This window comes from Lissotriton vulgaris, chromosome 2_1 (assembly GCF_964263255.1).
Source record: "Lissotriton vulgaris chromosome 2_1, aLisVul1.2, whole genome shotgun sequence".
NCBI classification, from domain to species: Eukaryota; Metazoa; Chordata; class Amphibia; order Caudata; family Salamandridae; genus Lissotriton; species Lissotriton vulgaris.
The window spans coordinates 904016355-904304712 of NC_141687.1; the positions used below are offsets into that span (position 1 = coordinate 904016355).

The 288358-nt window shown below is 45.9% G+C and overlaps 1 protein-coding gene across 1 annotated transcript; it reads right to left on the bottom strand.

The window, feature by feature from the left end:
• Positions 1-62589: 62589 nt before the first annotated feature.
• UTP11 (UTP11 small subunit processome component) lies at positions 62590-225384 on the bottom strand. Its single transcript, XM_086958732.1, has 8 exons — positions 225113-225384; positions 211356-211417; positions 182428-182530; positions 181376-181489; positions 164011-164104; positions 150554-150684; positions 124889-124999; positions 62590-62752 (listed from the first exon to the last, which is right to left on the bottom strand). The coding sequence occupies exons 1-8, from the start codon at positions 225170-225172 to the stop codon at positions 62669-62671; spliced, it is 759 nt and encodes a 252-aa protein (XP_086814858.1). The 5' UTR covers positions 225173-225384; the 3' UTR covers positions 62590-62668.
• Between the last annotated feature and the right edge of the window lie 62974 nt (positions 225385-288358).

Genomic DNA, 288358 nt, shown 5'->3' on the forward strand with positions numbered 1-288358 from the left:
GGCAAGAATTTTCATACTGACTGTTTGTTCTGCATGGTGCTTGAGTGTGATGAAGGTGACCCTATTGATAATGCTGAATGTGTTGCACTGATTGATGCCCTTTCTGATTACCAGTCTGTTGTGTGTGTACATGATTGGTCTAAGGCCTCATCCAAAGCTACCATTTTAGGCAAAGTTGTTGAGTACATAATGCGAGGTTGGCCTGATGTACGGAAGTTGGTGGGGGATTTGAAGACCTTTTCACAAGTTTCTGATGAGTTGTCGGTTGAAAATGGCATCGTTCTGAGGGAGAACAAATGTGTTCCTCCTTCTGATTAACGCAAGGTCATGACTTATCAAGCACACCCAGGGCACCTAGGCAGTACTAAAACATGCATGAAAATCAAACAGCACTACTGGGGGCCTGCCCTGGAAAGTCAAGTGAAGGCTATAATTGATAAATGTTCTAAGTGTCTCCTGTCTGATAAACATTGGAGAAGTATACATGAATCACTTCTTCCCACTTCTTTTCCCAAGAAAGCTTGGGAGAAGTTGGGTTTGGATTTTTCAGGCCCCTACTCCAGTTTACCATGCAATATGAGGCATACCATCTTACTCATTGACTATTAAACGAAGTGGTGTATCATGCTTTTGTATGATCGCCTGATACTGACTCAGTCATAACCTTTTTGAGACAAATTATTATTCTGGAATGGGCTCCTAAGTTTGTGGTTCCTGACATTAGGCCCCGTGTCAGAACGCATATGCACGTTTTTGGTGAGCATGGATGCAAAGCAACTTAAGATTGCTTTATATTCCCTATCTCCGAATGGTCTTATTGAGCCGGCCAACAGGATCATCAAAGAAGATGTGAAAACAGCTTTAGCATCTGGCTTGGATATTGAATCAGTTGTAGATCAAAAGGTGTGGAGCTAAAACACATCCCCACGCTGTACAAATGGGGTCACTGCTTTTTCATTACTCAGGGGAAGGAGGGCTCACACATCTTCGTGTCCCTCGTGGTTGGATGAAAAGATGCATGTTTATGACGTGGTGTTGCAGTCCAGGGACAAAGTGGCCTCTAAAGTGTATGTGCAGCAGTCTGGCATGAAAATGAAGTATGACAAATGTAATTCTCGGGCAAGTGGGGACAAGGTGCCTGGGTTAAGATCAAGAGTCCTATCAAGACCAGAAAAGGACATTCTACGTTTTCACTGCCCGTGCCGTTGGATAGTCAGCAAGGGGGCTGTTCTCATTTTGGGCAAAGGTTGGTGAAACAAGTGACAATTGGTGAACCTAACTTCAGAACAGGTTGATATTATGTCTAAAAGGAGGGATGGGGTCAAAAGTACTGATTGGGCACGATGGTTTCAACCTGCTGTTCAACCCCCAGCTGAGGGAAACACTTGTTTGAATGCTAACCAAGAAAGTACAAGTGTAAGTGAGGGTCTCTGCAGTGAGCGTTTAGGCATGGGCTAGGTGGGTTCCTGTGTCAGGAGAACACCAAATAGGTTTGAGGATTTTGTGCTTTCTTAAGCACCCTCGTATGTATTGTTTAGTATTTTATTCGTGTTTTGTTTCAGATCAAAAGGGGAAGATGGTGTCATGAAATGCATCTTTTGAAAGAATTTCAACAGTAGGTGCTATGCCATAGCACATACTTTCTTTGTCCACGCACTCTCGCTATCATAGTAGAGCACTACGTTTACCTTTGAAACTGCGCTTGTGTTAATATTGTAGAGCACAGTGGTTTCCTTTGAAATGTTTCTCATGTGTGCTTTGTATGTAGTTAGCTAATTTCCTGTTGCTGTACCAGGGAATAAAGAACCTTTTGGAATACGCTTTGCTGTCTCCAAAGCTCCTCATTACAAAAGCTAATGAGATGATCCCTTGTTATAGCTTTAAAAGCCTCCCATAGTGATTCTGCCAAGTCCTCAGAGTCCCGATTTACTTCGACGTAATTTTCTGTGTCCTCAACTTTACATGTTCTACATCCAGGGTCTTCCAACCACCAGGCGCTCAACCAACCCGAGTCCACCCCAGCTCCATCTCTATTTTAAGAACCTCAGGGGACTGATCTGATAAACCACATACCCACACTCAACGGTCCCCCAGCATGTCTCCATATTGCACATTAGGAAATAGTTGAACTGGAAAAACGAACTGTGGGCCCCAGTGTGAAACGTAAAAACTTGTTCTCTTGAATGAAATGTCTGTCATACATCAGTGAGTGCCAAGGTCTCCAAGAATTTAGAATTTAGTAAGCAGGAATGGGTTCTGCTGTGGAATTCACCCCTCCCCCCCCCCCATCTCTCCTAGCACCAATCCAGGACCCCCTTCAGGCCCCCCGCATAAATTGCGCTAGCAGTCATCCAATCACTTCCAAAAAACGCTGTCAGATGGAGAAGAGTCTACCCACTAATGAAGAACATGTTCTCTTCCTCCAGCAGCTCCAAAACAGCAATGTACCAGCCTATGCTATCATGCCATATTGGAGTGCCTTTAAAAGGCAAATGACCAATGGTCAGAATTGCCACACCTCATTATTCCCTTGTAAACTCTAAATGAAAGACCTGAAAAAGACAAAGTGGGATAAAAAGGCATTTGTTCCCTACAAGTTGAATTTCTTATAATAGTAAACTATCCAACACATTCACGCTCCAAGTTGTAATATACACCTGACTCCTTCCCCTCACCTCTAGATCTTGTACTGTCACGAGAAGAGTGAAGAAGAGAATGAATTACAAAACATGAACCTCTACATATCATACCCAAAACAACAAGAATTGCCAACATAACATAACAAACAGAAACAACTCCCCCTAACAATCACCAACTACCAACCCCCCTATACTTCAAGAACATGAAGCATCTGTCTTGGGATAGACCAGGAACAATCACCAACCGAGCAAAAAAAACACAACTCCGTCCCCTTGTTACATACTCCAACTTCCCTCCTTGACAAGGTCAAACCACAGTAGGAATAATTACACCCTGAACACCAAATGGGTGAATCAACTAGCCAAATAGAGAGACAGACTCACGCGCCCACTAGCCCCGCTACCTGACCCATTTCTTAAACCCCATGTACAAAATTCAGTCTGCATCATGACTGTAGAGAAGGACACCGTAGATCTTCAATATTGTTCAAGTACTTTATTGTTCAATACAGACCCCTGCCCATAGGAGAGTATAGGAAATATATTACTCCCTTCAATTTCTTCTACCTCCAGCTGCCCCTCCCTACTAATATTCTCACCTACTTAATAATGCATTCCCCTACGATACAGTGCATGAAACTATGGTATCCCATTACGAACATTTCATTGCAATCCATTACAACAATGACCAAAATGAAGCTAAAGGTAGCAGACTCATCTGAACAATATGCGCCCAGTTTGGGTTCAACTTGGGTGGTTCAGGCCAAGGCGGGACACCCATTCCCGCAACTGACCAATCATGTGTGATTCCAGCTGCAGACCTCGTAGTGCTTGTTTTTATTTAGTGGGGATTCTAAGATCAATGTAGAATTGTCAGCCGAGGTAGAACGCTGTAGTGGACAAATGTTGTGGCGCTCTTCCACCTACTCCTAAAGAACTTTCAGAATGGTAAAGAAAGAACATGTGAGACGTGTCCCCTGCCTGCCTAAGGCAATTTTAACCAAGGGCTTGTGTGTCTGGTTCTGATTCACAAAAGTCTCAATGCAACAGAGATTGCTCCTTTGTATTTAAATCAACGCTTCAAGCACATTTGGGCAGGCCAGCCGGTTGCCTCGAAGGAAACATTACTTTATCGAAGACTGTAGCACCTGAACAAATAAGACATGTTGAATACCTATCTTCACTCCCTGGTAGCATATTTGGCAGAAGAGGTATGAGGCCCAACAGCATTTACCTGATTAGCTGAATGACTAGGTCGAATCCATCGTCATAGGACCAAGACTTTGAGACATTATGGGATGTACATTGGCAGAAGACCAAACTCAAGTTTAATCAAAATGTTCCTGAACCCAATTGCACCCGGACTCCCTCAAAATCAACTGCTGCCATTAACATTTGAACAGTCAACAAATAGAGAAAGAAAAATAATATGAATTTTTAGGTGTCCTTGAAGACAACTCAGAATTTTTTTTCCACATCAATAATATAATGAAAACAGAGCCACTGCATTCCTTTGCGCATTTTGCACCCTGAAACAACTTTGGTGCCCGTCTGTGGTCTCAATCTTAAAAGTCATCCTAGTAAAATTAATTCCAACTATTACATATGGCTCAGAAGCAATGTGGGGAAGAGAGGCGAAACGTAAGGATAGTAATATTTCTTACATCTATAGGAGTCAGCCTACCATGCCACTCCTCCCAGCCCAAATAAGGCTACAATTTGGATTAATTAAGCAAACAAGGCTTTTATGCATGAACAGTCATCAATAGTTTTTTGTGCTCACTACTCAACCATACTTGGAATTGTGTTTTTCAGGAGCAATTACAAAAAACTCATGTTGTTTCACTTTGGTGGGTTACCCACCTCTAATCGAACCCCACAATGGATCAATATCAATCCCTGGAAGAAGTGTAGATTATGTGATTTCACCGATGAATTCATAAAACATATTGTTTGAAGCTGCCCAGTGTCGATAGCGATAGATGATGTTCGGTTAAATGGGCATCCGCTCATGGAGTAACTGCGTCCATTCAAGAATCAAACATTAGTTAAAGATCTTGTTTTGTAAATTTATGAACGTTGCAGAAAAGAACTTGAGATCTATGGGAGAAAATTATTTGAAGGAGCGACCCTTTCTTTTTTTACGTATCTATGATTTTGATCTACTGTTATATGTTTATTTAGAAGGAAATTGTTTTACCTGCAATGGTTTTTATTAACCCCTTCGATGCTGATGACGGGCCGGTTCCGTCATCAGCGTCGGTTGAGCTGTGCTGATGACGGAACCGTTCCGTCATGACTCCGCCCGCACAAGGCGGAGTCAGCATGGGCGGGGAATTCGCGCCGCACGGATGCGGTTAACTCAGCATAAATACATTTTGTACCTTTTTACCTTTGTAAGAAAAAGTGCTGCAGAATGGCTCGTTGGATCTGCTCAAATGCCACTATGTCACTCTCTGAGGTTATAAGCTGGGCATGTGTGCTTTGAAAACGTCTTCACCTTTATTTTCAGAGGTAGCCCTTTGCCCAGGCAATAATGTTTTGTGCTGAATACAGGAAGATTGGTTACTTTCCCCTGCCAGTTGAAACAAGACAAAAAACTGTCCAAAAACTTACCATACTGAAAAGACAAGTAATAGCAGGTTTTGGAGGTTGCACACCAAGGCTCTCACAATTACTGGATATTTTGTGGCGTCCTTTGGTGTCAAATCTCCCATCGTATACGTGAGATACTAAGCACATTTTGAATCTGTTGAAAAATGTGACCTGGGAATTAAGGATGTTACTAGTGACTGTGGCTGTAGTATCTCTGTATACTAATATTTTGCATAAACATGCTGTTCCTGCACTTTGGCATTTCCTTAATATGACACCTATTGAATTTTTGGAGCACTCAGAGATGCTCACTGAGATATCACAATTGATACTTGAAAATAATGTAGTTTTGTTTAATGGAGAGTGGTTTAAGTCACTGTGTGGACTGCAATGGGATCTAGATTTGCAGCATCCTTTGTAAACCATTTTATGGGTTGGTTTGAGGAGGTGCACATCTGGAGCCTATGTGGTGTGAAATGGAATTACATCATCCATTACTGGGGGCGGTATATCGATGATTGCCTGATGATCTGGACAGAAGAGCAGGTGGAATTGAAGCAGTACTTTGAGTTCTTGAATTCAAATATGTACAATATGTCATTTACATTTGAATTTAATGAAGGTCGGGTTGCCTTTTTAGATGTAGAGCAGTATATATGTGATGACAAAATACACAGTAGGATGTTTCAAAAAAATACATCCTGTAACTCCCTACTAGCTCGCACCCGAAGTGTCAGATTAATTCTATTCCATTTTGCCAAATGCTGAGATCAAGAAGAAACAGTAGTGAGGATTAGGCCTGGGTGGTAAATTCCGTTCCGCTCCTGGAATTTGGGTAATTTTGCGTTCCGCGGGGAACGCGGAATTGCCAAAAATGACACGATCCGCGGCTTCGTGGAATTTTTTGCTTGTTTGCGCTTTCAAATTGTGTGCTCGTGACATTTTTCTCTCCGAGCACGCAAACCGCGTTCGCGAACAGAAAAAAAGCATCGCGAACGGGTGGAACAAGCAATTCTGCATGTTCACAGAACTTTTGGGTGCTCGCAGAGATTTTTTACTGTTTCGTGGCGCTTTGCGTAGCGCGACTGCACAAATTCCGCCCACCCCTAGTGAGGATGTGAAATTTATCCGAACTCTTTATGACATGGAGGAGAGATTCGTGGTATGAGGGTATGATGAACAAGTGATCTCCAGAGGAAGTGCGAGGTCAAATAGATTAAACCTGATCAATACACTCTTGGACACCTAAGCCCATAGTAAAGAACAAATCTGTGCTAAGATTGGTTACCAATTTCAACCCAACGTCCAATAATGGGCACAATATTTTATGTAAACATTGGCATCTGTTAAAACTAGACAAGACTTCACAGCCTTGCTTTACGGAACGTGCTACCTTTACCTACCGTAAGGGTAGATCACTACGTAATATCCTCAGTCTCAGCTATTTGAAAAATGTGTACAAAATTCATGGCTATGCAGGTTAACTTAGGGCCTGAACAAGTGTGGACACTGCAATATGTGCAGGTTGGGCTGTGGACGGTATAACTAAATTCAGCTTTTGTAACTCACTAGAAAATGTGACTCAAATGCATATTGATTGTAGTACACGTTACATGGTTTATGTAATCATATGTAAATGTGAAAAAGATATATAGGGAGTATGATCTGACCTTTATGAGAGAGGATAACTGAACATTTCAGAGCAATTAATCAACAAGATGTAAGATATACCCTAGAGCACTGCATGCAAAAGATTCTAAGACTCAGAACATGCATCTGAGTTTCAGGTTTCATGGCATTGATGTTGTACAGAATTATGCTAAGGGAGGGGCAATAGAGAACTGAAATTACAACAATGTGAAGCCTAGTGGATTATGCATTTACACGCAGTGGAGAATGGTTTAAACATTGACCAGGAGATGCAATACTTTCTTGCCCTTTAGATCCTTTTCAAGCGGACTGAATCTTTCCTTACTGTGGCTATATGCAAGGTATCTTTTATATTACTGATCTTCTACCTATATATCTTTCCAATTTTCTCTGGGGTACCTTTCTATAAGTATTGGGCTTAATTATAAGTTACTTATTTTTTGCTTTACTCCCTATCAGAGTATAGATTCGGTTTGAATACAGAGGCAAATGCTAATACATGGTTAGTGTGGTCTCCGCAATGTATGGTATTTCCTTTGTAGACTAGGGTCAATATCAAATATAAAAAAATATGGCTGTGGTCTATGCACTAGTATTTAGGGCATGAATATGGCTTTGATATTTTACATTTTTCTATGTGTGAGTGTGTGGATTATTTAATTTAGCGAGGATAAACAACGTATTTTTGTATTAACCGATTATATTTAGTGCTGGCTATTTGTATTACCTTCACAGATCTAGTTTAGATGGTTGGTTTTGTGTAACTCTGTAAAGCTTATGAATGAGTGTCTACTTTGTTTGCTTGTGTTAGGGATAACCGAATCAACTTATCAATGTTGCTGCTAGTGGTTCTAAAATGGCAGCCACATTTTCACTTGGAGTGTGAGGACCGATCTTCCATGATGGGTCGGGCAGCACTCCATCGTTTTCTCTGTTACTGAATAGAAGGTATAAATAGGTATTTTAAGATGGTGCTTGTTATACATGGCGGTAATACAAATGCTAATTGCAGTACTCTCCGTTGCATGGTAAAAACTTGTTGTAGTATGATGTTGGAACATGTTAACGGATCGTTTAAAGTACTGGGGGCAGTTTGATGCATAATACTTGTTGAGAAATATTAATTTTGACATAGTTCGGTATGGGTTACGTTTTTGTTGTGAACAACACAACTTTGTACTAATAAATGTGGGCACCCATGTGATCTATACACCAGCGGACTACAGAATAACGGGTGATATGTTAGACTGGATATTGATACGTATCTTTGGATACTGAGTTATAATGTACCAATAAATTTGACACATTTGTTTATGTTATTCACCCTAATGCGCGAATGACTTTAGACACCTTAATCCGGCCGCCATGTCAAGCCCCCTCCTTCCCAGCGCCACTGGACCACGACAACATAACAGCACGGCCTTAGGGGAATGGCCGCTGCACATACGACTTGAGAACGGGCAGATAGATCCGGGCTATGTTTTACGAAGCCGGCTATCTCGCTCACACCACCGCTACTGAACGACGCCTTGTATGCAGGACCACCTACAGTAACAGCCATGGCTATGGCAGTTCCTGCCTGACGCTGCCGCCAACACGAGCCTCTCACTCTGGACATAATAAGCTACATAGACACACGTCCATTAATGCACCTGCAGTATTACATAGGACTGCTTTTCAACTCCGATGCCTCACTCCCCCATAGGGGAACACTTATCGATACACTCACCTACGATATTCACTCATGGGAGTGGGCTGTTATTCAAATGACGAAGAGATCGTAACATCACCATTGTTCCACAACTGGACAAAACCTTACAGACGATATGTGATTTACTGAATGTATGTGCTGCTACAATGTTACGCCGTCGAATCCCAGGGTTGTCGGCCATACGGCTGTGTTCACTTGACAATATTTTATGCGGTTATTGATCCACGCGGCTGGCCCCCAGGGGTTGTAAGCTGTAAGCTGTGTATGACGCATTTTGTACAATAAAGGTCTTTAAAAAAAAAATGTTATTCACCCTAATGGGATGTTCAAATGTTATTCACGCTAATGGGATGTTCAGAAATGGGTATTAAGGTTTTAGAGGGTTATGGACATTAATGATATGGGAGTAGACGGGCTAAATATAAAACGTGTTACTGAATATTGGCCTCTAATGCTACTGAAGTTAAAAACATGTATATGCGCACCTGTGTTTTGTGTGTATGATGGGATACATGTTAATACACCATTAGGGTTATAACGCAATAGTTTACGGTTACTTTCTTTCTTTTTTTTTCTTTTCAAATGCCTATTCTGACATGGTTAGTAGTCATTTTGATAATAGCTATTCGTTTTAGTGACAGGCTAAACATTTAAACCTGTGTCTGGATTTTGAGCTCTAATGCTACGCGGGTGAAACACGTATACATGCACACCGGTATTCTGTGCGTATGATAAGATACTGGTAATAGCGTGATAACGCTGTAGTTTGCTATTATTTTATTTTTAATGCCTATTTGGACCTCACTAGCATTCATTTTGATGATCACTGCAAGCGAAATTTACATTGCAGAGGTTCTGGATAAGTGATGCTTTTAAGTTATCATTTACAGGAAAGACTTAGGGGCATATTACCAAAGGGGGCAATAGGCAATTATCGCCGGTTTAGCTGCCGTTTTCGGCCGCTAAGCGGCGATAATTCTATCGCTTTATTGGCAAGCTGTCGCTAATTGATGTTAGCGACAGCTTTTAGGCGATAGCGAGCAGTTTGGAGCCCGCTTTGCATGTCAGCGATATTTATCGCTAATGACATGCAAAGTGGGCGTACCCAACCTGTTAGCGACTGAAAGCAGTCGCTAACGTCGCTATCGCCTATTAGCAAGGCAGGCATAGCGATGGAAATATTCCCGCTATCGTCAAAAACTATCCCCTGCTCAGACCAGTTCTTAGCCATGTTATCCAATGGGAGGTGGATAACATGGCTAAGAGCATTTTGTCGCTAATGCGTGAATATCGCTGTATTCTCAGCGATATTCAGGCATTTCGCAGCTATCGCTGGATATTTTAGCACAATGGAGAAAAACGTTGCTAATAGCATGTTTTCTCTGCTAACATATCCAGCGATAGGCAGTGATAAAACAATCGCCGCTAAGCCTATTTAGCGATAAATATCGCTACTTGTTGGTAATATGCCCCTTTGTTCTTTGCGCAATTCACCTATGCACATGTTTACTGCTTCAGAACACTGATTGGGCAAGGCTTGAGACTTTGGGAAACGAGTACAGTCTGTGTTTATATAACACATTGTGAGTAGAACTTTATTTTGTTTCAGAATAAATTGTTTGGACATATGTGGCACTATAGGCACCAGTTGTCTATATTGGAACACGTGATTACCTTTTGGTAAGCAGTAAAGGTAGAAAAGTATTTACTGCATAAGGCAATACACAAAGGTGTGGCCTTTTCTTTCTTCTGGATCACAATTCTCACATGAACGTTTTGTTTGCTTCTGGAGGACTATTCTAAAAAAAGACGGGTGTTCTTTTAAGCAGCCATGTGGTTATGTTTGCTGAACAAAGTGCCTTAAGGTGGGATTATATATTTCCCCCTCCCCTTTGGTTATATATTATGCACTATATTATGCTTTCTCCGTTGTTAAGCACTCTTACCTGTGGGTGCACTGTTTTCATTTATTTTTAAACATTTGGAGTATGTGGTTACTCTGAAGTTCGAGCACCAAAGGTATTATGATGGATTTTGTTTAGCTTGCCATCTCTGGCTCCTAAGAATGAATCATTGATAGGGATCAACTGCAAGGCCGAATAGTAGAGTTTGAAGTCTGCCCAGTCAGTTCTTCCTAGCATGGGGTCCAGCAACATTTTGTGAAGAGACCTGTGGAGTCAAACCTGCCGAAAGAAAATTGGAAATCATGAATTGCAGCTCTGGGGGAAAAACTAGTGCAAAGCAAGTATGGATAATATTGAAGGGTGTACAGAAATCAGGGCAGAGGTATCATTTTGAACTAGGCCACACGCCCCTACATTGAGAGGAGCAGGGAAGCTTAGGACTTAATCTCCAGCTTCAAGGTCGGAAGGAAAGAGGCAATACTCAGATCACAATTCCGATGTGTCCATGCCACAGCCATGCTCAGGTAGAGGAAATGGTCATCAGGCCCATGTAATTCAGGAGTCAAAGCCAGATGGCATTTCTGCACTGATATGAGTCTAGGTAGATTTCTTCCAATGTATCCTCAAATATGAAGCATCCTCGTACACCTAAAGGACCATAAGTCTGGAAAGAGGTATCAGGGTGTTGGATGTACAGGAGCATGTGATCAACGCATAGCAAAATTTGTCTTCATAACCGTTGCACCCCGTCAAATTCCATCACTTGCATATCCCTCCGGATCCACTCCGCAAGTGGCTCAATTATATTCCCTGCTGGGTGCCCCACTCTATTGGAAGTGGGGCCAAGAATATGCCATTGACTCTCACTTGTGCCCAAGGGCAAGCGTAGTGCGTCTCAACAAAGCATAGAAAATGTGGTCCAAAATTAATTTCAGAAAGTGACCAAAGCATGAATGTCAAAATGACTGTATCAAATGCCTTCTCTATGTTTATCAGGAGTAAGGTTGTAGGGCCATTGAGATTGTGCACTTGTGACAATATGACATGAAGGAACCTTAAACAGTTGTGTGTGCTTCTTTTTAGCATGAAAGCATTTTAGTATTCATGCCCTATTGTCCAGCCTACTAGCTAAAATGCTGGCTTCAATATCAATTAGGGAGATGGGTCAGTCAGAAGCGCACATCTCTGGGTGCTTTTGTAGTTTCAGGGTAACGGAGATGATCGCCCCTCGCAGATCGCGAGTCAATATGCAACTCTCCTAGGCCTCATTAAAAATAGCCTTCAAATGGGGGATGGCCAGAAAGGCATATTTTAAAATTTCAACAGGAAAACCATTAAGGTCTGGGGTATTCTCAGATGGCATCACAGAAATTGCATGATGAATAGCCTCCCCAGTGGTAGGGAGGTCCAGATAGTCCTCATCGTGCTTTGAACGTGTTCGCACTGGAACGTCCCAGAGGATGTGTTTTTTGTTTCCGCATGTGGGTAGGGTATACAGGAATTCAATATCTTATACAATGCGGCAAAGGCCTCTGTAATATCTGCGGATACTGTATTTAGTTGACCAGTCATGTTCAGATTTGAGGGGACAATTCTAGAAATGTGCTCTCTGCTGACAAGCCAGTATAACAGTTTCCCTGCTTTATCACTGATTTCATATACCCTACTCTGGGAGTGTAGCCAACCAACTCATGCAGTATCGTGGAGTTTTTGTTGGAGTGTTCTTACCAGCTGAAGGAGATGGGTAGTATAAGTATTGGGTGAGTATTCCTTACTAAATTCAAATTCAGCAATTTGCCTCTATATGCAAGATTTCTCTCTACCGGTCTCTGAGCTTACTCCTAACTTAACCCGTGGCGTATCCTCTAGCCGTTGTTTTGAAGACCTCCTGTACCATCACAGAAGAGGGGACTGAGCCAGTATTAGGCTTAAAGTAGTCTGTTATTCTGTCTCTACGGAGTTCTGAAAGGACATCAACAAGCCACCAGGTGTTCAAATGCCACACACCGCTATTTCTCTACTTCTGATGTCAGATAGTAAGTTGGATTAGCAAATGATAAGACAGGCCTCTAGGAAGAATATGCTTGGTGGCGACCCGAAATATGCTTAGTGGCGACCCCAAAGCTGGCATCAAAAGAGTCTATCCGGGAGTGTGTGGAACGTGACTGCAATAAGTGGGTGCATTTGTTGGAAGAAGCATGGTAGATGTGCAAGATGTCTATGAGCCCCAGTAAAAAAAAAAACACTGGGTCAAATGAGGAGTGGTGTGAAGCAGCAGGTCTGCTTGTGTCCAGGGCCATCACTGTATTAAAGTCCCCTCCCACTATGGTTGTACCGGTCAGAAACTCAGATAGGAGTTGTATCAGTGCATATAGTTGGACTTAGCTAGAGAAGGATGAACATATAGGTTTACTAGAATCCACAGGGATCCCTCCAGCATCCCCGAGACCATGATGTATCTGCCAAGGCAATCTGAGTAGACTGGCTACAATGCTAGAAGGCATGCTCTTCGTCAGAGAATAATGACCTTCCACCACCCCCCCAGCCAGACCCACAAGAATGCCCTAAGTGTTTATCTCCGGTGAAGCTGTGTATACCCAGCAACCCCAATAGTTTGCCCAGTAGGTGAGTCTCCAGTCACAACAGGATGTCTGGGGTGTGAAGTTTAACAAACAGCATAAACTCACCACTCTAAATTTTGCACTTTAAGCTATTAACTTTCCGTTACATTATGTAGTGTGCCCCACCCGTCTATCTTTCAGAATCTTGTTAGTCATTAGTGATGGTAGGATTGCACTGATACTGTGAGTGCATTTGAAATTGAAGGAACAGCAGAGTAAACACATAGTGAGAAGACTGGAGGGCAGCATAGAGATGAAGAAGGAGGGAAAGTAAGAATATTAGCTAAAAAAAAAGACTCAAAGAAGTCGGGTCTGAATAGTAGCTTCTAGTTGCTGTAGTACTCTGGAAATACTGTACTTTTCCATTTTGGGAATTAGGAGATTTCAACAATCAGTAGGCAGTGATTGGAGCTCCAGGTGGCAATCATTACCCAGTCTTAGGGCAGATCCTGTCCGAGAAAATGCTTTCTCATGTCTGTGTAGAGGTCAGTTGTGCCCAAGGCACCGCGAGCCCTCTCAATGAGGAAGCAGGGAATTTAAGCTTCAACCAGGGCTTGAGGAATAAGTCGTAATCTTGTCTGTCCACCCCCTATTGGAAAGCCCACAAATCTTAAATTGTTTCACCGGGATCATCCTTCAGTGTCTTCCATACAACCATAAAGCTCTAAATTGGTGGTTTTCAACTTTTGTACAGTGGAGCAAAGACCTTTCAACTCTTCTTCCAGGGTTGAGATTTTCCCATCCAACCTCTGTACCGTGGTCAATCGCTAGTCGCAGATCCCGCCAGAGAAGGTACGCATCAATCCCTACTCACCCATTTTATTGTCTCCAGGGCCTGTCTGGTGGTGTGATTGCTTTTAGGAGTGGAGTTCCTTGCCTTGGTGTTGTCACTGGTCATTGCTGCAGTTCAACTACAAATCTGCAGCGGGCCCCCACAGCCAGGATCAGAGGACAGATGCTTAGTAAATGTAACCAGTCTGGCTTGCCCTGAAGTTGCTGTCCCTTGTCAACCCTGCAGTGCAGTGTGGGGCCACTGCATGAAATGCTTCAGCTGAAGTAAGGGCATTGATGCCCCCAGAGAAAACCAGGTGGAGACAACCAACAGAGCATGTCAAGGCCCCCCAGTACCCGCAATCATCTCCCCTTTCAAACGCCAACCAGCCCTGGCAGCATGAGCAGCCCCACAGTTCAGTGGAAATAGGAGGTGGCGGCAGTGTCAACCACAGTGTCCACTGAGGAGCACCATTGGTGCTGTGCCATGTTACAACGGGGGTATGGTGTGAGCAAACTAGCCTGGCACACCTCTACAAATGTCAGTGGAAAGGGTCACCAGGCTTCTCCAACACAGGCTGACCATCAAGATGGCCCAACGTCTCTGCACCTCCCGCCCCATTCACTGGCCCACTGACTCACTGTCCTGGGAGGGCGGAGGGTTCAAGCTGTACAAAGGCCCTGCTGGCTGGGACAATTCCCTTGTGCACGGCGGCCTCCCTGGCCCAGCTGAAATAGGCGTCAGGTTTAGAGGCCAATCAACCCGATTCAAAGATGTTGCAGGACCCTCTGGGGACCTCAGAATCATCAAGCTCCGATGAGGCCTCTGGAGCCAGCTCCACCACCCCTCTTCCCCTTAAAGGCTGCTCTTGCGCTCACGTGGTCGGCCCGTGGGTCCCCTCAGATAGCCTTGTCCATGGTTGGCTCACCAACTACGCCTACATGGCCAAAGCAGAATGAAGACAAGCAACCAGATTAGCCCTGCAAATGGTCAGGCATGGCACTCTGCAAGGCAAACCACATTATGCTGCGCCTGGCCACACCACTCTCACGTTGCAGGCCTCAGGGCTACGGCCCCGGAGCCCAGGGCCTGGCTAACTGCCATGAATAACCACAAACAGTACTCCTCTCCACAGGTCTAGGACAGTCAGAAAGTGTCAGGGGGCAAGGAGGAGAGATGCAGCTCAGATTTTCGTATGAAGTCCAGGATTGTGAAGGATTACATCGGTAACAGTAGCAGAGAGTTACCGCGATGTGTTTGCCACCTTGTGTGGTCCGGCCACACCCCCATAGGTAATACTATAAATACAAACACTCCACTTACTTCAGTTTGCACAGAAAAAATGCAGCAACTGAACCACATTCTTGATTCTGGGTACCACTCTTTAGGCCCGGATGCCCCAGCATGCCCCCGCTCCCTCCTGATACCTGACAACCCACATTAGAATCATCAATGGAGATTTGCGTGGGTGTAAAAATGGCCATGTTTAATATTTGACATTTCATAAACATGACAAGGCATTTCAAATTCATTATTTACAGATATCAAAACAATTTTATTATCGACTTTCCAGATCTTCTTCAGCCAGGTTCTACTCCTCCAGCACTAAGGGGCCTTCCAGCTCACATCTTCCATGCAGAACATCCACGCAGGTGCAACCCACCTGCGCCCATGAGGAGTGGGCCCCAAACCTCTGATCTCTGTCTGCCCTTGCCAGGGGCCCACCCTCCGACCACCAGGCTGCCCAGGGAACCAGGAGGCTCGTAACCTGTAGCCCTAGCCTCCCTAGCCGGGGCCATATTTTCCCGTGGAGAGCTTACCGTCTCCCCCCTCAGTGCTGGCCTAGGGAGTACGCAAGGCGGACTCCGGTCTATTCCGTCAATCAATTTTACTGTTCCAAGGTCTTTCTACCGCTACAAAAGGTGACCAGGGCCCACAGGTCCGTCACCTTCCCCCACCCGCGCTCTGAAAGACCGACGACGAGTCTACTAATCAGGGATCTGTCCCCATATTTGATAACTGCATTCCATCATTGTGATACCTCACCTTACCGATGACCAATCGGTACGGAATGTGACGCAAGCGGCCCTTCGCTGAGCTCAACTCGGTCCCACCCCCCTTGAGCCGCCTCACTGAGACATCGCCAGCTCTTAGCCACGCTCTGGGTCCATCCTTGGAAAACTTCTGGTGCGGAATGCGACGCGAGCGGCCCTTCGCTGAGCACGACCCGGCACATCCTCTTCGAGCCACCTCGCTGAGACGTTGTAGGCTCCCGGCCGGGCTCAAAAGCCCATCGCCCTGCGTGGTATCATACCGGACCATCGAGTGCTGCCAAGGACAAGACCCTTCCCAGTCCGGCAAACTCCATTAACTACCCCTCTACTGCACAGGAGAGAAATGGAAAAGTCAGGCACAGTCATGACCAAATTGCAAACATCATTCCACAGCCCCCCAGGCTTGATATGAAGGCGAAACCAGCCTCCAAGCAGTATGCCATTCTCATCCAGGTGTTAGATGATGAACCTGTTTAAATTGGATAAATCACATACCATGATTATATACCAGCTGTGAGTCAGTTCATTAGACTCCTAGCAATACCATTGACAGGCCTAGTGAGAGCCATCGACTCGTAATAGACTCTGAAGACTGCAGAAAAAATCCTCATAGTTACTCAAACGCCAGAATCAACCAGCTAATGAGTTGATCAGCTGCGTGATCTGATAGCGAAGGATCAGTTAAGCCAGGGATCAGCTAGCTAACTGATATGCTTTGACCTGCCCCTTCCCCATCACTACTTATACTATAGGAATGTCAGATTAGAGAGCAGCTAGCGCTAGTAGCATGAAAGGTGATCTAGTTATTGATTGGTAAAACCAGCGACCAGCTAGAGATTAGATGGGCTAAGAGACCCCCATTGGTGTAGTTAAGTAATTAAAAAGATCAGTTCGCCCAAGGTTAGTTATACCCAGAGATTACTACCTGGATGTCATTTACCCCACCTTGTGTGCTCCGGCCACACCCCCATAGGTAATACTATAAATACAAACACTCCACTTACTTCAGTTTGCACAGAAAAAATGCAGCAACTGAACCACATTCTTGATTCTGGGTACCACTCTTTAGTACGTGGGCTCAGTAGGGAATGCCAGAGGACACGGGATTAGCCATCACATATGACGGACAAAGTTTGGCACTTAGTTGAAGACGTAATTTAGCAGGTCATGAGAATGTAGCTCAGTTAAGGCTGCCAGGTGCCCACATTCTACAGCTGACATGCTTAATTGACCAAACTCTTCTTCTTTCATGCCATTTCATGGGTTCATTCTTTTGCACCCTCTTGATCGCTTTACCACCACCTTTACCGAGCGGGAAGATCTGAACCCCGACCCTCCGCCACGGTTAGTCGACTAACATGTTTTTGCTTCCGATGTCGATGGTGGTAACGCAGCCACTGCACAAATAGCAACCCTGCTCCTTCTAGGATTAGAAACCTGACCTAATTTCCCGTGCTGCCTCTGCGCCACACTCCCTTCACCTCATCTCACCTCATCTGCTCCTGCAGAAGCCACCAGCTCACACCCACCCTGGAGTGTGAAAGAGATGCTAATCAGCCACGGGAGCTTCCTGGAGACAAGCAGGGGCAGGAGACGCAAGACCTGCGCCCGCGGAACAAAGAATCACAGCGGAGGAGAAAAGATCCCACGCTGCTTAGAAACGCCACAGAAAGAGAAAGAGTTCTCGCTCCTCCGACCGCGGCATAGGAGTAAAGTACAGGAACTCCGCGGGAAAAGAAATGTTCAAATGGCGACAGAAGTCTGGGCAGTTAATGTGAATCAGAGCTTCATGAATTCACAGGTCAATGCGATGGCGAGTGTCACCGAATATTCATGCCAATGTGCCACGCAAACCTTGCCTTAAGTGTCAGTGTCACCCATCACTGACGGAGGTTTTTTGCAGTGCAATTTCAAAACAACACGTCAGTGGAAGCTCCCGAGTAATGGGGCGCCACTGTCCTCTTTCGTGCTGCAGGTTAGCTCCATGCCTCTGTCCCTAATACAACGTATTGTTTATGCATCCCTTGCTACCGCAAATTTACAGTTTTTCTTGCTCAAGTTTATAACACATTATTTCTCAGTTCAAAAGTGTCTTTATTCTCTCAGCCCTTGATGGTTCATTGACTGAACAGGCTCTGTCGGGATACGATCTCTTGACTTGCGGTTCACATATAGGTCTCAGCAGTTAGATTATATTTCGATGTGTATATAATTTTCTTATAATCCCTGTACTCTGGACTATGTGGTAGTTAATGACTAAATTAAGAGAAAAACAATAATGCATTAAAAAAAACTGCACATTCTGTGGAAGTATTCATTCACTTTTTGGTAGTTTTAACACACACTCTGTCTGGACAAGCGATTTAACTCATTAGCACCAGTTGAGTACCCGAATAGAATAGTCAGCAACTGAAATGTGACCAGTTGCCCTTTCCAAAGGGACAGCCGCTGCAGGATACTACGTGTGGCTGTTTATTCTTTTCTTTAAATACTGTTTGAAACGCTTGAGATGGAAAGAAATGCTTCTAGTAGTGCTCTCCAAATTATGCTGCAGATGTGGATTTTGTGGTAAGTGCTGTATATTCACAATTAGACAGAAACCGCACAGGCGACAGAATCTCAGAATTAGACTGACCCTGCCTATGTCTCCATGCTAAATTTGTTATTAGTTTTGGTCGTTGTTTCATATCCAACTTAATGGAATTTATATGCTAAGAAATAGCCACATTTTAGTTCGGTGGCTATTGTAACGGTCAGACACCCCTTGTCTATGCTTTGCAAAAATCATTATTACATAAACCTTAGTAGCTTCCTTTAAAGCAGGAAGGAATCTTTTCTCGTGAGAAGGGAGTGCTTCAGGGCGGTGGCAAGGTGGGAAGTTTGAATTAGAGGTGCTGAAGGGGGTAGGGAGGGGGGAGGGGATATGAGCGCTCTCTTCAATGCTGCCAGTGGCTGCTGCACTGTCTTTCCTGGCCGTCACCGTGGCAAGTCCATCTGCCCCGGTTGTGGCTGGCGCCCCACCCGTGCTCTGCCATGGTCCCCTGGCAATAACATCGCCATTGTGGGATATCTCTGCATGCTACTAAACACCAGATCGGCGTGCAGACATGCACAAGACATCTTTGAGCTTTTTGACACGGCTAAGCCACTTTGTCTTATGCTTACCGAGACGTGGTGGGGAGAACTTTCGAATCCAGACGTCGCCATGGCAATCCCGCCTGATTATAACATCTTCAGGAAGGACAGAGCTAAGGGAAGGGGCGGTGGAGTGGCATTGGTGGTGAAGAAAGGCACGGCTTGTACTATCTTGCCAGTGGAGGACATTCGTGGCTCGGAGTCCCTTGCTTTTTCTATCGCTCTGGCTCCGCATCAATCAGTCAAGGGATTATTGGTATATAGACCGCCTGGCCCACCCGGAACGTTTTTTGAAGATCTTGACTCCGTCTTACTGGGACTGGCCCTAAAAGCGGAACACTGCATCGTGGCCAGGGATTTCAACTTTCGGATGGATGATCCATCTGACTCGGCCGCTATTAAAATCTCAGAGGCTATGGCCCCGCTGGGATTGCTCCCCTATCTGCAGGGGCCGACGCATGACAAGGGGCACACTCTTGACCAGATTTTCTCGACATCCCCTCTTGAGGCGCTAGAGATTATCCCGGTACTATGGTCAGACCATTTGCTTGCTAAATTTTCGATCAAAGGCACAGTTAAATCGGCTGTTGCTGCCCCACAGCAGCAGGGTCGAACCCATAGGGCTTACCATCGAGTGACCCCTGAGATGCTGGCTCAGGCTGCCCTGGATCATCCCTGCCCCCTCTCTGGCGACCTGTCGAAGGATCTGGAGTCCTTGCAGGCATGGCTTTCAGACAGGCTGAACGATCTTGCCCCGGAATTGGCCCCCCGTCTTACTCCAAAACGGGTTTCCGCCCCTTGGTTCACCGCAGCACTGTCGGCTAGGCGGCAGCAGTGCAAGGTGGCTGAAAGAGCCTGGCGGGTAAAATATGACTCGGAGGCTAAGCTGACCTATAAGAGTGCGGTTAAGGACTATCACCGGGACATTCGCCTGGGTAAAAAAGCCTACCTGGCAGGGAGGATAGAAGCTGCCTCCAACTCCTGTAAGGAGATTTTCTCTATAGTTAGAGAATTTATATCTCCACGGTCTAACACCTCTGAGGAGAGGCCTTCTGACTCCTGGGCTTCTGATCTTGCAAATTTTTTACTAGCAAGATCCAACTTATACAGGATTCTTTTCCATCGGCTGTACCCGCGGGGCTGATTAACTCTGAGGCTAACCGATCTCCCCCGGCTTCGCCAGGCTTGACGCTGGGCGTGTTTCCACCTATATCTGCGCCCGCCTCTTTAGCACTTATGGGTAACTTGAAATCGGGATCTCCCCTGGACCCGTGCCCTGCTAAAATTCTGGCGAAATTGGCCGAGGTGATTAATCCGTTGGCTAACCCGTTACTGAATCTCTCGCTGAGCCAGGGAGTGGTTCCGCAGGCTTGGAAGCAGGCAATGGTCATCCCGCTGCTCAAGAAGCCTGGTCTGGATCCAAAGGCCCCAGTCAACTACAGGCCTATCTCTCTGCTGCCGGCTCTCACGAAAATTGTGGAAAAGCACGTGCAGACGGTGCTGTCCAATTTTCTAGAGACGAATGAGATTCTGCATGCCACCCAGTCGGGTTTTCGTCCAAATCTCAGCACGGAGACTGCGCTCCTCGAGGTCTCAGAAACCATTAAAGGGGTTCTGGATACTGGGGGCAAAGCCATGCTGGTGATGCTGGATTTGTCGGCGGCTTTCGACACCGTCCCCCATGATGGCCTTCTCACAAGACTCTGTGAGATTGGACTACGGGGGACGGTGCTCAGCTGGTTTTCCTCCTTTCTAGCCGGCCGCCGGCAAACGGTCTGGGCCTCGCCAGATTCCGCCGTGATGCCGCCTCTGGGAGTCGGGGTCCCTCAGGGCTCTATTCTGAGCCCGACCCTCTTTAATAACTTCATGACCCCTTTGGCGGCGTTGGCGGAGTCGTTTGGGGCCCGGATCGTATCCTATGCAGACGACACCCAGCTCCTCTTCTCGTGTAAGAGAGGAGGAGACTTTGATGGGGAGAGTATCCGGGATTGCCTTGGGGCTGTGTTCCAATGGTTTCAACTGAACAGCCTCAAGTGCAATTCCGATAAGTCCGAGGTACTCTTCTTTGGGGGTGACACGGAGCCAGACTGGCAGGCTTGGTGGCCTATTAATATGTTCCCCCCAACTTGTTCATCCCAAATGGCTAAGAACTTGGGGGTCAAGATGGACAAGGGGTTGACTATGAAGTCCCAGATCCTGGGGGTGTCGGGCATCTGCTTCGGCCTCCTTAGGATGCTGTGGAGGTTTCTTCCCCTCTTATCGGAGGAGCACAGGAAGCTGACTGTGCAGGCCCTGATAGGCTCTAGGCTAGATTACTCAAACGTTCTGTACCTGGGCCTGCCAGAGTACCTGCTACAGCGGCTCCAAGTTGTGCAGAATGCTGCGGCGAGAGCGATTTTTGGCTTGAATAGACGCGCTAGTGCAGCTGGCTTGTTGCAGACCCTGCATTGGCTCCCAATCCGCAAGCGGGTCGCCTTTAAGGCTTTGACCCTGACCTACAAGGCCCTCCATGCGACGGGAGCAAAGTACCTCCAAAAGAGACTTGCCTTCTACCATCCGGCTCGTTCTCTGAGGTCAGAATCCCTGTTTTTGGCGACTGTTCCACGAGTGAAGAGAGCGCGCCTGGGAGGTCGCTCCTTTGGACTTCTGGCGCCACAGCTGTGGAACTCTCTGCCGCTTATACTTCGGGGAGCCACCAGCTTACTTGCTTTTAGAAAGAGCCTCAAAACCTGGTTGTTTACCCAGTAGGTCTTTTTGCTTGTTGTGTTCTTTCTGTCTGTGATACTTTCTTTTTTAATGTGTTATGTTAGTATACTGTAGCCCTCCTTACTAAAAGCGCTGGGACACTCTTTTTGAGTAGCCGTGCGCTCTACAAAAGCCTTTATATCATAACATTATAACATAACATAAGAAAGGGTGTGTGTGGAGGGGGGGGGCAGGACTACATGGGATTAAGGGTGGCCAAAAGGGAGGAAAGTGACCTTCGAACATTTTGCTTTCTTCCCCTCTAGTCTCTTCATCAGTTATTTTAAACACCCCATTCAATGCACATGTAGATGTGGGTTTGAACATTTTCACCAGGAGCAACGTGGTAAAAGTGGGTGTTTATTCGAGGACCCTTTCCTTGTGCCTTGATTAAGAGATGAAAATGCATGGCTGTGGGAAGGGAAATTTATAGTGATAATGAGCCTGGCTATTTTTCTTTTGTGCTTCACAAAAATGTAGTTGTTGTTGCCAATGAAACATGCCATTATTTTGTGAATCAAAAAACTCCACTGGCCAAGCATCCATGAGACTAGCCAGAAGACTGAAATGTTTGACAATCTCCACAACGATGCTCCTTTCTCCCTTTTCTGCCAGATCCAGTAAAAAAAAAAAAAAAAAAAAAAAAAAGAAGGAGTACCACACCATCGGCATCGATTAAGCAGGACAGGGTAGGGAAAGCAAAAATAGATGAGTGAAGGAGGGTGTAGCCAAGCAATACAGACCAGGGAGGGAGGGTGGACACTGATGAAGGAGGTAGGGAGGGTGGAACAAGCAACACGGACAATGGTTGCAAACAACACGGAGGAGGGAGGATGGGAGGAATACAGAGGGTGGACGAGGCAACCAGCTGAAAAAAGACACACCTTGAGTGGTTAAACAGAAAGAAAAAAGTAGCGCCTAAAAAATGAGTTGTTTAAGAACACAAGTAATGTGTTCATGCGCCAGGGAAGAGGCAAAAACACACAGGAAGGAAGCCTACAGCACCTGGCCAATAGGAAGTACATGAGAGGGACAATGTAAAGCCAACCATCTGTAAGCAAAGGGCAGCCTCTAGGCTCACTGTGAGTAAACAAGGTCTCGAGGAGACAGCATATGTGCTGCGAAGGCGAGACATAAAAAGGAAGCAGACTGATTTATTTTAATGAAATCCACATACAAAGGAATATATTTGTGGAGCTTGGTAGACCAATCAAACCCACTGAAATTCAAAATTCCCCAGCTCCACTGTACATTATGCAAACGAAATCTTTTTTAGAAGAACATCAGGTTGCCCTTATCCCACATACAACAACAACTTCATTAAAAAAACTTATCAATATAAAACCCCAAAACTCATATTTTGCACAATCATATATTTTGGGCAAGATTAGGCCCATTTGGAGTGCCTTCTGGCTTCTAATCATACAATTCATTACAGGAGCAGATTATACGATTGCTTACTTGCTTGAATTAATAACAAAATTAATAAATCAACAGACGTTGTTGTATATATCACCGCAGGCACTAGTTTGGTAACTTACCAGTAGTTCTACAAAAACAACAAATGCCCCTGCTCTAGGAAAATATCACAATGCTCAGGTGAGTCCTGGTTGTGGTTTAGTAGTGAGTTATCAACATCAATAATATTTTCAGAATCAACAGAAAGAAAGTTCAATGAGATGGAATCCTTGTTGTAGAGAACAGATTTATTGTTCCTCTTGTTCTGGCCAACACATGTTTCATCGCAGGGAAACAGACTGCGAATCTTCAGGGCTGGGTATAGATACAAAAGTTACATTTGTATGTTTTGAGTTTACATGGGTGAAATAGTGATGAGTGACCCTTGGTGACATAAGGCGGGCATGCTAATGGGTGATATTCTTGCAAAAGGATGTGACTTGATATCAATGTTCTTCGTGACTGTGGATGGTGGTGAACTTTTATCGTGGCTATACAGATTGTGTGGATGTGATCTAGGGATCTAAAGTTTTATTTATATTATTAATTTTTATAAAAAGCAAACACATTAACTAGTGTGCGTAGATGGTGTGTTCAAGCAACAGTGAAAAGAAGACACGGGAATGCATATAACAAGTTAGTGAAAAGACGCAGTGAGAAGGTGTCCGTGTTTGTGGGCAGTTACATGCTTCATTGTGGCTAGTAGTGACTTTTCAGTTTCTTTAATTCGGTCAAATTCGTAAACTTTGGTTTTATGGTTAAATATATCCACAATTACATAGAATATGCTTGGCAGGAGCGAATCATGCTGTCATATGTACCAAAAGAAAATTATTGAGACTATTTGAATCTTAGATAATAAGGTATTAAGAATACGCATGGTAAAGACAAACAAATGATAAAACTCTACTGTTTTTTCTATGTAATTGATCTACTGCGTGTTTCTTACGAAGATGTTTTGGGACTTAAATGTGTAAAAACGCCACTTGTTAATGTGAACGCCAGACACGGAAAAAGGAGGTATCAATTTAGGCGAGTGTGCTTGGAAAAGCCCCTTGTTTATAAAACTCAGAACGCCGAATGCAACATTTACTAGGTGTTTAGATATTACGCGCATTTTTGTGGTTATGGAGGTAGAAAATTAGGATATATTGATTGTCAGGATAACGGTAATTATCTTCCCATAAGGGGAACTAAGCATTGGTCCATGACTCACCCTTTAGGAAAGAAAGCCGGAAGTAGCGATATGGCCACAAGTAGTGTTGTTGCGTTTAGAAAACGTAGTCGGGTAAAACCTACAGGCAAAAATAGTATACTTTAGAAACGTAGGGAGATGAGATGTCGATATGCATCAGGTCCCGTAAGGTCCTTATGGGAGTGGGTGCTACATATACACAAACCATAAATGAAAAGTCATACCTTGGAAGGTTCATGGGAAAGCATCCCCGGGAGGAGAAAAGATTAAAGCTGTTGCGCTAGAATCCGGTATTTAGGCGGGTGCACCTATAAAGTAAGTAATGAAAACACGCGTTGGTGTAATCTTTTCTCAATCTAGGGCGGTTTGTTTAAGAGAGGGGAAAAAAAAGGGGAAAAAATAGGGATGCGAAGCGAGGTATTGTACCTGAAAATATTCAATCTCCCTCCTGTAGGTCCCGGTGCCGTTGTCCGAAAGCGGTCACCTGACAGGAAGTCGGGGTATCTATTTAAGCCTACTTCCGGTAATCGTCCTGTCATTTTTGTAAAACACTAGAGCGGTAACGTTTCGTTTAGGTGGATGAAACGTTGGACCAAATTAGAAAAAACACTACTATACTCTAATCCGGTTGGCTGAGTCATCCGAAAAAAGTGGTTGGAGATTTAATAATTAAATTTCGGCGTTCTAATACACGGAGTCAAGATTATAAACCCAAGAATTGGTTGGTGTTTAGTTAAGCGAGAATTGAATCACAAAAAGAGCCAAGATTAACGGCGTGTTCATTTACTTGTGAAAGAACCCGGGAGATATCCGGATTAAAAGAGAGTGTAGAAACAAAATTTGCATTGGGTTCTACTGATTCTCGGGTTAGGTAGATGTCATACGATGTGGCGTTGAGCAGACGAATCAACAATAGAGTACATGAATCATGATATTAGACGAGGGAATCCAGTGAGTATGTACAGTTACATGATTTTTTTGACAGACAACAAAAAAGAAAAAGAGAAAAAGAAAAAGAAAGAAAGGCATATTGAACCACATATTTAGGCACCTATATCGTTATGTAAATATACATTTTAGACATAAATATAAACATAAGGCTTGTTGAGTTAAAATAATGTCGGTTTCGTTTGAGACAAATAGTAACCCTCTGGTAATGTGGTTTAGGGTATAGGGAGGTGTTCTGGTTCTTTGTGGAGTCTGTTTAGGTTTCATTTGGTTTTAGTTCCCTAGAAAATATTGCATCTCAGGGTCGTAGTTCAGGCCCAGTTCAATACTATGGAGACGCATAATCCAGGTCGCTTCTTTTCTTCTCAGGGTTAGTTCTCGGTTGCCACCCCTAATGTGAGTGGGTACTGTTTCAATGCCAAAAAAGCTGATGCGGAAATCTTCAGTGGTTGACTGGCATTTGGCAACATGTAGGGCAACAGGATACTTGGGGTCTTGTTTTTGTATCGCTCTCATATGCTCAGAGATCCTATCTTTCAGGCTTCTTATTGTGCTGCCCACATATTGTTTTCCGCAATGGCACTCAATTATGTATATGACATATTTGGTGGTACAATTGATATTAGTTTTGATGTCATATGAGTCTCCGTTGGGACCAGTAAATTTTGTTGTCTTGTGTTTGGCCCATTTACACATTACACAAAAGCCGCATTTGAAGAAACCTTTATTGCGTTGAGTCAACCAGTCCGGAGCTGTGTCTATTCTTGGAACAGTTGGACTGAGTCTGTTCTTTAGGGTTCTTCCTCTGCGGAAAGTTATTTGTGGAGTCGGTGGAATAAGATCCCTAAGTACTGGATCACTTTTAAGTAGATTCCAATGTTTGATCATGCTGGTACGAATTGATCTGTGTAGACTATTGAATTCTGTAATCATCCTCACTGTAGAATCCTTTGTCTTTTTCGAATTGGTGCATCTAAGTGTCTCTGGTCTCGTAATTGTGTTAAGTCTCTTTTTGGCTGTGGACAGGATAGTTTGCGGATGTCCACGTTTTTTGAATCTCCGTTCCATGTCTTGTACAGTATCAGCCAGATCGCTGTCATTGCTGCAATTTCTTCTGGCTCTGATGAATTCACCAAATGGTATTGATCTGATTTGGTGTGGTGGGTGGTGACTGTCCGCTCGAAGTATAGCGTTACAGGAGGTGGGCTTCCTGTAAAGTTTGCTGTGTAACTTGTTGTTGTGAATGTAAAACTCCAAGTCTAGAAACTCAATCTTGGTTTTGCTGGACTTCATCGTGAATCTCAGTTCCCAATCGTTATGATTGAGGTGTTCAAAGAAACTTTGGAGAAGTTCGTCTGAGCCTGTCCACAGTAGGATACAGTCGTCTATGTACCGACCCCAGAATAATATGGAGTCGGTGTACTGGCTGCCCTTAGTGCCCCAAATATAGTTTGTTTCAAAGGAACCCATGAACAAATTGGCAAAAGATGGCGAGAATTTGGAGCCCATGGCTACTCCACGTTTTTGCCGGTACCAATTTTTATGGAACATAAAGAAGTTGTTGTTGAGAATCAGAGTCATCATGGTTATTAACATATCGGTATGCGCCCACAAGGAAGCTGGTCTGTTGGATAAAACTCGTGTGATAGCCTCTATACCTAGGACAGGGTTGATACTAGTGTAAAGGGCAACTACATCCATGGTCACGATGGTGGTGTTTGGTTGCCATTCTAGGTCATTGAGTACACTTAGTATATGCTTAGAGTCCTGGATGAATGAGGGTAGATTTTTGACCAGTGGGCCTAGAAACAAATCCACATACTCAGCCAATCTCTCGGTAGGACCCCCTATGCCAGAGACAATTGGTCTACCTGGTGGGAAGGGGAGATCTTTGTGGATTTTAGGAAGAGTATACAACCATGGAAATGTTGGTTTGTACACTTTGAGGTACATATATTCATCTTCGTTCAGAAGGCCATCTTCTTTCCATTTCTGTAGGTGGTCGTTAATGGATGTTGTTAAGATGCCCATAGGGTTAAGTGCAATCGGTTCATAACAGGAAGTATCAGCTAGTTGACTTAGTATTTCATTGTTGTAATCGTCTGCATTCATGATTACCACAATGGTGGAAGTCTGAGTAAGTGTGGAGAGAGCAAGACGCTCACCTTTGGTGAGGTTATCTTTAAAAACAAATGTTTCGTTCAGTTTTTTTGTGTTGATTCTGTTGATGTCATCTAGAACACGCTTATGGAAAATATCAATATTATTGCCACCTGGTAGAGTTGGTGTCCAAGTGGATTTATTTTTCAAACCACTCACAACCCCTAGGTCTGTATCTATGTTTAATTCTTCTAGAAGTTGTCCCATCTCTACGGGGCTCTCTTCGCATTCAGTAATAGATAACAATAGGTGTATCGCTTGTATATCTTTTATTGTAGTCACATTTTCTGTTAGTACATCAGGAATATTTTTAACATTTCTAGTGTTAGTAGTTTTACCAGCAAAATACTTTTTCAATTTGAGGCTCCTTACAAATTTAAAGAGGTCTATTTTTGTTTGGCAGGTGTCTCCTACTGAGAAGGGATTGAAGTTTAAGCCCCTGGAAAGGAGATTAGTCATATCTGCAGTTAGTGGAAAAGAGGAGAGATTAACCACTTGGACCTCATTATCTTCGGTCTCTATTTCCTTGCTGTTCCTGACCTCAGTTTTTTTCTGTAGTCCTCGTTTGCCACCTCTGCTGCCTCTGTGGGTCTTTGATCTATGGTATCTCTTGGTGGTTGGGTCTTGTTCCCTTTGCGCATTCGTTCTAGCTCCACTAAAAAAGGAGTACTGTTGGTATCTAGTAAATCTCGATCAGGTTCGCTTGTACCTGCAGAATTAAGGGAAGCATTGCTAGATGATACCGAACTCGGGGCGGAAGAGATGTTACCACTTTTTTTAGGGTTTTGAGGTCGTACTAAAGAGTCGTATTTGCGGTCATAAGTAAAGATTCGACCATTGCGGTAATCTGCGTCATCTCTTTTTATTTGTCTGGCCTTCCTGTTTTTTATTTCTTCCTGATGTTTGAAGAGTACCTCATCTAGAATGGTGTAGTTTTTTACAGTAGGTTCTGGTAAATTGAGGTCTTTGATTTCTTGCTCTAGTTTCGCGATATCTCCCAGTAGTTTACTGGACTTGCGATCCGCATTTTCTATTAGAATGTCCATAAGGGCAAAGGAGTTATTGGTCACAGAATCTTCCCATTTTTTTACTAGATCTAGATCAAGATCATCATAAGTTGGGAAAGTATTGGAGCGCAAGCCTCTCGGTATTTGTTTAAGACGCATGTATTGCTTTAGGGTGATAGAATCCCACCAGCGTGAGTTCTCCAGTTTTTTAAGTCTTTCTAATTTTTTGAATTTGTCTTTGAGGCCCTCCACACGGGGGGGACCAGCATTAGCCGTGGCAGTGTGAGTAGGCATGCCCTTGGCGAGGTTCTCGAAGAGGTCTGCTGCTATTTTATCTCTATCCATGTTGGTGTAGAGATGTTTGTTGGAGTGATTCTGAAACAATGCGCTAGTTGTAGATACGTGATTCGTAAATGTAAGATGGCGGGGGGCAGCCTTTGCTGGAAATCAATAAACTATTGATACACTGGGAGGGTTTGAGCTATTCCAGACTAAGACAGGCGCACTCCCTAGTGGCCGCACGGTATCGTGTCACTGATTGTCAGACTCCAGGCAAAAGGGCGGGCGGTAATCCCTCGTAACCGCTCAATGGTGGATCACAAATCCACACTAATTTGTACAAAAACAACAAATGCCCCTGCTCTAGGAAAATATCACAATGCTCAGGTGAGTCCTGGTTGTGGTTTAGTAGTGAGTTATCAACATCAATAATATTTTCAGAATCAACAGAAAGAAAGTTCAATGAGATGGAATCCTTGTTGTAGAGAACAGATTTATTGTTCCTCTTGTTCTGGCCAACACGTGTTTCATCGCAGGGAAACAGACTGCGAATCTTCAGGGCTGGGTATAGATACAAAAGTTACATTTGTATGTTTTGAGTTTACATGGGTGAAATAGTGATGAGTGACCCTTGGTGACATAAGGCGGGCATGCTAATGGGTGATATTCTTGCAAAAGGATGTGACTTGATATCAATGTTCTTCGTGACTGTGGATGGTGGTGAACTTTTATCGTGGCTATACAGATTGTGTGGATGTGATCTAGGGATCTAAAGTTTTATTTATATTATTAATTTTTATAAAAAGCAAACACATTAACTAGTGTGCGTAGATGGTGTGTTCAAGCAACAGTGAAAAGAAGACACGGGAATGCATATAACAAGTTAGTGAAAAGACGCAGTGAGAAGGTGTCCGTGTTTGTGGGCAGTTACATGCTTCATTGTGGCTAGTAGTGACTTTTCAGTTTCTTTAATTCGGTCAAATTCGTAAACGTTGGTTTTATGGTTAAATATATCCACAATTACATAGAATATGCTTGGCAGGAGCGAATCATGCTGTCATATGTACCAAAAGAAAATTATTGAGACTATTTGAATCTTAGATAATAAGGTATTAAGAATACGCATGGTAAAGACAAACAAATGATAAAACTCTACTGTTTTTTCTATGTAATTGATCTACTGCGTGTTTCTTACGAAGATGTTTTGGGACTTAAATGTGTAAAAACGCCACTTGTTAATGTGAACGCCAGACACGGAAAAAGGAGGTATCAATTTAGGCGAGTGTGCTTGGAAAAGCCCCTTGTTTATAAAACTCAGAACGCCGAATGCAACATTTACTAGGTGTTTAGATATTACGCGCATTTTTGTGGTTATGGAGGTAGAAAATTAGGATATATTGATTGTCAGGATAACGGTAATTATCTTCCCATAAGGGGAACTAAGCATTGGTCCATGACTCACCCTTTAGGAAAGAAAGCCGGAAGTAGCGATATGGCCACAAGTAGTGTTGTTGCGTTTAGAAAACGTAGTCGGGTAAAACCTACAGGCAAAAATAGCATACTTTAGAAACGTAGGGAGATGAGATGTCGATATGCATCAGGTCCCGTAAGGTCCTTATGGGAGTGGGTGCTACATATACACAAACCATAAATGAAAAGTCATACCTTGGAAGGTTCATGGGAAAGCATCCCCGGGAGGAGAAAAGATTAAAGCTGTTGCGCTAGAATCCGGTATTTAGGCGGGTGCACCTATAAAGTAAGTAATGAAAACACGCGTTGGTGTAATCTTTTCTCAATCTAGGGCGGTTTGTTTAAGAGAGGGGAAAAAAAAGGGGAAAAAATAGGGATGCGAAGCGAGGTATTGTACCTGAAAATATTCAATCTCCCTCCTGTAGGTCCCGGTGCCGTTGTCCGAAAGCGGTCACCTGACAGGAAGTCGGGGTATCTATTTAAGCCTACTTCCGGTAATCGTCCTGTCATTTTTGTAAAACACTAGAGCGGTAACGTTTCATTTAGGTGGATGAAACGTTGGACCAAATTAGAAAAAACACTACTATACTCTAATCCGGTTGGCTGAGTCATCCGAAAAAAGTGGTTGGAGATTTAATAATTAAATTTCGGCGTTCTAATACACGGAGTCAAGATTATAAACCCAAGAATTGGTTGGTGTTTAGTTAAGCGAGAATTGAATCACAAAAAGAGCCAAGATTAACGGCGTGTTCATTTACTTGTGAAAGAACCCGGGAGATATCCGGATTAAAAGAGAGTGTAGAAACAAAATTTGCATTGGGTTCTACTGATTCTCGGGTTAGGTAGATGTCATACGATGTGGCGTTGAGCAGACGAATCAACAATAGAGTACATGAATCATGATATTAGACGAGGGAATCCAGTGAGTATGTACAGTTATGTCATATACATAATTGAGTGCCATTGCGGAAAACAATATGTGGGCAGCACAATAAGAAGCCTGAAAGATAGGATCTCTGAGCATATGAGAGCGATACAAAAACAAGACCCCAAGTATCCTGTTGCCCTACATGTTGCCAAATGCCAGTCAACCACTGAAGATTTCCGCATCAGCTTTTTTGGCATTGAAACAGTACCCACTCACATTAGGGGTGGCAACCGAGAACTAACCCTGAGAAGAAAAGAAGCGACCTGGATTATGCGTCTCCATAGTATTGAACTGGGCCTGAACTACGACCCTGAGATGCAATATTTTCTAGGGAACTAAAACCAAATGAAACCTAAACAGACTCCACAAAGAACCAGAACACCTCCCTATACCCTAAACCACATTACCAGAGGGTTACTATTTGTCTCAAACGAAACCGACATTATTTTAACTCAACAAGCCTTATGTTTATATTTATGTCTAAAATGTATATTTACATAACGATATAGGTGCCTAAATATGTGGTTCAATATGCCTTTCTTTCTTTTTCTTTTTCTCTTTTTCTTTTTTGTTGTCTGTCAAAAAAATCATGTAACTGTACATACTCACTGGATTCCCTCGTCTAATATCATGATTCATGTACTCTATTGTTGATTCGTCTGCTCAACGCCACATCGTATGACATCTACCTAACCCGAGAATCAGTAGAACCCAATGCAAATTTTGTTTCTACACTCTCTTTTAATCCGGATATCTCCCGGGTTCTTTCACAAGTAAATGAACACGCCGTTAATCTTGGCTCTTTTTGTGATTCAATTCTCGCTTAACTAAACACCAACCAATTCTTGGGTTTATAATCTTGACTCCGTGTATTAGAACGCCGAAATTTAATTATTAAATCTCCAACCACTTTTTTCGGATGACTCAGCCAACCGGATTAGAGTATAGTAGTGTTTTTTCTAATTTGGTCCAACGTTTCATCCACCTAAACGAAACGTTACCGCTCTAGTGTTTTACAAAAATGACAGGACGATTACCGGAAGTAGGCTTAAATAGATACCCCGACTTCCTGTCAGGTGACCGCTTTCGGACAACGGCACCGGGACCTACAGGAGGGAGATTGAATATTTTCAGGTACAATACCTCGCTTCGCATCCCTATTTTTTCCCCTTTTTTTTCCCCTCTCTTAAACAAACCGCCCTAGATTGAGAAAAGATTACACCAACGCGTGTTTTCATTACTTACTTTATAGGTGCACCCGCCTAAATACCGGATTCTAGCGCAACAGCTTTAATCTTTTCTCCTCCCGGGGATGCTTTCCCATGAACCTTCCAAGGTATGACTTTTCATTTATGGTTTGTGTATATGTAGCACCCACTCCCATAAGGACCTTACGGGACCTGATGCATATCGACATCTCATCTCCCTACGTTTCTAAAGTATACTATTTTTGCCTGTAGGTTTTACCCGACTACGTTTTCTAAACGCAACAACACTACTTGTGGCCATATCGCTACTTCCGGCTTTCTTTCCTAAAGGGTGAGTCATGGACCAATGCTTAGTTCCCCTTATGGGAAGATAATTACCGTTATCCTGACAATCAATATATCCTAATTTTCTACCTCCATAACCACAAAAATGCGCGTAATATCTAAACACCTAGTAAATGTTGCATTCGGCGTTCTGAGTTTTATAAACAAGGGGCTTTTCCAAGCACACTCGCCTAAATTGATACCTCCTTTTTCCGTGTCTGGCGTTCACATTAACAAGTGGCGTTTTTACACATTTAAGTCCCAAAACATCTTCGTAAGAAACACGCAGTAGATCAATTACATAGAAAAAACAGTAGAGTTTTATCATTTGTTTGTCTTTACCATGCGTATTCTTAATACCTTATTATCTAAGATTCAAATAGTCTCAATAATTTTCTTTTGGTACATATGACAGCATGATTCGCTCCTGCCAAGCATATTCTATGTAATTGTGGATATATTTAACCATAAAACCAACGTTTACGAATTTGACCGAATTAAAGAAACTGAAAAGTCACTACTAGCCACAATGAAGCATGTAACTGCCCACAAACACGGACACCTTCTCACTGCGTCTTTTCACTAACTTGTTATATGCATTCCCGTGTCTTCTTTTCACTGTTGCTTGAACACACCATCTACGCACACTAGTTAATGTGTTTGCTTTTTATAAAAATTAATAATATAAATAAAACTTTAGATCCCTAGATCACATCCACACAATCTGTATAGCCACGATAAAAGTTCACCACCATCCACAGTCACGAAGAACATTGATATCAAGTCACATCCTTTTGCAAGAATATCACCCATTAGCATGCCCGCCTTATGTCACCAAGGGTCACTCATCACTATTTCACCCATGTAAACTCAAAACATACAAATGTAACTTTTGTATCTATACCCAGCCCTGAAGATTCGCAGTCTGTTTCCCTGCGATGAAACATGTGTTGGCCAGAACAAGAGGAACAATAAATCTGTTCTCTACAACAAGGATTCCATCTCATTGAACTTTCTTTCTGTTGATTCTGAAAATATTATTGATGTTGATAACTCACTACTAAACCACAACCAGGACTCACCTGAGCATTGTGATATTTTCCTAGAGCAGGGGCATTTGTTGTTTTTGTACAAATTAGTGTGGATTTGTGATCCACCATTGAGCGGTTACGAGGGATTACCGCCCGCCCTTTTGCCTGGAGTCTGACAATCAGTGACACGATACCGTGCGGCCACTAGGGAGTGCGCCTGTCTTAGTCTGGAATAGCTCAAACCCTCCCAGTGTATCATTACCAGTAGTTCTAATACCCACTAAAAACAAGCATTGGCATAGCCAATAGGTCTCGCCTTTTGGACCTCATAAGTGTTTAGCCATGCAGCACATTATCCTGGGTGCTGTGCCACCAGACTGAACAGTTATACAATTACTACACTCAGGATCATGCAGTCCAATTCAGGAATACATCCTTGCCTCAGGAAACATTTAAAACGTTCCAAGAGTTTTTAACGCACAGAAAGAAAGACAAGTCCATCGATGCAAGTCAACAGCACTATAACATTCTATGTGGAACGGCTTCACTAGAGTATTGAACAGCGACTAGTGCACTTCGTTTACAGCACCCCTCCGTCTCTCAAGCACTACAACACTGCCCCATCTTGCCTTTTTTCCCCACCTTTATTTTTAGCAGCTGCGAGAGATCCATATATCAGCAGCATACACAGACACAGCAAGTGAAGTTCATTTGTTCAATCTTTGTGGTTATTTAGTTGAGTGTGGGGTGCTCTTCTTATCCTATCCCTTTGGTACATACCAAGAGGGCACACTGCTGAACCACTTCTGTAAAGCTATACAGCGCGAGAATAGAATCAAGTGCATGTTTTACGGGCGTGATTTGTATGCGTGCCCTTTTGGTTGAGTGGTATGCAGAACTCCGAGTATGGTACAGATAGGCAGTATCGTTGTAGAAAAATGCAAGAACGCATTCTTGTGTTATTGAATACTAACATGTAATTATAGAGCCCAGCAGCTTCTTTCTGCTGCAGACACAGAAATAACAAAAACATAAGTACAGCGAGTGGGGATGCATTATAACAATACCTCCAACAGAACACAACAGATGTAAGGGCACACAGACTAGGTGTGGGGACAGAATGCCGCTTGCTGTAAGCAGCAACCCTGGGGCGGCAAGGGAACAAAAAAATTTGAAAACACTAGGACGAAAGGCAAAAATCATGAGTCTCCCCGGCACAAATTAGCTGTATTGGGAGAAGGACTTAGAATTAAAGTGACGATAGCAGAATGAAAATGCGTTGAATGTGTGGAGATAATTTAAAAATGGTATGGGTGCAGAAGAAAAGAAAGTTGCTGGCAGTTGGGCTGTGCATGTTATTAGGAAGGTGTGCTGTGCACGTTGCCCATTTCCCTGCATGCCCCCTGAACGAGTACCCGTGGGTTGGGCTCTGAAGTGTCCCTGCTCGGCGAGCGGAACAACATTTTTCGAATTGCAGTGACCAGGTGGGGGGGGGGGGGAGAGGACCGAAGAGAGCTGCATGTGCATGCTACCTGCTTTGACCGTTGGAAGGGGTGCTGTGTATCAAACACAAACCACGCACAGAGCCCCATGCACCGATCCTACACAGATATTGAACTCTAAGATTTATGGCTTATCTAAAGTTAAAATAAACACAGACCTACCGTTTCTGACTCCCTGCCGTCCTCTGCATGCAAACAAAAACACAAAAACTTTACTCAGCCACACATGTAAGCCACACTGCTATGCACAAAACTTCACCACAAAAGAGTTGTGAATCAATTATTGGAAGCTGGAAGACGGCCATTTTATACTGAAGTCGCCCAGAAGCTGAAACCGCAAAATCCCACATTTAATGGAATAAATAAATAAATAAGTTCCTTAGTGGAAAACGTACAACTCAAGGACATGGGTGAAATTCACACTCTGAAATAGGTGACGCTTTTGCTACTCATGGTTTAAGGCGGTCTTTTTTTGCACTTCCCTCGTGAGGCTCGAAGCACAGATGGAGGGAAAAGAACGAGTCGCTGGGCCTCTCGCCCGAGACTGATGCAAGCGCTTTCGAATATATTTGAAAGTATTTTTCCTCTTGAATGCCCCCTGCCTCGAGCAGAGGGGTGACCACGCAGTGACACAGTGTGCATTTTCTTTCTTATTAATCTTGCGCACTGACAGCCTTTCTTAAATAACAAGGCGTGCCTTTTACCGGGCAACATTTTCATATTTGTTAGACACAGTGACCTGCGCTTCACCTCAGCCTTGAACTTACTTTTTATTTTTTACCTCTCCGCCTTCGGCGAGCTGCACAGTGTCTTTTAGGCAGCGGGGTGCTGGGCCATGGGCCATTGAGGAGCAGCGCAGCTGACGTCACTCACCCCCGGCACAAGTATTCAGAGTCCAATGAGTAACTCTTCAAACGGCGGGGGAATGTCTGGCAGAGAAACAAGCAGGCGAGTGGTGCGCACGTGCGCACCACAGCGAAACATCTGTTTTCAATTATCACACCCGTGTCTGGGCACAATAATTCAAAACAGATGGTGCCTATGCGGGTAACCGCAAACAACAGGTTGTAGGCGGAGCAAAGGCGGGACATGCACCCGCTTTTTCCCAATTCCATGCTGTCTTTATTAGAAAGACGCACGCAAAGCCCAATAGCCTGAGCTCAAAACAAAAACACGCACAAGCGTGTGGTGAGGTTGGTGGGTTTTCTGGAGCCCCTTACTAAAAGTCTCGCAAGCAGCGCATGCGCTGCTCTAGGCTTGACCTAAAAAGGGGGATTCCCATAGTCTCATCCTGTGGCTTTCCAGGTTCCCCAGGGAACAAGTAATGCCCAAACCCTAATAAAAGCTACACCGGCAGGCACACAATTAAATAGAGTAGAGGCTTTCATCATGGTTCTATGGCCAAGAGAACATTCTAAACAGAACGGAAAGGAAACAGAAAAATAATACTAAATAGAACGATAAACACAACCACTAAAGAACAGTTCTCAATAGTGGGTTTTAGAATTACTGGTAAGTTATCAAACTAGTAACTGCGATGATATATGCAATGTCTGATAATGGATTAATTTTGCAATGATTTCAAGCAAGTAAGCAGTCAGTTCGCAAAATTATTTCCTGTTAATCCTGGATGAGTTCCGGTCCTGGTGCCTGTTTGTACGATTGATGTGACAATCGACAAAGAATTCCTGTCCTCTTCCAGCTGGTACGAGAGGATTTGGCTGGATAAGGTTTCCACTATGAGAGTGTCCAATATTGGTGCAACGACCAAGTGGTGAGCCCTGATGAATCTGCCAATAAGTGCGTAGGGCAGTGAAACATGTTGGTTGTGGGTATTGGTATGCGAGGTTAAGCTACCAACCTTTTTAAATTCACCTGCACACACCATAACTAATAATAAAATTGTAACTTTGGTGTGTCGGTTTATTTTAGACACTTTTTTGTTTTCATACCAAGGAGTCAATCCTTGGATGTTGTTTGTCTTGCACCTGTTTATATGCACATGACACGTATGGTTTTGAGTTGGGACACATTTTCTTTGAGGAGGTACGGCAACCGATGATGAGAAAGGGGCAAGAATTGAGTACTTACCTGCCTAAAGGCCCAGAGGGTGTTCTCCCGTGAGGTGCCTTCCTCCTCACCACACATTTTTTCTATATTTATTTCACTAGAAGTGTGGATGGTGCACTGTTTCAGTTGAACAGTCGCTGGTGGTTTTTGTGGAGTTGAAAAACACGTCTGGATGATCTCCCTTAGTTTTTACGTTCAAAGAAACAATGATTTGTTTTTGGACAGACTGGCATGTTTGAGGTCACACGCCTAGACTGACGTTTTCAGAGGGCGGATGCTGAGGAATTAAAGAACATAAATTCCAGCATAATGGCATGCCTGATTAGATGAACACTAATCCCAGTCCAGGGTACAGGGATTTTTTTGGTATTGCTGTTAATTACTGCGCCAGGAATCTATTCAGTTCCCAACCAAAATAAAATAGTTGGGGTTAGCACATGACATTGAGCAGTTCTCATATGATATGACTGAGCCACATGACTGGAAAAAAAAAGTTGCTGCCTTGAACTAACTTTGCCATAAATTGTGTTCTAGCATGCAATGAATATAAGTATTCCTTCAAGTTCTACAACACATACAGTGTGTGGCTGACGGGCAATGACCTGCAAAGAGGTCACTTCCACAGAAACCGAAAGAGTGCATCTTAATAGCGTTTTATAATACCAACTACGCTTTCAATTCTGTTCTTAAGCCTCAGCATATAGTGTTTAATCCTCTCAAATAAATGTGTTGTTTTTAAATCCTGCAAGGGCAATGTGCAACATTAAATTCTCCGAAATTCCTTTGAGAAGAGTTACTAAATTCTCTATAATGGTTGTTCCTAAATGTGTGTACTAATTATAGCAATTAACTTGGCATGTGTGTCGAAAAGGACAACCTTGAATGGGGTATAACAGTGACACTAGGAAGACAACATGATTACCAGTTTGGTAACACCACAAAAAGTAGTGTTTTCATAGTACAACACTTTTACAGTGGTAAACTACTATACACCCTATCAGACCTATGCTGCTTTTGACAAACCTGGGATTAGCCTGTCAGCCGAAGAAAGTTCCACAATCATTTTATTGCCCAAAATTACTATGCAATGCTTACATAAGGGGAGTGCGGGTGTACTGATTCTGCATAGAGCAAAAATTACACACGAGTCATATGTTAGAGAAAATTCTACATCTGTTTTACAATGCACTTTAAGTAACTGGTCATAGAGGCATTTAATGTAGGCAGTAGAGGTTTGCCTCTAGCTTGACATAAATGTTATGTTCAGGCTTCGCATCGACAAGCTATATTTTAGCCTTTCCATAGGAAAGAAGTCGTACACCTGAGTTCTCTCAGAACGCTCCATCACCAAAGGACAAGAGGCACAACCCATACTTTCTGCTCGATTTCTTCTAAAGTTGCCACAGGCCTCGCGTTTAGTGCCTGAGGTCGCAGACTAAATATACTGACAACTTGTACTTGCAGAATAGGAGTTGTTACTTTTAATGTGCACCAAATTCCCTAAGGCATCTTATATTATATATTATATTATATTATATTGCATTTCTTATATAGCGCCAGAATCGACCCCCGAAGGGGTATCTCCGCGCTTGCCTTGGGAACCCGTCCTGGTTTTTCCCTGTGAGATAGCCCCTACAGGGCATCCCCAAGGTGAAAGCCAGGCATCCCGCCGCGGGGGGCCGTTGTGGAGATTAAGCAAGCTTAATGCCCAGAGTTGCAGAGTGTGAACCCATGATTAGGTCAGGCACCGAAGCGAGAATTGGCACTGAACTGACTAACAACATCAGAAAAGATATGAAGATAACCAATAAAAAAAGATGAGTTTTAAGAGCCTTCCTCTCCATTTTGAGCAGGCCAAGACAGAGTGCATTACAGAGAGAGAAAGCAAACAAATGATAGGAAATATGCCCTTCGCACATCCGCCTCAACCACCGCCAAATCTTTCTAAATCCAAGGACTGATAGAGGGAAGAACCACATGAAGCTATCAATTATACATGGAAGCAAAGACAAACGCAGCATTGGGCCAGCTTCATAATAAGCTCTGTAGGCAAAGGAGATCAGCTTATAATGGATCCTAGTAGACATCATATACTGAACGCCTGGAAGCTTGTAAATAGTTGACTCAGGAAGGCCAGCATTGCAGTTAAATCTAGAAATGAGGGTAGCATTAACACAAGCTTTCACATGGCGCATAATAAAAAGGGTTTTCTTTAAGATCTTCATTTAGAGGTAGCAGGATGAAAACTGCAACAGCACCATGAGGAAGTTAGAAATCCCAGGATTGTAATTTTGTTGGACTTCATTCAATACAGCCACAGGAGCAGTATCAGTGCCTGAACCAGGCCGTAATCTCATCCAGCTAACATCCTGTAACTGGTGTTCTGCAACAAACACTTTACCTAGTTAACTACAAAATAAATGAATGGATGCATGAACAATCCTGTAAATAGTATAGATTTGAGAACTGAACCCTCCTAGGAAGCAAATGTGACAGATGGGTCACTTGAAACAAGCTTTGAATTTTCTTTTTGATGGAGTGATTGGTTTCAGTGCGGACGGTAATTTACCACCTTTCTCTCCCAGGCTTCTATTCGAAGACGCATGTTGCATGTTAAACCTTATCAGCGATAAAGGGTGACATGCATTCAGAGTTCCTGCTTGGCTCTTCCTGAGCATGTAAACATCCACAATAGTTCTACATCCAAACTATGGCTTATTTTTAGGAAGATAAGGTTAAAAAGCTTTTTTGAGCAAAGACAATCAGAAGATCCATCTCTAGACATACAGAGTGATACTACATTTCGACTGAAATCCAATTTCACACCCCCTCCTCACATGATACCTCCAGAAATATTGGCATTCGAAAAAGCGGTTATCACTGAAGTAGAGCAACTGAATGAGCCCATTCCTTTTAAGAATATGACAGGAGCAGAATTTCAAGCAATTAAATCCCTGCAGAGCAATAACACCATCGTGATTAAGTGTGCAGATAAGGGGGGAGGAATTGTGATTCAGGACCGAGCAGATTATGACGCAGAGTGCTGTTGTCTTTTGAATAACCAGACAAATTACGTCCCCCTGCTTGAAGATCCTTCTGAGAGTTTAAAAATTGAAATTCTGGAATTAGTAGCAACTGCTGAACATGATGGCATTATCAGTAAGCATGAGGCTGACTTTTTAACCACCACAGAGGGTAAAATTCCTTATTTTTATACCCTCCCGAAAACTCACAAAGGGGTCCTACCACCACCGGGCCGACCTATTGTGTTGGGTATTGGTTCTATACTCGAACCGCTTTCAAAATATTGCGATTTCTTTTTAAGACCAATTATAGAATCCACAAGTACCTACATAAAGGACACCAAAAGCCTCCTGGCCATGCTACAAACGATAACCTTACCAGACGATCCATGACTACTTGTCACGCTTGACATCGAAAGCTTGTACACCTGTATACCACAGGATGCAACTATCGATGTACTGGCAGAGATGTTACAACAGACAACCTGGGAGTATAACACCACCAGAGCATTTGTCGTGGAGATTGCCACTCTAGCCCTAAAACGTAACTTCTTCGAATACAATGGCAAACTGTTTTTACAAGCAACGGGGACTTCCATGGGAAGCACGTTCGCGCCTAGTGTGGCGGGGCTGTATGTGTACCATTTTGAGTGTGAGTACATATTGAATGATTCAAACCCTTTCTCGTCAAACATGTTACTATGGCAAAGGTACATAGATGACGTTTTAATGATCTGGAGAGGGGATAGTACCTCCCTAACATCATTTTTTGATTGGCTTAACGGTCAAAATCGTCATCTTAAGTTTACTCATGAATATGCTGAGGACAAGATTGTGTTCCTAGACGTAACAATCTCATGTATTGGTAATGAGCTACGGACAAAAACTTATTATAATCCCACGTCAAGGAACAATCTATTACACTACTCCAGCTTTCATCCTCAACCACTCAGGGAGAATCTGCCTTTTGGACAGTATTTGCGAATACGACGCAATCGTAGTGAGTTGAGTGACTTCAAGCAACAAGCTCAAGACCTGACAGGCAAATTACAACGCCGGGGCTATCCAAAACATCTATTGGACAAGAGTTGTAAACGGGCACGCAATCAACATAGAGATGCCCTCCTGGAGAACCAACCCAGGGGAACTTCTTCTGAGGTCCCTCTTACATGCGTGACAACATTTAACCCGTTATCGAATGCAGTCTCTCGCAGCATAAACAGACATTGGCGAGTACTCACCAGTACGGATCACAAGTGGGAAAAGCCCCTCATGTCATTTAAACGTGCAAGAAGTCTCAAGGATGCCCTTGTCCATACCCGCCCCAAACAATATGAACATACCAATACTGAGGGTGTTTTGAATGCATGGGGTTTACCCCCGATAATTGGTCATTACCCATGTGGTGGTTGTGCCGTGTGCCCACTGACTAGCGTCTCGAAATTTCTTATTTTAGAAGAAGGAAAGGTGTGGCAACAAAGAAACCACACAAATTGCAACTCGTGCTCTGTCATCTACCTAATCACGTGCCCCTGTGGGCTAAAATATAACGGAATGACAGCAAGACGAGTAAAAGTAAGAATCGGTGAACACCGAAGTAATATCCGATGTCACAAGACCAACACAAAATTAACATCTCACTACTTCCAGCAGAAACACACTCCAGAAGAGTTCAGATGGACTGTAATCGAACAACTGGCCCAGGGCTCAGAGGCCAGTTTGTTCGAAAAGGAACAAAGATGGATATATCGTCTGTCTAGCCACCTAACGGGTCTCAATGATGACATTCCTTGGGGTACAGCGATGAAAAGATAACAGCTTTTTCAGTAGATTATTCGTAACTGAATTGCCATAATAAGTGACCCCAAATTATGTAAAAAATGTATTACTCGTGATATGGCTCCTGATTAGGTTTATGCTTATGCGTTTATTTTGGAGAATTTTTTCTGCATGTTATAGCATGAGGTAGTACTGTTTATCCCAAACAATTGTCCTTCAGGGACTCATAGTACTGATGCTCCTCTAAACTAACCGATGTTTACATCAGTGATGGAATGTCGGCATACAAACATTATCAATAAAGTTTAGGCTCTACAAAGAAAAAAAGAGAAAAAGATTGAGCATATCACAACAGGGGCTTTTTTCAGGTTTCTAATCGTATCGTACAAATTGCTTCCCAGAATTGCATCTTACACTGATGAAGAGGGTTTCTCTGTATAACTCACTCGGAACACCTTTGCATTTACACGATACATAATATACGTAAATATCGTGAAGTATAAACATCCCGATAACAAATAGAGAATGCCCCTTTAATACGCAACTCACGCCTAACACGTGACCGACCCCTGACCTCGCTCTTTAATGGACGCTGTGTGTGAGTAGCTTCACGTTTTGGGCGGCGGCAGCGGACACAGTAGGTCACAGGAGGCGAGTCGCTACGAGCGAAGTAAGTGAGGGGCAATTTGCAAAATTCGACAGGGACCCGTTTTTAACAGAGACTAACGACCAAACTTCTCCTCTTTCTTTTTTCACGCAGTGGCAGTAGCGTGAAGATAGCCTCCCCCGCTTAAGCCCATAGATGACAGCACTTTAATTCCGTGCGGTGAGTATTGGAAACCGGGATTTCTCCATGTGTTGTTGTTGTCCATATGGGGGTCTCAACCTTTATGCTCGTGTTCCACATGGGCGGTATATGGTCTTACTCGTTATAAAATCAATTGAAACGGGGCCATTCAAACATGCACCTTTTTTACAATCACAAGAGACTTAGTTTAAATACTCATCATAGTCAGTTAAAATTGAATTTATATTAACTACTGACTGATTAAATATGATGAGACAGTATGCTTGTTTTGAAAGCTTGTTCAAACAAATAAGCTTTCACGCACTACTTACTAAGATGGGGTAATTACTTCCTCAAGTCTACACCTGCCATTTTTTGAAATAAATTTGGGCGGTTAAGGGTATGTCACTGAGTAGTGACTTATTATGCTGGAACTAAATGGGATAAAGGTATAAGTGAATATTGTGTGCATAATAAGAAATGTCTTTGCAATATGCATTAATGTTGTGTTTTCCATTACAGTTTTTTTGGGCCCCTGGAAATACTAGGGTGCAGCAACCGTATTTTATGGTAATTTTTATAAATACTTATTTTCACATACATCCACTGGTTGGACGTGCCTTAGCGCGCACGGACCACCAGGGATATTCACGTCATTGGTCCTGAAGAAAGCTGCATGAATTAAAAGAGACAGCTGAAACATGTCGACCTATCCTTGACGGGATATAAGTGGTCAATAATATTACCACTAAGAATATCCCACACACTGTTTTTAATATTAGTTGACCACCAAATAAAGCAATTTTGGGTACAACTACTATGTTTTAATTCACTATCACCTGCACCTAAACACATACACTAATTTCAAGTCACAAGAACCTGCTCCGCTGTAAATCAGGCGTGGAAGCACACTGGAGGTACATTCGGTTCCTCCAGTGAGAACCCCGTGATGAAGCATGTCACCACTAGGGTGAGTGAGGGTTCTTCTTAATTAATTCCTAATTGTTTCTTTTGTATGTGTATTCACTTGTTTTTCCCATTTACTTGTTCCAATATCGGTTTGTCACTGGAGGTGGATGAATTTCTTGTCCTAAGGGTTATTTAACTCTAATTTTTGCCCACAGCTCCAATAAGTCACTCCTTAGTTGTTTTTTATATTTATGATTGGGGATATAGGAGTGATCCTTTTCTAACCCTCCCTCTCTTGTTGTTAATCAATTATTTTATTTACTCACTGTTCAATGAAGTGAGCGATTAAAAAAAAGAAAGTACATTGAATCAATAAAGCCTTGTATAAAGAATACAATTCTATTTCTTATGTTATGTTATGTTATTTTTATTTGTACCGCGCACAGCTGCCCCAGCAAAGGGGCGTCCTGGCGCTTTGAGGAGGTAAACACAACACAGCATTAATAGCGGGCAGCAAAAAGAGAAAAGACCTAAGATGAGCTAAACAAATAAAAAGGTCTTGATAGCCCGTCTAAACTGAAAGAGCTCATCGATGGCCCGGATTTGTGGAGGGGGAGAGTTCCACCAGCTCGCCGCCAGGACTCGAAACGAACGGCCACCAACTCTACTCAGCTTACACCGCGGGACCACTGCTAAGTTCTGGCCTAAGGATCTAAGAGTGCGGGAGGGCACATAGGGAATCAACAATTTCTCCAAGATTTGTGGAGATGTCCCCTTGAGGATTTTGAATGCAAGGCAAAGAACCTTGAATTTAACCCTCTGCTGCACAGGGAGCCAGTGGGGAGAGCGCAGAGTATTGGACACCGAGCACCGCCTAGGCAGGCCTGTCACCAGTCGGGCCGCAGCGTTTTGAACCCGCTGGAGCCGCAAGAGTTCTGACTGGTTAACCCCCGCCAGTAGGGAGCTGGCATAGTCCAGCCAGGACAGCACGGATGCTTGGACCACCAGTTGTCTTGTGGGGGCATCAAAAAATTTGAGTATGGGTCGAAGTCCTCTAATAATGCCATAGCAAGAAGCGCCACCTTCTTGGTATGGCAGATGAAATTCAGAGAGGGATCAAGCCACACCCCCAGATTTTTTATCTCTGCCGCTGGGAGGGGAGTCACACCCAAATCCGAAGGCCACCATTTATCGCCCCACAAAGCCACCTGTTTACCAACCACCATAATCTCTGTCTTCTTGGTGTTTAACTGGAGACAGTTGGCATTCATCAAGTTTGCCACTTCCCGCAGACCCTCACAGAACCTGGGAGCCTCCAAATCTGAGTTCCCACTCAGTGTGACCGCCAGCTGCGTGTCGTCTGCGTAGGAGACCATAGTCAGGCCCCACCGTTTGACGACAGCAGCCAACGGTCTCACATACAGATTGAAAAGTATGGGACTCAGTGATGACCCCTGTGGGACTCCCTAGTCTAACAGGTAGGATGACGACTTGCCGGGCGGGATCGCAACCTGGAATGATCTATCCGTAAGGAAAGATCGAAACTAGCACAAGGCGGAGCCAGAGACGCCCACCTCCTCAAGACGCCGAAGCAGAATCCCGTGTGAGACCGGGTCGAAGGCGGCACTGAGATCTAATAACAATAGTGCCGCCGTCCGACCGGAATCCAACACGGAACGCAAATGCTCGACCATCGAGAGAAGGGCCGTCTCCGTGCTGTGACCCGCACGGAACCCGTTCGGAGTAGGGTCAAGAATGTTGAGCCTACCAAGATGGTCAGAAAGAGTGGCATTCACATGGGCCTCCGCTATTTTCGTGGCCCAAGGGAGAAGGGAGATAGGGCGGTAGTTTTCAGGTTTAAGGGGGTCGAGGGTCGCCTTCTTCAGGATTGGCGTGACTACTGCCTGCTTCCATCTGACGGGAACCACTCCAGAAGAGAGGGACAGGTTGATCAAGGACAGCACCGGGGTGCGGCAAACCGGCGCCAGGGTCTTAAGTTGGGCCGGTTTCAGTGGGTCGGCCGGAGATCCAGACTTGATTTTGGCGCTGAGAGTCAAACACCTCCAAGGATAAGGGGGGTAAGATACAAAGACAATCCCCCTCACCTAAGGTGCGACCAACCTGCTCTAGCGTCAGAGAACCCGTTGGAAAAGTGCGATAGATGGCTTGCACTTTATCATGGAAGAAAGAGGCCAAACCCTCACAATGTGCGTCCGAGCATATTTCCCCTGCAGTTGCTCTCTTCGCCATCAGGTCCTTTAATACTTTAAAAATAAGTTTCGATGCGTTGGCAGAATCCTGGAACTGTTGAGCATAAAAGGAAGCGCAAGTTTGACACACTGCCCTGTGATAGATCTTGACCTTGGCCAGATAACAGATCTTCAAATCTGGGTCATACGACTTCCTCCATAATCTTTCGGCCTGTCTACAAGCCCTCTTAAGAGATGCCAAGGTACTGTCATACCAAGGACTCGGCTCCTTCCGATGACACTTAGACCAACACATAGGAATCAGAGAATCGAGGGCACCAGATAACCACTAACAAGAGGAGTCGTAACCACGATCCACCTCAGTGAGTGGACCTAAAGGGGCCTCCTCGAGCAGATGGTAAAAATCCTCCAGTCTTAATTTGTTCCAGTGTCGTTTAAGAACAAGTCTGTCCTGTGATAGAAAAGGAGAGTCAGACAAGGAACATGCCGTTTTCACCAGCATGTGGTCTGTCCAGACCAACTGGGAGGAACCAAGAACTCTGAGTCCTTCTAGATTTGTAAAGAAAGGGTCAAGAATATGACCACCTCTATGAGTTGGGAATGTAATAATCTGCGAGAGCTGTAGCGCTTCAAGATCCGCCAGAAAGCTCCTAATAGAGGGTAAAGAGGGGCAGTCCAGATGGAGATTGAGATCTCCCATAACATTAAAATTTGCACATCCTAGTGCCTCTGTACTAATATACTCAGGAAGAGCAGCCCTAAAAACAGAATCGCAGTCCAGAGGCCGGTAAATTAATAAACCAGAAAAGGTAAATTGGTGACTAAACGCTATTTTAAATAGAGCACTCTCACACCCCCTAAGTTCAGTGGCTTTCCATTCGCAAGGATAGCACCGTTTGGTGGCCATCGCAATGCCTCCACCTCTAGTCGTCCGATTTAAGGTAAAAATAGCATACTCAGGGGGAAAAGCTAGATTAATTATCGAAGAGTCAGAGTCCTGGAGCCAAGTTTCCGTCAGGAAAAGCACATCCGGCGAGCCATCAATGAGAAGATCGTAAACCTCCTGATGGTGCTTTACCACTGATCTGACGTTTAGGCTCCAGATACTCAGGTCCCGTTGTCCTGTCCTCTTTATAACAGGAGTAGCGCGCCCCAAGGAGCGAATAAGAGAAGGGGGCTCCAATGACCAAGCACCACACCTACAATCATATGGGCCGCAAAGCGGGACTACCGGCGATAGCTCGCAACGAGTACAGAAATCCCGTAGGGCCAGTAAATCGGCCCTACTGTAAGTTATCAGAGGCAAAGTCATGATGACTAGTTCCAGAGTTCTGCCCCGACCCGCGCCTCCTTAGCGCGGATGGGCGCAGACGGGCAGGACTCTGGCACGACTCAGGCACAGCGAAGGCACGCCCGCTGCGCGTAACCGCTGCGCGTAGAAGGGAGCTTTAAATAGGCGTCCCTCCACTGAGCCAGAGCGCTAGACCGCTCGTCAGCAACACCCACCCAAAGTCGACACCACTCCAAGATGGCGCCCAAAGTCAACACCACTCCAAGATGGCGCCCAAAGTCAACACCACTCCAAGATGGCGCCCAAAGCCAATCCCACCCCAGGAACCGGACCCGCCAAAACAGCGGTGAGGGCGCCAATTATGGTGCAGGTGAGGGGGGTACAATAAGTCCAGCTAAGATCAGTGGCAAATACAACGAAGAAAAACACAAATAGATAAAAGGGTAGCTTTAAAAATGATAGCGCGGTAATTAAGCGCAAAGCGCAATGCAAAGCGCGAGTACCTTCTCAGGGCAGTCCATAGGGCAGGTCGCCTTAAATAGGCGTCCCTCCACTGAGCCAGAGCACTAGACCGCTCGTCAGCAACACCCACTTAAAGTCAACACCACTCCAAGATGGTGCCCAAAGTCAACACCACTCCAAGATGGCGCCCAAAGTCAACACCACTCCAAGATGGCGCCCAAAGCCAATCCCACCCCAGGAACCGGACCCGCCAAAACAGCGGTGAGGGAGCCAATTATGGTGCAGGTGAGGGGGGTACAATAAGTCCAGCTAAGATCAGGGGCAAATACAACGAAGAAAAACACAAATAGATAAAAGGGTAGCTTTAAAAATGATAGCGCAGTAATTAAGCGCAAAGCGCAATGCAAAGCGCGTGTACCTTCTTTATGCAGTGATAAAGGAACAACTGTGGAAGCCAGATCAGAGGTTCAGTAGACTAATGCACCTCCTGTAGGGCCCTATGTTTTAACCTGTGGTCACTGGCTTTAGTCTCAGAATTACAGCATCCATTTTAGGATATCCTTATGCTTCACTCATTTCTCACCTGTCGATCCTCATCCCTCACAACTCGCCCATCATTCCTCACTCTTGATCATCTATTCATTTTTCATCCATCATTCACTATTTGTCTATCATTCGTATATACTCACTACTACGTGCTCACTTCTCATCCCGTGCTCTTCAGCCCTCTGCCCCGCTTCGAGGGACATGTACAATTGACGGGTGAGGATTTCCTCATATGTGCACTACGCTATGCATTTTAGGACATTCCCATCACTCTTCCTCGTAGCTCACCTTCTCATCGCACTCACCTTATACCAACGCCTTCAGTCTCAGTCCTCCCTCCTCCAGTGAGGCGCAAAAGTTCCAAGGTTAGTAGATGTCCCCAAAACAGACAATCATTCAATGCTGGAAATGACCGGACCTCAAAGACCTGCTTTGTGTTATTCCTTTGGATACAATGATTTCAACACAGGCATTCAATAAGCAAAAGCAGATTCGTTTTCAGATATTCTAAAATGACATGACACATATACACAGGATGTGTGAAAACAATATTTGCACACCTTAATTTTTTTCACTACAAGTCACTTTGATAATTAGTATCAAAAATAGACATTTCTTTTCTGTGTAACATCATACATATGCAGCATTATAGTTGTCATTTATGTTGTATAAGGAATATGCTACTTACCAGTATGCATCTGTTCTTGGCATAGAGGGCTGCAGAGTGGTACATTATGAATAGATCGCCATCTGGTGTTGGGCTCGGATGATTGCACTTTGTTTTTCTCTTGGAGAGTCTTTTGTATCTTGGTGACTCCTCCCTTGGTTGGTAGTGCGCATGGGCATCGGCTCCATCCTTAGATTGTTTTGCCATAGTAGGGTTAGATGGAGTAGTGTAGTAGAATACAGATAAGAATGCCCATGTAAGTGTATCTAAATAAGATAATGTTGGAACAGACACAGGTTTCCGGGGAGGCTGGGAGGGCATGTACCACTCTGCAGCCCTCTATGCCAAGAACAGATGCATACTGGTAAGTAGCATATTCCGTTCGAGGCATATGGGCTGCAGATGGTACATTATGAATAGACTATACAGCAGTTCTCTCCCTAGCGGTGGTCGCCCGTGTCTGTTGCAACTGTCTGAAATAAAGTTTTTAATACTGCTTGTCCCACTCTAGCTTGTTGTGTTGTGTGCACATCTACACAATAGTGTTTTGTGAAGGTGTGCGGTGTAACCCAGGTAGCTGCTTTGCATATGTCATCTAGTGGAATGTTTCCCAAAAATGCCATAGATGCTCCTAGTTTACGTGTAGAGTGAGCTCTAGGAGGAACAGTTAATGTTCTCTTTGCTTTTAAGTAGCATATTTGAATGCATTTTACAATCCATCTGGCAATGCCCGCTTTAGAGATGGGATTGCCTTTGTGTGTTGGAGAAAACGCAACAAATAGCTGTTTTGTCTTTCTGAAAGTTTGTGTTCTTTCTATATAGTACAATATGGCCCTTCTAACATCTAATGTATGTAGGGCTCTTTCTGCTACTGTTTGTGGTTTTGGAAAGAAAACCGGTAATTCCACTGACTGATTGATGTGGAATGCTGAAATTACCTTTGGTAAGAATTTTGGGTTTGTTCTAAGAACCACCTTGTTTTGGTGTAACTGCATAAATGGTTCTTGAATTGTAAAAGCCTGCAGCTCACTTACTCTTCTAAGTGACGTGATAGCTATGAGGAAGGCCACCTTCCATGTGAGGAATTTGTTATTTGTTATTTGTTATTTGTATTTGTATAGCGCAACATTCATCCTGTAAGGATATCACGGCGCTGCAAAAAATAACAGTAAAACCAAGGCAGAAACCTGGGAGCAATTTAATTATTCTGAAGTGGGGAATAGTGCAGTTTTTAGTTTCTTCTTGAAGGTGGGGTAGGAGTCCGTGAGTCTGAGGTTAATCGGAAGTTCATTCCAGCTTTTCGCAGCAATATGTGAAAAGGCATTTCCGCCCATTCTGGAAAGCTTAATCCGAGTAGTGGCAGCTCTGGCAGAGGCTTGTGAGCGTAAGTTCCGCGCTGGGGCATAGAACTTAATTTTATTTCGAAGAATGTAAGGGCCTGTATTGTGAAGCGTTTTATAGGCAATACATAGCATCTTAAACATAGCTCTTTGTCTCATGGGCAGCCAGTGTAAAGCTCTCAGACAACTTGTGGCAGAATCGTACTTTTTTTTGTTGCAAACAGCTTTTGCTGCGGCATTTTGGACCAGTTGTAATTTCCTAAATAAGTAGTCCGACATACCTACAAATAGTGAGTTGCCATAGTCCAGCCTGCTAACTAGTAACGACTGAACTAGGATCTGTCGACATTCAAGTGGGATCCAGGGGAAGACCCTTTTCAATCTTTTTAATATGGCAAATCCTTTTCCACATATTGAGGAGACATGGCTTTTCATTGATAGAGTGGTGTCCATCTGAATTCCTAGATTTCTAGCAGACGATGTGGGGATTGGTGGAGAACCTAAAGAAGTTGGCCACCAGGTGTTGTCCCAGAGCTGTTTGGCCCCGCCAAAGAGTAGGATTTCTGATTTGTCAGCGTTCAGTTTTAAATAATGGCCGTGCATCCAGTTGGATAGTTCTGACAAACAGTTATGTAATCTACTTTTGGCGTTGTTATCTCCATTTAGGGTAACCATCAGCTGAGTATCGTCAGCGTAGGAGCAGATATTAATGCCCCATTTCTTGCCAATCAATGCCAAAGAGGAGACATATACATTGAACAATGTTGGACTCAATGTAGCTCCTTGGGGAACTCCATATTTAATCTTACAAGGGGAGGAGGTAAAGTTGCCTAAACAAATAGACTGGGATCTGTTGGATAAAAAGGACTCCAGCCAGTTTAGGGCTTTACCTTATAAATCAAGAAGTATCAGGGCGACCGTTTTGCCTTTATCGACCTGCATGCGAATGTCGTCCATTACAGCTAGTAGCGTTGTTTCTGTGCTATTGTTAGATCTAAAACCTGTTTGGGAAACATCGAGAAGTTTGTTGATCTCTAGATAACTCGACAGTTGTTTAGTTACCAGTCTTTCTAAAACCTTCGATAAAAAGGGGAGCTGTGAGATAGGGCGGTAGTTTGCTGGGTCGTTTATATCCGCACCCGCCTTTTTTAGTAAAGGAATTACTGCCGATTTTTTCCAAATTTCTGGGAAGACAGCTTGCTCCAGAGACTGGTTAAGCACTTTTGTGACTGCGGGGCCAATTATGGGAGTCAGTTGGGAAAAAATAAAGTGTGGGCAAACATCCCATGGCGAGCCAGATTTAATTTCAGACATGGCTTTAGTGACCTCGTCTTCAGAAAATGGGCCAAAGGTAGCGCAGTTGGTTTGCAGAGTAGGGTCAATCCGGTATTCCACAGGAGCCTGTCCGTTGTTTATGAAAGAGGTATATATTTTATCAATTTTATCACAAAAAAAATCACTGATTTTTGTGCAATTCTCTTGTGATGGTGTCAGGTTGGAGGTAAGACAGGGAGGATTACACAGTTCTTTTACACCTATGCATAGGTTCAAAGGGTGGCCCCATTAGTCTGGTAAGTACTATGTTGAGATTCCAGACTGGGGAAGGTGGTCTTCTTGGTGGAATGACTCTTTTGAGTCCTTCCATGAAAGCTTTAATTGCTGGTACTTTAAACAGGGAAAGATGTTGCCTGTTTTGTAGGTACGCCGCTATAGCTGCGAGATGAACTCTTATAGAGGTATATGCTAAGTTACATTGCTGCAAGTGTAGTAAATAGCAAATGATTTGTTTAGTGGATGCGTCCAGAGGGTTGATGTGCTTACTGTTACAGTGTATAGCAAACCTTTTCCATTTTGCTGCATAGCATGCTCTGGTGGTAGGACGTCTTGCTTGTTTAATGATTTCCATACATTCTGGTGGTAAATCTAAATATCCAAACTCTATGACCTCAGGAGCCAGATCGCTAGGTTCAGTTGTTTGGGATCTGGGTGCATTATTTCTCCATGGTTCTGTGTAAGATGCATGGGTAATAATTTTAGCTTTTGATGTGGTACTTGTGAGAGTTGTAGCAGTGTGGTGAACCACGGCTGCCTTGCCCACGTGGGTGCCACTAGTATCATTGTCATTGAGTGTTGCTGCAGCTTCCGAACCAGTAACGGAATTAGTGGTAGAGGAGGGAACGCGTAAGCAAATTTGTTGGACCAATTTATCCATAGTGCATTGCCCAGGGACCGTTGGTGTGGGTACCTGGATGCGAAGTTTTTGCATTTTGCGTTCTGATGATTGGCAAACAGATCTATCTCTGGTTGCCCCCATTTTAGGAAGAATGGCTGCAGTATTTGGTCGTGCAGCTCCCATTCGTGTACTTGTTCTGACTGTCTGCTTAGGATGTCTGTTATCTGATTTTGAACTCCTGGTAGGTGTTCTGCTAACAGATAGATCTTTTGAGGAATGGCCCATCTCCAAATGTCCTGTGCTAGTTTGGATAGTTGGAGAGAGTGTGTCCCCCCCTGTTTTTGAATATAATACATTGCAGTCATGTTGTCTGTTCTGATCAGGACTGCCTTGCCTGTTATTTGGATTTGGAAAGCTTTTAGTGCTAGAAATACTGCTAATAGTTCTAGGTAGTTGATGTGAAGTTTCTTTTGCTGCACACTCCACTTCCCCTGCACTGTGTATTTGTCCATATGCGCTCCCCATCCTGAGAGCGATGCGTCCGCTGTTATTATCACTTGTGGAATTGGCTCTAGGAACGACCGTCCCTTGGAAATGTTTTCTGTGTTCCACCACTTCAGAGAGCGATACGTCCGGTCGTTTACCAACACCAGATCTGTAATCTGACCTTGAGCCTGATTCCACTGTGTCGCTAGACACTCCTGTAGTGGACGCATTTGTAGTCTGGCATGTGGTATTAGCAGTATGCAGGAGGACATCATGCCTAATAGTTGCATAAACACTCGTGCTGGTAGTGAGTGTTGTGGTTGAAATCTTTGTATTAACCCGACCATTGTTTGTATCCTGATTGGGTTGGGGTATGCTATTGCCTTTTCTGTGTCCATCGTAGCCCCCAGGTATTGCTGAATCTGGTTTGGTTGCAGGTGTGATTTTTTGTAGTTCACCGTGAACCCTAGGTGGTGCAGCAATTGAATTGTCTTCTGTGTGTTGTGAAGACATTCTTCTTTTGACTTGGCCTTTATTAGCCAATCGTCCAAGTATGGGAAGACATGTATTTGTTGTCTTCTTAGGTGTGCTGCCACCACAGCTAGGCATTTTGTGAAAACTCTCGGTGCTGTTGTGACACCGAACGGAAGGACTTTGAACTGATAGTGTTGTCCTTCTAATACAAACCTTAGGTATTTTCTGTGGGCTTTGTGAATTGGGATATGAAAGTAAGCGTCTTTTAGATCCAGTGTAGAAAGAAAGTCCCCTTTCTTCAGTAAAGGGAGTACTTGTTGGAGCGTGACCATGTGGAAATGCTCCGAATTTATGTAAGCATTGAGAGGTCTGAGGTCTAATATTGGTCTTAGGGACCCGTCCTTTTTGGGGATCAGGAAGTATAGAGAGTATACTCCTGTTCCTTGTTGATCTTTTGGGACCTTCTCTATTGCATGCTTTTGTAGAAGTGCTAGTACTTCTTCTCTTAACAATGTCAGATGATCTTGACTCATTGGACGCTGAATGGGGGGGATGTTTGGTGGGGTAGCTGTGAGTTCCAGGCAATAACCATGTTGGATAATTTGTCTCACCCACTTGTCTGATGTGATGTTCTCCCAGACAGGTAGGAACTGTGATAGACGTCCCCCGACCGGTGTTGTGTGGTCTGGGGGGAGTTCTATGAAGTCACTGTTTTGGGGTTGAAGCGTTGCGGTTGTTATTATTTCCGCGGCCTCTACCCTTGTTGTTGTTACCTCTGTAACTGCCTCTTGAATTACCTCTGGGTGATGTTGGTTTGAAAGAGGTGGATTGCTGATTTGTTCCTGTATTCTTTGAGCCCCCTCTATAGGTGGATCTACGAAAGGAACCTCTTTGTGTTGGCTGTTGCAATGCTCCCATTGACTTAGCCGTTTCTGTATCTTTTTTCATTTTTTCTAAAGTCTCATCTGTGCTTGAACCAAACAGTGTCTTTTGATCAAATGGTTTGTTCAGTAGGGCCGTTTGTACTTCCTGTTTGAATCCTGAGATTCTAAGCCATGCATGTCTCCTTAACATGACACTGGTGTGGATAGATCTTGCTGCAGTGTCTGCTGCGTCTAGGGCGCACTTAATGGAAGTATTAGTTATTATTTTACCTTCCTGTATTAACTGATCTGCCTTTTTCTGATGTTCTTTGGGGAGATGTGTGAGAGTTTTTCTAATTCATCATAATGTGCCCTGTCATAACGTGCGAGTAGTGCCTGTGTATTGGCTATACGCCAGCTATTTGCCGCCTGTGATGCTACTCTTTTGCCTGATGCATCTATTAATTTTGACTCTTTATCAGGTGGAGGAGCCTCTCCTATAGATAATGAGTTTGCTCTTTTACAAGCGTTTGAGACCACCAGCGAGTCTAGAGGTACATGCCCTTTAATAAATATTGGATCCTTTGGAGCCGCCTTATATTTTTTATCAATTCTTGGGTTTAACACCCTAGCCCTCACTGGGTCTTTGAATATTTCTTCTGTGTGACTGAGAAGACCCTTCAACATAGGAAGAGTACCTGATGTTCTTTGTGCATTAGGTAGCGTCTCTAACAGGAAATCCTCTATTTTTCTTGCTCCTTAATTAATCATCCTCAAGGCCCGGCTGGAGTGTAAGGTTTGCTGAGGCAATATCTCCTAACATTCTTAAGTGCGCCAACTTCACCATTCTAGGTGATTTTAATATTCACTTTGACAGCCTAAACTAAATCACTGCTACCTCCATTATTGCTCTGGGCCTCAACTCTTAGTTAATGGACCAACTCATAATGCAGACCACCTACTAGACCCAGTATTTTTTAACTCATCTGGCATTCTTGCGCCGCCTTAGCTTCCATTGAGCTGGTCTGATCACTCTGTAATTCCTTTTTTGCTCAAATGTCCTGAACTGCAAAAGAGGCAACCAGTCCCATGGGGGCTTTCTGGAGATTGGGCAAAGTTTAATCATACAGACTTCTGTTTATCCCTTCAAAACTCAATGCCCATCCTAGAGGGTTCCATGAATTCTCACACTAGCGTGGTGAATCACTGAATTCAATCCAATTTGGTACTTCTGTTACAAGCTGTAAGGAAAGTCAACTTAAGCCTTCCTGCCCCATGGATAACAGACATGATATTGAATCTCAAGAAAAAGCACAAACAACTGGAATGTGTTTGCAGTAAGCATTACACAGCAGAAAAAGTGAGGTGAGGAAGGTCACTAGAATCTATCAAAGTGCTTGCCTAATATGCAGCAAAAGTATCCACCGCTAGCAATACCACCAAAGAGATTTTTCAGATTGAAAAGTCCTTATTAGATCCTTCAAATGTACCACTTCGACCGCTCTCAAAATGATTGCAACAAATGTACAGTTTTTTTTTTTTTAATAAGGCTGCTTCCATTTATTCCATCTTTGATAACCTTGCCGTTCTCGCTAACACAACCATTGGAATGGTCGAATCTAAAGAGAGGATGATCTCTTTCCAGACTGGAGACTACCACGTTTATCGCTTTAGAAAAAGCTATTAAGTCAATTTGTGCCACTGATCTTTTGCCACCAGAGAAGTTTAATCTACTAAGTACCACTCTCTCATCATCCTCATTGATCTGATCAGCGCATCTTTATCTTGTGGTATGACCCCAAAGACATGGAAACATGCCATGGTATTACTGCTACTTAAAAAACCTAATCTTGAGGCATCAAATTGGGCCAACTATCGCTTCATTTCCCTGATGCATCTTTATGCTAAGATCCTGGAGAAGCACATTAACGTCCAGTTGCCTGCATTTTTTTAATCACACAATGAAATACACTCTTTCCAATTTGGATTTTGAGGAGTGAAATGATTATTGAGGAGTGAGAGAAGGGGTGATTAATATGGAGTAAGGGATGATTAGTTATGTTTGAGAAGAGAGGGATGATTAGTTATGTTTGAGAAGAGAGGGATGATTAGTGAGTAATGAAGAGAGGGTCGAGTTATGGATGTGGCTGCAGGAAGAGATGATGAATGGTGGAGGAAAAGGGAGGGGAGAGAATGAAGGGGTGAAAAATGAGGAATTAGGAATAAGAAGCGAAAATGCCCTAAACTGGATACTGCACGGCAGGATCACTCAGCCTTTCATTCATAGAGGTCAATCAACACACAGCAATGAATTTGGCAGCACTAAACATTGGGTATCAGCACCAAGAATACACTTTTGTGGTAAATATCTTCTTTAAGAAATAGAAATGCGAGGTGTACATCAGTTCAATAACGGATGAGTATCTAAAACCTTGGACTTCGGAGTAGAAATGTTTCCAACAAGAGGGGAACGGTGCCTAATAAAACATATTCCGAAAACAGATTTCCAGCTATGGATTACTTTCCAGGGCGTTCTTAAGTCCTCTTTAGACATTATGTGGAGTATATCATTTTACCTATGTTCTATCGGAGTGTGAAATGGCCATTTGATTTAAACAACGTGCAAAGCAATCAGAGAACGTGCTCAGTATGGCAGGGAGTGTAAGATGAGAGCTAAAACTTCATCCTAATGAAAGGGGATTGGAGAAATGTAGGAGAACCCCTTTTGGGTAGAGCGCAAATAATAAAGGTTAAAAAAAAGAAAATGGTAGCAGCCCATTATTCGAACTCTTCATTGGGCAGGTTACTGATCCCTATTCCAAATGAGTACACAGGACGTGGACACATCTGGTAAAGCGGTTATCTGGACTGGGATGGAACCTGCTCTTGAGATGGTGAAGCTACACTCCGCATCTACTTATGGAAGTCTTAGATTGCCCAATATGGAAATACACATATATTGCACACAAGATAACACAATTCGCATATATGACCACTGACTGCACAAATCCTCCACTCTGGTCTGTTGCGGAACTATCCTCAACTAACCGATCCTAGGCATGCGGTATTGTATAAAGAATTCACCCCTAGTAACAGGCCATACGCTAAAGCACGTAGTGCTTGCCGCTTGAGTGTCCGCTCTTAAGAAATTGGTGGTATGCAGATTTAAAAACACAGGCACAAGGATATAGCAGGCGTCCAAACTCTGGGTGGAATTTTTAATTGGATTGAATGGTCATTCATTGGCATATGCAAATTAGATGCCAATATTAAGAAAGGAGCAATAAAGTCTTTGCTGATCTATGCTCCGAATTCGGTCTACATTTGTGTCATGGTGTTACCAGCAGTGACCACACACTATCAGTAGTAGACCGGGCATAGCCCCTTCTCCACCCACGCCAAACATTTTTCCTATACTCCAATATGTTTAGAAATGAGGTTAAGACAAAAGGGTAATATCTGGTTTGTATAAAGTATTGATTGCAGGCTATGACTAGCCTGGAGATTGTAAACACACAACAAAGGTATAAGAAAGGTACGTTTTAAGGTCCCGTGTATAAAATTCCCTGTAATTGCCCGTGGTCTCTGGCCAAATGCCAAAAAAGTTGCACTGTGTCATGACCTCTCTTGCTGGAGGTGCTCTGCAGGAAACTGTGACCACCATCCTTAAGTCCAGTATTACCATACAGCTACAAATCAACACCAGAAGGTAAAATCTGTTGATATCAAGTGACTGTTTTTCACTCCTTGGCTAGATTTTCTATCCTACATGGTTTGTCGGTCACTGAAGGTTTGACTTGTCTTTGGCACAGATGGAAGGCCGCATAGCAAGGCGACAACCGGGACTTGGGCACGCCGCAACTATGGCGGTGGTGCCGGTCCCTGCCACCTTAGGAGAGCAAGGCTGGTGACTGCACTGATGGTGCGGACGGCATCAGCCCTGAGCTTCTCATGGGATTGGCAGAATTGTGGCCTTCCCCAGAACCACTCATGTGCTTCCTGGGCTAGAGGGGCAGAACGGGCTGGTTTTGGCCAGTTTATGGCCACGGAATGCACCCCCATTTGAAGGGGCCAAGGAGCGGCAGAACGGTTTCTTTCCTCGCCACTCCCTACCGCTGCGACATCGCCCCGAGGGCAGCAGGAGCTGTGCACCCAATTTCTTTTGCCCACCCACCATCCCCTGAGGCACTGGACTATATTTAGTGTGTTTTGTTGGATTGTTTGTTTGCAGGTTGTCTTTTTTCTCTCTTCAAGCTGTGTTCTTCTCTTGCTTAGCTATAAATAAAGAACTGTTTTCCTCATAGGTCAACTTCATCTTCGTATTTTATAGTAGGGTATCCTTTGTCTGCGGTAAGGTCATGATTGGTGAGGCACTTACGGTACTTAGTAGACATCACTATTTTTAATGGGGATGCCTGGGGGAACAGTGGCCTCTCATGGAACTCCAGGGGCACTTAAGGCCAGTAGGCTTGAGGGTGCGGGGTGGGTGAAGTGCATGCTTCCGGTAGACCATTGCGGCCAAACCCTGCACAGGCGTGTGGGCGCCAAGTTGGCATAACAGCGCAGCCCCTTGGGGGGTGGTTTGCGGGCGTAGAAGGTGCCAGAGCTAAGAAACTTTCTGGGCAACCGGGCCTCCTGCGTAGGTATTTGAGGACGTAGACGGTGCCAGAGCTACATAACCTTCTGGGCAACGAGGCCTACTGCGCAAGGTCACTCCGGTAAGGCAGTAGACTTAGCACGTAGTTGGACTAGTCATGACTTTGCTTGTGGGCCCAAATGCGATACGCAGAAAACAAATGTATAAAATTTTGAGTTATGGGTCAGGAATAGCTATGTATTAGAATCTATGTTAAGGTTAGCCATCCATGAACATTTGTAAATAAGTTGTGTACAGTAACAGTTAATTTATGAATATGCTGGATTGTTGTTTCGTGCTTTCTGCTTATTTAAATGTGACATTTTAATGTTTTTTGTCATTTAATAAAATATAGCTGGGGTTGTAACGACCCCTAACCCAAAAAGTAAAATGCTGTGTTTTTTGTCTGTTCTATGCTTGGGGGAGCGTTGGTGGAGGGTTACGGTACCCCAAGAGGCCCATGGAAGGGAATTATGTTGATGTCATGTCATGGCGGGGACTCTGCAATACCTGGCCATATTATTTGATGCTGCCAAACTTTCATTTCTGAGAAACAGGAGGGGACATAAACTACCTTCTCGTGGGGTATAGATGTCTGAACTCCTTCACACAGCTCCTAAGATTATCTACAGAACTGAAACTTCAAATGCCAAACCTACGGCCGTTGCATGACTAGCTTCATCTGGATTGTTTAGCAGGAGAATGGGTCCACGTTAGTTTGCAGCAGTTTGGAGATGGACGCGGAGCAGTGCAGAGGAGATTCCTGGGAAAGCGGGTACATTTATGGAGGTCTTAGCCTGCTGAGCACATCGGGACATATCATAAGGATTTCCCCCGTGTAAAGGCTCAAGAGTGCGACTCACTGTGTTTGCGTGAACAAGAACATACAACTCGGCACACACATGCATTGAAAATGTTATACACATCGGCGCTGCAGATCAACAACATACCAAATAAATTATCTAGAAGCAAACCCCCATCCTAAGTTAGGAGGGGACGGTCAGCCATTGGTGACAGACTTCGTAGTCCACATTTCTCAAATCTGTTTGTTTTGGAGAATGGGCAGTATACCCAATTGAAACTAGTACCCCCACCTTGAATTGTTCTGGTGACACTGCATTCTATTTGGGCGAGGGCCTGACTAAGGTGGTTCACTGCTGTGTTACTCCACCGAAACGCGCGTAGACCACGTGCGCCCAGACCTTTTGGTCATCTAATTTGTCCATTGGAAACGTTTTACATCTATGTGTTCCTTATACCCAAAAGTGTATATGTGTCTTGTATGACCGTGAGCGAGTGTGAGGAATGAATGTGTTTGACATTTGACAGATTTATTTATTGGGGGCCGATACAGTTGGTTTACACTGTATATAACAAGGTGTAATAATTTTTGTACAAAAAAGTGTCAAATAAGTATTTTTCTAGTAAATATAAAAAATATAGAGTAATATGTACTGATTATAAACAGATAGAAATTAATAAGAATGACAAATAAAATGGCTTTTAAAAAAAGAACATGTACATGTGTATTTGACGGTTATAACTATGCAAAGTTAGACGTGTACTTTAACCCATTCTAGATTGAATCTTTGGTAAAGTAATATAGGTCTTAGGGGAGTTTTTCTTGCTCCAAGTTAGTTCGCATTCAGAGTTTTTTTTGCTCGCATTTTTATTCAGTTTGCGTATGAAAAACTATAGATGATATGATGCCAACTTCAATTACAGTTTTCTTGGAAAATTAGAATGGTTACTTTCCAAGTATAAACAGCATACCCCATTCCGTTTATGAAAGAGCACAGCAGGCACGCTTGCTTTATTCGTTTCCTGTTACTGATCTCCATCAGGTACTTATTGATCTCCCCTTCCAGCCTTTGTATTTCTTCTTCCACTATAACCCCCCCCCCTCCCTCCCTGATTCTCATACTCAGAGGGCCTCAACTGCCAGCGATGTCACAGTCACACCACAAACTCCATAGAGATGGCCCTGTATCTGTGCTCGGCATTCGTTTACCTTTATTGGTAACGAACGCAGGATTGTTAAAACAAGAAACTACGAGCACACACGAGAATCTTATCAAGAGTCATGCCGGGGTACCTCTGAGAGTTTGCTTTTAGAATTAAGTTAGACCCACTCTGCCCTTCACCCTTCCATGGTCGACAAGCTGAGTGCCATTGAACGGGCTGACAGGAACGTGTTACATGGATCTGAAACGGCAGAAGTATAAAACAAACTCAGTTATATTTGCGATGCTTCTTTTGGTCTCTTTAAATTACCATCTATGTTGGTCTCTGAAAGTATTGTTATCCCTCCTCCATTGAAAAAAGATGCAAATAGTTTTCCCCACATCTTAGATCGCGATGGAGGGACGGGCGGCCGCCCAGGTGTTTCTACCAGTGGCCCCGAATAAAATGACCAACTACCAACCATGTCCGTGTGTACCCCTTACATGTAACTGCGATATTAACAATGCGCCACAAAGCACCTTAGTAATCAGAAACCCGTGCTAAATAACAGATTCACTGTTTTTTTCCCTACGAAATGGACAATGTTTTTTATTGTATTCGCAGCAAGGAGTTAACAAATGAACAGAGCGCGTCCTGTGGCACACTACTGCCATCTGCTGGAGGCTGGAATCATTGCAAGGGCAGACATCCGCTTGAGCAGCAGCAGCCGCAGCAGCAGCAGCAGCAGCAGCAGCAGCAGCAGCAGCAGGGCCTCGGGCGGAATGAGCGGGAGGCGAGATGTAACCCAGTTTAAAGAGATGTCCTCGGATCCAGGTCGTTTAACAGGCGTCGATGGGTGTTGGCGACTCATTACTTAATTACACAGATTGGTAAACAATGATAGTGCAATGAAAACCATCCATCACGTTAGACAGGGTAGTTTCAAGGTGTTAGACAATCAAGAGTGACTGATTAAAGAGAGTTAAAGCGCCTGGCTGGACTGGAAGCGAAGCCTGGCACTAACCTGCAACGACCCGACCGCAGGAATCCAGCAGCTCAGAGCACGCGTCATCAGAAACAGAACACGTGCGTTTTACTGTCCCAAAGTAGTGAAGTGTCATCGTCGGCAAAAACATAAGCACACTTAAGTGCATGCTAAAGAAGAGACCTAGGGGCATGTAAGTGATACTATTCACGAATTCAAAAACAGGTCAGTTCCGTTTGCACCATTTTTACTGTCTGTGAAATACGGAACGGAGCAAACAGATTTTACTGTAGTCGATACTGCTGAGAGGGTTATGCAGGACGAAAATGCAACACACTGATATCTTTTCAATATTTTAATAGAGGAATAGAGACGGAAAACAGGCTAGTTGCGAGAAACGATTACAAATAAAGCAGGCTGGGTTTTGCATAGTTTCATATGTGAAGGAAACGCCCAGTCCATAAACCACACACAAAGGGTACCAATAGTTGGTGGTAATGAGTGAGATTTATGGGAAGGAACGCGAAAGTTGAGGGATGGGGCGAAGGCAAACAATGCTTAAAATTAGCTGCAATTTACAACCCATTAAATACAGCGGATCCAACGAATACGAAGTAGACCTCGCTTTTTAAACAAGATCACTTTATTGAAAAACAATATAACATTTCACACATCTTTGGGCAATCCTTAGCGTTTTCGTTGATATTTAAACTTATAGATGGCGGGTGAGTTGACGGTTTCTTTCTTCACCTTCACCTTTTGCGTCTTGTCCTGTAAATGGAAGAGAGGGTTTTATTTTAATTTGATTTTAGAGTCTTATCCCTTTAAAGAACACTACATTAGAATGCATTAACCAGCCACAATCCAGCTGTCTCTCCTATCAATCTCTGACTTTATGCTCGTCTTTGACCATGCACAGCACTCTGCTGCCTTCTGGTTTGCGCTATAGAAATACCACATGCATACACACATACCACTGCAGTATTTGTGCCTACTGCAGAAGCAACTACAGTTAGGTCGCTGTAACTCATCTTTTGGTGGCTGTGAACCGCACTAGTGAGGGGCTATGACCTTTCCAGACCCAACTCTGCCCTCTCTTAGGACCCGGATCCCCCAGCATGCCCCACGCCCGCTTTCCCCACCCCACAATCAAACCCTGAGAAAGTGGTGGGTGTAAAAAGGCCATGTTTAATAACAAACACATAAACATAACATATGATTATTATTAAAAACATTATCAAATTATGAGCAACACATCATTTATTATTCAAACATCTTAATAACTAGTTTTTATGCATTATTGGCATTACATTTGCTCATAACTTCCTCTTTATTCCCCCCAGCACCAAGGGGCCCTCTGGTTCGCCTCCCCTCAGGAGAGATGCCCACGCAAGGTGCAGCCCACCTGCGCCCCTGAGCGATGGGCCCCAGCCCTCGGGTCCTTGTCCGCCATTTCCAGGGCCCCACCTCTCGTCCACCAGGCTGCCTAGGAGGCTCGTACCTGTCGCCCTAGCCTCCCCAGCCAGTGGTCTCCATCCCCCTGCGGAGAGCTTACCTTCTCTCCCCTCAGTGCTGGCAAAGGGAGTGCGCAAGGCGGACTCCCGTCCATTTTTCGAGTCTATCAGTGGTTGAATGTCTCTTTTCCGCATCGCACCCACCTAACTACTGCCTTAAGGGAACGGGTGGGCGGGAGATTGAAGCTGAATTAAATAAAGAAGAAGGGCATGGGTCGCGGAAGGGGGCGCACGCAGGTCCGGTGGCGGCGCGGAAAGAGGTCGAGTACTGGGTGGCCCTGACCTAAATAGGTCATGGCCTCTGCCCCCACCGGACGTGCATCACCCCGACCCCCGACCCGGAAGGACTTCCCAGGCCGGCCGCCCATAGGGCAGCCGGCCGGATAATCAGGCCAATGGTGACGCGGCGTGGGCCGGGGGGCCGGGCCCTAAAGGCGGGCTCATCTAGCCTCGCCCTTCGTATAGGACCCGGATCCCCCAGCATGCCCCACACCCGCTTTCCCCACTACACAATCAAACCCTGAGAAAGTGGTGGGTGTAAAAAGGCCATGTTTAATAACAAACACATAAACATGACATATGATTATTATTAAAAACATTATCAAATTATGAGCAACACATCATTTATTATTCAAACATCTTAATAACTAGTTTTTATGCATTATTGGCATTACATTTGCTCATAACTTCCTCTTTATTCCCCCCAGCATCAAGGGGCCCTCTGGTTCGCCTCCCCTCAGGAGAGATGCCCACGCAAGGTGCAGCCCACCTGCGCCCCTGAGCGATGGGCCCCAGCCCTCGGGTCCTTGTCCGCCATTTCCAGGGCCCCACCTCTCGTCCACCAGGCTGCCTAGGAGGCTCGTACCTGTCGCCCTAGCCTCCCCAGCCAGTGGTCTCCATCCCCCTGCGGAGAGCTTACCTTCTCTCCCCTCAGTGCTGGCAAAGGGAGTGCGCAAGGCGGACTCCCGTCCATTTTTCGAGTCTATCAGTGGTTGAATGTCTCTTTTCCGCCACAAGGGAGACTAGGGCCCAAAGGTCCGTCGCCCTTCCCCCCTGCAGCTAAGTTCAATACAAAGGACCATATCCCCATGATCCATGTGTCTGTGCCAATGTCAGATAAGTGAACTCCATCCTGATGAAACATATTTGTTCCTGAAATCAACTTGTGTGGAAGATGTAGCAAGCGGCCCTTCACTGAGCACAACTTTGCCAACTCCCCGTTAAGACGTCTGACTGACACGTTGAGGGCCCGAGCCCGGATTCCGTCGCCCCACCATTGACGTGGGATCATGCAAGACCATGCAATCTTGGTCTGGGGGAAGGTCCGCCCCAGCCAAGCGAATTCAGTGAGCAGTGCTTCTTTAACTGCCAAGAGACCTCTGTCTACCATATCATTGCCGCCCAAGTGGATGATTATCAAGTCAGGGGACTTCTGTCCCTCACGTTCTTTGATGTCTTCCACAAGCCGCCGCAGGTGACGAATGCGCATTCCTCCCACACCGTGCCATAGGAATTCCGTCCCGTCCAGACCTGGTGGTTTCCGCACTCGCCGCTGTCGCAAACGTACCTGCCCGCCGCACAAAAGAGTGTCCCAACACCTACACCATCTTTCTTGGCATACTAGTAATCGGAGAGGAAATGTAAAGGTCAGGCATGGGAATGGTATTGCACGAAGTAAAAGCAGTTCAGGCCTAACGTATCGCATATAACAGTTGGATGTCCAACGGCCCACCTTCCTCACTGCATTTGTAGACAGCCCAGCCCCAGCTGCCAAAGTAGCAGCTCCTATCCTGAAAGAATGAGATGAGTAACCCTCATCCCCTAGTCCCAGATCCACTAAGGCCATCCTCAGCACTGCCTTGAATTGATATTGTGACACACAATCCCCTCCCTCATGCATAAACAGGGCCTGACTCCTATCCCCTGGGCGGATGGCTAGGTATGCCTGCATACACGCAACCGGGCAGATAAGAGCCTCGGGTGCAGGGCACAGCTGAATCACTGCCCCTTTTCCCAGCTGGTCTGTCTTAGACTTCCTAAGGATCACCTCTAAGGACCCAGAACCCACCTTGGTGTCTCCAAACTGAAGCCCCCCATTGTGGTTACTGCAGGATGACCCTACAATTTCGCCTAAGCGGAATGCCCCATAGAAGGCAAGGGAGAACACTGCAGAGAATAATGTGCCCTCAAAGTTAGAGGAGCACAGTCTAGGGAGGGCGCCCAAGATGCCTCTCAAGGTCCTAACATCTAAAGGCCGCCTAACATCGCGTCTGGGGCCCTCCTTTTCTTGCCCAGCCAGACAAAGCCCTCCTAACTACGAATGAAGTCCGAGGGTCATACAAGCCCGCTAACCTAGCAAAAAATCCCACCGCAGACACATGAGCCCTGGCATAGGAGAGAGACCTGCCCAGATCGCTAAGTCGCTGAAGAAAATGATACATTGCATGATCAGTATGCCAACATGAAAACCCAGCCTCTTGGACCACTGTCCTGTAATATAAGAAACTCTGGTGATACGCCTTCCGTGTGCGGTCACTCAGTGAGGCACCTACCAGCCCAGCTAAAGCGGGGCTCCAATCTTCCACAGTGATGGTGGGAACACCGTCATCCGGTCCTCCGCCTCGGGATGATACCTCCGGAATTCCTGCAGCTTAGAACGAGACAAAGCATCAGCAGCATGATTGTCAACCCCTGGTATGTTTGCTGCCTTGAACATCAGATTCAATTTCAAACATGCCAACACTAGGCGCTTCAGTAACCTCAAGTCATGCCTACAGGTAGCCCCCTGGCGGTTGATGGCTTCCACCACGGACATGTTGTCTGACCAGAATATGACAAACTTATTCCTGAAGTGCTCCGCCCAAATGGTCACTGCTACTAAAATTGGAAACAATTCCAAAAAGGCTATGTTCTTAGTCAAACCACTCCTATGCCACTCTTCAGGCCATTTGGCCCCGCACCACTGAGTTCCCAGTATAGCCCCAAATCAATGCTGCCTGCGGCGTCTGTGAATAGTCCCAATTCAGAGTTAGGCACTGGGGAAGAAGGCCAAACCACGGCTCCATTAAAGTTCATAAGGAAGTCGCGCCATACCCTCAAATCCTCCTTCACTTCAGCTCTGAGGCGCACCTAGTGGTGCTTCTGAGTTAGGTCCACCATCGCCCTGGCTATTGATCTAGAGAAGGGGCGGCCCATGGGGATTATCCTGAGAGCAAAGTTCAACTGGCCCACTAAAACCTGCAATTGGTGCAATGTAACTTTGGGACCCGCCAGCGCTGACTATCGCTTGGGAAAAGGCCTGCACTTTGTCAGAGGGCAACCTACACTCCCCCGCTACCGTATCAATCTCAATCCCAAGGTAGTCGGGCCCACTGTCTTGCCTGGGGCCAAAGGGATATTGAATTCCTTGAACATGGCCACTAGCTGTTCTAATGCCTGATGACATGTCGTTGAGGCCGCTGGTCCTATCACCATGAAATCATCCAGGTAATGCACCACCTCGCTGTGCCCTGTCCTGTATGAAAACAACCACTGTAGCATACAACTGAAGGTCTCAAAATATTTGCAAGAAACAGCGCACCCCATAGGCATACACTTATCAAAGTAAAATTGGTGATGTAACTGAAAACCCAGTAGGTGATAATCCTCAGGGTGCACTGGCAACAGGCGGAATGCTGACTCTATGTCGGTCTTGGCCATAATGGCGCCCGGGCCTAGGGTCCTCACTTTACTTAACGCTTCATCAAATGAGGAGTAGGTCACCGAACACAGGGCAGGGGCGATAGCATCGTTCACAGACTCTCCCTTTGGGGCAGACAAATTGTGGATCATCCTCAATTGGCCCGGTTCCTTCTTAGGTGCCACCCCCAGCGGAGAGCACACAAAACCAGGGAGCGGAGGGGCAGGGAAAGGGCCCGCCACCCGCCCCAGACTATGCTCCTTCTCAACCTTGGATTCCACTACTGCCGGCTGTGTCCTGGCAGACAACAAGTTATTACAGTACCCCACCGGACGGACGCCCTGGGCTGGGATGCGAAAGCCTTCGGAATACCCCAAGTACAACAATTTGGCTGCAGACCGGTCTGGATACTGATTTAGCCAAAAAGTCAGTCTCCCAATGTCCACCGGAGTAGGCAGCCTATGGCTGAGGAGGCTTAACCTCCTTGCCTCCTCCTCCCCTTTCTTTGGACTTTTTAATGCACTTGAATTCGGGGTGTGAAGGGTGACCGCAAAAGGAGCACGCATGCCTAAATCTGCATTTCTCTGCGGACCAGGTGCACGCTTTCTTATTAAAGGCCCAGCAAGCCCCCCTCTTTTCCCCAGGCCCCCCTTGAGCAGTCCGAAAGGGCTGCCTGTAACTCTGTGCACCCCCTGTCTTACCATTGAGGCTTTCCAGCCACACATTAACCTCTACCTGGTCCCAAGCCCATATCCGGGTCCTGTACCTTCTCCCACCTGAAATCCCTATCATAGTCCAGCCACGCTGTACCCCCATGCGTCGTGTGCGCCTTCAGAATCTTATGCATATAAAAGATCAGGGACCCTGCCAACTCTGGTTTCTTCTCAATGACCACCGTCATGAACACCTGAAAGCCAAAGAGCCAATTCGTAATAGTTTCCTCTACCCTTGGTCTCTTGTCCCTATATGAGCTGTCCTTTCCATCCTTGTCCTCAACATCCAGTCTCTTCGGTCTTATCAAGGCGAATATATCTACATACTCTCCCTTCCAAATCTTCTCTCTCATTTCCAAAGACACGTGGGTAGCTAGACGGCCCGGTTTAGACAACACATACCCCCGGCCCCCTCCAGTCTCACTGTTCCCGCCCTCAGGCTTACCTCCTGAAGAACTGGGAGTATTCAAAGGGGGCGCGGTTACTTGAGGCGCCGCCGGTATGCCCACGGATCTTGCTTTCAACAATATAGCTAACTGCTCCCTAATTTCGCTGAGGGGACCCTCCTCAACTCTCTCTGGGGCCCAGGGCGCGGATGCTGCTGCTGCAGCTGCTACTGACGGCAAGGGCTGCGAGACCACTACACTCGGCGCAGCCCCTGCTCCCCCACCCCATGAGGTGCCGGCACCAGGGTCAAAGCCTTTAGAGTGCCTAAAATCTCATCCAAGGGGCCCCTAGCTGATTTCCCCCCCCCCCTGGCTGCAAAGGAAGGGGGGCGCTCGCGGTAGAGTCGCGCTTAATATCCCAGGAACTGGGGCCGAACCCAGTGCTGCAAGGGCACCCCGAATCTCTTCTAAGATCCCCTCAGATGGACTCGCAGCAGGAGGCACTGTTGGGGCACTAGGCGCGCCGCAAAGCGGGACTGCGGGCAACTGCGGCGAGGGAAGGGGGGGGGGACTACAGTAATCACCGGCTCCAGGGGTACATTAGCTGGATGAGTGACCCCGGTACCCTTACCGCCCACCTTCTTTTTATGCGTGCTCTTCCCCCCTGGCTTTTGCACTCTGGGATTTTTCTTTAAGGGTGGGAAGGCTTTCTTGGGAGGGACCCCCTGCCTACGCGGGCGCTCGATGCATACCGGAGCCTCCCCTTCTGGCTCAGAAGGAAGCTCCTCCACTTCCCCCTCGCTGCTCTCATCGTCCTTATTGAATTTTTCTAACATCAGGGTAGGCAGTTGTGCAATCTCGGGATCTTTGCCCTTTCGTTTATGACCCTGCCCCCCTCTGGCCGGCATGACTCTAGCACGCTACTCTGACCGTGATGAGCCCCGCGCCCACCGTCCCGCACGCTCCCCACCCCTACCACGTCGACAGGGGACAGTGCCGGAGACCCCTTGACCACGCTCAGGTATCCCGTGAGTGAGCGCGGGTCCCCAAGACGCCCTCTCTGCCGAGGACCGGTTCCGAGTGAGGGAGGGCAGGAAAGCCTGATCTCTGGTCCCCCGCGCCCGCCCACAGCCAAAAGAGCCCAGACACCACACCTGGCGAGCTGGTTGCTCTCTCCGCCTTGAACCGCTGCTGCACACGACCGCCGCCTGATAACACCGCGATGGTGACGCGGTGTGGGCCGGGGGGCCGGGCCCTAAAGGCGGGCTCATCTAGCCTCGCCCTTCGTAAAGAAATAGCAAAAAGAGGGGGACGTTCCTTGCAACGCACACATAGTCCTTCCTCCCTTTCCATCTCAGTGAAATGCAACTGCTCTTTCTACAAACATAGTGGTACATTTTGTGCTCTCAAGGTAAGGGGTATTCTTTCCCCAAACCTTTTAGCTTCAGCACACGGAGGACAAATGCCAATTCACGAGCCCAGTAGAATAAATATCTACAATTCCCCTCCCAAAACACACTGTGCAGAGGGTTTTTTTCTAAATCCCAGGTGTGAAGACAGCAGCAATTTTAGGGCAACCTTCCAGCTCTAAATCAATGAACACACAAAGATTCCGATACAATTCAACTAATCCACAGGAAAAATAGCTGATTTTGAAATTCTAAGGAAAGGTCACTGACAAGAGATGATTGCACACATGCCTCCAAAGACTAAGAGCAGCATGTAAGAAAATCTTTGGCTCTGACCAGGGCACAAGTCGTAAAAAAAGAAGTGGGGGGACGCTGTCACCGGAAGTGACGTCACAACAGGAAGTGACATCACGAAAGGTGCCGAGCTCCTCATCCCAGAGAGGCCAAAGAATGAAGTCCAGCTGTTTGGCAGGGGGGATGGCGTCCCCCGGTAATATAAGTGGGGGGACGCTGTCCACCCCGTGGTACCCCAACTCGAGCCCTGGCTCTGACACAGGAAGATAGCAGAATAGATTATCGTTTGCATGACTCTCCTCAGTGGTATCACCATGCTCTGCGGCAGCACAAGTCCAACTAAACTCAGCAGCGAAGAGTCTGTGATGCTATTTAATGGACAACTTCTACAGCTCTAATTACAGGAACACTGTGTCCCTGTACCAGTTATTGTAAACACCATCTTTGGGGGCACAAAAGCGGAAGTCAGAATTGAGAATGTTTCTCTTCTGTATGAGGAGCATGTGTATACAGAGGATATATATTTTTTTATTCTGATATCTGTACTTTACCTGTTGTGTATCTTTGAAAGAATCCTCTACTGCTGCTGTCCCCACTCTACACGACAAGGGTAAGGGAAACCTTTGGCCTGATTTGCTCAGCGCGACATTAAGAGAGCGCGCCCCTAGGACCCGACCTTCCCGGTTCCCGCCCCTCCTGCTGCAGGCATTCGGCAGGAGGATCGCCGTGAGGCCTCGGACCGCCCAAGTCCTTCAGGGTTGCGAGTGACGCACTACCGGTCGGGGGAGAGGGGAGGCGGAGATTATGGCCTATTTAGGGGCCCGGGTCAGTGATCTTGGCCTCTTTGTCCCCCTTCTCCCCACATCGGACGGCTGTGCTGGCCTGGGACCGGCGCCTCCCCCCTATATCCTTAGCTAAAGTATAAACATGTGAATAGTTTGGGCCCATCATCTGTCCCGGATCGTGTGAGGAGGCGCGGTCGGCGGAGGAGGCGAGCCGGTGACGATCGCGGAGCACGGAGACAAAGGCGACGGTCCTTCCAGCGGTGACCCGGCAGGTCAGGTAAGGGGTGCGTGTGGCTGAGGGGGCTCGTTCGGAGCGGCAGGGAGCGGGAGCTGTGGGGCATTTCAAGCTCTTTAATTTAACCGGCCCCAATCCCTTGTGGCTGCGGGCGGGGGCATTTAGTGCACGTTTTCTCTTGCTGGCTGTGTCGGGCGCCGGGGGAAGGTCAGCGGGTGGGAGCGCGAGCAGCGCACTGTTTGGCGGGAAATTTGTTGCGGGTAGCGCTGCGAGTGAGAATGCCGCCCAAAAGATCGAGTCATAAGAGGAAGGATGGCGAACCCGATATCGACCAAATGTTGAAATTGATTTTGTCGAAACTGGGCAGCAATCATGAGAGTAGCGACGAAGAGGAGACAGTGCCTGAACAACCGGTATCAGAGGGCATAGAGCGCCCGCGTAGGGAGGGGGTACCACCAAGGGCCGCTTTTCCCCCATTAATCAAGAAACCTAGGGTCCCAAAGAAAGCGAAGAAAGGGGGCAAGGCCAGCGTAGACAGGGCTAGCGACAGTGGCAGATGAGCAGCGGGGGTCGAGAGTCCAGTAGGTCCCGCCCTTCCGATCCCTGTAAGCGTAGTGCCTTCGCCCATAACAGATCCAGTAGTTAATGCGGCGGTTCCCCTAGGGGATCCTGTAGGATCAGCGCTAGCTGAAATTAGGGAGGCATTAAGGGTATTGGCCCCTGTCCAGACTCCGGCGCAGCCACCAAAGATAGCACCACTCGCTCAAGGAGCGGCTCCGGACCCCACAGCGGAGATTCTGGCGACGGTAGCCACCTTGGTCAATCAGCTGACAACCCCCACGACTCAGCCCATAGCGGGTAGTGCAGCAGTAGCTCCTTGGGTACCCCCGAAATCAACAGGACGCGTTGGTGAGTATTCAAAGGCAGTTAACACTCCTGGTGGAAGCGCGAGGCAAGGCCCCGGTGGAGTCGGATCCTATCCCCGCTGCGGTAGCAGGCCCCATAGGACCCATAGGAGGTAAGATGGGGGGGCGAGTCCAGCAAACCTCTGGAGGGTACGAGCGGTGTGAGCATTGTGCAGGGTAATGTGTTGTCTCAGCCCGGGGCATTAGCCACCCATATCACTAGCGAAATAAAGGAAAAAATTTGGAAGGGTGAATATGTAGTTATCTTTGCGCTCATCCACCCAAAGAGGCGGGATGTGGAGTATAAAGAAAGGGAAGGAAAGGAAGGGTCTTTCAGGGATAGGAAACCAAAGGTCGAGGAGTCTTTCACCAATTGGCTGAATGTCTTTCAAGTTTATACAACAGTTATGCTGGAAAAGAAACCAGAACTGGCTATATCCCTAGTGTTTTATACGAATAAGATCCTGACAGCCCACGCCACCCTGGGTGGGACAGCAAGGTTTGATTATGATAGGGATTTTAGGTGGGCAAAGGCGGCTAATCCGAGCATAGGGTGGGACCAAGTAGAAGTGAATGTCTGGTTGGAGAGCGTCAACAACAGGGAGCATCACTCCAAACAGCCCTTTCGGACGTCTCAGGGAGGCCCGGGAGAAAAGAGGGGAACCTGCTGGGCGTTCAATAAAAAGATGTGCACCTGGCCTACCGGGCAATGTAAATTTAGGCATGCCTGTTCCTTCTGTGGTCACCCCTCTCATCCAGAGTTCAAGTGTGTCAAGAAGACAAACCAAAGAGTTGGGGTGGAGGCAAGATATCAAACCCCCACAGCAATGAGTTGCCTACACCAGTAGACATTAGGAGATTGGGTTTTTGGCTTAACCAGTATCCCGACAGGTCAGCAGCCAAAGTTCTTTTCTTGGGTTTTTCTGAAAGTTTTCACATCCCAGCTCAAGGTGTGGCTCCAGTGGGGCAATGTAACAATTTGCTTTCAGCGCACAGGCACCCCACAGTAGTGGCACTGAAAGTTGAAAAGGAGCGGGCCTTGGGGCGGGTGGCGGGTCCCTTCCCCTCCCCCCCTCTGGAAGGGTTTGTGTGCTCCCCACTAGAAGTGGTCCCAAAAAAGGAGATAGGACAGTATAGGATGATACATAACCTTTCCGCTCCTTGGGGGGAGTTAGTAAATGACGCCATCGATCCCTCCCTGTGTTCTGTGACTTACTCTACCTTTGATACCGCCTTACAGAAAGTGAGGAGATTAGGCCCGGGAGCAATGTTGGCCAAAACAGATATAGAGTCAGATTTCCGCTTGTTGCCTGTGCATCCGAGTGATTATCATCTACTGGGGTTCCAACTGAATCATCAATTTTATTATGATAGGTGAATGCCAATGGGGTGTGCCATTTCATGTAGATACTTTGAGACTTTCAGCACCATGCTTCAGTGGGTATTTACCTTGAGAACGGGCTTTGAGGAGGTGGTCCTTTACCTAGACGATTTCATGGTCATGGGCCCGGCCGCTTCCGAGGTCTGCGCCGGGGCCCTGAGGGAGCTGGTGGCCCTGTTCCAAGAGTTTGGGTCCCCCTGGCACCGGGTAAGACAGTGGGCCCTGACACATGCATGACCTTCTTGGGCATAGAGATAGACACTGTGGCAGGTGAATGCAGATTCCCCCTCGACAAAGTGAGGCAGCACTGGCAGGACCTAAAGTGACCTTGCACCAGTTACAGGTATTGGTAGGACAGCTCAACTTTGCGCTGAGAATCATTCCCATGGGGCGTCCTTTCCCCAGGTCCATCGCCAGAGCCATGGGCGGGCTGTCACACAAGCATCACCGGGTTCGCCTGAGGGCAGAAGTGAGGGAGGATCTCAAGGTGTGGCGCGAATTCCTGAGGGACTTCAATGGTAAGGTGGTGTGGCCCGCGCCGCAAGTTTCTAGTACAGCACTGGGCTTGTTCACAGACTCAGCAGGCAGCAGTGGATTTGGGGCCATCCTAGGACACTCATGGTGCGGGGCACAGTGGCCCTCAGAGTGACATGAGCTAAGTTTGACAAAAAACATAGCATTCCTGGAACGGTTTCAGATTGTAGTAGCGGTGGCAATTAGGGCTGACCGATTTAGGAACAGGTCGGTGGTCTTCTGGTCAGATAACATGGCAGTGGTTGAAGCCATCAACAGACAGGGGGCCTCTTGCAAGCACATTTTGAGACTCTTGAAACATTTAGTGTTGGAATGTTTGAAATTGAACTTGAATTTTAAGGCTATTCACATACCAGGGGTGGATAATCATGCCGCTGATGCTTTGTCTCGTTCCAAGTTGCAGGACTTCCGGAGATTTCACCCGCAAGCGGAGGAGAGAATGACAGTGTTCCCTTCGTCACTGTGGTCGATTGGAGCCCCGCGTTAGCGGGGCTGGTAGGTGCCTCATTGAGCGACAGCACTAAGAGGGCTTATGAATAGCATTTCAATTCATACCGGTCGTTTGCAAGACAGGCAGGCATCACAGACTTGTTCTCACAGGAGGCAGTGTATGGTTTCCTTCAGCTCTTAAGGGATCAGGGCAGGACAGTCACCTATGCGTGGGCACATGTTTCATCGGTAGGTTTCTTCGCTAAACTGGCAGGGCGGAGGGACCCGAGCTCATCCTTTGTGGTGAGGAAGGCTTTGACCGGATGGGCCAAATTAGAGGGGCCCAAGTGGGATCACCGGAGGCCCCTAGACATAGCAACTTTATCTAACATCTTAGCCGCCCTGCCCAAAGTGTGTAGTTCTCACTTTGAGTGTGCGCTATTCAGGGCCTCCTTCTCTTTGCCTTTTTATGGTGCCTTCAGACTGAGCGAACTGGTGGGGCCTTCTAGGCAGGACCAAGGGATGGGCTTGCAGCTTCGAGATACCTCTTGTTCCCCGGGGGGACTGGAAATCATCCTGAAGAAGTCCAAAACTGATCAGGGTGGGAAGGGAGCGATTATCAAATTGACTACGGCCCCGGGTATGACAGCTTGCCCCGTGATCCTGTTGCGGGCATATTTGGCATTGCGCCCGTCTAACGGAGGGCGGGCCTGGTTTATACATGAACAGGGCCATTGTCTGTCCCAGTACCAATTCAGGGCTGTCCTGGGTCTAGCCTTAAGGGAGTTAGGCCTGGAGGGAGCGGGGTACTCCTCTGACTCTTTCAGGATTGGGGCGGCCACCTTGGCTGCAGGGGCAGGCCTGTCGTCTGACGCAGTGAAACAAGTAGGGCGATGGGCATCTAGTTGCTTTGTGAGGTACATCAGACCAGAGCTATTGTGATAAATGGTGTATATAATTTTGAAGCTGGTTGTTAACTTTTCCATTTCCATCCTATCCAGTAAGATGACCGCGAAGGTGGTATGGGTTCTGGGACACTCGTTCGTGCGGCGCGCCACGGTGCGATTGCAGCAGAGGCGAGTCGTGAAGCCGGCAGGCTTAAACGGGACGGAATTTCTGTGGAGGGGCGTCGGGGGCTTGCGAATTCGGCACCTAAGACTTCTGGTGGAGGAGCTCAGAGAACAAGAGGGGCAGAAAACCCCGGATTTGGTAATCATCCACCTGGGAGGAAATGACATGGTCGACAGGGGCCGTCTGGCAGTCAAGGAGGCACTACTGACCGAGTTTGCATGACTAGGGCGGATCTTTCCTTCGGCGACAATTGCATGGTCGTGCATTATTCCACGCAGGACCTGGGGCCCCAGAGTGCGGGCTAGATCATTGAACGTTTCAGTTAGGAGACTCAACGGGGAGTTGGCCAAGTTGTGCTCAGTGAAGGGCCGCTTGCGTCTGATTCCACACAGGATGATCTCTGGAGAGGCAATGTACCACCAGGATGGTATACATCTGTCAGACTTGGGCACCGATGCCTGGATCAATGGATTATGGTCATTTGTACTGAACGCAGGTGGGGAGGGTGACAGACCGAAGGCCCTTGGTCACCCTTGTGGCGGAAAAGAGACCTGCGAACACTGACATTATCTCACACGATGGGTGGGGGTCCGCCCAGCGGACTCCCCAGGCCAGCACTGAGGGGGGGGGTGCGGGGGGGGGGGACGGTGAATCCCATCATCCCTCCGTGGCGGCGGTTACAAGTACAAGTTACAAGTAAGATGATGGAATCCCACCCGCCTGACTTAGATGTGGGCTGGCTGAACCGCTGTCTGCAACAACAGACTGGCTACCGCCACGTAAGTGGCACACCTCCGTATGCACAGCCGCCTCCTCTGTTGGCTGACAGTACTCTGTTGGCCTCAGTGCGCAGATTTGCGCCGAGCCTATTTGGATTTTCCCGTTGTGCTGACATTGTCCTAGTGTGGGATTCCAGAGTGAGTCCCTAGTGAAGTAGAGTGGTAAGTAATACTTATTAATGTGACAATACACATGTTGAGTTTGCTGCAAAAATATATGTAGGTAATGTGTTATGCCCCCTTTTTTACACATAGCATAGCACACAAACATACACATACTATTGAATGTACAGCCCCTGGCACCACAAGCACAACACCCACAACCACCACAATAAATAAATATTTTCTCAAGTGTCAATACAGATGTGTTCATTTTACCTTGATACGTTGTAAAATAAACACTGCTACATTACACATAATAGAAAAAAATTGCATGCAAGAGCACTATATACAAGACAGGAGGCTAAAGCAATTGTCAACACACACATCATAGAAAGACAAGTATCAAAGAAGCTTACCCTAGAATTGGGGAAACTGAGTTGATTAGCGTCATGAGCAAGTATAAGCAGCAACAGAAGGACGTAGACAATGGGGTTCAAGATAGAAACTAAGTGGGAAACCAACAACAAGGAGAGTCTCTACCTCAAATACTTCGCCTCTGCTGACTCAAAGTAGGAGGTATCCCGCCACAATTTTCTCAACAGAAAGGCACATCATGATTGTTCGGGCGCTAATCTTGGCTGGAATCTCACTGACAGCCGCATCTGCCTATGACGCCGTCGACACGGGTGAAAAATCCTGTCGGAGTCAGCGGCTCTTGGCATATCTTTTGTCCACAGAGCTGCCAACATCAAAATAGAGTAGACGCAACGTAGCAGGTGGCGACACCGTCTAACAAGTGATAGTAGGGCCAGATCAGTCACAATCTAAATCAGGCCCTTGTTTTGCTGCTGCACCTATTCTGTAGGGGTCTGTAAGACACATGTACTGCTGTTTCCCCTGCTGCCCCAGAGGGGTGTATCGAAAATGATCCTACAGCACCTGTTCAGTCTAACTGTGCGAGAATTATGCACTGCTGCCGCCAAGCAGAACGCTGTTATGTTTCATATAGGTACCCCAATACAGGCTCAGGTAGAAACCTAACCTTTCACCTATATTCTCTCCTACCATTACATTACATAATGGTTCTTGGCAATGATTTTTTACCTAGTTACGGTATTGCTTAAAGGATGTGGCATTTTTCCCTGAAAACTAGTTTCAACCATTATTTATGCGGATCCTTGGAATCTCAGCAGGACTACCATCTTCAGCATAATAACTATGTAAAAGGGTCATTCCTTCCGTCATCCTAAGTCCGACATGACACAGCAAGGTAGAACCCCTGAGGGTACGACTTTGGGTATAGTACATATACAACATATCTTTGCTGAGGCAGGGAGAGGAGAAAAAGAACTTCCATGCAGACACACTGATGCAAGACGCTGAGGTTCCTGCACGCAGACACTCTCAGTGGTCTGACATCCCTTAGTGGTCTGACTTCTCGAGACCAAGACGAGGTCCCACAGTCTTTCACTTCAGGTAATGGGGTTGACTTTATCCTAGAGGGATTCTTGGATTTACGCCTACATACAAGCTAGGTACACTTCGGTACCTCTAGTTAGGGTCGCATCATAAGAGTACCCATTTATTTGTCATGTATTTTTATACCTGCCTGTATTCATCGTTTTAGCACTATGGTAGAAATCTACAATCCTTTAACTTTGTTGGTGCTTATAATCATTTATATTGGTTTCTGTCTAATGGTTGTTTCAGCACATCTATTTTACACTAGAAATATGCTGGTTCAATACGTGCTTATTGAAAAACGTCCTCACCGTTTATTCTGTGTATCTCTCTGAGACAAAGTGAGCGTGAGCGACTGAGCGAAAGATATCGTACTGTTTCCACAATCCCCGATGGGACAGAGTTGTCATGTTCGATAGTTGCCAAGAACTATTCTCTCCTAGTTAAGAGGGGTTTCTAGTGGCACTGTGAGCTAGCTGGTATACAGGCGAACATACTCAGTGGGGGTGTCTGGAATCAGTCTGGACACCAATCCCATCGTCTATGTTGTCTAAACGCACAGATCATATAAAGGTTTATAGGAACTTCATGACAATGCATGTAGCATAAACTGGCGCTATTGTAACTTTTTTGTATGGGTCTGGGAAAAGCATACACAACTGTTGCCATGCTTCCCTTGGAAAGCCCAAGGGTAGCTTGGTGTGGCCATGTGTGAGAACTATCCACAAGGCTTTTGCTGTGTTTTCTAAGGAAAGTTTACACAGCTGCTGCCTGACCTGCCCTGCAGTGTGGAATACTTGTGTAGGTAAAGCAAATGAGCAATTACTAACATACGTTTAAAAAAACTTAGTAAACTATTAAGTTAAAATCTAAATAAACAATGTTGGTCCTTGCCCTCGCCCTCTCAATGGTCCATTCTCAGAAATTCTCCTTTGGTGATGCCAGAAGAAAGAATAAAAGGAGGAAGTGCAAGTCTAGTCTTTAGAAAGTCATTCGCTCCTATCAATCGCTCCATGCATACACACAGAACACATGGACCCATCGCACTGGGGGGAAAAGCAAGTACTGCCCTGTGGAGCAGAAGGAATCTGGAGAGGGTAGAAGACCATACAAATGAGCCAAGTCCATTCAACATTTGTACACCAGCGTTATTAGTACTCAACATTCAAGGCAAGCAGTATTCGGACTTTTAGACATAGTACACCATTCCCTCATATTAAGGCTCATTTCCAGCTGCAACATAAGCACTAGAAGTGGGAATGAAAGAAACAAGAATGATAGATCACATAGTGGGACAGAGACCAATGAAATAGGGTTAACAATTCGGCTAGAACAATGTCCGGGATGGTAATGGGACAACATTGCTAATGGAGGAGACGCACTGCTCTGCAGTCTTGCTTGAAAATATCCTACAGTTAATTGCATGTCTCAAAGACATGTATAAGTATGAGCCAATCACCCCAACCGTGATGGAACTACACTGCCTGCACCTCCAAATCATAGGTGAGTAGCCACGCTATAGAAACTCCTGATTGAAACCTGCACAGTCTTCGTGATAGGCTACAACACATACATGGCCAGCAAACTCATCATCACTACAAACTGGGCAGACACAAAAACTACATGAAGGGGACAGCGCCACATAAGAAGTAAGGACATTGTCAGCCTGGAAAACAAAAAGGCAAAAAGAAAAAAGAGAAAACCAGACGGTAAACCATCTCCAACTATACTCACAGAATCCCGAACAAAACCCCCATCATCGGGACTACCCAATCCCTTGGCAAGTTCAGAAAGAAGATTAATAGTCACTTCTTCAGAGAACACTACATCGCTACACAATGCGATTCATCACCCACAAATATCTTGCTTCATTGTAAACAATCCTGAATCATAACTCAGGGCTCTCACCCTTGCTTGGCATTCATTTACATCCAATTAGTTTTGCGCTCTACAAATACCTATGGATACAATGCTGGACTAAAACATCCTCTGGGGGAAGTGGTGGGAGAAATAATACACCCTGAAAAACATGAAAAGGAGGCTACTGAAAGGTAGAAGTATTCGACATTTAATGCACGTTTATACTTGTGTACAACATACCTGTAGCACTGTAAAAACTGCAATTCAACCTGTCAAAATAAACACCTTTGACAGGTCAAAACCTTGCTTTTAAATAGTAGTAAGTGAACTCATATGTAGGCCTTGTAGCCCACAAGGCTGGTTGGACAGTATTTAAAAGTAAGACGCCTAGACATTTACTGTTCAAATGTCCTTACAGCGACTACCACCCAAAAGCTATTCACTGACAGACCTAGCTGTCCTATGTAGAAAACCTGAGTAGAGCTAAAAATACCAATAGGGTCTCTCAGCAAAGGGAATAACTCTAAAAATAATTAACCATTTTTAATAATTAAAAATCTAATTCAATAGTGGAATTTGATTTTTAATAACATTAGTTGTCTTTTTATTAAAATTAAAATAATCGAGTAATACATAATGAATGAATTAATAAAGGGTTTCCCTCCTTCTCCTCCTGTGCGTCCAGACACTCACGTCTAATGCGTGCTCTTGCCCGCCCGACTACCTCATTTCTGGAATCTGCGATGAAACGCTTTTTGCTCCCGTTTTACCTCCCGGCAGATTCTGAAAACGCTGGAAGGATATTCTGCCAGGTGCCAACAGCGTGCCTTGGCAGCCTAGGGCATTGCCGCATTTCATTTTCTTCACCGTCTGCTGCCCGTAGGGGCTGATTGAATGTGATCCTTTGTGGCCCCTAGAGTCAGGGTATTATCGCCCCTTTCCTCATCGCCTGCCTGCTGATCTCCAGGGAGCTGGGGCGGTGGTGAAAAATGGTCCTTTGTGCTGTGGGAATTACGCAAGTCTAAGTCAATGTTCAAAATTGGGACTTAGATGAAGACCATAACTCGAAGTTGGAGGCGGCAGGTACACAGAGTGGTCACCTTCGTGGTCAGAGGGATGAGGTAAGTGCTGCAAAGGGCAGTATAGCGGTCACCAAGTGCTTTTTATTTCTCTCTCATTAGATATGTAAACTCTGAAGACTAGAACATTTCTATTGACTGATTGACTGACTGACTGACAGATGTATTTGTAAAGCACTCAATTGCCAAGGAGTCTTGGCGCCGTGATAGGTTCATACTACGCCAGATGTTTTAAATTATTCAAGAGTGCTTAGGAAACAGCCAGGTCTTAACCGGTTTCCTAAAGATGTTCCTGTTGGATTGCAGTCTCCGCTAGTGGGGGAGGGCATTCCACAGCTTTGCAGCTAGATGAGAGAAGCTCTTAGCCCCCCATCTAGCCTTTTTTATTCTAGGCATGAGTACCAGCCCTGTTTTGGCGGATCTCAAGCAACGCAGAGGATTGTACCAGGAGAACAGTTTTTAGATGTCAATAGCACCACCTCCGTATAACGCCTTGTGCACTAAGCAGAGGTAATTGATTTTACTCTTTCAGGGATGGTAAGCCAGTGGAGCTGTTTGATGCTGGCAGACGTGGGATAGTATTTAGGAAGAGTGAGCAACACACGGGCCGCCGCATTCTGTATAGATTGTAATTTTGCAGTTTGACCTTTGTCTATACCCAAGTATAATGCGTTCCCGTAGTCAATACGTGAGAGTACCAGGGCTTCAATTACTGTTTTCCTTTACGTGAAAGGGATAAACGGCAGAATTTTGCATAGAACTTTCAGGGTGAAAAAGCAAGCAGAGGTTAGTTACTTGGTTGATTTGCTTTCCAAGCTTTAGTTTGCCGTCAAATATAAAACCTAGATTCTTTGCCTTCATCACCGGAGATGGACACGGGCCCGCCTCCGCCGGCCACCAATGTGGAACCCAGATTGAGGGCACCTTCCCAAACTCAATAACCTCAGTTTTATCCGTATTAGGTTTAAGGAAGCTGGCATTCATCCAGGCCATGACTGCAGTCCGACAACCACAGAACTAAGACGCTGTAATGTCCACCCTCTGCGAGAACACCACTATCTGCGTGTCGTCAGCATAAGACACCAAATTGAATTCATGCTGTTTAATTAGTTTAGCAAGAGGGGTAAGATAGATATTAAAAAGTGTGAGTGTTGGTGACAGAGCTGACCACTGCGGGACTCCACAAGGAAGGCACAGGTTTGCAAACCTTCCCAGTGGATCAGTTGTTCCCTGGAAGCCAGAAAGGATGACAGGAGAGCTAGAGCCGTTCCTCTAATACCTGCAGTCTTCAGCCACTGCACCAACACCGTGTGATTCACGGTGTCGAATGCTGCCGATAGATCTAGCAGGATGAGGATGGCTCTGAACTCCTCCCCCCCCCCCATCCACCACTTTGCGAATTTCATCTGTCACCATTATCAAAGCTGACTCGGTGGAATGTCTTGCTCTAAAACCATGTTGGGATGAATAAAGAAGTAGGCCATCATCAAAATAATTAATATGTTCTATAATAATGGTCTTTTCTAGAATTTTGGATGGTAATAGGAGACAGGATATCGGGCGATAGTTCTTGGCCTCAGCAGGATCTAGGTTGGCTTTCTTAATATTCGGTCTGATACAGTCCTTTTTTAGGTTTCGCTGGGGGGCGGAGCCGTTAGGCTCCTCCTCCAGAGAAATCTGTAGTTTCTAGTATGGGTGACTTGAACACGCCTCTCTGCTTCATTGGCTAGCTCCATAAATGGAGGCTAGCCATTGGAACAGAGAGGCGTCCGTCAATGCCGGACCAGACACGGGGGCGTTCCCGAGATTCTTTGGCTTTTGCCGACGTCACGCGACGCCGGGAACGCCCCCGTGTCTGGTCCGGCCGGGCCGTGTTTGCTGCTGTCCTGCCTTGTGTCCCTCCTCCCGCCGTCCCCACGTTTCCCGCCTCCCTCCCGCCGTCCGTTCCTCTCGTGTCCTTTCCCGCCCCCCTCCCGCCCCCTGTGTCTTCTCCCGCCCCCTCCCGCCGTCCGTTCCTCTCCCGCCCCCCCCCAGTGTCCTCGTAGGTGCTGCCGCCATTTTTTTTTTTTTTTTTTAATCCGCGGCTGCCCACGCCGCACTTGTGCCAATTTTCGTGCCTCACGCCCCCTGTGTCCTCTCCCGCCCCCTCCCGCCGTCCGTTCCTCTCCCGCCCCCCCCCCGTGTCCTCGTAGGTGCTGCCGCCCGGCAGCTGCTCGGCACCTTATCTCCCTACACTGTCAGTCTGTAAAAGCTTGGCAGTCCTGTTTTCATTGTGGCAGTTTCCTAACAGCAATCCTTCATTCCAGTTAAATAAGTGAGCTCTAACTTCCCGTCCCGCCCGGGGGTTTCTTCAGCCGGCCGGCCAATCCCAGCGTGGCCGGCCGGAAGTGCCCGCCCCCCCCCGCCGCCCAGCGCGAGAAGAGGAGCCACGGCGAGCGCTGGAAGTCTGCGCTGCTCCCGGCCGGGTGACAGCAGACTGGGAGCCCAGAGAGGAACTCCCGCAGCACCCGGGTGAAGCGAGGCGGGACTGGCCTGCAGCGCTGCCACCCCGGCCGCCTCACTTGGAAGGAGGAAGAAGCGGGCGAGGGTGGGGGGCTAACCGGACAGGAGCGGAGGGCCGGCCAGCCGAGGAAGTCCAGGTGAGTGGTTCCTTTCCTGTCCCCCCTCCGCTACTGACGCTATAATTTCCTTATTTTCATCGTGGGGAGTCTTGAGCATCTCCGCTGCGTTATTTTACCAGCTTCTCAAAAAGACTTCCTTTGGTTGTACACGCTGGTCTGTACTACACTGTGCGGGCCTAGTTCCGTTTTTACAGATCACGCCACTTCACAGGCAGAGACAGAGCAGAGATCAGAGCATATGTTGCTTTTAAGATTAGCCTGAGCGGGGTCCTTATTTTTCTGAGACGTTCTGCAGAGGCCTGCCAAGCTGCTAACCGCACGGGCAGTGGGTGTGTTGTTGACCTTGTGAATCATGCGGCACCCACATTCCATCACCAGTCATGCCCCCCTGCCCCCCCCCCCCCCTCGATGCTTCAACTCGTCCGTTTGTTTGGATGCTAACACGGCACACAGTCAGTGCTATTGTGAAATGTCAGTGCTTCGTGGGGGGTCTAGCTTAAACTGCATTTCTGGTCGGACCCTTTCTTAGCATTCCTTTCTCTTTTTGACGGGTGATTTTAATGTCAGATTCGTTTTCCTTAAACAATTTGTTTTGACTTTGGCTAGAGTGTGTAACATAGCGCTTTGTTGTGTATGTAGTTGAACTTTGTAACATAGCGCTTTGTTTCTTATTTGGCTAGACTGTGTAACATAACGCTTTGTTTTCTATTTAATTAGATTGTGTAACATAGCGCTTACTTTTGTATTTAGTTGGACTTTGTAACATAGCGCTTTGTTTTGTAGTTAGTTAGACTGTGTAACATAGCGCTTGCAAGGCTGTGCCTCTCACGCTGACCCGTGTGAGTACCTACCGACCCAGGGGGGAGCGTCAGCTCTGCTGTTGGTGACGTCTACTTGCCCCTCTCTCTCACAAGGTACACAGAGTCTACTCCCCTCTCTCTGCGTCTCTTCTCTCCCTCTCTAGCTCTTCATCTCTCTTATTCTGCCTGTTTCCTGCTCGCACGCTCTCGTGCTCCCTCTCTTTCGGTCTCTCACATTGTCTCGCTCCTGCTCTAGATGTGTGTCTCTCTCTCTCTTACTCTCACCCCTTCCCATTCTGCTTTTTCTCCTTTCTCTTTAGCTCTTGTTCTTTTTTCGTTCTCACTTTATCTCCCCTCTCACTTCATTGCTATTTCTCCTTCTTTCTTTTTCTTACTCTCTCTCCATCCCTTCCTCTCCCTCCCTAACTCTTTTCTTCCCTCCCTTCGTCTCCCCCTCTCTCTCCCTCCCTCCTTCCTCTCTCCCTCCCAGCCTCCCTCCCTGCCTCTCTTTGTCCCTCCTACTCATCATCCCTCCCTCCTTTCCTCTCTCGCTCCCTTTCTTCCTCCCTCCCCTCCCTCCCTCCTTTCCTCCCTCCGTCCCTCTTTTCTTCCATTCCTCTCTCCAGTCCCCCTCTCTCAACACCTCCCTCCCTCTCCACCTCCCACCCCACCTCACTCCCTCACTACCTCTCTCCATCCCTCCCTCTCTCCGTCCGTCCCTCTCTCTACCACCCTTCGTCTCTCTACCTTCCTCCGTCCATCCCTCTCTCCCTCCCTGCCTTCCTCTCTCCCTCCCTCTCTGTCCCGCCCCCTCCCTCTCTGTCCCTCCCTCTCTCTCCCTCGCTGCCTCCCTCTCTCCCCCTCGCTGCCTTCCTCTCTCCCCCGTCCCTCTCTCTCTCCCTCCCTCGTCTCTCTCTCCCTCCCTCCCTCTCTCCATCTCTCCCTCTACCTCCCCCCTTCCGTCCGTCCCTCCCTCCCTCCCTCTCTCCCTCTCTCCCTCCCTCTCTCCCTGCCTCTCTCCCCCCTGCCTCCCTTCCTCTCTTCCTCCCTCACACTCTCCGTACCCCCCTCTCTGTACCCCCTCTCTCCCTCTCGCTCTCCCTCTCTCCCTCCCTCTCTCCCCCTCTCTCCATCTCTCCCTCTCTCCCTCTCTCCCTCCGCCCCTCCCTCTCTCCCCTGCCCCCCTCCCTTCCTCTCTTCTTCCCTCACACTCTCCGTACCCCCTCTCTCCCTACCTCTCTTCCTCACTCTTTTGCTCTCATTCGCTTTCACCCTCTGTGTCTCGGAGACTCCCTCATGCGATCGGTCCATAAGCCTGAAGACTACTTAAGGAAGCCTGGGACCCACAATTCCCTGGAGCTCGTGGGGGATCAGTACCACTGAACCCCCTGAGATGTGAAACCGAACCCACTGCACCCTCTTATGTGTGAGCTGCTGCTATGTTACGATATTCTAAATACACCTCACTGTCTCCGAATATTACATATAAACACACATTTTGAATTTGGACGAGTGCCCCTGTGCACTGTCAGTGATCTGGCCAAAGAGGGCACGAACTACCTGAAACTGGATCATAAATCCAAGATGTTCCAAACAGGGTCCCCAAAAATACGTTTGGCCCAGAGCCCCCAAAATCCTTAAAATGTCCCTGATGACAGCGCTGTAGTGATGGACTTCCATTCCTGGAACGTGCCAAACCTGGACCATAGGGCATCCCGACTGACCATACATCCTCCTCCCGGTGACGGGATCAAGTTCCTTCATAGCTCATCCTGCAAAGTGGTTCACTTCAAGGCGTTCAGGTGCGTTCATTGTGTCTGGTGGTTTTGAAAAGCGCCAGATTAGGAATATTGGGGTTTTAAGCGTTGTACAATACAGCGCCCCTACACTCAAATCACACAAGGTCAGGTAGGTGAAAGGAGAGATGAGACTTCATGCCCATTCAATCCACAGGGTTTATTCTAATACTGGCAGCGGGAGGAGCTTGTGTACCAATTACATAGATGCCGCCAAAAGGGAACAAGCATTTACAATGCAATGGTCTCGGCATTCTTAAAGTTAGAGCTATTGGCATTGCTCATGACATTATTTTTATTTATGCTTTTGTTTTTAAAACATAAATAAATGGCATTGTCATTTACAATGCCTATAGCAGGTCATAAGCCTCCTTTTGTTGGAGTCTCCTGGCTGTCAGCAGTCAGGAGCCTCACACCTGATGCAAATGGAGCGGAGGGCTCTGTGCGTGTGTTTGGGGAGCTCTTTGCGTGTGTGTGGGGGGCTCTTGTGTGTGGGGGGCTCTTGTGTGTGGGGGGCTCTTGTGTGTGGGGGGCTCTTGTGTGTGGGGGGCTCTTGCGTGTGTGTGGGGGGCTCTTGCGTGTGGGGGAATCTTGCGTGTGCGTGGGGGGCTCTTGTGTCTGTGGGGGGCTCTTGCGTGTGTGGGGGCTTTTGCGTGTGTGGGGGTCTATTGCATGTGTGGGGGGCTCTTGCGTGTGTGTGGGGGGCTCTTGCGTGTGTGTGGGGGGCTCTTGCGTGTGTGTGGGGGGCTCTTGCGTGTGTGTGTGGGGGGGCTCTTGCGTGTGTGTGGGGGGGCTCTTGCGTGTGTGTGGGGGGGCTCTTGCGTGTGTGTGGGGGGGCTCTTGCGTGTGTGTGTGGGGGGGCTCTTGTGTGGTGTGTGGGGGGCTCTTGTGTGGTCTGTGTAGGGGGCTCTTGTGTGGTGTGTGGGGGGGCCTCGTGTGTGTGTGGGGGGCTCTTGTGTGTGTGTGGGGCTCTTGTGTGGGTGTGTGTGTGTGCAAATGCAATACGTCTCGCATTTGCGACAGAGTAAGCTATTGGCATTGTAAATGACAATGCCATATATTTATCTGTTTTCAAAACCAACACATAAATAAAAAGTTTGTCATTTACAATGCCAATAGCTCTAACTTTTCCGAAGGCGAAACCGTTGCATTGTAAATGCTTGTCTATAGCTGAGGGTAAAACCCAGTGCTAATTACCTCATTTAGAATAGGGGTAATGTGTGTGCTAATCAGGACAGAAACCAAATGCAGAATTGATGGCAGACACGGGTCCAAAGGAGATCCAGATTTAGTGAAGAGTAGTAAGTCATTGACTTTCTCTGCCACTAGAACTGAGAATTGTAACAGACGACTCTGGGAACAATTATCCTCCTGGGGATCATCGTTATTATCCCTTGCTATAGGCACATATTTCTGTAATTCATCATATACAGCTTGTACTTTATTTTGAAAAAAGGAGGCAATTTTATCTACAAAGTTTTGGTGTGGTTTGAAAAGGTTATCCTGTGGACGTTTGGCTGGCACTGCAACGGTTTTAAAAAGCTCCTTTGAGGAGTTTTCAGCATCACATATTTTGGTTGTGTAGTAAGTTACTTTTCTGTAGTAGGGGTATCTCTGTTATAGCCATAATCTAGTGAATAGTCCTGCTCATGTGCGGGGGAGCCCGGAGCAATAAAAAATAATCTCTTAAGCGGTCTTCTGTGCAGTCCTGCGTAGACACTTAAGAGAGAATTAAAGACAAATAATGCAGCCTATACATGCAAGGCTACACTGTCCAGTACTTCAACTAGAAATGCAAAGGCTATTCCACCAATATCATATTCAGTACAGTCTGCCAAGTTTCACCCATAGAGCAACTTCCCCCTTCACAAAATCCTTGAAATGATAGAGAGGAAGGGATGGACAGACAAGCCCCCCATAGGCTGCCATTATGTGGCTTAAAAAGGGTACCGTGCCTTTAAGGAAACTTTCCAGAACTCTCGGTATCCCAGAATGCACAGCAACTCCCTCCACTTTCAGTTATTTTTGGAGGTGTATAAAGCTAGACCTGTAGCATTCAGTATTTCATCCTTTTCTCCACCGGGGAGGAGGGCGGGGCTTATGACTATAATGGAGATACCCCTTGTTAGAACCGGCTGTCTCTAGTTGGCAGATGTATACACTTCTGACAAATAGGGACACACCTTTTCTAGTCAGGGCAAGGGGATCACACCCTTCGATAACCCCTAGCTTGGCAGAGCAGACAGGCTTATCTCAGAGGCTGTGTGTTAAGCAATTATGACCACATACAGTAATACAGTGAATACACTACAAATGGACACGACACAGTAGTATTATAAAAATAAGTATTTTTATATAAGGCTTAGCACAAGACCAAATAACGTCAAAAATGTACACAATCGGAATAAATACGTTGGGAAGGAAAAAGGATAGTTCAAAGGTAGTTTCTTCTTTAGCACAAAGTCTTTAGTATCAAGCAAATCTTCTTCTTGGAAACACAGTTCTTAGCAACAGGGTAACCCACACGGGGGCTACACGACGTCGAGGCAAAGTTAATCCAAAGGTTCGGCGTCGACCGCGAGGAACGCTAGGTCGAGCCCGGAGTCACACGGACCCCCAACAACACAGTACCTTTAGGAAAATGAGGTACACGATGATCAGCGGCGTCGAGCAATCCGGCGTCGCGTCTTCGGTGTCGATCAGGCCTCAGCAGGCGTCGTCGATGGTGCGGTTGCACAGAGTGAGCAGCGCTCACGGCGTCGAGAGGGCACACAGTTGATGCGATCAGCAGCGGTGCAGACACGAGGTCCTCTGGAGCTAGAGCCGTACTCCCACTCACTGGCGTTGCTGCTGGCGTCGGTCGGGCCCGGCGGCCGGTCGTCAAGGAAGCGGGACACTGGGGCCGTTACCCACTGCGTCGAGCTGGATTTGGCGACGTCCGTCGGCGTCGAGATTGCTGGTTCTTTCAGAGGTGCTGGATTCACGATTCCAGCAAATAGCACTTTAGCAGATGAAGTCCTTTAGCCCTGTGACATCAGCAGGAGACTGGCACTCTTCCAGTCCTTGGAGATTTTCTTAGCAAGCGTGAGAGTACACACACAGTTCCTCTCTCCTGGTTCCTTGGCAAACATAAAGAAGCACTGCAGGATTCCCCCCAGCAATCAGCACACTGGCAGAAGGGGTAGGCAAGTCCTCAGATCACCAGGCCTCTTGTCCTTGGTTACAGGGTTCCTTGTCAGAAGTGATCTGATTTCTTAGTTCAGGGGTCCTTCTCTTATACCCCTTTTCGTCTTTGATCCCTTTGTCCATGCCGGGGACTTTCCCAACATCCTGGGTCTGTTGTGGGTGGAGCCAGGCAGAAGCACCTGGCCTATTCACTGAGCAGGGCTGGGTCCTCAGACGCCCAGCAGGAGGTGGAGCCAGCATTGACACTGGCAGGAGCAGAGCTATCGGCCTCCTGGCAGGAGGTGGGGCGAGGATCGTCCATGGCAGGCACAGAGCCATCAGCCGCTTGGCAGGAGGTGGAGCCGGCATTGTATCAGGCCGGGCAGGCTATCAGCAACTACTCTCCCCCTACTCTCAACACAAATGTCCCACTCATCCCACACTGACTCATCCAGACCTGTGGAGCCACCCAGCTCCTGTCACACACACGCAAGACCAGCAGAAATCAGATATGGTTAGACAAGAAAATGGACACTTTCTAAAAGTGCTATTTTCAAACCCAGAGTCCAAAAACCATCCACACCAACGGATGCGTAATTAAACCACGAGTTCAGGGATACCAAACTCGACATTGCACCATGCTCCCCGAGCCAGCTAGGATCATAGCATTACTAATCCCGGCGGCCCATTCTAACTAATGGAGAGCAGGCTTTCCTCGCAATAGTGAAGAACGAAGATGGTGGTAATTCACTATTTAGGACATGCCAACTTGGTCAGGCGTGTCCTACCTTATACTTACAATGCACCCTGCCCGCGGGCCTACCATAGGGGTGACTAACAGGAAGTCAAGGGAAGGTTTTGAGGGGCTGGCAAGTAGGTATACTTGCGCAGCCTGCGTGACAGTACAAGACTGCACGTGGGTCTCGCAATGACCGACCTGTAGACATTCTTTTACGAGGCCGCTCTTGTGGGTGGCACAACACGTGCTGCAAGCCCACGAGCGGCATTTGTATTTACAAGCCCCGGCACTCCTGGTGCACTAGACTAGGGACTGACAGTAAACCAAATAAGCCAAACATGGATACAATCGATACATCAATTTAACATCGGGAGCACTTGCGCTGTGGCACTGATCAGCAGTGGCACGGCGCCCAAAGCATGTACCAGCAAAACATCGAAAAACAGTGGAGGCAAACAGAAAAAATGGAGGAGAGACTCAAGCCAATGATGTCAGGTCTAACACCCCTACTACAGAACTGGAGTTACAGGTAAGAAACTACTCCTTCTGTAGTAGGGGATCTCTGTGTATAGTCATAATCTAGTGAATAGAATGGCATGCCCATCCCCACAACAAAACCGGCGGTGGAGAAAAAAGACAACACCACTACTGTGCAAACAGATTTCGTAACGAAGCCTGTCCAACCTGAGCATCTGCTCTGGCATCAGAGTCCAGACAGTAGTGCTTCGCTAAGGTATGGACCGACTTCCACGTGGAAGCCCTGCAGATGTCTGCAATGGGAACATTACGGAGCAACGCTGTTGTAGCCGCTTTGCCCCTGGTGGAATGAGCCTTAGGCTTACCCCCTAAGGTCTTATTAGCCTTTCGATAACATAACTGGATACAGGACACAATCCACCTAGAGATGGACTGTTTAGAGGTAGCAAGACCAGTCCTGACCGACCCATAGTTGATAAAAAAATTGGTCTGACCTACGAATATCCTTGGTTTTATCCATATAGAATTTCAACACCCTTCTGACATCCAGGGAATGAAGAGACCTTTCTGCTGGAGTGGAAGGATTCTGAAAAAACGTAGGTTATAGTCTGGCTAACATGAAAATCAGAAATCACTTTGGGAAGGAACTTAGGGTGAGTACGCATCACAACCTTAGCAGCATGAAATACAGTATAAGGTTCCTGGCAACACAATGCCTGAATTTCACTGACCCTGCGGGCCGATGTAATGGTCACGAGGAACGCCGCCTTTCAGGACAGGTGCTGCAGTGAAGCCTTATGAATAGGTTCAAAAGGCTCCTTCATCAACCTGGACAGCACCATATTCAGTTCCCACGAAGGCGAAGGAAGCCGAACAGGAGGAAACACTTTCAGCAAGCCTTCCAAAAAACCCTTTATCACAGGAATCTGGAAGAAGGATGTCTGTGAAGGGCATTTCCTGTAGGCAGTCAGCGCAGCGAGATGAACCTTAACAGAATGCAAATTAAGGGCAGACTGCGCCAAATGCAATCGGTATGGAAGGATGACATCTTCCTTGCAGGTCGTCGGATCATAGTTCTTGGACGTGCACCAGATGCATAACCTCTTCCACTTGTAAGCATAGGAAGTCCTAGTGGAAGGACGCTTAGCCTCCTTCAGTATGTCCATACAATCTTGCACTATCTCAGGAGCCATGCCGCTAAACTCAGAGACGAGAGGTTGGGGTGCGCCATCTGCCCCCCGAACTTCGTGAGAAGGTCCAGCCGGCACTGCAGCCATATGTGAGGAAGGCGAGACCGGTGAAGCAAGTCCGTGAACCACCACTGTCTGGGCCATATCGGAGCAATGAGGATCATTCGCGCTCTGGATTGGGACAGCTTGATGAGCACCGCCGGAATCAGGGGAATGGGCGGAAAAGCGTACAGAAAGCTGTTCGATTCATAACGCATTCCCCAGAGTCCCCTGCTGGTAATACCTGGATGCGAAGCCTCGGCATTTGCTGTTGTCGGCGGTGGCGAACAGATCCACGTCTGGAGTGCCCCACCTGGCGAAGACGTCTCCGAGCACTTCGTCGTGTATGACCCACTCGTGGTTTTCCTGGATCCGTCTGCTGAGTGCGTCCGCATGAGCATTCTGCACACCTGGCAGATGGGTAGCCGTGATCGTCAGTCCTCTGGCTAGCAGCCATTGCCAGATCGCCTGCGCTTCCTGTGACATTGTGCGCGATCCCGAGCCCCCCTGCTTGTTGAGGTAATACATCGTGGTCATATTGTCAGTCTGTACAAGCAGAGAGTTGGTCTGGAAGGACGGATGAAAGGCCTTCAGTGCCAAGTCAACAGCTCTGAGTTCCAGGAAATTGATGTGGTACGTGGACTCCGTCGGGGACCACGTTCCTTGGATCTGTAACTGTCCGGAATGCGCTCCCCAGCCGTGTAGAGAAGCATCCGTCACAATAGTTTGCGTGGGAATGTCCTTGTGGAACGGAACCCCCTTGAGGAGGTTCTCTGCTGAACACCACCATCTCAGGGACTGCAGAGCATGCAGAGATAGTCGTATCCTGTCGTCCCAGTTCCCTCGCCTCTGGTCCCACTGATCCTCTAGACATTCCTGCAGCGGCCGCGTGTGTAGGCGTGCATGTGGAGTGAGGAAGATACAAGAGGCCATCGACCCCAGTAGAGAAGACCCCGTCCTCACTGTCGTAGATGGAACAGCCATGAGAGCCTGAGCCTTCCTAAGGATCGATAAGCGTCTCTCCTCCGAAGGAGACACGCTTGCGGACAGCATATTGATGGAGACTCCCAAGTACTATAGGCACTGGACCGGAGTCGGGACAGACTTGGACATGTTTATGTGCCACCCCAGCTGGGTCAACAGAACGACAGTCCCGTTGAAGTGCAATTGCGCTTCCTGGAAGGTGGAGGCTTTGATCAACCAATCGTCCAGGTAAGGGTAAACAAACACCTTGTTCTTTCTCAGGTGTGCCGCCACCACTGCCATGCACTTTGAAAAAGTCCTGGGCACAGACTTCAGTCCAAACGGGAGTACGGTGTATTGATAGTGATTGGTGCTGACTTGGAAGCGTAGGAACTTCCGGTGTTTCCGTGCAATGGGCACATGGAAGTACGCATTCTGCAGATCTATCGCGCAAAGCCAGTCTCCTCTTTGTAGCTGAGGGTAAATCTGGTGCAAATACAGCTTGCAAAACTTTTCCCTGCGAATCCATTTGTTTGCTTGTCGCAAATCCAGTATGGGCCTGAACTCATTCTTGTCTTTCTTGCGTACCAGAAAGAAGCGGGAGTAAAGACCCTTTCCCCTTTGAGACAGAGGGACGTCTTCTATCGCCCTTTTTCGCAACAGGGTATCTGCCTCCGCCTGGAGCTTGCGAAGTTGAAACTGCATACAAACCAGTGGAATCGCTGGAGGCGGGCTGAGAAAACGTAGACTGTACCCATTGCAAACAATATTCAGCACCCACTTGTCATGAGTAATTTTTCTACAATCTGCAAAGTAATTTTGTATGCTCCCCCCCACCGGAGCGGGTAAAGGAAGAGAGGGAAGCAGCACCTCAGGGCTTAGACCCGGCCGGGCCCTTGTTCGCGGAGGAGGACTGCTGACCACCTCTGCCCCTCTGGCGCTTTTGGAATGGCCGCCGCTGGTACTGCTGCTGCTGCTGCTGTCCAGCCTGCCGACCTTGCCCTCTGCCCTGCGCACCGTAACGCCTTTGGAACGGGCGGAAGGTCTTCCTCTGTTCCTTCGGCTTCTCCAACCCGACAGCTGTCAGGGTTTCAGCCTCCGCCTTCATGCGGGCCATCTCCTCATCCGCATGTTTGCCGAACAGGGTCGCTCCGGAAAACGGTAGGTTGGCGACCCTCTGATGCGCCTCTGGCTTCAGTGACGTTAGACGCAGCCAGGCGTGGGGTTGAAGGTTGATCCCATGGCAGTACCCGTGGGCTGCCAAGAGCGAGGAATCCGCAGCCGAGCTTATCACCTGGTTGGAGACCATCATGCCCTCATGAATGATCTCTTGGAAATCCTCCCTTCTGTCCTTGGGAAGATGTTCCAGGAACTGCTGCAGGGACTCCCATAAGGCCCGGTCGTAACGGCCCAACAGAGCCGAGGCACTCGCGGCATTCATAGAAGTGGAGGTTGTACCGCAGACTTTCCTGCCGGCCGAGTCCATCAAGCGGCTTTTCTTGTCAGGAGGCACCGTTGCAACGGGGCGGTGGAGTGCTGTTTTCTCGCCGCCGTCACTATCAGAGTCCGGTACAGGGTCCGAGCGAAGGAACGCCGGGTCTGAGTCCGGGGCCCTGTATTTCTTTTGCAGCCTGGAACGTGCCGATTTTGTAGAGGCAGGGGTGAGGAAGAGCTCCAATGCAGGTTCTTCCAGCCCTGACACAAAGGGCAACAAGGGGCAAGACAGCTGTTTCTCATGCGGGGTCTCGAAGATGACTGAGGTCGATGCTTGGTCACTTGAGTGTAATGCCCAGTTTCGCCGCCCCACGTAACAACACCTCTTGGAAGGAGACTATGTCGTCTACTGGAGACACCCTCGTCCGAGAGGAGTCCAACAATGTAGGCGAATAGTCCCGGTCACTGGACGAGTCCATGTGGCAGGACCTAGACCGATCTCTCCTTTGGCGCCGTCTGGACCGTGTGGAAGAACGACGGTCACTTCTGGATCTGTCCCTCCGCCTGGAGCAAGATCTCGACCTCCTTGGCCTCGGTTTGTCCACTGGCCGTAAAGGAAGGAGCCTAGGACGTGGAAGCCCCGTAGGTGGTGTCGGGAGATGACGCAAAGAGAGACTTTGGCGGAGGTGTCGGTGGAGGAGGAGGAGGTTTATGAGGAGGGGGAGGAGGCGGTGGTGGCGTAGGATTACGCGGAGGGTTCTTGGGCAACGGGGGAGGCGTAGGCGTCCTGGGCCGTGAAGGCGAAAAGGCATGGGAGTATTCCGAGCCCGGAGACTCTACCACTCTCCTCCTTTACTGCGCCAGCCTTGATGGGGGTGACCTAGAGGCTGACCTCGTGGACGAGCGATGGCGCGGCCACGACCGTGGGCTTGTGGAAGACGAGGAAAGGCTGACTACAGAGCCCTGGGACTCCGTCCTGGTCTTAGAACGCCCCCTAGACGTCTATTTTCTCCTTCTCGACGCTGACCTCCCCTTCGACGTCTAGCGTCTCGGCGTCGATCTTCTTCTTGACATTGATGATCTTCCTCTTCTCGACGTCGAAGATCTTCGTCTCGACGACGAACGTCGAGTAGATGCCGAACGGTGGTGTCGCCTCGACGGTGAGCGCCGGTGCCTTCCAGACCCTTCACCACGACGATGGCGTCTCGACGACGAAGCGGTCCTCGACGTCGACCTCGTCTGAGGTCTCGACGTCACTCTCCTCGACGTCGAACGGTGACGTCGCTTCGACCCAGAGCCCTGGGGAGACGGGGAGCAGACAGTGGTCATCCCTCTCGACTTCGAAGCTTTCGACGTCGACGGAGACATGGGCTGTTTTCTGGCCTTCTCTTTCCTGGGGAGCCCCCGGAGGGCAAAGTACGGGCAGAGGAAGAGGCCTCTCCAAGCCCAGACCCACCTTGATCTTGCCTTCTTTGCTCTAGTCCTCGGAGCCGAGTCTTCTTCCTGTCCTTCAGGGTCCTGTTGGAGAACTGCTCGCAGATCTCACAATCCACAGGGACATGAGAAGAAGAGAGACAGAGGATACACACCCTGTGTGGATCAGATTTGGCCTTCTTCCTGGCACACTCAGGGCATTTGTCAAATAAGGAAGGCATATCTGACAAAAGAGTGGCCAAACCCACCAGAAAACTCCAGCAAAGGGAAGAAGGAACAAAAACACGTTGAGTGAAACACTCTAAACACTTGAAAAGTGCAAAAGAATTTGACAAAAAAAACCCAAAAAGGGAGCTCAATGCTCCAGGGTCCTGCTAGCAGGAGCCGGAAAAAAGAACTGAAAGTGGAGGGAGTTGCTGTGCATTGTGGGATACCGAGAGTTCTGGAAAGTTTCCTTAAAGGCACGGTATCGCTTTTTAAGCCACATAATGGCAGCCTATGGGGGGCTTGTCTGTCCATCCCTTCCTCTCTATCATTCCAAGGATTTTGTGAAGGGGGAAGTTTCTCTATGGTTGAAACTTGGCAGACTGTACTGAATATGATATTGGTGGAATATCCTTTGCATTTCTAGTTGAAGTAGTGGACAGTGTAGCCTTGCATGTATAGGTTGCATTATTTGTCTTTAATTCTCTCTTAAGTGTCTATGTAGGACTGCACAGAAGACAGTTTAAGAGATTATTTTTGATTGCTCCGGGGTCCCCGCACATGAGCGGGACTATTCACTAGATTAGGACTATACACAGAGATCCCCTACTACAGAATCTTGGTTCTTCTGTGGCCAGTGGAAAAGAGAAGTGCCATTACGTGCTATAGAGGGCGAAGGGATCCCCACGCCCCCCCCCCCCAGAAGCGTTTAGTCACATGTCCCTGCTAAGCTAGTGAAAGGAGCAGTAAGCGAGAAGAAGATCGAAGCAGCCACCAAGGATCCAGATGAGGTGGAAAGGCTTTGTTCTTCGAGCTATAATCCCTCAATTAGGTCAGATTTCTGTCAGTCTGTCTACTACAACAAATACATAAAATAAAGAAATAAATATGCAATGGTCTTAGCCTTATAAAGGGATGTGTGGGGAAAATGTTCAAGAACAAAAGGATTCAGGAACTAGCTAATGTAATTCACATGGTCTCGCCTTCTAACTGCCACATGTACGAAGCCAGTGGTGCTAGTCTTGCAAGAGAGGACATAGCTTGGGATGCTGAAAGATATGGTTATGATGAACTTTTGGTAATCTTCTTCCCCTTGTTTGATCCGCCCTTCTCTTTTAAGTTACGATGCCTCTGATGACAAGACTGGAGTAGCTGGGGGAAAAAGGGTCAGAGGATAAGGGATTGTCCTCAAATGTTGTGGATATCTGTGTGATTGTGTTTGTATTTATATAGCGCCTTCTACCCAGAGGTCTCGTAGCGCTGTATTCATACCGCTGTGGAACCCTTCCTGGCTTTCCTGTAAGATGTCCACTCCTGGGCACCACCAAGGTGAAGCCAGGCATCCAAGCGCTGCTGGGGCCGTTGTGGAGATTAAGCAAGCTATTTCCCAGAGTCACAGAGTGGGACCCATGATTAGACTAGGCACCGAGGCGAGAATTATCAGGTCCGGGAAGATTGAGTCCAAGAGCCGCCGAGGCGGGAATTGAACCCTGGACCCGGGCCAGACCTCTGCATCAGGGTCTGCCGCTCTAACCATTGAGCCACGCTTCTCTGGCAGAGGTATAACGAAGGACACCAGTTTATCAGGACAGTATCCCCCAAGGGTGGTTCAACAAAACACGGATCTGTCTACTTCAAAATTAGAATTCTTGGCATTGGTCTATGGATCCTCACCGAAGCTAAAAGCCCTTCTTCAATTAAAAAAACTCTAGAAGGCCTTCTGGAATCAACAGTCTCAACAAAGGAGAACTTGAAATTAGAGACATGCTTTTTAAAGCACATTCTTTATGAACTAAAATCATTAAATTTGTGTATGCCCCAGTTAGTACGGCCGGTGTCCAAAGATCCTGAGCCCCAGGAGGAGAGGTCCATTAAATTTAGGGAAGTGCGGGAAAATGGCTCAAAATGTGTACAGATGGCCAATATTAGTAAAAAGATGTTATCAAGGTCGGGTGGGGAAGTAGCAGCTATTATATTATAGGGGGAGAAAGCTTCCATAAGGGAAAAAAGGTCCTAAAAAGTTCTCACATGGGTCTAGCAAGAGTACTCCATCCGGAAAAATGTCTAAGGCAGCTAGCATGAAAGTAAAGGAGGGGAAAAATAAAGGAGGAAAGTCACCAAGAAAATAAGGTACCAGGTAGGCTTTGGAGCCTAATAAGCTAGATCTTAAAGGCAAGGATGAGGACCTTATTGGACACTCTATTATCAGCTTAGGGCCACTTGTCATGCTATTCGTGACACATTTCTGGCTCCTCCACCTCCTTTATTAACATTGGAACTTATTCACACCACCTTCCTCACGTAAATAACTTGCAAACCAATTTACCGATCATCTCTCCCACTGCACAGAAGGCATGGACAAGGATATAAAGCCCCCCCCTAATGGATGAACAATAGAAATTTTGCTGCGGTCAGTTGAGATCTTTCCCCAAACTATAAACAGAGACCTATACCCTTTAAGTTTCTTCATCGACTATATTGCACTCAAGTACAGGTATTTAGGACGTGGTTGGTTTATGATTAACGCGGCCTTGGCTGTGGCTCTCCTCAAACTAGCTAAAAACACCTGGCATGCCTGTGCCTGAAGGTGATATCATTTTGGATGGAGTTTATACGTCCATACACACTATTACTGGACACATGCCACCGTTCTCCCCTTTGGTGGATCTCCTTAGGTAAATCTCGGACACACCCATTTCTCACCGGTGACTCACTCCCATGCTCTTATTACTGGCAAAATGCAAGGTGGCTTTACTTTGGGGGAGGAGACAAGGGCCTACATAAGGGGCATGGCTACATAATGTTACATATTGTCAAGAGCAACTAACAAACTATTGGGAATTGATGCCCCTGTGCTTCCGACCCAAGTACATTTGGGAACCCTTTCTTTCTTTTCTTCACCAATAGAACTCCCCTGTGTCGACTGTTGATTCAGATCCGGGGTCACACACCGCACAAGGTGAAAATTGACCAGCCTCCTTAGTGTATCAGCGGCTATAGTGCAAAGACAATTCAACTCTACTCTATGTCAATTTCTTCGCACCGACTCTGTGCAAGCTGGAGGCAATTGGCAGATATCCACTCAGTAACGGCAGCGAGACCGCATTGAAACTGAGTCGTCGGAGAGTGCCACTACCAACTGTGTATCATCTGCATATGATACTACTGTAAGCCCTCTGCTTCTGGCCACCGCTGCCAATGGTTGAACATACAGGTTGAAAAGTGCAGAGCTGAGAGCTGAGCTCTGTGGCACACCTCGATTATTGGGATGGACCATAAAGGTGAAAGGGGAGGCAGTTACCTGGAAGGTCCTATCAGAAAGGAAAGAGGTGAACCAGTAGAGTGCAAGGCCCACAATTCCTGCTTCCTCTAGTCTTTGCAGTAGGATCTGGTGAGAGACCGTGTCGAACGCGGCACTGAGATCCAAAAGGATCAGTGCCGAAGTGTGTCCAGCATCCAGTCCTACCCTCAGATGTTCTGTCACAGCTAAAAGAGCAGACTCTGTGCTGCGGCCAGGACGTAAGCCATTCTGAGAGTGGTCCAATATGTTATTCTCTTCTAAAAAACCTGTCAGGATGGAATTTATGTAGGCAAAGGAAATTGTGTAACTTCAACACTAAATGAACAATTGATTTGGTGCTCCCTTGATTTTGTATGTTTTTATGGATAAATGGCAATAAATAAATTAAAAGGTCATCAGCAAAATAGTTCTCAAAGTGAAAAGGGATCAAAGAGTAAAAAGGCGTCTGAGAAGACCATTTTTCATCCCTGTAGAAAAAACAGGGTTGAGTCTCCATCCTAATTAGATCGTACACAGTACGATTCTCTGATTGCCACTACAGCCGCCTCTTATTAGAAGCCCGATCCAAATCAGAATCAATCTATTTACTGAAAAGGGGATCCTGAATCATATCAGGATTATTTGGATGTTGTTAGGAAAGGGAAGAAAGCGAATAATTGGAAGCATCTGAATAAGTCAAATCTGTTAAAGGCTTTGGAAAATTTAACACATCAGATGAGATCACATTTAGGGATATTGACCAAGTTTCCTTCAGCAAAACCTTAAATACGAGGGAAGTCACAAGAGAAACTTCAGCTTGCCAGTGTTTGTAAAATTAATTTTAAAATGTTGAATATGAGCTTAAGGAAACTGACTTATGCTTAGTACTTGAAGTGGAAGTAGAAAACCCAGAGGCTAATAAGCCGCTCCGAATGAATAAACGCAGAGCAGCTGAATCTGTTTTTTGAGGTGGTAAGTTCACCGCCCCAAAGCCAATAAGTGGGATAAGCAAGAAAGCTTGGAAGTAATCATAACTGTCTCTCTAAGAGACAGAGGTGTGAATCTCCTCCCGTTACACAATAGATATGCTTTTCTAAGCCAACGTCAGGAGAGTGTTTCTTCATGGGTAGGAAAAGTGGGTTAGGTAGCGTGTTCGCCTGCTAAACTGGACGTTTTCTCTTGGAATGTTCATAGGTTAGGACGTCTGCAAAGGACAGTTGACCTTGCGATGGCTTGGGAGGAAAAAATGATTATCTGCTTCCAGGAGACTTGGTTAGAGGGTGAAATGATGAATAAAAGTGGTTCTAAACAATCTGCAAAACAGGCAACCAAAGTGGGGGCAAGGCGCCTAAAAGGTGGGCTTTTGACTATGGCTTCTATGAAATGTATAAAAGGAGCAAGTTGGATTTTAATCAATGATTGGCCCCAGTTCAGGCAGATTCATTGTATAGGGAAATGCTTGAGAGTTACGGGATCTTGAAAGCAATATTTCCAAAATACTCCCAGTCTAAGAGAGATCTGCAGCTAATTAAACAAATAGCGGAGTTAAGGTAAGTCTGTTTAAATGGAGACTATAAGGACGATATCCTGGCTGTCCAAACCTTTACATACAGAAATCAGAGTTGTCCGATGTACTATAGGTTTTTACAAGTGTGGTGCTTCAAACACTGTAAAAAGTTTATAGTTGTAAGAATTATGGGTAGCGATCATTGGGGCTTGCTTACAAATATCTTAGGATTCCGCTCTTTGCCCCAGGAAAACAGTCATTCCTTTGGCTGTATCATTTCTAAAGCGTCTGACAACCAGAACAGAACAGGTATATCACATGGTTAGCGCTGTACCAAGTATCAGAGTCTTTTTGTGGGACGGGGTAGTGAATGTTGAAGTGTTAAAGTGGTATACACAGCCCATCAGAGAGGTGCTGAAGTGCTTGACCCCTTCAGTTATAAAATGCAATATGGGTGCCAAAAGAGCAAAACCATCCTTGGTAAACAGCCCTGATCTGATAACCAATGTCTAGATCTGAAAAAGAAGTTGATGAAAGTAGGAACTGAAAAGTGATTTCTTGTGGGTACGAGGGAGAGAGAAATATATGTAATAAGGTAAAAAAGGAATCGGAGGCATTGATTAAAGGCAAGAAACATGATTTTTATAATGTAAATTGGGAAATTATGGTTACTGTTTTCTCGCTAAAGACATGAAAACATTTTGGGAGTTAGTCCAGGAAGGGTGCGAGGAAAGACAACCAATCTGGTGCATGGTTCTGGAAGAGGTGTGGGGGCCCAATAGGGGAAGGACCGAGGGATGTGGATACCCCTTGAGGAGGAGTTAGTGACTTTATTTACCAAGCAGTTTTTAAGTAAATCAATAACTTCTCCTAAGTTAGCAAAGGCGGCCATTATTTTAAAATCCACTCCAAAATAGTGGGCTAGCTTCTTTTCCAAGGTTTTTAATTTGAGTAACCAAAACAGGAACCTTTCAGGCTAGTTGGAAGAGGGCGATAATTAAACCCATACGTAAGAAAAAGGATACAGCAGATTCCAGCAACATTCGATTGATCAGCTTGATTGAGGCAGGGGCAGCATTATATTCTAAAGCTATTTTATTCCCATGAAGGAGTGAATAGAGTCTAGCAAGCTGGTGTCTATTGAACACGGAGGCTTTAAGCAGGGTAGTTCAAAAATAAACCATTGCTTTAGGTTGTGGCCCATTGGTCAGAAGGTAATGGAAACTTCTGGGAATTTTTTTTTTTTTTTTTTGTAGATTTCAGTTCCAACTTCAACGTAGTCAATATCATTTTTTTCCATTTGACTCAGGTGGGTCTTCAAAGAAAACTGCAAGTATTGTGGGCCAAACAACCTTACTATCAGTATGGATAAGACAAAAAAATATTAAAGTTTGGCAAGAAATTTAAGCCATTTAATTAGCAATTGGGGTATAATTCTGTGGAGGGGGTAACCTCGTATAATTATCTGGGGATGATGTTTCAGGACAAATAAAATCAGTCCTGTCACAGAGAAAATGGGGATGCTGGAGTATTGTCTGCAATTGGAAGGCTTGTTTAATTCATCTTGGAGGACCCTCCTTAATACCAGTACTCAAAGTATATAAAGTGATGGTCCCTACACAGTGTTTATATGGAGCAGAAGTAGCAAGCATTAGCTCCGATACAAACTGGGGCAAATGTGAAGGTAAATGTCTGAAAAAATTGTTGGGGTTACCAAAGGGTGCCATACGCTCGACCATAAGACTTGGAGCCGATCTACAGTCTTGGAACATTAAAGCTCCTAAATACACATTGGGTTTTTGGGATAAACTTTGGGGTGAGGAGGAATGAAAAATGTCATCTTTATTTGCAAAAGTAGCATTTAGTGATTTCAAATGGGTGGGAGACCTTAGAAATAGATTAGATAATGGCAACAAAACTGAAAATTGTGGTTTTTAGGGTTACAGAGCCTTCCCAATTCTCAAAGATAGATTTGAAGGCAATTTGTAAGCGAGAATCGAGGTTTGCTGATTACGATATTTATACATGTAACCATCAGCAAGTTGTATGTTAGAATCTTAGCAGGAACATCAGACGTTCTCATATTTATCCTCATTACCTAATCCCCACCTAGGCCGGTTTCTGAAACTTCGAGTGGCTTTGAAAATTATTTTTCGAAATTATTGAAAATTAATTATTTCTTGGATAGTGATAACTGTACATATGGGTTATTGTTCAACGATTTTAATGTTCACTTATGAGTAGACTACCTTAATTTTCGCAGGAATAGAAGTTTGATCCTTAAACCAATTCTTTAAAGTATAAAAATCAATATCGTATTGAGGCAATCTCCTTATTTTTAAACCTGGAGTTTCTAGATTTTACCTGAGCTGCGGGAAGATTTTTAAAGATTATCCTTGTGTAGGTGGTATTCAAAATGTTGGTTTTTACATGATTATAATATTGCAGATATTGCCGTATTTATTCTGTTTTATATAAATGCGCATTCACTTTTTTACCACGTTTAAAAGAAAAAACAGTTTCCACAAATTAATCAAATAGATCAAAAAATTAACCGAGAAAGTTACCATTTCTGTGCCTACAGTTCCTTGAGGCTATTTTACTTTGGCTCTCTAGCTTCTCCCAACTAGTAATTAGCAATAAATAGGTGTGAAATGCGAGATGACTCATCTGATCCCCATATAGCAGGGTGTTGGCTTTTGGCATCGTTTTCAACATTACAGTGTCAAACCCTGCTTGAGTGTCCAATCCTGCTTGACAGGTGTCAGAACCCCTTTCAGAGAGCCCTGGGGAAGCAGGTGCTACAGGGCCCAACCGTATTGCCCACCCTACTATGGATCCTAAACATCTGGGCAAAGTACCCCTTCTGCACTGGACTCTCAATGGTACCTGTGGTTGAGCAGTCAAAGGCTCCATGGGGGGGATGGAAGTGTAGATACAAGTTAATGAAGATGGCTGAACTCAAAGGTCTTTCAGTAGTGTCAATAAATCAGTGCCTAGTCAAATACTTGCTTTTATATGAAAGAAGTATTTTATTTCTAACTCTATAAATTCACAAAATAAACATTTGTAAATTCCCTTGAGGCCAGGGCTCCAGTGTTTATCAGGCAAATCCCTTCCCACTCTCTTCCTTGCAATTTAGCTGGGGTTAGTCCTCATTCAGTGGTGGCTGCATCCAGGGAATGCTCACTAGTAGGCCGTATTCAAGAGTCCTCTCAAATTTTTGGGAAATATCCAAAGTTGTCTATGATGCCACAGCACCTTCAGCAGCAAGTCCCTCAAGGCCCGACAGGCCCATTTCAAGTCTTGGCTACTTCAGCAGCACAAAAGTGTTCATCATTTCAGTGAGTGCAGTCTGATCTTATTCGTCGGAGTCGGGCTACTTGCATAACATGCGGCAACACCCACCAGGCGCAGGCTGCCACCCGAGCCTTGCAGAAAGCCTCAACAGCGATCAGCAGTGCTCCCAGCTTCAGTCTGCGCAGTAAGTTCAGTTTTGCTTACACGGGGGAGGGTTCTGATCTTCATGCTCACTACCAGAGCCCAGCTATAGAGTGAAGTCCTCTCTGCATCCTCCGAAGTCGATCTGGAGGCAGGTCTCGATGCACTATTTCGACCTGCAGGTCACAGCTTCAGTTTTATGGGGTGTCAGCCTGAATTTGGCAAAACTCTGTATGGCAGCACCCCCTGGAGTTGCTGCGGTACTTGCAGAATTTTCCTGTGCAATCACGGATACCAGGGCGAGCCCCTCCTGGCATACAGCGTCACCGCTAATGCTCACACATGTCTTGACACTTTGTTGGCACATTCATTTCTACAGTTGCCCCCTCTGGCATACGTTGTCACCACAAAGAGGCAGTACCTTAGCGCTCCCCGCACGAACATAAGATGCAAGGCTCAGTCCACGACAGCCCTCTCCTGGCATATGGGGGTCGCCGAATCACTCCTGCACACAGCTGTCTCCTCACACCTGGAATCCTCTCTGTAGGGCTCCCCACCGTACTTTGCTCCCTCCAATTCTCTCCTCTTCCTCACAGGGCCTACTGGACTTGGCAAGCAAGCAGGCAGGCAGGTAGGTGCTTGTGCTCCAGGCTCCAGGTCAGGTGCTCTTGGTTTCCCGGAGTAATGTTCCCTCACCCAGCAGGGAGACATGCAGCTCTTGGTCCCCAGTCCTGGTCACAGGCAGACATCTTTCATAGCTTCCCCTTCTCACACAGCCTGTCTGGCTGCTTTGCAGAGGACACATGTTGATGTCTCAACCTTCCCTGCTTATAGTCCATTTCCAGAGAGCAAATGTGATTTAAGGTCTGGGTCTTTAACGTTTTATGTTGGGGTTCTGTTTCTTTTGAAATGTTTCCTTTTCTCGCTCTTCTTCCTCTTGAAAGACTGTGCCACAGCAGGAGAGACTTTAAGGCAGATAATCCCAAAGCACAGGCTGGAGGAGTGACAAAAATTCACACCTGGATGCCCGCCACAGGGATATGTGGATGAAAAGGTTAATCTCCAGCTACCACTACTACTCTTTAGGATTCGATTATCAGCCCATCTCCCTTTCGGGTGTGTCTCCGGGCCCTTTCCTTATGATCTATAAATAAATCAAAGAGCACCCTTTTGAAATGTACAGGAGGAATCTCTAAATTTCCCTTACTCCAAAATGTCCAATCAAGCTCACAGGAATGCAGCATTACAGAAATCTGTTGGACGCCCTCCATTTCTCATGTCTTCACCAGGCAGGCCTGGGCTTTCCAAAATGGAACCCAGGGTCCTTCATGTAATGTGCCATTACAGGCACACATGAAATCTGTGAACTTACACAGTACACATACTGTCCAGTTCTGTCACCTCAATGTACTATACAACCCAGGAACACAAACATCCAGCACACACAATCACTCTGTACAGTAGCCTTTCTGTATTATGCCAAGGTGTGTTATTTGCAAACACACACTGCCAGCACACACACACAATGCGCACGCTGCACAACACTTCACCCTTCATGTATTGTACTTCTCGCAAGCACAAATACACCCAGCACATGCTTTCATTGCGCACACACTGCACAAAACTACATCTCATGTAATGTATCCCTCGTAGTCATGTGCACATACAGTTCAAGCACAAACAATGCTAATACTGCAAAGCACTGCTCCATCCCTGTACTGTACCCTTCTCAAGCACACATACATCCAGCACAGTCACCACTCCTGCGCAGCACTCTAAATCTAACTGATGTAGTCTAAGAGTGAGTTGAGCACACAGTAGAGGAACTTAAAAAAAAGGTGAGGGAGCCTGTAGGCCTCATTCAAGTAACACAGAGTTAAAAGTACCTGTTCACTCCTACTGATCACTATACAGTGTGCTGCCACCACCTCGCTCATACTGCTTACCCCTTGGTAAATGAGGTAGTTTTCTACCATTAGGAGGGTGGCACTTTGGGCGCCCCTCCTGGTCCGACAAGACCACAATCAGTAAGACAGTCCTATGTCATGGCACACATGCATGATCTGCGTTAGCCTATGAGACAAAAATCAGCAATAGGGATCCACACAACAATACAATTGGGCACTCGAGGCATGGGTACACTTCTTTTACCATGAGGAATTTTCCGTTCCACCAACGGGTGTGCTGGGTTCACTTGAGGCATGCTTGAAAGGGGAGAGAACATGATGCAAAGGCAATTCTTGTGGATGCACTGCCTGATTGTTGAAGGACTCTGCATTTGTCCTGCCAGAATTATGTCTCTGGGTTTATCGAGGGTACAGTGGCTGCCTCAAACTGGAGTTCAGTGTTAGATGTTGGAAGGCACTGGCATTACAGTACACTCCCCATGCCCCTCAGAGCCCAAGTTTAGTGTGACTGAAGATTTTTTCCATTTTGAAAATGTCCAAAGTGGGTAGGGTTGGCCACAGGGACTTTTACCTCATTTATTAGGGCGTGATCAAGAGTCATTCCCACCAACTGTCTGGAAGTGCCTGTCATAAAGTGGCACTTCCAGACACCCACTTCAGAACATTTCCTGGCAAACACATAGTAAGGATTCTATGCTTTTCCAGAGGACCTGTGGGGGGAAAAACAGCATTAAGCTGATCAATTTTTTGAACAATCCAAAATGGAAAGTCTTGACCATACTGAATTGATAACAAGCAGGCTAATAACAAGCCCTCCATGATGTGGAGCCTGCACAGGAGGCGCAGCCCCAGGTGGAGCTGCCCGAAAGGCACGAGCAACAAATTGAACAAATCTATAGAGATGGACAACTTGAGCAGACAACAAACGTACATCCGCCACAGTAGCGGTGGGATAATGTAAATACGGAGTGAAACCGGCCAAGACAGGCCGCGTGGCCCATCAATACTTAAGGGGCCCATTCGAACAGAAGCAGGAGGATAGGAAAGGGCACCATTAAACCACATTTGGTGCTCCCAGGCCGTAAGAGGAAGCTCAATGATCGCATAAGTGTGATAAAGTGCCAGAACATTGGCAACAGTATAAGAATGAAAAGTATTCTCATTCGCATCAGCAGCAGGAAACGTAGCCCAGGAGTAAAAAACTTTGAAGTGGTACGAAGGGTCCGTTTCAACCAAAAAAATAACAGGGGTCCCGCACTGGGGAGCTCCTGCTGGAACAAGTGTTGTATAATAGCTGCACGGTAATGAGCCGGAATTGCAACCAGTTCAGCCATACAAAGATATAAGGGATACAAACAGTAGCACAGACAGTGGGTGTAACCTTTTAAAATTCAAGCTTGAAAAACCTACAGTAAGCAGAAGTAGCCACAACACACGAAGAGGCGAAGCCCTCACTGCGGACGTCTCCGGGGTACGGTGCGAGGGTATTGTGGACAAGCACAAGGGCTACTCAGAGGTCCCGCAAATAAGAACTAGACCAAATATTGGTGGGGCCATGTTGCAGGGATTGTGTGGAATCACACAACTATGCTTGGGACCACAGAACCTTGGTAGGCAGGGACAGAGTCACCCCACCACCTTAGTACCCATGAGCCGGGGACTGAATAGCTATTGTGTCTCAATTGTCCTCCTACTCCCTCACTGAGAAACAAGTGATTAGACACCCCAGAACACAACACTCCCGGCCCTCTCAGGAATTGCTGTAACAGGACATACCCTTTCTCTCTCACACATGTACTTGTTCACAATTAGATCTGACTGAGACACGAGAAAATTTCAAAATATTTATTTTAACTATCATGCTCTAGTATAAGGTATATGTACAACAAATAGGAAAATGCCCAACACAAATACGGTCAGCATAGTAATTAGTCCGTAAATCATGACAAGCGGTCATCATATTAGACAGGGTATACTAACCCCCTTCCCCTTCTACAGAAGCGAGGTGATTGCACATCTAAAGATCTCTATGTTTTTGCGATGGACCCCGTACCTTAGCATGCACGGATAAATTCTACATCGCAGCTTTAGTCGCAATCTCTTCTGAGCTTGTTTGCATGTCTGTGCATACCTATATGACAAGGAGTACGTGTTCCCAAACAACAGCTGCATGTGTGTGTTTAGTCTAGGTGCAACAGCCTTACCAAAACAGAATAACAAGGGGCATTGTTGTTTGACCTAGTGAACAGTTTTCAGACAAAATCTCTGGAAAGAACGGAATGCAAAAACCACAGCAGGTTCGGTGTGAAAGTACAGCGGTGGCACAAAAGCAAAATACATTGGTATAGTAACATGCGCAAAGCAAAGAGGAGCCTGCATCTAGCTGAAGCGAACATAGGGAAAATTACAATGCGCCTGCACAGGATATATGACAGGAGAAAGAAGTGCACTAGAACGGTCACATGGCTGACCTCTTGTTCAAGCTACAGGCATACTATGAACTACAAGAGGACTTTTCCTGGAAGTACACAGATGACCAGTGAAAAATGGACCTGAATTGGACCATGCTGTTGGCCTCTGCTTCGCACCCTCATCGTCTCTATGTGCCTGCCCTGAGGTCCTGTTGGGCTTTAGCAGTGTAATCAGAAGGTAAAATCTTTGACCAGGCCAAACATGATTGGCGTGTCCGACCTGAGATCCATCACAGCCAGACTCAAATTGCTCTTAAGTATACCTAGTATTATCATTGGCGCTTTATGGTGCTATTTCTACTTAAGAGTTCAACATTTCATGTCTCTGGTTACCCAAAATGTATTTGTCATTTCTGTTTATTCATTTTTAATCTACTTTTCTAAAACGTTTCTAATTTTTATTGTTTTGCATTTTGACCTTATTACGGTCTCTGTACTACATAAATGCTTTACAGATTGCCTGTAAGTAAGCCTGTCTGCTCTGCCATAGCTACCAGGATTGAGCGGAGGTCAATTTAGTGGCTTTAAGGGTTCATCCTGACAAGGGCTGTAAATGCATCTTTAGGTGGGTAGTTACCCATACCAAATAATCAAATTTCTTACTCGGTGGTAACCCGATAAAAAAAAAGATTATATCGGTCAATGTAGGAGCGCCGCAGGCTTCACGAGGAGCTCTAGAAAGGGAGCTTGCAAGCCTACTTTCTCCAGAGTTAGGGACATGCTTTCAGTGTGTGGTAGGTCGCCTCTGCAACATGCCGAATACTTCTGAACAATCCTGTAGCGGACAATTTACCCGCTCAAGCAGGGCAGGGATTGGAAAATGTAAGGTAGGCTTTCAAGACCTTACCACAATTAAGAAAGTGGCACTGAGTGGCAGAGAAGCCCTTCTTCTCGGTTCCAGAGGTGACTGCTCACTTCAGGACTGCAGAAAGCACTACACTGCACTTACCTGGGCATAAGGCAAACATTGCTGAACTGAAAGTGCACACAAAATGAACATGCAAGTAGCACAAACTAAACACTCATAAAATGAGCATTTGTTTGTTAGGAGTACATACCAAGAGCGAGTCTAACAGGTGTAAAAAATCCCTCACATTATACAAGACATCTTTTGGCTTGTGTAATTACACACGGAGTCTGGTACTACACATGTAGTGACTTGGTGCTGCACAGAATTAGGGGCTGTATCAGTGTGAACAATTCCGTTCAAGAGTACACAACCACAGTGTAAAACCATGGCTTTGCTACACAACTTTACATACATCAGTTCAAATGTTTATACAATGGTATATCATCCATGGATCCAGAGTCTGGAATATCTAAATTGGCCAGGGAGTGTATATATACACACCTTAGCACTGTAATTTAAATTTCCCCCAAACGTGCAGTTGAACGTGGCCATGTGTGATTAATCCATGCAGAAAGAAGATACCATTAAAAATCAGATAATCCAATACCCGTTTGAAACAGAATCCCACCAGCCGAGTCTCTTTACGATAAGCACTCAGAAGACCATACCAGAAACATCTGCCAAGGTGCATGCAGTGACTAAAAACTGTGCACAGTTTGGAGCAAGGGACAAGCTGAAGTAAACGATGAAACCATAATCATTAGTGGGTGAGGTCCAGTGAAAGATCTGGATGAAATTAAGACTGTGCACATCATGTCCTCATCGGTTATTTAAGGGAAGCTATATTTTTTCTCATGGATTGCAGCCAAGATGATTGGCTTTGTCACCACTTAAGCAGTTGCCAATTTTATTGAAGGATGAGTTTGTTAAGATTATAATTACTGACAAGGGTGTCCAATTAGTCTCAGAGGAGAAGACGTAGGTAAGTGGTGACTGTGCTTCACCACATAGCATTGGACTGAACCTTGGGAAATGGTCCAATAAGGGGGGTGAATATTTGCAGGCACTTTGTTTTGCTTCTGGCACTGTGTAAGACAGCTGGAAGCCTACATGTTGTGTTTAAGAACATTAATGGTTGTTTTCCACCACCAGGTCTTCGGAGCACATGCCTGCCACCAGTAAAATAGCTACGAACACAAAATAATGTGTTGGTAAGGTAACTGGAGATGGCTTTAAACTTTGACAAAAATATGTATTAATCATTTATTACTGTAATTTCAGGCGTGGTGGTCCAGCCTACGCTCTCCTGGGTAACGCTCACACTAATGTATTCTCAAAACTCTGCCTCTTAGTTCCCCGCTGTGGAACAGAAAGCACTTCCTGTGACCGGCACATGTACCCTCTTAAGGCCCCTTAATGCTTGGCTAGGACCTAATGCTTTTTCACGTACATGAACCTAGTGTTTGTATAGAAAGCCAGGTGAGGTTTTTTCTTTACCAATTGAGAAATGAGAATATGATACTATTTTCAAAAGAGGACACTTTCGCAGTGTGTTCAGCCTCCCGGTACACTAGGGGAACTGTTCTATTTCAGAGAGACATGTTGATGACTTAAACCTCCAACAGATTCAGTCACTGTCAAGTTTCCCATTGAAACCCCAAAAGTTGACCACAACCCCAAACACTCTTTGGAGTTCTAAAGACCATCTGCCAGCTAAAGATTTACCTTGACAATAGAATAACTAAAAACCGAGAAGGAGCTTCCAAAGTGAGCGTGCCTTCTCCCAGGAACAATGTGACAGGCTCTGCTTCATTGGAATTGTACAGCTGGAAGCCACTTGTGGTGCCACAGCCACTTTTGTTTGAGAGCATATGGAATATTTCTCTAGTTCACTCAATGAGATGTTGGAGAAAAACCAGCAGAAGATCTTCTAAAATCTCCAAGTTGTGGAAAGTCCTGTACAGAGGCCGCACCAAGTTGATGCAAACAGTGTTTCCTCGAGGACAAGTGTTGTAAAGGACATACTTCCATGTGGAGGCAATTGTAAGTAAAAGTGACACGTTCTTATAGAAAGCTGTTGAACCAATTCCAAAGGATGAAGCCACTTTCAAAAAGTGTATTACCGTTTCTCATCCAAAAGAGAGCTTGCACGAATAGAAATCGTAATTTTTCAATAGTTCTTCACCAAGAGTTCTTGTTGAGCAACTTCAAAATCATTAAGCTGTATTAGAACCAGTCTGTTCAATCAATAATAAAAACTAACTGGGGAAATACTGCCAATTTTATCCAAAGGAATTACATCCTGCTTCGACGTCTGCCGTTCCTCTCCCTCATGGATTTTTTTTTCTGCGCTTCAAGACTTTACTACAAGCAACGACTGGGCTGATCTAAAACCATAGAAACCGGCTCAGAGACCAACTGTAGCCTATTATCACACCTGGGAACTAACTTCCGGAAATCAGTTATTTGTGGAGATATCTTTCAGCGGTGGGCCAGCTATGAACCACACATCTCCACGGTATGGTGGGAGTCTGGCTTGCCTCTTCATTGTGGCTTCCCCAAAAACTGTAAAGCACCATGACATTTTCTGAAAATATTTCTACCATGATGCATCCTTCTGAACCCAATGCCGGAAAACAGGATAGGAATACGGCAGTGATGGTGTACGTCATTTTGGGCATACGGTTGTGGTCATCGGCTCATGGCGACCTCACCTGTGTTCAATGGTAAAATATATTCTTTACTTGTTTTTCTGGGCCCAATCCCCAAATAACGGAATAATGCACAGCATGTGAATCAACAGTAGACTCATGCTGCAAAAACAGTGACTCTAGGGCTCCTCCTAAACAGTTGCTTTTATTTTCGATGTATTGCTCCCATTTTCCCGTCTACCTTACTTAGGTGTATATTCTATTTCTATAGCCATCTTCACACAGGCCAAATGTTAAGTTTTTGCACCGTGCTTGGTTTTTTTTTTTAACAGCATCGTGTCTTGCAGCGTCAATCCTCAAGATTGGCCAGGCTAAATAAAGGGAGAGCGCTCCATTACCTTTGAGTGTCTTTGAATAAACTTGTCAATTTGTCAATTTGGGTGCAGCTTAAACATGGTTTGACAGTACTAAGCACGTACTGTTCCTTGCTCCAAACTTTACCTGAAAAATGCTAACATTATTTTGTTCAGTTCGATCATAGAATGATTAAATGTATGACCAGTCCCAGAGAATTTGCCTTTTTTTGCATATATATTATGGTCTGCTTAATGCACATATCTGGTAAGGACACAGCTACCTGTAAACGTTTTTAACTTCGTATTGTTCATGGAGTCACATTTTGTTTTCATATTCATGCAGGATTGTAATCGGGTCCGGAATGGTCCAGTGGCAGCTGGTGACATTTGAAAGTGGTGAGGCGTATATACTGCACTGTGGCGAGTGAGCATAGCTAGCGTGCCCGCACCACCTAAGAGTGGGCAAATGATGCATTTTCAAGCAAATTTGAGAAAGAGGTGGCTTGGCGAACACATCTCTGGGAGTAGCCAGACAAGTCTCTTTGCACTTGCACAGATACATAGCTCTCCCTGCATTCACATATGCACACTACTCACCCTGCACTCATAGACCCATTACTTACCCTTCCCTGACACATCACTTAGCCAGCGTTCACCCATCAACATCACTCACCCTGGACTTACACAGGCACACTGCTCAACCTGCACTCACACAGGCACACTGCTCAACCTGCACTCACACAGACATCACTCACCCTGGACTCACACAGGCACATCGCTCACCCTGGACTCACACAGGCACACTGCTCAACCTGCACTCACACAGATATCACTCAGCCTTCGCTGCACTGCACTCAAATATTCACACTGTTTTGCTCTCCCTACACTCACAAAAGTAGACTGCTCACCCTGCACTAAGAAGGGCACACCACTCATCCAGTGTATTCACACCACTCAACTCAACCCTCACTCATGAGGGCATACAGCTCATCCAGTGTTGTACTCATAGTCATACAGCCACACAACATAACCGTCAAATTCATAATATACATTTAAGAAAAAATAACTATTATTATAAAGGACTGGGGGTGATCGAAAACAATTAACTGTAGTTATTTTTTCCACTCGAGATTTGTGTATGTATTGTACCTCTGATCTCTTTCCAACGCAGTCCCTTACTATGGGGAACACTCCCAGCACCGAACAGACACCTAAAGTAGGGCCCCTGAGGAGGTGCGCACAAGCTTTCCTACAAACGCTATAGAATAAAGTAGCATCTGGAGTTTTCGTATCAAGCAGTGCGTTTGCGTGTACACAGCAACAACCTTAAACACAGGTTTAAAAAACAAGCACAACAATACATTGCATTGGAATTGCAAACATCTATTTTCATCGCAACTTATATCTTTCTTTTTCAGCTTCTGTCTGAATCATTATCTCTGTTCATGTTCTCGGATATATTTCTCAAAACTTCACCTCTCTCCTTTTTATGTCTCGCTCAGAGACAGATTTAGCTGTCTTACCAGCATCATGTAATCAAAGCAATTCATAACTACACAAACTTTGTAAAAGCCAACAGACCTGACCATGACAAAAATAAAGAAGGAAAAAAAAAACACACACCTGCCTAGATGTAGAGGCCGTACGCTTGTAAGAACATGTAGAGATAAATTAACCATTGCATATACATTTGATAGAACCATAGGCCTAACTACAAACATCAACCTATCAACTACGCGCTACAAAAACAAGGAATATCAAAGCGGTTTGGGGCCTCGGTAAGGCTATGAAGCGCTATACAAGTTCTACAGTGGGATATGTTACTGTAAGTGGTGTGACTTTGACGGACATTCTTGAGAGCACCTGGAAGCATTTCAAGTATACAATGTTCACTGTACAAAACCAGTAACAAGTAAATGGGTTTGTTTAGTGCTGGCTTGTGTACAAGGTGTCCTATCGCTGCCAGTGAGGTTACTGAAGTTTAGTCAATCAAGAATTGTCAAAATTGTTAGCTGATGAAGGTATTGGCAAGGTATCCATGCCCATGTCACTGTTTCCAATTTGCCAACCTTGGGTCACCGTAGCAATCAGCGTCAAGCGTTTAACTCATCGAGTTTTCCAGCGCCTAACAGTTACTCAGCATTCTTTTATGTCCATCCACCTGTTGCCACAATAAAGTAAATTAAGGAGCAAGGAGGTCAAATCTAGTGACCCAGGGTTACTTTATTTGCGTTTTCTTCTACCACGCTTATTAGTGAGTAGCAAAGTGCTGTACATATTTTGCACTTAGGCACACCTGCGCTTTTGTTTTGGCTCTCTTCACACTGTCGTCCCCTGCATACACGCACAGGGCTTGTAATAGAAATATAGAAGTGCAGTGGCCCACGGCAACTGTTTCCTACTGAGAGGTGCTGGTACTATCACTTATCTCTGCTGAGAAGTGCCGGTATTCCTTGGCCTGTCTTCGGTACCTTCCCACGAATGTCACTGACAGGGTGCATGGATTGAACGTATCGAAACACCGCTGACTGCAGCATAGCATTGCGAAACATTGACTAGAGATGTTTGCACATCCTGAGAAAGTGTGAGTCCAGCATTTTTGTATCAAATCTATTCACTATTTTCCAGCGGACGAGAAGTGCCCTTAAACGTGCAAATATTAACTATGCATAAAACCAGCAAAACTACCACACCATGCTCCGCATATAAAAGTAATATCAAAACAATGACCCAAAATAGGATAAACATATATCACTGATACCAGTTATAATCTACTGGGAGGGGTGTGTTAAGGGGAAGCTCGGCACGAGGAACAATAAATGAAGCAAAAAACACATCAGAGAAATATATACGGAAAAACAAATGAGTGTGAAAGCTAATGAACACTTTACAAATAGCTGCTGGTTGCTTTTTGGACATATGTAAATCCTTTCATAGCATCGAAAACAACCTCCTCACAGAAATGAAAATCTAGTTAACACAGAGTCTGAAGGCGTGTACGTGGCCCAATGGCATCACCAAGTCAAGTCAAGTCAAGTCAGAGAATTTATATAGCGCACTACATACCCAGAGGGTCTCAAGGCGCTTAGGAAGGGGAGGAGGATTACTTGTCAAATATCCACGTTTTAAGTTGCTTTCTGAAAGCTAGGTGGTTCTGGGTAAGGCGAAGGTAAGTGGGGAGTGAGTTCCATGTTTTAGCAGCCAGGTATGAGAAGGATCTGCCTCCCATGGTGGTCTTGTTGATGCGAGGTATAGTGGCGAGGGCTTGGCTGGAAGAACGTAGTTGGCGGGAGGGGGTGTAGAAGGACAGTCGTGAGTTGAGGCATTCTGGTCCGATGTCGTAGAGTGATTTGTGTGCGTGGGTTAGCAGTCGGAAAGTGATTCTCTTATTGACGGGTAGCCAGTGGAGGTCTTTCAGGTGACCAGAGATGGGTTTGTTGCGCGGGATGTCTAATATGATCCTGGCTGAGGCGTTTTGGATTCGTTGGAGTTTCTTCTGGAATTTAGCGGTAGTACCTGCGTAGAGGGTGTTTCCGTAGTCCAGTCGGTTCGTGACCAGAGCATGGGTGACTGTTTTTATGGTTTCGGTGGGGATCCAGCGAAATGTTTTTTTGAGCATGCGAAGAATGTTGAAGCAGGATGAGGATACGGCGCTGACTTGTCTGTTCATTGAGAGTGAAGAATCCAGGATGACGCCTAGGTTCCGTGCGTGGTCTGTCGGGATGGGTGCTTTTCCAAGGGCTTCCGGCCACCAAGAGTCGTCCCATGCAGAGGGGGATGTACCTAAGATGAGGACTTCTGTTTTATCTGAGTTCAGTTTCAGACGGCTGTGTTTCATCCATTCGGCAACTTCTTTCATTCCTTCGTGTAGGTTAGTTTTGGCGGTGCTGGGGTCATTGGTGAGAGAGAGGATTAGTTGAGTGTCATCCGCGTAAGAGATGATGTTGAGGTTGTGTTGGCGGGCGATGGCCGCGAGGGGGCTCATGTATACGTTGAAGAGGGTGGGGCTGAGTGAGGATCCTTGTGGTACGCCGCAGATGACTTCAGTGGCCTCGGACTTGAATGGTGGAAGGCGGACTCTCTGGGTTCTTCCGGTGAGGAACGAGGTGATCCATTCAAGTGCTTTTCCTTGTATTCCGATGTTACTGAGGCGTTGTAAAAGGGTGCTGTGGCAGACTGTGTCGAATGCTGCAGAGAGGTCGAGGAGGATGAGGGCGACTGTGTCTCCATTGTCCAGTAGAGTTCGAATGTCGTCTGTTGCTGCGATGAGGGCGGTCTCAGTGCTGTGTTTTGCTCGGAAGCCAGATTGTGAGGAGTCGAGGGATTTGTTGGCTTCGAGGAAAGCGGCGAGCTGGTTGTTGACAGCTTTCTCGATTACTTTGGCCGGGAATGGAAGGAGCGAAATGGGGCGGTAATTTTTGAGTTCGGTGGGGTCCGCTGTGGGTTTTTTCAGAAGGGCGGTGAGTTCAGCGTGTTTCCAGTCTTCCGGGAAGGTGGCGGAGTTGAAGGAGCAGTTGATGACGTCTCGGAGGTGCGGTGCTATGACGGAGTTTGCTTTGTTGAAGATGTGGTGAGGACATGGGTCTGTGGGGGATCCTGAGTGGATGGAGTTCATCAGGCGAATGGTGTCCTCAGTGGAGATTGGGTTCCAGTCGTTAAGGGTGTTCACGGGGGGAGAATGTTCAGCATATGGTTGGGTGGGTTGGTCTCCGGGTTGGTTGTCGAAGCTGTTGTGGATGTCTGCAATCTTGTTGTGGAAGAATGAGGCTAGGGAGTCGCAGAGGGCTTGAGAGGGGGTGATGTACGAGAGAGTCTGACAGCACACATGCTCATAGCCAATGTATATTAAAAGGGGCCAATGTTACCAGACTAGCTCCACCACAGAGGCCCTTTCTGGCAGTGATGTCCAATGTTGGTCCACGAAGGTTGGATTCATATCAGATTACAAAGCATATATGAGTCAATCACTCCCGTGGCAAAAATAGACTTATGCTTCTCATTTTACACATCAATCCAGTAAATGTAACAGGCGTTTCAAGCCACTCCAAATTATATCATGCACAATCCCAGAAGAAGCAACCAACGAGAATCACTATGGGCAACCACACCCTCGTGTGACACACTGCTGCTAAATTCTCAACGTTGGCACCAGGCGAGCGGAGCTGAAATCCAGATGGCAATTAAAGTACACTACTAGGCAACTGCACTCGACTCGTTTCTTATATTGGCCATAGATGCAGTTAATTAATTTAAGCGCAGTTCAGGAAAGGAGGTCAGGAGCATCAAGTCGACTCAATCTCAATTCTACCAGCCAGGGACCTGCTCCCTACAGACAACCGGAGCCACCGTTGGTTAAATGCTGCCTTATAAAATTGCGCAAAAAAATATCTATCGTATGATCAGAGCTTCTGTCTGATGGCACCCAGGAGTCACTCATGGCCATTGATTGCCGATACTCTTTCGAGCATGGATTTACTGGTCTGAGGGCAGCACCGGGAAGGAGCCAGGGAATGCATGTTTCCGCTTGTGCCTGGGCCCCGCCTGCTGTCTGCACATACAACGACTCCAACCTGCATGTGTGTAACATACATACACTAGTAAGCGCCACCATCCGCTTACCTTACCTATGGAGCGACCAGACCTCCCTGTGGGGGCGTGCACTCTGCACTGCACATAAAGGCGCACAGGGCCTTAAATTAAGGCCCTGTGCGCGCCTTTATGTGCAGTGCAGATTGTAAACGGTCTGCTGCAGTGCCGCAATTTAGTTCATTCTAGAATTTGAAGTATTTTACGAATTCTTTTAAATTAACGACAGTGCAATTACGGGTGACATATGTCCGAGACCTGGCTATTTTTAAGTGACCAGGTATTTTAGTCTAAGGAACAAGGGTAACAGCTTCTCACTTTTCACTCCTCTCTCAAATGTGTGACAACAGTTTTGAGGTATTTCGCTTCAACTGAAAGTTGTTTCTGCAGGTAAACCCCACAGGGGCATTGCCGCGATAATCCGCTCTGCCGCCAGGAGCCGCCTTTTGTCTGCTGACAGCTCCGCATACTATGAACACCACGGCTATTGTGAGACCCCTGCCTCGCCACATTAAACTGCTGTGAAAGTGAGTTGGGACAGTGTTTGTTGTGGCACTGTGCTGCCTTGCACAAACGAACCGCTAGATGCGTCCCCTGCTGCACTGTGACTTACTGGTGAACAAAGAATTCATTGGTCTTTGGACTCCTCCCCCAGACCCCAGCAAACCAATCACGTGCAAAACAAAGTTGTTGCTCGGTCTGGTGGAAGAGGCAAAAGCCACTGCCACACCCCCACAAACTCGAAGACTGCCGGACTGTCCTGCCCCCAGCCATTGCAATGATTGGAGGGCCTCCAACTCCTCCCTGGGCCAAGGGAATAACGCCCAAATCGAAATGCTACTCTGGCAATGAGACACAGGCTGCACCCACCAGTATGTCGTCACTGCCCTACTTTATGGCTCAAGGTCGAAGTAATCTTCGCCCAGCCAAAAGCATGTGCAGAGCAAAGGCCACCCTCCCCCACCCCCTTAAAAAAAACACATTTGAACATTTTTGTTCACCGAGCAGCCAGCAAAATGTATTGCTAGCTGCTCAGTGTTCCATCAGGCATTTTTTTAGTCCCCCAGGTGGCAGGGCGACGCCCATCTCGCCCGTGTACACCTGCCGCCCCTGGAATGGTCTTCAAAAATGTTGGTAATCAACTTCTGGGAATCAGGAGAATAAGTTTGGTTTGCCTTTTATAGTGGACAGGAGCCTTGGACCCATTCTAGGTTCAGTGTCATTCTAGGTTCAGTGTCACCAGCAGAATATTTGGTCAGATTCGTTCGTTCGCTGACTGGCCAATTCCTTGGTGTATCTGCTTCACCAGAGGGAATCGTCTGATTTAAAAATATGTACAGAGCAGCCACTGCAGCTGTAAGTAAAGGGAATGTTTTGAAACAATGAAGCATGCTGCTGGCGGACAGCAGCAGAGATGCCTGCTGCAAGCTTCGTAGACAGACTCTGCTATGCACCGCTCAGCTACAAATAGTTGTGTCATTTTATCAATACAGAATACAACAGCACTCTTTCAGAATCAAGTGCACAAAGAATGTTACATTGGTAAGTGAACATAAGAAAACTGGCAGATCAAGGACGTGAATGATGGGATAGTTAGAAAAAAGTTCAGGGCGAAAGGAAAAATGTGACATCATAACTACATGGACATGAAGCAGCAAAACGTTCGTCATCATATAAGGTATGAACTGTACAAATTTTGTAATGCAAATTGATGGCTACAATGTAAGATATGCATTGGTTTGTATAACCCAAATTTGTTTGTATGTTGGATCAATAGAGGACAGTTGGTTGGTTGGTTCCGGAGAGGACAGGGAACAGAGACGGCACTGTTGAGGGTGGTAGAGGATTCCAGGAGGATTCTGGACGCAGGTGGCAGCGCGGCCATTATCCTCCTGGACCTCAGCGCCGCCTTCGACACGGTGAATCACCGTGTCCTCCTGTCTCGTCTCAGAAGGATCGGTGTCAAAGGCAGGGCACTTATGTGGCTGGAGTCCTTTCTTGGCAATAGATTCTTCAAGGTCTTTTCAGAAAACAGCTGCTCTCCACCAATACCATTACAGTGTGGGGTGCCACAGGGCTCCTCCCTTAGCCCCACACTGTTTAATGTTTATATGGCACCCCTGGCGGAAGTAGTAGCTCCCTTTGGAATCCAACTAGTAAGCTATGCTGACGACACCCAGCTAGTTGTTTCTCTTAATCAGGTTGAGTCCCCCCCTTCCAATCTTTGCTGTTGCCTGGAGGCGGTAGCAAAATGGATGGACTTGTCCCACCTGAAATTGAATGGAGGAAAAACGGAGCTGATGCTTCTAGGGGAAAAGGCCACATTCAGCAACTTGACACACTGGCCCTCCTGCATGGGCCCTGGACCCACTCCAAAGACCGAGATAAAAAGTCTCGGGTTTTGGTTGGATGCAGAGTTGTCATTTAAGATCCAGGCAAGGAAGACAGTGGCCATCTGCTTCGGACTTCTGAAAACAATTCGAAAAATCTTCCCTCAGCTACCCGAAACAGCTAAGAAAACCATAGTCCAGTCCCTTGTTTTATCTAGGCTGGACTATGGAAACGCGCTCTATCTTGGAGCCCCTGTTTCGGTTATCCGGCAACTTCAGGTTGTCCAGAATTCCGCAGCACGGCTACTCACGGGCACTAGCCATCGTACATCAGCCAGGCCCGCGCTCTGCACCTTGCACTGGCTCCCCATAAAGAAGCGAATCCACTTCAAGACACTCTGCACGGTCCACAAAACACTCTACGGGAGAGGCCCCCCCCATTTTAGATGACATGATCAGACCATACAAACCTACTAGGAATCATCGTTCGAACCAACAAAACCTGCTGATAACTCCCAGGATTAACAGGGCCCGCTCAGGGGGCCGTCTGTTTTCGCATAATGCGGCTGGGTTATGGAATGCTCTTCCTCCACCTCTTCGTCAAGAGCCTAACCTACTCGCCTTCCGGAAAAAGTTAAAAACCATCCTGTTCCCAAAAAGCTAGATAATACAGACCTGCATCTTTAATCCATCTCCTTCTGGTTAGTCCTAGGCGCTGGGATGCTCCCGAGTGGCCATGCGCTATAGAAGAGCCTTTTAATAATAATAATAATAATAATAATAATAATAATAATAGTCTTTTAAAAAAGAAGATTTGGAGTAGGTTTAGGATCTTATTTCTGAGCTTCCTAAAAAGTAGCTACAACAGTTTACCTGAATAACAGATGGACAGTAGGTATCCAAAAACACTTGGTTACGGTCTCTAGATGAACTCTGGTAACATAATATATAAGCACTTCTGTACACCAAGGGAGAAACTACGCCAACACCACCAACACATACTTCAAATTTGAAAGAAAAACAATATTTAGTACAAAGCCTGCTTGTCTCTTTCAGACCTTCTATACAATGTAGTTGCAAATTCAAGGCCCCTAAAGGTCTAACAGGATATGCTGCAAAATTCAAATACATCTGATTCTTTTTACTAATGTCACTGTTCATTCTTTTTGAGAGCATATCCGATGACGGCAACATTAACGCCAGCAGTGGCTCTTAAACCACGGTAGACGGATATACTCTGCACCTCAGCGGTATGGACTATAGGCAAGAGAGAGCATGCAGGTGTTCGTTATTTCTGACCTATGAAGCAATTACCCAATACTTACTTGTATAATTTTCATCAGTGGCTATTTTTGGAAAGAGGGTGTTATTCCTTTCAGCGAGTACACCTAACCTGGAATAGCCCATTTATATGTTTTCTAGCATCACAATGTGGTGTTTCTAGACTAACACAGTGTTTATGATGGCCAGTGGGTCAAGCGGTGCAAGAGCAAGGCACACAGCGCTTAGTTTCCACCTTTTTAATGTGGAGCTTTACCCCTTTTATCTCTGCTCTCCGTCACACAACATATACACTTGTAAGTTGTGTACCAACCCAGGCCGGAAAGTCCTGCACTGACCATGGTCTGTGGCCACCTCAGAAACAGTAAATTGTGACATCCTTCTATGCTATTGGTTCACAAGCAGAGGCAATACAGAAGATCCTCATCTAGAACTGGATCTTAACATTAGGGAATTCCATTCATGAAAGTTAATATTATTTAATGCATTATGGTTTTGATGGCCTCTGGCTAAACCACCAAAGAGGACGATGAAGTGCAACTATATGGTCAATGGCTTAAAGACATTCTAATGGAGAGGACCTTTTCACCAACCTATCAGCTAAGTAAGTGTGGCAGTGCCTGGCTTTCCTTTGCGTAGTTGTGATGTGTGCTGCCTAAAGTTAGGCATTTAGCGAAGACCTTAAATTTATTTAGAATAATGTAACAACATCTAGACAGATATAGATCAGTTTGCAACTAGAAAAATAAGCGTTGTGATATTGGTAAGCCTGAGCGGTGAACTCCACTCTGTTTGCGGAGTTTTTCGCACTTCCGATGAGCTCGCGGAGTTCCTAAAAACTCCGCACAGAGTTTTTTCCCCGCTTGCCAACAGTAAGTTCGCAAGCGAGGAAAATCCAACGCTAGACCACTTCACTGCGAGATTTCTCAACAGGGGTGGACGCAGATGGTCGCTACCGTTCGCATTGAGAAACCTTCCGTTCGAGTTGAGGAAGCTGCCGCTGGAGTACAACTTCTACTCGAGCGGAAGCAAGCAGCAGCGCCCACTTACACTGTGTGAGATGCCGTTTGCACTGATTTTACAGCGTAGGAGAAACACTCGGTACACAAAATCAGTGCGAAAGGCGTGCAGTAACACACTCCACCGCTCACAGAACTCCACGTGGCTTGGCAAGGCTTTTTTGTCACTTTGCAGTGTTCGGCTGAACTCTGCCCAGGCTTAGATATTGGTTGACATATTCTTTTCCTTGGATCACTAAATTAGTACATTTGAATTGTATTTTTGATTAGTAGTCATCGACCGCAACTAGTATGAAGAAAAATAACATGGGTCCAATCATGACATGCCAGGAGTGTGAAAGAATTCTATTCTGTAAAATATAAATGCTGAGGGGAAACAAACTTTATATCAATTCTGCATTTTTTTTTAGACTTTCATCATATTTTGATTTGTTCCAGTAAATCACATCAAGAAATAACCTTAGTTCTATTGTGCATATAATCATTCATGTCAATAGACACGATTCAGAGGGGAAGCTCTCGATTTTTGAAGCAAAATAATTGCTTTCATTTTGGCTGTATACTGCCTTAAATTGCATCGTCTTCCATAGTCTCCAGCTATGTTTTTTATATCTCAATTTCCTATTCTAAAATGTTGGCATGCATGTATATTAACCCCCAGATTGTAGCCTCTTTCTTCTGCTACAACAGCCAACCGTGTCATCATCACAAGAAAGAAGAATGTCCCAGATAGACTGAAAGTTTATAAAACTGCCAGAGAAGTATTACATAATTAATGTTTATCTCAGCGAATACTTTTTATTTTGCCTCTACCTAAGCGAAGAAGTTAACGGAGAAAACCACAGCATGATCCAAAATAGTTACTTTTCTGACCACACTGAAAGCACACACTTTATGACGGTGCTTGACAATGACAACATCCTAGTCTTAGTTAGTACATCATTATTTAACTATAAAATATATTGCATTATGTATTTATTGTTTTCATTTTTGCTGAGCTCAGTCCTGGCCATAAGCACAAAATCGCTGTTCACTGTTAGAAAATGATGCAAGAGGAGAAGTGGATATTGCAAATTTGAAAGAGGAGGGGTTGAAACTTTTGCATGCCGAATAACAGATTGAAATATAAAAACAGTACGGTCTACAATGCATCACAGATCTATTTTTGTCACTCTGAATAAGGCATTCCAGCTGGCAATGTCCACAAATCTATGACTCTCCCCTCAAGAAGGGCCAAGCACCCCTAAATTATGCAGTACAAGTTGTAAAGTTAATCAATGTGTCTTGGGAGATTCTGTTTCTCTGAGGCCAGGTGCCCAAAGATAGCAAACTAACCCCCCAAGGTAAGGCTTGTTCACTCTTTTCCCTCATAGGATACTTATTAAATTGTTTTTAAGGCCCTGACATTCACCCAAGAGGAGCCTATACCTTTTGATAATCCCTTACGTCTATTAATGATGGAATTCATTTACCTGGCACCATTGGCTGACTTAAATGAATATTGCTCAACTGGCTACACTTTGTGTATAACTACAACTAACTTGATGTCACTAAGAAAGCATAGAGTTGTAAACTAGGAAATAATGCAAAACAATAATACACTGTTGAAGAACCAATTGACAATGCAGTATCGGGTACCTTTAACGTTCTCTATTGGATAACAATTTACAGTGTTGAAAGACGCAACAACGGGAGTGATCAATCAACTACGCATTTCTCATCCATTAACCACTCTCTCCATTCCATCCCAGACCTCTCATTCCACTCACGTTCACCAACACCACATTCACCAGTACGCTCCCTTTACAATACCCATTCCCACATCAGCCTACAGGCATGCAACCTGCATAACACACTACCACACATCTTGCCCATGTACAGCCCACACAGAAACTACACAGCACATAGCATTACATGACAATGTAACAACACCTATGCTTTGGATAAAAGTACCACACTCAATTTACTGTCAGAATCGTCAACATACCGATGGTACCAGTTATCTTTGCCTGAGTGAGCCAACTAGCTCTAGAATGTGGTAAGCATTTCAGTCTACAACCAACACAAACAATTACTAGCAAATTATGCATTCGAAGCTTTGTTTTATGTGGACTGATAGAAACAGACTTTTAAATGACAGCACGTCCACATCACATCTAACAGCCTTACCAAAAATGAATTTTAGCAACTAGAACGTAGCAAAAAACATAGTGTTTTAATTTTTTTATATGACAAATGCAGTGTGAAGTTGGTTGAAATTGATCACAATTCGATGGGGATCCTCAACAAAAGCCATAGCAGGACAGCTTTCGCTACAGTTTATTTTAAATCCGTGCAGCACAGCCCCCCCCCCCCTAAAATAGACGGGCAGGTAGGAGAAGCCTATTCAGGATATGGTTAAATTTGGTATAGCTATGTATGAAAAATACACTATAAAAAAACCCTCATGTTCACATTGCATATACACCCTTAACACCGAAATGAATTAGGTAAGCTCTAGTGTTCAGCTAGAAAGAATTCAAAGACAACACAAATGATAAAGCCTCTTCTTTTACCCATCTCTATAAAGCCATTCAAGGCTGTAACGAACAGATCAAAACAACAGAAATTAAAAAATTTATGCTGTGATACTGTTTAAATATCGACACTTGCCAATCTTATATTGTTTGTTAGTGATACAAAATAGTACTGTGAGGCACCCTTCCCCATGTCTCAAGGAAAACTACACCAACCAATGTAAAAGATCTCACCAATAAATCTTTTTTTGTTTGAATTTTCTGGCTTATGATGAACATCTTCTTCTCCCTCTCGATTCGCTGCTTCAGAATGGTGTACTGGTGTTTCCTTTGTTTGGCTAACTTCTGTACGGAAAAAAAATACTTTCAGTCTATAAACCGTTGTTTGCACACAAATGTATAAGTACACATGTTGCTTAAGCTAGATGCTGATGACTCACTTGCAGTAAATCCACCTAGATTATCTTGAAGGAATATCAGATGTTAGAACAATTAGATTTCGCATAACATTACAGTGCGTTTGTTATAATTAATATGTTTCCATTGCTTTGTAATGTACTATAGTGTAAATTGCACTTGCAATGCAAACCATTACAACACATTTTGTTGACAATGTGTGGTGATATATATATATATATATATATATATACACACACACACACATATTTATAATATTTATATATATTATTTTTTTAGGTAATTTAGGCAACCTATGGTTGTAAAAGCAAATATATACATAATATATAGTTTGATTGTCTCTAAATATACACACACACACACATATATATATATACACACACACATATATATATATATATATATATATACACACACACACACATATATATATATATACACACACACACACACATATATATATATATACACACACACACACACATATATATACACACACACACATATATATACACACACATATATATACACACACACACATATATATACACACACATATATATACACACACATATATATATATATATATATACACACACATATATATACACACACATTATATATATATATATATATATATATATATATATATATATATATATATATATATATATATAGAGAGAGAGAGAGAGAGAGAGAGAGAGAGACAAACTATATATTATGTTTATATTTACTATTACAACCCATAGGTTGCCTAAATTACATAAAAAGAAATTCCAGACATATAGCAAAAATAACTGCTCTTCTTCAGAGATCCATAAAAACAGTGCAATGGCTCATATTTTAGGTCAGTCAGGAAATAATGTCCCAGATAATTACATATCGCAGAAGAAAAAAGGCACATGGCCAGTAGAGTTCGTGTTCGTGCAAATGACAGTCTCCTCCATTTCAAAAGGACAAACTTATATTAACAATTCACAATAAATAGATAAATACACCTCTTCCCATCCTTCTAAATGTTTCCAGGCTTCAACATTAGAAGAGGCTCCTGATGTGGCCATTCATTCATACATCTCAAATGCTCACACTCCCAAACATCATGTATTCAATAGGACTACATTCTGGTCTGCTTGAAAAGTTGGTGCCTTGATTATCATTATTCATTTCAATTTGTTGATTAAAGACTTTGCAGACACACCTCCTGTAGTGGATTAATATTTGTTACCTTGTAAAATGTTAAACAAGCATTGATGTTAGTAAAATGTGGTTGTTATATAGGTTTTTAGATTTTGAAAGATCGGGCTATTGTGCGTACATTAAATAACTGGACTAGTTTTATAGAAACATGTATCAACGTATATGTTTGCAGCTAGTGTGTAATTACAATTCAGTCCGAAAGAGTCTTTTATTCTGCCTTAAGGAATGACTGCATCTGTGCAGCCTGTGCTGCTAGTATTCTTCTTGCAGCACAATTCTGGTATGAGCAAGACATCCAATTCTAATTTATGAAATGAGCTGTGGGCTGTGAGTATTGCTCGGAGTTGGGCATTTGTCATAGAGGCAGGAAAATGGCTCAATGTATTTTTAGAGAGGTCATTCTTCGAGTGAGCTGGTCCACATTAGTCCAAAGCTTAGCTGAATAGTTCACTTTTTCAAAAGTTAAAAAAGATCATAAGTTTAGGTTTTACTCACAAGGTCGGCTTCGGAGCATTGCATTGCTTTGGGGCTTGTGATGAGTGTGTTTTTGTTACCTAAAAGCAGTTGGCATATCCTGAGTGTTAGATAACTGTAGAGTCGTGTTCGACATGCAGTGTGGTGTCAACATCTGTAGGGAGTTTGTACATCGCCTCCAATAAGATTTACACCAGGTGCAATGGAATTTATATTTGATTTTTAACTTCACAGTTTACAAGCGAAGCAGGAATGGTGTAGTGTGTGCACATTTTACAGTTCATGCAATTTGCTTTTACCTTCCCTGCTGCCTACGAGTCGTTTTGGGAAGAACTGTGCACATTATTTTTCACAAACTCTAATGTGACAATGCGCGAAATCTTGGCAACACAAATCTGTGCTGCATGCTGCGCACAATTATGACACTTACAAACAGCAAAAGGCAGCTTAATTTAGTTAGTGACCTTAATCAGTTAATATGATGCAGATTCTAAAATTGTGCTCAGATGCGTTGCACTTTTTGTCACTAAACACGTTGCTGTCAGTATGCAGGCCCACACAAATGGGAAGCCTTTTCCATAGTAATATTGTATTACTTATATTTCAGTTCTAGGACCATGCTGCAGGAAGAGAAAGGCTTCCTTACCAGGCTGTAAGGTTGTACAATTCTTTGTACAAGCAAATGAATAACCAAGTGTCACCGGTGTTCATCTGAAATCAAAAATGGAGGTGGTCTAAAAGCTGTGCTACTGATATATTACTGATAGAGAGGGAGGATCTCTTTGGTACACCTCATAGCACCTTGCACTTGAATGATTCAACAAACGCACTTATTTGTTGTTGGCTGCTGATCTGGATTAACGATTGACTCAATTGAAGCTAGTTTCCAATTTTTCCATCCAATCTTCAAACCTTCTAATAAGAACTTGGTGACCTACAAAGTTGTAGACAGCTGAGAAACTAAGAAGCATTGAGGCTAATTGGATGTTTTTATCTAAGACCATGAAATGTCTTTCATGGTGTTTACCACCAGCATTTTAGTGTTGCTACTTGAACTAAGGCCTCACTGGCAGTCATGTAGCAGATAGCATTTTTCTACATATGCTGGAGTTGTGGGATGCATGGCACTGGCTGGTAATTGGTGAGAATCTTAGAGTCTATTGTTTTTTTAGAAGGGATAATATTTGCATATTTAAGGATCAAAAACCATTGACTTTTGGAAGTTGACGTTCTTCAGGATTATTATCTGGAGTGAAGCATGGGTAAGAAGTCCTTTATGCAGGCAAGCAGAGAAGACCGGGCGCTTCAGGCTTTGTCACCCCTTGCCCTCGATGGGTCTTAAATCAGCTTTTCCTCAGTGAGTGCTTGGGTAAAACAATCAGGGGTATGGTTGTTTCATTGTTGTAAAGTATCGTTTTTTATTTTTGTCACTAAGTATACGAGATTATCAACTCAGTGTTATTTCTTTACACCTGAATAACAGTCTACCATAGTATAGAGCAGTGTTTCCCGAACTGCGGGTCGCAATATGATTTTTGGTCATGAAAGTCCAAGCAATAAATAACGATGCCTTTAAATTCTAAATTTATCTTGTCAGATTTGCTGCGATTTAAAGACATAGGTCAAATGTCTTCTGCTGCTTATTTATTTATTTTTTTTAACATGGAGATTGGTGTTTACAAACTCCTCTCACTCTACTTTCAAATAAAGAAAAGTAAAGTGAATTATGTGACAATGTTGCTGGGGTGCATGAAATGTGAAGGGGAAGGCTGGAAAAAAAAAATTTGAGACACACAAAATGTAAATGCCTGTAAATTAAATGTACACATTAAGCAACTAGAAAAGCTAAAATTAAGCACATTCGTTTGTAGTTCTGAAGTGTGATGAAACAACGATTTTTATAGGATCAGAACAAATCAAGGCACTTAGTGATGCACAATATTTACACATAATCATTTATGTGCATTAAAGTTTTATCAGTAAAACTGTATGTCTGCAAATTTTTACCATTTCAACGGAAAATGCGCTGCCTTTAACAGACAATGCGTTATCGCACAATGCTTGAGTTACATTAAAATTAAATGCCCGCATTATGTTCATTAAAGGTACGTAGGTCGTGAAAGTTTGTCATACTAAAAAGTGGGTTGTGGTTCTAAAAAGTTTTAGAAAATCTTCTATAGAGATGCGGTTTGCAGATAAAACACCCCTGTTCAAAATATACCCAACAATGCACTCAACTGAGTGTTTGGCTGTATTTATCTACGTTTCGGTTGTCTTGTAAACAGTTTTTAATTGCAATACGACACTTGCAGGTGTGGTGCAGCTTGATAGCACCACACCTAGGATGATTTACACGAGGCAGCGAAACCAAAAGGTGTGGTGATCGCTCACAAAAATACCACACCCCTCCCCTGAAGGTACTGTTGCTTAATTATATCAAATTATCTTTATGAAATTGTTACGGACGCAGATAACCTTATCAGTCAGCACTTGGCCCTTATCATGAAACGTCCTACTTGCTCTCACCAATGCCAAACCTTGCCAAAGCAGATGAAGAACCTGTGTTTACAGGGGGAAAAAAGCAGTGCTTGGCCCTTGTGGAGTTTGGGCTTATCTGATCAAATAACAGGTTTGAAGACATTCCCAGACCTGCATTTGGACACACCTTTGTATTTTTAGCCTGCATGCACAAACACATGTGGAAAAGATAGTGTAACGCAATACAGTCCAACACCATGAATCGCCGTTCAACAAGACAGGAGCAGAAGGCAATCAGTTGAGCAGCCCAGGGGGGGGAAGTAGATTATGGTTTATAAAACGAGGAAAAACAGAATGTGGTGTGAAGGGTTAATGCTAACACTCATTTGCAAAATAAAGGCCAAATAATATTTTTGTACCAACTACACTACTAACAGATACACACCATAAAAAGTGGTACCAACTTACGTAAACTACCCAATAGTTAACACTATAAAGTCACGCGTACATTAAGCAATAAGGATTCCGGACTTCTGTTTTACAAATGCTTTGTGGCGCAATAGAGGATATACCATTCAGGCATAACATTTAACAACACTTACCCGTGGGCTTGAGATTGCCCAGTTTACACCCGAGACTTTATTCAGAACTGCAGGTCCCAAACCATGCCTGGTATATTGCCTCCCAGCCACCACTTATGGGGCAGCGGAGTAAGCTCTGAGTGGCTGCTGCCTCGCTGGGAGAAATCAGCACACCAGGCTCACACGGAGGTCTTTCGTTTTGTTCACAATCCTCAAAAGCTGAATCAATGAAAACTTTAGATTGTGAAACACATGTTCCAAGATGCATTTTTATCACTTCAATGTTATCACTGACAGAGAGGTGGCGAATCACAGAATACTGCTTGGTTTCATTGTGGAGAGAGTATAGGATGATGAGGCTATCATTTTTACATTATTTGAGGGGGAAGCAGTTAGAGAGAATCTAAAAGTAATGTATTTATTTTTGGAGGGTGTTTGCGATAGTTCATCGTTCAGCCAAGGGTCCAATTAATGATATTCAGACACAGAACTCATGTCAATCCCCTCGTAGCCTGGACCATGGGCGTCCCGCAGGGACTGACCAGGGTCTCAGATTCAGATTGTGTTGGGTGATGACACAGTAGTCATTGGAATGCACAGAAGGTCAACTCAGAGCCAGGAAAGTGTCATGGTACTACTGAGAGGTACCATTGGTAACAATGCAGAAAGCAGAACTGAACTCCATTGACGTTTCTGCGCACTGTTGTACTGGAGTCATGGACACCCTTATGCAAATCCTCCATGGTCCTGCTTCGGTAGGAACCGTCCAGTCCAAATTGCAAGGCCACAACTCCTATGAAGCAGATACTGGTCTGGGGTTGATTGTCTTCCCATGTTTGGATGGAATGCATACTAGCTGTTACTACTGGAGCAAGGCCTTGGCTGATTTTCACACTGTTGGTCCCCATATGTAGTGGTATACTATTCAATAACATTCGGCCTGGAGCGATTACCAGTGGCTGAAATAAACAGAATCATTCCAGCCATCAAATGTTTGTTTTTCCCAGTGTTAGCACAGTTATTGGTCCAGTAGATCACTGCATCATGAGGCTCAAACTGCTCCACATTGATGAGGCCCAATGTGCCCGAAACCAATTATGTATATGGCCTGCACCTTGGGCTAGACTGTCCTATGGGACAGTATCAAGCAAGACTGCATGTTTCTGGACACTCTTTGGTGACACCGTGATCAAAACAATTGGACTGAAATGCAGATTGCTTCCAATAGCTTAAAAACATATGTTACGCTATTAATTATCCCGTAAGGAACATTTGTCTAAGGATTTGAAGTGGACAGCCAGAGACATTACTATTTCTTTAAATAGCAGGTGCTGAAAAACAAGGTAACAGACAAAGCACTTCTAAACAGCGAAGACTGTAAATGTAATAAACTGCTATAGCTCAATGGTATAAGTGCACACGCAGAAACGTAAACACATACCGAGTCATGGAATGAGTGCATAGTTCCTTTAAATAATGATGGTGGTTTAATAATCCATTGAAAAAGCAATAGAGTACCAGTCCCAGAGCCAAGAAGGTAATCGACACATTTAAAGGAATAGCTCTGTGCCATTAAGTTCCTTGGCACAACGGTTTCCTGAATGGACGAATGAATGCCCAGTCAGCCCTATAAACAAAGAGTGGGGGGTTAGTATTCCTTTCCATGTATAGAGATAATTAGCAACGTCTGGTTTGCATGTTTCCACAGACAAAGCCCTTTAAGCAGTACACAGACAGTGTTGGCTTTATTTTACTTCATAGAATAATACGCACCTAAGTGGAAAGACTGATTAAAACTAAGTTGTAAATCAAAGCAGAGGCAATCAAACAAGAGTTGTTTGTTTGTTGTAATGCATTGACTGAAGATCCCTGATGAAAAGGACTGGAAAAAAGGACTTGTATTCAAGGAGGCTGCTCCCCTTACACCAGTTCAAAAAAAATCTGGACTGATGGAAATGCGATCAACTACCTACAAACATGCTTTTAATTTCAAATCAAGTAGGAAATGTTCTCACTAAGCAGACTTTAAAATGACACAAATGTCTCCAAGTTTGTATTTTAGTAGGACTTCTAGTTAGGACCGACGGATCTCGAAGTTTTTAATCTTAGCTGGACATTTTCTTAGGACAAAAGTGCACGCATGAAATCTGTCCACTCTCAAAAGTGGGGTTTGCCTGTAGAAATACTGCAAGGTCCAAATCCTGTTCTTAAAGCTGTATCCCTGGATGTAAGCTCTGGAAATGACGAGCCTTCAATGTTCTGGATGTATCAGAGGGCGGTGCAGGTGGAAGATAAGCAGGCATCTGTGTATCTCTTACTAGCCATTTTTTTGTTGGAAGAGTTGAAACAATTATCTGGAGCTCTAAACCCTGCATTCGGTTTACCTGGTGGACCTGCTCTGCCCTTAGTCCAGAGACATTTTAAAAGATTCTGATTCGCATGACGCAATCTGTACAACACATTCCTAAGGATGGCGGAATGAGGGGACATTGCTGCCAAGCACCAAATATACCTGAACATTATAATTTTGTCAAAGTTTTACTGGATAATTTTTTGGTGAAAAGTTAAGATCAGGCTTCTAAATAATGAAGTCTATCCCTTCTGTCTATCCTCACTGAGAAAACCATCCCTGGCAGTTCCTAAAGAGCAATTGATAAAAAGAGAATGAAGGCCATTAATCAGAGACCTCTTTGTAACAGACCAAGAACTAAAACAGGAAAACTAGAGGCACATCGCTGCCTAACGTTGACAAAATATTTAGATTCTCTTACGTTATGCTCATCCCATTGCAAAATGTATTGTATGAGACGCTTGGTGCCTACAAAGGCAATGCCACTGAGACTTTCTAGTGGGGTCCTGAAGCAGTCTGTGGTTGGAGGGCAAAATCTCGTTTGAACAGTACTTTATGAATGGTATCCCAGGCAGACAACACTCTTACACTCTGACTGGATAACTAACTTACTCCCTCTGGGTACATGGCTCCGAGCATTTAAGGCAATCTGTCGAGTCTTATTCCACATGGTAGTAGGGATTAGAGTTTTGGAACTGTATACAGTGTAACACTTTAAATTACAGTCAGTGCTGTAACTCCAAAAAAGAACTGGGCATTTATTTACAGGGAGATAAATAGTATCACAGAATGGACACCACAATGAGCTAGCATCTCTGGGATCAAGATACTATTCAAGCATGTTTTGCAATGGATTTCCCGTAATATTGACATTATGGCGAATGTCAGCTCATAGGGCTGGTTTAGGTCAACCTGGAAAGCTTTAAAACTCATCAGGTGTACATTTCTTCAAAGAACTTTTCTGCTATTTCTAGAGAGATGGTAATTGTGGACTGAGTCTGTGTACCGGTCCAACACTGGGCACCTTCTGCAGTGAAGTGGACACCTTCTTTCCTGTAGATATCTGGTCATAGTCACAGAGAAATGCAGAAATTGTTTTATTCACATATATCCGGGGCTTCTAAATCTTAGGACAAAACAGTTTAGACCATTGCAATTTTTCCCTTTGTCATATATTGCAATATACAAAGGCTGTGTGAAGAAAGAAGAACATCAATGGAGAAAAGGTCTCCTACATTTGGATTTCACGTGCAACCCCTGTGAGTGCACCTAGGTCATGGCCACCACAGAGCACTATCGTGAAGTCTGGTTGCTTACCATCAAAAATGCTCTCAACCATTGGTTGCAATGGATGCCACTTTATACATCTATGGCCAATCTAAGTGATGTCCAAGAGTGAAAATCCACGCTCTGTCAATGTGACATTTATTGGCATATTTTCTAGGCCAGTGGATGAAGCTATGTCCCAAAATCCAGAGGCAAACAATCATGCAGTATGGGGATGCCATTTACTTGCAAGCAGAATGAAGAATGTCCAAGAAGAACATGTAGGCATATGAAAGGAGAAAATGTGGGAGGGTGATAAAATGTACAAATTGCATTGGCAGTTTTTGACAGTTAAAAAAAGTAGGTTAGGTAGTGAGCAACTGCTTTTTCTACGGTGCATTGGTTGAAGAGTGTGAGTTTTGTAAAGGAGTGTGCTATTGGATGAGTTTGAAATTCTGTTACGATCCCGCAAGAGTCTTGAGAGAATAGAGGGCAAGCTTTTGTGGGTGAAGCTTGCTGTGTAGGAATTGCTCGATCCCACAAGAGTCGCATGGAAATTTACTGAGTGACCACGATGTGGTATTTTACCATCCAGCGAGAGTCTTGCAAGATCGTTTGGCGAGAAGTATGAAAAGGTGAGCAAAAGGAAGGTACACGTGTCAAAGTGTATGAAATAACCAACAATATAAAAGAAATGAAGTACATATTTGACGTCTTAAGAATTGTGAGAATTTAAAAGCTTTCAAAGTTCATTGCAAAGGATTATGGTACATGTAGTACAAGTAGTGTGGAAAAGATACATTTGCTGTGTGAAGAATGGAACACTGATGTAATGTTAAGGTCAATCAATAATTGGCATTCCCACTGCATGATTAAAACAAGCATTTGCAATGCAATTGGTCTTGCATTTTTGAGAGTTAAGAGCTATTGGCACTGTAAATTATAAATATCTTTTACCTATGTGTTTTGTTTGGTTTGGAGTGTAGTGGTTGTAAGAACAGAGACACAGCTGCAGCACTGCCTAGAGAACTTAGAATGAGGAATTGCCAGTGGTACCACAGATGCAGCTGCAGACTGCCTAGAGGATTTAGAATGGAGAATTACCACTGGTATCAGAGAAGCAGCTGAAATTAAATGAAATACCAGTTCTTGTAAAGCGCACAGCTACCTCCGAAGTGGTGTCCCGGCGCTGGGGGCCATTGGGAAGATTAAGCAAGCTACTGCCCAGAGTCACAACGTGCTGGGCTGATCTGCCGCCGGTGCCGGAGATCAAAGCGTGAGCCCCAGATTCCAGCGTCAGTCGCCCTTGCCGCTGCGCCACACCTCTTCCACAAAGCTGCAGCACTGTTTAGAGGACTAAGAATGAGGAATTACTGCTGGGACCAGAAGAGCAGCTAGTAGCACTGTCTAGAGGACGTCAAATGAGGAATTACCACTGTGACCAGTGACACAGCTGCAGCACTGTGTAGAGGGCTTAGAATGAGGAATTACCATTGGAACCAAAGAAGCAGCTAGCAGCACTGCCTAGAGGACTAAGACTGGGGAATTACTGCTGGGCCCATCCACTCATAGGGAGTGAAAAGCGCAGTGATAAATTAGGTCAATTTTTAAAGTTTTATGTAGTGCGGAATACACTATTGTTGACGTCGGAGCTCGTTACACACATGGCAGTATGTGTATAAGGTACCCCGTTTAGCATCCTCAGTCCGTGCAGGTAAGAGTGGTGGGGCCCCGACAGGGAGGGTGGCGATTTCGACAAACTGTCACGAGGTAAAATTAATTATTTCTCTAATTTTCCCTAGCGGTCGTATTTTTAAATACCCACCCAGCCCTACTGCTCTTACCTGCACAGGCCGCCGCTGCGTTTTAGACAGTGCTGTTTATAAGCTGGATAAAAAGACAAATGGATCAAGAGAGTGAAATAGCTACTCCATCATAGTTAAAATCAAGAGAATCGTCAGACCATTGGAGGCAGAAAGGGAATGTACATTTAAAAGGAAAGATTTTTATTTACGTGTTGGAGGTTAGACAGAAACAGCAAGATTGATATTTAAACGTTATGGTGTGTTATTAAGAAATTTTATATATTTTTTATAAATGTAAAAGAGGGATATACTTAGAATTTAGTATTCAAGCAGAAAAGGGGAATGAGGCTGCTAAGGCCGCACCGAGGGTCAAGTTCCTACTGTTTTTGTAATGTGGGTGCAAATGGTCTGGGATACAATCCCCTAGATCCCAACATAAAACAAAAAGGCATTTGTTTTATACATCAAAATTCCACAAGTTGACCATGCACACCAAAAACAATGTAATGAACACAATATTAGTGCTTAGTAGACATTTGTCTTGTGACAAAGATGGAATCCAATAGTTCTCCCAAGAAAGTTCCAAGTCAATTTTCTTCTTTATTCTTTCTTTTATTATTCAAAATTTGCAGATAAAAACAATAGCCAACGCGTTTCGTCCGAAACCGGACTTCTTCAGGGCTTAACACAATGTATCTTCATACAACGCGTCCCATCCGTCTTGATAGTTGTATATCCAATGGGGTTTTTAATTATATTGTTGGCGGGTTATGCAAATTTTATACCGTCCGTTCGTTATATTTCAATCAGGAGGAAGAAGAATGGAGTATATGCCATGTATCCGGCGTCGCCGTTTCGTACGTGTGCGGTCGTCTGGTCTGCTGGTATGTCAAGCAACAATATTCCATCTTTGTCACAAGACAAATGTCTACTAAGCACTAATATTGTGTTCATTACATTGTTTTTGGTGTGCATGGTCAACTTGTGAAATATACTTAGAATTTGTTCAAACAAGTTAATAATGTGAACTTCTCTTAGAGCATATCACTGAATTACCATTTTTTTACAAACAAGAAATCCTTGAGCTGTGCAAATGTCATCCAGCCAGTCTCTGAATGAGCCTCTTAGCAAAGACATGTACATAGGCTATATTCTTATGCATCCACACGAACAGTCTCAATTTAAGAGCCCATATCCGCGCAGGATTGGGTGATTGTATGTCAAAAGTAAAAATCCTTGAGCTCTTTTAACACTCTTTCGGCAGCTAAATTGGCAAAACTGTGATAAGAATCTCTTTACAAATGCTGAAGAAGCTATATCTGTGCTGACGTACAAGACTAACACCAAAAGCCATGTAAGGGAACGCGAAGCATGGTCAACATACCAGATGAAAATACCTTATGTTAATGACTAGTTTAGAGCTATACGGAAGGGTCCTTGTGTGGAACGGCCGGGACGTTTGTAAGTGCTTGCATCACCCTTGCCTGCCCTGGGTGCTTGCAAGAGGTATTAAAAGCACACTTTCATTAGGATCGTGTAATCGTGTCCATCCACCTTGCCTTATGTCCATATCAGCAAGCAGTCTTCGCAACTTGTTTTAGTACGAGCTGGATGTATTCAAATGGAAAATTGCTCTCTAAGAAAAAATCATATGGCACATTGCAAGTACCTCTCTATAAATGCTCCCTTAAATTGTACACTCCTTATGTAAACTCCTGATAGCGTCAAAACCAGCACTTTATCCTATAAGGGGTAGTGGCCCAGACACTGAAAAGCAGATCCTACTTTAACTTTCATATCAGTTAGGGTTTATAGAAAGAACGCGGACAGTTTCATTGAAAATTGAGTGAATGAAAGACATTCTTAAGAGGGCAATTTAACTTGTGTAACGTGCAACAGAAGAGAAACATATGCTACTTAAAATGCTTCCCTTTCAGTGATGAGTGAAGCAAGTCAAAAGCAGACAGTTCACATGCCACTGCCCCTCCAGCCCGGACGGGGTGTGACAGTAACACAATGTAACAATTGAAATTAAATAAAAAAGAAAGTTGTGCCTTGCAAGTAGAGCATCACGCAGCAAGGGGCACCGCCACCCAACTTCAGAGCATAACGTCTACATCGAGCATAATGTTGTCATGGCTCACCTTACTGCCCTCCATGTTCTTTATGGCCATCTTCTGCCAGGGATCAGCAAGCTGCGCCTGCAGCATGTCGGCACTTTGCAGCTGAAATAACTGCCTAAGAGCACGAAGACAGACCAGTACCCTTCCATCACTGGCGAGTGGGTGGAAGGGCGAGAGCCTCATAAAGGAGACATGGGGACAGCCCTTGAGAAGCAGACTTTGTCAGCGGCAGCTCGCTTAAATCGAGGGGGATAAAAAAAGTATTTGCATTGAAATTGGTTTCGCATTACTGAAAGTTTGAGCTATTGGCGTTGCAATATTATTTGTAATGCCAATAGTTCAACCTTTTAGTAACGTGAAACAGATTGCTCTATTTTTTCAATATTTTAGTAGCCAGCTGCTCTACTTACGAAAAATTTGCAATATTGACAAAAATAGAGTTTGGCGGGCCGCCTCAGAGAAAGAAATGCTGCCATGGTTAAAGATGAAGGCGTGCCTCATTGCCTGCAACAGCAGCTAGGATAAAGTCATTAGTTAAATAGTGCTCACAGACTGTAAATAAAACATACGGAGTAACAACACAAATAGAGGGCCAGTCCTCATGGGAGGTTACAAAAAGGAGAAATGGCGGTACTAAAGAGGGACTACTAAGCCTATTCACGAATCAAAAACAACCCTTTAGAAAGGACAGTAACAGGAGCCAAATGAAAAGATGGGCGAAAAGTGGGCAAAGCTTCAAGTTTATAACTGAATACAGCATGTCTTGAAGAGACAGCGCATGCTCTGCGTAGGCAAGACCTAAAAAAGGCTGTAGTTGGATTGGCTGAAAGGCTTGAAGGTTCTGGTATTTACATCTCTTGCATAACCACAGACATCTGAGATTGTCACTGGTGGTCTGAAGGTGGAGCAAGTGAAATCTCTTTGCCTTGTGCTCAGCAGAGCAAAAGGAAGCAAAAGAGATTGGTGTATTTATCTACCTTCAACATAGTGCTTCGTTTGCAGGTACTTAAAAACACGGTGTAAATAAAGTATGGAGTTTGTTGCTAAATATTCAAATAATATAATATTTCTAACAGTTTCAAAATGCGTGCTTATTAGAAGAGAATTGGTATGCTGTCATAGATACGATGTAATTGCCAAGATCTTTACTAATGAACAATGTAAAAATAATGATAAGAAATGGATACTTAAAATTAAAAAGAAATGTTATTGTTCTGGTGGCAATGTGAATTTGGTCTTTGTTATTTGTAATTTTTTTATAGTGTTTTTGCAGGTGCAATTTCAGAATTCATACATAATTAAGCGGCATATATAATTAACAGTGCTTTCAATTGAGCCTTAGCTGATTCGATCAGTGATATAATGTGAGTTTACTGGTGGCTATTTAAATACTGTTGTATTGTGTTGTCGGTTTCTCTGAGGAGTGGCTATTGTAGTTTAGAAGCATTCTGGTTACTAAACTAAATGTTAAAGTTACGTTATAGTTAGGAATTTTTATTAGATTTGACTTTACATTTGAAAAAACATTAGAAATTCACTGAAAAGAATCAAAGGTTAAAGCGACAGTGAGGAAATGAGGTGTATTATTTGCAGCGCCACTAGAATAATGTGGCAAGAGAGGGACAAATTATGCGTCACGGTTGTGTAAATTATGCACAGAAAAGCAAAATTATGCGGCATAATGCTGCACATTTTGCTTTAGTTTTACTTCATTATTACATAATTCTTAAACATGGTAACACTATCTGGGCATTGTTTGCACTTCATTAGTACCTGTTTAACACCCAAATATAGTAACAAGCAATAGAAAGGTGCCCTGTCCAGTTTGGAAAGGGCTTTCCACCACATGGCAACACATGTTGCTGCATCTTCAGTAACTTTTGAATTGTTTGAGCTAGAACCAATTTTTTGGGTGAAAATCTGCAGATTATGTGGTAGATGTTGGATTACTTGGCAAATGCAGCAAATCAATAATTATGTGAAAATCGCCAAGGCCGCACAATTGCATAATTTCAGTGGCCCTGATTATTTCAAAGGCAACAAATTGGCAGCTTTGCTGAAGCTGCACATTGCATCAAGTTACATTAACTTTGACTTGAGATACAAGTAAGGCTTAATGTAACAAGTTGTTTGATACCTTTGAGTGCTCACGTTGGCCGCACCGTTGATGAGTTATCAGAGCTGAGAGGTCAGCGTGAAACCTTGTACTCGCCAATTTTGTGACCAAGTCTTTCAACAGTAAAAACGGCCGTTCCTTGTGTTTTACCATTGGTACATGTAAAGTATATGTCCTGAGTGTGTTATATGTTGCACCCTGCCTTTAGGTCTTGGTAGGCCTGCCAGAAATGTGACTTATTGTGGTATTGTGGTATATTTGTATAGCGCAAACCTGTCACCCCAAGGGCAGCCTGGCGCTTTGAACGATGAACCAGCAAATTCAGCAACTTAACCTGTCCTGGGGAAAAGGTAGGTTTTTAACGCCTTCCTGAAGGCTAAGAGATCCTCAAGACTCCTTAGGGATATCGGCAGGGAGTTCCAGAGTTTGGCCACCGCTACTCTGAACGATCGGCCACCCATCCTCAATCTCTGGAAACGCGGTACTACAAGTAGCCTGGATGAAGAGGAGCGTAAAGCTCGGGGTGGAAGGTACCAGGCGAACATTTTACGCAAAGGGACCGGACCCAGGCCATGGATAGCCCTAAACACAATGCACGCTGCTTTGTAGCGAACGCGTAGATGGACCGGCAGCCAATGGAGTTCCTGTAGCGCTGCCGTGGATGAGCTGTGGTAGGGGCGGGAGAGGGCAAGTTTGGCAGCCATGTTTTGCACTCTTTGGAGCTTGCCCAGTAGTGTTACCGGGGCCTCCAAAAGTAGTGCGTTACAATAGTTGAGTCGACTTAGGATGGTGCTCCGCACTACTTCGGGTCTGGCTTGCTCAGGGAGGAGGGGCAAAACTTTGCGCAGCATGCGGATCAGCATCATGCACGTTGAAGTGGTCTTATTTACGTGCAGATCTAGCTGTAAGTTGGGCCCAAAAATGACACCCAAATTGCGCGCCGATTGTGCAGCTGACACCGTCTCTGAGAATGACGAGGGCCAGAAGTCGTCTGGGAGATCTCGGGGAACTCGGTCGTTGGAACAATACAGGACCTCTGTCTTAGTTCCATTGAACTGTAACAAGTTCAATCGGAGCCATTCCGCTGTAGCCTGCATGCACCGGGGAAAGGTTTCCAATGGGACTGCCTCCTGTCCCTCCAGTGAAAAGACCAGCTGGGTATCATCCGCATAATTAAATACGGAAATCCCAAATGATTTAATAAGCTGGACCAGAGGGCGGAGGTAAACATTAAAGAGTATAGGGCTGATGGCAGAGCCCTGGGGTACTCCTTGTCCTACTCTCCGTTCCTCTGAGCTGAAGGGAGGGAGCGATACCCGTTGCTGACGGTTGTCCAGATAAGAAATCAGCCAGTCAATGGCCCTATCTTTGACCCCGCACTCTTCCAGCCTCCTGATCAAGGTAGGATGGCTGACCGTGTCAAACGCGGCCGACATGTCGAGCAGCACCAGAAAGGCTGCCCGACCACTGTCGACTCGCGCCGGCAGATTGTCTAACACGGTCACTAACGCGGATTCCGTCCCATGAGCTGGGCGAAAACCGAATTGCGTCTCATCCAACCAGGTGTTACCTTCTAAGAAGCCAGACAGAGTGCGGGTGACCAATTTTTCCATGATTTTAACTGGAAAAGGAAGCAGGGAAATTGGCCGGTAGTTGGAGAGGCAAGCGGGGTCAAGCGTAGATTTTTTTAGGAGCGGAGATACCACTGCCTTCTTCCAGCAGTCCGGTACAGTCCCTGTTTCAAACGACTGGCAGCAGATGGAGTGCAAAGGCTGGAAGAGTTCCTCCTGAAACACCCTCCAAAGTTTTGGGGGGAGAGGATCAAGAGGCGAGCCAGATGAGATCGTAAGAGCCAGGCTGCCAAACTCCTCCAAGGAGGGGAGGGGAAAGCTACTCAGCTGGGGTCGACTAGACTCTACACACATGTTCTGGGGAAGTTGGGGCTTTGCCATAGCTGTCAATGGCAGAGTCGGGGTAGAAGCGCACTACTGCTCTACCAGCCTGCAGTGGAGGACTTGTTTTACTTGGGGGACCTCCAGAGTAGTACAATCAGTGCTGCATTCCCTGGGATACCTCCCCAACGTGCATGCCCTGGGCATCAGAGTACCATTTACTAGGTTCTTAAAGGCAAGTTAGCCATTTATAAATGGGTCTAGCCAATTAGACATTTAGGGTCAGGGCACTTGCACAGAGGTCTGATTAGCAGGTCTCAGTGTACTCTTAGAGCTAAAAACAGCAATATCAGTAAAAAAACATGGGGGTGCCCATACAAAAAGAGGCATTTCCTTACATGACCACCTCCCAGACGAAAGGTGATGAGCAACTAACCTTATTCATGGTGATTCTCATCATCTAAGTGGGTGAACCTGGAGAGGCCATCTGTATTGGCATGGTCAGAACCAGGTCTGTGTTCCACTGTGTAGGCCATACCCTGTAGGGAATTGGACAACCTTAACAACTTGGGTTCTCTCCTATTATCTGCATCAGCTATTTGAGAGAGCAGTGGTAGGTCTGAACTTTGAAGTGAGTCCCAAACAGTAAGGATCTTAGGGCCAGATACATGAAGAAACCTTTTTGCAATTTCCTAATTGCAAATCCTTGCGACTCGCAATTAGGAAATCGCAAAACGGTATGGGATCGCAAATGATCTACCTCATGAATATTAATGAGGTAGGTTGCAATTTGCGACTCCCTAGGAATCACAAAAATCTCAGGGATGGTGGCCTGCTGGGGTCAGCAGACCACCATGTCGGTCATTGCCTTTAAATAAATCATTGTGTTTCAGAAAGGAAAATGGAATGCATTTCAAAAACAAAAATGAAAAGTTTTCTTTTCATTTTTTAAGAGTAGGCCGTGGTCCGTGGAACAACTGCCTGATCTTAAAAAACGATGTAACAAACATTCACATTTGCGAATGGGTTACCGCCTACTTAAAGTAGGTGGTAAAATATGAATGTTCTGCGACCGCATTTCGGTCACAAAATATTCCTACATACCGATGCGATAAGGTATTAGGAAGGTACGCCCAAAACATGCCTCTTCCTAATAGCGAACAGCAAACCCATTTTGCGATTCGGTAACAGGTTACCAAATCGCAAAATAGGGTTTGCTGCATCTGAAAAGCATTTTTTGTGTTTGTAAACGGGACGATTCTGCCAATCGGCCCGTTTGCGAAGACAAAAATGCTTGATGCATGTGTCCCTTAGCTTCTTCAGGAACCAAACCACTGCAAAGGCTTCCCTCTCAATGACACTCCAACGCGGCAGCTGGCTGATCCTGGCCCATTTCTTTTGACAACTCTACATCTATTCCAAGTTCAGAGACATTTGTCTGGACAATAAACTCTTTACTGAAGTCAGGAGCCCTCAAGACAGGTGCTGAGCACGGTGCTTCCTTGAGAGTGTCAAAAGTATTTTGACACAGTTCAGTCAAGATAACTTTTCTGGGCTGCTTTTTGGAGGTAAGGTCAGTTAATGGTGCCACTATGGTACCATAACCCTTCACGAATCTCTTATAGAACCCAGTCAGGCCTAAGAAGGCTCCCAAGCCAGAATGGTCTGGATTGTGGGTTGGAGAGGTTGTACATGACCCAACCAACTTGGTGGCCCAGGTACACAACAGAGCCCTGTCCTATCTGGCACTTACTTGCCTTGATAGTCATGCCTGCAGCAAAGCCTGAATCACTTCCTTGCGGTGGACCAGGTGGAGCTAAATACAGCTATAGCGGTCATGATAAGCTGCCCTGAACCTCTTCAATTATGACAGTACTCAATGCACCAACCTCTGGGACGGGGCAGGGGCATTCTTCAACCTAAAGGGCATCACTTTGAACTGAAAGTGGCCTTCAGGTGTTGAGAAAGCAGACCTCGCCTTGGTTCCTTTAGTAAGGACAACCTACCAAAGGTGCTCAGATACTTAGCTGCCTCAACTTATCAATGAGCTCATCAACTCATGGAATGGGGTGGGCATTAGACTTAGTGACTGCATTGAGGCCCCTATAGTCCACTCAGAACTTCATCTCAGTTTTCCCCCTTTCTGGTTGGGTTTGGGCACCAGTACCACTGGGCTGGCCCATTGACTACTCGAGAGCTCAATCAACCATAGCACCAACTTCTCGCTTCTCCGCAACCTCAGCTTTGATGCTGGCCTTTACCTGGTCAGACAACCTGAAAGGTTCACTCTTGACAGGAAAGCTGTCATGGTGTCCACATCATGGGTACACTACGTTGTCAGACCTGGAAGTCAGAGAAAAAACCCAGCAAACGTTTTCAGCAAGTGGTAGCCATCCTTTTGTTCAAGGTCAGTCAGTGTTGGGGAAAGGACTGCTCCCTCCTCAGTTCCTGCTTGGGCACTAGTAGATAGGAGGTCTGGGAGAGGGTTGCTTTCTTCTTACTAGCCTCCATCTGTTACCATCAACATGGAGATGCCTACCCTTTCGGTGTAACTTGAACCTGTTCACATGATTAACCACGTGAGGATTCCTACAAGTACCCAAGTAGGTGTCGCTCCCTTCTTCTCTAAGATGGGTAGGGCCCAGTCCACTGTCCCATAAGTTCCTGGGTGCTACAGCTGCTAAGACCCACACCAATTGTCCTGGCTGGTATTGCACCATGAAGGACTTTTGGTTATGCCAGTGCTTGACAAACTCCAGGTTGGCCACTACATTTTTGTTTGCCTTTTTAATGTACTCCGCCATTCTGGAGCGTAAGCCAAGTACATAGTTCACTATGTCCTGCTTAGGTTCGTTTAAGGGTCTCTCCTATCCTTCCTCAATCAAGCTGATTGGACCTCTCACAGGGTGCCCAAAGAGCAGCTCAAAGGGACTTAAGCCAGCATCTTTTTGATGGGCCTCACTGTATGCAAATGGGCATGAGAGGAGAATGTCCCATCTACTCCGGAGGTAAAAACCCATGATCATGCCTTTTATGGTGTTGATGAATCTCTCAAGTAAACCATAACCCTGGGGAAGATATGGCATGGTGAACTTGTAAGTCGCACCACATTCTTCTCACATGGCCTGCAGGTAGGCGGACATCAAATTTGTGCTCCTATCTGAAATAACCTCCATAGGGAACCAAACACTGGTGAAGATCCCAAGGAGGGCTCTAGCCACTACAGGGGCAGTGACTGTCCTAATGGGATAGCTTCAGAATACCTAGTGGCAGGATCCAATACCACTAGGATGAAACCTTTTCCCTGAAGCAGTGGGTGGATCTAAAAGACCAACAATATCTATCACCACCCCCTCAAAGGTGTCCCCACCAAGATTATTGGTAAAAGGGGAGACTTTGGCTTGCCTTCTTCCTGGTCACTGGCTTGGCATGTCCTACAGGAGCAACACAACTCCTTGACCTTCTCAGATATCTGGGGCCAGTAGAAGTGGCTTACCAGCCTTTTTCTGGTCTTGGTCTGCCCAGCCAAGGGGATATCGTTGGCCAGGTTGAGGAGGAATTCCCTGTGCCATTGAAGGACCACCATCTCCTGGATTCCCCTTGTTTGCGGTCCCTTGGCTCACCATACAGGAGCCCCACCTCCCAATATACCTTATGGGTACCACTGGTATCGCCTTGTGCCTGTTACACAGTTGTGTCGGGTCTTCTAGAGAGGGACAGGACTTTTGTCCATTGCTCATGTCTTCCTGGAGGGACCCCCTGCTTCTTTGAATTATGCCAGATCTGACAAGTTTCCAGGAGTCAGTTCTTCAGGCACCAGGACTTCCCCGAGGAACAGGTTCCTTCTAGGCCGGTGAACTTTTGGAGGACGGGATGCCAGCCTTCCTGCCCCACCTCTTGGCTTTAGGGACCTTTTCCATAGTTTCTGGCTCCAGGATCCCCTGACTCGCTCTCAGGGCCTTCTGTGCTTGGACTGTGGCACACACCCATTTAGGGAGACCCAGCATGGGTCCTACTCTCTACTTCTGCCCAAGCAGAAGATTCTAAGTCATTGTCCAGTAGACACTCCTCTGGGTAGCAGGGGACGAGGCCACTTTCTTTGGTCCAGTCTTACCTTTCCAACTCAGCCAACCGTAGTCATAAGGTGTGACTTTGTGGCATTGTCAGCGTTGATAATCCCATGCACCTCTCCAGGTCGTATTTGATCAGGGGAAACCAGTTTAGCCATAACCATGGTTATGCTGGCACCTGTATTCCACACAGCCTTCACCTCCACCCTACTGATTTTTGACCACTGCCTATACTTCTCCATGCTAGGAGGCCAGTGGGGCGAAGGTGCAATGTTCTCCCCACCCAGGGAAACTAAAGGGGCCTCTGTGTACCCTTCGGGATCTCTAGGGCCAACTCCACACACACTCCCTACACTCGCCAACCCTTTGCACTGGTCTCCAGTGGGTGCTTTTTGGTGCACATTGAATGCCCTCTTTTGTGCCCTGGCTAGTTACAGTTAAAGCACACTCCTGCCTTCAAGGGGTCAATCTTCTTTCCCTGGTACCCTTTCCCTTTCCCTTTCACTGGGATGTGGCTTGGGACTCCCCCCCCCCCCCCCCGCCAGCCCCCCCCCCCCACATCCAGTCCTTCCCTGCTTGAGCTGTTATTGGGGAATCTTTAAAGCTATCTTTCTTTTCATACTCTTCTCCCCTTTCCCCCGGGAGGAGGCCTGAACACTTGTCTTCTGGTCACCACCCAGGGTCTTTTTAGGGACCCTGGTTCTTACACACTCATCAGTTGTCTTGCCCAGTTCCCTGGGGCCAGACAGTTACGAGTCTACCAGATGCTGGTGCAGCTTCCATGAATGAATTTGATAAAATGTGCTCCTAAACCAATAGATTGTAGAGCTCTTCAAATGTATTTAGCTTGTTGCCTTCAACCCACCCATCTAGTGCCTTAAGTGAGGTTTCAATGAAGTCTACCCATGTTTGTGTGTTACCTTTCTGCAGGGAGCGAAGTTTCACCCAACAGGTTAAATAAGGGCTGCCTTCATGTGGGTGTAAGATTCAGCTACATCCTCCTCTAGTGTGAGTAGCCTATCTCTTCCAACCCCGGTACTAACTCCTACAGAAGTGTTCCCCAGTGCTATGCCCCCACCTTCCTCATCTTGAGATCTCTCACATATGAGGCCAGCCATCTGTCAATGTGATCCCCTGGAAAACAGCTAGGGACAATCTCTTTGAGCAACTTTACACCAGGGGCAAGCACCCCCACAGTCACCATCTGGCCCTCCTTTCCTCTAGGGCCAACCTTCTTTCAGAGAGGCAGCTTTTCACTTTGTTCAGATCCTGTTTATAAGATATGCATTCACTGTAAGAATGTTAGATGTGTTGGTCTTTCCCTGTATTTACACAAAATAAATGTATTTCTATAGTGCTTACTACCCCTGAAGAGGCTTTGAAATAATTTAAGTACTACTATTTTTTCTTTTAAAGCACTATGGGTAGAGGACGTTTATGCTGACAAAAGGCAACACTGTTTTATCTGTAACTTACAAAAGTGTGAATCTTCTGCCAACATCATTAGGGTTTCCCTATATACTTGAAATATGCTCTAATGAACTCATGATAGACATGTTAAACATATATGTAAAGGCTTAAGATCTGATATCACTTTTTATGATGCCGCTTCCTGTGATGTCACAGCATGAGATAGAACACTCAAAGCCTGCACCAGTGAGTCTTATGTTTAGAAGTATGGGACGAAGAGGGTAGTGCAAAGAGCTGAGAACTTGACCCTCCTAGTTCCCACTAATTTGGATGACCCAAAAACACAAGATGCACAATAGCTCAGCACCTACCAAAAAATCAATATATAACAACTAAAGTAATGCAATGCAACATCTGAAGTACTAATCCAACATGAAATAATCTCCCAAATAAATTAATCAAGTCTTCAAGTTCTTGTGAAAGATTGTTTTCCTTTTTTATTCCTTTTTGTGACATCTCTCGATCAGAAATTTTCTTCATAATACACACAATACAATGTTCATAGCCATAGCCGACGCAACACGTTTCGTCCCCATGGGACTTCTTCAAGGCTGTTTGTGTTTTTTCATTATTTTGTTTGTAGTTGTTGCAGACATAAACATGTCCCGTTATGTCCAATAAAATACTCTAAGTCTAATTCTTACATTAAAAGCACCACCTTTGTAGTTTGTGTGCTGAAAAGTCTGAGAGGTATAGTAACCCACCCGCAAGGTATTGCGGAGCACGTGGATAAATCCTCCAATGTAGTCTTCGCGGTTAGCGTCCTCATCCGTCAGTTAAGGGTAATGTAAATTCATTATTTCATGATGGGCAATCAGTGCTTGAGCTTCAGAAACAAACTACCGGCGTCTGCGATCCGCACGAGTTGATGTTGAGCAGCGCTTTAGAGGTTCTGGAAAGGAGAGACACTGTGACCAGCCAGGGGGTAGAATTTATTCTGGGGTATGAGAACAGACAGTACACTTGGACTTCAATCTGGGTGGCAAAGCAACACTTTCTGATAATCCTAATTATCCCCCAGGACATGGCCCACCCAAAGGCGACCACAATATATATTTTGTTTAATTCACAGCGATATTCACGAAAATCACGGATTTAAAAAAATAGGCTTTTTTTGGCCTTGCAGGGTCCCAGGGGGACTCCTAGACCAAGGCTAGAGGGTCAGGGTATTCAGACCCTGCCCCTTTTCTTCTTTTTTGCATTTTATTTTGGGATTCAGCAGAAGCAGAGTCCAAAGATGCCAGACAACACTTCCTGGCTGAAGTGTTAGTAGCCAATCAGAGGACTGCATATCTCTCCACCAGCTAGTCATTATTCACAAGATAGACATAGATATACAAATTTGGATTTCCTTTAATTCCTCTCAAAATACTGAACGTACTTACACCACGTAACATAGCACAATCAGCAGAACAAAATCTAGCTTTCTACCAAAGATTGTGTAATTCCGTCCAGCGGTTCGGGCTGCAGATGGGTCTAAAGAGTCTATGGAAATTAATATGGGAAACACGATTTTTTGACCTCTCCCCCCTTTTTTCTTGGCCCTTGCTTGACAGATAATCCCCAAAACTTTAGATGCACAACTAGAATTACAGTCACAGGCCGGCAAAGTTACAGGCAAGACAAAAAACGCCTTTCCAGTGGAAACATGGATTTAACTATAACTTCCTACTGGTGACAGCCAGTAGGATATCCATCCATCGACTCAGCTTAAGCCTATTCCCACAAAAAGCATAAAATAATAGAAGACTCCCTAAGACTCGGGGTGGAAGAAAAACAAATACAAAAAAGAGAGAAGAGCAGGCTCACTCGCTTTTCTATTATTTAGTCCTCTGGGTGCATGCAGCTGTAAAAGTAATGACATATGAGGCTGGGGGGGGGCCTCGCGGACACTGCCTCGTGCTCTGGATACCGCCACCTACCTAGAGTTTATTGATAAATAATGGGAGAGTTCAAGGGCCCTTCTCCTGTGCCCCGGAGGCAGCCACCTCCCTGGGGCTACTGTTCAAATGAATTGGGGGGCGTGTGGTCTCCCCCGCAGCCCTGGGTGCCGCACCTTCCCCTGGGCTAATACGAAACCAACTGATGAGGGCTTGCAGACCCCCCTCCTTCCCCCCCACCCCCGTGCCCCGGAGCTGTTTGGTGTGTAATGTGGGGCCACACTGACCCACGAAGCCCTGGAAACCACCACCTCCCTGGGACCAAATGAATTTTTAAAAGTGAGAGAGGGGGTGCGCGGCACCCTTCCCGGGCCGCCACCTACTAAAACAAGGGAGGAGGGGGCGCATGCCCCCCCAACCCCCCCGTAGCCATAGATGGGCCTTGGGACCACTATCCCTTAGGACCGGCTCGTGCTATGCCCCGGGGTGCAAATAGTTTGCCATTTATATACTGATGTGGTGACCCCTTGAGAAAGCCAACAGACTTGCATTATTTAAAATGATAATCCTCCAAACTGTTATGAGTGCTCTTATTAGATGATCATGCAGGAGGAGAGTGGAGTTGGTCTCCTGTGCGGCTGATGGGCGCATGGGTTTGGAATAGTTACATATGGTAATAAAATCATATTTTACTTTAAGGAAACAAACAAACTAACTGAAAAAAACAAAGGTTATAGTGATGTTTCAGTTAGGTGAAAATGCCAGTTAAAATGTAACCTTTTCAACTAAACAGAAAAAAATTGAAATCTCCAGTTATACGTAACAATTGGATCCCTACCCCACAGAAGTGGGCGAAGAGGACAACAGCTCTGCGCGGGACTGGCATCATAAAAGGAGTCTGGATGTAATTTTTATGTGTTGTGTTTTGTACTCTTGGGCCACAGTGACGAGCAACTGTCTTGCGCCCTTTTAGACCTTGTATAAGATTTTACATGTAACCGCCTGTAGTAACTCGGAGAACTGTCTTGTGCTCCACCCACAGTGTGCTGTACTTACAATACTCATTACTTCAATGTTATGTTATATAAAACTAATAAAGGCTTAAATAAAAAAAAAACTCAATGAACAATAACTTGTGCCCCTGTAGCTGTGCATCTGATCTACTGTAGTTCACCATGAGCCAACATTGTATATGCAGCCCAACTAGACATCACGCAGTGCTGCCCGCTGCCCAGTGCTCCCTGCAGCACATCTTGCACCTCTGCCGCACAACTGTGCCAAATGATGCACATCATCCTGTCTCCTGCTACAGAAGAGTATGTATGACTGTGTATGAAGATTGTGTATGACTGTGTATGAAGATTGTGTATGACTGTGTTTGCAGTGATGTCAGGATATCTGCATGATTTTGAGAAAATGTTGGTATGTGTGCACTGTACAAAACAATTGTATAGAACATTCCACACTTGCACTTAAGTCTCTTTCACGAGCTTATTTTGGCAGAAAAGGAAATACATCCAAGTGGAGGTAAAGCAATCTGGCAGTGGCACAATTTGCTCAAGTGAAAAGTTCAGGCTCCAGCACTACAGCTACATTTATTTCGCCAGGCCTACAAAGTAGAATAAAAGCAGAAATAACAAATGTAAATTATGCGAGTGAATGACCAAGAGATCACTCTGTCCCAACATGCAACTTTAGCAGCATCAATGTGAATGTTGCCAGGGTGTGGCAGGCGCTTTAAGTATAAACAGGGCTAGTCTTTCGTTGATAAGTACTGTACCTTCAACAGGCGTGGCTCAGTGGCCCCTTTGATGGATTCTTTCTGTAGCGTTTCAATGGTGGGTCTGTTATACACTCTGTCTACTAACTCTGGTGCAGTCTTCAGATGAGTTGCAAGGTCAAACTGTTCAACTGAAATAAAACATTTAGTTAAAGTCCTCATTTAAATGCTGTCAAACTCACAGTAAAGCAAAGTACCACTGAATACCGGAGTGGTTAGTGGTAGGTAATCAATTACAGCAGTCACCAATAAAAGTGATTGACAGAACTCACTGCAGGAGCAAATCTAGTCACCCGATGTAATTTTAAACATCCTATTTGCTTGCTAGTACATTGCTATGTGTGCGGGGGGGAGGAGGGGGTGGGCGTGGACCCGAGCTCATGTCTTGCCTCTGTCTGTTATGCACCACAGCCAGGAATGACTGCAAAAAGTGGAACCTTTGCCATACCTTGGGTGACTAATTTCATCAACTTCAGCACCAGCGAATACACCGGACTTTCCCAACACTGGCTGATCAGGAGTCTGTCAGGATATATTGATGGTTGCAGTGGTGAAAGATGGAATTCAGAGTGCACCTGACCTTACTGTGCTTGCCAGCAGCGCTCTTTTTGTCCCATCTGCCACCTTACACTTGTTTTGGCGCAGAAGGCAGGTCTTGCCTTCAGTGCTTTTAATGGGCAAGCAGTCTCAGGTAACGAGTGCCAGTAATTGTTTAGTGTGAAAGAACTAGAACTTCTCAACAAAAGCGCAGTGCTTCTAATGGAAAAGTGCCAGCGCTTTACAGTAGGAAACCAGCACTGATAGCTGGTGAGTATCTGCACTTTTATATTTCCATTTTAGGGCACTGGAGACCAGGCAGACAATGGCAGCATACTAGGTGCATAGAGCCATACAAGGACTGCATCTAACCTTGTAACTCTGTACTGTACCTGTAAGTTCGGGACAACAAATTGTTTTTGAAATAAAGAAATGTTGATATACAGTGACAACAATTATTACATTTACTGAAAATGGTAAACTGCTGCCCCAAGATAAAATTAATAAAGGAACACAAGTATGTGAGAACAAAAACAGTACTTTAAAAAAGACAAGTCGATGTCTCGAAACAAAAAGAAGGATATTATGTAATTATTTCATGCTAATTCTTCAGTGCTAATTTATTTTGATTTAGGGACACTTGTGAACAAGCATTTACATTGCAACGGTCTCGCCTTTGCAAAAGTTAGAGCTATTGGCATTGTAAATGACAACATTTTTATGTATGTGTTGGTTTTGAAAACAGATAAATAAAGGGCATTGTCATTTACAATGCCAATAGCTTATTCTCTCGCAAATGCGAGACCTATTGCATTTGCAATAGGTTGCGTATTTACGCGAGTTTGAGCTATTGACATAGCAAACAACAATGTGTTTTATTTATGTTTCAAAAACCAAAACATAAATAAAAGGTCTCTCACACTGCTGTCTCTCTTACCCGGCTGTCTCTCTAACACACACCGAGTCACACACAGAGCCACACTCACAGAGCCAAACACACACACAGAGCCAAACACACACACACACACACACACACACAGAGAGCCACACACAAACAGAGCCACACACACACATACAGAGCCACACACACACACAGCCACACACAACCACACACAGAGCCACACACACACATTTACACCCACACACACACAGAGCCAAACACACAGGCCGCCTTGTTTTTGTTGTTGTTGAAAGGATCAGTCTTCAGTCTTCGACATTGTAGAAGGAAAGTCCTAACGATGTCGATATCGACTCTGGTTAAGATGTCAATATCACCAGCGTCTTTTACAATAGTTTGAATGGTGTGATGTGTTTGACACTGAATGGTGGGCGATCTGCAGAGTTGTACTAAGTACAAGTAGGGGGAATTAATATAGCGCTTTGTGACTATCAATGAAGATCTTAAGATGCAGTAGCATAATAATATGCCTTCTCCTTCCCAACAGCAGAATTTCCCAGACTCAATAATTCCAAATAAAGTAGCTTGTTTCAACTAGCGTGATCTATTTCTACACGTTCATCATCCAGGTGTTATAGAGAAGTTGCCATTACCCTGCCTTCACCAGTAAAAAAGAAGACTATGCTAAAACAGTCCGTTCGTAAACCAGGATAGCTTTGTTACCTATAAGTTACGTTGGACACAGACCTTTTAAAAATAAACATATATACTGCCAAATCATTGGCATAAAACCCCTGCCTCGACCCCGCCCCCTAAAAAGGTCTTGCATGATGATCCCCTTAAATCCAACTTCCGACCGCATGACCCGCTAGAAATTGATACGGATTTTGTGCGTGTACACTTGATGTACAACCAGGATGTATTCACAACGCAAAATGAGGAATTGGTATTGCAGATGTTTTACTGTTGATCTTGCCCCACACTAAAGTCTCACCTTTAGCCCTCGGAGAGGCGATGCATGTTAGTGGTCCTGCTGGTCAAAAGACTCCTTGCCCCCGAGTTTCTCGGGCGGTGCCCCTTGGGTTGATTTGGGGCGCTCTGTCTTATCACCAGGGGGGGATGGGCGCCCCAGTGCAATGTGCCAGTGTCTATATATGCAGCCTGCACTCCCCCGCTTCTCCGGAGCTTACGTTGGTTCACACCCGTTTTATTTTCTCAATTGCAGTCACCGGTTTGTTGTACTGACCTACTCTCTAGCTGACGACGGCAATCCCAGCCCCGCAAGTAATTCCAGCAGTCTGGGGCGGATATATACATGAGGAGGGATCTGGCGTTGCAAATGGGTGCCGCTCCTGAACCGTGCTCAGAACAGGCTGGCCGTATCAGAAGTGCGCACTCGAATAAGCCTCTCGACAAGGCTGTAAACTCTGCATGTTACTTCCTGCAGCACTTTTTAAACATACATCGCTTCTTGTATGTAAACTTTCAAGTTCCCAAACCCCTAACCGAGGCTCACCGCTTATACTCCGCCCAGCGCCCACACTAGTTGATGTCATGAGCCTCAGGAGTCACCTCCGCCATTTGAGCGTCTGTAGCAGCTCCCAATCCGGGACCCAATACTTCTACCCAGTGCTCGATTCTGCCAGTCGCCACAGTGAAAAGCCCCGTGCTTTGCCGTCACTTCGCGATTCTTCTGTTCCAATCCTTCGGCAGTGTTGAAACAGCCATATCGCTATGGCGGCTCCTGCCGACAGTCTCCATGAGTCACGCCGAGCTGCTTGTTTTCCGCTTTCCTAGTGCTTTTCCCGGGGAAAACTCATTAGTTCTCAGCATTCTTGGTCCCCCAGGTATTCTGCCACAGGCAACCGTGAGTGCAGATACCAGTGCCCACTCTTTGTCAATAACGATGGCACAGTATTTGGGGCTCAGCTCAGAGCTCTGCAACTACACGACCGGCATGCCTGGCGTCACATCCACCATCTCTAACAAGAAGTGTACACAAACCGAAGGGGGCACTTCATTGATGTAGGCAGCTGCCAGGGGGAACAACCTTTACAACGCAACTTTTACAACGCACTACAATTACAACTAAACTTTTACAAAGCAACATCCATTGCAAAGCATGCCATTACAACGCAACCATTGCAACGCATTACACTACAAAGCATGACACTACAACACATACCACTACAACGCATGTCATTACAACGCATGTCATTACAACGCATGTCATTACAACGCATGTCATTACAACGCATGTCATTACAACGCATGTCATTACAACGCATACCATTACAACGCATACCATTACAACGCATACCATTACAACGCATACCATTACAACGCATACCATTACAACGTATAGTACCCTTACACTATCCAACACTTACCCTACTGTTGCACCCCGTGGAGTTAGAATAGTAATTTTTACCCCTACACTCTCCAAAACGTACCCTGTTTCCCCCCCCCCCTCCTGGAGTTAGAATAGTAATTTTTTCCCCTACACTATCCAATACTTACCATACATGCAATGTAATGTTATGCGTTGTAATGGTATGCGTTGTAAAGGTAGTATGCGTTGTAATGGAATGCGTTGTAAAAAATGCATTGTAAAGGTATGCGTTGTAAAAGTATGCGTTGTAACGTCATACATCCAGCTATGCAAAAATGTGGAGATAAAATGAGATCTTTGAAAACATAGACTTAAAATAGGGGTGAATTTTACATAATTCCCTTTTAAAAAAAGATAAGAAATTAACCAAGTTACTTTGTCATACATAGTAACAAGCGCTCGGGATGACGTCAACTTTCCCTTTTTAGAGCCGTCCTTCTCAGACTGGCTTGGCCTGACTTACGTGTGTGGTAAAAGCTTCCTTGTCTTCTTTATGGGGCGAAACAGATGGCCCCATAAAGAAGATAAGAAAGCTTTTACGCCACCAGTAAGTCAAGTAAGCCAGTCTGAAATGGACGGGGCTTAGAGAGAAAGAAGAACGTCACTAGGACCTCTTCTCCAATGGCTGGCCACCGTTTAGCATGAACGGTGACACCACCCAATGGAGAAGAAGGGCGGGGCTTAACCTCGCTAGTGGAAAATATGGAATATCATTCATTCTAGCCAGCTCGACTGGGCATGTTCGCAGTCTTTCGCAGGCCGAGACCTAAAAATGGCATTTTGTGAGCATTGTTTACATCTACAGTGGTTAGTTAATTACCCTAATGCTTGAAAAAAACAATGGCTTTCAGCTAATTTCTAAAAAGATTTTGTTGAAAACTGCATCATTTAGACCCATTTAAAATGAAAAAAATCTGGAGGTCTAGCGCAGGGAGAATAGTCAGTGTTGGGGCAGAAAGTCCCCAGCATGGCGAAGAAGGGGGTTCCCTACTCTGAGTGCCCCAGCTAAACGGATATCTGAATCCCTGGCACAGATTTTTGTTCACAGGTGAGATGGACCATGCGTGTGCACCACAACCTAGACCTGTTTCGTGGTAATGCGGTCTTGTTAGACCGGGAGAGAAGCACCAGGCACTACCCTTATAGTAGCAGAGGACTACTGCCATTGCTAGGAGTAAAGTGATACAAGCGCGGTGGTGGCAGCATAACATTTTTGCTTTTCATAAGAGTCAGTGGTGTGAGCAGGCCTTTTTAGGTACCAGTCTACTAGACAGAGAAGCTGTCTGGTGTTCTAACGACTTCTTGAGGACATTCGGAAAGCTTCCCTGGAAATGCATTCCACTCATTGATAACTATTGCCTTTGTGTGTTGTAACCCACATTTGCTTGCTTTCTATTTGCTGGCTTTATTTGTTTTAGGTTGTCCAGCTTAAGTTCGTCTCTTCGTGGCCCATACCCTATTTATTGTATTCTTCTACTGGTACTCGATTTATGTAAGCAGTCCTTTAAATCTTGTTTTTATTTTGTCAGATTTACTGTGCATTCAAAGACAGAGATCAATGTCAGGCTCCGTCTTTGAAGGGAAATTGGTGTTTACTTTTCTTTTTAGGACTTCTAAGTGAGAGGATTTATGTGACAATCATGCTGGCTACTGGGGGTGTGCTGGAGGGAGGCTGTACGAGGTTCTTTTTTTCTGCACACAACAAACTGTAAATGTATATGTCTACAAATGAACTGAGCAGATATTTCAGAATATATCAGAATTAGGAGAGCACATCTGTTTCTGGAAACGGACTATAAAAGCGGGAGCAAGAGTCCAACAAGCTGTTCATCAGCCTGTAAAGAAGATCGCCAAGAAATCAATATGTTGTAATCAGGACTGGGGTCCAATTTATTTATTTATTTATTTTTAGCATTTATTAAGCGCGAACAATTGCCCGCAGGCGTCTCGGCGCTGTACTGTATTACCCTCCTATATGATCTTGGCAATTTTTTCAAAGGTTAAATAGCCAGATTTTCAATTTCTTCCTAAAGGACATTAGATTTGGGCTTGATCTTATGGTTTGTGGAAGCGTATTCCATAGTCTTGGGGCGGCAGCTAGGAAACGTCTGTCTCCCCAGTTGACCAGCCTAGTCCGTGGCACTACCAGGTCATTCTGTCCTGCTGATCGTAACATTCGGGTGGGAATGTATGGGACAAGGTGGTCGCACAGGAATTGAGGCGCTTGATGGTGTAGTGCCTTGTAGACGATACATAACGTCTTAAATTTAATTCGGTTCCTAACAGGAAGCCAGTGGAGACTCCTCAAAGATTCAGATATTGGCTTGAATTTGGGAATGTTAAGGAGAAGTCTGGCTGCTGCATTTTGGATTGTCTGCATTTTCTTGATTATCCTAACTTGGGCGTTTGCAAACAAGCCATTGCAGTAATCCAGTGCTGATAGGACCATAGCGCTAACCAATGTCTTTCCCACATTGGTAGGAAGAAAAGGAAGAATCTTCCTTACCAGTCGTAGCTTGTAGAAGGCATTGGAGGCCGTCTGATTGGCGTGAGCCATGAAATTTAGGTTATCATCAAAGATGACACCCAAGTTTCTCACTTTCGTGACTGGTTTGGGTACAGCTCCGAAAGATGATGGCCACCAAATGGGGGACCAACTAGGGCTGAGGTGGCCAAAGGTGACCACCTCGGTTTTGTCGGAATTTAATTTCAGACAGTTTGCTGACATCCATTTTCCAATGGCCAGCATACCTGTCTTGAAATTTTCCGCCACTGTTTCCCCATCATTTCTGACAGCCAGTATCAGCTGTGTATCATCCGCATATGAGGTAAGGTTCATCCCATGCGCTTTGATGGTATTAGCGAGGTCCGACACATAAATATTAAATAGTGTCGGACTAAGGGATGAACCTTGAGGTACCCCACATGGCAGTGATAACTCAGCGGATTCAAATTGGCCCAGTATGACTGCCTGGGATCTCTCTGCTAGAAAAGACGCTATTAGATCTTTTGCTAGGCCTTGCACGCCCATCTTTTTGACACGGTTGACTAAGATCTTGTGGTCAACCGTGTCGAAAGCAGCTGATAAATCTAAGAGCACCAGTAATGCTGTGCCACCTTGGTCTCTGATTAATCGGATGTCATCCGCTGCCTTGATGAGCGCTGTTTCCGTTCCATGAAACTTACGGAATCCAAATTGTGTTTCATCGAGCAGATGGTATTGCTCGATGAATTCCGCGAGTTGGATATTCATGGCTTTTTCAACTATCTTAGCAATGAAGGGTAGGTTCGCTATAGGCCTATAATTTTTAAGTTCTGCTTTGTCCAAGCCAGGTTTTTTCAGGAGGGGTTTGAGTAGAGTTTTTTTTAACTGGTTTGGGAAGATGCCTGTGCGGAACATAAGATTAGTTATTTGAGTAATAGCTGGAATTACAGAGTCCATTAATGAACGAAGAGTGTTTAAAGGGCAGGGATCCAGGGCTGATCCAGATGTAATTGTTTTAATAATGTCCTGAATATTGTCTTCTGTAACCTCTGCGAAGCAAGAAAAATTGTTGCTTGAAGGTGGGGTATTTATTTTTCCAAGGCATTGGTCGTCACCTTGATTGAATGCTGAAAATATGTCGTTCACTTTGGTGAAAAAGAAGGATGCCAATGAATCGCAGAAATCTTGTGAGCAAGGGGGATTAAGGTCTGGGGCACATCCCGCGAGATGTTTAGTTATTTCGAAGAGCTTTTTATTCGAATTTTTTGCGCTTTCGATTTGCTCAGTGTAAAACTTCTTTTTTGTCTCTGTGATTAGAAGTTTATATTGAGTTAACAGTTCCTTGTACACTATCCTATCTTCGTTATCATACTTTTTCCTCCAGATTCTCTTTGTTTCTGCATTGCTGTTTTAGTTTTTTAAGCTCCTCGGTATACCAGGGGGCTGAAGGGGAGCTTCTATTCCTGGACATTCTTTTTTCTGGTACCAGTTTATTAGCCGCCTGGCCCACCCATGTGTGATATTGTTCAATAACGGATTCTGGATCAGTGGCCCATACGGGAGTAGAGTTCTGTAACGCCTCCTTAAAACAGGGAATATTGATGTCTTTCCAGACCTTGAACACTTCTCGTTTGGGCGGGAATATAGTGGCGGTAGATGTTTTATTAATTTGTATGGTTGCCAGTACCAGGTAATGGTCGGACCAAGTCATAGGCAAGACATCGGTCACTAATATATTTTCCAAGTTAGTGAAAATACCATCTAAGGTATGGCCTGCATTATGAGTGGGTCCAACATCTGCTAGTCTCCCTGCAGGGTGAGAAACCATCAACCAGAAGTCAAGACAACCTGGCCTGAGTCTGGCCTGCTTAATGCCTACCTGCCAAGATCAGCAGACCTTGTAAGGAGGAGGAGCAAGAGGAAAGCGCATGGAGGAAGCGGGGCCCAGGGGGGTCCTGTCAAGTTGAAAATGTTGAGCAAAGTGGGATATGTCCAGTTGGGACTGTTGAAAGAGTCCAACTCTCTTGTGGAAATTCAGTGACCCCTTCATACCAGGTTGGGGCCACCATTAAGTTTAGAGCGGTCACACTTCCTGGATTAAGTTGGTGACCCCTGCATGCCAGACGAAGATACCATGATGCTGGTGGCTGTAGCCCTTTCTGGAGTAAGTCAGCAGCCCTGTATGCTAGGTCAGATCCACTGTGAAGATTAGCGCTGTTGTCCTTGCAGTGGAGTTAGTGGTCAATGCTCGTATGCCTGGTGGGGGCCACTGTGAGTCTTAGGTTCGTTGCCTTGGAATATAGCCTGGAAGCAAGCAGTGGTCAGCCCCATTTTGAAGAAGCCTAGTCTCGACCCTCTGTTACCTGAGAATTACCGCCCCATCTCCCTCCTGCCCTGGACCGCCAAGGTCACTGAGGCACACGTGAATTCCATCTTGTCTGCTCACCTCTCTCGCAATAATATTCTTGACGAGAGCCAGAATGGTTTTCGCGCACAACACAGCACCGAAACTGCGCTGCTCTTTATGAGCGAACATCTGCGTTCGGTGCTGGATGCGGGGCAGACAGCGGCGCTCATCTTGTTAGACCTGAGCGCCGCATTTGACACGGTGTCTCATGACATTTTGTTGCGGAGGCTGGAGGAAGTGGGACTTGAGGGGAAAGCTCTTCAATGGTTCCGCTCTTTCCTCTCGGACCGGTTTTTTAAAGTAGCTATCCCACCTGGTCAGTCCTCTTTCCACCCTTTGGGACTAGGAGTACCTCAGGGATCTGCGTTGAGCCCCACTTTGTTCAACTTGTATGTGAAACCGCTGGCTGCTGTCGTCAGACAAAGTGGCTTAACCATGACATCGTATGCCGACGACACGCAGCTGGCGGTGACACTCAGTGGGGACCCTGAGGTGACTGCCCCCAGGTTTCGCGCAGGGCTTTTAGTCGTGGCGAATTGGATGCGTATTAACTGTTTACAGTTAAACGCTAAGAAAACCGAAGTCCTGATCTTAGGAAAGCAAGCTGAATTGTGGGGTGACCAATGGTGGCCTCCTGAATTGGGGGTGACTCCCATCCCAGTTGCCGAAGTGAAGAACCTGGGGGTCTGGCTTGATTCCAATCTCTCTTTTACCAGCCATACTAAGAAGATCGCAGCTACCTGCTATGGTATTCTGCGAGGACTGAGACCAGTCCTCAAATTCTTCGACCCCCCTACTCGGCAACTGGTGGTCCAAGCCTCTATTCTCTCTCGGCTAGACTACGGGAGTGCTCTGCTGCTTGGTGTTAATCAGGCTGAGGCCACCAGACTGCAGAGGGTGCAGAATGCCGCTGCGCGGGCCATTGTGGGCCTCCCGAGACGGTGCTCTGTATCTGCAGTTCTGACCTCCCTTCACTGGCTGCCGGTCAGACAGAGAATCAAATTCAAGGCACTCTGTCTGACATTCAAGATCCTGAAATTTTCGTCACCTCCTGCCCTGACGGGTCTTGTTTCCCCGTATGTCCCCAGGCGGTCTCTCAGGTCGGAATCTCTTCATCTAGCAAGCACGCCTAGATTCAGACTGAGTAGGATGGGAGGTCGTTCATTTCGTGTCATGGCGGCTGGATTATGGAACTCCCTTCCTGTCCATATCCGTGCCCTTAACAGCCTGACTCTCTTTAGACGTGCGATCAAAACCCATTTGTTCACCTCTGTTGACTGATCTCCTCTCTTTTCAGCGGCGATTTGTTGTGTTGTGGTACTTGATCAGGCGCCAGGACGCCCCTTCGCTGGGGCAGCTGTGCGCCGAATAAAAGTTATTAACATAACATAACATAACATATAGTGCCAAAAGAACCCCTTGTGAAGGATCAACCGTGCGACCTCACCTAGAGAACCCACCCATGTGGTAACACTTATTGAATACCAAGGAAGCAGTCGAAGGACACGTCTAACACAGTTGTGGTCCATCCAGAGACTGTGGCAGCCAGACGCGTTATCCACAGGAGACCACTTGATGCAGCAAAGATGGGTCGTGCCCCGGTTCACTCAACTCTACGACTGCATCAGATCTGGTAAGACTGTTATAGGCAGTCAGGTCTTCCTGGGACTTGCACAAAATGAGCGCATAGAGCTGCTGAAATTGATTCTTGAGGTCAGAAAAAGACTAGTGTGGGCCACATCTGAAAGTCACTGCCATTACTGAATGGGGAATAACCAGCCTGCTAGAAGGGAGGGAGGAGGCGGACATGGGGGTCCCTGCCCAGGGTGATGCTAGTGTGCCCCCTTTAAGAGTCTGCAGGAATTATTAGTATTCCGTTGACATACTTTGCGTGCTTATGTTAAATACGACTTTTATCACAAAAGTGAGTTTTTGACTGGACAGGCAGCTTATTGGGTTTACAGTTAGTACTTTGTGTTTTGCGTTGGTGTATCTCTTACACCTACCACAACCCTGAGAAGCTTTGGACTGGTTGACACACACTACCATTGAGAGCCAAGTACTTGGTCTATCTGTTTAGGTCCAGCAGTGGGTCGGGCTCGAGACAGCTGGAGTAAAAGGCTTCAATCCCCATGGTGAGGCCTAGTAGAACGTGCCTGCTCTGTAGGCTCTGAAAGGGGTTGCAGACTATGCTTAATATGCTTTGGGACAATGCACTGTTTTGCTCAGATTTGCATTGTAAACAAAAGGTTTCCTTCATAAACATTAAGATTTTGATTACTCCTAAAATAAAAGTATTACTCATTGCTTGAAACTCATTACGCCTTGGGGTAGGTTATCACATGCAGGAGGGGGCAAGGGAGAGTGGAAGCGGTAAGCCTTACCCTCTATGCAACTCAGGACCCATCTTAAAAACCTTCCGGTTTCACACTGCACAAGCCAGGAGTTGGTGATTAGAGCAAGGGTGGACAAACAAGTGGATGGTTATTAAGTCAACACAAAGCTACAGGGTTCCTTATGGTGCTATTAGATCTGCGCACAAATTTTAATAAATCATTTATAATGCCCTGTGGCCCAAAAAAGCAATAACTGATTAGACTGAAAGTGGGAGACTCATCTCTCAAATACACGAGAAATTTTTCCTACCGTGGCATAATTTTTTCCGAAAGTGACTCATTGCAAGCCCATATAGCATATAGTGGGAGAAAACTGTCCAGAGCCACTGGCTCTCTACTTATTCTACATTGCCCCAGAAAGAGAGGAGCCTTGGTCTCTATACTGAATATCTTTAAGACACAATGTCTCCCGAATTCCACTTAAAGGGCTGAAATCTGGGGTATTGAAAAATGCCCCCAAATCCATTTGCAAGAGAAGAAATTCTGTAGGAAAATTTAGGGCGGGGGGGCACGGGAGGGGTGCTATTTCGAGTTCTAACCTAGTAAGTCACAGTGAATTGAATATTCCCTATGTTGAGGAGTACATTAGCGCTCGCCCACTGCTCCTTTGGCTTGCAATCTGGAATAATACAGAGGCAGCTCTCACACAAAACATCATATTAGATGGTCTCTCTTGTGACAAAGGTAGAAATATTCTGTGGTTGGCGTATGTTGAATCCTGCATGCACAAGCTAGGATTCCAACAACTATTCGAGATGACGGTCATCCCATCAGTAAAAGACAGTTGCGCACTGCCTGGTTTGAATTTGTACATACAGAGATACTGAAGAATGAGCTTGGTAAATCAAGAGGTAGCCTACCTGCCTACCTGAATATGAACCAGGATGGGTCCGCCCCAATTCAAAGGAACATGACGAGCCCGATGGGGCAGTGGGCACGGGCCCTGTTGTATTGTTTCAGGGAAGGCACAGTCAGTTTTCATTAGGCTTTCAAAGCATAGACTCCTGCCCCTGTCCATGCAACAGGAGGTCGGGTCTATCAATGCTAAATTTTGCATTGTTCTGTGACTTTTATCTAATGTATACTAAAAGCTTTTTACTAGCACTAATTAAGAGGTCTTGTATTAAAGATTTCAGAGAAGCTTACGACACTTTGCTCCAACTGGATAATGAGGAATCCATCTTTTATGTTGGACTGTTCCTGAAAACCATTCCTGAAAACCGCGGTGAGGGACAATCGACTGTTTTTTAGTGCTCAGTTTTTAGTGACTTAGTATTATGGTGATTGCATTGATTCTATTATCTTAGTATGAATATGTTCTAGAGCACTAATGTGTTTTTAATTATTTTAACTAATTTATGTATGTTTGTACTGTTATGGCTACTTGTGTGACCGAATAAAGTTTTGCGAATTGAATCGAATGGTTATTAAGTCAACACAAAGCTACAGGGTTCCTGTTGTACAACCGGTTCATTAAAAATTGCCAATGTTCATTGATGGAGTGTTCAGTTCTTGCTTCCTCATCTAATAAGCTAATAAGGGCTCTACATTGTGAAGACTTTTACAGGCAGCTACAAACGTCATGCTCCCCCCTTCCTTTTAAAGCTGAAAATCACTTGTAAACAAATAACTAACTTGCCCCGGGACACATCATCACTAAACTTTTGTTCACATTTTTGAGGACCAAATAAGGCGACACTCGCACATGAATTCACAAAACACTTTCCTTTTGCCATACCATTAACTGTGTGAGTGATAATGGTTCCACTGACTGACATCCATATGGCTAGGATGTACACTCTTCTTGCTGCTACAGAAGGGTGCGGTATTGGGGCGGTGGAATCAGGGAACCGTGAGGGCCCCTCCCAGCTCACCGCCACTTGCCTGTGACAGCGTCATGCAGTTTTCTCAATCACGACTGACCTGAGTGCAGATAAATGCGGTGCTAGTGATGCTGAGACAGACCGGGTGGGATGGAGGTTCTTTAGAAATAATACTTCCCAATGCACAATATTCCAGCCTACTGGCGTTTGCGGGGCATAAAAGCAGACCGCTTTCTCTTTTTGTCATTATAGGCAGTTACAATTTATTATTGTGCCAGGAGGCAAAGACAGCAGCCACCACGTCTGGAATTTCAGCATAGCTTCTTCCGACATGTTTAGGCAGGGGTAATCCAGTCACAAACTACTTTTCCATCCACTGCTGTTCTGGAATCAGCTGTGATTTGCCTCCTGGCCTTCCAGAGCAGCTGATCCGTTACCACAAGGGAGGGCACTGGATGGTTTCCCTTCTAGCCAGTGGCTAACTACTGAGTAAATTTAAGAAACCTAAGCCCAACATACCTTCTTTCTTTTTATCCAAGAAATAAATGTGCTTGTTGGGTTGCTTCCCTTCAGCATCCAGCAGGTGGAGCTCCGACTTCAATCTTTCTATTTTCTATCACAAAAGAAAAACAAACAATTGAAGTCACGGTCCTGAACAAGCGAGACAAAGAGATAACAAGAAAACCCTTTCAACACGCGTATTGGGTGTAGCAAAGATTCCCAAACACCACAAGAATATACAAACTACAGCAAAGGAGTATTTCTTGAAAAGTCTAAGAGATGCGCCAGTGGCGGCTCCTCTGCTAAGGCGGAGGTGCGTCACCCAGAACATGAAAATGATAATAGAAGTTATTATCATTTTATTTTTCGTATCTTACAGCCAGGTTGGGCCGGTCGGGGATGGGCTGCACTGCCGTGACGTCGAGGGAGGAGGAGTGGTTGCAGCTGCACCATATGTGTATGACTCATGCGCACTTTACATGTTCTCCATCGGGCTGTAATGCACTGCCTGGTGGAGAACGTGCACAGGCTGTCAGCCCCTTCTGAGCGCCAACCACAGCGCTCAAACCAATCACGACGCTCCTGTCATAGTGACAGCAGCGTCGTGATTGGCTTAGGGAAGCCTGGGTGCACAGCAAAGAGGAGGTTGAGACCACCTGCGGCTGGTGACGGCGACAAGCAGATAAGTTTCTTTTTTCTTTTCTTCCTCCTACTGCCGGCCCCGTTCCATACAAGCCGCCACTGGATGCCCCGCCAATGTTTCAGCTTTTAAACTAAATTTGATCAAAAGATACTAAGGATTAATCGTAGAGCCATTTACACAGTATACGATACACTGCACAGTATTATGAACAGCCGCAGTGGCTTCTCGGATTTTTGGGAGTGTACGTCAATTAGTAAAAACTTGCACACACAACTCATGAGACAGCATTAATCCCGATCTAGATGGTGAAACAGCAGGTCATTGCCCCAAGCTCGCTACCTAGAACCCCCCAGTATGTATTAATAGAAAGATCCCAAGTAACAAGATCTTTTTTGTAAGTAGCGCTCTATGTGAAAAGCTTCCTTATCCTGTCATAACAGGTGTGTGAAGGCCCCCTGAGCAATGATACGCTCTGATGCTAGGATATTCGGAGCCGATGCCACAGGGACATCTTAAGTTTCTTTGGGGCCCCCAACCATAATATGGGGCCCCCTGCTTGGAAAAATTCTGATATTATCATACATCTGCTCATTCAGCTCATAAAGCTCCAGGATACCCTTTGGGTGACAGCATGCGCTATATAAGTTTACTATACATACATACATACATCTGCTCATTCACACCATCAGCAACTATTGTGGAATCATTGACAACCCTCCTCGGCGAGCCTACCTCTGCATCTTTTGTTTTGTTTAATGTACTCCAGTCCTGATCTGTGAGTGACCGGGATTCGGAGTTAGTTGGCACTAGGTTGTGATTGCACTGTCCATGTGGAGCCATTGATTGGCCAGTGCTATCATGAAGAAAACATATAGTGCTGCTCTGCACTGCACATTGACATATGACCTATGCTCGAAGCCTACGCTTGGGCCCTCCTACCTTGGCAGAAGCAATCTCCAGATGGACTGCACCAGAAAAGTAAAAAGACTAGTGGTCTGACCAAGCCTTCGACCAACAATGCATGGTGCAGCTGTCCTGTTAGCACCATTCAGGAATACAGTGGTCCTTTTGTTTACTGCATGGCCTCTGCTGCATGGGACTGGTATTCAGAGTTTAGCAGCACTAGGCTGTGATCGCACCGATCTGGCAGCAGATCCACAAGAATGGTGCAGTACCGAAGGGAGCACACATTGCCAATCATTACTGCACAGTAAAGGGTGCATACTGGATAAAGGCACAGGGTGGTTGTGCTGTGGAGCTGAATCGAAGCACTTTAAAATGTTAAACTACATTCTAATCCAATAGGTATTTTTCTTGAACCATCGCGGTCTCTCAGGTAGGGGGTGGAATAGCCTGCCAGCCTTGGCTGGTTAAAAGTAAAAAGTAAGTATTTAAACAACCTAGTTATTTAAGAACTTTAGACAAACCGGACTAGGGGGCCCTTTAAAGGTGGGGGCCCTGAACAAGGGCCCACTTTGCCAGGCCTTAATTTAGCCATTCTTGTTTACCTTATAGAAGATTGTTTTGTGGTCCCCTTAAGCGACGCTAAAAAGTCACATTCTTGTAGAGTCCCCTCCGCCAATGGAGCAGGTTGGCAGCAGCCACACACTTCTTAAGGCCATAAACTGACTATGTGTGCCCACCATGGGGAAAAACCAGCAGCTTACCCAGTAGCCAACAGAAACCCATCATCACTTAACTATTTCAGTGTTTTGTGAATTTTATTTATTTATTCATTCAAAGTTTTATATAGCACGAACGAGATCTTTCCAGCTATCAGAGCCCTTTACAGAAACAAGGGGTAGGGGCAACAAGAGGGTGATTAAACAAACTATTGGGTACAATATAGTAGTCGGTAGTAAGTGGGTAGCAAAATAGCTATCATAAATCAGAATAAATTGCGGTAGCAATCAGGTTAAAATATAACACCAATAAACAATCAGGTAACCAAAAATACAAAAACGGTGCAAAGTCTTTGATCCAACAACAATAAAGTTCAGGTGAACTTGGCCATAAAGATGGCTTTTACCTCTTTCTTAAAAAATGCAGTGGAGGAGATAAGCCTGGATTCAGGAGGTAGTGCATTCCAGATCCTGGGTGCCATTCCTGAGAAGGAGCGTTTGTATGTTTTTTCCTTTTGGAATCTTCGAGGTTTCAGGAGGAGATTTTTTGTACTCTATTGGATCTCGAGCCTCCTGATATAGTCAGCTTTTGAGTGAGGTAGTTGGGTGACTTATGGTGTACGGCCGAGTGTGTCATACAGGCAATTTTCAGCTGTATTCTGGCTTCAAAAGGCAGCCAGTTCAGAGGATTTTAAGTCAGGGGATATATGCGAATGTTTTCTTGAACCAGTGATGAGTCCCGCGGCAGCGTTCAAGGAGGCTCTTAATGGTGCAGTTGTTGATAGGGGGAGTCCACTGAGAGCCACAATTCCGTAGTCTATGCGAGGGATGACTAGGGCTTGTACAGCAGTTTGGAAGTCCTCAGCTGGGAAGAAGGGTTTAAGTTTCCTCAAAGTGTTGATTTGGAAATTAGCTCCTTTAGTTGCTTTGCTAATGTGCTGCTGCATGTTAAGGTTGACGTCAAGTGTGATGCCTAAGGATTTCGCGGATTCCACGATGGTGGGTTGGACGTTGAGCCCGGTTAGGTGATTGAGCCAGATTTGGGTGAGGGCGATTTTCGCAGGAGGTGAGATCAGAAGGAACTCAGTTTTCAGAGCATTTAGTTTGAGGTGATTATCGGCCAACCATGATTGGGTGTTTCTGAGTGTGGTGTTCAGAAGTTTGAGGTCTTCCGGGGGTTGTAGCTTGAGGTAAAGTGGAGTGTCATCGGCGTACATATGGAAGTGTACATTAGATGCTTGAAGCAAGGTGGTGAGTGGTTCCATGACGAGGTTGAACAATGTGGGGGATAGGGAAGATCCTTGTGGGACGCCAAGAGTTACAGGCACAGATGAGGACAGCACGTTGTTGTAATATTCTTCAACAAACCATGCTCAGAAGTAAACACCCTCAATCAAACATTTTACTTCAAGGTGCTTCCAGACTCTCTGCAACCAAACACGCTGAAGATCAGTGAAGCGAATACCATTTCATTGTCCTTCTTACTTCTGTGCAAGTGTGAACTCAACACAAGAAAGACATAGCACAGCTTCTAAACTTGATTTCAAGGCAGCAATGATAGCAAGGCACTCTTTATAGCAGGTCTACCCAATAAATGCAGGCATCAGAAACATAATCAATCAAGCACTTAACTGAGAGGGTCAACTGCGATCAAAAAACCCTTCCTGGGAAGATCGAAAGAGGCAGCCTATTACAGATCACTCTCTCCAACTAAACTCTTGTTCCGCCATTTTGATCTCTAGAAGTCTTTCCCATCTATTTCTTCATCCACTGAATCATGCAACTATCATCTTATCCCTAAAAGCCACATCTTTTTGTGAGGACATCCTCTCCATACCCATAATAAAAAATCTTCCATCAAATGTCCCGTCGCTACTACTCCACATCGTCAGCACATCGCACAACTAAAAGAAAGTCCCTTCTCCTCTGAAAGGTCAGATCTTCCCACTTTTAAAAAGTCACATCTTACACTCCTTGAGCTGACCAGCTATTCACTTAAAACAAGCCTCACAGTCACCATCTACTGCAAAATGAGTCAATTCACTGTTCATACCACTCTGGACCCACACAACCTACTCCAGGTATATGAACATGATGCCCCTTTGGTCCTGAAGCCGCCACCACCACACAAGCAGTTGTTGTCCACCATATATTATCCCACAATCACCCTCATGAATTTGTCCATGTGAACCTCTCCAGAATGTTCGATACCGCGCCATTCCTTCTTCTGTCTACCCTAGCTTCAGGGGGGTTTCAAGGTTTCACCCTTGAACAGGTTTCCTCATTTCTTGAAAATAGAAACCTCTTTTGCAAGACGTTTCCATTCCCTGTATCCCCATACATCCAGTGCTCTGTACTTTCACCAATTATTTTCACTCTGTAGATTAAGTCCCTGGGCCATCTACTCCAAAACGGGAGCTGTGAGGTCATGACCTACTGAGCAAACCTACTGAGCAAACCTACTGAGCAAACTCAGTCTTTCAATTAATAGAAACACCTGTTATTTACAGTGCTTTCGAATGGCAAAACTGCTGAGTAGTGTGCTATAGAAACCAGTTGTTAATATTTTACACCAGCGACATTCAACTTTGGCTTAAGATCTTCTCAAGTCACCCAGACTGCCTCATCTGATCCAATTATGGATGTCCTTAACATATCCCACATATTCAGAGGTCATGCAGCGTTGAATGTCCCTAGAACATCCATGTGACAACCTGTTCCACATTTTTACAGTCTGACAGAACTGGTTTGTTTTCTAGACAGTGCGTTTCATGAATATGGCATGTAACGCTAACTGATGGCTCCACTCGGTTAGGGCTTTTGGAATACTCCTAAAGTATTACTACCATCCTAACACCCATTCTAGGCACTGCGAACAGCTGCCGGCAGCTGGTTCAGGGGGAGGAGGGAACACACAGGTCGTTTTCACCTGAAACTCAATAGAAGCCTACTGGCTCTCACTGGTAAATCTATGGCAGGGTATAAATTGACCCACTATGTATAAGCTGCATGTGCGTGTTTGGTTATATGCGAGGTGGTTTACCCATTTTGGGATTTCCCCCATGTATTCTGCCCGATGTCCCCATCATACCATTATTCAAGGAGGAAAACTGACTGGTGTTCAAGTGTAGCGCTGTCAAGCAGGGGTATTCACTGGAGCCAGCTCTGGTGTTTGGGCTTGAGATGAGGCGTTACATGAATCAGTCATAATGTTTCCTTATATGTGCAACAGATTCCTTATCATGGCTTGTATTCAGTATTGTGAGAGAACCTGCTAGTTGCATAGGGACATAGACGATCTGATTTAGCTCTTCTCAGTTGTAAGGCTATTGGAATGGAAATTCACTTACTGCACTGGGCAGCGTACCAGGACATAGCACACACTGACGTACTAGATAATTGAGCTTCACATATCTAACAATATTCCACTGAAGACAATGGGCTCAAAAACTATCAATGTTCAATACATTTTTCATGTGAGGAGTGACCAAATGTCCTATTGAAAATGAACTGTCCTATTACCCTTACGTGCTTAAATGTCCACACTACGCACCCATGCTCCTACAACAAACTACCGCCAGATCATCCTTCTCAGTCTGGCTCAAAAAGAGGGCGCTTCTTACTTAAACAAAGGAACTTTGAGGGGATTCATCAAAGCCTGGACAAACAAGGGTTACAATCGGACTGTACTGTTTCTCGCTCTCTCGTACCAGCAATGCTCCTAGACAATGGATATACAACCCTATGCACCATCTGTGCGAATAGTCTTTCTCTCCTGTTATATTCTACTGAGATCACACAACTGAAAGATTCAAAATGTTCATACTACAGTCGATGCACATGACACTCTGTGTGATCAGTTCACCAAACAGAAGCTCTAACTGCAGCAACCGGGGCCGCAAATTGTGCCCTCACGGCTGAAGTGAGCGTGGCAGACACTGGAAGGTCAAAATTACTATTAACTCCAGTCCTAAAAAATTTGGGGAAAGAGCAACTTTCTCCCAATTATTTCAGGAGGCTTATTTAGTATTTCTACTCTAGTCCTGGAAAAGTTATACATTCCCCAAGTATTTTTTAGGAATGGTTAAAAAGTAGTAATAGCAGAAAGTGCTGCCCTGAGGGAGAAGCTCAGGGAAAAAAATAAGAATACTGCCCTTCGCTCTAGCTAGAATCTACCATACGCAAGCAAATCCAAAGGGGCTTTTCAGTAAAGTGATCCAAAGGAAGACGGGCATAGCCCTCTTGGGTACAAACACTCAACTAAAGTGAAACAGGGCAGCAACACTTTGAGAATGCTAAGAGATTTAGTGCACAGTTACTACTCACACAGGTATAGTGCTCATTTAGATCTCACAGTAGGAAGAAAGGATGCCTACAGCTCAATGAACGAAAAGAGAAAAAAAAATCTATCATTCCCAGGGAAGCACACCCAACTATCAAAGTGTCACTAGTAAACTGCAGCAAACTGACACACAGGTTAACACTTTAAATAGAGATCTGCCCAAGCAAATTGCTGTCTTTGATCCCAGGCTATACACTTATGTGAACAAAATATAAACACTGATCTTAAAAGTCCAGTTAAACCCCCTGATCGACTCGGTAACATCTATAGGCATCAGATTGCCATTTAGCGAATGTTTGAGAAAGTTGGATGTATTTTTCCAACTTCTAGATTCTTTTTGTGGATAGGAGGCTGCACCACATCTGTGTGTTTCAATTAGTACTGAGGAACCACCACAACAGCAGCCATGAGTGGTTTATCCTGCACCCCTAGAACCGAAAGCTGTGAACCCATGAGGAATATCATTTTAAAACCCCCACAGGCACAAACTGATTGAAGAAATATTGGACGCCCGGTCATCGCATTAAAGCTCCTGTGAGTGCAAGAAGTTTGATACCACACCCAGGCCTCGCCGGATCATATCGTGGACCACTAGATCTAGACCTATGTTGCAGTGAGCAGACGCAAAATTGGAACAAAACTAGCCTGCAACTGACTTCATGACAGAAAAGGAGCATGTGGAAAGCTGCTGCCGCTCCATATTCCCTGTAACTCACGAGAAATGAGGTGCCCTGCATAAAACTTTATATGCCTTCTCTAGACATGGCACCCTGTCGCCCAATGTGAAAGTCACACAAGTAGTTCTCCTTATTTGACCATCGCTGTGCCTGTGTCGGAAGTCATGGAAACCGGTCTTATGAGGAAACATAAATAATGAATATGTGACTACTCCTCAAACAGAGGAATCTGTCTGTAACACCTTCCTGGGTAGACTGGCCGCAATAATCGTCTCCCGAAGCGAAGTGCCCAATAAATGCTATACTCTGACTAGATAATGGTCTTTCCCCACCTAGAACATATTCCTTTAAGTTTACAACCAGGAGCCAGAACTCCAACACACAACTATCCAGCAACCCCTGCTCAAAGTCAGGGTTACTGTAGATACAAGGAGACTGGGTGGGATTCAACCTATCTCTGTGATGCACCCTGCATCCTTGGAACCAACGCAGTCAGGCAGTCAGAGGAACATGACCGTCGGTTTCGCCACCCTAAACTGACCTGGGAATCGTGGGGATCCCAGGCTGGTGTTGGTGAGCATATCTAAGCAGCTTTATGGAATTCTAGACAGCGCCTCCTGTGGACGCCTGCTAGTGTCCCACTAGGGTGGGCAGTCCGTTGTCCTCCTTATGGACCTCACCTACCATCCTATTATTTTTACATTCAGTATAAATTTATCTAACTAGGTGTTTAATCTTAACTTTAGTTTGTAACTTTTAAAAACATCACATTTATCATTGTATGCACGGTACCAATCATGATTACATATATATAGATTATCCTCTGAATAGTGAAATTGTGCAACCTCAAAAAACAAAGGTTGCCAAAAAAAACGTAAAAAAAGTTGCCTCGTCTTGTTGATCCTCGAGATTTCCTACCATGCTGGTACAATTACAGCAGTCTGCCAGCAGATGGCAGCAATGCATCAATATTATAAACGCAATCCTCATCCATTCTTACTAGAGTTGACGCCTTGTAAATCGTCGTCTTACTTTAAGAAAGATAAATTCACGTCATAAATGCAACAAAATCAATGCCAACCACGCTGCACAAACAGGACTGTGTGACAACAGCACACACCATCAGCTATTGCAGCACCACCCTCTTATTAGAGATATAAAGAGAATCCAATTTCCTCAGTTGGCGCAATTTTTTTTTTATTTTAGTTTTAATAACGCGCGAATTTGACCCGCGAATTTGACCCAGTATCGGGTATCAGAGCGCTTTACATAGCACCAGTTGCGTTACATGAGGCCACATTCATTTATAGTAGGCACAGCGAGATTAAGTGATTTGCCCAGAATCACAGAATGTTCAGCGCCATTGTCGAGACTCACACCCGGTTCCCCGGAACCGAGGTCGACAGCCCTAGCCGCTAGGCCAACTCCTCATGGTTCCCTGCTACTCATAAATGTGTAACCTGATTTCAGTGCAGCATAAGAAAGCGAAGGGCTAAAACTGGATTGAAGCAGGCTTAGTCTTAAATCGGAGCTATACATGGGTTGTGACCTCGCTCTCCCAACAAGACCTCTCTCTTACCCTCAGACTCTTGACGCAAGGTCTACACCATACACTGCATGCGGAACGTGTTCAGTACTTGGCTGCATCCTGCATGGATGCTAACTCCATAATCTGCATGAATGCGCAGCATCTTCCTCCCCCATCGAGCTGGAGCATAAAGTTCTCCTTGAACTTAGGCTAAGGTGCACACACATCTGGCAAGCTCCCATTTGCACTGGTGCAAGCTTACTTACGTCCTCTGAGAAGGGCCTGCTGGAGTCCCTGCAAATGTCCGACTGTAAACAAGGCATTCTGGTATTTAGCGAATGGAACAGCCACCCTTCTCTGGAAGTAACAGACGCTGGATTTCCAGCAGTTGGTAGAACTTCACGAGACACTTCTTCCTAGTAAATTTATTATTGAAGCCCTTTGTCACGTATTACTTGTAGAAAATATGTTAATATATTAGGATGCAATCTTAAGTAGGGACAGTGTTTCACTTTATATCAATCGAACTAGCTCTACACCACATTCACGTTAGCTGAAACTTGCTCTTTATCACCTGGGTATTTTTGAAACCTCAATACCATGCACTCCAGAGGCTCTGTAGATATTGGGCCTACACTACACATTGCCCAGAAGCTTCTAAGAAATAAATGAAGTACTGGCTTGAAAAAGCAGAGGCAGTGGTTTGCACCTCTCTATCCCCTGCCCTCAAACCCTATCACCACGATGACGTCCTTGGAGTTTGGTGCTGTATGTACAGAGAAAGTACCCGAAATGTCTACGATCCCCAAGGAATGGCAACAAGGTCTGCAAAGTGAGCCAGCGATCCTCACTCACAGAGGCAAACCCACGCAGAGGTACCCTACTACCTGGGCTGGGACTTGCCAACTCGAGCATGGGGCAAACTAGATATTTGCTAACTAATGACACGGGCCAAGCACATTTCAACAAGTAGTTACTTAGGTCTCATTTAAGTACATTTCCATGGCAGGATGCCCAATACCCTGCTGGGACTGAACACCTACACTTCTGGTCCATTATTTCTGAATATATTCTCAACTTCCTGGGCCAAGTGAATACCGAACACCGGGTTAGCCACACTTTGAGCAACGCAAATAACCAAAAGCATGACGGTCTACACCTTGGACCATAAAGCCAACTAAAAGGGGGTGGCTCATTTCTTGTGCCACATATGCAACCAAAAATCTGAGTGGTCCATACCCTAGCTAGACAGCATACCAAACATTGGGCACTCAAAAACGTTGGCCCTATACAGAACCAAAACTGGGCAGACCATTACCTCGGTCGCATGCATAACCAAATCTTGACAGCATAAGGAGAAGTTTCTGTCCTGTAACTCCAGTTCTGTAGTAAGGGTATCTCGGTTATAGTCATAATCTAGCGAATAGTCCCGCCCATGTGCGTGGACCCCGGCAATCAAAAATAATCTCTTAAATTGTCAAAAAATGCAGAACTGCAAAGACACTTAAGAGAGAATTTAAAGACAAATAATGCAGCCTATATCCACAGGCTACACTGTCCAGTTCTTCAACTAGAAATTCCACCAAAAAAACACACCAACAGCACAGCCTGCCCAGTTTCCTCCATAGAGAAACTTGCCTCCACCAGTAAAAGCCTCTGGAATGATAAGAGGAAGGCATTGACAGACAAGCCCCATAGGCTGCTATTATGTGGCTTAAATAGGATACTGTGCCTTTAAGAGAACTTTCCAGAACTTCTCCCAGTATCCCAGAATGCACAGCAGGTCCCTTTTACTTTCAGTTCTTTTTAAAGGCGTAACACGCCAGACCTGTAGCATTTCTTACATGAATATCTTTCTCCACCGGGGAGGAGGGCGGGCGCTTAGGACTATAACAGAGATACCCCTACTACAGAACTGGAGTTACAGGACAGAAACTACTCCTTCTGTAGTAGGGGATCTCATTGTATAGTCATAATCTAGTGAATAGAATGGCAAGCCCATCCCCACACCAAGCGACGGTGGAGAACGAGAATTAACACCACTATTGTGCGAAAAAAAATCGCAGCGAAGCCTGCCCAACCTGAGCGTCTGCCCTGGCATCAGTCTTCAGGCAGTAATGCTTACCAAAGGTATGGACCGACTTCCAAGTGGCCGCCTTGCAGATTTCTGCAATTCGAACATTACGGAGCAAAGCTGTCGTGGCAGCTTTGCCCCTGGTGGAATGAGCCTTAGGTTTACCCCCTAAGGTCTTATTAGCTTTTTGGTAACATAGCTGTATGCAGGACACAATCCACCTAGAGATGGACTGCTTAGAGGTAGCAAGACCCGTCCTGACGATCCATAATTGATAAACAATTGGTCTGACCTACGAATATCTTTGGTTTTATCCAGATAAAATTTCAACACCCTCCTAACATCCAGGGAATGTAAAGACCTTTCCGCTGGAGATGAAGGATTCTGAAAAAACGTAGGCAAAGTTATGGTCTGGTTGACATGAAAATCATAAATAACCTTGGGAAAAAATTTAGGGTGAGTACGCATAACAACCTTCGCAGCATGAAATACAGTATAAGGTTCCTGCTAACACAACGCCTGAATTTCACTCACCCTGCGGGAAGATTTAATGGCCACAAGGAACGCCGCCTTCCAGGACAGGTGCTGCAACGAAGCCTTATGAATAGGTTCAAAAGGCTCCTTCATCAATCTGGACAGAACCACATTCAGTTCCCACGAAGGCGAAGGAAGCCGAACAGGAGGAAACACTTTCTTCAAGCCTTCCAAAAAATCCTTGATCACAGGGATCTGGAAGAAGGAAGTCTGTGAAGGGCATTTCCTGTAGGCAGTCAATGCAGCGAGATGAACCTTAATGAAACGAACATTAAGTCCAGACCGCGCCAAATGTAGAAGGTAAGGAAGGATGACATCTTCCTTGCACGTCGTCGGGTCATAGTTCTTGGACTTGCACCAGATACAGAAACTCTTCCACTTGTAAGCATAGGAAATCCGAGTGGAAGGTCGCTTAGACTCCTTCAGTAAGTCCATGCAATCTTCGGGCAGATTCAAATGGCCCTATTGCACTATCTCAGGAGCCATGCCACCAAACTCAAAGACGAGAGGTGTGGGTGCAACATCTGCCCCCCGAACTTCATGAGAAGGTCCGGCCTGCACGGCAGCCGTATGTGAGGAAGGAGAGACCGGTGAAGCAGGTCCGTGAACCACAACTGCCTGGGCCACTCCGTGGCAATAAGTATCATCCGCGCCCTGGACCGGGCCAGCTTGATGAGCACCGCCGGAATCAGGGGAATGGGTGGAAAAGCGTACAGAAAGCTGTTCGACCAGTTGATCCATAGCGCATTCCCTAGCATCCCCTGCTGATAGTACCTGGAGGTGAAGTCTCGTCATTTGCTGTTTTCGGCAGTGGCGAACAGATCTACGTCTGGAGTCCACCACCTTGCGAAGACTTCTCCTAGTACTTCGTCGTTTATGACCCATTCATGGTTTTCCTGAATCAGTCTGCTCAGTGCGTCCGCCTGAACATTCTGCACACCTGGCAGATGGGTAGCCGTTATCGTCAGTCCTCTGGCCAGAAGCCAGTGCCATATCGCCTGCGCCTCCTGCGACAGAGTGCGTGATCTCGAACCCCACTGCTTGTTGAGGTAATACATCGTGGTCGTATTGTCCGTCTGTACAAGCAGAGAGTTGGTCTGAAAGGACGGATGAAAGGCCTTCAGTGCCAAGTGAACAGCTCTGAGTTCCAGGAAATTGATGTGATACGTGGCCTCCATCGGGGACCACGTTCCTTGAATCTGTAAGTCTCCGGAGTGCGCCCCCCCAACCGTGGAGAGAAGCATCCGTCACGACAGTCTGAGTGGGAATGTCCTTGTGGAAGGGGACCCCTCTGAGGAGATTCTCCGCTGAACACCACCACTTCAGAGACTGAAGAGCATGCAGAGACAGTCGTATCTTGTCGTTCCAAGATCCTTTCCTCTGATCCCACTGGTCCTCCAAGCACTCTTGCAACGGTCTCATGTGCAGTCGTGCGTGTGGCGTTAGGAAGATACAAGAGGCCATCGATCCCAGTAGAGAAGCCACTGTCCTCACTGTTGTAGATGGATTGGTCATAAGAGCCTGAGCCTTCCGAAGGAGTGATAATCGTCGCTCCTCCGAAGGAGACACGCTTGCTGATAGCGTATTGATGGAGGCTCCCAAGTACTGTATGCATTGGACCGGAGTCGGGACAGACTTGGACATGTTGATGCGCAACCCCAGCTTGTTCAAGAGAACGCACGTCTTCTGGAAGTGTGCTTGAGCTTTCGAGAAGGAGGAGGCCTTGATCAACCAATCGTCCAGGTACGGGTAGACTAACACCTTGTTCTTCCTCAGGTGTGCTGCTACCACCACCATGCACTTCGAGAATGTTCTCGGCGCAGACTTCAGTCCGAATGGCAGTACTGTGTATTGATAATGATTGGTGCCGACTTGGAATCGCAGGAACTTCCTGTGTTTGTGTGCAATGGGCACATGGAAGTACGCATCTTGTAGGTCTATAGCACATAGCCAGTCTCAACTGAGGATAAATCTGATGCAACAACAGCATGCAAAACTTCTCTCTGCGAATCCACTTGTTTGCCTGTCGCAAGTCCAGAATGGGCCTGAACTCGTTCTTGTCCTTCTTGCGAACCAGGAAGAACCGGGAGTACAGACCTCTTCCTCTTTGAGACAGAGGTACGTCTTCTATCGCCCTTTTCCTTAACAGGATATCGGCCTCCGCCTGGAGCTCGCGCAGCTGAAACTGCGAGCTGACCGGTGGAATTGCTGGAGGCGGACTGGTGAACCGAAGACTGTATCCATTGAAAACAATATTCAGCACCCACTTGTCCCGAGTAATTTTTCTCCACTCTGCCAGAAAAAATTGAACGCTTCCCCCCAGCGGAGTGGGTAACGGATGCATGGGAAGTAAGCGCTCAGGGCCTAGACCCGGCCGGGCCTTTGGTCGCTGGTGCTGACTGTTGGCCGCCTCTGCCTTTCTGGTGCTTCTGGAACGGTCTTCGGAACTGCTGCTGCTGTTGCTGCTGCTGTCCCGAAGCCTGGCCATGCCCTCTGCCCTGTCCACGAACCGTCTCTGGAACGGGCGGTACGATTTCTTGTTATCCTTGGGCTTTTCCAGACCCACAGCCGTGAGTGTTTCGGCCTCCGCCTTCATGCGGGCCATTTCGTCATCTGCATGTTTTCCAAACAGGGTTTTGCCAGAGAATGGTAAATTGGCAACCCTATGTTGTGCGTCAGGTTTCAGCGACGAGAGGCTGAGCCAGGCGTGTCTTCGCTGGTTAATCCCATGGCAGAAACCATGCGCCGCCAGGAGGGAAGAATAGGCTGCAGCACTGATGACCTGATTCACCACCAACATCCCCTCATTCAACACCTCCTGGAAATCTTCTCTCTTGTCACGAGGCAGGTGTTCTACAAAATGCTGGAGGGATTCCCAGAGGGCTCGGTCATACCGCCCCAACAAGGCCGTGGCACTCGCAGCCTTCATGGAAGTCGCCGACGTCCCACAAACCTTCCTCCCAGCCGAATCCAGCCATCTAGATTTCTTATCTGGTGGGACTGAGGATGACGGAGTGGTGGCATGCTGTTTTCGAGCCGCCGTCACTATCACAGAGTCTGGAGGAGGTTCCACCCTTAGGAAAGCCGGATCCGAGTCGGGAGCCCGGTATTTTTTCTGTAGTCTCGAGGGGGCCGCCTTAGTCACCGCCGGGGTGAGAAAAAGGTCCATGGCCGGATCCTCCAGGCCCGGTACCAGTGGTAGTAATGGCAGAGACAGATGTTTCTGGTGCAGCGTCTCGAAGATCACCGAGGTCTTTGGCGTGGGCACCGTCAACAAGATGCCCAATTTTGCTGCACCTCTTAACAGGACATCATGAAAGGACACCAGATCTTCAACCGGTGACACCCTTGTCTCCGGTGACTGCGACAAAGTCAGAGAATAGTCCCTGAAGACCCCGTATGGGAACGAGACCTGCGCCTCCTGTGGCGTCGTCTCGACTGCGTGGATGACCTGTTGCGCAATTGTTCCCTCCTCCTGGAACGAGATCGTGATCTCCCAGTTCGTGGATGCACCGCAGGTCTCCGTGGAGGCGTCTTCCGTGGCCTATCCTGGGGTTTTGGTTTAGGCGTCTCCTTAGGCGGTGTAGGGAGTGGAGGCAGTGACACCGACCTTGGCGGAGGAACAGGAGGTATCTCCGACCGAGGAGCGGGCCCATGAGGTGGAAGCGTTGGTGGTGGTTGTCCCGAGGGAGGAAGTGGTGGAAGCGGAGGGTTGATGGGAGGATCCTCCTTAGGTACAGGAGGTGGGGGCGTCTTCGGACGAGGTGGTGCATAAACCACCGAGTACACCGAGCCCGGTGACTTCTTCGGGGGAGGGGACTGCGAACCAGCCCCTCCAGTAGGTGATCGCCGTCTCCAGCGTCCTCCACCAGACCCAGCGTGACTTCTGGCGCCAAAACTCCTTCTGCGCCGCTTAGGAGAGTTGGAAAGTCTCCGAGACGCCGATCTCTTTCTTCTCGACGCAGAGCGTCGCTTTTCCTGCATCGAGCGTCGCCTCCGCGACTCCGGCGTCGAACGCCGGGATGTCGAACGCTTCTTCCTCGACGCCGAACGCCGCCTCCGCGACGTCGACCGTTCAGTCCTTGACGATGAGCGTCGACTCCTTCTCGACGCCGACCGCTTTCTCGAGGTCCTAGACGTCGAGGATCCCCTCGACGCCGACCGTTTTCTCGACGCCGACCGGCGGTGTCGCCCCGACGGCGAGCGGCGACGCCTGTCGCTCCTTCTTCGACGTTGATGGCTCGACGCTGACGTCGACGACGAAGAATCCGTCGACGGTGATCTCGACGGCGGCCTACCCAGGCCCTTCAACGTCGATCCTTCACGCCGTCTCGACCCGGAGATGGGGAACACACCGTCGTCATCCCTCTCGACGATGCTGTTTGCTGGGCTTCCTGCCTCTGGGGAGCCCCCCCAGAGTCCTCAGCAGAGGCAGAGGGAGCCTTCCCAGCCTGCCCAGACCCACCTGCAGCCTGCAGTCGTCTCTCCTCTAGTCCTTGAAGCCTAATCTTCAGCCTTTCCCTCAGAGTCCTTGCTGAAAAGTTCTGGCAGATGTCACATTCTTCAGGGACATGTGCATCAGGGAGACAGAGTATGCAGACGTCGTGTGGATCAGTCTTGGACTTCTTCCTTCCACATGCTGGGCACTTCTCGAAGAGAGCAGGCATTTTAGAGCCCTAAAAAGCCTGAACAAATACACAGGAGTGAAGGGAAACACCAAGTACACAAACTGAAAACACTTTTAAAACCAAAAGTGCACACAATTCCAATAAACCCTTGAAAAAGGGAGAGCTCAATGCACCAGGGTCCGGTTAGCAGGAGCCGGAAAAAAGAACTGAAAGTAAAAGGGACCTGCTGTGCATTCTGGGAGAAGTTCTGGAAAGTTCTCTTAAAGGCACAGTATCCTATTTAAGCCACATAATGGCAGCCTATGGGGCTTATCTGTCCATGCCTTCCTCTCTATCATTCCAGAGGCTTTTACTGGTAGAGGCAAGTTTCTCTATGGAGGAAAATGGGCAGGCTGTGCTGTTTGTGTGGTTTTTTTGGTGGAATTTCTAGTTGAAGTACTGGACAGTGTAGCCTGTGGATATAGGCTGCATTATTTGTCTTTAAATTCTCTCTTAAGTGTCTTTGCAGTTCTGCATTTTATGACAACTTAAGAGATTATTTTTGATTGCCGGGGTCCACGCACATGGGCGGGACTATTCGCTAGATTAGGACTATACACAGAGATCCCATACTACAGAATTCATGGAACAAAAACACATCAGACGGTATGCCTCCATAACGTGGACCAAACATATAAAAACCTAAGTAATTAATAGCTTGGACTGAGTACATCCCCAAGGTAGACCATGCAGACAGACATGCAACGGGTGTAGGGAACTAGCAATAGGTACACTGAGAAGAGTAAATATAAAGGGTTGAACAATCCATTCACTGGGTAAAGTAAATCTGGAGACGGAAATTACCACAATAGGCCAAGCATACAACAAACTGGGCAATTCACCTATTGAGCCAGAAACTAGGAATTAACATTCCAGAGCCAAGCACATACTGAGGATTGGACAAACCCAAGTGCACACTGAAGACAGGTCATCTACACCCAGCACTTTAAAATGGTTCCGTTTATGACATTGATCGTTACAAATGCTCGTTAGCCATGGACCCACTTTGGGGTGCGCACAAAGAATGGTTTGGACGTTTACATGTTGTGACAGGAACTCAAAATTGGCTTGTTGCATGCAGGCTAAGCTGAAAACCCAGGGCCATGATTAGCAACACCCTTACTAACAAAGCCCCACAGGATAGACCCAGATGTCACTCACAGAAGTGTACAGAGTGACTTCTGCCAACAATAAAATCTTACAGACAGAAGGATTTTTCCAAAAGGCCTACAAATTATTGTTCAAATATTTTGTGGTACGAAATACAGAATAACATTATTTCTCACAAGTTCTCACCTTAGCCTCAGCCACCCTCTTCATTTCCACATACTTAATATCCTGTGTCCTCATCACTTTCAGCTGTTCTTCTGTAGTTTCCTCAACCGGTTGCTTAATCACATGAACTCCATCCTAAAGAAAAATAAACTACAATTAGCGAGGGCTATGGTGAGTCAAAGGTGGCATTTGTGAACATTAGGAGTGCTCATAAGGACGACAGTTTAATTTTATTTAAGACTATGCCCACTCGCAAATCCCCGTGACCTCGTTAGATCTATAAATATAGAAAATAAATAAAACAATAGAGAGCGTGCGGAGAGATGGCTTATAGATTTAAACCGAAAAGTAATGAATAAATACACAAACCGGTAGTGTAGGACAAAAGTAGATTTATTTCTCAAAGTTATTTTAGAAATATTTTTTTTATTTTTTAAAGCATTGTTTAAATATATATATATATCTATAGATCAAGAACTATCAGCCATTTTGTAAGGTTTTTTTATGTGAAAGATTTTTTTTTCAAAAGCAACTGCTGCATGCGCGCACTAGATTTTCTACACGCCTTTCGCATACTGGAGTAAGCTGAAGCAGTTGCTCAATCCAACGGACCAAGGAGGAGAAAAAGGACATGTAAAAAGGGTGCATTGCAGTTATAGAGTTTACTGCTGCAAGTCAGCGTAATGACTGACTCAAGCCCTTCTGCTCGGATTTTGGAACTGCTTGCTTTGTGATTTAAAATAGATCAGCCACAGGACACAACAGTAACGACTCACGGCCCCAAAAAGTTGAACAGCTGAGGTAGTACAGATTACAAATTTTAAAAAAATGTATTTCATGGGTGAAGTTCCACATTACCTATACAATATTTACTAACCAGCATTCCCATCTCTCTGCAAGTTACTTAACTTACTTTGAGACTCAAAGTAGCTTTTGAATGATGAACAAACAAGTCTGTACTGAAAACCCTCAAGCAAACCAGCTTACGTTACACTACAAGTCTCCCAGAACTCTTTGCAGAAGCAGATCTATCCGCCTAAAAATGTCAAAACAGGAGTAAAAGCAGAAATTACCTGGAGCTTTGAACTGGTCATCTTATAATAAAACTCATCAGGGTTTTTCTCAAGTGCTTTCTTCCGGAGAGCATTGAGAGTGTTTCTCTTCTTACCGTAATCTCTGAAATTATAAATGTACATTGATTAAAGTAGCTCCTGGTACAAGAAATGCATATAAATGATTGCATAGTATCAATGTATGGTTTGAATGCCTAGACAGCTGTAGATCATTTACAAAGTGTCACCATCTTAAACTGAATACCCACTTCGCATCCTTCATCATACATGTCCAGTTTCGATACAATAACCAGCCAGCATTGATAGAATTCACTTTTTCGATGCCCCAACCATCTGCTTTGACATATGTAAGTTAGCATCATATGGCTAACTAATGGAGTGCGTATACATATTCATGTTGAATTATTCTCGTTTGCTATCTTATTATCCATATATATGTGTGACGATATTAGTTCCTTAGCTTAGCTTGTGTGCCACCATTTTGTGTATCCCTCTGTGCCCGCGAGCCTCACTAGCTCATCTACCCCTCCCGCAGGAATAGAGAATTTCACTATGACAGCAGTTTTCGTTTCTCAGCTTACTGTGGCCGAAAGTAACAAGTCTCTTTATCAGTAATGTTCTCATGCCCCAGAGACGCTGAAGCCTAGCTCCATGGCCTTGAGTAAAGATAGCGATGTATCCTCTGCAGGTGCAGATGCCTGCTGCATGATGGCATTGTTCACTGGTCTGGGTTTCAGTAATTTTCTAGAAGGGGCGTACCCTAATGAACTGTGTTGCATTATAATGTATTGCTGTGATGCAGAGAGTCAGTCCTCTCGTTCGCACTCCTTGGAGTGAGGTCGGACAGGGCCCTCTCATATGAGTGTACTTGGCCTAATAAAGACTGTTGTTTATTCTTCTCCACTGTCCGGCTGACTTTCTACAGAATACTTATAGGTGAGTGCGGTAAGTCACTCGGGTGGATTTGAGCCACGCTTATCAGATGGCGCCCGAATAGGGACCCCGCGATAAGGATCTTTCTCACCCGTAAGTGGGTAGCAGAAGACCGGGGACCCGCTGGTCGGCACGGTGGGCCCGGGTACCCATCTGATGCCGAGCTTGGTTCTCGCAGCGCTGCCCCAAATCTGCCTCTAGTAAAATCCACAATTCAAATGGTGTGCTATAAACAATTATACAAGGTCTCTCACCATAAGGCTGATTTGCATGTAGTTGATCTCTTCTGTGCAGACACAAATAAGATCAAATGACCCTAGAGTAATTAAGAGTTGTTCAGATTAATTCAAATCTTCCCGCCACCATCTTTCTACTAAGCGAAATGCCTTCGGTCTCATGGGGTGCCCCCACATAGTAAAAACATGTCAGGGGCTGCTCATATAAATGGTTAGAGAAGAAGTGCCATTGCACTGTATGCTTGCCGGCTCCTGAGCTATGACCAATGTTATTTTCCCATGGAATGGAATGTGTCCAGCATAAATAGCGATAGCTCTGATTAATGCAAGCATTTCCCTGCACAATTTAAGAAGTGCTTCCATAGAAACAGTCTTGAAAGCTTTCTGCCAGAGCATTCTTTTTAAACCATATTTATATGTTCTTTATGGCACGTGTCACGTGTACTATCTGGACAGTACCCTCTCCTACGAACCTAGTGTGCAGCTGGGTTTCTTCTCAATGTGTGAGACATGAAAACTGAGCCCCTATCTTCTCCCACAAGGGTGTCATGTAGATGTTAAACTGCTCTCCTATTAAACCCAGTGTAGAGAGTAGATCTCAGCTGGTGAGACAGAGGCAGGGAAACTGGGCAAAGACTAGAATCATCCAAAAAACACAATTTGTAAGCAATGCAATTGATTCTTGTCATCTATAGTGAAAAACTTGGGTCCTAATATCTCATATTCCAAGCTAAGCCATTACCTTTGTGGTGTGTTAGACCCTCGCTTAACACTGGAGGATATTAATTCAAGTGATCTCACCAGGCAACTGCAGTCTAATGTCTTCTAGTGTCTTTCAAAGGCAGAAGAGGCACTCATCGTCCAGATCCTGAAGTTGTTGAAAGTGGACTGCTGCAATGTCTCACAGAGGATATGACAAAGAATGTGGGTAAGTGTAGGAATCTGCTTCTTATGTAATGCATCTCTCTGGTCCTGGTTCTCTGCCTGATGCTCTAGCTATATGATGTCATTTGGAATGTTATGGATGTTTGTACTGGAAGGTGGAGCTGTTGGAGAAGATGGGCTGAGCAGCCAGGAGGCTGCTCCTGGTGGGGCTTATATTAAGACTTACATTGGAATTTACCAAGATGTAACTTGAAGAATAAACTACAACTACAAGAGCGGTCTACCAGACTTTATTGATTTCTACATTGGCGATGATTTAAAAGGAAAAGAACGTACGCATGGAGAAAAGAAGGCTATTTGATGGCTACTGGAATTTACGGTACTAATATTACTAAAGACATTGAACTATTTAAGCTTTCTGGCACCCGCCCCACCAGTGACCCTGACAGCAGTCGCCCTAAATAATTTTAGGTGCCAGATCCACCTGTGTATGAAACTGTAATGTGCATCTGCAGTCTTGTTTTAAAACTGAAGCCCAATGAAGAGGTATGTGCTAAATCAACCTCCAAGTGTTGAAATGGGATAAGTGATGTAGTGATGTTGGCGGCACAAATCGAGCCCCGGTAGGGGCGAAGGTCATGCCCCGGTGTTGAATGCTGACAAGGCTCTGGTGTGCCCTGATGAGAAGTGGCTGCACATGGTAGAAAATAATCAGGCCAGATTTTGATCACATGCTTTTAAAGAATCATTAAGCCCAGCTGTTAAAAATGTGACAGAGAACAAATGTGGAGAAAACTGCAGTCAACAACAATTTTCAGTTTCAACTGTGAGCAATGATTGCAGATTTTGATCACATGCCTTTAAAGAATCATTAAGCCCAGCTGTTAAAAATGTGACAGACAACAAATGTGGAGAAAACTTTGGATTGTAGTCTACAGGCCTTTGCACAGTCTATTGTAACTGTGCAGTGTTTGCCAACCACGACTGGTGTCTCCATGGTATTAAATGGAATTGCAAGAAGGCCCCAGTTTGTTGTTGTGTCTCTGTGCTCTGTAGCTGACCTGGATTGCCATCAGAGTTAAGTTTGTGAGTCAAGTACTAGTGATAAAGATGATTTTAATGTGAGGGTTGCCAAGGGCATTGCTGCCTGAAGATCGTCACAGGTACTGTCATTTACACTACATATTACTGAGAATGTCACTTTGGAAAACTTAGAACTAGTGCAACAGCGCCATCTTCTGGTTATGGAGTGCAATGGCACCAAGAAAAGGAATTCATTGGTTCATTCTGAGAGAAAGGAGGATTCAAAACTGGAACTCTAATGAAATATTGCTATAAGGAGTTAGAGTATGGGTCAAAGGAAATAGGAAACCCAGAACTGGACTGTGTGAGATGATTGTTAAGTATTAAGTCACTCACTCGTTTGTTGTGCAGCATGTGATGACGGCTAAGTCACTTAGTGACACTTCATTGAATTTGGTGATATATGCCAATGTAATGTACATCTGCTTTTGATTTGCAACATGTCATTCTAAATTGATACTCAATGTGTATTTTCATTTTACAGTATTATTATAGGGAGGTGGAATCCCCCCTTTACAACTATTTGGGAGGTTACTGCAAGTGTGTGGTTTATAGGGAGGTGGATTTCCCCCTTTACAACTATTTGGGAGGTTACTGCCAGTTTGTGGTTTATAGGGAGGTGGATTCCCCCTTTACAATTATTTGGGAGGTTACTGTGTGTGGTGGTTTATAGGGAGGTGGATTCCCCTTTACAACTGTTTGGGAGGTTACTGAGAGTGTGTGGTTTATAGGGAGGTGGATTCCCCCTTTATAACTATTTGTGAGGTTACTGCGAGTGTGTGGTTTATAGGGAGGTGGATTCCCCCTTTACAATTATTTGGGAGGTTACTGCGAGTGTGTGGTTTATAGGGAGGTGGATTCCCCCTTTACAATTATTTGGGAGGTTACTGCGAGTGTGTGGCAATAGGGAGGTGGATTCCCCCTTGGGAGGTTACTGTGTGTGGTGGTTTATAGGGAGGTGGATTCCCCCTTGGGTTACTGTGTGAGGTGGTTTATAGGGAGGTGGATTCCCCCTTGGGTTACTCTGTGTGGTGGTTTATAGGGAGGTGGATTCCCCATTTACGAAGAGATATGTGTTCCCTCATTGGGAGGTTACTGTGTATTAATGGTCCTGCACTAGTATGCAGACGGAACATTATGGTATGTGCATTAGATATGTAAATTTCCCTGGTCCTGCAATAGTATGCAGTAGAGGGTGTTCTTGGTAACTGGACGGTATATTATAGTGTGTGCAGTAGAGGGCGTATGGTATTCCCTGGTCCTGGCATTTGTTTAAGTTTACGACTTCTATATTACTACTTTATTACTTTTATTAATACATTTACTATGTCATTATTATTATCATTATTATTACATAGAGAAGGCTGTCTTACTGTTTAATATTATTATTACTATTGCATCATTATTATTACATAGGGAAGGCTATTTTATTACTTTACTTACATTACTATTTTCTCATTATTGCATTGCTTTTACATTATTATTATTACATAAGGAGAGTTTGACTCATGTTATTATGGTGTTCCTTTACGTTTCCTTCTGGAATGTTTATCTTCTCTTCCTATGTTTATATATGTGTATACTATTTCATTTTGTTAAATATTATAAAGGGGAAGATGTGTAGTAATCTGCTTCTTATGTAATGCATCTCCCTGGCCCTGGTTCTCTGCCTGGTGCTCTAGCTATATGATGTCATTTGGAATGTTATGGATGTTTGTACTTGAAGGTGGAGCTGTTGGAGAAGATGGTCTGAGCAGCAAGGAGGCTGCTCCTGGTGGGGCTTATATTAAGACTTACATTGGAATTTACCAAGATGTAACTTGAAGAATAAACTACAACTACAAGAGCTGTCTACCAGACTTTATTGATTTCTACAGTAAGGAATTTCAGAACTTAAAGATATCAAAGGCACGAAGAGCTGACTAAATGTTGCTAATTTGTAAGACCTTATACTGGATTCCAGTGAGAGAGAAAGAAATGCCCCTTTTAAGTGTTTGTATCTTAACTGAAAAAACATTTCATGAGAATGACCATAAGTATGTAAAAGGTTGGTGAGATCTTGAAGGTTTTCGCGAGGCCTCATCTAGTCACCTTTTCAGTGGGCGAATGTTGTCAATGAAGTGTACTGCTCTTTTTAGGGATTGTGCTCGCGTTGCCATGCGCAACACTGCTTGTGCACCGAGAGTCCTTTTGTGTAGGGTTCTGAAAGCTGCTCACACGCTCGTGCGTGTGGTTTTGCTTTCCGCGGCTTGATTGGCTTTTGAGGTCTTTTTTTTTTTAAAAAGCCAGCACGCAATTGGGCAAAGGCGGGCGCATGTCCCACCTTTGCTCCGCCCACTCCCGTTGGTGGCCAGCACGCGCAGCAGCGCGCGTTCGCTTCGCTGCCGCGCTCCCTAGCCCCTGCTCCTCTGTGGTGCGCGCGCACCACTGGTTAGGATTCCCGCGTCGGCTCCTTTGTGGTGCGCGCGCACCACTGGTTTAAAATAGCATGCGTGTCTATGAAACTAGTCGAGCAAGCCACATAGGTAGCAGAGTCAGACGAATCGTAAACAGCAAAGATTCAGATGTCATCAAAAAGTGGAAAGTTAACTTACAAGTCTGCCTGCCATGGGTAAGGCAACGCCTCACACGAGTGAAGGCTGTGTGAGAATGAAGTGTACTGATGAGTAATTGTGTCTGTATCCAATACTTTCTTTCAAACCACATCCTGACAGATTTCTCTTTTCTTGTCATTCAAAAACAATGGTCTCCAACTATTCTTTGGACAAGAACCAAATTAATCGAATAGTTAATTAAACTTTCACCTATTCAATGGGCATATATACCAAAATTAGCCCGATCCAATTAATGTCAATTTTATCCACAGAAAAACAAAGCAAAAAAGCAACAGCAAAACATTCAAAGAAGCATAGGGCAATTTTAATTCACTTCATTACATTTCTGTCTCATAAAAAGCATTTGTAGTTGCCCAAAAGGAGACGTGCAAAAAGATAGAGTTCTAGAGTGCTTAATTGAAAAGAATGGAAAAACAGCAATAAGGAGAGTGATATTTACAAATTCATATATACAAGCAATACATTTGTACAAATGAATTCATTAGGTCCTGGTGTGTATTTTACAGTTCTAAACACAGTCTATCTTAATCTTAATTTAGTGCCTAAACAATGGGTGTCCTAATTAAACAAGACAATGGCACTCATTTTATGGGACTGCAAATGACTGAAAGAGTAAGACTCTGCAACAAGCACTTTAACACACTGAGCTACCTTCAAGCAAGACGAATCCAGCATGAAATTATGCTCACTCTCTGTCTCCTCAACCACAACGCGCCATCCGGGGCTCTCTGTGCACTGCAGAGGAAGGGACCGGACAAGCACAAATTATAGAAGCAGTAATTGTATCTCACAGAAATTTCTCGGGGGAGGGGGGATGGGTGGAGTGGTTACTGGGAGGCTGGCAGGCTGCAGCGACATCATCACTGGCAGGGTGTGCATGTCACACCAGCGAGCAGCAGGGCTCGGAGACATCACTTATTTACAGAACAACTGTACTCGGGCTGGTTGTTAGCGGCTCAAACACGGCTCTCTCTATCATCCGTAAATGGCATCCTGTTTGCTCCCCCGGATTCCTTCTCTGCATAGCGCATTATTTATCAGTTTTGTTTTCCGTCCCCAGCCTGATTGATCAAAGGCCTTGCGCACTCCTGCCGTCCTCTGTGTCAGCGCTACATCCTCGTGTGTCGCAAGGCTGCATATTTCTCTTCCTTCTAAGACAGCTGAGAGAGGGCCAGAGGTTGCTTGGATGACCATACACGTAATTAATTTTTTTGTCGGAAATATTTCATTTAAGTTTTAATTCTTTAGTCAGTCGTTAACAGATTTCGGTGTATAATACTTTAAGAAATAAGCTTGTGTGCCATTATTTTAACTGAATGCTAACTTTATGTAAAACGTACGATGGGCATCTAGTCAACAAAATGTCAGTGGGCCGGAAGTGGCATCAGACACTGTTTGACATTGATGCCTTCACAGAAAGGGAGTATATATGTAATATCACCGAATAATCCAAGGAAGTGATGCCACTAGAGTTGACATTACTGAAGTGAAGAACTCTTAATGAGTGCCACATTTTTAAAATAACACAATTGTTACACAGATAATTGTCTCTTTTAGATACTGGCATCATCTAGCCCACTTTAGCCATCATGTGCCATAACAGTCAGACACGTTGTTGGCTCACATCTTGTAAACCGGGGTCAGACGTTCAGTGGCGGCTGCTGTAGCATCTAAGTGGTGAGGCAGCGCGGGTGTTGGGGGGACAGCGCAAGGGAGAAGAATAAAAACAAGCATTTACAATGCAATGGTTTCGCCTTTGTTAAAGTTTGAGCTTTTGGTATTGCTTTTGACAAATGAAATACACTTTTTTTTTTTACTTGTAAGTGACTTTATCATATTTTACTTGATGTTTGTTGCGTTATTTGCATAAATATTTTTAGGGCTCGGCATGGGTGTAGCTTCAGGAGGGGTGTTACACATCCCTAATAAATGTCTTTTACGTTATATAGTTGGGTACCGGTGGTTTCAGTCGGTTATGGTGACGCGTCCGTTGTATTTCACCAGTCATTTTTCCATACACATAGACAAAAACGCACACACTCGCTAGGTTTTAAAAGTCTTCAAAAATATTAGTTACTTTACTCTCCCTGTAAATTTGTTAGCTCGCCCACCTAACCCTTCTAACCACACACACTTCCTAGCATAGCGTGCTACACATGTTGGTGGCTTAAGTGCACCACATAAGTGAGCGCTCTATAAACGCTGCAATACAATGAAATACAGCGCAGCAGACAGCGCCGGGGACCCACTCACGCACATCGGTCCACGGGGCAGAGGGTCCTGGCATGTGTGGGCGCGGTACTCACCCCGTGCAGCATCGCCGGACCCTCCTCCTCTGCTGCTCCGACCTCGAAAGAGAGGATGCAGGAAAAGCTTCCGGATTACAGGTCGGTGCTCAGCAGTGTCTGGGCTGGGCTGCCTCCCGGTGGCAGCGCAGTGGGCCCGGGAACCGGTAGCACGACTAGGCACGCGTGCCCCCTCCCTCCGCCGGCGTCCCCGCATGGTCACGCCATGCCTCCCCGCCCAGCGAAGCCCAGGGCAACGGAGGACAACGGGGCAGAAGTCTCCCCGCGTCCAGGGCAACTGAGGACAACGGGGCAGAAGTCTCCCCGAGTGCCCGCGTTGCCTATTGTTTCCACCCAACCCGTGTGCCCGCGGTGGCTGAGCGCTGCGTATACCGAGGAGTCACCTGATCCCATATGCAGCCCTCATGGAAGCGATAAACTGAAAATAACCTACTCCTCGGGCGGCCTCAGCTCCAGCCCCTCGCCCGCCCACCGGACCTCGGTCTCCAGCGCCAGCCTCGGTTAAACCAGTGGCCAGCTGGAGGTGCGGACGCTCCTGCTCACAGCAAGCGTCTCCTGGCACTACCCCTCGCACCGTGTGCTCTGCCTCCGGCTGCCATTTGTTTATTTATTTATTTGATTCAGTTTATCCAAAGGTGACAGAGCGCTTTACAAAAGAACCAGGTAAGTTACAAAAGGTCATCAAGATAGACCAGAGGTCTTCAATCTGTGGGGCGCGAACCCCCGGGGAGGAAGCGGAGGCCAGTGAGAACTTAAATCTTGCAGCCAACTCCAGCAACAGACACTTCTAAAAAGAACAAAACAGGCCGACACGAAAAAAAAAAATACCACACACCCACCGCCGCGATGACGATCAGAAAAGGGTGGAGAGGGAAGAAATTGCGGAACGCCCACGAATCTGGTCCGGCCATGACGGACAGATCTCTGTTCCAATGGCTAGCCTCCATTTATGGAGCTAGCCAATGGAACAGAGGGCGGATTCCCAAGCCACATAGTATTCTCATTAGGTTTTCGCCTGCGCGAAAAGCTGCGCAGTGCGCAGCTTTCACTTAGGCAAACCTAAAAATGCTTATCTGCATTCTCCTGCTTGGTGCTCTTCGGCCTCTGCTTCTCGACTCCTGGCATGCCACAGGGTTCCCGAACGGCAATCCAGACGCTGCTCTCATGCTGGTATTACCCAGAATGACAGCAACACCTTGATTGGTGTTAGCACCATAGTTAGGAGCTCACTAAGGGACTATGATCCCTTGCTTGTTCTGTAAGCACAGCTGGTTTACAATGGGGAGAACAGATGCCGAGACCTCGTTGCCACTCATCATGAACGAGAGAAGGGAAAGGATGTGGCTTAACGACTAGAGTGGCGGACTTTGAAGCCAGGGACCAAGCCTTGTGTCTTGTTGGAGGCTCAAACAACCTGTGATTCTGGGCAAATCACAATCTCCCACTGCCTAAAAATGAATGCGTCCATCTGTAATGCAGCTATTGCTCATGTAAAGCGCCGATACCCTAAGGTCGAGTTTGCGCAACATAAGACTTGCTGCAGCTTTCCATTCTAACCCGCTACCATCCGCCTCCCTTTCTGCGCTTTTACTCCTCCCGCGTCATTTGTTACAGAGTCCGGTTTCACGTAATGTTTTCCTTTTTCTCTGTTTTGTATATAGTCTTGACCGGAAGCTATTGGAGCGCTTTAAAAAATAGCACTTACATTGCACAAGGGCACGTTTATTTTGCTTTAGGCACAGGGAGATAACGTGACTAGCCCACAATCCCACATTGGTTGTACAGTTTTTTTCGGGAGGCGGCACATGTTCCACGTCCCTCCGTGCACAGTGCCTGCCTGCTGGTCAGACAGACTGCTTCATCTTCTGCCACTTTTCTTGAGTCGGCACTCGTTGAAGCAGCCGGCTGTTCACAGAGCATAGCACATGCTGCCTCTGTGCACAGTCTAGCACTGCACTCCTTGTTTCACAAGGCATGTCTATTCACTTTCTGCAAGTTTCTGCAGTCCCTAATTCAACCCTGCCATTGCTGCTTCATCGCTTGTTTAAACGGCAGTGTTCTGTGAGTTTCCCGGAAGGGTTTGAATGCAGGAAGATTGGCGCAGCTGCGCCAAGCTAGAAGTCGCTGGCACAGGGGTTGTCCTGATAGCACGTACTGCCCACTGCACTTTTCTCTTCTCCTTAAATTCAGCAAAGAGCTCAAATGAAATGGTCTCCAATTGCACTACCGCCCTGCCCCCACCCCCATGCTGCCCAACAAGGCATCTGCTCGCTTTATTCTTTTTTTTAATGCAGGTTTGTGTAGGGTGTGAGGGTGGGGGAGTAATGAACAGCAGAGGGGCTTTGCGGCCCGGGGAGCAGCCGCAGTGTCACCCGTTCATAACAAAAGACCCCTATGATCCTTGGAGGGGAGTAAGGCTGTTTGGGAAGGAGGCTGACAGATGGTGTACGGGTGTGGCGAAGCGACGGGACACGTTTTCTCTTTTTCTGGGGGGTTATTGCGTGGAAGTGCTTTTTTGTGACTGGGAGTGTGATAACTTGGAGTGAATACCTCAGCTTGAGGCTCAAAGGCTTTGTTCAGCTTGGCCGCGAGCATGTTTTATGTGGAGGTGTCCTCTTCAAACATGGCGGCGCCTCGATCAGGGGTTCAAAGCAGGGTGGGTTGTTTGTCTGGCACTTGCTCAAAGAATTCTTTGTTGGAAGATCACAGCTGCTAGAATTTAATCTAATGGCAGTATACATAGGCACCGACTCAATTTTTTTCCCCTCCATTTGATTCGAACATGGATTACTAGGACTGAGAGTTCATCGCATTCTTCATGCTTCTGTTGAGCCGACGCAGTGAAATTTGATTCCATTTGTCTGCGTTCTCCTCAGCAACAGCCTCTGGAGACTGACTTATGCCTTGACTCCTGACATGAGGGCCTGAGGCCCTCTACAGGGCCATGGGCCTGCATCTTCGACTGCTTCTCCACAGAGAATGTACTCGGGGTGATAGAATTGACTTCATTCTAATACTGTCCCACAGAACCACAGCCGATTTCAGTGGTCTGATCACCAGTAGGTGTCCTATCTCTGCCTCTACAACTGACTAAGACAATACGATGTGCCACGCCTCCCTCACCATGTGCCCGAAAAAGACCACCTGTTATCTAATAAAGGTGGGCGGACCAGAAGATCGAGTTGCAAGCCTCCGACCACACCAATGACCTCTTCAGAGTAGAGACCCAGCTCGATGTTGAAGAAGGTGAGGACTCTGGACCCTCAGGCGTTCCACCGATTCAGACATCACCCAGCCTGCCTAGGGGCGATGTTTTCTCCGACTGTGACCAGTAGGAGGAGGAACAAGAAGTCTCATCACCATGACAATCTCCGGGCCTTGAACAAAGGGGTCAGGAGTATGGTCGACACCCATGCCCAGCCTTGGAGAAGGGCTCAGACAGAGGCATTGCACTGCCAACAAACGGGTCAGGCATCCAGTCTTCCCACCACCACACAGACAAAGGGGCTTAACCATTTTTGGGTTACAGTCCGCTACGAATAGCTTTAGAACGGACGCTGGTCCCGGCTCCGGGAATTGACCCTCTTCGGTCAGAGAGACCCAAGGTCCTCTACAAGCTTGGAGACCTTTGGAGCAGGTACCCTAGGTGCCATCACCAAGGCCAACCTCCATGCCGAACCCGCAGTCTAATCTGAGGTCGCCACTGATGCTGAAACGGTTATCGGCACTGAGGCCGACTCTGACGATCAGGAACAACCATACCTACAGAGACTGCAGGAGCACCTGGATGCAAGTAAAAAGCAACTGTTCATTCATCCACAGATAGGGAAGATCACCACGAAGCTCCCATCAACAACGCCATTGGAGATTTTGTTTCAGAAATAAAAAACGGACTTTTTCAAAAAAGCTGCCATTGGAGCAGTCTCCAGCTCCTAATCCTAAAACACAAGGATGGGCACACCACCCTTCTCCCTTGTGTTCCAATTCTTCCTCCTTTTCCATCTCCTTCACAGGCTCCATCACCTTCCAGGTTACCACCTTAATTGCCTCCGCAGTCACCAGTGGGGTCCCCCACTCCGCCTCGCATTAATGAAAGTTTTAACTAGACTAGCTGCTGACGAAAATTATTTTTAACCTTTTAAATTGTGAAAACTTTTAAAATGTTATTGCGTGTATTTGCTGCTGTGATTTAAAACTGCTCATTTGCACAATCCTCACCTCCTTGCCACACACTTCCCCCTCAGCCGAATAGGCGCTGGGACCGGGAAAAACGCAGCCGCCATATTGGGGGTAGAGCTGGGTTGACGGTATAGCTGTTTGGACCCTCCCTCTTCTCCACCATATGATGAGCATCCCTCGCCGGACGCGCGCAGCGGGCGTGCCTAAGGCAAGCCCGTCTGTGCCCATCCGCGTCCGGCCGGGGCCAGGGACCACAACCCCTGGTCCTCCTACGGTCTTGAGGAAGCATTACAGCTCAAGCTCCCTTCATAATCTAAGACCCCCCACGAAGGCAAGCTGTTGTCACCTTTTTTATCCCCTGGATTTACCTACTGTCTGCCTACACTGTAATGAGAGGCTCATTACTTCTCAGCAGAAAATTGACCCACAAAATTTTACAATGTTTCTTTTAAACTGCAGGTCTCTGCCAAAGCATAGCATGGAAATCTCGTTATTGTTGGATGAACTCACACCTGATGCAGTCTTTTTAACCGAAACCTGGTTAACCTCTGACTCCGAACCCGATCTAGTGCAAGTAGTCCTCCCTGGTTACCAAATTGCACACAGGGACCGCGCTCAAGGAAAGGCGGGGGACTTGCAAATATTTACAAAGCTCAATACTTGTGTCACTGCACCTTGGATACCAATCCGGACTGTGAAAGTCTGTCTTTTTCCCTTAAATTCTCTTCCAACGATTGCTTCTCAGGGATCCTTATTTATCACCCTCCAGGTCCATTGAACCAATTCCACACTGCACTACCCTCCCTTGTAGCAGAATCAGTTACGTCTCCCTCTAATTTTACATTGCTGGGGACCTTAACATTCACTTTGACAACAGTTCAGATAACATGGTCAAAGAGCTGATAGCGAGTTTGGCTGCAGTTCAGCTGGAGCAATTAGTTCTAGCCTCTACGCACATTACAGGGCACTTGCTGGACCCTGTATTTAGCAATTGTGTAGACTTCAATGCAGGCTCCATCACTCATCTTCCATGTACCGACCACTTCTTAATTCCTCTTATCTGGTCGATAAACAGGCCCGGTTTTTGCACCCCCATTCCGCGAAAAATGAGAAACTCGTCTAGGCTCCCACTAGAACAGTGGACTAGATCCTTGGCAGCCTCCAGACCCTCATTTTCCCAGAATCCCTCATCAGATAATAGGGAATTCGATAATTGGATTCGGAAGTCGCTTGACTATACTCCACTCTAGAAAAATCAGCCTAAAGAGGCCATGAGAAACAGCTCCATGGTACTCGGAGGAGATTAGAGCGACAAAGCGACATTGTAAGAAGCTTGAAAGGAAGTGGCGCCTGGGATATGCCACCATAGACAAAGTCATGTACAGGGAGGCTACTAGAGCCTACAAATTAGAAATAAAAAGGACACAGTCTACCTATTACAGTGGTAAAATCATGACGGCCAGATCAAAACCGAGAGAGATCTACCAAATAGTCAAAAGTCTTACCAAGCTTCCCCCACCTATGGTTCCTAATGACAATCCACTCTCCCGCTGCAATGATCTAGCGGAATTTTTCTATCAAAAAATAAATACAATTTCTTTTTCATTTGCAGCCACAGTTTTAGAGCCCCCTACCAATGGATTCCATCTCTCCACGGAAGCTGATCACTCCTCCCGAATAACCTTAGATCATTTTCCCCTGCTAGACCTAGAAACACTGGAACCCTTGATACAACAAGTAAAGTCAGGTTCCCCATGTGACCCTGCCCCTCCATGCACTATGGTTGCAGCCAGCCAAGTCATTCTCCCCACTCTTTTGGAGCTTCTTAACATCTCTCTAATAACAGGCAGTGTTCCACCTACTTGGAAACAAGCCATGGTGAGAGCACTTCTGAAAAAGCCTAACCTTGACCCCAGTAATTTTAACAACTACCGCCCCATTTCCCTGTTACCCTGGGTGAGCAAAATCCTGGAGAAACACATTAATTTTCATCTAACAATGTTTCTCGAGAGTAACCCCCTACTTGATGCCACACAGACGGGGTTTGCTGGCCTTGCTGTCCGTGACAGAGGAAACCAGGCGGATCTTGGATCGAGGGGGATCAGTGGCAGTCATCCTCCTCAATCTGAGTGCTGCGTTTGACACGGTAAGCCATAAAACTCTGCTTTGTCGACTCGTTAATCTTGGAGTATCAAGGGACGCTTTGGCTTGGCTTAAATCCTTTTTGAGCGAAAGGACATTCCAAGTCTTTGACGGAGACATTTTCTCCTCAAGTAAACCTCTGGATTGTGGGGTACCGAGGGGCTCGTCACTGAGCCCTACGCTATTCAATGTGTATATAAGACCGCTGGCTGAGATCGTTCGTCCATATGGTATTAAGATCATCACATATGCGGACGATACTCAGCTGGCGGTCTTCCTCTCACAAAAGAACTGTGAATCGGCGCAGATCAACCTGACAACTTGCATGGAAGAGGTCAAAAGCTGGATGACTGCGCAGTTTCTTAAGCTCACCCAAGCAACTAAGATATCTGCGACTTGCTTTGGAATCATCAGGATGCTGAAACAAATCCTTCCGCTCCTACCCTTTGAAGCTAAGCAAATTGTGATACAAGGCCTAATCCAATCCAGACGAGATTTTAGCAATGCCTTGTACTTAGGGGCGCCTGAATACGTTCTGCAAAAACTCCAGCGGATTCAGAATTGTGCTGCACGCACGCTGCTCCAGCTCCCACGTAGAGCGTCAGTAGAATCCGGGATGAGGACTTTGCACTGGCTCCCTGTTAGGGAGAGAATCAAATTTAAAGCCATGTGCATCTCCCACCAAGCCTTCTGGAAAACTGGCCCCAAGATTAACCACCCTTTGCTTTCCCCTTATCACCCCAGCAAACAACTCTGTTACGCCCATGCATTCCTGGCCGTAGCTCTTCGGATTAGGAGATCAAGAGCAGGAGGCAGGTCTTTTACTTTCAACGCCGCCAAGCTGTGGAACTCACTCCCTCTACACTTAAGATCTAATCCTAATCTGTCATCTTTCCACAAGCACCTCAAAACCTTTCTCTTCATTAAACAAGACTAACTCTTAAGCTGTTGTATCACGAGGCACTATCCTTTTTTCTCTCAGCGTTTGGACGCCCCAGGGCAGCAGTCGCGCTTAAAAAAACTTATTTTCATTTCATTATTGCTGTTGCATTATTATTTGCAATCACAATAGCTCAAACTTTCAATAATGCGAGACCTATTGCATTGCAAATGCTTGTTACTGAAGCGCTCACAAGACTTGGCTTACTTATAGTAATTTCAACAGAAGCTGAAAATATGCCATCCTGAAACCATCCTTTATATTATAGTTATTTTGCAGGTGCCCGGAGAAGTGAGGTGCTTTAAAATTGCGCAAAAATAAAAAAAAAGTGTAACAATGTATGGAAATCTCAAAGAGATAGGCATAAATATGGTTATCGATGGATGAATAAAAGTAGACAAATCAGGACACTGATCTGCAATTTATAAAAATCATTGCTACTACCATGTGGAGAGGTGTGGTGGAGCGGCTAGGGCAGCTGACTTTGGAGCACTGGGTTCACGGTTTGATCTCCGGCAGCAGCTCAGCTTAGCACCCTGTGACTCTGGGCAATAGCTCACTTAATTTCCACGACGACCCACAGCGCCTTGAGACCCGCAACGGCGAATAGTTCGCGCTTTACAAATACAGATTTACATTTACATTTTTACCACCTGTACAAATTTATTTATATAATTTATTTATTTATAACATTTGTAGAGCGCGTTGTTACCGAACGGTGTCCTGGCGCTGTAGTGATAGCTCCCCTAGCCTAAGCCTACTGTTTAGTTTGTGAACAGCCACGTTTTCAGACTTCTACGAAAGGTCATCAGGTTAGTAGTCTGTGGAAGGGCCACCGGGAGGGCATTCCAAGCTCGGATGAAGCTTCTGCCCTGCCCCCCAGCACACTTTTCTAATGCGTGGGGTCTTGACAAGCCCAAGACCCGCTGACCTGAGAAGCCTACCTGGTCTATACCACTGAAAGTGCTGTCTAAGGAATGGCGGGCCAATTCCGTGGACTGCCTTAAAGACTGTACACAGGGCCTTGAAGTATAATCGCTTCCGCACTGGCAGCCAGTGTAGCTTCACCAGTTCATGGGAGATGGAAGCGAACTTTGGTAGGCCTGTGAAGACGGGCTGCTGCATTCTGCAGTATCTGTAGCCTGTTGAGCACTCCTTGTTGGGCCTCGAGGAGTAGGCTATTACAATAGTCGAGTCGTGAGATCACAAGGGCCGTCACCACAGTTTTTTTACATTCCTCTGGTAGGAAAGGGAGGATCTTCTGAATGGTTTTCAATGTCCAGTGGATGGAGGAGGATAAAGCATTTACTTGGGGTCTGAAAGAGAGCTTGTCAGCCATTACGACGCCTAGGTTCTTAACCTTAGTAACAGGAATGGGGGGTGTCCCCATCTCCTCGGGCCACCATTTCGGACTCCAGAAGTTGACTGTGGAGCCGAAAAGTAGCACTCGGTTTTAGCCGAAATCAGCTTCAGGCAGTTCCTGGCCATCCAGGTACCAACTGCTACCATACATTCCTGGAACTTGCAGGCCACGTCATCCTCTCTCCCTGGGAGCAGAGACACCACAATCTGTGTGTCGTCTGCATAAGATGTCAGTTCGAACCCGTAGGAGCGAATAACCGGAGCGAGGGAGGAGACATAGATATTGAAAAGGGTGGGGCTTACCGAGGAGCCCTGGGGGACCCCACAAGGTGGTAGAAATGGTTTTGATTCAAATTCCCCCAGTGCCACCACCTGGACCCTGTTGGTAAGGAAGGCTCTCAAAATGCTGAGGGCCCTCCCCTGTACCCCGCAGTCCTCCAGACGCTCCACTAAGATGGTATGGTGAACCGTATCGAAGGCCGCAGACAAGTCCAACAGGACCAGGGCCGCACGACCCCCTGCGTCCATCACTTTCCTGATTTCCTCCGTTGATTTGATCAAAGCGGATTCGGTGCTATGGCCTGCTCTGAACCAGTGTTGCGAAATATCAAGACCTTGTGTAGCTCCTAGGAATGCACTGAGCTGGATGTTCATGGCTCTTTCTATGAGTTTGGCCGGAAGTGGTAATCTGGCAATAGGCCGATAGTTATTGGGATCTGCGATATCCAAGTTAGTTTTTTTTAGTAGAGGGATAATAGAGGGCAATTTCCAGCTGGATGGAAAGTCCCCGGTCTCAAATAACTGATTGAATAGCTTGGCTAGAATGGCGGCTATAGGGGCCGCTGCCTGCTTCGCCACCGTTGCCGGACAGGGATCATGAGGCGAGCCGGATTTTATGGTAAGCAGATGTTTCTTGATCTCTTCTGCGCTGACTGGAGCGAAGGAGAGTAGTTTGGTCTCCTGTGAATTTGCTGTGGAGTTCCTGGACGTAGCCTCTTGCAGGCTATGTCTAACATGTACTTCCAGGGACGGAAAGATGTTCTGAACCTTGCTCATAAAAAACTGTGCTAGGTTCTCACAAAGTTCCAGGCTAGGGGGCGTGGACATTGGCTTAGGAGTCGCCAGGCTCGCAACAGTGTGGAATAATTCCTTGGGCGAGCTCTTAGCCCCGAGGATACGGTCAGTAAAGTACATTTGTTTGGCCTTTCTGATCATCTCCTTATAGGTTCCCTGACTTAGTCTAAATTTATTTTTATCCACCTCACTATAATTGGAGCGCCATGCCCGTTCTAGCTTTTTGCACTCAAGCTTAAACTCTCTGACCTCCTCTGAGAACCAGGGGGCCGACGGGTGGTCCGAGTGGGGCGGCACCTTTTTGGTGGAGCCATGGTTGTGCAAGCCTAGTCAATCCAATTGGCATAGGTAGCTTCTGCATTGTCCGCCCCTGCCGGCAGGGGACCATGGACGATACCAGCAACTCCTCTAGAGATGTTCCATCAATCTTGTTCCAGGCTCTACAAGTCCTGGCTTCTTTCCTGTCCTTTCTAGCCCTAAAAGGTGGAGAGGCTGATATGCTAAACTAGACCACAGCGTGGTCAGTCCAGATAACAAATAATATGCATGTACATTTAAGACAGAACATGTATGTGCTTAAGGCAGTATACATTTTATAACTGAGTCGATGCGACACTAAATAGGCAAAACATGCTAATTTAAAGTGAATAAAAGAATGCACTTTCTCAAACTGTGCAATAACTTCTCAACGCCAGGACTAACGTACCCGAGCAGCCATTCAGAGTTCGAGAGTGGCGAGGCGTGGAAGGACAGATCATAGAGGTCACAGTAGAGAGAAGACATACAAAAAACTGCTGACAAAGTGGGAACAGCAGAAATGAACAACATTCCCAATCCAGTGGTCTCTATCCTCACCTCTACAACTGCACCATCCGCTGTCACACCCCCACATACACAACCCACCCCTATCCTCTCGGACACGCACCGGAACTCCAATAGCCTTTCTTTAATTCATCCTCCTGCTCAACTGAGCTCTAGTCCCATTTCCCCTCCTCTGAACTCCTCGATTGGGAACATTATGAAGATGGCACCCTGCACCCAACCTCTCCTCTCTCCTACTCCTAACCCCATGGACCTCACAGACTCTCCCCTCTACCCCTGATAATCGAAACCCTCCCTCAAAATGTTCCTCTACCACCTACCCTGTCCCTGTTCCCCCGACTCTTACTTCCCCCCTGTCAAACGTAATTTCCAATCCTGTGGTCTCTCTCCCCCCTCCCACCACAGCATTCTCCCCCCCCCCCCCCTCCAAGGTCGCACTCCCACATTCACAACCTGCCTCCACCGTCAATCTCGCCGACTTTGCCCGGAACCCTGACGCCCGTCCCAGAATTTCTCTCCCTCCTCACTTAAACACCAACCCCACCTCTCCTACTCCGAACTCCTCGAATAGGAACATTACAATACCGACCCCTAGCATACAACCTCCGCTCTCTCCAAGTCCCATGGACTCCATACAAGCCCGCACCCCTGCTCAACCTCCCTCCTTAGACCCCAGTCATCCTCGACCCCTGCCTAAAACCTTAAACTTCCGCAGCTCTATAGCACAGTAACTGAACAGAATGAAGTTGAAAATTAACTCCCTCGCTGCTGATTTCCTTCACCTACAACAGGACCTTCTCAACAGGGCCAAGCCACCGTGCGCCCTCCCACCGAGATGTTGTGATCCCTCTTCACTCAATACATCTCACTTAGCCCCATAGAGCACCCCTCAACCCTCCAGCCCATCATCGAGCCAGGCCCCAAGTCCCAGCAGTGATAGCCAACTCTTTTCGGTACAGTAACCGATGGAACGCTACGACCCTAACCTCGCATTAGACCAGATGTCAGCCCCTGTCCACATCCCTGTTATTATCAGCACTAAAAGAATCGCAAATTCTATCCACTCACCTAGACCCCCTGCTCAATACACCTCTATCCACCTAACTTCCCCCATCATTGAGGCTCCCGTCCTCTCTCTTGCATGCTCCTAAATTGCAGGTCAGCTGTATAACAAGCTACTGACATTGCTGAAGCTCTTCTCGCCGAAGAAATTGATATTGCCTTCCTTGCAGAATCCTGGCTCAATGCCCACTCCACCCCCATTCTTTACATTCTCACCCCTCCAGGGTACAACCTCATGAGACAAGACAGGCCAATCAAAATTGGGGGGGGGGGGGGGGGGGGGGGGGACTAGCCATCATTCATAGAGAAGGATTACAGATTACCAAACTCAATCCTGCAGAATACCTATCTTTTAAATACCTAGGCGTCGGAACTCACCACCAAGGGCACCCCACCCATCAAATTCCACACCATCTACCATCCTCCTGGAGAGCGTAACCTCTTCCCCGAAGAACCAACAGACCTAATAACACGATTCTCCCTGTCAAACACCAAAGACGTGTTCTTGGATGACCTCAATATCCACTGGAACGACCCAGAAGACTCCAATGTCCTGAACCTCTCCAACCTTATGGAAATACATAACCTCAAGCAACTCTGCAATAAACCAACTCACGTCAAAGGTGCAAGACTACACGCGATCACAACAAACAACGATCTGCTCTCCTTGAGACGGATTACTCCCATAGACTGGTCTGACCACCACCTCATTCTGTGCAAGATTGACACACGGGCCAGCCCCCAACCTAGTTGTGTTGCCAAACCTAAATTCTTAACCAGAAACATCAAAGGAATACCTCTATCCGAACTTGAAGCCAAGATTCATCTCCTTCTCCAACTCCATCCCTGATCATGGACAGGTGACTACCTCACTTCTCACTTCAACTCTAGAATGACAGATGACCACATTCTTCCTCACGAGGCCTTCTTACAAGTCACTGGTGCCCCCCCTAGATTGTACCTCCTGCATGCCGCAGTCACACACTACATACAACACCGATGGGCACCTCAACGCCTACAACCCCCACAGCATGAACTAGTACAACCAACTGTATCTCATGGGTTCGGGAGGACACCTGGTCAGATGGCTGTATACAGGGGTCAGGACACATGCTGCAGTCTCACTCACCTCGCTTATGCACACTTGGGCGCAGGACACAGGCCAGGAGCTGTCGGAGAAGGACTGGGCCACGATATTAGAACACCCTAGATGGGTTTCACGTAATGTCCGGTTCAGATTTATTCAGGGGATGGTTCGACACAGGGCATACCTGACCCCTATGCGAATACATAAAATGTTTCCGGACTCTCCCCGCGAATGCCCGCGATGCAGTGAGGAGCAAGCTGGGTTCCTTCATATGTTGTGGCTATGCCCGCGACTTCAAGTGTATTGGGTAGGGAAATGCCGAACACTGCGAATGGTCACGACCCTGCCAGTGCCGGAGGAGGCGTTGTACTGTCTGCTGGGGCTGCGTAGACGACCTAAGACACTGAAAGCCCAAGTGAAACTCCTAGACCTGGCATTGTTGTTGGCCCTCAGGACGATAACAATGAGATGAAAGTCCCCTAGACCACCCAGGATACACGTTTGGCAGGCAGAAGTGATCAAGTGGGGGAGGGCGGAGGGGGCAACACTTAAGAGGGAGGAAACACGTGGTCTCCGAAGATTCCCCATATCCCAAGAATGGGAGACTGTGCTCATCACACTGGAGAGCGAGGACCTAACCCAGGCAGCTGGTACCGGACTGGGAGACTAGTCAGGAGAGGCCACAATAATGGTAGTGAGAGAGAGACGATGCACCCCAGATACTCTCACGACATAACCAATATCACCCCAAGATGTAGCACACGCTGACGCCTACAGTAGCCGGAATAGCCAATTCACATCTAGATAGTTGGAATGGTTGAACCGCCAGGGGATGGGAAGCTCAAGACAGCAAGTGGGTGGGGGGTGGGGGGTGGGTTACGGAAAGTTTGGACGCTCTTATGTAGGTCCTCACGATGCAGATGCTTCGGGGCCTAGTAGAAAGAATTGTGTTAATAGTACTGTTACCATCCCCCAAAAGTCTCACTGTAACAGGATAAGGGGATATGCACGGGTGAAAATACAAAACACCAGCTGGTGGATCGACATAGTAAATGTGATGTACAATTTTGAATAATATAGCTGCGAATAAAGATTTTAAAAAAAAAAACTCTAGAATGACAGAGGTCCTAGACCAAGTAGCTCCTCTCAAACTCAAACAACTGAGTACCACCAAATCTAATCACTAGTTTAACGTGGAGCTGAATGATGAATGGCACCAACTCAGACAAACGGAAAGATCCTGGAGACAAAACCCCTCGGCCTTGCACCTAACACATCTTAGATCTGCTTGACGGTCACACAAAAAACACATTTACAGTCAAAATGCATCTTTTTTCCGCCGCCAACTCGATCAGGCAAAAAACAGACCACGAGAACTCTTCAACATCGTTAAACACCAAACTAACTGCACTCCCTCAAGAAATCGAAGCCACCAATAAGCGATGTGAAGAAATTGCCACCTTCTTCACCAATGAAGTCTCTAAAATTGATTAATCCTTCGTACAAAGTGCCAACCCCCTTCCCCCTTAACCTACCCCCCTTCAACCTCCCTGGTCCACTCGGAAAGAGCTCTTAACAAGGACAATCAGATCTACCTCTAGCTAAAAAACAATGCGCATTGGTCTGACTTTGATCTAACGTCGGCAAACGAGGTCTTTAAGATAATTGCCAATCTAAAACCTTCCTCTCACACCATGGACCCCCTCCCTTCCACTATCATAAAAGAACTCAACCACACCATTTCCCCTTTCTGGACAAAAATCATCAACGCCTCTCTCTCCTCAGGCTGTGTCTCAGACTCCCTCCACACCCATTCTCAAGAAACCTGGAGCGGACCCTAATGATCTGAACAACCTCAGACCTATCTCTAACCTCCCATTCCTTGCAAAAACATTGGAGAAATGTGTCCTCCTCCAACTCAATAATCACATTGATAAGTTCAACCTCCTTGATGCCTTTCAATCAGGTTTCAGAAAAGGCTGTAGCACGGAAACAGCTATGCTCAACGCCGCCAACGACATTCACAAGGCCCTAGACGAAGGTGATGCCACCCTTCTCAGCCTTATTGACCTATCTGCGGCATTCAACACAGTAAACCATCCAGTCCTTTTGGAGACCCTGTTGAAACGGTCCGGCATTAATGGCACAGTACTAAAATGGTTCACCTCCTTCCTTCAACACCGCTCGCAACAAATTAAAATTAACTCCTGTCTCTCAAAGCCAACTAAAGTCACACTTGGGGTCCCACAAGGCTCAATCCTCTCCCTGGCCCTCTTCAATCTCTTCATGGAGCCCCTCACAATCATATTGAAAAAAGCCGGAGTGAATTACCACCTTTACGTGGATGATACCCAAATCTATTTCAGGATCAAGTCTCCCAACAACATCCAACTCCTCGATAAGAGGCCCTGTTGGTTATGTGGCCTCGTAAATTTGCTTTATAAGCCTCCCATACTATATCTAGCTGAGCAGAATTTATGTTGGTGTCCATGAAGAATTTTGTTTCTTGGTTGAGGAGGTCAGTTTCCTCTTCCTCTAAAAGAATAGTGCGGTCACAAGATGTATGATAGGATGGCTGAACTAATTGCAAGGAAAAAAATATAGCGGAATGATCTGATAAATGCGAGGGCAAGTACACTAAATCCTTCAGGGGATCTCTTAATGAATAACTGAAAAGAGAGTAATCAATTCTAGACTGATGATTGTATTTATGATTGTGACATGATACACCAAGTGCGTTGCCTGCTCTCTCCCTCCATGGATCTGCCAATCCAAGCGTTGACATGATCCCCCCAAGCGCCTGCCTGGATTTCTTATAAGTTAATGCCCTTGAGTTGGAGGATTTGTCTAAGTTTGGGTTAAGTACTAAATTAAAATCTCCCATCCAATAGATATAGTATGGGAGGCTTATAAAGCAAATTTACGAGGCCACATAACCAACAGGGCCTCTTATCGAGGGAAATTATATAGGGCAAAGATCGCCAATATTGAACAGGAAATCGCTCTCCTTGACCAACGTATTGGTTCCGGAAATGGGACTAATGAAGAGCAGGAACAACGAAAGGACTTAAAGGAGAAGCTAGATAGTATCCTCCAAGAGAGGGTCGCATTGAGATGGGCAGCAAGCAAGCTTTCAAACTTTGAATATGGTGAATCCGCGGGCAAGGTCTTGCCCGGAAAATCAAATCTGACCAGGCCAAAAAACACATCAAGCATATTAGCGTAGAGGGGGAGACCCACGAAAGATCCTCTACCAGAGACATCGGAGAAGCATTTATCGAGTTTTTTCAGCAAATTTATAAGGAGGAGATCTCGGACGACCCGATGTCTAAGCTTAGATGGTTAGAGAAGATAACTCTTCCCACTCTCACCCCGGAACAAAGTGACCGGCTTGATAGACCAATTTCAGAGGAAAAGGTGAGCGAAGCTATTAAAAAGGTGAAGCGGGGTAAGGCAGCGGGCCCTGATGGTCTTCCCGGTGAATTATTATTTCGGGTCTTGGCACCCGAAATAGTCTCAGTACTTACTAGACTTTTTAATGACATCTTAGCCAACGGCGCTACCCCACCTAAATCATGGGGGGAGGCAACTATCGTCCTGATCCCGAAATCCGGGAAAGATCGGGCCAAATGTGGCTCTTATAGGCCAATTTCGCTTTTAAAATAGCGATTATAAGCTCTTTACGGCTGTGTTGGCGACTTGGTTGGGATGCGACGTTGGCGCAATAATCCATACGGACCAGAAGGGCTTCATTAGAGGTAGACAGCTTTCAGACCTTACGTATGACCTAATTGGGGCAGTGGACATTGCCTCAACTTTCTACCTTCCCTTGGCCATTATGACCCTCGACGCAACAAAAGCGTTCGACCGAGTAAATTGGGCATATTTAGCTGAGGTCATGAAAAAATTTGCAATTGGGCCCAACTTTCGGAGATTTATTGGTCTGTTGTATGCCAATCCCAGTGCGAGCATTTTGGTTAATGGTTCATGTACCCAGCCCTTTCAGATTAGTAGGGGAACAAGACAGGGGTGCCCCCTGTCCCCCCTACTTTTTAATATGTATATTGAACCACTTGCACAATCCTTCAGGGATGATCCAAGAATCTCCTCATTCGAATTTGGCGGTTGGGAAAGAAGGGTAGGGCTTTACGCCGATGATATAGTAATTTACACCAGTGATCCAGCAAATGCCTTCCCGATTGTGGTTGAAAAGGCCAAAGAATTTGGAAACATATCGGGCTATGACATCAACGCTGAGAAGACTGAACTCGTGACGTGGAACATTGCTAATCCAGGCGTTGTGGTGACACCCTCAATCCGCTACCTCGGAGTTAAAATCACGAGAGACATCGACACCCTAGCAAAGGCTAATTTAGATCTGGTCTTCAGAGAATGTAGGGCCCTATTGAAATCCTGGGCGGGTCTTCGATTATCAATTTTTGGGAAAGTCAACATCGTAAAAATGTCTATCCTTCCAAAACTGACTTTTATTTTTAATTCTATCCCCTTGGCTTTTGACTCCAAGCAACTTCTTAAGTGCCAGCAAGAAATCAATTCTTTCATTTGGGGCAATAAGGCTACTAGGTTGGCCTGGAAAAAATTAAGGAGGAGGAGGGAAAAAGGTGGGCTGGCCCTCAGTATTACTCTTGGGCTTCCAGCTTTCTCACTCAAGAATGCTCCTGAAGTCACCAGATTTCTCTTCAAATGGGAGATTGTGTAAGGCAGTGCTGGTGGGGGCAAACCTCCCGCTAGACGGGTTTCTATTTAAGTTTGGAGACCGAAAGTTTTTTAAAAAGGTGAGGCTTAAGACTCTTTTTACACTATTGAAGTCATGGCTGCAAATTAAACGTAGAGTGGGGCTGGCATATTTTTCCAACTATGCTCAGATATGGGACTCTCCTGGGCTCCCATTGTGTCTGCAAGACTCCCTGGCAGCCCCCCTAATTGAAGCTGGGTTCTCAAGATGGGGTGAACTGATATCTGGAGGTATCTTGATAGAGTGGGAGGAGCTTAGGGAGAAAGTAGGGCCAACTTTGTCAAGATTCAAGTACATACAAATTAGTAGTTGGGCCAGAGAATTAATTAGGAAAAATCCTAATATTGGAAGACTCAGCCCCCTAGAACAGCACCTAGTCGAAAAACAGACAGGAGGTAAGGAGGTGGCTTTTTGGTACTGGTCCATATTGGAAGAGATAGATGGGGATTTCAATCTCCCAATGGAGCTATGGGGAAGTGAAATTGTCTCATTAGACGAGGACCTGTGGATAAAATCCTTCTCCCTTTTGTATAAACTAGTTAAACCCACCTGGTTGAGACGAAACCATCTGTTTACTCTACACCGGGCATATCTCTCCCCCTTACGTCTATCTAAATATCAGGACGGGAAATGCTGTAATAAATGCCAACTACCAGCAGCCTCAGATACACATATGTTTTGGGAATGCCCTCACATATCCGCTTATTGGAAAGAGATTAAAGTCACTCTAGATTCAATTCTCAAGACCAACATTCCTCTAATGCCATCATTTGTCATCTTTGGGTTAGATCAGAATATCATTGGGGCAGCGCGGTCTTTTCTATTCTATGCCATCCTGTTGGCAAGACGGCAGATATGTATACATTGGGTGGATACCATCCCCCCCACACACTCCGCTTGGCTAACCTCACTCTATGAAACATCCAAGATAGATTTGAAAAGATCTTGTACAATCCAGAGCCTCACATTTTGGAAACTTTTGATAGACTGGAAGTGAAGCTTTTTTCGGCTCGTTGGGGTTTTTTTTTTCCCCCCCAAAGATCCGATGATTATGCCCATCTACTCCATGGCTTAGTATTGTGGTCTGCCCCGACTCCGCTATTTACCTACTGGCCAAACAGGCATGAAGTTGCCTAGAGGAGCGTCAACAAGGTGCATTGTAGCTCCCACCAACTCGTAATAAGTTCTGCCTAGCTTGTGAAGCAGCTCAATTACCAGGGCCTTGCTCCCAATGGCAGTGAGGTGGTCGGGTTGTCTTCTTTGCATCTAGGGAACGTGTGTCGGGCAGATAAGGATTTAAATTTTTTTTTTTTTTTTTTTTAAAACATCCAACCCCTCAATACTACCCTAACCGAGATACAAACTTGGTTCTATGTGAACCACTTAAAGCTCAACCCAGACAAAACGGAACTAATCCTATTCTCTCCAAAAAGTAACCATCGTCCAATCCAAGAGTGGCTCAAGAATCTGGTTATCCTAAACTGCCCCCTTACCTTATCCGACTCAGTCAAGTCTCTGGGCATCACTGTTGACAAGAACTTATCAATGGAGGCTCACATCAAAAACTCAGCAATAAGTGCTCTCTTCTCTCTTAAACACCTCAAGAAACTGAAACCTTTTCTACCCCACAATGACTTCAAGACAGTAGTCCAATCCTTAGTTCTCTCTAAAATCGACTACGGAAACGCCACCCTTACAGGTACTCCAAAGGCCCACCTAGCCCCTCTAAGAGCAGTGCTGAACATGTCCGCTCGATTCGTATCTGGAGTCAAAAGATTTGATCACATCACTCCAGCTCTCAACTGCCTCAATTGGCTTCCCATGGAAGGGAGATGTATCTATAAATTGGCCTGCATCACACTAAAACCCTTCACTCTCCTGACCCCAACTGCTAACTGAGCAGAGCAGGTCAAGCCAAAACACTAAGAAGCTCCAACTCACTCCTCCTTATTCCTCCGAAATTGAAAAAGAAAACCACCCAATACCGATCGTTTTCTGGCAACGCTCCCAGGATATGGAACACTGTCCCTGGAGTCCTCAGATGCAACCCCTCCTTCCCCTGTTTGAAAAGGGACCTGAAACTCCATCTCCTAAACAAACACTATCATGACCAACGTCAACCAACCTAGTCATCTTTATCAGAGTTGTCTCCTCTCTCTCTGGACTCTCAAGAATATTGGGTGACCGGACCATGTCACTCTCGCCTTTTCTTTTATTGCTCTCTCCCCCTCCGCTCCACTGCATATTTACTTCCCATGCTGTATGATTACTTCCTCATAGCTGCAAATTCTGTCCCAGCATGTAAATAAGCTACCATCTGTCTGTTACGCCACCTTGCCCTTCATTATCACAAAGTTTCTTTGAAAAAGCTCCAGTTTTGTCAAGAGAAGGTGACCTATTTAGGTCATCTCCTATCGAAGGAGGGAAGGCAGCTCACCACTGAAACTGTAACAATTATCAATGCCATGACGGCCCCACAAACACAAAAGCAGGTACGAGCTTTCATTGGCTTAACCTCGTACTGTAGACAGTGGATCTCAAATTTGTCGGCCATGGTACACCCCTCCTTGCCCTCACCACTAAGGACGTATCAGATAGTTCCTTTCCATGGACTACAGAACATGCACAAGCCTTCCAAGATTTGAAGAGAGCCCTGTGTACTGCCCCAGTCCTCGGTACTCCTGACTAACAAACAATTTTTTCTTTTTGTACACGAAACGGACGGCTGCGCATGCGCTGTCTTGACCCAGATTTTCGGAGGTCACCAACAACCATGTGCCTATTTTTCAGCCACCTTAGATCCTGTTGCAAGGGCTCCCCCAGGATGTCTACGAGCGACCGCTGCGGCCACCCTCATGGTCCATCAGAGCGCAGGAATCGTCATGAGCCCCCCCCCCCCCCCTGACTCTAATGGTCCCCCATTCGGTAGATACTCTCCTCAATAACACCAAGACACAGTACCTCACTAGCGCACGACTCACAGGGTACGAACTGACACTCTTTGCCAGCCACATTAACATCAAACAATGCACTGTACTAAACCCACCACATTACTCCCACTGGATACTCAGGATGCCCACTTAGACCCACATGACTGCATATTAAGGACAGAGTAGGAGACGAAGGGACGGGTTGACTTACAGGATACCCAGATAGCAGAACCAGAAGGTACACTGTATGTGGACGGATCATGTCTTAGAGGGTCAGATGGTAACACCTCAGCGCCTACGCCCTCACGACATTATGGAAAATAGTAGAAACAGCCCAGATTCCACAGTGCTCTGCTCAAGCAGGATAATTAGTGGCCCTCACTCCGAAACCCAAGCAAGCAGATATAATCTGCTCTTTTTTAGCACAGAATTGTATTTGACCATATGGGAAGAGGGTCGTATAAAATAACTGCAACCCATTTACATAAGCAGTTTGGCAACACATTTTTAACTCACTCTGCACGAAGTTTATAATCCTTCTTTTTCTCCAAAAGACCAACATTTTTCCGAAAAGCAGGCTGAAACATAAAAATACAATAAGTTAGCAAACGAAACTGCAGCAGCTTTTACATAGAAATCAACAATTAAGAATAATATTGGAAATGCTCAAGGGCAGTAAAACATTTTTACATAGGCAGCTTAATCTTCTGAAAATGTAAAATTCATATTTTCTAGGTGACAGACATTACACAGAAGAATGTTTAAAATACTGCAGAAGCCCATCCCTTTAAAGGTATGAAACCCCCAGGTGTGTTATTTTGTTTGTACACGTACTAAAATAGGAACCTGGAGGGTGGCAGCTAGAGTTTGAAATCAAAAGCAGAGCTGAGTATTGCACATTTTGAATTTAAACTGAATGTTTTGGTTTGAAAACACTACACTAATACATGGTCTTTGTAAAGCAATCAACAGAAAATATATTTACTGTAAATCGTTTCCTTGAAAACCAGTGAATCAAATATTGGGTGAAGGTTAAAATTACCAAGCATTGGCAAAGCCAATAGATCTCCCCTACACGAGATCTATTTGCTTTGTCAATGCTTTTTAGCCATGCTGATCAGCTGCTGTGCAACATGGCTGAAAGTAAAAGAAAAAGAGCATTAGGACGTGTTCAACACTGGCCGAGTCACAGCGCTATTGTATTCTTTACTTTCAACTATGCTGCATAGCAGCCGTGCTGCTTTAAAAAATAAATGGCAAAAATATATTGACAAAGCCAATAGATCTCACATAGGAGAGATTTATTGGTTGTGTCAATGCTTAGTATAGAAAGCGCCATGACACAACCAGTGCTGGCCTCGTCATAGCACTTTTGTCTGGCGGGAAGGGGCAAGCAAAAATAAGAGGAGGCGGTCCAGAGAGGTGATCAGGGGAACGAATGCAAGCAATGACAGGAGAAGGGAGCATGGGCAAGCAACAACGGAAGGGAAAGATGCAAGGGGACGGGGAAGGAATGCCCTGAAGAGGGGTGGGGGGAGAATGGCAAGAGCAACAACGCAGAAGGAGGTAATAGTGATTAGCAAGCAATGGCAAGGAGGCAACAATGTTGGAGGCTGATGGAACTATGCAAACAACTACGAGGGGTGTTTGGAACACGTCAAGCAACAATGCATGAGGGTGGAGCGGGATAGGGCAAGCAACTATGGCAGGACAATATTGCTGTGCGATGCACAGACCCTGAGGAACATGGGGCGTACAGATGGTGGGGTAAACAGATTTTCTTTGAGGAGCTTTGGACAAATGGATACAGGCACAATTTTGGGGTCTTTGCTCGGACAGTGTGGGGAACTTGGGCTGACTTATTCCTCTACACAATGAAGCTGGCACCTTTCACAAGCTCCACTACCAAAGTGCCTAGAGCCAGTGCTTATGTAAAGTGCTCCAATGTCCTTGGGCAGTATTCACACTATATAAAACTGCAATATATATCTGGAGTTCAAAATGCACGACTGGGCCTTGTTTTAACAGAAAACGGATATAAGGCCTTAACCCCTACTCTGCTTGCAGAAGTGATTACGGTCTTGAGGGGGGTGTTATAATAAAATACTTTTGGTTGTCTAAACCCATGATGTGGAGCGATAACCCCACTCCACTTGCAGTGCTGTACCAAAAAACTCATAAGTGCTGCATGTTGTACACTCCATCACACATGATCCTCGTGGCTTTCAGTGTCTTATGCGCTCTTGTCATCCAGCTACTATGAAAATTGCAGTTTTCTCTTTTGTCCGAGGCCTCGAGGTAGAGTATTTTAAGTTCACTGTATTAATGGTCGGGCTCTAAGCGCCTTGTATGTAAACAAAGTGTCATGCAAGAAACAGCACATATGCTGTATGAGGCAAGACCTAAAAATCTGCTAAAAACTTTCACATGTTTGCTAAAAAGATCATGATATTAGTTTTGTGTTTGGTTTCCACTGGTAGCTATCACTTCCCTTACACAAGAGTAGTTAAAGGACGGGTGCTAAACAGATTGCACAGAAGTGCACGGTGCTCCCACTGCCTCATATGGGTTCCAGAGACCTAAAGGAGGTGGTTCAGTACACGGCACTAGCAGACTGGGAATTCCTCTCCAGTTTGGCAGCACCACAGAGGAGGTGTCGCTAGCATCTACAGCGGATTGAGAGAGGTTGGACTGCAGACCAAGCACCCTCTGGAGGGCCTTCCAACCACTCCCAATCGGACAGGCTGTCAAAACCTGGAGTCCTTCCGCTCAGCTGACCTATCTAGTTCTTTGAATTTACTTATTTGCATTTTTACTAAGTGAATACATGAGGTTTTGACTAAGTCTTGGTGGTGAACTCCGCTTGCGGATTCTGCAGAGTTTTCCGCACTCCGCGTTACGCTTTGTTCCTTGTTGGTGATCGTCAACATCAAGTTGGCGAGCTCGAACCTCCTGGCGAGATTTTTCCTCGGTCGCGATCGTCAACGTCAAGTTGGCGAGCATGGTAAATCAACTTCCCTGCGAGATTTCTGAACGCGGGCAGTCGGATTTCTCATTACGAGTGGTCGCGTATGCTCGCGACCGGTCGCCTTGAAAAACCATCCTTTCTTGTTGAGAAAGCTGCCGCTCAAGTAAAAAAAAAAAACTCGAGCGCCAGAAAGTAAGAAGCACCTGCTTGCGCTGTGCATGGTACCGTTCACGATGAATGCACAGTGAGAACAAACACCCGGCACTGAAAATCACTGTGAACTGCATTTATCTATCGCACTCCACTGCTTGCGAACTCCGCGTAGCGCAGCAGGGTTTTTTTGCACTCCGCGAATCCGCCCAGGCTTAGTTTTGACGCAAGATAGAAACACATAGTTTGAATTCACTCAGTACAACTACCTAAACCCAGCAAAGATAGTAAAAATGTATACCGGTGCCTCTCACCAATCTCCTAGATATACTGAATTCAATGCGGACTTCTTTCATACAGTGTGGGCTGTATACAGACCACAATACAGGATCGACATATTAGTCCCTATTACATCAATTTTAACAAGCAGGCAGTTGGAAGTTACCCCTTTAGTATGCCTTTTTGGCCAAATGCATAGACCGAAGAATGCGCAAGCCACTTATAAATGAATACACCTGTCCTTGGTACTGGGTAAGCGAAATATAGCCAAGAAATGGAAAGAAAATAGAGCACTCAACATTGGGTCATGGCTGAGGATGTAAAGGAATGGTGGAAAGTAGATACAACTGTGCTTGCAACACAACAGAAGCAACAGGGTGGGGGAAACATTGCTCAATGACTGGGATCAATCATTACAGCTGTAACCTTGAAAACAGAAGAACGAAGAAGAAGAGGGAGAGTATGTAACAGTCGACCTCGAAGCTGGGGAACCGGGTTCGAGTCTCGGCAACGAGGCTAAACATCCTGTGAATCTGGGCAAATCACTTATCTGCCCGTGCCTAACAAAAATGAATGTGTCCTTCTGTAACGAAACTGGTGCTATGTAAAGCGCTCTGATACCCGATGTCTCGGGTTTAGTTTGCGCTATATAAAACAAAAAAAACAGGGGGGGGGGGGGGGCAATGATATCAAAATTAGTAACGACAATGTGCAAAATAAAAATAAATATGGGTCCCCCCAGCTTCCCTCAGGTCAAAATAGCCTTGCAGTGAAATCTTAAGGGAAAGAACACAAAGTAAGGAAGTTCGAGGGTGCCACATATGGAAAAATCTACAGTAAACTAACTGAAATAAATAACTGGAACTGGACAAGCATGAAAATCTCCCACAGCATAAAAGTAAAGGAATAAAAACATATTAGACTGAAGAATGTGGGTCAGATGTTGTTTAACAGGGTTATTGTTGGTAATATATTAGGATATATGCGATGGAAATGCAATCCAACATTTTGAATGTAGCAATGTACAAATCAAGAAAAAATGTAACAAAATTACAAAAAAATGTATTTTACAGTTTTCTTTCCTTTCACTAAAAAACTGCTTTCTACCAATACATTTCGAGAACTCATCTAGATACATTTGAATTTCCTGATGAGATTAGAGAACGGGGTACCTCTCAGATTAACAAAGTAAAAGCCCAGAGGGACACTGAACCAAAAATGGAAACAGACATGAGTTTTAACCTTTAAACCCTTACTTGCGAGGATCCATTGCCCCTTCGTGTGGGTGCCCATATCTTAAACCTCAACCCATAAACTACCTAATCAGTAACCAGATAAAACAAGACTCCTGGAGTATGTCACATGAGGGTCTTTCCATCACTAGTACCCTCTATCTGTGGTTTCAAACCTAGGTTCCTTCATCAGGCGATGAAAGTATGCACCCACTAACCTGAGACCTAAAACCTGCAGGTCCTTCTGATACCATAACTGGAGACCCAGCTTGTGTGACGTTCAACTGCATCTCAATCAAGATCATGACAGCCAATCCCAAGAGCTCTCCTTTCAACCAACTAATACGTTACCCGCTGACATAGGGCTCTACATTTACTGATCCTTGTTCCACTCACTCTGGGAATTTATATTTTAAGCCATACCCAATTGAGAAAGTTCTCTTGCCACAATAGCTGTAGGTCACGTCACCTCTGACCTTCGTAATCCTCATTTTGTGATCCGCTCTTCCTTCATTATTTGCCTGGGATCTCAAGTGAGCGAGGGGTCGTTATTTCTCACTGACTGAAAACCGTTAACACATAATGATACCTTACCACCATCCGTGGCATCCATACACCATTTTTTCCATAAATTCTCTGCCTTTACAAGGTGATCTTGACCCAGAGGAACCTCGCTTGAATTAACATAAGAGGATATTAAAAATGTGTTCCTCCTTAATTAAGCCTTAATAGTATACCTAAGGTTTAAGAATTTCTGTTTACTTGTCTGAAATCATAAAATCTAATTTTGTGCTGTAGTTTTGATCTATTTTACCTTCCAGATTATGATTTCGCATTAGTGTAAAGCAGAGTTTCCCAACCTGTGGGTCACGAAAGAGCTGCCTTGACATTTTGTAATTATCTTGTCACATTTGCAGTACTACATTGAAAGAGGTCAAATGTCCGGCTATGTCTTCTGGCAAATTGCTGCTTATTCTTTTAAAACGCAGTAGGGTGTTTACTTTTCTTTCTCTGTCTGTAAAGCAAAGTTAGAGGAGCTTTTAAAGTGAACTATGTGAAAACCTTGCTTGGGTACAGGGAGTGTGAAGACAAAACAAAATGTAAATACCTGTAAATGATCTGCACACATTTCAAAATATATCAGTAGTTAGGAAGGACAAATGAAGGACATGTTTTGTATTTCTGAAGTGTAATGGAAAGACATTAATAGGCTTAATTTTCCTTGATGAACAAATGAGAATATTCAATGAAACCTGATGTCCACACATTATCAGTTGTGTGCAATATATTTTATTAACCCCTTCGCTGCGGCGGCTATTCCGCCGCAGCGCTAAGGGGGCGGGGGGGCAGCGCGACGCGCCCATGCTGGTGACGGAACCGCTCCGTCACCAGCCGCGGTCGCGCTGTGCTCATGAAGGAGCGGTTCCGTCACGGCCCCGCCCGCTTAATGGAACGCTCAGCGCAGGCTCGGAATCCGCGCCGAGCGGGCCGTGACGGAACCGCTCCGTCATCAGCACAGCGCGACCGCGGCTGATGACGGAGCGGTTCCGTCACCAGCAGGGGAGGGGTTAATAAAAATGTATGCCTGTGCAAATTTAGTGAACATGTTCAATGAAAAACAATTTGTTTGTAAAGAACAGTGAGCTACCGCACAAAGCCATAGTAATATATTGGCAACAGGGTGCTCCAAAATGCACCACTAGCTACGTACTACACCCATACCACTGTACTGCTGAATACATGTGCTAGCTACACTTTGTGTAAAGCTTGGATTTTTCACAACTCAAATGACTTAAGTGATATAAAACAGATGTCAGCACCCACAGTTTAAAGGGGTTTTCAGCATGACAGGTTCAAAAGGTACTGAACTATGTCCCCAAGTTCAGTTTTAAAACGCACCCTTGCAAGTATTCCCAAGCAAAAATCGATATGAACTTTCCAGTATTATTTGTTGTTTTGTTTTTATTTCTCAAAGCCATTTAAAAAGAGACCGAACTCTCTATATTTGATCATAGACACCATCCTTCTTGTGTATGGCTTTCACACATAAATTGAGAAATATCAATGTGGCCAATTCGGCAAAGCTGCTGACTTTGGATCTCGGGAACCAGGTTTGAATTTTCTCATCGGCTCTGGGCAAACGACTCCTAAAATGAAATGAAGCTCACCTTATGCAAGTATCTGGTGCTCGTGTAAAGTGCTCCACTGTCCTTGGGCAGTGTTCATTCTATATAAAACTGAAATATATTCTTGGGAGTCCAAAATGCATGCATGGGCTTGCTTTAACACAAAATGGATATGAGGCCTTAACTCCAACTCTGCTTGCAGAAGGTTTTTTTTTCAAAATTTGCTGAAAAACGCAGCTATCAACACCAAGATATTTCAAAAGCCAGACTTCCATTCTGAAAAGTGTTCAAGCTCCAGTGCAGTGGACCAGGAAGTGGCATTTACAAACAATTGCTGTTATAGTGGAATGTGAACCAATTTTAAAGAGTATGTTTTTTGGATTATTCACAGTATTTTGAAAGCACGCCCACTATTATATTAAAAACTATCTGTCCAGCCTCATCCCCATTAAAGCTAAGAGGGTCGTGAAAGCTTGTCTTTCTAAAATGTGGGTTATGGTTCTAAAAAGTTTAGGAAGCACTGGCGTAGCATTCTGATGTCGACATGGCATAGTCAATTTTATATAACCTCAAATAAATAAATGACCATGCCCCCTGCCAATCTCTATTCTCTCATACTTGCCCTTTTATTTACAAGAGCTTTTCAAAGTTCTCACCATTCTACTCCCTCTTCGAGAATGCACCACTACTTTAAGAGTAACTGTTGTTTGTCCCCAAGTTCAAGTTTATTTATTTTGTTTGATTAATTAAAATCTTACAACAATAGCTACAAATATCATCAAAATTAAAAGTTTTAAAACAAGCAATCATATAGATTTATATCCAAAAACTTGATTATATATAATATATATTGGCACAATCCATTAGTAAGTCAAATAAAAAACAACTTTTTTCCTACAGCACATAAACATTTTACAAATGCAAAATTTATTAATAAGTCTTCAGAATTTAGACATGCTATCAGTGCTTGCCTACATGTCCTTACTCCACGATTATTAAACAGTCTCTTAAGGATGAATTTTCTATCATATTCCAAATCCAGGCAAAGAAACAATAGATTTATAATGTTCTCTTGTCCGGATTTACAGAGCCTGCATAACTTAACATCTTCTGTTCTCTTCCATGGCGGTAAGTGACATAATCCTGGCAAACAACCAAATCTAGCATTGATAAAGATGTATTTATTTTTCTTAGACCATGATGTTTCAAGATATTCTTGAACCTTTTTTCCCTTAAAACCATTTAAGATTGGCCATGCATGATTTCTTTTTACTAACATATCTTTATCCTTTATCAAGGAAAGTTGGTTGGTAAGTTTATTAATTGTTTTTTTGAAGCTTTCTTGTGCGATTGTGTTGTTTGTCCCCAGCATCAGCAGGGAACAGTGACCCTGTTCAAAAAGGCACAACCACTGGCTGTTATCATACTACTCCAAAATACTTTGTTACCCTCCCCAGAAACCGCTGACATTACCACTGGTGATCTTACAACCCGAGGAGTCTCTGCTTCCTTATCTGAGAGCACTTCTCCCGCGATCCTGTGCCTCATAATATGATTACCTGCCCCCATGAACCATCTGCCCTTATCTTCTTTGACTACGTCCCCCAGGCCCTTCAACCCCTTTGACTCACTAGTGCACTTCTGCACCCTTATGTTTCACCCTAGTCACCGTGACTCCTATTCACCCTCGTCACCATGACTCCTCGGATCTTGCTCCAAGACTCCTATTGTCCCTCATGAGGCTTAGGATGGTGCAGGACATAACAGACGGCCACCTGATTCTATTTCATTAGGGACAGTTATTCCACTCTCGAACATTTGGCCTACGACTGACTGCATCCGGTGCATCATTTTAAAGACTATGAAACCCAGGATCAGAAGCGCAACTAGGGGCAAATTTCGGGGAGGGGGCTAAGCAAAAATGTATGGGGTGCTAATTCTTCCAGCAATAGGCAGTGTGGAGATGCAGGGGCTCTAAGAAGCGGTGAAAAAAAAACAAAGCCTCGTTAACATGTAAATGGTCTTTTAAAAGACCTGTAAAGTACTCGGGTGGGGCTGTGTGTGTGCCCGGGAAGCTGTCTCAGCCCAGGCTGCCACACACGATGGGGGGGATGAAGCCCTTTGAGCCAAATGGGCGTTGCGCGCCTGTCCAGTATGCATTTAGGTTGGCCCACCACCACAGGACTTTATGTGGGCCGGGTCGGTGCTAATCACCGACAGTTCTAAAAAGCAGGTGCTGGGATGGGTCGCTATCGGGCTCTCCATTTTTGCCCTCACATACAGGGCAAAAAAAAATCTTAACTCTACAGCTGTGATGGAGCAAGGTCTTGTCAAAAAGAGACTTGCTCTGAGCAATATTCTCATGTAACTACTAACCTCGTACTAAAAGTTGTGTTGTGAAAATAACATGCATTTACACAACATATTAGTAAGAACGAAGCTTGCCTATGTGTTTTACTAATCAGTAACTTGACAGTGATGCTAAGATGGCCACTAACTGAAATTCTTTAGTGCGCATATGCCTACTGCATCTATGTAGTATGACGTATCTATTGCTTGGAAGGAACTTTATGCACTTTCGCAGTAGCTAAAAAGATGGCCGCTTGAGACTCACATGCTTGCCACCTGCTTGCTGAAAAACTTATTTCCAGCTAGTCTACTAATGCGGGAAGAGTAACACTAAGTAAATGGGATTAGAGTAGAGATAGGTGGTATACAGTGAAGCCATTTATTTTTGATTTGAGCATTTGTCTTTTTGACTCTTTTAATAGTGCTTATAATGGTCCTGCAGTTGTGAACCAGAGTCTATTCCCTCTCGTTCTGCTACGCATGCGTGGTGCAACCTAGCTGGAAGACGGCATGTCACATCGGCCAAGGCTGCAAACTGTTACTTTCATGGGAACCGGAACAACAGTCCACTGAAATGCCTGAGAACTACTGTTTTTTTTTTCTATATGTGACAATTACATTGTGAATTCAGGTGGGAATAAAGACTGATGTATAAAACTTAAGGGGTGGGATTTTAAACACAGAACTGAAGAAAAAAAAATCGGAAATAAGCATGGTGTGATGATCACCTCTGCTTGCCTGTCCAATCAGAGTAAGGAGTTTCATAAATTTGAAACATTAATGGGTGGTATGAGCATACAGAGAGGTATAATTGAGGTAGCATTAGTTAGCTAGCTAGTCTAGAGACCGGTATGCTGTCCGAGAGCATAGAGAAGTCCCAGACTGAGATGCTGAAGAAGAATCGAATTACTGAACTAATTATCTTAAGCAGAAGAAAATCGCGGCAGAATCTCGAGGAGGAAGAGATTGTCAGACAGGGGTGCTACGCAAGCGTCGGGGATGGAGAGGTCGCCTGTCCTGTCCTGATTCCTGTCCTAATTCCTGTCCTGAAGCCTTTGTTCACCAGACCTTTCCTGGGGGACCCTTATCAATTCCTAGGCCTGGGAGTTGGTTTTCACACCATTCTAGGTAATAATATCTACATCTATGTATGCACTTATGTGCTTTTCTCTCTGTCCTCTCCCTTTCATGTGAAGTCATTGGAGTGTATGATTGAACGTATCCTAATTATTTGAATTTCCTTCCTGTAAGAGACGGAGTTTTATCTGTACTGTGTAAGTGGTTCACAAGAATTTAATGTGAGATAAAAATGTTACAGACATCCTGACTCTGTGATCATTTCTAATGTGTAAGTATATTAAAATCTTATGTCTATTTCACCATCAACTAGTGCCAACTAATGGTCCATTGACCAGAGGAAAGAACTTTTGATCAGTGAAAAGATTGTTTAGGGACTAGAGATAACTAATCTTGAGAATTATAAAAACATAACCCCAGCAGTTATTGTCAGCATGTTATGAATTAATTTATGGGCCCAGGTGAGTTTGTGGTGTTAGATTACCTGTTGCTGATAACCCGCTGGTTCAGCTGTACAACCCTTCACTGCCTTTCAGGTAACTTCAAAGAGACTCGTTATAGTTTTTTCAGTCCCATCATTACAAAACTGAAGCATTTTCAACATTATATGCAACAAAGCCATATGCTTCTTTATTTAATGCAACTAACAACCATTCACAAAGCCAATAAGCCTGGTTTGTTGTTGGTGTAATGCAGCGGTCTTCAAACTGCGGGGCGCGCTCCCCTGGGGGGTCATGGATGTGCTGCCAGGGGGGGCGCAAATAGGTTTACAATTCCATGTAAATGAAGATAGCCTGGGAGCGTGAAAGGCGCGACTCTTGGCTGTCTTCATTTACATGAAGCAGAAAAACACCATAAAAAAGTGGCAGTGAGTGTGAAGGTCAAAGGCAGGGATACAAAGAAAACAAAATACATTTTATAGTTTTCTGTTCACCTACGAAAAACGGCGTATAAAAACATGCACACACCTCGATGAAAATTCACCAATTAATTGTCAATTAAGCCTACAGGGAGCAGTGTAGTGCCGTGGTCAGAAGGCAACGCCGTAAACCTGTAGACCAGAGGAAGGGAATGGAAAGTTTGCAGAGAAACTGAAACCCAATCCCATTTAAACAGTGGAAGTGTTTAGCAAGTCGGAAAGTGAGGTGGGTGATATTAACAGAAACTTTCTGTTTAAAGTGCCAGTGGTTGTGGAACGCTATCAAAGGGAAAAGTACTTGTCTTTTTTTTGACAAAAGTAAATTTCTTGTTCCCGAAAGGCTGACGATGACATTTAAGACCATTGTTTGATGCTGAATGGCGTTAAGCAAACACAGGCATTTTCAACTTATGGTGAACAAGACCTTATGTCAATGATAATGTCAGAAGTGGATCGGGATCACAAGGATAAAGATGGCTTCCTGTACATGACCTATGCATCACAGGAGATGTTTGGCTGCAATCTGACCAGTGACTAGCGGAAACAGACAGACTGCCACTCACTAATACTGAATGTCTAACATTAAAGCAGGTTTTATCCAATGAACACCTTTGAGGATTGTGAACACTTGCTTCTAAACAAAAATATTTTATATGTCTTGTAAGCTATTACTGACATGAGTTTGAATCAAGTCTTTGAGAACTACTTGTTGGAGGGTCAACAAGCAGGGATTTTTCTTTTTTGTGTAAAATAAACTTTAGACGAATACAACCTCACAGGACTTACTGCTTTGCATTTTGAAGCTGGTGAAAATAAGATGCTCTTAACATATCCGATTTTATTTTAAAGTGTGGAGATTTCAGGCAGGAGAGTGGTAAACTGAAGGCATTTGTCATCTAACATGCTCTTTGGTGCATTACAGACATTATGGTCACTTGTCCTGCACACAATTAGTGCACCACCACAGTGACCATCATAAAAAGATGTTGAGGTTATGCAGGTAGAGACATGTGGTTTGTCATCGAAAAGGCATCTTAGTAGCTGCGACTCTGTACACTACATTTTGTAAAATATAATATCTAATTTATGTTCTATTTTTAAAGATGTAATTATATTTGTAAAAAGACACACACACCTCAAAGAAAAAACAAAAGCAAATTAAACTAATTGAAAGGAAATATACTCTTCTACCTTATGAAATCTCAGTTAGCTAATGTGATCACTGCAGATGTCTTCATGTGTCTACAGAGTGACAGAATTAAATTCTGATTGGTGCAGTGAGAAATAGTGACTTTTTTTCATAGTGTTACAAGGTCCAAGTCTGTGACAGAAAGCACTGTGAATGTCATTATTTTAAAATTATATCACTGTATGAAACAGACTGCTACAAAGTACTGATTAAAATAAAAACAAGTGCTTTAAAAATATACATTGTAGTGATAAGAATCCAGACTATATCTAATGTAAATATTTATGTATGCCCTTTAAAAGGGTGCACTCCTTTTTATGGACTCCTATATTAGCTCTCAAAAAGAATACATATTTGTCACCTGAAACTTAGTGACTATTAATTAAAGCCTACACTACCTCCAACCATTGCACACATTTACATTTCTTTTAGGCAGTGTTTACCTTGGTGAGAAGGCATGTTTCTTCTTTAGCTCTTAATCTGTTTTGCACCACAGGAACCCCCTCCCCACACACTCTGAGTGGGCACTAGATTTCAGTTATGGCAGTCTTACTTTGAAAAACAGCGGTACATTTTCCTTGCCATCATTTGGGTCTAGGACACCACTGTTCTGCACCAAACAGGACCCAAGCAACAGGAGGAGATGGGCTAAATGTGCTATTTGTGTGTTTATTTTCTGCAGAAAGCCTGCTTTGGGCATCTGACCTACAAGTTATTACCCAGCTGAGTGGGTAGAGTAGACAGCCTGCTTTGCAGAGCTGTAGGGATCATTGATGCTGCAGTAGCATAAGAGGTCTGGGGCATACTTCCTGTACCAGGGTTTCTGTGAGCCTTGGAGCAATGACCCATGAAGGGGAACAATTAAACAGAGGCGACACTTGATTTGGGCGTGAGAGGGTGATGAAGGATGGGAAGGAGAGGGTTGGTGTGAGATGGGATCCCATTCTATTAACAAAGGTCAAAGCTGAAAGCAGCTCCCATTAGTGAAATAAGTGCAGTAACACTTCACCAAGGGGGCCACTGCATCACAATTATGAATTGATTACAATATAAAGTGGGCATGGGAGCTCATTTTTCTTTGCTAGCATTAGGGCCGATGGCACATGGCACCCTAGGTGCAAAAAACGGGGGCAGAATGAAGTAGCTTAATTTCTTTCAGAACGAAATGGGACTTGTTTTGAGATTGAAGTGATGGTCAGACATGGTGGGGAAGGAGCGAAGGAAATATCCTGCTTCTCGAGGCTACACCATTATAAGTGCAGCAGGTGGAGTGCATTGGGGCCCACAGCACCCCAATTATGGGCAGTAGTGTTTGTGGTCAATTCTCTTCTTGTTTTGATGCTGTTTTTTATTTTTGTAATTCCCATATTTAGTGTGGATTGCGAGCTACAGAAATTCACCCCTGAAATTAAACTCCCCAAATCCTTGCCATATAGTTTTCGAGGGGGGCCCAACTTCAAAACATTTTGCTTAGGGGGGGCTCCAACCAAAAAAAGTTTGAAGACCTCTGGTGTAATGTTACTTGTATTATATATCTGGTCTGGATGCAATGATAGAAGCTGCAAAATACCAGTCGGGCAGCTCACTATGCTAATCAGATTTTTAGTTTAGCTGTTCTTAAGCCACGCCCATAATTGCATCGTCCACGCCCCTTTGAGTGACACCTTAGTTTTTCCATCCCACTTGACTTAAAGTCCTGCACCTCCCGTGTTGAACCTTTTGTTCCTCTATGTCTTAACCTATACCAATTCTACCAACCCCTTCAACTAAACTCCTCAAGGAGTCTGAGGGTGGACCCTCGTCCAGTCTGCCACAAACTATTCGTTTCATTCCATTGTGGCTGTGCCTCTACAATCCCAGAACCAGTCTCGTGCGTGGCCCCTGGCAGTGCCTCTATCACTTGTTCCATTGTCCCTCCGTCCACTCGCATGTAACCCCATGCCCCTCACCTCCTACTGGCGCGTCCATGCAATTCGTGTCATACCTGAGACCGCTCCCGGTGGTTCTTCTGTTTGGATTTGAGCGCTTTTCTGAAGGACGACATAATGCTGCAACGTGCAAAGCACAATAACGAAATGTATTACCAAGAACAAGACTTGTACTCTACGGATATAGTTCTAAGAAGCGTGGACCATGTCAAATTCCGGTACTAGGTGGCCATGCGCGTTCCAAGCCTCGATCTGAGAAAAAAATTCTAACCACTATGCCGAATGTTCAGATTGAGACATGGTCATTTCCGGAGGCGCCATGTTGTGTTTAGACGATCCTAGCGTCGGTCCTCTCTTTTCGATCGAAAGTGGAATAGAACGTCTGTTTTAGCTACACCCAATATGGCCACGGTTTCCATGCCAGCAGCCAAACACTTTCAGCCTCACTGTCTTCTGGGATACCTGGAAAAAGAACGATTCCTTCTGCTGCGTTCATTCAACTGAGCAGCTATATTACCAAGCAAAACTACATATAGGTCGCAGGGGGCTAACACGGGTCGAACAGACAGTTGTCGAGTTGCTCCTGTCAAAGGTTTTTAAGCGGGATGAAACAGTTGTGTGTGAAGGGACTGACGGGGTCGAGGCACTATGACATTTTTCCCAAGACGCGTGGCCTACGTAATTAAGGTGTTAAAAACATGTAACCAAAATTCTGTGCTTTAGATAGTGTGCCGCCTGACCTGACTCTATCGGGACGTCTCTATGACTTTTCTGTTATTACATCCAAGTATTTGACACAACAACCAGAGGTTTTACTAGGTCGCTTGTAATTGTAAGTGCCTTTATATACTGCTTACTACCCTTGTCGAGGCGCTTTTCGGAGAGTAGCACGATACTCCGGAACCCAAAACATATTAGTGGTGAATTAGTATAGGTGTATATGAAATTAATTTTAGCGGTGGACAGGTAAGATTATTTGCATTGAAAAAGGGTAGTGGAGGGGCATAGAAGAGGGAAGGGTTTGCATTTATGTAGCTCTTGCTCACTCCCTCTGCAAAAGCCAGATCTCCATGCAAGTCCTCTTCCTGACTGAACAGTATTGCTTCTGACTCTTTTACAGACATTTTTAACTCCTTGAACGAGGGCTTGTTGCGAGTTGACACTGAACCTCCTTGTTGCATCACTACAAATGCGGCTTTTCAGTCACCGCTCAGGGCCTCGGGATAAGTAGTGATTTGAATTGCATTTATATAGCGCTTGCTACCCCTGATGAGGTGTTGAAGCTCTTTTTTGGCGAGTAACGTGCTGCTCTGGAACCCATAAAGGATTCGTGGTGAATTAGTACAGTGAAATATGAAAGTAATTTGAGTGGTGGATATATTAGTCAGTTATTTGGATTGAGAAGGATAGTGGACAGATAGAAGAGGGAAAAAGATTTGCATTTATATAGCACTTGCTACCTCTGATGAGGTGTTGAAGCACTTTTTCAGTGAGTAACACGCTACTCTGCTACCCATAAAGGATTAGCGGTGAATTAGTATAGTGAAATATGAAATACATTTGAGTGGTGGATATGTTAATCAATTATATTTGGATTAAGAAAGAAGAGGGAAGGGTCTAGAAATGTTTTAAAAAAATTGGGGGGGAGTTTATAGCCGTAGGAGGGGGTTTGGGGAGGTGGATGGGAGGTAGTATGGGGAAATATGAAATCAATTTGAGTGGTGGACATGTTATTCTATTTTTTGGATTGAAAAGGAATAGTGTAGGGATAGAAGAGGGTGTTGTAAAGTAATCAGGAAGCAGTAGTAGTTCTAAAGTAGGTTTATTATAACAGCCCCACACCGGTGGAGATGCGTGGGTCAGCAGAACATCAGAAGTGACAGGTGATGTCACAGAGGGTAAACTCTGGGGAGGAATGGAATGTTGGGGAAGCCAATGGGGAAGGAAAGAACTCGGGGAGAGCTCACGCGCAGGGGAAGGGAAGATACCACGCGCTGGGGCACAGGGGGAACATAAGTGAGTTACAACACATCTTCCTCTCTTGAGGGTTTTGACAACTGTGCCACGGGAAGTGGTAAACAATAACATGAGAGTACATAAACTGGTGAACAATTAGTCACAGAAGAAGTCATCCAAACGTTTTGGTCTTCGGATGGTTCTACCAAACCTTCCTGATACCAACGGTAAGTTAGGTGCACATTCGGTGTCAGAATGGGAATCATAGCTTGTTCTGCCAAACCTACCAATGAGCCTATGACCGTCAGACGCAACTTCAGAGTCAGAATGTGGGTCATCATGACTACTCCGTCTACATGACGAAGTGCTGGGATTGACACCAACAGACTGATCTGTCGATTGACCATCGTCAGAGTCAGGTTGGAGATCGTGTGTGATGTCATTTCTAGACAAGTTATTATCTTCAACACAAGCCCTATCCACATCCACCCACAGATCATTGTTAACCGTAACCTGTTGCTGTAGGTTTTGAGTCTTGCCTCCTGGATGATATTTTGCCAATCTGCTCATGTGCCATACTTTCCCATCGCTGAGTCTTGCCGCATTGTTAAACAGTTCATCAATGTAAAGAGGGGCAGTGAATCTGCTATCTCCTTTCTTTACTTTTTTTTCCAAACGAACTTTCAAAAGATCGCCGACTTTAAATGCATGTTCCTTGGCACTGTGTTTAGAGTCATACCATTCCTTGTAGTATTTCTGGGCTTTGATAATGTTATTCCTGATGTTTTCTGGTGACCATTCTATTTGCTTAGATTTGGACATCCACCCTAAGTCGATGCTTAAAGGCTGTCTGCTTCTCATGAGAACAAATGGTGCTGTGCATGTGCTGGCACGCAGAGATATTCTGAATGCCCAGATGAGTTTGTAAATTTCTTCTTCCCAGTTTTGGTTTGCGTTTCTAGATAGTTGTATATGTCCCTTCAAGACACGGTTGAATCGTTCAGTGAGACCATTACCTTCTGGATGATAAATTGAAGTGGTGTGATGAGTGATACAGTTCCTCACTAGAAACGACTTGAATGCCTCTGAGCAGAATTGCGGACCATTATCTGTGAGTACTGATTTAGGTAATCCTTCACTCAAAAACAGTTTGTCCAAGAAATTAATGAATTTCGAGGTGTCAATTTCATCGACTATTTTAATTTCTGGCCACTTGGAGAAATGATCTATCGCTACTAGGATGTACTTGATTTCTCCGTCATGTCCTTCGATGGGCCCCACGATGTCTAAGCCCAATTTCTCCCATGCCATTAGGGGGGGGTTGAATTGGAGAGAGACTGATTTTTGACGTTTTGAGGGGTTTGTCAGAGTCGCAGCATTCTACACAGTTCCTGACCTGAACCTCAATTTGTTTGTCAATACCCGGCCACCAATAACTTGACCTGACTCTCTGCTTAGTCTTGGTGATGCCAAGGTGGCCTATGTGGCACAACTTTAGAATTTTGTCTCTGGGTGTGACAGGGGCTATTGCTTTACCCATTCTGTACAACACACCGTTTTCCCAACTGAGTTAATTTCTCGTTTCCCAGTATGCTTTGATATGGTCATGTAGGTTGCGCTTTTCTGGCCATGCAGAGTTGACGAATTTGCATACTTCTTGCAACGTTGAGTCACGCGACATGTGTTGACTCCATTCTTCCGCAGATATTCCATCCAGGTCAGTGTTAAAGAGCAGAGCCACTTTCTCCTCCTCTTCTTGTGTGGCCATACTTTCAGTGTGAAGCAGAGGCAGTCTGCTGAGGAAGTCTGCAATCTTATTTTTCACCCCAGGCCAATATTCCGCCGTGTAGTTGTAATCCAACAGCTTGATTGTCATTTTGCTCAGTCTTGGTGAAGCATTTTGTAGACCCGAGGCAGACAGTATCTTGATCAATGGTTTGTGGTCTGTGCGAAGATGGATTTCGTATCCCCACACATATGCTCTGAAGTAATTGAGCGCCCATGAACAGGCCAGCATTTCACGCTCAATTACTGAGTACTTTTCCTCAGCTGAGGTGAGGGACCTGGAGGCAAAGGCTACAACCCATTCTTGGTTCGATGTGTCCTTCTGGGCTAGAACAGCACCAATTCCCTTGTTGCTAGCATCGGTGGTTAGATAGATTTCTGCTTTGGAATTAAAACCTTTGAGAAAGGGTGCCTCGCTGATTTCCTTTTTGATGGTATCAAAGGTGACTTGACAGTCATGTGACCAGACAAACTTGGTTTTATTTTTCAGTAATTGTCTTCTACTGTAGGTCTTTTCTGAGAAATTCCTAATGAACTTGGAGTAATACTCCGTCAAGCCAAGAAAAGCTCGTACATCTTCTTTGCTAGAGGGACACGGAGCATTGAGGATAGCGTCCACTAAACCTTGTTTGGGTTTAATGCCTTCCTGGCTGATGGTGTGCCCAAGGTAAATCACTTTGTCTTGTGAGATTTTACATTTGTCTAGTTCTACAGTTAGACCATGCATTTTCAATTTGTCAAAAACTTGCCTAAGTCGTGTGTCATGTTCCGATTGGTTGCTACCCATGACCAGGATATCATCCTGGAAAAACCTGATGCCATCAACACCTTCCAGAATGGATGTCATGACCCTTTGGAAAAGTGCTGCAGCAGAGGCCAATCCAAAAGGTACCCTGGTAAACCGATAACAACCAAAGGGTGTGATAAAGGTTGTGAATTGTTTGCTATCCGCGTGTAGTGGAATTTGGTGGTACTCGGATTTCAAGTCTAAAATGGAAAATACACACATATCGTTGGTGGCACTAAACATTTCACAAATACGTGGTAGGGGGTATTGATCTACAATAACGTTCTTATTGAGGTCCCTGAGATCGATGCAAAGTCTAATTTTCCCATTGGGACGTTTCACAACAACCAAGGGGGAAACCCACTCTGCTGATTCCACCTCTTCTATAATACCGTCCTTGACAAGTTTGTTTAATTCTGCATGAACGTCATCTCTCACTGACACTGGTAGATGTCTTACCTTGTGAATGCAAGGAACAGCTGAGTCTTTTAGTTCAATTTTATGTTCAAAGCTGTTAAGAAGACCAACTTTACCTGAGAACACTTCTTGGAAGTCTTTTAGTATTGCCATTTTACTAGAATCATAAATAGACAAAACCGGATCAGCACTGTTGGGATCGAGCATGATACCAAGATCCGCTTGGTCACTCCAGCCAAGGACAGAAGGGCCTTTCTTAGCAACATAAAGTCTGCAATATGCTTTCCTGTTTTTAAACTCAAATTCTAGATCACGAGTTCCTAAGAATTCTATGTTGTTTCCCGTGTAGCTTCTAGCGATGACTTTTGATTTTTCAAGAGTTGGACCAATTTTGTCCGTGAATTGCTTCCACACATTTTCTTTGATGATCGTGAAGGGAGACCCAGAGTCTGCCATGAGATTGACTGTCACACCACCCAATTTTACATCACACATGGGTTTTTTCTTCTTATTTGGCGTGAGTTCCAACACATCATATTCAATTGAAAAGACATAACTGACGCTGTCGGAGTCAGAGTAATCAGAATCTTCATCTGTGGAATCACTCTCTTCATGAATTTGTCGGACCTGTCTGCTTTGTTTATACATTTTCCTATTGCATGCTTTGGCGATGTGCCCGGTCATTCCACATGACAAGCATTTTTGATGTATGGCAGGACACTTTTTTGAATCGGCTAAATGGGTTGGAGACCCACAACGATAACATCTAAGATCAGCAAACTCATTGTCCCTAGTACTACCACGTCTTTCACTGCTTAGTCTTGGTTTACTTGGTTCACCTCTTTTGTGATATTCATGTCTCACTTCTCTTTTGTTTCCTTTGTGTTTTAGTTTGGTTGCATTAGAGGATCTTATAGCTTTGACCTCCATAGGTTCATTCATGACTGCTTTTGCGCATCTGCCTGTAAGTCCAGCTTTTTTGACAAGAGCAACAACTTCCTTCCAAGAAGCCTCGCCATTAACCCAAAGTTTGTCCTGGATATTGGGGTTGCTTGCGTGCATAATTATTTGATCACGCACGAACTCCTCTTGCAAAGCTCCAAATCTGCAGGTTAAGGCTAAGTTGTTCAAGGCCGCTACATAATCTTCAATGCTCTCTTCTTTCCCTTGCTTTCTTCTTGAGAATTTGTACCGGTCAACAGCGACACACACAATAGGCGAGAAGTGGTCGTCCAGATCGTCCAAGGCATGTTGATAAACATCATCACCTGTTCTTACTTTCTTCTCTATGTTGTTGTAGGTCTTAACACCGCCTGGACCTAGACAGTACAACAGTACTTTTTTTTTCTTTACAGCCGTGAAATCGTCATCTTCCACTGTCTCAATGTAATTAATAAAGTATTCTTTCCACTCTTTCCAAGGCATGCATGTTGCACCTTTTAGAGGTAGGAACGCTTGAGGTTGCGAAAGATTTAAGGAACTAAGAGCACACATGGCGGTAGGAATCTTCTTGCTCAAGTTCTCTTTTTAGCTTGTTCCACTTCTTATATATATTTTTTTAAATGAGTAGTTGTGTTCAAATTCCAAATATACTTGTGAATTCACTTATGCACTCCTTTTTGAACTGTACATTACTTATTTCAAAGTGTGTGTAGAAGTTGTTACCATCATTGTTCATAAATTTCACTTAACTTAGATGGGTGTTTATCCATGTGCTTGTGAATGTCACTTACATTTCTCTTAATGAATTGTTCTCAGCTGTCACCTTAAAAGCTCCTACTTTGTCACTTTAATTCAACATAGTCTTATGTAAAATGTTTAGTTCACTCAGTTTCATTTGTATAATAATTGGCCCTTTTATGAACACTTTATGCAAGATTCCACGAGTACAGGGCGTTGGCCGGGCTCGAACACTGGGCTTGAACAGCACAATCAATTTCACTCGGTATGTTTTACAAAATGGCCGCCACGCTGCGTTTCAGTGACGTCACACGTCACCGAGCATGCGCAGGTGCGATGGATATTGAGCGCGAACACAGCTGACAGGGATTTCCTTGAAGAATGCGCACGGCTGATGCATACACAGATGACAGGAATTTCAGCGCGCACGCTCGACAGCTGCCTAGAGACAACGTTGAACACCTTCAGGCGGCACACATGAACAATAAGTCCCAAATGCCGTTCGGCCCTACCTCCGTGAAACTCCACAGCTGACACGTCTTGAGACACTCAAATCTCGCTTAAAGTAAATGGCATCCACATACCACGACAGTTACGTGGTTCTCGTCCGCATCCACTCATGACGATGAGGCACAGGTACCGGATTTCCAGAGGTAGGAGGAATGGTTCCGATCTTTCAGTAGAATACCAATTTAATCAGCGTTTAAATCGGTCAGCTGTTTCAAACATGTACCCCGGTGTGAGGCTGTAGTTCCGCTGGTATCCCATCCTCGTCGCCACTGTTGTAAAGTAATCAGGAAGCAGTAGTAGTTCTAAAGTAGGTTTATTATAACAGCCCCACACCGGTGGAGATGCGTGGGTCAGCAGAACATCAGAAGTGACAGGTGATGTCACAGAGGGTAAACTCCGGGGAGGAATGGAATGTTGGGGAAGCCAATGGGGAAGGAAAGAACTCGGGGAGAGCTCACGCGCAAGGGAAGGGAAGATACCACGCGCTGGGGCACAGGGGGAACATAAGTGAGTTACAACAGAGGGTAAGTGGGGAATTTTTTAACTCCCCAAAAACCTTCAAGTAGTCCACTCTAGGTTGCTATTATATATACACACAAAAACATGCACATAATAATCAAATGACATTAGTATGAATATGCATAAATCTCACCTTTCACTTCTGGCAACCTTAGCGTTAGCTTTCTGTTCATTATATTTAGCAATTTTTATGTACTGGACAAATTCATGGCCTTAAATCGGCAGCCCGTTCTCTGTCCTAATATTCTGGGGAATCAAATTGGTTGCTAGTATCCTTTCTACTTTCGGTATCAAATCTTCCTTCACTATTGATTAGGCATCCTTTATTTCCAGATACTTGCTACAATTGTCGACCACTGCCAGTAGTGGTGATCATGCAGCAGACTTGCAAAATCGAATTGAGTTGCACCCATGCAGCGACAGGCAGCTCTTCTGATATGATCAGCACTAATTAGTCTAGTGGCCCTGCAACTTGACATGACAGGCAGGTCGCAGCAGGGCATTCAACTTGGGAGTCAATGTCAGGAAATCTAACTATTGTTTTCATTTTCATAATTTTGTGTACCAACAGTGTGCCAGGTCTTACAGATGCTTCATCAAGGCTTTGGGTATGGAAAGTTATCTCCCTCAGAGAGAAAGACAGACATCCTTTGTTGTATGCTCGCACTCACGTCTGCATCCCTGCTGTTCCATATGGCTGGGCGGACATCTGGGTCTGGCACCCACTGGACATCATGACTTGTTTCTCTGGGATCAGGCACTTGTCTGCCTCCCCAGTGTCTTTTATTTCTGGGACTGTCAGTTGGAGAGGTCTCGATTAATTTATTGTAAACAGGGCTAATTCTGCCGTCTCATCTGCTTGAGTTGATTCTGCTTTTGTGAAGTCTCCTAGGTGACATGAGAGATGCTCCTGAGAGTTTCCTACCCCAGCCTCAAACAAATACTGTTGAAGTGGGAGCACCTACTTTTCTCAATAGGGTGGCAGCTTTGATGCAGTCCATTCGAAAACTGGGATTCTAAGTCAAGACCAGAGGTGGGCATTATGCTTTATCTTTACCCACTTTATTAAATAGCAGACATTTTTATTCAGTAAACAAACTACATTTCCCATGGAACACTGGGAATAGTAAAAAATGATGTCCAACAGCCCCACAATGCAGTAGGTGTCTAATCAGAGGCCAGTATTCCCCAATGTAGTCCTTCACCTTTGTCACCAACTCCTCTTTCTTCACTGCCCGCAGTCAAGCTAAGTGTTTTCTAATCTTCTCTCTGCATTTTATGTTCTGTTTTTTCTTACTGCTGTACTACTGTGCATGTTTTATTACTGTCGCGGAAATGCTTTGCGCTCCTACACGACCACACCATATACTCATGGCATTGGTAGAGTGCAGTGAGATCTTCCAACCGCTAGGGGGCCCTGTGGGAGTAGCATTTCTGTATGGCACACTGCACAATTTTTGGAATTTCTGTCACTGGGAACCTAGAATCGCTCCATCTGCCTCAGTCTCTATCTGTCCCTGGAGAGTGCACCCCTACCTGGGGTCTGTACAACCTTGCAAGTCTGAATTGGCTATTTACCGCACGCCCTGATGGCCGGTAGTAAGTGCCTTCTTGATGCCCCACTGGGGTCTGTATGCTTCTCAGGCTAAGGCACCTGTTGGGAACACACTCACTGTCCATTGAACAAGAGGGTGACACTCTTTATGAAGAGGATCCTTTACCTGCCCTCCTATGGGATGATGAATTTTACGATGCTGTTGACACATCCCTTTACTGTGCTGCAGAAGAATCCATGGCCCCCACGAAACAGCGCTTTTCCAGCAGATTGCGTGGGAATGCGCAAAGTTGGCGAAGAGTCAAGACACCATAGACCCAGCCCCCTCCCCTTTTCAGCCCACTGAGGAGGATCCGATACCAGCCTAACTCCCCCGGGAGGATGGAAGGGAAATGCATTTGCATGTCTCAGGGAAGTATTCCTGAATCAAGCCCCACCGGCCTCCGCGCCCGTGGAGTCAGCACATATGGTAGTAGACCCTATACCTTCCCCGCCCCAGATGATGATGCCCACAGGGACATGAACGAGGAACCCGTGAATTCACACCTGTGGCGCCCCTCCCCTATGCCCCCAGCCATGTAACCTCCCCTTTAGGATGAAGGGTGTTGGGATGGGAAGTCTTCTGCATGTCTCTGGAGATAGTGCTTCCCCTGGCTTAGCTGATCTCCAGGCAAGTAACTCAAAAGCTACTGTATGGTTTCTAGATCCCTACCTCAGTGAGCTTGACAATCATACATGTCCAATGAGGGTTTCCCTGTTTACATGGATTGAGACCTTAGAGCTTAGCACTGAGGACAAGAGGGCATGCCTAGTGCACCGCTTTTTTTCATAGACTGGCTACTTCCATCTCTGCCCAAGCTCTGGTAGACTGACAGTGGTGTCAGCAATAAATCTATAGTCTGGAGGGGTGAGTCACCAGCCACCTTCCTGATCAAGACAGTGCAGTCTGTCCCTTGCCTGGGGTCCTGTTGTCTTTGTTTACCTGATGTGTGTTTGAGAGCCAACGGGTGTACTGGGGAGGGACGGTGTGTTGAGCCTTTGTGTGCAATGTGATCTATTCTTCTGTACATCCCAGCTACCCCATGGCCCTCCCCGTTTCTTTGGAGAGGCCTGGTGGGCTAGGGTAGAAATTCAGCTCTTATCTGGGTTTAGCTGCACTAACTCTGCCAAGAGGACACCTCCCCCTGGTCAGTACCTCCTGATCTTGAGTTAATTAAAATTCCTCTTTAGGGAATAGCACAGGCTGGTACCAGGAAAGACAGTAGGTCATCTGTGCATGCTTTGAATGGTTTGTGATTGGAGGTGTAATCAGGATGAAGAAGTAGCAGACCCTCTGATTAGATCAGCCTATCAATCAGAGGTGATAAAGTCTGGCCTGAGTGCTCAGTTGTTGTTCAAGACTGGTCTATGACTAGAAGAGGCTCACACCAGGTCCGTCCAAAGGACACCATCCGGGACCTGGAGTGTAAAGGCAAGATAAGACACTTGCTCACTGCATCTGGATATTGAGGACGTTTTCTCTATGACTGATGGATTCTGCTGCCAAGAGTTACATGAGGATCTCGCACATCAGCAGCATAGGAGAAGCCCAGCTGTTTATGTGAGACATGTTGAGCTGGTGCTTTGAACAAGGAAATTGCAGACAGCTGCCCAAGGAGAAAAGGAAGCTTGCTTAAAGCACATCAAGGGAGCCAGAGAAAGGGAAGCTTGATCCCAGTCCTTGAAAGCAAAATTGCTTCCCCTAAACAACTCCCCTGCGCTGTGGGAGCCTGTACAAGCCATAGCTGGGGAATAGAGGCCAGTGAAACAGGCTCCTCACCTTTCTTTTTATGATATCTGGGGGTATCAGGGTGAACTAGCACTCTGTCCAGCACTACCCTCCTACAACTAGCCTGTGGCTACAGTAAACTGTGCCAAGGCATCTGTGATCATATTCCTGACGCCCATGTCTTCACTCAGGACAGGAGGGCACTTCTGTTGCTTTGGGTGAGTGGGGGATATGGGGCTGACAAGAATCTTTGACTTCACATCATATGCTGAAACTACATCCTTTCAATACAAAGATCGGTATCAAGGCTCTAGCAAATGAGAGCAACCCTTTGCATCAATGTCTATAATATGCAATGATAATTGTGTGTCTTCATGTTAACTGTGTTTTTAAGCTGTTTGGCGTCTAGGTGCTATGATACAGTTTGGGGTCAGAACTCTGGCCCAGAGGGTTGTAAAGACATCTGGTGTTCACTTTTTATCCTATTTTTATGTGTAGTATAATTATCTTGTGTGTATTAAGGTACTTTTCTTTTATAAAAAAGTAAAGCACTGACTGGACATTGATTTTATTAGCTGGTAGTACAGTGTGCACTGTATTCTGAATGTCTAACCCCACCTCACCTCATCTCCTTGAGTAAAGCTTAGACTGCTCTGTCTCGCTACCCTGAGAGAGTTAAGTGCTGAAGAGGAGTACTTGGTTATGCAGTTTTGGATCCACTAGTACTGAGACCCAGGACACCTGTGGGGAACATTCCAGTTGTTGCGATTGGAGTGCAGTAACCCCTGAGTGCCCTGGAGCCTAGGAAGCCAGATTTAACAAAGAGTCCGACATGTTAGACCCCGAAGACCTCATAGACCCCTGTTCTGCCGAATGGACACCCTCCTCTAAGGTGGCAAATTATGTGGCAGAAGTACGCCTGCAATTGCCTTAAAGCAGAATGCCTCGGCCATCCTTAGGCGGCAAAGTAGTCCTAACCCCTGAGCTAGACCAGAGAATGGCCACTTTTCTAGCAAAATTCATTAAAGACCCTTCTCACCAGGATCCTGGGCATGGCAGAGGATGCCAAGGGTCTGGTGGACCTTATATCCTGGCAGGCCCTCTCTGGGTGTGCGCAGAGGGCGTTGGCCTTCATGGACAATGCTAATTGCGCTCTGTCCACAGAGAGGAGGTGCTCCTTTCTCATTAAAGTAGACCCAAAGTTAGGAGACGTAGCAGATTCAGAGGCTGGGCAGTGGCACAAGGAGGTCTTTTTGGTGAACCAGTTATCAAGGAGCTGGGGAAATGTGTACTTTTACGTCCCATAACAAGGCCCAATCTTCCCTCAAGAGGTTCTTTCCCTCACAGGGATTCCAGGGGGTCGGCTGAGGCAGAGGCTGCTCGGTCTGCTCCTCCTTCCAAAATGCCCCTAGAGGGCAATATCAAGACCAAGCCCACTTTGGCAACTTTTACCAGACCCACAGACACCATTTCAGGGGCCCAGGAGACAAAGGCTATAATGCTGCCTCTAATGCCGGTGAGTTTTCAACCTTCTTACCTAGTGCGAGTAGGAGATTGCCTGATGTCCTTTTTACACAATTGGCAATCCATTACACACGATGCATGAGTCTTGCAAACAATTCAGGGGTTTCACATAACATTTTACAGTTCCCCCTATCAGGATACATGACCAAGGCCTCTGCAGTTTTGACGCCACAAGGCGGAGTTGGTGGATGCAGAGATTTCCTCACTGCTTGAAAAAGGGGCTATCTGCCCTACTACACCTCAAACAAGAGGGCTTCTTAAGCAACCTTTTTCTGGTCAACAAATTAGATGGGGGGTCAAAGACCGGTTATCAACTTACGTGAATTAAACAAGTGGCTAGTCTATCACCTCTTTAAAATGGAGGGGAGTCACCTCCTTCATGATGTGTTACAGCCTAGAGACTGGTTGGTCCGTCTGGACCTGAATGATAACTATTTAGCTATCCCCATATTTCCACCCCACAGGCGATTCCTCCTTTTCGTATGGCAACAACAAGTGTTTCAGTTCTCATCCCTTCCTTTTGGCCTCTCTTTGGCCCCGCGATGCTTCACGAAGACCCTCAGACCGATCGTGGAACACCTCAGGGCCCAGGGGACACACCTTATTGTGTACCTCAACAACATGTTAGTTTTGGGACCGTATCCCCGCCAGCTGTTGGCCCAGTTAAAAGGGGCAGTCCCCCTGTTGGAAAGCTTCAGCTTAGTTATAACCAGGAAGAAGTTCCTCCTTATTACGGCTCAAATAGCCGCTTTCTTGTGCTTCGTTGTAGATTCCACATAGCCTACATTGAGTCTTCCCTCAAGGAAGGTGGCAAAAAGCAGGCACAAATTGCAGCGCACATTGGCCAGATACAGAGAGTCCTTGAGACAGATTGCATGCTTGATAGGCCTGCTGTCCTTCTCCATCCAGGATATTTTTTCTGGGAGCCTTACACTACATCACCCTTCAGTCCCTCAAGGCAACTAACCTGCAGAGGAGACTCGTACTCCCGGTTGTTAGTCTTTTCAGAGGAGACCTGCAGGGACATCCGTTGGCGGCTTTCACACATGGAAGCGCGGAACAGCAGGGCAATTTTTAGCTCTTCTCCAGATCTGGTCATAGAGTCCGAAGCCAGCAGATCAGCCTTGGGCTCGCGGATTGGAGATTTTTCCACTGGAGGATTGTGGTTCCCTCAGGAATAGGCACTACATATCACTTGACTGGAACTCTTGGCAGGATCCTTCGCAGTCCAGAGATGGACGTAAGGCAGAATCCAATCCTGTGTCCTCTGATAGATGGACGACGTCTCTGCCGTCAGATACATAAATCACCTAGAGGGCACTCAGTACAAAGTCCTGTCGGCCCTAGCAACCACCATTTTGTAGTTCTTCCTCGACCATCAGATATTGGTCATGGGCGAGTACCTTCCAGGACAGGAGAACACAGTGGCATAATGGCAATCCTGGCACTTCAGGGACTCCAATCTTTAGAAGCTCCACCATGATATTTGCCAATCTCCAAGAGCGCTGGGGTCCTTTTTCCGTGGACCTTTTGGCCTCCAGGTTGGACCACCAATTTCCCAGATTTTTCAGATGGAGGCCGTATCCCCTTGGTGCTGCCACAGATGCCTTTCTACAGAAGAGGCAATTAGAGAGAAGCCTTTCCCCCATTCACAATGATCACCAGAGCTTCAGCCCAGATCAGACACCAATGGGTGGAAGTGGTGCTGATCACCCTGGTCTGGAAAATGCAAGTTTGATTTTCAGTTGTTCTGGAACGTTCTTAGGATTTTCCAACCCCTCCCCCCCCCCTGTTTCCGACTCTCCTCCTCAATTCAGATCAGAATCCACATCAGATGATCCTAGCAGGATCACTTTACCTCGGGGCTTGGAGGACTATCGAGGACAATGGTGGATTCTAGGCTTTTTGGCACAGGCTGAGGACCTCCCATCCATGGCATGGTCAGAGGGCACCATCAAGCAATATAGATCAGCTTGAAACAGATGGTATCGTTGGTGTCTGCGATGGGATTGCAATCCCGTGGGTGCAGAGATAGTGCAAATTTTACATTTCTTGGCTGACCTGGTGAGGAAAAGTCTGGCATACTGATCAATTAACACCTCCGCTCAGCCATCTCAGCGGGCTATGTTCAGGTAGAGGGGTCCCCGGTGGGTGAACATCCATTTGTATGTAGACTTTATGGGAGATCAGGCGTTCCTTGCCTCCGGAGCCACGGTATTCAGCTCTTTGGGTTGCTAAGAGAGTTTTAAACCTTTTTCACCCCTGGCAACCTAATCGGTTCCTCTCAAGGAAGAGTTATCTGCAAAGCTAGCAATGTTGTTCTGCATGGTGTCTTGCAGGAGGGTTTTGGACATTTGAACCCTCAACATTATGGGAAGATCCTTATCTCCATCTAGAGTCTCTTTTATGGTGGCCAGACGTACAAAGTCTAACAATAGGGTCATTGAATACCTGGCTTTCCCATATTCCCCAAAGTTTTTTTTTTTTTCAGAGTTTTATATAGCGCAAACTAGACCCAAACCGAATTGGGTATCAGAGTGCTCTACATAGCACCAGTTACGTTACATGAGGACACACATTCATTTTAGGCACGGGGAGATTACGTGATTTGCCCAGAATCACAGGAGGTTTTTGGCGTCGTTACCGAGACTCGAACCCAGATCCCCAGGTCCGAAGTTAAGCGCCCTAGCTGCATTGTCTCAAAGCCTGTTGTCTGAGAAATTCCAACCCCCAGGAAAGCAACAACTTTAAATCACCCTCAGAAAAGAGCATAAGGCAGTATTTCCCCAAACATAGCCCATTGGGTGATGCAGGAAGCGGGGAAAGATGTCAAGATCTTTGGGCACACTCAGCTCATGGGGCAATAGCATCTAAAGCCTTTTCTCTAGTGACCTCATTGGAAGACATCATGAACGCGGCTGCTTGATTCTTAGATTCGACCTTTAAAAGGTTCTATTTCAGGCCAGTGTTGGATATGGCTCAGCTAGTGGTAACTAAGCTTTAAACTAGCATAATCCTCGCCTCCGGTCCTGACATAGAATGAAAAATGTCCTAGCTAATGTAACGGAAAGTTTAAATTCTATTAAGGACTTGGTGGTAAGTATTATCCCACCCAAGGATTATTCATTCTGAAAGCCCTCCCCGTGACTAGTAAGTAAGGATTTTGATTCTATGTCAGGACATAGAAGCGAGGATTTGGCTGTTCTTTCATCTTTATATTTAAGCAGCAGCCACGTAAACCAACAATAAACAGAAACAAAGACTTCATTTCCCATGAAGCTTAGAAAAAACGATCAAGTTGGTATTCGAGACTGTTAACCAATCAGGCGTCTCGTGGGACCATAACTGTTGGTGACTCCTGCTGAGCGTCCTCTTTCTTTGCTGCTGCAGCCTGCGTATGTTAAATGTCCACCTTTCCTTCAGGACTGCTTAGGATTGTGTGTTCGCTTGTTGTCTGATAGGTGATTGTTTGTAAATTTAAGATGATTGCTTTCCTTGTGTTACGGAGCTTCCGCTCCTCTTGAGCGGCTGCAGGAACTCTTTGTCGCCCCTAAGCGGCAGCGATTGAGTTTCCTAAAAATGCCGGCTGGGAGTGCGCGGTGGTCCTCTGAATGCCAGTGGGCGCGCCTCCCCCCTTCCTGTCAGACGCTCTTTTCTCGGCAGTGTGCGACAGAGGCCTCCACCCGAGTCTGTTCTGCCGGCCCAGCCTGAGGTAGAACTCCCCGCTGGGGTAAGGTTTCAGGCTCTCAAAGACTGATTGCTGGCAGACCGACCCAGGCTTGTTTTTTTAGCGCTTCCAGCCCGTGTTAGATAAGGGCGTTCTGGTCTGCACTGGCCCGCAGTACCGACTAGGTCTGGTAACTCAGCCCACCCCCCAACACCAGTGGCAAGGGGGCAGGGGCACATTAAGCTACCTCAGGGGAGATTGTAGTGGTCAGGTCCAAATGCAAAGGGTTTTTTGGCAACAACCAGGGCCCCCTCCCCTGTGCTCTAGGCCTGTTTGGGGTAGTGTCCCTACCCCAAACAGGCCTAGATCACAGGGGAGGGGGAATTTTGATATTGGGTCCCACCCAACCATACTAGCCCTCTTACTGGTGGGTGGCACCACATGGTTTGAAATGCTTACCTGATACTTACCTCTGATACTTACCTTTGGCCCTCAGTTCCTCCGTATCCTGGAAGATGGAGGAGTTTGACGACTATTATGACAACTTTTGTGATGCAGTAGATGCCTCCATTGCCTCCATTGTCAGGGCGGTCTCAGAGGCGGTTGTCCCTTTGGATAAGAGGTTGATTGACCTGGCACAGTGGGTGCCTTTAACCCCTCCCTGCGAGGGAAGATCTCCCCTGGCCTGTGCCCCCCGCACCTCCAGAGCTGGCTTCCGCTCCCATACCTGAGAAACCATGCAAGCGTCCACATCCCGAGGGGGTAGACCCAGACGCTTTCGACAGGTTAAAACAAGTGTTCCTAGATACTAAGGTTCCCTCTGCGCCAGCTGGTCTGGGTCCAACTGACCCCTGCCCTTAGGGGGTCAGGGACCAGTGGCTTCCCCACGAACCTCCGACGACTCCCAAGCCGGATCGGATGGCGATTCAGACCATGGTAAGCCTTGGTGCCCCTCACCCTCCCGGTCCCAAGCTCCGGACCCACCTCACGATTCCCAGACAGACCTCATAGACCCGGAGGAGCTCCTCTATCCGCGTTCGTCAGAGTGGGTCCTCTGCAAGAAAGTAGCCAAGTATGTGGCGGGGAGATTGCAGAAACCGCTGGATCGGGAGTACCCTCGCCTGTCACTGGAGGGTAAAGTGGCGGTTACCCCAGAAATTGACGCCAGAATTGTGACTTTCCTCATTAAGTACATTAAGGACCCGAAAAAGGGCATAGATAGGTCCTGGCGGGCATGCCAGGACAAATTCCTGGATGTCACAGGCCCCTTGGTAAAAAATGTTGATATGGGGATGACACCAAGGCGCCAGGGGCCCTCATCCCGTCAGACGTCCTCTCCAGTTGGGCCAAGAGAGCTATCATTTTCTTAGGTAACACGGATTGCGCCATCCCTACAGAGAGGCACAGGCCGCTCCTCATCAAACTAGACCTGAAGCTAGACAAACTAGCCATCTCAGAAGGAGGTCAGGTGTCTCTTTGGAGACCTGTCGTAAAGGAGTTGAGTACATTTGTCTCCACCTTCAACTCCTTAGAGAAGGCCGAGTCTACGGTGAAGTGCATTTTTAACACGCAGGTTTTCGGCGGGGCAGGCCGTGGTAGAGGGCGCTCGACTGGCCACTCCTCACAGACAGCCTCCGGCAGAGACCAGCAGTCCCAGAGAGGACAATTCCATTATTCCTCATGTTTTAGAGGTTTCCACCCCACCAGGGGCAGATCCCTACACAGAGGTCAGCTTAATGGAGCCAGAGGTGCCAGCCCTCCCATGGTGAGTTCTTTTATTCTTTAATGTCGATGCTTAGGGGCCAGTTCCTCGACAATTGGCGGTACCTTACTACGGGTGCTTGGGTGCCCCAAATGGTGCAAGGTTTCCACATAGAGATTTATGGCTCCCCTGTTCAGATTTCCCCCAAACTCCAATCCCCTTTTTCGGCAGGGAAGCACTCTTGATTCAGCAAGAGGTGCAGGAACTCCAGGACAAACGGGCTATCTGCCGTTCTTCCCCTCATCCAAAAGCCTTGTTAAGCAATATCTTCCTGGAACAGAAGCAGGACGGAGGTCAGCGTCCAGTGATGAACCTCAGAGAGTTCAACGAGTGGTTAGTTTACCGCCACTTCAAGATGGAGGGTATTCATCTGCTCCGCAACCTTCTGCGTCCCAATGATTGAATGGTCCCTTTGGACCTCAAGGACGCTTACCTTACTGTTCCCACTTTCCCTCCTCCCTGTAGCTTTCTCCAGTTCCGGTGGCAGGGCCAAACTTTTGAGTTCATCTTGCTTCCCTTTGGCTTGTAGTCGGCGCGTTGGTGCTTCACTAAGATCCTGCACCCGGTCATGGAGAGGTTGAGGTCCCAAGGGGTCAGGATGATAGTGTATCTGGACGACATGTTGTTCATGCATCAATGCCCTCCAGTCCTTTCGCAGCAGCTGCAGAGGTCAGTGCTTCTCTTATAGTCACTAGGATTCGTGATCAACCAGACAAAGTCTTACCTCCTTCCCTCTCACTCGATCACCTTTCTCGGGTTTGTGATCAACTCCGTAGAGGAGACACTAAGGGGCACATGCATCATTGTAGGAATTTGCATTTCCTAAATTGCGAAAATTAAGGAATCGCAATTTAGGAATTGCAAAATCCTATGCATCAAGAAATCCTAAAAATGTTTTGGACATAAGACGTCAATAAAGATGTCACTAAGAACTGGTCGTTCTTACAGTGCTCGCAGGAGTTCTATTACTAATCAAAACAAAGCAAGCGGGGCTTTCCCAGGTTGCTGGGGGTTTGAGATGTCGAAAGAACTCGGTGTGCTATCTAGGAATCTAAGGAAGTGGCTTCTGCTGTGTCATGGACTGTCATGAGCTGCAGAGACGAGTTACTGAAATATGGCTATGATTGTTATGCCATTACAGGGGATATGTATTGATTATAGCCGTATAGGGGCATGAGGTCACAATATTGATCGGGGTCCTAGATAAAACACAACAGCAAAACATTCACTCCCAGTCACAGATCTGGGTTTAATCCATTGTTATTTTGCTCACCAAGCCACCTAAATCAGCCTTGACCCTGTGCCTCATGGGAACAGTCCTGCCCGAACTGCCAAGCCATGTCTTCCCTGGACTGGAATCAAGCATCCTAGGACCGGTTTCTGCCTATCAGTTGTCTTCAGCAAGGATAGCGTGACTCCAGTGGCGTAGTGAGCACAGGACCCACGTCTGGGCATACCCTTCCCACATAGGGTGAACAGCAAAACACACAAGACGATGGACGGAATGTTGTACAATGGCAAAACATTCACCCCAGTCACAGATCTGGGTTTAATCCATCGTTATTTTGCTCACCAAGCCAGCCCAGTTCAGACATGGCCATATGCAAATCAGCCTTGACCCTGTGCCTCATGGGAACAGGCCAGCCCTAACTGCCAAGTCATGTCTTCCCTGGACCGGAATCAAGCATCCTAGGACCGGTTTCTAGTTATCAGCCAGGCTAGCTTCATTCCAGTGGCATGGAGAGCATGGTACTCACGTCTGAGCATACCGGTCCCACTCGGGGTGACAAATGCAAAAACAACAATTGGTGGATGGAATGTTGCACAGGGTCAAGACTGATTTGCATATGGCCATGTCTGAACTGGGGTGGTGAGCAAAATAACGATGGATAACACCCAGATCTGGGACTGGGGATGAATGTTTTGCTATTGTACAACATTCCGTCCATCAATTATTGTTTTTGCATCTATAATAATAGAGCTGATCTCAACTTTTTACGACTCAAATGCACGACATCTAAACAAGGTAACAAGTTGGGATGTTTGTGGATTGAGAGGGAGAGAGAATATATAGGAAACATTAGACAAGAATCTGAAAAAATAGCAACCTCTCATCCAGAGAAGGCCCACACTTTTGAAAGCTTTATAAGATCTTTATACCACTGAGGGATACGATCAGAGAGAGTAACTTGAATATCTGAACGGAGTGGATCACCCAAAGGTGACGGCACCTCAAAAAGAGCGGTTGAGAGAGCCCATAAACGAGGAGGAATTCTGTAGAGAAATAGCAGGCCTTAAACTTCACAAATCCCCAGGCCCGGACGTGCTTACAGTTTTACCTTTTAACTTAATCTCAAAAATGGAAGTCAAAAATCCTCAGTGGGGCATGACAGCAAGCTGCGGCTGGTCTGTATGAGGTCGGATAGTAGTTGAATAAAATCCTGGTGAAGCAGTTGACTTTTGGTAGGAAACCTCAGAGAGCAAGAAATTCAAAATGTGTACCTTGCCAGTTGGATAATTTTGGCATCTTCACCTGGCAAAGAATTGTACATTCTGGTTTAGTCACTTTTTTGGGGCTCAAATTCCTCCAATGGGACAAGGCAGAAAGCTTTATCTGCACAGGGCTCCATGAGGCTGGATAGCCTCTCCACGGCATTCCACTGAAATGGAATTGCTGCTGCAGAAAAGCTCTGAGACGGAACAATGTGAATCTTTGCCCAAGTTAGGTGTCGAAAAGAAGGTGAACTAACTCCCTGATTCCCAGTTGACAGAGGAGTAAGACAGGGGTGTGCACTTGCACCCACCCTGTTTTGCCTCTTTTTCAATGCATTGGTTACCCAACTCACTGAGGTAAAGGACATTGGCGCCCGAAGTTAGAAAGTAGAAAGGTGCCAGCAATGATGTTTGCGGACAACACCCTTTTAATGTCAAAGTCGCCCATAGGCATCCGGAGGATCCTTGATATCTTTGTTAGCTTCTGTAACAACAGGGGGCTGGAGATTAACATCCAGAAGACCAAGTTTATGGTCTTCAACCCAGTCAATACATCCCGCTAACCCATGTCTAGATGTCACTATGTTGGAGAGGGTGTCGGCATTAGAATATTTAGGTGTCATCCTGACAGAAAACTTGGAGTGGGGGCCTCAAATAGCCAAACCTAGGCTCAAGCTAGCCCAGACTACCGGGGAAATTGCTAAATTACAAAGAAATTCCTCCTTCAAAACCTCTGGGCCTATAGCAGAGATTTATAAGGTGCAAGCCAGGGGTGCAACAATGTATAGGGCTTAATTATGGGGTCACTGTTGATCTAGTAATGTGAGCAAAGTAGAGAATACTTTTATGAGGCAGATTTTGGGTCTCCCCTCCAGTACCCCCCTAATCGCCCTATGGTTGGATTTAGGGATTAGACCAATTAGGGATGAGATCGGTCTCAGACCTTTTGGTGCAGATTGTGGGTATCCCCAGAACTGGCAGTTTACCGGTCAGAATTAAAAGAGCTATTGAGTTTCCCAGGTGTAGAAAAAATCTCTTGGTTTGCATATGTAAAGGATGAATGCAGTAGGCTAGGAAAACCAAGTCTTTGGAGTAATCCAGAGGAAGCGTGGCCTGCAACTTCACGCTTAGAATTGGTAAGAACCTATAGAATGAATAAACTTGCAGCCATCCAAGGGAGTACAGCCTTAGGACACTTGACAGACGAATTCCTGGTAATTATAGATGACTACGCAATAGAGCCCTTCCTGAATGATATCCAACCAACCCTGTCAAGGAAATTATACGTCCAGTGTAGATCTGCTACCCTGCCGCTCCGTGCGTTTTCCTGCAAATGGTCAAAAACTGCCTTGCGAGGGTGCCCACCTGCAATTGTGAGGAAGAGTCAGAGCTCCATGTTTGGTTTTTTTGCCCTGACTATAAACCAGCCGGCAGCACTGGCTTACTCAGCTGTTCAGGAATTTAGGTTTGTGCACTGCACGTTTGACACTCGTAAAACCATCATTTTTGCTGTATCCCGATTTTTAACATCAATGTGGCGTAGGCGCTGGAACTTTTTAAACCTGTTATCACAGTCCAAAATACACATACCGTTCTCATTTGCTAATAGTTTAATTTACCGGTCCTGTTAATGTCTCCAATTCCAAATCTGTTGATGAAAAATTTTCTCTTTGTATGTGCAACTTTTTATCCCTGAGGTGGCCTTTTTCTTTTTTAGAAGAAAGATTCATGATAGTTAGTTGGGAAGGGGCTTGTGATATGATTTGCCCGGATCCACCATTTTATGGCCTCTGCAATGCACATTAACGCTGTTAAAAACCAAAAACATTTGTGTAGCCATCAATGATTGGTCTTACTCACTGCTTGTTTCTTCCTGTTATTTCCTTTAATAATGCACATATATTGCACACGCACTTTAATGAGGCCATTGGAATTGGGCATGTGTCATTGCAGATTGTTTTTATGGAATACTAATGTGATGCCCATGCACTTTTCTGAGATGGATTGATTTTTAAAAAAATCGTTTTACCTTTTTAATAAAATTTATTGCACTGCACACATACTTTTATGGTCATAGTGACCGAAATAAAGTTTTTCTGAACTGAATCTTTGGCCTACTGGCAAAGCACCTTTTTCAGATTGGCTTGGCAGGTTTGTCCCAATCCTCCAGAGGGCTTTGCAGTTAAAACGTTTCTAAGTCCCAGGTTTTTTTGGATGCTAGGAAGAGTAATCTTTGACACAGTCAAGAGTCCCCAGCACTTGGGGGTAAAGACTCACTCCAGTAGAAGACACCAGCAGGGACCATGGAAGGTCCAGTTGGAACTGGTCAGCTGAGCTCTTCTGGAAAGCTGCTTGTGTCCATGTAGCTTAACAGTGGTTCAGCCAACTGACCCTGAGAGTCCACTACCTTGTCCTGGGTACAAGTGCATGCAGGTCCTGCCTTTCAGATCTCCTCAAAAGTCTCAACAGCTGTTGCAGGCCTACTGCCTTCCACAGGTCCAGTAGTGTTCTGAAGTGGGTGCCCAGCGGTGCCACATTTATGCATAGCACTAGCCTGTTGGTGGGGATGACTCCTGGCCCTTCTCTAACCAATAGGTAACCCTGCCCGCTTTTGCAGTTGTTGTGTGCCCTACTGCAATGTCCCTCTCCACCTAAATTTAACATTGTAGAAACGTTGTTCTCCTGTGCAGAGCTCCTCTGCGTACCGTAGATGTGTTGCTAGGAAAGTGAGCAACCCCTTTTCTGCGGTCACTCAAAACCGGTTAACGGGGGCAGCTCTTCTCTCACTGGGATTGGTGTCTGGCTGACTTGAGGGACAAAAGAGGGGGTAAACCCAGGTGTAAGCCACATCTGTCTGTAACAGGGTATAGCTCTTTGAAGTTAATTAAGTTTCTGGGAACTGCCCAGATGGTCATCCTGTCAGATGAACAGAACACCTCCACACATGCAACAGCCTTGTCTCATGTCTGAAAGGAAGTTCACATCTCATCAAAGGTGCTATTTAGCACCTGGTTGACAGTTGGAGCTCATGCAAATAGGCTGCTAGAGGCGTTAGGCAGGTAGAAGGTGACTTTTTTAAAAGTGCCTTTTGTAAAATATTTAGTATAAATCCAACTTTACCAGTTAATTGGGCTTTTAATAAATATTTGTAAAAGTCGAAAAATTTACTTTAAGCTGTTTCCGAAGTAGAGATAACATTATTTCATTGTAATATTATATCCCAATGCTTTCTTATGAAATAGCTAACCCTGCTATAGTGAATATAGCTTTTAGGGCCTTAACATTGTAAGGACATATTTTACATTAAACATGTAGATGTCCTACATGTTTACTTAGGAGAGCCTTACTAATATTTAAAACAGGGTTTAGGCCTGTCAAAAGGGATTGTTTTGAAATTGCACTTAAAATTTTTTTTTAAATTAATTTCTTCTCTTTTTTTAGTACTCATCTCACCTTTTAAGCCTCTGCGGATCTTATGAAGCCGTTTTCACGAACTGAGGACCTCTCGGCTTACCGCACTCACTTGGGTCACCCGACCCATCCCCTTTTGTACGGGACTAGGTGTAATCATATGACCAGCTAGATTAATCTTAGGCTGCACCCCAGCTCATAAAAGGATGCCAGATATTTAATGACTTATCCCCAACGCCTTCATATTCTAGCCGGGCCATAGCAAACAAGACTTTAAGCCAGTCCTCTCTTTTTGGTAGGAGGGGATCTTTCCATTTCTTACAAATCTCTTTCCGCGCCAACAAAATCATATATAATAAGAGACCTCTATGCAGCTGTGAGGATGTCTGGTAGAAGAAAGCATAATCTCCAAATAGGACTAGCGGGAGATTAATATCAATCCTGGTTTTAAAAATGTCCTGAAGTGAGTCGCCCACCTCTTTCCAGAAGGATTCCAGTTCTGAACACTCAAAAAAGACGTGGAGGTCATTAGCTAGAAGTGTGCGACATCTTGGGCATTTATGAGGAGGTGCTGGAGCAAACTTTGCTATCCTTGCAGGGGTATAATAGAGTCTATTAACCCCTTGCCTGCGGTCGGAATTCTGCTCCTGTGCGGCACATTCCGATCACGGGCGTGGTCGCGACAGCTCCCGGCCGTCATCAGAACACGAGCACTGTGTGCTATGACGGACGGGAGCCGTCACCAGCATGCAAGGGGTTAATGACACAAAAATGATTCTTTTTCAGGCAAGCAGGTTTTATATACTTATATAATGTCTTTAATGATAGCTCAAAAAGGAAATTGCACTTTTAAGACTGCACAGTCAGGCTACAGAAGTAGGTCTAAAGTCATGATTTACACGGTCTCTGTAGAGGTGGCACACTCATGTTGCAGTCCACTAGTGGCATTTAACTTACAGGCCCTGGGTAGACTTTGTACCATGTACTATGGACTTAGAGTTAACTTAAATATATCCGCAGGAGTATAGCCAATTTCAACAGATTTCAGGTGTCAAAAGACATGCTTGTTTAGAAGAATCCTAGTGCATAGAGTGAAAAGAAACAGTAGTACCTGCCCAAAAAATGGGAGTGATCATGTGAAAAGATGCATTTTCCTACACATGGTAATTACCATATGCAGTAAATTCCACCTAACTTGTAATCCTGATCCCTGTGCAAACAGGGTTTTGTGCCAGGGTCGAAGAACATCGTCCCAATTGTAATCCGGGCCCATGTGCTGAATTTAATAGAGATGAGTCATAGACATATTTCCTTTATCAGCTTTGCCCCAACTCTGCCATACTGGGGTACTAGGAGCCATGGCGCTTGTGCACAGCAGTTCAATTTCTACTTCTGCTTTCACATCAGAGAGTCTCTAGACTGCTGCACACCTTGCCACTGCAGAGAAGGCCTTCAAATGTATTCTTCCTTGACAATTAATTACGCTCCAAAGCCATGCAAATCCCCTTGCTCTAGAGGATATCACTCCTTGAGGACATTTATTGGAAACCCATATAAAAGGTAGGGTTGAATTGCACATTAATTAAAGATATAATTGGCAGTGCTTGAGCTGGTAATACCATGGATCCTCCCCATTAGTACTCATGGCAACTAAACATACAATTCAAAACTCTGAGGCGGAGTAAGAAGTTGAGGACAAAATCAAATTGAGTGATGTTCAACAGCACATTTGAGTAGCTCAAACAGACGTTTCTCCCTAAGATTAAAACAAAAAGTATGATAAAGCGTGCAGTATCCTACTAATTACTACAGATTGGATTGTCTCTGGGGATTCGCCAGTTCAGGATGCTGACATTGAGGCACAGAGGTCTGATGACAGTGCCAGAGTGGGTTTGGGGGAATCATGAGATTCACAAGGTCAGAGATACAAACTGTCCCGTCCAACCACACATGAAAAAAAGCTGCGATCTGGACGAGCCGAAAGACTAAGCATCTGTGGACATGGAGCCAGTTAAATCCATGGTAGGCGGGTTATTCTTTCCTAATGGCACTGTACATCCTCCTCGCCCGGCTGATTGGACCCAACCAGTCAAGATGGTTAGCACACACCTAGACAATGCTTAGACTCCCCATTGACAGGGAAGCTTGTAATCGGTTACGGGCTCAATACCCCCATTCTTCCCTGGAAGGAAACGTGGCTCAAACTCCTGACCTTGACCCAAACATGGCTACATTCCTGAGCAAGAAACCCTAAGAAGCATTTGGACCGGGTTTAGAGACGTTGCTAGGAAAAGCTCCTGGACCTCTCCTGTCCCTTGATAAAAGTTTAACTGCAGCTTTGACAACCAAGGAGAATTGGTCTCCTTAGACCATGACTTTCTTGCAATGTTAGGCAATGCAAACTGTGCCATCTCTGCTCAGGGGGCACCATTCCATGCTCACTCACCTCTATCTGAAACTTAGCTAAAGGGCGTCTTCAGAGGTAGGCAAGTGATGGATGGGTTTTTAGTTAATATTTAGTATGCCCTTCATCAAGGAGTTGAATAAATATATTACCACTTTCTCTGGCCAGGACAATGAGCAGTCCTTGTTATAAGTTTTATTTTCTCACCTATTTTATGGATTTTAATTGAGGGTGTCTTTACAAAGAAGATAACAGAGCAACGTTAAAATAAAGGTGCTTCTTGCCCCAGACTCCTCTGACACCCCTCCCTGAGTAAGCCCCACCCCTTCTGATTGGTGATTTCACGACAGTCTGCCCACATTGGGCTGTTTGCAGTTCTCCCACATAGGTGTATATTTCTGCCTCTAATGTCATGGCTTGGGATTATCCCAGAACAATAGTAATTTACCAATAATCTGCCCATCTCTTTCAGATTTGTAGGTAATTTTGAGGCCAGCCCCTGGCCTCCCTACTCATATACCAGTCTAATTCCTTTTGCTACTCTTCGAAGGAGGGCGGATTATCATCTTTCCACCATTGGGTTGTGACCCTTTTAGCCACAGTCAAAGCAACGTCAATTTGTATTGTTCCTTATCGAGGTCCATGGTGACATGTAGAAGGACCAACTTTGGGTCCTTGGGTATACTCCACCTTAGCACCAAACCCAATCAGGAGAGTACCCATCTCCGAAAGGGTTCTAATTTTTCGCAATCCCATGAAGTGTGCAGTAGATCACCATCCTGCATCGAACATCTGAGGCAGGTGGGGGAGGTGATTACTCCCATTCTCCAAAATGTGTGAATAGTCAGTTATACTCTGCAAAAGTATCTTAGGTGAACGAGACAGAATTGTGTTGCAACTGCTGAGTGCCACGGGAATGTCTTTACCTCCACCCATTACTCATTGGCAACAGAACCCAAGTCTCTCTAGCAAGTGGAGCAGAGTGCGGCAAAGGAGTCAGTCATGTGGTTTATTTTTAAATGTAGACCTGTGTCACCTTGTGGTTTCTTAATCATCTTCTCCTTAATATGGGTTATTAGTGTGTCATATTTGTAGGTAACAATAAAATTGGCTGTAATGTAGGTCATACTCTTTCTGAAAGGCCTTTTATGATTTAAACATTGTGCTCTCTATCAAATCCCTCAAGGTGGTTTATGGTATTCCATGTTGTAACCCTTCAGCATTGCTACCTGTTGTAATGCAGAACCCACATATAGTGGCGTCTGACCCATCAGCCTCTTATCCCATCCGGTGCTCTTCAGAGTTGTATTCCATATCTGAATCACCACGATTTCCGCCGGTGGAAGTGGCAGATCGATCTGTCCTCTATATAGTAGATAATGTAGAGGGGTCCCTTGGAGTATCTATATTTCAGAGGCGTAGCTAGGGTCTCCTTGGGTGTCATACATTATTCATTAACGATCACTAGGTGAGAGGCCCTGCAATACGGTTCAGTGTCAGCTGTGGCGGTACCTCCCTTGTATGTGGGTTGGAAACATTTAGTTAGGGCTGTACGGAGGAAGCCTTGATTCTCTAAGAAGCTACGAAGCATGGCATATGTATTGTAGAGAGGAAGTGGGTAAAGTCATATAGGTGGTTTTGCAGTTAATATAAGAAACAGGGTAGCAATCCCAGTTTAAAGATGGCTGAGCGACCCATGGGTGACAGGGTAAGCATGGACCATGTCTTAAAGTCTGCTGTTAGTTTGACTATCAGTGGTTGGATATTCATTCTCCCATGCCTCTTTGACGTTTAGGGTAATATGTACTCCCAGGTTTCTGAATCCTCAAATGACAATTTCAAGTAAGATGGCCAACCCAGGTCTTGAGGTGAGCAGTAACCAGGAAGACGGAGGATTAAGCTATGTCAATGAAAAGACCTGATGTTTTGCTGAAGATTCAAAGTATCTGGAGAGACCGCAAGCTGGAGCTCTCAGGGTCTGTCAAGAAAATGAATACATTATCTATGTATATGGATACTGTAGTAATCGTGGCTGGAAGCAGACAGGACTCAAGGTAGGTTGAACTTCAGTAAACAGCTTATTCTCCATACATGATCCCATCCACAACCCAACAGCGTCCTCTGGCAACTGCCAGTTTCTTCTCATACGATTCCAGTCCTCTCACTAACACGGTGACATTCTAATGACACCATTCCACCATGTCAGCAGGAGCAAACCAGGGAAAAGAACCAGATACCACACACCTCCCTCCTGTACAACACAGCCTAAACATATGTTCACCATGATATTTACAAAGTTATCCAAAAGGGTAGGGATTTTCAAATACATATAGGAGGGTTTAAACACAAAGCTAGTTTACACAAGAACATACAGATGTGCTGACCATTTACACAAAATCCTTCAGATGTGAAGGTCTTTTCCATTCCCTAGAGGACCTTCTGAGGCTACTCTTAGTATTGGGATGAAGAAGGTTCTTCTTGCATGCCATGCCTTCATGACCGACACCATCACAGACCAGTCTAGGACCATTGTACACTACAATCCTCCCAAGGTTCCACATGTGATGATCCAGCGTCTTTACAGCATTGTCAAACACCTTGATGACACAGATGGGTTTCGAGAACTTAGACCCATCTCCACACCACCCAGGACTTTTGATCATCACCATGTCCCCCACCGCAACCACTGAATTTTCTACTGCTTTCCAGCAATTAAAATTCACTTTTCTCTGATGCACCTTCTTGGCCTCCCTCTCATACCAGGTGTCTGCAGGTACATCATCTTTAATGTTAAACACAAATGGGGCCGCTCCCGGTATTGTGACCGAAGGTGCTCAAGGTTCAATTGTGCGTGTGGACATCTCACAAAAAGTGAAGGACTGGCCTCACACACCACCTGGTGTCATGCTTCATCATCGGCCGTCCTCGTCCTCTAAAAACTTGGTTTGATAGACGGAGGGCATTCACCTGACGACAGGGATGCACTTCTAAACTAAGTGGGGACCCAAAGTGAATGAGTGCAATTTAAAAACCATTACGGTTGCCAAATTAAATTTTTAAAGGAGAAGGTAACTGTATGGTATTAAAAAACAGTGGACGGTGATATGGGGAGATTTATTATCCCCTCACCGTACTCCATCGGGTCAACATGTTTCTGCCTGGTGTCCTAAAGCAGTACAAGGCATTCATCAGGACCTATATTATAAAGGGCTCCATTCTTACCAAAATTGTGGCGAGAAAACCACTAGGTGGGGTGAACTTTGCCACTCTCCACTTCCGGGGGCTCTTTGTAACCCTGTAGAAAAGAAATGGTATACAAGAGAACAATCAGTATGCTCAGGTCACTAAAGGAAAACCCACTTGTAACCACACCACAGAAATTAGCGTGCATGGCTATATGTGTAACACGTGACTGTCATACGTGCACACACAAAAGAATTAAAAGTGGGAGATACATCTCCCACATCTTACCCAAGAACTTCAACCTACGTGCTCCATGGGAGGAGGATAAAAGGGAAAGCCCTAGTAGTCAAACCCTAGGGAATCAGAAAGCACAAGTAGCCACGGTAAAGAAATGTACACCATATGCATACAAAAGTAAAAAGAGATCTCTATTCCATAAACATGCTCTCATCACATATTCGTCTTGCATTCCCTTACTGCATCAAGGTGCGCTCTCCAAGATATCACCTAGTTGTATTCAGCTCTCCTTGCCGATGATAACTGAGCTGGGGGGTTGGGAGGTATATGTAGTGCGCTTGATTGTGCATGTTGGTCTGGCAGAGTGTTCGCAAGCACTCAGTGTCTTTACCAAATCATAAGACATTCCTGTTACAGGGCTCTGCAGACCCACCCAAAACAAGACTTGCCAATGCCCACTACATACCTTAAAATGTCTGTCCCGCACTTACAAAACCCAGAGAATGGAGTCCAGGGTTTGTAGGGGACCTCTGCTCGTGCAGGGGTAACCACACACTTAGAGCCATGCACCCTGCCTTGGACGGAAGGGCCTACCTTAGCGGTGACTTATAGGTTAAAAGTGCAGTGACCAGATATAAGGAAATCATATCTAAAGTGAAAGGTGCATGCACCATTTCATACAAACTGCGATGGCAGCTCTGCAGACACAGTTGCATGGACTCCCATGGGTGCCACAATAGATGCTGCAGCCCATGGGAGACCCCTGGTACCTCAGTATCATATACAAGGGACTTACCGTGGCACCCCAGTAAGCCAATTGTGGGATGTACAAAGTACTTACATCACATTTAGAGGTGAGAGCATTGCGGCTCGGGTCCTGGTTAGTAAGACCCCAGTGAAATACAGTCAAAACACACTGACACCAGACAAAAAGTGGGGGTATCTATTCCACAAAGATCCTATTTTCCTACACTATGGAACTGAGAACATGATCTAACTCTAATTCCTCACAATTGGACACAACTCAGAGGGCAAGGACATCAACCCGTACCCCTAAAATAAATCAATAGCACTTTGTTGTGGAATGTGACCTCTCCGTGAGATCAGAGGTGAAGAGGATTCTCAGAGCACAACCACAAGAGAGAAAGTGTATCAGAGAGACGCCTCTACAATGGCGAACAAACGTATTGCAAAAAATAGCAACTACGATAGATGGCAGGGGGGCGCTAGAGGGCGCACTGCGGAATGGCCGCACTGTCGTGAGGCTCCCGCTGCCCGGAGCTATTATCCGCCTAGGTATCCTGTTTACCATCGCTGCGCCCTGACCTGACCCCACGGATCGGTTGGGATATCGGCTGTCCACCCACGGTCCAACTCCTGAGCCATTCGGAGGTTGCTGGCCGAAGTTACGACGGTCCCAAGTTTCTCCGACTCGCGCTCTGGAAGTCTGATGCCCTCTTGCCCGGCGTCACTGTTCATGCCAGTCCGGGGCTCTGCACGTGGGGTGTAGGCCTAGCTCCGCCCTTCTCCGCCAAGTTCGGTTGCTGGCCGGGCGAGACGCTTGGTTCTCCCTTGGTGTCGGACTTATCTCTCGGCTCTCCCATCTGCCTGGCCAGATACCATCGCCCACGGAGGTACAACGGATTTAATACCTGGGTGTTGAGGGTTTGCCCCCCTTGGGCTGGGCACGACGACGGCCTTTACTCGTCGGTGGGAGTGGCGGGGTGTGTTGGCCTGCTCGTGCCCCCACGATTCGAGCTGCTTACTGCTTGGCCGGGGCCCTTGTCCGAACTGTATCCTGATCCCCATTTGCCTCATTTCCCTTCTTTACCACCGTTATGGGGAAGCCGGACACTAAACAGTCCAAACTGTCCTTTGACTCTGGAGGGGCCAGGCGTGGGGCGCGTTCGCTTCAGGAAGCTGGGGCTTCGCGGTCCCCCCCCCCAAATGTCGCTGAGAGTGTCCCGCACCCACCTCCGCCGGACTTCGCCCAAATGATGCAGGAGATGAGGCAGGGGTTCGCCACTATAGTGGACAAAGTGGACAAGATATCGTCGCGCATGGATGCGGTTGTTCAGAAATTGGACGTGCATGAGGAGCGCTTGACGGCGGCAGAACAGCGCATTTCGGACCATGATGACACGGCGGCCACCCATACCACCCAACTGGCGAGAATGGACAATATCTTGCGTGTCATTGCCGCCAAGAACGAGGAGTTGGAGGCGAGGAGTAGGCGCAACAACGTGCGCATTGTAGGTGTGCCGGAGTCCACGAATGTGGGCAAAATGGAGACTTATGTGGAGAGGCTACTGGTGGGCGCAATTGGGACGGAAGTCTTCTCGTCCCAGTTCATCGTCGAGAGAGCGCATCGGACATTGGGACCTCGACCGGCCTCTGGGGCTGCACCGCGGCCCATCATTGCGCGCCTCTTGAACTATCGTGATCGAGACGCTGCTCTTCAGGCGGCCCGCACTAACAGGGCTCTCTCCTTCGAAGGGGTGTCTTTCACCATGTACCCCGACTTCACACCGCTGGTGCAGGACCAGCGTCGGAAGTTTTTGGGGGTGAAGAGGAAGCTTCGGGACCTTCAAGTGGACTACGCCTTGCTTTATCCGGCTAAACTTAGAGTGACGCATCAGGCTAAACAACATTTTTTCACCAACCCACAGCATGCTGAGGACTTTGCGAAGCGCCTCCAGCGCGAGCGCGCTGCTGGGGATCGTGGTGACGATCGAGATCCGGAGGGTGATCATTCGGCTGCTGAGGAGGAGGTCGCCTGATTCTGGTGACTTTGGAGTTTGTCTATCTTCTTCCCGGTTCTTGTAGTATTGTGGACATGTAACTTTTGTATTTAGACCTGCTGGCTTCCTTCTCAGTATTTACGGCCTAGCTATTGTCCGTTTTTGACTTTTTTGCTGATGTGTGGGTTGTGTCTGTCTTATGACGAGTGAGTGCGTTTTGCTGTTTTTGTGGGGTTGGGATGGCACCGCGGGATGGTGTTATGGGATGTCGCGCTCTGGGCACCCACCCCCCCGCGCTGCGCCTGGTGCCGCCTGATACTCGTTGGCGCGGACACTGGCGTGGCGTGAGGGAGTGGTGTCGTGCACCGCTGGAAGGTTCCCCGGAGGGTGTGCCCCATGTTTACCTTTTGTTTGGATTCTAGTCCTATGTTGGTTGACTGGATGTGTGTTGAGGGATGGGGGGGAGGGGTGTATGCGGCCTGATAGTTGGGGTGGTGTCAGGTGGGTGGATGGGGGGGGGTTGACGCTGTCCATGTCTGTTTGCCCGGGTCTTTTGATTCGTTTTGGTAGCTGCTACTGTTGTCTGAGTGCACGGAAATGCCGTTGCGCCCGCTATCCGGGCTGTTCCACTTTCCTATCTTACGGGACGGGTTCTGGGATCCGTGATTCCGTCCATCTTGGGCCCGAGTGCGTCGGCCGCCATCTTAGGCTGCCACGTGCCGGGGTGCGCTCTGCGAGCGTAGCACGTGTGCGAGATGTGGGCCGCGTGGAATGGCTTGGCGGCGTGTGGCGCGTAGTCTGTCCTGAGTGCTTGCTGCGTGGATGGGTCGATTGGGGGGGGGAGTTGTTTTGTTCTTGATTGGTTGTTTTGGAGACGACTGGGAAATGTATGGAGTGTTTGTGGAGGTCGTCCCGTTCCCTGGGGCGTGGACCTATCGTTGGCTGTTGATGGTAGTCGGATGCCCTGTATTTGGTTACCGGGTCCTGTGGGGCCCTTACGTTATGTGATGTCAACTGCTGCTGAGAATCAGATCTCGTTTTTGACCTGGAATGTACGGGGCCTTAATGATGCCAGGAAGTGTCGTAGGGTGATACAGTATTTGGACAGGCATGCTATTCATGTTGCTTTTCTCCAGGAGACGCATCTGCGCCCCGCTCCCTCCCCCACTTTCGGCGGAAGGTGGGCTGCGGCCAGGGGGTTTGCTTCATACTCTTCTTATGCTCGTGGGGTTGTCACCCTTGTTAAGAGGTCGCTTGCATTTCAGGAACTTGGATCTATGGGGGACCCTGAGGGGCGCTATGTGCTGCTGTGGGGACGGCTTGGGCAGAACACTATACTGTTTGTTAACTGCTATGCTCCCAATGTTGATACGCCAATCTTTTTTGTCACTCTGTGGGGTCATGTTCTTGCTGTGGATGCTACTCACATTGTGTGGGGGGGTGACTTCAATCTTGCGTTTCAGGCCCAGTTGGACAGATCGGAGGGTAGCCCTCAGTACAATGTACAGGCTAGGGATGTGCTGCGGGGGATAGTGGAGGAGGCTGGGATGGTTGACAGCTGGAGGCACACCCACCCTGCCACTAGGGAGGGCACTCATTACACCACACATGCTCGATCATGGGCAAGACTGGACTATGTATTTCTTTCTAGAGGGTTGATGGCTGGCCTCAGGGGGGTCACACATTTAGCCAGGACGTATTCCGACCACTGTCCGGTGAAGGTTGATTTGTCCGTCCCCGGGTTACACAGGCCGCGCCCGCCTTGGCGTTTGTTTCCGACTGCTTTGCTTGACCCGGTGTTCAAGGAGGAACTCGGTGCGGAGGTGGAGGCGTTCTTCCCTAGAAACAAGGGCTCTGTGGAGAGCATTGAGGTCATTTGGGAGGCATTCAAGGTCACGATCCGGGGTGTCACTATTTCTAAAAGTTGTGGAGTACTCCGTCTGATTGTTCGGACCCTAGAGAGGTTGGAGGCTGACTTGCGAGACTTGGAGCGCAGGATGCAGGTGACTTCAGACCCTGATCTTTTGGCACAGTTCCGCACTAAGCTCTCCGAGTATGAAGAGGAGGCTGCTCGAGAGGCTAAGCACAGGGGGAAATACTGGACGGCGAGGCGATACTGCGAGGGGGAGCGGCCCGGTAAGGTCCTCGCTGCCCTTACTAGACATCCTAGGCATGGGTCGGACGTGCTGGAATTGGTGTCTCCGGATGGCACTCGCTGTCGTGACACTTCGGAGATTCAGCGCACATTTATAGATCACTATGCACACCTTTACACGACACAGCAGACGGGTGAGACTCGATACGGTGGCTTCCTCGACGAGTTGGCGCTTTGTTGGCTATCGGACGGTCATCGGGAGTTCTTAGGCAGGCCCCTGGAGGTGGAGGAGGTCAGGAATGCCATCATGTCTCTCTCTAATGGGAAGGCCGCCGGGCTGGATGGCCTTCCTGCTGAATTCTATAAGTGCTATATTGACATCATGGCCCCTGTGCTCCGGGAGGTGTTTGAGGAGTCGCTGGAGGAGGGACGCCTACCGGGCTCCATGCGGGAGGTCGCCATCACGTCGCTGCTCAAGCCGGGTAAGGATCCACTGGATGTGGGCTCTTACAGGCCCCTCTCATTGCTCAACTGTGATGTTAAAATTCTCGCGAAGGTCTTGGCGGTGAGACTAGCCGAACTCATGCCCGTTATCGTGTTGCCTGACCAGTCGGGATTTGTGCCCGGCCGCGCCACATCTCACAATCTTCGCACTTTGTTTTCGCTTGTGTCGACCATTGATCCCACTGTCCCGGTTGCCGCTATCTTTCTTGATGCCACTAAGGCGTTTGACTCTGTCGAGTGGGGCTACCTTATTGATGTTCTTTGTCGGATGGGGTTCCCCAGGATTTTCATCTCTTGGGTTAAGCTTTTATATACTGATCCGATGGCGAGGGTAGTGGTGAATGGGGTGCTGTCCCCCTCGTTCCCTCTCACGAGAGGGACCCGACAGGGGTGCCCCCTCTCGCCCCTCTTGTTTGCTATCGCCATTGAGCCGCTTGCCTGTAGGATGCGTCAGTTTCATCAGCAGAGCGCCTTTAATTGTCTTCAGCGGCAGGTCGGCATTTCTTTATACGCCGATGACGTCACACTCTATGTCAAGGACCCTGAGAATAACCTTAATTCGCTCCTGCGGGAGCTGGTCGCTTTTGGAGGTGTATCCGGGGTTCATATCAACTGGCGGAAGTCTCAATTTTTCCCCCTCACGGCTGCGGTGGCCAGGTTCCCCCTTGACTACCCTTTGGAATGGTGTGACTCGGAGTTGCGTTATCTCGGTATTGTTGTATCCTTGGATAGGGGAGACGCGGTTCGGCTCAACTATGGTGTGGCCATTACTAAGCTGGCGGATGATGTCACCAGATGGATGTCTTTACCTCTCTCCATGGCCGGTAGGGCGTCTCTTATCAAGATGGTGGTTCTGCCCCGCTTTCTTTATCTCTTTCAAAACCTTCCGTATCATCCTGGTGCTTATTTCTTTCGTAGACTTCGTTCTGAGCTTCTGCGATTGTTCTGGGGGGGCAAGCAGCCACGGGTGGCCTGGGCTACTCTTACGTTGCCTTATGCTGATGGCGGTTTCGATGTCCCTGATTTTGAACTCTATTATCTCAGCGCTCAGGCGCATTATGCCTATCATTGGATGCGCCCCACGCCGTTCATGCCCCAGATTGCTGCTGAGCATTGGGTCGCCCATCCGCTCCCTCTGGAGGGGATGGTTTTGGGCAAGGTGTCAGATGTGGAAACGCCCCGCACGACGGTGACATGCACGGTGGATGCTTGGAAGCGGATGGCTCATTTGCTAGACGTTTCCTTTCTCTACTCGCCGGCCTTGCCTCTGTCTTATCATCCGGATCTGTCGCTGTTGTTGGAGACGGGGTTTCAGCGAATGTGCAAGCGGCTTGGTATCCTCACGTGGGGCGACTTGTTTTATGAAGGTGCCTTCCGTACTCAGGCTCATTTCTTCGGTTCGGCAGCTTGCTCCCCTCTAGACCTGTTCTATTTTGTCCGCCTGCGGCAGGGCATGCGCGCTCTGCTACCGGACTACCCTTCGGAGCCTGGGGTGACCCTCCCCCTCCATGTGCTGCTGGTTTCAGATGGGCGACACCTGGTGTCGAAGTTATACGGGGCTATTCGCCGACAGCGATCGGTCCCGACCAATCGAGTGCGCGAGCAGTGGGTTGCAGAATTGGGTGCTCCTATTACAGACGAGCAGTGGAAATATTGTTGCGGCCTCACGGCCAATGTCTCTTCTAGTTGTCGCCTTAAAATTATCCATTACAAGTTTGTTCAGAGGTACTACTATACCCCGGCGAGGAAACTGCGGTTTCATTTGGCGGAGGATGATAGGTGTGCCAGGTGTCGAGCGGAAGGCGCTGATTTTTTACATTTGGCTTGGAGTTGTGCGGGGGTTTTGGAATATTGGACTCAGGTTCATGAAGCCCTGCAGGTTATGGCGGAGGATGGGGTGGCGTTTGACCCCTTGGTGATGTTACTTGGCTTCTCTAAGGATGTACCTGCCTCTCACCGTAGATTTGTTGACGTGGCCCTGCTGTTGGCTAAGCGTAGGGTCGCCTGTTGCTGGGGTCGCGGTAGGGTGCCGCGCTTTCAAGACTGGGTGACTGACCTCAGTTACTGTCAGGATCAGTACAATATCTATTCTGACTTGATGCCTGTACGATGCAGACCAAGGGATTTTTGGAGTCCGCTCCAGGTGTACCTTCTGACCAGGGCGGCGCGGGACTCTGATTCTGAACTTGAGGACCGAGAGGGGATAGGCTGATGACAATGTGATGGGCTGGGATTTTACACGACACCTGCTGTTCTTACGACATCGGGGGGGGGCTGATTGTCTCCTTTTCCTGCGGGCTATTGGGGGGTGGGGGTCTCCCTCCGGGCAGGTAGTTTATCGGGAATCCAGATTGTATCCCTATGCGGCACCCTTCTATCCAGTGCTCCTCATATTTGTGTCCCCTCTGGCTCACGTGTCCTCCGCTAATGTACTGTATTCGTATTGCATTGTCTTATTGGCTCGCCTGCCCATGCTGGATCATTGTATTTTAATATCTCCTGCACATTTCGTTGCTGCTCCTTGTATTGACTGATGCCCTGCCCTGTACTTCCTTGTGTCTCCTTATTTACTTATTTTTTCTGTATGTTTTCTAGGCACTGACGTACCATCGTAATGGCCGAATGTAACTGTATGTTTTGAATGTACACTTCCCTTGTACCTGCTTGTCTCCAAATAAAGGTTTAAAAAAAAAAAAAAAAACTACGATAGATGGCAGAGACCACTCTCAGACATAGAAAACCCCCTGCAGAGAGAAAACCACCCTCCGAGACTACGTAACGCAGGAGCCCCTAGAATAAGGGAGTGGAAATGTATATAGAACCAACCAGTTGCAACAAAAGCAGACATACACTCCTTATGGGCATACTTATAACATATACCTGTATATACATTCTCAATATACATATGTTGTACATAGATGAAGTATGCAGCAGGACACGTCTTCTAGTAGTTAGGTTGTATTTATTAAGTTACTAAGAATAAGTTAAGATAAGTTAAGACACAGAGCAGTAGTTCCCCACAGCTGACCAGACCAACACAAATATGGAAATAAACCCTCCTACACACCAGACCATCAGGATACCACAAGAATCATCATCCCATCGAAAAACAAACCCTCAGTCTTCCTGAATAGGCTGGAAGGTTAACCATTGTAGGAACAAGAACGTGCTATCTATAATGGTAATATACCAAGAGTGCAACCGCACAAAGTGAAAACTATAAATATATAGATATTATCAATAAGCTGGATAGCCACCAATCATAATACAATGCAAGAGAAGTGAAGAACATCACCCATTCCAGATCAACCGTGGCAATCATGTATAAACAAACTTTACCACCTGACAAAGCTACCAAGAGGCGGTTATCCAAAAAGAATAAAAAGAAAACAGCAGCTGTAAAAACTCCAGCCATAGAGGAGGAATAAGACTATCAGGAAGGTCTATTTGGGTACAGTTGAAATAAAGTCCAAAACAGGAAAGGCCCTAACCAATCAAAGATTTCAGGTAGCCAAGTTCGAATAATATTCTCGACAAGAGATAAAGCATGACCGTCATAAAGGGAGAAAGCCCAATGAAATGGAAAGGTGGATGGCAGTGATGGAGCCACCGAAAGGATTGAGGCCAGAAAGCAATGTCCCAACCTGAAACCCAACGTACCCTTTACTAAAAAAGGGAATTACCGATCTCTTCCTCGGAGGGAAGAAAAGGAATAATAATAATAAAAAATGTGTCCATTCAGATGAAATTCACAATAAAGGTAGAAAAGGCTAACAGACCTTGAGGAACCAATCTTTATTATTTCTCCTGAGGCGGAAGCCGGGAGCCACTTTGTTGCCATATTTTAAACCTTGCTGACATCACCTGTAATTTTAAAACTTGTGTGTTTGTGTTGTGTTTACCATCGCAGCGCCGCCATCGCCCACGAGACGATTGGCCACGCCCCTCGCTACAAGCCACGCCTCTTTTGCACTATAAAGCGCCGTGCTGAACCACGAGCAGGCGTCTTTATTATTTCTCCTGAGGCGGAAGCTGGGAGCCACTTTGCTGCCATACTTTAAACCTTGCTGACATCACCTGGGATTTTAAAACTTGTGTGTTTGTGTTGTGTTTACCATCGCAGCGCCGCCATCGCCCACGAGACGATTGGCCACGCCCCTCGCTACAAGCCACGCCCCTTTTGCACTATAAAGCGCCGTGCTGAACCACGAGCAGGCGTCTTTAATATTTCTCCTGAGGTGGAAGCGGGAGCCACTTTGCTGCCATATTTTAAACCTTGCTGACATCACCTGTGATTTTAAAACTTGTGTGTTTGTGTTATGTTTACCATCGCAGCGCCACCATCGCCCACGAGACGATTGGCCATGCCCCTCGCTACAAGCCACGCCCCTTCTCTCCCCTCTTCCTATAAAAATGCTCTCCACTCGGAAGCGCAGCGGACGAGCGCAGCGGGCGCGCCGTCTGCGCGCCTAAGGCAAGCCCGTCTGCGCCCGTCCGCGACCGGGATGCGACGGGCGTGGGCCACTCTGCTCCAGCTCCCACAAGGCCCTGTGCCCTCGCCCCACTTTACACTCGTGAGATCCTGCTCAACCTAAGAGAGTATGCGCATGAAGGTCTTCTCACTTTCGCTGAAACCGCACTCCCCCTACATGACTTCGCTACTAGGGGTCTGCTCTTGGGAGGACTTTTAAACGTCAGATCACTACCAAAGCAGGCCGAAGAAATTCAACTATTGATTGACACCCATCACTTAGATGTTCTTTTTCTAACTGAGACGTGGACCCACGCCGACTGTGAAATCGAACTAGACTGGGCCTGTCCACCGGATTTCAAAATCCTACATCTCCCTAGACCCAAAGGCCGCGGTGGTGGAGTAGGTATTATCTATAGAGCCTCATGGCTCATCACCAGTCTTGACATGGATCCGGTCGTTGGGACTGAGCTCCTCGGCCTCTCCATAAAAAGTCACACTGGAGCTACCTTCACGGTAATGATCTGTTACCGCCCTCCGGGGACCTTTAACTCCCTACAACAACAATCGCTTCTTACTTCTTTCACCAACATGGCGACCTCCCATAACAAGCTGATTATACTAGGTGACTTTAACCTCTGGCCGAATGGCACTCTAGACACCGGGCTGAACAATCTACTGCTCTCCTGTGAGAGCGTGGGCCTCCAACAACTAGTCAAGGAACCCACTCATAAAGCAGGGCATCGACTTGACCTCATCTTCTCTACCCTCAGCTAGTTCACCTGAGTGATATCCTGCCTATGGGCTGGACTGATCACTCCCTTATCAAATTCTATATCACTGGTAAGGGGGACAGAAGGCAGGCTCATAGCACCCCCTCGGAATTCTCGTACAGAGACTGGAAAGCCCTGGAAAAACTGAGAACTACTGGTGCCGTTTTCCAAGTGGAGGACAGCTTCTCTCCCAATTATCCAGTAGAGGACAACTATGAGGCCCTCTGCACTAGGATATCCTCAATTACGAACTCCCATGTTCCCTTAAAAAATTGCAAACCTAAGGGTAGAGCATCAGCCCCTTGGTACGACGATTCCCTGAAGGCCCTTAAACCCGCCTGCAAACAGGCTGAGAGGAAATGGAGGCAAGGATACTCCAATACCAACAAACTTATCTGGAAAAACAAACTCCTGGAATATAAATCAGCAATTATTAAATGCAAATCCACTTACTTCTGCTCTACTATAGTTTCAGCCGCCAACAGCTTCAGAAGTATTTTCCAGATCCTTAACAACCTCACCCACCCTGACTGTGCCAAAAAAACTATCCCCCCAACACAAGCACTCTGCGACAACCTCGCACTGTTTTTTAAGGACAAAATTGAGGCCATTATCCAAAACTTGAGCACCTCCCCCTCACCGGCCCGTCAAAATGGCCCCAGGTATGATACTACCAACTATGACTCGGTCAACCCAGGGTGCCATCCCATGAACCGCCTGCGGGCATTCCCCCAATTTCTGAGGCGGATTTCGACAGCTTGGCTCGCGGAATCTCCTCGGGCTCCCCGCTTGACCCTTTACCCCCAAAAACCTGGAAGGCTTTCGGAGAGGAACTCTTCTGCACCCTTTGCAGGATCTGCAATCAATCCCTGCGCTGCGGACTTGTCCCGGCTCCCTGGAAACAAGCTCTCATTACCCCTCTACTGAAGAAACCCTCCTTGAACCCCGAGTGCCTACAGAACTATCGGCCAATCTCCCTGTTGCCTTTCCCGGCGAAAATCGCCGAACGCTGGGTGAGCTCCTGTCTCTCCAAACACCTGGAGCAGAATCACATTCTGGACGAAATTCAATTTGGTTTTCGTCCGGCCCATGGCACCGAAACAGCGGTTCTCACTGCCATGGAGGACCTTCGTATGCGTGCAGACAGGGGCCAGGCAGTAGCCCTGATCCTGCTGGACCTGTCTGCCGCATTCGATACGGTCAATCACGTGATTCTGATGAGGAGATTAAGGGAGGCGGGGGTGGACGGCACTGCGCTGCTCTGGTTTCACTCCTTCCTACGGGATAGGAAGCAGGCCGTCTCCCTTCCCCCGTTTCAATCTGCCTTCTCCCCGGTCTCTCATGGGGTGCCCCAAGGCTCGTCCATCAGCCCCATCTTGTTTAACGTTTACCTCACACCTTTGATTACGTTAATAAAATCACAGGCCATAAACTACGCTGATGACACTCAGCTCATCCTCTCGTGGGAGGGTGAAGAATCGATCCCTCTGGAATCGTTTCACGATTGTTTGAGAGATACAGCGGGCTGGCTGCACGATAACTCCCTGCAGTTTAACTCTTCCAAAACCGAGGTCTTGTTCTGTCCCGGAATCCAGAACCCCCGGCTGTTCCCAGCCGAATTTTGGCCCCCGGAAACCCCGGATAAGCCACAACCGGTAACCTCAGTCCGCAACCTCGGTGTCATGATGAACAACAAACTTAGCATGGAGACGCAGGTCCCGAAAACAGTGTCCACCTGCTCGGCCCTTCTGCGCTCCTTACGCAAGATCATGCCACTTCTCCCCTCTCAGGCAGGGGCACTAATTGCCAGGTGCACTATTCTCAGTCGCCTCGACTATTGCAATGCGATGCTGCTCGAAGCCCCAGCGGTACTACTGGATCGTCTCCAGAGAGTTCAAACAGCCGCTGCCAAACTGGCCCTCGGCTGGAATAGGAGATCCTCGGCCACAGCGGCATTGGCCGAGCTGCACTGGCTCCCCTTGAAACAGCGAGTGGCTTTTAAATAACTCTGTCTCGTTTTTAAAGCACTGCACGGAGTCGGGCCCAGCTCCCTGCAATCTATGTTCTCCTGGTACTTCCCTACCAGAGCCCTACGGTCATCCACAGCTCGCCTTGTCACAGTGCCATGATTCAACAAGGTCAGGACCGGAGGAAGATCCTTCAGAGTTGCAGCCGCAAAACTATGGAACAGCCTGCCCCTCGACATTCGCCAAACAACTGAACTTCTGCCTTTTAGAAAGCAGATCAAAACATGGCTCTTCCCCAAACTTTAAGTCTGGTACCTCGCTCAGTTGCCCCCATAACCTTCCACCTTAGGAGTTATTCTTTTTTACAGCGCCAGGATACCTGCAAGGTGACAGCCGCGCTATATAAATGTTTTAAATAAATAATAATAATAATCCCTATCACGCCCTATAAGGACGCAATAGAACCTCCGGGAGAGGATTGTAAGGAAGACCTCTGCTTCCTTCCTCAGAAAACCGGAACTATACAGTTAAAGTGACACTTTCCAGAAGGGAATCTTGGATGTAAATTAGCCACCAACCCATCAACAATGCTGAATAAGATGGCGACATCTAAGAACAACCAGACAGTAAGAAAATGCTTTGGTTGCAACCAGAATTGGTAAATGACCACTGTTTGTGGAAAGGAAGAAATATAAAGCATTCCAGATACGAGAAGAAATACATCCCCTAAGAGATGAGGAAGAGAAAAGTGACAAGGACAGTGGCACCAGACCAAAGACATCTAGAGGCAGAGGTGAGAACCGAAACATTGCATTTGACAGACCTCATCACTCAAAGCCTAATAAAGACTAGAAACAACCTGGTCAGAAAATATTCCTGCCAAACAAACTGCCATAAAAAGTCTAGGTCCAAGCTAAATCCTATCCAGCCACATATTCTGCCACCCTCCCCAATGCTTCCGATATGGAAAGAAGATAGCAATAAGGGTAAGAACACCCCATAGCTAGAAAGATAACCTACATGAAGGCTGCAGGAGAAACGGAAATGAACATATCATTTGGTGCTTGGTGTGACCACTAACACTCCATGTTCAAACACAGATAAATGAAGTCCCTACAAGGGAGCTTAAGTATACAGAGAAAGACCCCAAAGTGACCACAAGGCATACCAAGAACCATCCCTGCAGAACAGGGAACAAGTCCACCGAGCACCTGCACAACTCAGACATGGTACGCACAATAGAAAAAGTACTCGGACAGAAACCCAATCCCAGCAAAAACAACAAGAGTTTATGCTATTAGCATTGTAAATAACCATGCCTTTTATCTATGTTTTAAAAACCAACACGTAAATAAAAGGCATTGCAATTTATAATGCCAATAGTTCAAACTCTCAGAACTGCGAGACCTATTGCATTGCAAATGCTTATTTCCTAGATCTTATTAGCGCATTGAATCAGGTTTTTTTGTTTTGTCGGCTCATTCAATCTGTTTTTACGCCAACAAATTTCAGAATGGAAAATAAATGGTCTGACCAAATGTAGACTTGGCAAAGAGTTCTTATTCGTAGAAACACAAGCTAAAGCTTTTTCGGTGACAAAAAGCTTTTTTGTTTTAGGCTGGAGTGGAAAAGGCAGACAAGGAGTAATGTTTAAGCAACACGCTCAGAAGCACCTGGGGAATATATAGGCAGACCTGCATCTTGGACATGCTCACACACGAAGGAGGATGAAGAAAAATATCATTTTCAGAAAAAAAGTATTTATAGAAGCATGGAAACTAATTTTCTGTATTTTTCAACCAGAACATGATTACAAGTAAGGTGTACAACCCACTGTTAGAGTCCTTAAGATGTGTAGCATCAAAAGATGGGCTGTAAGAAAGTATCATAGTGTATTACTACCTCTGTGCGCAACTATGTGCATCATGCATCTCTGCAAAGAAAAAAGCCAAAGGAATTAATATCGGTGAACAGCTTTCACACTAGTTCCTACAGGAGAGAGACTTCACAGAATAGCTGACTCTACAGAGGTTCAATGTATACACAAAGTTGACTTTACTGTGCACGACAAGCCAACCAATCAGAAGCTAAGGCACCAGGGCAGGATCTGAAAATATATCAAATTATAGATGGGTAACTTTAAATAACATTCTCCATCGAGGGATTTCATGTGACATCGTATATGGCAAATTTGGTTCAAAATGTCCATGATGTCACTTGGAACCACATGGTGGACAGAGCCACACTGACAGTTATATGTATGATTAAATGTATTTTGTGTTTGTGCCTCCACAAAATTCCATCCTCCAGTCACCGGCTCCCCATGTGGTAGTCATGCATACAATGTCCTCATCTCCCTCAACCGTTTACCCCTTAGCTGTACTTTAAAAGCAATATGTACCCCATGAATTGCTGCCCACCACCAACACCCTGAAAATACACCGAAAAATCTTGCCACTCATTCACAAAATCAACACCTTCACCCACCCCATTCCAATGTTTAAATATTTAAAAAATATATATCTTCCATCCTGCAACACCCCTCGCAAACATTTGGAGCTATTTATCCCACCCCGCCCCAACATTTAGAAAGTCAATGCCCCTCTCCTTCACAACCTTCTGAGCCCTACCTTCTCTTCCAAAGGCAGTGTCGAAGGCTCTCCATGCCACATCAGCGAGGGGGGATTTGTGCCAACAGTGGTGCTAAACGAGACGCATCAGAAAAGAGTCTCTTCCCACATGGCATTACAAGTGACTTATAACTTCTGTGTTTTCATCTGTGACATAATAGCAGTGAATAGATTAATTTCAAATCCAGTATTAATGCTAATGGCTCCCAAAGTATAACCTACATATTTCCCATATTTTCCTAATTCTGGGGGTTGTTTTTTAAAGGGAAAATAACTTGCTGGGAACGACAGACCATCCATTTGAAGTCGGCATGCTTTGTTTATCAAACCTCTACACAGACCCTTGCATGTGTAGAATCCAAAAGACGTCCGAGTCCACGTCTTTAGGCCAGAGGCAGGACACAGACAAAGCCATTATTTACTTGACAGTCCTTAAAATAATCTATTCCACATCCTTAATTCAATCGCGGTAGGAGTTGGTTCTTCCCCAGCACCCACCGCCCCTGCCCCCAAATAGTGGCGCCCCACCACCGAGCCTCTCCTTCCACTGGTGTCCCCAGTGTACGGACACCAACGTGTAAACAAGCATTTCCAATGCAATAGGTCTCGCATAAGGAAAGTTTGAGCTAGTGGTCTTGTAAATGACAAATTTGTTATATATGTTTTGTTTTTGAAAATAGCGAAATTAATAGCTTTGTCATTTACAATGCCAATAGTTATAACTTTCGTAAATGTGACACCTAAAGCATTTGTAATGCAATATGTGTTGTATTTACGTGACTTACATGTAGTGATATTACAAATAACAATGGCTTTTAATTTTTTTCCAATAATTAATACTTAAATAAAAGTTATTGTAATTTATAATGGCAATAGCTTAAAGTTTTGTAAATAACTTTTGTGAAGATTATGTTCAGTGTATTTTATTGTGACGAAAATCCATGAACAGAAATGAAATATTAACATCTTTTTGTTACATTTGTAATGAAGCTTGAAACATTGAGAGAACATATTTGAACCAGTTGTTGTTGAATGGTTGCACAGATTGATGTGGTGGCGCGAGTGATGTTGTGATGGCGAATGAGTGATGCTGTGGTGGTGCGGAGTGATGCTGTATGCTATGCTATGCTTTGTTTTGCTATGCTATGTTTTGTTTTGCTATGCTATGCTATGTTTTGTTGTGTTTGGTATACTATGTTTTGCTATGCTATTATATGTTTTGTTTTGCTATTCTATGTTTTTTAAGCTATGCTATGTTGTGTTGTGTTTTGCTATGTTTTGTTATGCTATGTGTTGTTGTGCTTTGTTATGCTATGTTTTGTTATGTTATGCTATGTTTTGTTATGCTAGGTTTTGTTTTGCTATCCTATGCTTTGGTTTATTATACTATGCTAAGTTTAGTTTTTCTATCCTATGCTTTGTTTTGTTATGCTATGCTATGGTTTGTTGTGTTTTGTTATGCTATGTTTTGTTGTGTTTTGCTATGCTATGCTTTGTTATGCTATGCTATGTTTTGTTATGCTATGTTTTGTTGTGTTTTATTATGCTATGCTTTGTTTTGCTATGCTATGTTTTGTTATGCTATGCTACGCTTTGTTATGCTATGTTTTGTTATGCTATGCTAAGCTTTGTTTTGTTATGCTATGCTATGTTGTGTTTTGTTATGCTATGCTATGCTGTGTTGTGTTGTGTTGTGTTTTGTTATGCTATGCTATGTTTTGCTTTGCAATGCTATGTTTTGTTATGTATGCTATGTTTTGTTATGCTATGTTTTGTTGTGTTTTGCTGTTTTGCTATGTTTTGTTATGCTATGTTTTGTTATGCTATGCTATGCTTTAGTTTATGTTATGTTATGTTATGCTATGTTTTGTTCTGCTATGTTTTGTTGTGTTTTGTTATGCTATGCTATGTTTTGTTATACTATGCTATGCTCAATCTCCACGGGGCACATATCCACCCCAAACGGAGCACACGCAGTAGCTCCCATAGGGGTATCTATGCAGGAGGATGGAAAGGATCAGTCACTGGAAACCAAAATATGACGGAAACTCGTGGCCCTGACAACGAGAACTATGCCAGCCCCGTCAAACTACTTTCAAGATTCGATCCAAAAGGGGTACAGTCAAAGCACAATACGGTCCTGGCACAAGAAGTTCCTATCTCCACTCACTGTGATAAATCCAGAGTTCAAGAACAGAGAGAAATAGGGCTCCCATGCACCCAAACTCAGCTATATTCCACCGTAGCGAGTGTCTCTGCAGTTCCATCTGTACCAGTTTCCAATAATCTCTCCTCCGGGGTCACTCTCACAGGAAACGTATTTCAGTCTGATAACAGCAACTTCAGGCCCCAAGTCCTTACCCAAGTGCCAAAAGCTCAGCCGAATGACCCAAATAGGATTCCTACCATCATTCTTTTTACTCCAGAGTACGAATCAAAGGGCCCATTTGATATACTGAATAGAGGCAACTTACTACGGCTGCTTACCACCATACCAGCGCTAAATGACATATCCTCAGCCGATCTTCTTTCAATAGAATTTATAAAATCTGATAGGACTAACGGCAACGAAGCGACAAAAGCAACATGGATATTGCCTGGAATTGCAAATAAACTCTTAGAAGAGCAAAATCTCCTTAAAACGTGGGGTATTTAATCTGCCTTATACCACAACATAGGTTACCCGCTGCCCCTGCTCGAGAGACCTAAGCAGCAACTACTTACAACAACTCTGAAGACAAGGTCAGTGCTGAGAGGCGCACTGGGTGGATCTCCAACAACCGTTCAAACGACAGGGTTTAAAAATATCTCAATGTCCGCCAACCCGTATAGTACGGTTGAACACCGGCTTTTCAGAATAAGCAATACACCAAGCCACCCTCATTGACAAGGAAATCTAACGGAGTCAGGCACGCGCTCGGCCGCACCACACCTGGAACTATGCTCGTGGAACCTAAATGGCCTTAACAATAAAGTAGCTGACACTGATTTCCTACACTATGTGAAATCATTTGACATCCTTCTCCTCCAGGAAACATGGCTGGAGGAGCCGGTTCACATTGAGGGCTACATCTGCTACCATTCTCCAGCTACAAGGAAAAGCAAGTTCGGTCGGCTGGCAGGCGCCCTAGCAACTTATATCAAAATTTCAACTGTTGGTAATGTTCAGGCACTCACCACCAACTCTCCGGCCATAATCACAGTTGAGATCACATTAAATCTTGGGGAAAGAAGAAGGAGGTTCAGTTGATCAACACCTATGTTAACCCTAAAAAGAAGAAACAAGAGGCAAAGCGTCTAACGGACCACCTACACCATGTTATGACCACGCAAACCTCACCCAATTTAATCCTTTCTGGAGACTTTAACCAATGTATCTTAGGGTCATCCTTGAACAGTGACATTCAGGCCCAGTCTTACCACTGGAATATCCCAAACCAATCATTCATCAGTCAGGGCAAAATCCCCAAGCCTGCAAAGGAGCTGCTGGAAGACCTGGAACACATGGGCCTAAGGGCTCTAAATGGAAGATTTCCTGAAGATTCTCCCTCCGTGGCCTCGTTCAACTCAGGCAATGCAACCTCTACAATCGACTATACATTGGTCTCTCTTACACTTTTTCATCACGTGATGGGCTTTAAACTCGGGGACATGGGAGACAGTGAACACCGCCCTCAAGAAGTCACCTTTTGTGCCCTTCCAGACTTCATTCTTCCTAACCCAATAGGACCGCACGCCAGCCAAACCATAAACCTCAAACAAATCAAAACCTCGGTCGCAAACACGGTGGAGGTACTTCAAGCAGCAAAACGTCAATTAAACAACCTAAACTATCCTTTAGGCAACCCTGTAGCAGGCTGGGAAAAATTCACGGCTGATTTTGCAAAGAAATATTAAACAACTGTACGGCATTTTCCATCTTCTGGCTCCGGCGTTCCAATGAAGACTTCAAGCTCCCAGAAACTAGCCTTAAAAACCCACAAAAAGGCGATCAATAAATCCCTAAGACTGCTGAGGAAAAGCCCGGGGGAGGGGACTCTTCTTGCACAGCTTCATAAGCACCGGGCAGACCTCAAAAAATTGAAATGGGCAGTCAAGAGATCAATCAAAGATGACCTCTGGGCCAAACTTCACCACGATTCTAAGGGAAACAACAGTGCCCAGTTCTGGTCCACAATAAACAGACTGCTAAACCCGATGAATAGTGGAATATCATCCCACATAACTAAATCCTCATGGGAATCTTTCTTAGGAATACATTTTAACCAACAGGTCGCCATAACAAGCAAACTCCAGGTTGCTCGAGAGAGCTAAACCCCACGGATAATAACATCTCAGGAAGAAGCCACCTTTGGAACCACTGTGGTTTTACTCAGGAAAATAATCTCGAAAGGAAGAAAAGGCGGCGCAGCAGGGACAAATGGAATTCCCCTGGCCCTGTTCAAATTTGAGTCAGAATACTGGGCAGAAACGCTGACCCCCCTCTACATATCTGTCAGCCGATCTGGGCGTCTTCCTGCCTCATTGAGGGGCTCGACTATATCACCAATATATAAGGCGGGGAACAGATCATTGCCAAAAAACTACCGCCTGATAGCACTTCTGGATATTGAGGCTAAATACTTTGCGGGGCTCCTACTGATCCAGCTCCGCGAATGGGCAACAAACTTCAACTTAATCCCATCGAGCCAAACGGGATTCTGCAGAGATACGGGGACAACAACAAATCTGCTGGCAATTTCGTTACTTATCGACAAGGCAAGGATGACTAAACAGGCTCTCCACCTTTGCTTTGTGGACTTCAAGGCGGCATTCGACAATGTCAACCGGGGTAACCTTTGGAGAAAACTGGCCTCTTGGGGCATCCCCGCTCCTCTACTAAACCTTTTAATTGAACTGCATACCGACACGTGGGTCCAGATAAAGCTCGGGAATGGCACACACCTCTCTAGGCGCATCGCGACTACAAACGGCTTAAATCAAGGGTGCATTTTAGCGCCCACCCTTTTCAACTTATTCACAGCTGACCTGCCACCCGCACTAGAAGCCTGCAACGCACACGCACCACATCTGGGGGGCAAAGCGCTGCCCAGCATATCCTATGCAGACGACGTAGTCCTGGTTAGCCACATGAAAGTAGGTCTCCAGAACCTTATCAACACGCTGTACAGATATGTCGAAGCAAACCTACTAGAAGTGAATATCGACAAGACCAAAGTCCTGTCCATAACGGGGAAAAAAAAGCAGAACACTTGGTTCCTCGGAACAAAGGTTGTCGCAAACTGCTCAGAATACAAATATCTTGGAATCTTGGTCGACAAAGGAGGTCGCTTCTTAAACCAACTGGAGGCCGTCAAGAGGAGAGGTATGCTGATAGCTACGACACTTAAACAGCTAAAGTCAAACCTGAATGGTCCCACCCTTCTTCCACTGCTTCGTGTGGCGCAAGTCAAAATAGAGTCATCTATTACGTATGGCAGTGAGGCTTTAAGAGGTATTGATGCAAAACTGCTGGATACAACCATTGCAAAGGCCTACAGACTTCTGTTTAACCTTCCAACCTACACCTCACAAGCCCAGATCTGGTTAGAACTTGGACTGACCTGCCAAATGCTTGCAAGAAGGGGGTCATATATAAAGTGCTGGCACAAAATAAAGAATTCACCAGAAAACACTCTGAACCACCAGCTCCGGGAAGATTTAAGCAGCTCCTCCAAATCGCCGGCCAAAACATACTTAGAGGAGTCCCTGACTGTTACAAGCCGAAAAGAACTATGGGAAACTTAAATATTGCATGCGCAATTCAAGCATGTAGTAAACAAGTGCATAAAAAGACTCTCGCTTGTGGAAGACAAAGCAACCTTTTCCCATAGGCGCCACGCCTGGATGACTCTGTCCACATATAAATCATCCGGCCGTCAAGAATACTTTGGTTTGGGGTATGGCAGGAAAACTAAAGAAGCCTTTTTAAAACATAGGCTAGGTATTCTACCATCTATACCACATCTCCAACCTTGGCTGAGAAGGAACTGTGGGTCAAAATGTAGGCTGTGCGGCGCAGAGAACGAGGACCTTGAACACCTGCTATGCACCTGCCCGAGGCTGAAAGAGGAAAGAGTTGCCCTGCCAAAAACTGCCTTCAACGAACAAAGAATCCGCACACGCAGACAAGCAGTTCTCGCTTGTTTCGATCCAGGTCTTCCGCCATTAAATGGGAAGTTGGTGAAATTCCTGAAACTAGCTGAGCAGAAACTAACAAGCCATGAATTTGGCCCAGACCCGACTATAGGAACCATGGCCAAGACTTGACGCAATGAACAATGCTTACCCCTTATATAACACTGTTTTTAGCACAACTATTTTTATAACTATATATTCTGTGTTTAAAACTTCTTCTTAAAACTTTTATCTGTGGACATGTGCTTCCAAACATATTTTTGGAATGGTTTTAATTAACCTAATACAATAAAGTTTACTTACTATACTATGCTATGTTTTGTTTTGCTATGCTTTATGTTATGCTATGCTTTGTTATGATATGTTTTGTTATGATATGCTATGTTTTATTGTGTTTTGTTATGCTATGCTATGCTATGCTTTGTTGTGTTTTGCTATGCTATGTTTTGTTTTGCTATGTTTTGATTTGCTATCCTATGCTTTGTTTTGTTATGCTATGCTATGTTTTGCTATCCTATGCTTTTTTGTTATGCTGTGCTATGCTGTGTTTTGTTATGCTATGCTATGCTATGTTTTGTTATGCTATGCTCGTGAGTGTTTGTGAGTGTGTGTCTGTGTGAGGGTGAGTGAGGGTGAGGGGGTGTGAGGGTGAGCAGGGGTGAGGGTGTATGAGGGTGAGGGTGTGTGAGGGTGAGGGTGTGTGAGGGTGAGGGTGTGTGAGGGCGAGGGGGTGTGAGGTTGAGGGTGTGTGAGTGAGGGTGTGTGAGGGTAAGAGGGTGCGGGGTTGAGGGTGAGGGGGGTGATTGTAGGGGCAGTTTTTGTCTACAGTTAAATGTCCCAACTTTTTACAGTTGTTACAATAGGCCTTTTCTGATGGATACATCTGCCAGTGGATTCCTCACCTTGTGAATATCCCCCTGCGTCAGCAAGGTTCGGAAAATTCTTTTGTAGCACGCCGGCGTGGACGACGTCTCAGGAGCACGCACGCGACTCCGACTTACGTCACCGACTCCTTATTAGGCCTACGTCGGCGTGATGACATCAGTTCCCTTTTTTCCGCGTCGACGCTAACGGTTTCTTGGGATCTTCTGTGTTACGGATAGTTACTTTGTTACTATTGTGAACTTTTGTTCTGTATCTGCTTGGTTTTGCTGTCTTCCATCGAGATGTCAACGAAGAAGACAGGATTTAAGCCATGCGATTCATGTGGGAGGATGATGTCCATCACCGATCCTCATCAAGAATGTCTATGGTGTCTGGGTTCGGATCACGACGTCAAGGGTTGTCGATCCTGTTCAAAAATGAACCCAAAGGCTCTTCAGGAACGAGCGGCGAAACTTCTAGTTGCCAAAATTAAGGGTAAGGACGCCAAGAGACTTTGAGATCAAGATCGAGACGTACGAAGTCGAAATCGAGGTCGACCTCCCGATCGAGGTCGGCGTCAAAGTCGGCTTCGGGTCATGCTTCTGGTTCATCTAAAAAGAAGCACAAGATAAAGAAGCACAGTTCGAGACACCATTCCGGCAGGAAGTCGGACTCGAAAAAGAAGTCATCTTCTCAAAGACATCATAAGGACACGATTTCTCCCCCTCCAGTTCGTACTCTTGAAGGTGAGCCACTCCTTTACAGTCTCGGGAGCCTACACCGGCTCCGGTATTGAATCCGTCTCCAGATCCGTATCAGTCTTCGGTGCATGATGAAGGAGAAGAAGTTCCTCAGGGATCGACGACTCCGGTACGATGTCCCGAAGAACAAGAGGAACAGGAGGAGTCTAATTCGGTGCAGCCTCCTCGGGAGCAGCCGGTAGGCTCTTACCCTCAGTTTCCTGGTCCTAGTCAAGACCCATCGCATTTTCTAAATTCTATGTACGGCATTTGAAAGAGACACGTTAGTGATAGATTCCTTACCTTAGAATATTCCCAGGCGTCAGACTGGATCCGGAAATTTTTTGCGTAGCAATACCCTTGCGCATCGGTAGGCGTCGTCTGCGGCACCGCGTCCGTCGTCGGCGTCGTCTGCGGCACCGCGTCCGTCGTCGGCGTCAAGGCGCCTAAGTACTTGTCGGAGTACTTAGACGCCGCCTCCGCGTGCTGACGTCAGTTCTTAGCCACAGCTTTTTTTTTCCGCGCCAGCAAGCGCAGATCTGGAAAAAGCAGTACTTTAGTCACTTTTTGACTAGTCTTTTTTTTATCATATTTCTCGAGTCCTGCGACTCCGGACGGTGCCTAGGGATGCCTGGTTTCAAGCCCTGTGAAGATTGCGCCCGACTGATGTCGGTTACGGATCCTCACCGTCGGTGTCTCCACTGTCTCGGCATCGACCACGACGACAAGGCCTGCCTCGACTGCCGGGCCCTTACTTCGACAGCGGTCCCGCAAGCAACTCAAACTCCAGCAGTCTCCCCCCGCTGAGAGAGGTCCCGGTCCCGCAGGAGGTCGAGGGATAGGTCGCAGGGCCGGAGCCATCACAGCTCCGAGAGTCGGCATCGCTCCTCCGGGTCGAAGTCGTCGTCCGGTAAGAAACACAAGTAGTCGCTCTTCCAACTCCCCCCCATCACCCCACCCCCCCGACACTCGCGTGACGCGGCTGGGGGTTTGTGTGACGCGGCCCCGCCGGAGTCGCGGGCGTCGCGGCCTGCTCCACACCCTCCGTTTCCTGGGCCGGACACAACGCCGGGGGAGGTCGAGCAATTCCTCATGGCCATGAGGAACCTCTCTTCCCCGACAGGTTCCACAGCGCCTTCGGGCCCAGCGGACCCGTCTGGGGTCCCTAGCGGGTCGGGGGCTTCGGCCCGACGCCGTCCAGTGCTTCAGCCCCGACACCGCCGGCGCCTCTCGGGCCCGGCGCAGCAGGACCTCACTGGATCCGCTTCGGGATCTGGGTCATCGCCGGTTGACCTAACGACCTCACCGGTGCCGGTCCCACAGGGGTCACCTCCGGCGCCGTCCTCGGGCGGCGCCATCCCTGATGCCTCCCTATCTCTGGTTCCGGCATCGGAACGGCGCCGAAGGGCGCCGCTTTCGACGCCGCTTGGGGAGTTTAGCTTCTATGAACCGGCCTCATCGTTTGACAACCCTGACTATCAGGGGATGGGTGAAGAGGAGTATTGGGAGGGGTCTGAGGACCCTCTGACCCGAGAGTGTCAGTCTCAAGAGGACTGGACAGGTGGACTTGGGGATGCCAGTGGTCTGGACACATCGCCAGACACTGGCTTTGTCTCACCGCCTACCGTGGCTACGGAGGAGGGGGCAACCTACAGTGTGGTGTTGATGAGGGCAGCCAAGGCCTTGGGCCTTGAGCTCCCCGTCGCGGCCGTGAGGACTAACCTCCTCACTGAGGTCCTTAAACCGCAGTCAAGCTCGGCCGAGCTTCTGCTGCCCTTTAATGAGGCCTTGACCGACGTTCTTTTGGGTACTTGGTCCAGGCCCGCTACGGGTTCGCCCGTAGATAGGAACATGGCCAGACGCCACCGCCCGGCCCCGGGCGACCCATGTTTTCTGTCCACCCACCCCACACCCGAGAGCCTGGTCATCCAGGCTTCAAATTCCCAGACCGCATTCCCATCGGCTCCGCCGGACAGGGAATCTGAGAGGTATGAGAATTATGGTAAGAAGATATTCTCCTCCCTTAGTTTGGGACTGCGGTCTTCCAACACCGCATGCCTCTTGGGCCCCTACTCCCACTCTCTGTGGGATACGGTTGCGGAAGTGCTGCCTGAGTGTCTTTTGGAGGTACGGGCCAAACTCGGCCAGGCCCTTGTGGAAGGCCGGGATGCAGCAAAATATTCTATCCGGTGTGGGCTGGATACCACCGACTCACTAGGTAGAGCGATGGCAACGACAGTGGCGATTCGTCGCCACGCCTTGTTGAGGTCCGCCAACTTTTCGGCCGATGTCCAGAACACGCTGATGACATGCCGTTTGATGGCCTTCACCTATTTGGCGACAAGGCAGACCATGCGCTTGAGCGCTTTAAGGACTCTAGGGCTACGGCCAAGTCCTTGTTCCTCTCGGCCCTGCGCAAGCAACGGGTGCCTTTCGCTCCTTTAGTGGCCAAGGAAGGGGCGCCTCCACACGTGCTGCCAGCCACGCACCGCAGACTAACATCCAACGCGGTGGCGGCCGTTGAAATTGCGTGGAGGCGGTCGAGGACAACGGCGAGGCCAGTCTGCACTATGAACTGCTTGGAGTAGTCTGGTGCTTTTAGAATGGGTGCTGAGCACATTGCTTCTTTCAGGGTGTCAAAAGCCTTTTGGCAGATGACAGTCCAGTTTACTATCTTGGGTATTTTCTTGGAGGTGAGTTCTGTGAGGTGTGAGAAGTTGGCCTGATATATAGTGCTCACTATTCTAGTGATCACTGTGTATCATACCAAACGACCCTTATTGATGATTGGTTGTAAGTCAACCTTATAGACCAGCTATCCTGGTAGCGTGGACAAAAGCAGTCTTTAGGCTAAACTTTAGAGGGCATGTTAAGCCCGCTGTTTTACCGTCACATATACCCCTTGAACACCAAGTGAAAGGACACCACACAAGTTGTTATGAAAAATAAAGGATATTTATTTATAACAAGTCTACCCTGAACTCTATACGAGTCAGGGAGCTAAGCACAATACAAAACTCTTAAGAAAATACTACAAGTTACACAATTTACACAAATGCCCGAGGGGCACGAAAAACCATATACTCTAAAAGTGGAATGCGAAATACTAGCATGAAAGTAACAAGATCCAGAGGCTTCAGGATCGCTAGGACTACACTACTAAACACTAAGGTTAGGAGCAGGAGGCCTAGGGAGATCGGGTGCAGAGTGTGCACTCTTACGCGGGATGCGGGACAAAGTCTATGGAGGCTAGTATTTCTAAAGTTACTGTTTCCGGACGAATCCGACTAGGTAGACTAAAAACGAAAAAGGATCTGGAAACTTGGATAGTGAACCTGCGTTGGAGCACCGAAATGCTCGGGTTACCTAGCCCAGGGGCTGCGGCTGCATAGGGTTCAAAAGACGTCGGGAATCCTCGTTTTAGTCTATGGAGCCTGAAAGAAGAAGTTGCTGGCAGGCGACCAGTGAAGATGTTCGGTGTGACCCAAGCCTGGATCGGTGATGGAGACGACCTGAAAGCAGAGGGGACTCAGTTCTTAATCACTAGCCAGTGATTGTGTGGGCACCAGGATGGCACCGGATTAAGTCACCTCGACCAGGTGAGTGGGCGACGCTGGACTCTGCAGTCACACGGACCAGGAGGCGTTGTCGGCGACCAGGCTGGAGGTGCGAGCTGTCCCACGAAGGTGCCTGCTGTCGGCGATGCTGGTTTGTTTGTTCCCAGGATTGGGGCAACAAACCTTGGCAAAGGCAAGCCCACGCGGTGGAGTCAAGATGGAGTCAAGATGGCGTCTGCAGTGTAATTGTCGTGGTGCGTCGTCAGGAGGGCCACTAGCCAGCAGGCAAGTGACCGGACAACGTGGTGAGCAGCAAACAGCAGAAGGGCCCCACGCAGATCTCGTGGATGCTGGGGGGCTGGACTTCGGTGCTGGAGCTGCTCAGGGTTGGGGCTTCTCAAACCCCAGTGCACTCACTCGAGGATCCCTCGGCAGTCGTGCTGGTTAAGCGTCGTGCAGTTTCTGAAGATGGCCGGTCCCTCAGGTCTCTTCACACCCACGAATCTCAGCTGGGCTGATGATGCAGGTAGAGTTCAGAGATGCCAGGGAATCCGGGTCTCGTCGAGCTGGGCAGTCTTGATCCGAAGGATGGACGTGCAGCAAACCGCGATGCTTAGATGGTGCCTGCGGGTGCAGGGTGGCTAGTCCTCAAAGAAAGTCAAGAGTTCCTTTCGTAGAAAGTCGTTCAAGATTCAGGATGATCTAATTTGGGAAGGGGGCCCGCTCCTACCTTTATCCTAAGAAAAGGGGCTGGCACGCGACTAGGTTCTGCCCATGGGTGGGACCAGGAGGGGGGTGGTTACACCCCTCTCCCTTGTCCGGACTTTCCCCAGCTCAGGGGCTGGTGTGCCCCTGGAACTGGTTTGAGCCGGCATATGCACAGTGAGCACCGGGGTGCCACTTGCAGTCACCTTCCTCTCAGCCCTGCCTACCTGGGATACACAAAACCCTGTCTGGGATGGTGCTAGCACCGCGCCTGACAGGAAACCCTTTGTCCAAACTCTCCTCGCTGGAAGGACTCCCAGCAGCAGGAGGTCAGACTTGTGTCTGTGGTGGCAGCATCCATTATGTGATGCTGAGGCTCAAGTTAACTTTAACCGGGGTTCACAGTTACATACATGTCGTGTCCCTCTAGAAGGGTGGAATGCTAACCCCGTCGCCAGAATTGGCGAGGGGTTAGTATTCCAATTCGTATGACACCTTACTCGACATGTTTTGATAAAGCGATACCAAAGTTGGCAAATAACCGCGAGGATTATAATGCACTTAAGAGTATATGGTACGCGTTATCATGGAACAGCTATTAGGACTTGGTTCCGCAAGCTGCAGACGGGCTCAGCTCATGCCAGAGCACCATCTCACATAATTCCAAGCACTCTGCCTTCAGGATTGTTAAGGCCTGCCATAGGAGTGACTGATAGGAATACATGTGTCCATTTTAGGGTTAGATATAGGGATGCTATATCTAAAGCAAAGGGTGATTACACCACCTTGCCCCAGCTGTCGTGCAGCCAGTTGTGTCAGATTTGGATGGCCAGCCAGGGGTGGCATAATACATGCTGCAGCCCCTGGTAGGCCCTGGGTACACCTATGCCCTGGATACCTAAGGTATGCTGTACAGGGACTGATAAGGTGGCCCAGTACCAATTTGTAAATGCACCTAAGGTACATGTGAGTCAATTTAGAGAGAGAACAGCTAGGCTGTGGGTCTGATTAGCAGGCCCACAGCCAGGGAAAGTCGTAAACCAGTGAAGCAAAAAGCAAAAATCGGGGGTGACCATAGGATTGCAGACCCCACTCTCCTACATAACCCCCCCACCCCCCACCCCCCCAAACCTAGGGACATTAAACTAACCTTGACCAGGTGAGTCTTCTTGTTCTAAGTGGAAGTACCGGGAGAGACCATCTGCATTACCATGGTCAGTCCCTGGGCGGTGCTCCACTGTAAAGTCCATCCCCTGTAGGGAAATGGACCACCTAAGAAGTTTGGGATTTTCACCCTTCCTTTGATTTAGCCATAAGAGGGGCTTATGGTCGGTCTGAATCTTGAAGTGAGTGCCAAACAAGTATGGCCTCAACTTCTTCAGGGCCCAAACCACAGCAAAGGCCTCCCTCTCTATAGCTGACCAACGTTTCTCTCTAGGGGTCAGCCTTCTACTTATAAAAGCAATGGGCTGGTCATGACCATCAATATTCAGTTGAGAAAGAACAGCTCCCACACCCAACTCAGAAGCATCTGTTTGGACAATGAATGGCTTGGAGTAGTCTGGACTCTTGAGAATAGGTGCAGTGCACATGGCCTGCTTTAGGTCATCGACTGCCTTCTGACAGCTAGCTGTCCACTGAACTTTTCTTGGCATTTTCTTACTTGTCAGGTCATTAAGTGGAGTCACATTGGTTCCATAATTTCTGACAAATTTCCTATAGTAACCAGACAGGCCCAAGAAAGCTCTGACCTGAGTCTGGGTGGTTGGAGGAGCCCAGTCCTTTATGGCAGGTATCTTGCTCTCCAAAGGTTGAACTTGGCCTCCACCTACAAGGTGGCCCAAGTATACAACTTGACTCTGCCCTATCTGGCACTTGGTAGCCTTGATAGTGAGGCCTGCCTTTTGCAGGGCCTCTAAAACTTTCTTCAGGTGGATCAGGTGATCCTCCCAGGTGGAGCTAAAGACAGCAATATCACCTAGATATGCTGCACAGAAGTCATCCAGCCCAGAGAGAACTTGGTTCACCAACCTTTGAAAAGTGGCAGGTGCATTTTTCAGACCAAAGGGCATCACCACAAACTGGTAATGACCTCCTGGGGTTGAAAATGCTGTTTTGGCCTTAGCATCCTCAGCTAACCTGATTTGCCAATAACCAGCTGTCAGGTCAAATGTACTCAAGAATTTGGCAGAAGCCAATTTATCTATGAGTTCATCTGCTCTTGGTATTGGATGGGCATCTGTCTTAGTGACAGCATTGAGACCCCTGTAGTCTACACAAAACCTCATCTCTCTCTTACCATCTTGGGTGTGAGGTTTAGGCACTAGAACTACAGGACTAGCCCAAGGGCTCTCTGAGGGTTCAATGACTCCCAATTCCAACATCTTTTGTACTTCTTTCTTGATACAGTCCCTGACGTGGTCAGGTTGCCTGTAGATTTTACTCTTTATAGGCAGACTGTCACCAGTGTCCACCTCATGGGTGCACCAGTTTGTCTGACTGGGTGTCAGAGAGAACATTTGTCTGAAGGATTGAAGAACCTGTTTACAATCCTCTTGTTGATGCTCAGAGAGGCTGTCAGAAAAGACTACACCATCTACTGACCCATCATCAGGGTTCTGAGTGAGCAGGTCTGGGAGAGGGTCACTCTCTTCCTCCTGTCCCTCATCTGTGGCCATGAGCAAGCTCATTGCCTCCCTGTCGACAAATGCCTTGAGCCTGTTCACATGAAGTACTCTGTGAGGGCTCCTGGGAGTTTCAAGGTCAACTAGGTAGGTGACCTCTCCCTTTTGTTCAATAATGGTGTAGGGTCCAGACCATCTGTCTTGGAGAGCTGCTGGGGCCACTGGCTCCAACACCAACACCTTCTGTCCTGGGTGATACACAGTCAGGACAGCCTTTTGGTCATGCCAAGCTTTTTGGAGTTCTTGGCTGGCCTCCAGGTTTTTAGATGCCTTTTCCATGTACTCTGCCATCCTGGAGCGGAGACCAAGTACATAGTCCACTATGTCTTGCTTAGGCTTTTTGAGAGGTCTCTCCCATCCTTCCTTCACAAGACACAGGGGCCCCCTTACAGGATGCCCAAACAGAAGCTCAAAAGGGCTGTAGCCAACCCCCTTCTGTGGGACCTCTCTGTAGGCAAATATAAGGCAGGGTAAAAGGATGTCCCATCTTCGCCTAAGCTTTTCAGGTAACCCTTTTATCATCCCTTTGAGGGTCTTGTTGAACCTTTCAACAAGCCCATTGCATTGTGGATGATAGGGAGTGGTGAACTTGTAGTTGACACCACACTCTTTCGACATAGCAGTCAAGTATCCTGACATGAAGTTTGCACCTCTGTCAGAGACAACCTCCTTAAGAAACCCCACTCTAGTGAAAACTGAGAGTAGGGCCTTGGCCACTACAGGAGCTGTAGTGGTCCTAAGGGGAATAGCTTCTGGACACCTGGTGGCATGATCCACTACCACCAGTATAAATCTGTGCCCAGATGCTGTTGGGGGGTCCATTGGTCCAACAATGTCAATCCCCACTCTTTCAAAGGGTACCCCCACCACAGGTAGTGGTATAAGGGGGGCCTTTGTTGTGCCACCTGATTTGCCACTGGCTTGACAAGTGACACATGAGCGACAAAACTCCTTAGTGTCCTCAGACATATGGGGCCAGTGAAAGTGTGGGACAAGCCTGTCCCAAGTCTTGTTCTGGCCTAAGTGACCTGCAAGGGGAATTTCATGGGCCAAGGTGAGAAGGAAACCTCTCAGAGACAAGGGGATGACCAGCCTCCTGGTAGCACCAGGCTTGGGGTCTCTTGCCTCAGAGTAAAGGAGTCCATCATCCCAATACACTTTATGGGCACCTGTGGCATTCCCTGCAGCCTCAGCAGCAGCTTGCTGTCTGAGGGGTTCAAGAGATGGACAGTCTAATTGTGCTTGGCTCAAGTCTGCCCTGGAAGGTCCCCCTGTCCCAAGAAACTCAACCTGGTCGGGTTCAAGTTCTTCTAGGACAGTTCCTTCTGGGGTCTTTGGGTCAGTCTCCTGTGAGAGCTGATCCTCAGCTTGATTCAAGGGGGAAGGCACAGCCTTAACCCTACTGCTCTCTCTCTTGGTTAGTGTCTGGTCCATTGTTCCAGGATCCAGCACTAGTTCAGCTGGGCATTTCTTGGCCTGTGACCTAGTCACAGCAAGGACATGTGCTGACAAACCTAGCATCTCCACATGAGTCCTATACTCCACGTCTGACCATAGAGAGGATTCCAAATCATTGCCCAAAAGACAGTCCACTGGGAGGTCTGAACTTACAACAACCCTTTTGAGGCCATTTACCCCTCCCCAGGAGAAATTAACAAGTGCCATACTATGGTTGGTAGTGACATTGCTAGCATTGGTCACTAGGTAGTCTGAACCTAGTATTACCTCATCAGGGTCCACAAAGTTTGGTGTCACCATAGTGACACTGGCACAAGTGTCCCTGTAGGCCTGAGCCAATTTTCCATTGATCAAAGGTGTCTGTCTATACTTGCCCAGAGTACTGGGACTTATTGTAGGGGTCAAATCCATGTCCCCAGTACAAACAAGAACAGCCTGGGTAGGTACTCTGACTAGGTCAGAGCCTGCCTCAGATACCAGTGTCAAACCCACTAAAGTCTTAGTGGGAACACTACCACTACTAACTGAACTAGGGGTTGCAGGTGCCTTAGGGGCAGTAGTGGTAGGAGCTGGGCCTTTCTTGGTGCAATCACTAAACCAGTGAGTATTACTTTTACGGTATTGGCACCAGGGTTTCTTCTGACCATTGTTCTTCTTTTTCTGGGAGTTCTGGGACCCACCCTCCTTAGATTGTTGGGGCCCTGTTGAAGACTTCTGGTCATTTTGTTTACTCTCATTACCCTTCTGGTCTGCTTTCTTCTGGCCACCACCCTGGTTCTGGTTCTGCTGCTTGACCCTTGTCCTGACCCATCTGTCTGTCTTCTTTCCCAATTCTTGGGGAGAGGTCAGATCTGAGTCAATAAGGTGCTGATGCAACAACTGATTTTGACAATTACTTAAGTTTTGTTCTCTCATAATTAAGTTATACAATCCTGTATAATCAGTAACTTTACTTCCCAGTAACCAGCCTTCAAAAGCCTTAGTGGCACAATCTACAAAGTCAGCCCAATCCTGAGACTGAATTTTCTGGGTGTCTCTGAACAGCAACCTGTACTGCTCGGTTGTTAGGCCACACCCATCAATCAGTGTATTCTTCAGGACTTGGTAATTGTTAGCATCCTCAGCTCTAGTAGTGAGGAGCTTATCTCTACCTTTGCCTTCAAAGGAGAGCCCCAAAATAGCTGCCCACTGACTCTGGGGGATGCACTGGACAGTGCAGGCCCTCTCCAAAGCAGTCATCCATTTGTGTATGTCATCCCCTTGTTTAAAGGGGGGCACTATTTTACTCAGGTGTCTAGTATCAAAACTCCTGTCTTTATTTCTAGGGATAATGCTGCCACCAGTCGGGTCTGTCCCACTCAATTTCTGCTCTCTAGCAAAGGCAAGTCTCTCTTTGGCAAGGGCAAGTTCTTCCCTCTCAATCCTCAGATTGACTTCCCTCATCTTAGCTTCATGCTCTCTTCTCTGAGGGGATGTCATCCCTCTGTGAGAAGATGCCTGAGAGCCATTGCTATGAATGGATCTGTTAGAGCCTCTGGAGAGAGACCTAACTCGTCCATTCCCAACGTTAAGCCTGCCTGAGAGTGGGCCTGGGGGTCCCCCAAGTCCATTTTCATGGATGCTTAAGTTGGTCCTGGTGAGCCTTCTGACTACTACCTGACCTTTGTCTGCCTCATCCCCTGACAACGCCTGTTCCTCTTCCTCCTCTTCACTTTCTGTTCCATTGAGGTTGAGGTCAGGGTCCCCAAGGGTTCCCTCTAAGGGGGGCATGCTCCCATCTGGATTAGGGGGGCCTGTGTTAGAAGCCCTCCTGGCATCATAAGTCTCTAAGAGACCTATCAGAAAAGGAGTGGTAGGGTTAGAACCCTGTTTTAGCTTCCTGGAGGTACACAGTTGTCTCATCTCCTGGAAGCTAAGAGCTGCATATCTTGACATGACCTGTGGAGGGTCAATGACCACTAGGGGAGTCTGTGAAGATTCTCCTTGGTCAGACATGCTTTCTAGTGAGGTGTAAGTGGTGCAGTTACCTACACTATGGGTTTACCTACTGATCCCTTGCTAAGAGTTGTAGTAAGGGTGTGCTAAGCCCTGTTACACTACAACAGCTGGTTCAGTAGAACTCAGAGTATTCTAAGCTAAGTTATGTGTACCTGGGTACTTATGTGATCTTTCAAATGATATTCTTAGGATACGTGCGAGGTAAAACAACAGCAAGCTCAAATCCCAACCGCTGCACACCAATGTGAGAAGTTGGCCTGATATATAGTGCTCACTATTC

Coding starts and splice junctions, on each gene's coding strand:
- UTP11 (XM_086958732.1), bottom strand. CDS start 225,172: ATGTCGTCCTTCAGAAAAGCGCTCAAATCCAAACAGAAGAACCACCGG. Junction 150,685..164,010: donor CTTGGATAAAAAGAAAGAAG/GTATGTTGGGCT, acceptor GTTTTATTTCAG/TTGAACAGTTTGACCTTGCA. Junction 62,753..124,888: donor AAACAAAAAAAGATTTATTG/GTGAGATCTTTT, acceptor TTCCATTTACAG/GACAAGACGCAAAAGGTGAA.